This window comes from Clarias gariepinus, chromosome 6 (genome assembly GCF_024256425.1).
Source record: "Clarias gariepinus isolate MV-2021 ecotype Netherlands chromosome 6, CGAR_prim_01v2, whole genome shotgun sequence".
In the NCBI taxonomy this organism is placed as follows: domain Eukaryota; kingdom Metazoa; phylum Chordata; class Actinopteri; order Siluriformes; family Clariidae; genus Clarias; species Clarias gariepinus.
Window position 1 is genome coordinate 21,718,028 of NC_071105.1, and position 236,725 is coordinate 21,954,752.

Sequence of the window (236,725 nt, forward strand, 5' to 3'; positions counted from 1 at the left end):
AGAGGCCAAGCCTTATCCTCATTCTGTCAGCTGGGAATAAGAAGTGTAACCTTGAGCTGTAGCACAAGTCCCTTCAGTCCCATCTATCCGTACAAAGTGCCCTCTGACTGCTCCTGCTTCCAAGAATTTACTAAAAATTAAGATTAATCTCTAAATAAATAAATAAATAAACAAATATAAAATCAAATCATATTCGGTTAAAAAAGTATTTTAGAACACAATTCTACAAAAAGGCCTGGAATCTCCTCACACTCGGATTGGGGTTTGCAATAGACAGTAGATCAGGAGCTGGGCTTTCGAATCTTTTAGATGTGTTGTATAAGAAGCTGTGTACAGTATGTAGCTGGAAGCCATTCACTAATGCTGATTCACCTACGAAAAAAGATTTGTTGTTCTGCTTCTTTCTGGAATAACAGAATGTGCTGGTTGAGTGCAAAACTTTAAATGGCTAAATATAAAAGAAAAAAATGCAAATAAAATTAGCAATAACATAATATCTAAAGTGCTATTAGTGTGAATGAATGTGTGCATGATTGTTGGGGCTGCAGCGAGGGTGGGAGTGTGGCTTTTTAAAAAATATCTTTTATATATCTTTTATATATATTTTTATACAGTAGCTATATTTATATATTTTTTAATTAACAATATTTAAAGGTCAGTAATTCAAATTCCACTGCAAGAAAATGCATATATATATATATGTGTGTGTGTGTGTTTATGTCCACAGAATGATCAATACGCAGGAGACTGGAAATAATCAAGGAAACTGGGTCTGGTACCATGGACAGCGGAAGCTGTTTAAGAGACTCAGCAAAATCATTTTTCAAAAACCGCTAAGGAATGACTAAATGCAGCCGGCATGAAAGTTGGGGTGAGCAACCAGTCAGTAACAACATGTGTATGCATGCACACATTAGAGAGCACTCGCTTCTCGTTGACACCCTGATTATCTTAATTTAAGCTAAGCAGATTTAAATATATTCCCCCTCTCTCCTTCGCTTCACAGTTGGTGGCCGTCACTACAGACTACACAACTCTGAGGAAGGAAAGCGATTGACTTTTAAAGGTCCTCTTTGTAACTCTGGGGATACATACAAACACTCTTCCTGTGGTATCATTTACTATGTCCCTGGAAATAATGTGTGCAAATGCTGTAAATGTAATCTGTATTGTACTTTCAGGGAATATTATGTGTTTAAAACAATAAAGTATTCCCACAGCAGCACAGACATGTCCGACATATCAGATACAGAATACAAGTGTAAAATTGTAGCCAAATTCTGAATATATATTTTTGCAATCTTGAAAACTTTCTGGACTCTGCAGACATGCACACAGGTGGGTTTTCTTCTGTTTCCCAGCACAGCCACTTAACAGAAGCTTTGGCTTCAGTGCTTTGGCCCAGTTGCTCAGTTTTGTGTACGGCCTGGCGAAAAAGCCTGTGGCAAAGCCTGCCTCATGTAGTTGAGTGGTCTCCCTACAATATTCTATTGCTAGTTGCCATACTGCTATGCTTCCTCGACATCTCTGCTCCATCTTCTTATGCTACGCCATATAGCTGAGCAGGGGCCTGTGGCTAAGTTAGAAAGCTTGTTGAAAAGCTGCCCATAGCTACTGTTGATTGTTAGCTGAACTGCTAACAACACACTGAGGCTTGAATCTCCACTAGTACCTTTTTTTCTCCAAAGCTGTTTTTACCCCTCTTCTGTGATTCTTTCCTGCCAATGAAGTGCATCACATCATCATGGATGGTGTCTCACTGGGGGCTCATAAACATGTCAAGCCTTTCTGAAGGGAGCAAGGTGCCTTTGCTCACCATGGTCTGTCACATGTACTGGAGTCTCTTAGGACATCTCTCTTGCCAACTGAAAAGTGCCTCCCTTAAGACTGTCATTTTATACCAGTCGCTTTAGCAAAATAGTGGGGAGAAATACATGCTGTGGCCATAAGCTCACCTTGCATGCAACAGATGCCTGATAACTCTGTGGTGACTTTTGTTAAATAACCAATCAACAACTTAGCATTCCATTAACAAGCACTTGTTAAGCATTCCTTGCTATAAACCCCACTGTATGGTCCCATTTGGACTTATTTGATCATGAGCCACTCCCCTATCTAAACAGAGACTAGTCTAATTTAAAAAAAAAAGGATACCAGGAAGCGATGGCTGTATGCCATATGGTCATGTGTGTGCATGTGCACAAGTAAGATCCTTACAATTCTCAGCAAGTATTCAGTGTTTGTGAAGTTTATGGAGCTATGCACTATATTGCCAAAGTATAAAAAACACTCACCATTACACTCATATGTGGACCTTCTACAAACTGTTGTCACAAAGATGTAAACACAATCTGTGTAGAATTTTTAGCTTGCTGTAGCAGTAGGATTTTCCCTTACTGCAACTAAAGAGCCATGGTTTGCCAAGGTTGATGTGGAAAAACTTGAGTGGTTAAAGCACTGACCACCTTTGGGATGAAATGGGAATGTTATCTGTACAATACAATAATAGGACCTCCTTAATGGACATTAGTGCCTGGACATTACTAATGCTTTTGTGCCTGAATAGGCAGAAATCATTTATGGCATTTGGCAGACATTTACATTCGTGGCATTTGGCAGACTGCCTTATCCAGAGCAACTTATCCTTGAGCGTCTAGGGTTGAGGGTTAAGGCCCAACAGTGGTGTGTAGCTTGGTGGAGTTAATGTTTGAACCCATGACCTTCTGGTCCCTTCATGAAAATGTTCTAAAATCTAGTTAAAATATAATGTGTGTTGCAAAATTATATAAACAATAAAGCATTTAACTATTGCATAATAAAAATTGCAAGGAGCTTTGACCTCAGAGCACAAAGTAATATTTGGACATGAAACACACTGGAGCTAAAAAGCTGCCACATGTGACTATGCTGTTTGTTTGGCATTGAGAGGTAAGGAGCACAAACTTTGTCTGCTCCCATTTTTCAGGTCCATGATTCAAGTGGATTTTAAGACTTTAGGGGACATCGAAGTCTCAAAAGAATGCCTGACACTTCAACTCCCATGATTGCTCTCTTTTAACACCCCTGCAGCTTTTCGATACTTGATTCCATGCCTCTGGTTGCAGTGATATTTCAATAGCCGACATACATCCATCACATTTAGATTCACTTAAAGCTGTCTTTGGTGAAATAGGCAACACAGATCTTACCCAGTGTAAAAGTTTTTTAAAACATTGTGGTTTTTGAAAATAAAATCACCCAGGTTTGGTCATATTAGGCCATTAGGAATTGGTATTTTCATATTGGAGCCTGCTTGACTCTAGTAGTCAATGACACAGGTATATGCATCAGCACATGCAGTTCATTGAAAACACATGCATCTGATGCAGTGCATCAAAGTTCATTGAAAATTATTTGTGCTGTTAATAAAAGCATGTTATCAGCTATTTTTATATAATATTTATACCATATAAAATTGTCATTAAAATTTTAATTATATAAAAAATTATATAAATGTATTTATATAAAAAACTCTCTCTCTCTAATAATTGGCATTGATGACTCAGTGGTAGGTTTACCACTTGCCACTCAATGCCCAAACCAAATTTCCTGCTGCAATTACAGTTATTTTGGATATAGATGAAGTGATTGTTTTGTTACATGTGTACATAAACATTGCGCTTTCTATTTTCATTCATAAATGTCGACTACATCTTGTTAGAAACCTAAATTTAACATAAGATCAAGAATTTAATCCAACATTCAAGCCATGTACCTAACATGCATCCAGATTTAGTTCCATAAAATATCCTGCTTTACTGCCACTAAGGTTTTGTGTCTTGTGCTAAAATAATTGCAATCCAGGTTGAAGGTGCCATTATTAATGATACTGAGGGTAATAATACCGTGATTCATCAGTAAGCAGCAATTATTTATAGCTTTGAAAATTTGGTTAAACTATGCATATAACATTTTCTTGTAATACCAATATCTAAAGTGCTGGAGTACAGTAAAGTCAAAACAGTAAAAACTGTTCTACTGTCCATTTACTGTACTTAGAAATTGCGCTATACATACACAACTTTCTGCGCATTTGCCAATAAAACAGCAATATACCATATTTGAAGCAGAAGACGAAGCTTCAGAAACACTGCTAAGTTTGTGGCTGGCTCATTTGTGGAACGTTATATGAGAGAATTGCTAGCCGGAGTCAGTGTAGTGAGAATAATACATGTTATCTAGCAGCAATCTCTGCCTGTCCTTTGCACAGATGAGCACCCACAGAGAGGTATTCGCTCACACACACACACACACACTCAGAGAAAGGCAGATCTATACCCATGATGAACCATTCAGCTTCTCACTGAAGGATATATTCCAACACAATTCCCTGTCTGCATTCCTTTAGTGAATCCACACACTAGTTAGTCTGGTAAGGAGGTTACACACTAACAAATTAATTTCCTGAAAGTTCCATTCAGGTCTGTGTGTGTGTGTGTGTGTGTGTGTGTGTGTGTGTGTGTGTGTGTGTGTGTGTGTGTGTGTGTATGTGTGTGAGAGAGAGAGAGAGAGAGAAAGAGAGCTTCAGTTAGGGTCCAAGCACATGCTGACAGGTAATCAGCCTGGTTCAGGCAATGCATCAGGCATAATCGTGCGCATACACACACACAAACATATGTGCCAAAATGGAAGGCCTGGTGGCCCATTATGATTGCAGTGCCTCCATTTGTTATTCTTTGTATTGCTATTTGCCTGCAGGCCTCAGGCAATCAGCGCACACAGCACCACTGCGTACATGCAATCCCAACACACGTACAACTACTCTAGTAAAGCGCCGAACTTTGTACACATGCACACTTGTACAATTCAGTGTAGAAAAGCCAACACACACAAACATATACCCTTATTTAGGTATTTTCCTTTCAATCCCAGGTACGCACATGCAGGATTGTGCATACATTGGTATTTGTTTGGTTTATGTTGACTGGCTCATTTTATGGCAACTGGAATATATCAAGATTAGGTGAGGTTGTTTTTATTAGCTGTTGTATTTATTATCCGGTTGTGATCTAAGGCATTTTTCTGCACACTTTCTGACAGCCAACAGGACAACGCACAGCATATGTTATGTTATATTATTATAATCTATAAAGCATTCGTAACAGGCACTGGAACACCTATATCCTATTTCATAGTAAGTCAGTCAGCAGAAATTAAACAATTGGAACAGAGCTATTACTCAAGGTGGTGACTATTGTTGGTTCCTACATTTGGACATTTGGCTTCACAAGTTCCAGTAGAATAAGTTAATAAATATACAAGGTGGCCCAAATTTCTGGATCCACAGGAAAATTTTATCTTATAAAATTTGTTTTATTCTTAAATGATTTAGATAATCAAACTAAATTTTATTACACAAAGATAACGAGAGTAAATAAAAAAATGCAGTTTTTAAATGATGATTTCATTCATTACGGGAAAAAATCGGTCCAAATCAATGTAAAAAAAAATAAATAAATAGCTGCCTAAACCTAATAGACGGTGGCTCAGTGGTAAGTGTTTCGTCTGCCATGTGGAAGGCCTGGGTTCGGTTCCAAGCCAGTGTCCAAACCCCAGCCACTGGATGCAGTGCCGGTCCCAAGCCGGATAAAATGGGAGGGTTGTGTCAGGAAGGGCATCCGGCGTAAAAAAACTTGTGCCAAGTTGTAGTGCGGACTGGATATTCCGTTGTGGCGACCCCTTGTTGGGAGTTGCCGAAAGATCAACAACAACATTACTTCTGTCACACTAAGGAATGGTCCAGTGTTCTTGTTTTCAGCATGCACAAGTGCACTAAAATCAGAGCCTGTGAATTTGAGCATTTGTTGTAATTTATACTGTTAAATAAATTTTTTCCCATGGATACAAACTTTTCCAACCCGTTTTCAACCTCTGGATCCACAATGATCCCTATGAAATTAATTATTGTTTTAGACATAGAATGTCTAGAATGTTCTATTATTGGAGAAGGTGTGTAATGCAATGCAGTCCTAAAATAGAAAATCGAATGAACCATATCTAACACCACTGAAATTCAACAGTTTGTAAATGTCTGTATAACAATAAAACCACATATAATTAACATTGATTATTAATTATATACTAGTAAACTGATTATTATGACCCTAGGGGGACCCAAGGCTAATTTATGCCTCCGAGGAGCAAAGGCCAGTGTGTCTGGTCTGATCTCACAGAAAAGTCAATGCAGCTCACCAAAATATGTCAATGCTGACCATGAAATAAATGCACCAGAACAGCCGGTGCACCATAGTGCACAGGGCCCAGCAGGCAAAAAGATCAAGAACTGCCAATCTGGTCTAAACTCACTCAATTTCAATCTGATCAAGCACCCATACAATTACATTTAAGCATTTGTCAGACGCTCTTATCCAGAGCGACTTACATTTTTAGCTTATTGCACATCTGAGCAGTTGAGGGTTAAGGGCCTTGCTCAAGGGCCCAACAGTGGCAACTTGGTGGTTGTGGGGTTTAAACCGTAGTCCAAAGCCTTAACCACTGAGCTACCCCTGGCCCTGGCCATACAATGCTCTGGACAAACAAGTCCAATCTCTGGAGGCTCCACCCCACAACCAACAGCATGCAAAGGATCCACTACCAATATCCTGGTACTGTACCAAACATTAATGCAGAGGTCTTGTGGAGGGGCATGAGGGGCATTGTAATGTTATGGCTAGTCAGTGTACACGTTAGTGATCATTTACTAATGCAATTACTAATTTAAAAAAATAAACACATGTATAGAACCATTCCAGTATCAGGTAATAGTTTATAATCTTATGCATGTTTGTGCGCCGATCAGGCTAGTTACTATACCAATGTAATCTATAAAAGTATTGTGCAGTACATATCTTTATAAATATTCAATTTAGGCACATCTAACAACAAACAAACAAAAGCTGAGATGCTAATTAGTCTGAGAATAGAAGACAAGCTATTTATATGGAGAGAAAAAAAAGGCCACAAACATGGAAATGATTAAAACCTACACTGGCAAGCAAGCGATGTACAGCCTCTGCCCCTCCTATTCTCTCTGTCTGCTTCCTCATTTAATCTCCAGCATGCTCTGGAGGACAGAAAGTGAGAACAGACACCACAAGCTGTGAGTTGCAGCCTGGAGCCTAGTGTGAATGTAAGCATAGCATAAAAGCATGTGTCTGAAGCATGCAATTTCACTCATCTCTCAGCTGTGATCCAAGTATGTGAAAAAAGTGTTAGTGTGAGCTCCGAGGTAAATGTGTGAAAGAAAGAGCTTGAGGGAGCAAGAACAAACATTCCTTTTCACCCTTCCTAACCGCCAGGGGCAACATATAGCACTTCCTATGTGTGTGTGCGCATGGACATGTATGATGATATACTCCGGCAAAGCCATGTATTGTAGTGACATATTAAACAGTAACAAGATCCGCTGTTAAATAACAAAAATCATTCCATCATTTGACTACAAGAGTGGATGGGATCTTTCTGCTTTACTGTACATACCTAAGTGTTCTGTTCCCCAAAGCTAGGGACTGCATCATCATAATTCTGTATGCACCATAGTGTCTTCTAGCCCATTGTACCCATCTAGAGCGGAACACTGTTCAGGCACCTTGAATGTAATACGTTAAAGTTTTTACCTCTATAGAAATGGCTCACTCACTCAATAATTATACCGCTTATCCTGTAAAGGGTTGTGGGGGGCCTGGAGACTATCGCAGGGGGCTTAGGGCAGGAGGCGGGGTACACCCAGGTCAGGGTGCCACACTCACACACTATGAAACACACTACAATTGGTATTGGAAATACCAATTAGCCTACTACGCATACTGTATCTTTGGATTGTGCAAGAAAACCACGGAGGAAGCCCACAAAGCACAAGGGAATCGAACGCTCAATCTTAGAGGTGCAAGGAAATAGAAAAAGAGAAAACGCAGTCCAATTCTCCATGATGATTAGGCAGACACTGCTACCCATGCTACAGGGCAGAGGTATTCTGATAATTTGTAAATCTCGGGTTATATACAAAATGTCTTGCTTAGAAATGGCCACATAAATATGCCTGTGAAAACTTTCCCTTTTTTCACCTAAATCTCAATGTAAATCTCAAAAGATGTCGTTAGTCTTTAGTCCAATGAGCCACCTTTAGCTATTTAATCTACAGACAGTAAATGCATGTGATTTGATTGGAGCTGCATAGTTTCAGGCTTACAAAAACCTGGAATCGCTAACTAACAAGTCTATAACGTGTACTGTATGTCATACAAAAGTCTAAAATAAATTGCTGGATCTGTGCCTGGATCATGTCAGAGCATTGTGTAGTCACTGCTCTGTCGCTGGTAACTGCTGAGTATGCAATTCCTGAATAGGATTCCTATGAATTTCCAGCTTGTTGAAGGGGTAGTCCTTCCACACAAATGTCTGCCACTAGACAGCCACTGCTGTCCATGCTACAGGGCTTGCACTTGATGCAGACATTATTTAAAGGTATATAAAATTAATGAATCACATTAGCTATGTGCCCAATTCCTTGGCAGTGACCAACAGTGATGCCAGTGCAGACAGATGCTTGGGTGGCAGATTTGAATCCTGGCTCTGAGCCTATTGTTTGGTAACATTTAGGCCCAGTTCGGGCCAATAAGCACAAGTGTCCCAGTAATCAGTCAGAGGTGTGACTGAGATCAAAAAATTTATTTAAGACAGATCAGAATTTCAGTCCTGGAATTTTAAATCAAGATCTATAACACAAAGATTTTGGTGCCACCCACCATAGGATGAGTTTGACATTTATGCTTGGGAGGGTGGTACACTTTGATTTTTTTTTAACCAATTTCAGTAAAGAGCTACTATGTGGTATGTTGTGCATATGTAACAGAAGACAATGGTGACAAGATTGACATCAAAATGGCACATTAAATCAGTTTCTGATCACTTTGTGCTATATCACACTTACAGTTATGTCGCAAGGAAGACGTATATTAAATTAATTTAAAACCACCTTCAACCAGTGTAGACGTTAATGCTTTTTAATAAATAATAGATAATTTTAGAGGATAATCTTTGTTCGAGAACCTTTGCTTCTATATTTCTGCTTCTGACATCTTCAGCAAAGAGCAGATATGATACCTTCGTCGATGCCCTCTGGAGCTGCTTGTTGTCATTTTTGTTATTATCATCTGCTGTTGTCTTTCTTTCTGTCTTCCCTTTGTTTTGAATACGTTTTTGGAAAGTACGTACAGCACGATCAAGAAATGGTGTCTGATCATCTGTTCCAGTTGGCAGAGGGCTGGATAGAGGGGGTGCCAGTTTCTGAATGGAGAACACATCTGAGAGAGTGATAAGGATCTACACCTGTACAGGATTTTGCTAACGGGTGTACTGTTTCTGTGAATAGCAGCCAGGATAAAAAGGGGAGAGACAAGACCCCTGAGTGGGACAGCTGTGCAGCACAGAGCTGAGTGTGTGCGCTTGTACGTAGTAAAATAAAGTTGCAGGAAAGCAAAGGTAGGAAAAGATGAAAAAAAATTTTTATGTTATCCACAGCCTGTCTCCTTATTTCTGGCCCAACCTGTAGAGGTGTCGCAGCACCGTTCTGTGTAAACTCCAGAGACTGCTATGTGTGAAAATCCCAGGAGATCAGCAGTTTCTGAAATACTCAGTCCAGACCATCTGGAACTAACATCCATGCCATGATCAAAGTCACAGAGATTACACTTTCACACTTCATTCTGATTTTTGATGTGAATATTAACTGAAGTTCTTGACCATAGGTATTGTACGTAAACTAGATTGGCTGGCCTATGGCATTAGCGCTGGTGATTGACCAGCACCATATTAAAGGAAGCTACTTTAACTGCAAATGAAGTCATGGCTGATTCTTTAGTATCAAATACAAAAGGGGTTGCAGTGATAGTCTTTCAACAGCTGGCAAAAGGTCGTACCTCATAGTAAATGACACTAATACATAGCTGTCACTAGTTTGTACTACACATTTTTTTTTTACCTTTCAGGATCCTAGAGTGTGGAGGCACTGATCCTGCCTTGGGTCTGTGTGCGGGGATTTTGCATGTTCTCCCCATGCTTCATGGGTTCCCACTGGGTTTTCTGGATTTCTCCCACAGTCCAAACACATGCAGTTTAGGCTAACTGGCATTCCCAAATTGTACAATGTGTGTGTGTGTGTGTATGCCCTGCATGCAATAGATTGGCACCCTGTCCAGTGTGTACCCTGACTCATGCCCAAAGTCTCCTGGGATAAGCTGCAAGTGCCCATGACTATGTAAGGGATAAACAGTATAGCAGATGAATGAATTAATGAATGGATTCTCAGAGCAAAGTTTTATAAAACAATAAAACTGAGGCTGCTTTTATGCATGCAGTCCTGTGCTGCTTTTATTCAGTTACTTTTATTGCTGGCTTTTAAGTTTATAATGGTGTTTTATTCTCTTTAAATAGGCAATTCATTTATTACATTTATCATATTATTTGTGGCCTAAAGAAATTTAGCCGAAACACACATCAGCTTTAATAAGAGCAACTGATAGAGCACCTACACCGTTACAGTACTTAATGGGGATCTGGATGATACGTTTCTTAATTAGATAAGATTCAACTTTGTTTTTGTGCAAAGTTAAATCATGTACATGTACAGAGCCAAGTGAATGCAAATAGCATATTATATATATTTACAGTATATGATATAGTAATGTATAGTATGACTGCAACATTGTGCAGTGAATGTGCTATAGTAAACAGAAGGTTCTATGTCTATAATGGTACAGTATAATACAGTATAAAACCGTGTTAAACACCCGCTGCTTTTAGGTCTTGACCTTTGCGTTCACTAATTATAGCTGAGCCTGAATCCTTGTAACCAATCATAATGCAGAAAGCAGGATGTATCAGAAATTGTATTTTTTTAATTATCATTATCTATCAATGGTAGAAGGAATCCACTGTTTTTACAGTCCACAATTTACTTAAACCCTTAAAGACTTTAAATGTGATTCTTTAAAAAAGAATTTTACTGGTACTGCTGAGCAATCACAAATTCAGTTCATTATTATTGATATATGGCTTTAGCTCCCTCCTGTCTGACAGATATGTGGCAGGTGTGGTCGATCTAGTCAAAAGTGTCGAAGATCTTAACTTTGTAACTGCATGAGTCTGTGCATTAGCTGATTACATAAAAGCACAAATGAGCAGATTTACAAGTGTTCCTAATGAACTGGATAGTGAGTGTTGTTAAAACCCAAAGTGCATATGTTATTTAGCTTACTGGGTTAAGTTTATAATTATTATACAAGCAAAGGCCAATGTTGTATACTGTACTACTGCACTGGCGCAAATCAATGCACGCAGCTCCGAAAAGGTCAATAAGTTTTTTAGTGCTTTTATAGTGATTTCTTTTGCATATGATTTGTTCTAAAGTTTAAATTAATAATTTTTATAATGCAATTATTGAAATGCGATTTATTTAAAGGCTTTGGGCTTCCAATCAGAGGGTAGTAAGTTTAAATACTGGCACTGCCAAGCTGCCACTGTTGGATCCTTCTATCCTGAATGCCTTAAATAGTGCTAAACTGTGTGCCCTGCTTGTCTGTCTAGCTCCATGGGCCTGCTGCCAAAGGAAGTCCTGATCTGTAGTTTGTACGATTTGAAATCACAAGTCTTGTGAAAACCCACAGGCCACATTTTGAGGTCACGGCATGCTGGTCCTACTTTCCAACACTTACAGGATGCTGGTCTGCTTCTCGTTGATTTCAGCAAGGGAGGCTATAGGATCAGGCTTTTACATTTAAAATTAATTTTAAGGCTTATTTCTAATGTTTATGGAGAGGGTAAGATATTAATCCACTGGTCAGTGATTAAGAGATTGTTTGGACACAGGTCATAAAGCATAAAAAGACAACTGGACTTGTTTTTAAACATTTTGACAGGCATATGGATCTCTATTGTGTGCGTACATGAAAAAAAAAAAACATGAGAAAACATCCCCTTCATTTTTTTATTTTTAAATGTATATGCTACAGATTCTTTTTTTTGGGAGGGAGAATTTTTCGCCGATTTTCCCCCTAATTTAGTCAAATCTAATTCTCCCACATTAAGGCTACTACTAACAGTCAGTGAGGGAGGTCCAAAGGCTATTACGTGTTTCCTCAGAACCACGTGATGCCAGCTGACATCTTTTCGAACTGGACAGCGTTTATTTGCTTCTTCTGCTTGTGTGAGGTCACAGATGCCCAAGACTGGCTGTAGAGCCGTGATTAATGTAAGAGCGCCAAAAGCGTCCCATCCCACTCCCGCTGAGAGAGCTGGGCCAATCAGCTCTATCTATGCCCCCAGTTGGGAGAGCAGTTTTGTCTTTTAATTGGGACAATTCCAGTTTTCCTGAGGAAAAAAAACGTTGATAAGCCCCTCCTCTTTTTTTCTGATTGAGGCAGCAGTGACCATCATTCTGATTGGATAGGAAAATGCACATCAACAAAGGGTCATTTCAGACAGAAAACTTGTTCATTTCTTCACCTTTATTAATCACTTTATCCTGCTCAGGATTATGTTGGATATAGAGTTTATCTTACCTCATGGTTCGACCCAGAGGTTACTGTCTGTTCAGTATATCTATGCTTCTTCATGAATACAAAGCGTGTGAGAAAAAGTAAGCAAAGGTTGCCAGCACACCACAGGGATAGGGAAAAAAAGGGGGGGGTGTACTTCACTTGAATGCATGGACATGGGCTCGGTTGCATCATGAAAACAAGCAGCACTACTTATGGCTCTAAGCTGCTTTAAGATGAACTAGACGTGTGTCCAAGAAATACTATAAATGGGACACTGGGCCATCATGAGGCATCGTCAGTGCTACCACGTACCCTGGAGTTCTCACGGCTGGTGATGGAGCTGAGGTTTCATCACACTACCGTAGAACCTCAGACAAATAGGTAGTCAGTCAGAGAAAAGAAGAAGAAGTAGGAGGAAGCATGAGTTTACGTAAGCAGTCTGTACTGCCTCCCCTTCCATCACCTCTCCAGGGGGCTGTCAAGCTGTTAATTGATGAGTAGAATGCTCTCTCTACTCCCCTGTGATCCACCCATCTCTCTCTCTCTCTCACTCATATACACACACACAGCACTATAAGAGACACTTACACTTTATTATGAGATAATTACAGTGCATCAGGACAGTGTGGAGCTTAACTCTAAAATGGCATTTAAAGCCCAAGCAGGCGTCTGCCCATAATGATGCGTCATGTTGCTGCGCGTTTTTAATTATGACAAGAGTTCCAACGACGCGTGCCACTCTACATAAACGAGTCCAATTAATTGCAGGCGCTGTCGCTTATCTGTCCCTCGCTGAACAGTGGTGATTCATTGTCAAATTAGTGCCTGCCTGCCTGTCTCAGCAGAGAGAGAGAGAGAGAGAGAGAGAGAAAGAGAGAGAGAGACAGCTCCAGTGCTGCAACGTTAACAGTGACAGGGTTAGGGTGAACAAAAGAGCAAGGCTGACAGGAGAGCTACTACTCTCTGACACAGAGCAGATAGGCTGGAGTGTGTGTGTGTATGTGCGCGTGTTTCTCTCATACCTGGGTTTTTTGAGTGGGACAATTTTCACTGCTGGTCTGTCATTAAAGCAAAGATGTGGAACAGGACACATTCTTCTGCTACCGTCTCTCGCATGCTTTATTAGTCACACACAAACACAACTTTTCTTAATGTTTGCTTCTCCTTACATTCTGTCAGCTGTCTGTATTATATCTACTCAGGAAGTAAAACCACAGGCTGTAACCGAGACGGAAGGAAAAAAAAAAAAAAACATAACTGACACACTAACATCCAGCCGATGAAGATGAGTATGTGTTCTTATTCGAGCGTCATTTCTGAAAGCTGCTTATTATTTTGGCAGAAATGAAAACAAACAAAGTTTGGTAATGCACAATTTTACTGGGATTAGTTTTTTAGAAAATTACTTTTGTAAATGTTTACTTGAAAAACTTTACAGATAAAAAGGTTTGATGAACAGGGTTGCTGGAGAATTGTTGTATAAACAGGGCAAGGGCAAGAACAAGTACAGGACAGTGTACAGCTGGTCATAAATTACACAACTTGGTCACATTATGTGCATTTTATCTCACAAGGAAAGATAATAATAATAATATTAATAATAATAATAATAATAAGTGCATATTTGGAAAAACTGCACTGTCAAAAGAACTTGGCACAACTTCAGCCCACTCCCTATAAACTTCCACTCCAGACATTCTGTAAATGTTAAGATCCTATAGTTTCAGAGTTTAATTATTAAGTATTAATTATTAAGTAGAATTTTTTTTGTTCCGTTTTATTTTCACAGCAGCATTTAGTTAGCTTTAGACAGAACATGGTCCATGCTGATGCATCCGCATATTTGTGGTTGATATTCGCTTGGCTGTTGACGATTAAGTATGATTTGTAAACACTGAGTGTCTGTGGAACACAATGATCCATCAGGAATTGTGCAAGGTCTTAAAGGTATATGAAAACAAATGTACTTCATCAAATCTACGCATTACTGATGCTAGCTAGCGTTTCATCCAGGATTTAAACAATGACGGAGGTAAACAGCTATAGTTGTGTGTTTTTGTTTCCCAGGCCAGACTGCCATTGAACAGCTTTAGAAAGTCTGATCTTTACTGCCTGTTCAACTGGAGTTTACATTTAAATACCAGTATTGTCAGGCCCTTGATTCATCATTTTAAAGTGAAAGACAAAATACATGAGCATCCCAAATAAATCATGCACATCTGTTCTCGTAATACATGATAACAAAACTACAGTGCATAGAAAGCTATTTGGAGATGTTTGTAATACTGGTTGCATTAAGACTTTTGAGTTTAGGGAAAAAAAAGGTAAGATTCAGGAGAATTCTGTGCAGTGATGAAGGTACTAAAGCAGCATTTAGCAAATTTTTTTTTCAAATTTTTTGTTCTACCAACAAGTTGGCCGATAATCAAAGGCTTGTATAAAACAGGAAAAAAAAATTATCCCCAAAAAACTGATCACTATTTACTCTGCAATAGTAGCTGAAAGGCTCCATGATGGATGTGGAGCTTCACCCGTTTCGCAGGCTCCCCTTTCGCCTTTCGGTTAGTGGTCGGAGAAGCCCGGCATGGGGAAAGGCCGAGCGAATGCTTCCACCCGACTGCGCAGGTCACCGATCCGTGCAACAGTCTCAGGATCCTCCAGCAGGAAGCTCTTAAACTCCGCTAATTTCTCTACGGGTCAGTAAAGAGAGACAAACGTGTGAAAAACAGGGAACATGAATGGTAGTCTACAGCAGAGTCATTAAAAATTACAGACTGCTTCTTTAATTTCTCAAGCCCTCTGCTGCGTACATGCCAATCATTATTGCAATAAAAAAAAAAACTGATGGGCGTTCCCCTTGCTTGCTTTTGATACTAGACTCTGGTGTATAAATCACAAGGCCTAGGCACCTGAGGTATGATGACGTGTCTGGACCATTAATTTTTATTCAATTTTTATTCAATTTTTATTTATACTCATTTCCCGGACAAGTATTCACAGCAAATAAGCAGTCATCTTTTTTCCCCCCTGGTCTTTGAATAATTTATTTGGTAACCCGAAAAAAAAAAAAAAAAAACTAAAATGAATAGTCACTGCTGACTTTCACAAAATGAAATTTGGTATTTGGTCATTTTTATTTGGTTTGCATATTAACAGAACAGTGGCAGACACACCTGAATGCTGTAACTATAATAGAGATTCACATATCTATTACCTATCTATAATACCTGTTAAAAATATATATATTTAGATTTATAATAGAGATGAACCAGTCGATTAGCCAGTGACCAGAATTGGGTAGTTTTTAGTTTGATGGGTGGCGACCGGGGATCAGTTGATCAGCTTCAGAGATAAACAATTCTGTACTGAACGCAGAAGCTTCCGAGTGGCGCAACTTTACAATATCAAAAATCATGTGTTAAAAGCCTCCAATCTGCCTTTTCCTCCCAACTCTGTACTCAACCAGCATGTTAAGTTGATTTTTGAGACTTTGGAAGCATTAAAGAAAGAAACATCAGCGTTTCTTTATAATCCTACAGGTTGTGCTCTCTGAACTATTTACATTTCGTACAGTATACCACATCACATGTGGTAGGAGTAAATTATTTGTTAAGTTTGTTTAGAAATAATAGTAGTGGATGACATAAGTCTTGATCAGCAAAAAATTTTTTTGTTTAATTTAATTTAAAGATTTATTTCTTAATGCTAAACTCCTGTATTTGAGGTTTTGTATTGTTTAACTGCTGCACTTATTTTATTATAATTTTTTTTTAAGGGTTAAAACTGTAACAAAACCGGGGAAGAATTTAATATCCAATCGTGATACTTACAGAATTGCATCGAATTAGCACCTAGATATCCTGATTATATCATATAGAGTAGTGACTGAGGGTTCCCATACCCTAGTGCATGTTACGGGTTCTGAATCCCACCACACTAATAAGCTTGCATGCGGGAAATACGTACATCCCTTTCAGCATCACTTAAAAGGCAAAGTAAAATTGTCAACACTCAGCTACCTCGTGCTTAAACATGTAAAAAAAAAAAATTTTTTTAAACTACCACTCTACATCAGACACTAACATATTCGCGTCCCAGCTAATTCGTGCAACTAGCTAACTGCAACTAGTTAGCTGCTACTACTACGGTTAGCTACTTCTTTGAAGCCCACTGATGGTTTCATTCAGGTAGCCAAAACATAAAGCTGGTCTTGCCTGATAAGCTAGTTATTAATTTATGACTTGTCCACTTCAGCTATATAAGCCTTATGGTTTGCAGTTAATGTGTCTTTTAAATCACAAGTATAGAAACATTATAAAGTGCCCTATAAACAGCAATACTCACTCCATCAATGAGAAATGGGAAAGATATTTTAAACTCACTGGTCTTTTTCTTGACATCTAGAGCGATTTTAAAGCCTTCATCCAAGAAATCCACAACGCGCTCAAAGTCTGCCTCTTTGAACTGCCGAGAGGTCAGAGCTGGGGCACCTGGTTAGATAAGACGGGCAGAAGAGGACAAGCAACAACCAAGTAAGTGTTAGGAATGCTGTGGAGTAGAAATCTACAGCAACTGTGTAGGTAATTAGCTTGGTACCCAGTCGCAGGCCTCCGGGTGTGAGTGCGCTCTTGTCGCCGGGGCAGGTGTTTTTATTGGCTGTAATGGAGGCCAGCTCCAAAACCCTTTCAGCACGTGCTCCATCCATTCCCTGTGGTCTTAAATCAACCAGCACCAGGTGATTATCAGTCCCACCTGACAGAGAGGAGAGAGAGAGAGAGAGAGAGAGAGAGAGAGAGAGAGAGACACACACAAACATCACATATAAAGATCATGATATGAATGTATTGTTAATAAACAGTCAAGACATACAGTAAAACACTTGCTTCTCCCTCAATTCCAAACATGAAATGTTTTGGGTTAGCTTGTTCACCTGACACAAGAGTGTATCCTTTCTTTAGCAGTGCATCAGCCATGGCTTTGGCATTCTTCATCACCTGAGCAATATACTCTCGAAACATTGGGGTGTTAGCCTAAGGACAAGATGCAGGAGGGGGGGGAGGTGAGAAAAGATGTTTATAGATATGTTTGATTTTTGTCCACAAACTGACTGCTACAAGAATGGAAAATCCAGATCATGTGGGTAATGTGTTAGACCAGGGCCTCTCAAACTTAATATTCAAAAGCCCTCAAAATTATTTCTATTCAATGTCAAAGGTCCAAAACTATTGGCTGTACAGGTAGCAAATGCCTTCTTAAACTTGCTTATAACTTACAAGAAATGTACATACATGCATAAGGCAGTTGAACAGCTAAACAATTCAAAGGAAACCAAGTGAAGAACAGGGGGAAGGTAAGAAGAAAACAAAAAGTGTGTTTTTTTTTTTTTTAGCGCACCTGTCGCAGAGCCACAGCAACCCCAGCGATTGCGTGATTATGGGGACCTCCCTGGAGAGAGGGGAAGACTGAGAAGTTGACCTTGTCCTCAAGGTCATACATCACTGAAGCACCTTTCTTATCCACGGAGCGCACTCCCTTCCGATAGAATATCAACCCGGCTCTGTGGAGAAAAATGTACATTACAAATGAATAAACGAAGCACTTTAGTTACTCAAGATAATGAACTCGCCAACACCATGAACTAAAACACGATTAACATCTAATGTGCTAAGGATATTTTTACTAATTAATTAGTTAATTAACTAAAGGGTTATAAATCCTGTTTATCTATCGTGTGTCTGAAGGATTACTCTGTCGTTACATTGGTCAGTGAATGGAAGTGCTCGACACACACGGTACCTGGCTCCCCTCAGGGATTTGTGTGTGGTTGTGGTGACGAGGTCAGCGTGATCAAATGGAGAGGGAACAGCTTTAGCAGCCACAAGGCCACTAATATGGGCCATGTCTGCCAGCAGATACGCATTTAACTCTGTACACAGCTGCAACAAAAGTGGGAGACAGGGATTTTATTAAAATAAAATATGCAAATATTTCAGTTTCTCTTCTTCCAATATCAGGCTAAAAAGAAAATGGTGTAATACAGAGGCAGGCAAATGCAGACAGAAATAAGTACTATATGACTACCTCTCAAAAATCTGCTTCCTAAAATGATGTGCTTGTCTATATGAACAGCACAGGAAGTGGCATCACTGAGTCATTAGATGAGACTTTTTCCACGTTATCTGATTATCAACTGATATTTTATGCATATGTTATGTGTGTGTGTGTACGTGCATGTGACTGATGTTTATCAAGCAGTAAAATCAGGCCAAAGCAACAACCAGAAAACACATCGCTCCCAGCAGAAAGAGGGGGGTAAAGAGTCATGAAGGAAGAGCCAGAAGAGTATGAAATGAAAAAGGATGAATACGATTCCGTGATGAACAATCAGTGGATGGAAAAAAAAATAATCTGTAGAATTAGAAAAACAAGTAGAATATTGGCTAAGTGCATGTAAGAGGAGCTTACTGAGGGGTAGTGACTAGCCCTAGCATAATAAGTATATTATAAAGTGTTCAACCCTTTTGGAAAGACCAAACGTAAATTTTAACATTATACCAGTTAGTTCACACATCATGCAAACAAGGAGTGACGGAACATTACAGGGCTGGGATAAACTTAACACTATAAATTGAAAAAAGAGGTTAATTTACAGATAATTTAAAGAGAACACCTAAAGACCTATGATACACTGTGTATTACTGCGGTCAGGTGGATAATCTATGAACTGTACATTAAGATGCTTTAATGAGCTATAATGTTGCATATTGATAAGAATACAGTGACCCTTTGTACATTATGATTGTATATACAAATGAAGACTTAAATAACTGTACATTTCAAGGGCAACAAAACTTTCCTGGATCTTAAATGGTGTTGTACACTTTACACATGAGAGGGTTACTGTAGGTAATACGCCCTACACAGAGTACAGAATAGCCACTATACACTAATAAAGTGAAAAGGAAACATAAAAAACATTTTTTTTGAACATAAAAAAACCTATACACACTGTAGCACAGCTACAGTATATTTATCTGCAAGAACACATTATTTTAGGTGAAGAAATGAGTCCAAAACATTAAACTTTTGAATAAAACTGCCTCTTAATTACGACAAAAGAGGAATTTTGTCAGATGAAGCAAACTGCACTACGCTACTAGGTAGGAGACACTAATGTGTACGATCCTGTGATGAACAATCAGTGGTCGGCAGTATTTTTACCTCCACTCCACCGATACATCCTTCTTATCCTGCATGGTTCCTGGGCACAAAATGTACCCAGATTCAGAACGAGTACTTAGCGAGAGTTAATATGGTGCTATAAGTCTGTTATATCACACTGAAACTGCTCATGCATTTTTATTTATTACTAACTACTACCCAAGGAAGAGACCCGTTCTTGAGGTGTTTGTTGTGTAACGAAACAAATGATATGTAGAATGAGGTCAAACAGACTGCCATGCTGTATGCAGCTAAACTCTGGTGTGATAATTATAGAGAAGGAGGACTATTTTGCTTCTCTATAAAGAAGGGGTAGATTAGCATAACGCTGTGTTACAGCTCTGACTAGAACGCTACTGATGAACACATTCTTTCAGCACTGTTTGGTACACCAGCTGTTTGCAAAAACATAGCCTTTATCATATGACATGCTGCATTAGTCGAAAGAAGCTAGAACAACCTAGGCGCTACCCATAATGCATTGGTATTTCTGTTGAATCTGGATATGTTAAACGCTAATGCATACGTAATTAATAATAACTAGCACGTTCCATTAACAGCAATCTGCTAAAAAGTTTAGGGTTTTAAACTCCCAGTTAAAATGTCCACATATCAATACACAGTCCACAACATGAATCCTCAATGAAATGGAATGAATCCTTGTGCTCCCAGAACCCTTGTTCACAATTTAAAACTTGGAATATGATTGTTCCATCAGGGAAGAAAGAGTCCACAGATGTGATAACCTGGTCATTTAGTACATTCAGGTCATCAGCTCGTTTTAGCCTTGACCTGTTCAACACTGCCTCCAGAGTCTTATACAGTGGCCACTATGCATACAGTAATGGTATGTCCCATCATCTGCTTCCATTCTTATTCTAATGCAGGACTCCTTTTTCATTGCTCCAAAGTCCAATCTTCATGCTCCCTAGTAAATTAAAATATATATTTTTTTCCTGACTAGCCTCACTAAAAAGTGATTTTCACATGGCCACACAGCTGTCTACCCCAATCCTATTCATGTTTGAATAATGTTTTGTACAGTTTTGTCTTTAATCTAATGTCGGGAACATGCTAACTAACAACAGTATGTGTTTTCTTTGCTTACTGCAAACCAGTTATCTGACCCTACTGACAGGCAACTGTTTTTTTCTCAGCCAGTGCATTACTGACAGAAATGCAAGGAAAATATCCAAAGAACACAAGGTACTTAATTATTAAAAATAAAGACACGGACAGTACCTGCATACAGATAGAGAATTTTAAATAGTGGTGCAGAGGACATTTTTAAACAACCAGTAGTGCACAGGCAACATACTCTCAACACTTAACCCTTTTTTTTTCCCTATAACTGACTTTTCCCCCAGATGTGCATTGCACAACAGTAAAGAATCATGACATATGTCATACCAAAGACAGTACTTATCTAGACAAAGCTCACTAAGAAAAAAAGCTTATCCTATAAAAATAAGCTAATTAAACATTTCATAGTTAACATCTCTTGACCACTGATTGACCTTTTGACTTAGGTGTTGTGAATTCAGAGTATTTGTAGTGCATGTGTGCGTGTGAGAGAGACGAATAAGGCTGTGTAAGCGACAGCGAGAGAAGTGAGATGTGTATGTGTCGGAGTGATTGTGGCAGAGAGCATCTGTGTGGCAAACAATGTATGAAAAGTGTGAAAAAAATCCAGAAGTGCCAGCAATAAGCAATTTAACAAATGTGTGTGCGCATGAAATGAAAAGTGATACAGCAAGGGGGGAAGAACGAATGAAAAAACAGGGCAGATGGAGAGGGTTATAATGACAGAGAGAGTGTAAAACAGTGTGTGAGAGAGAGGTATGTGGCACCTTCTTGATGCGAGCATAGTCGATGAGGCGGGCATAAGCACTGGTGCCAGCGATGATAAGCCTGGGCCGGAACAGCTTCGCAGTCAGCTCCATCTGGTCATAGTCTATCAAACCCGTTTTGGGCTAGGAGAAGAAAGTAAGTATGAAAAAAAAAAAAAAAAAAGAATAAAAGAGAAAAAAATTAATTCCCACATTCCTGTGACTCATTTTGTACGTTTTAAGTTCCTACCTTTCTGTGTTTGCAATGCAAAAGAACATGAAGTACAGTCCAACCCAAGCATCAGACATGTGCAAGGATTATAAAACATACAAAATAAAATTTTTATGAGTGAGATATTTATAAATATTAATGAGAATGAGGGATCAGATTTGGGGAAGTGGAAGGGAATCCAGTTTTTGGATTTAAAACAAATTTAGAGAACGTTAAAACACATTCCTTTTCAATCTGTGCAGCATTAACAATGTAACTTTTGCAAGATGGAGAGTCAGGAGCATGAACATCCTGAGAATACCCTGCCCAAGGCAACACATGTCTGCTCGCTCACCAGATGTTTACGAATGGACATTGTAAAGAAATGCATCTCTCAGGCTGAATGTATGCATGAACATACATGACGCAGTTGCCAAAGGACTACACAAAACCTGACCCAAATGAAAACCACTGACCAACTGGAAATGAAGAGGAATATCCAGCAGGGGATTTAAGGGATCAGGGCAGTAGTGGCTCAAAGTTTAAGTCTCTGGGTTACTAATCGGAAGGTCAGGGGTTCAAGTCCCAGCACCGTTGACACTGTTGAGCGTATGAGCAACTCCCTTAACTCCATAGTATCTGTTCCAGTAGCTGATCCTTTGTTCTGACCTCAGCTTACCTACTGGGATACAGTATGTGAAAAAATCATTTCACTGTGCTGTAAGATACATGTGACAAGTTAGTGGATCTTAGTTCTAATATTCGTTGAAAAACAGCTACAGCAAGAAAAGAATGTGTGATGCTCATCAAATTCCACAGGTTTCCTACAGTTACTAGGTGTACCGAATTTTTACAATATCACACAGACCACTAGCCGCAAAGCAACACTTAAGCAAGTTATATTTTTATGTATAATGTTTTACATCAATGTATTTTACACAGTGTTTCTGTAAATGGTCTCATATTACCATGTTGAGAGAGCTCTGAGACCTATGCTAACCACTTAACATAGGTCTCAGAGCTCTCTCAACATGTGTTTGTTAATGCTCCAGCAAAAATACTCGTTAGATAATGCTTTTTCTACAACGTTTCAGGTGAGCCACTTCCTGCCAGAGAACAGAAGAGATGTGAAACAGGCCGAAGAGGGTAGATGAGGGCGATCTAAGCTGCCCTGGACAATACAATAAAGTTTTGCATAATAGGTATTGGAGATGGCACAAGGCACCTTTTTTTTTTTATACCAACACTTGAACCTTGAAGTTTCAGAAGATATTGACACATACTGTACGCTGGGAATCACGAGGTCACGGGCAGTTGTTCAAGCATTTCACACTGTGTATGACTGTATGTGACAAATAAAATTTGAATTTGAAATTTGACCACCCAATACGCTATTATCACAATACCCATGTTCAAATTCGATTTGTATCGAGATTCTTTAGGTACAAATTTTTTTAGATATATTTTTTAGATTTTGTTACAATTCTAAACAAGCTTAATATTAATCGAATAGCAAATACTGTTCTCCAACTACACAAGATTCTGGGCTGCCTACCAATTTATGATCCACCTGTAGGATTATAGAGGAACTGCAACATAACAGATATTTAATATACTTTAATAAATAAAAAAATCCATTTCTAATCCTATTCCATTTGTTACAGGATCGGATCGAACTCATTCATTTTAATTTTTTTTTTTTTTTACATACTTGATTCGCCTTTTTTTTTCTTTAACTGCCTCAGCACTGTTCCTCAGATTGCGCCACCTGTACTCACTAGTGCAAAATTTCTATTTTGGTCTCTTTTTCATTTCAGTTGCGATTTTGTTGTGATTTAACATAAGCTTAACCATTTATGTGATTTTAAAAATGTTTTTAACTAGAACAACCTCTAACGCCGAGTCTATTCCAATTCTTCAAATGGCAAATTTGAATCATTGCTTGCAAAGTTAACTTTATTCTTTTAACTAGGTCCAATCTGGAGCGTGCCAATTATACTATATTTCTTCTCATATAATGAGGAAAATTAAGAGAAATACTAGGAAACATAGAAAAATCCTAAACCTTTAATTAGGCATGGAAACTGAACAGTAATACTTGTCAGCTTGTAAGTTGGATTTTTTTTTTCACTCTCCAGATTTATAGAGAAATATGTAAATTACTTCCTGTTCCAACCTTGTAACAAGCTGCCAGACAAAAAAGTAACTGACACGCAAGAAACTAATTTATTTATTCCTTTATTCCGGGAAATTAATGCCAGATGCTTCTGAACGTCATACTACTTACATACTACTTAGATGCATAAAGTGCCGTAACTCATCTCTGGACAGATCATAACATCTCTACCACCTCATTGACTGGAGCTCTAACATCTAGGGTCCTCTAGCACCTCTCTCTCCCCCTTAGTCCATCTCCTTAGCTCCATCACTGGCCTGGCCTCCGAGGGTCTGTGAGAATGTGTGTGTGTGCATGTGTGTGTGAGGCCACAGCCCGCCTGTCGATTTCCTATTATCTCTCCTGTAGAGAGGGTACAGCCCTCTCATCCATCAGACGGCAGACTACGGAGACAGGACACACCCCTGCACATTGATCACCCAAAAAACTCGCCTGCATCGATGAGCTGCACAGACACACATTGGCACTGATCAATCGATCTCACCGGAGAATCAACAGAGTCTCTTGTGAAGACTGACCAGGGGCTAGGATCCGTGCACAACCCCACACATTTACTAGGCTTACTTTCTGTGCACGTATAACGTTTGCTTGCTCTAAATAAATGAGCAAACAGTACCAATGATAAAACCACTTAACCCGGGAAAATCACCATGCCCGATGGCAATTCACACAAACCGTATATTTCTAAACAAATCACTGCTTTAACTGAACCACTGACTGATTAACAGAGACAGTTTTGCCGTGAATGCTGATAAAATGACAAGTAATTACTAAATACTGATTTGGAGACTAAAAATGGAAGAGGAAATAAAAATTGAGCATGAAGAGGCATGGTGGATTAGTGATAGAGGAGTTTGACTTACATTGAGCTTGTAGGGCATGGACTCAAAGTAGATGGATGTAGCAGAGATTCGCTTCACATCTGACATGTAGCCATGTGTAAGGCTACAGGAGGGAAAAATAAGTATGCATTTAATCAAACAATGACATCCTTGGTCTATTAACATGTTTGTATCTTAGCTTTCAGGTGCCAAAACTTTGATATTATAATTTCCCTGTATTGAACTGGCAATTTTCCTATCTAAGCACATATATCACTAGCCCTAATGCATGCTGAGCAACCCGTCACCCAAGCTCCAGCATGAGAATACCGTACTCAACAGAGATGCAGCTTTTTAAGTGAAGGAGCGAGGCAGTAAAGAAAAAAAGTAAATAAATCAGTGCATGAGATAAGTACACTCTTCGTAAAATGATGTCAAATGACACCGAAACAACCAGCAAAGGGAGATAAGTGTGTGTGTGTCATTGTGTTTGAGGGACTTACTGTCCTCCATCAGGTAGGTCTAGCCCCATGATGCGCTCATGAGGATTCAGTACAGCCGTGTAGGCGGCGAAGTTAGCTGGAGAGCCCGAGTACGGCTGAACGTTTACTCCCCAGAGTGCCGGGTCCAATTCAAAAGCAGCTAGAGCCCGCTTCTGACACAGCAGCTCGATCTGATCCACTACCTCGGCGCCACCATAGTACCTACAAGCGGACATATTATACTGTACATTCAACACTTAATAGCCTGGAAAATAAAATTTAACATTTGCCTTTGGATAATGACATCAGAGAAATGTCATACTCAGCCAGGGATTAAATAATAAATCTGTATCTCCAGTCTTACTGACAATAACAACTGATCTGAACATTAAGATACAGAAATTATTATAGTTTTCCCTTAATCTAAATTCACACTGGGGTACATAGAGTATTATAATTTGGATAACAATATAGTGCTAATTTATGGCAACTCTTAAAAGAGAGAAAAAAAGTAAGGTGGTCCACGCTGATGGAGATTTCAGGGAAGAAAAAAAAAATATTTTTACAGTGTGCAGGGTGATCCAAACTGGGACTTAGATTACACAGAGTAACAAGAAAACAAAGAAAAAACAAGAATAACAAGCGCAAAAACCTTCTTTTATTTCTCTATATAATCCCCTGCTACACTAAAGCACTTATCCCAGTATTTCACGAGTGCTTGGATACCATCAAGGTACAGTAGAAAGTTTCTCAGTGAGCCTGCTTCACGTCTGAAACGCTGGCCTCTCTCAATCTCCACTCCAAGCCGTTTCCAGATGCGCTATTAGAGAAGTCAGGACTGTACGGCGATGGGGCAATAACTCCCAGTCGAGTTCCTGTAATGTGCAGGTTGGTGGTGTTGGTGAATGATTGCGTGGACAGCTCCCATAGAGAGATGTGTGTTTCCTGCAAGCTGCCGTTATTTGTTGGTTTTTAAGGATCAGGCGTTTCCACTTGCTCAATGTTCACAGGAACAACTGCAATGGCCTCCGTCATTCATAGATGTACGGCCTTCCTTAAAACTATTTAAATGTTTTACTGAGGCTTAAAGTCTTATCACAATACTGTGCTTGATTTCTACTGTAAATGTCATTTTTCATTTAATTTTCATGTGTCACTAACATCCTTAGTAGTAGTAGTACTTTTAGAATTTCACTTTAACCCTTTAAAATTTCTAATTAGGAGCTCAACATGGCCTGAACAGTAGATAAATTAGAAGTAAACAAAAGTAAACAAACATAACAGGTACAGGTTGCTGTGTTGAGCAAAACGAACATTGCTTATCAATTAGCTGATTCTAGGGCTGAAACGATTCCTCCAGTAATTTGAGTAATTCAATTAGAAAAAATGATCGAGGCAAAATCTTTTGGCTCAAAGCTTCTTTTAATTAATTTTAAAAGTTTGCATTATGTTTTTGTGCATTTCTTTGTTGACAGCGCGCTTTTGACAAAGTGCGCTTCCGGAAAACCAGTAAACACAGACGAAGGAGAAGCGCTTATGTCACCCTAAAAGCGGAAGAAGACGCAAACAGTTGGCTGTGTTTTGATTTGAGGTAGTGCTCTTTTGCGCGCTGCAAAATGGAAGGGAGCAATAAAATTAACAGTGAGCCAAGAGAAGAAGAAACCAGCAAGAGAAAACGACAGAAATTGTCAGTAAAGGCTTATATGTTATGCCTGAGCTGTAGATTTTGAACTAACTTCAAAATCTGAACTAACTTTTTTTGAACTAACTTTTAGTTCTGAATGTTTAGTTACACACATCAGTATTTTTGTATAATTATTTATTTTCAATGTTTGCCTTAGTTTTTTTGATACTTAAATTATATAATTTTTTTTTTTTAGTTCTTGTATCCGAGAAAAGGCTTTAAAAAAAGAATGTCAACTTTAATACCCCTACGTATCTCACCTACGAGGTTTCGCGCGGTGGTCGGAAGTACGGTTCATCATAATTTACCCCATGTTTTGGCGCTGCGATTACGCTTCCATCGTTCCGTGCGGGGAAAAAAAAATATGTTTAATTTGTTCGCCGGACCTTGCAGAAGTTCGCAGAACATCAGCGGAACGTCGGGGGGCAGTCGTGGCAAACTGCATAGGTAAGATAGGGGTATAAGCCATTTTTTGTATTATGAATAATGACAATGTTTATATTTGATACAATGCTGTATGCATTGAAAATACTCAATATATCAAATACTCGATTCCTAAAATATTCGATAGCTAAAGCCCTAGCTGATTTGTTGCCAATAAAAGACAAATGTGAATGGAACTCTAGGGCATTTTTTTCCACTTTGTTGCTTGAATTAAAGTTTTTTTTTTTTTAATGAGTTGGTCATATAACTGTTGCCATAAAAGTCGACACTACATCGTAACCCAAGATATAGTACTTAGACATATATAGTACTTAGAAGATATAGACATATATCTTAATTTAAACAAATATTGTGTTGTTTAAAGAATGAATGAATAAATAAAAATCAGCCTAACACACTTTGTGGGTAAAACACACTGACCTCTTTCCTGGGTAGCCTTCCGAATACTTGTTATTGAGGCAGGAGCCCTGGGCCTCGAGTGCTGCTCGGCTGCAGAAGTTCTGTGGTGGACGCACACACACAAACAAACACAAAGTAAACATTTGAGAGTTTTATAAGCCACAGACTACCAGCAGTATAGAGAAAAAAAGAAAATGCCCCTGCAATGAGGCTTCCTGACGAGTCACTCATCATTTTAACTCCCGATTCTTTTCCTTTTACTCTCATTACACACGCGCACACGGTTAAATGTTTGGACGCAGACTGGCAGACACCACAGAGCAGGCAACACCTCTCGAACAAACGCCTCAGTCATGCTGTGAAAGTAAATACACAAATTAGAACTGCAATTGAGAACCTATGCCCCCTCGCATGCTGCCGCTACAGGGGATCCTCAAGTACTGAGAAAGAGAATTTGCGAAGGAGCGAAACAAAGCACAAACAGAAGGCGTGCACCATGGAGTCGGATGGAAGGGGGGGAAAAATAATAAACAGAAATGTCAAGGAGAAGGTGGAAGGTGTTAGGGATTTGTTCTGCTATCCTGATCTTCCTGTCTAAAAGACACGCAGACAAGCAGGAGTGAGACACGACGAGACGGTGGAGTATGGACGTGCGGCAAAAGCGTTCAGGCTGAGGCGGCACTGAAACAGCTGTCAGCACCATGATTCTAAACGCTCAATGTGTCTTCTGTTAAGCAGCCTGGTGCCAATGCAAATCAGCAACACGGAAAATTTTAGAGCAAAAAACAAAACAAAAAAACAATTAAATTCTCTGAATTTCAGACATCAAAACAACTGCCACACAGAGTCTACATCTACTTCGTAAAATAACAACTAACAAAAGTTCTGTGAAGAACCTGCTAGCCCAAAGTCTACTACCGTGATGCTTAATATCTAATACTTAATTGAACATGTGCGTTAAGAGGGGGAGTGAAATAAGGGAGATGAGGTTTATTAAAAAAAAAAAAAAAAAAAACTGAGGTAATTTTAGCTGGAACATTAACACTCACATATTGGAGGAACTCTGAAACCTGCATTAACCCGCTGAAGGACCTTTAAAGTGCAATATGGTGTGTGATTCTTTGAAGGTGGTCAAAATCAACTATCACTGAATGAAAAAAGCATTCTACTGTATTTATCATCTTAAATAAATGAATTAAGTTCATTAAGATTTAGAGAAAAAGTATACGTGTATTTAGTTGGGCTACAGTACAAGTTCGAGTACCTGTGTCAGAGTTTCAGCACTGCCTGGGGGGATTTAATCAGCCCTTTTATCTGCCCTTCACAAATTAAGCAGATAAGAACAAGAGGTTCAGCAAATATAACACCATACAGCATTAGTAAATTTCACAATGATGCTTAAACTCTGCAACTGATCAGCAGTTTATACATGTACTAGAATGTGTACAGCTTATGGCTTAACAATGACTCATTACACCACTAGGAAATATTGAATAATTGAATTATTAGTTTAAAATCGGAAAGTTTGCATCATACCAAGTTTTAAAAATGGACTTATGTGGCTTGCCTACCAAACGTGCTGCTTCTAAAAATTAAATATCTAGTGCAAAGGTTTGGTTAAGGTTTTGTCTAATTCAAATGAATTGTCTAGGAGGAGTTGCGTATAAAGGAAAAGTCTGATGGAACGATGACACGGAATCAAGAATACGGATCCCTTTGTGTCACATCTGCTTTGAGGGCAGCTGACCAAATGAAGCATCTATTGGATGTCTACAGTGCACCATATTAAATATTGACCACACACACACACCATATGATGTACTGTAACAGTTTTCCCACACACATGTGTGTATATATATATATATATATATATATATATATATATATACACACATATACACACACACATACACATCATATTGAGTGACTCCTGGTGATTCTCATTCCTATTATTAAATGTGGGTAAACATTTAAGAGAGGTGAAAAGGAAATTTATTCAGTACAAAATCTTGCACAGATAATATTGGACACCAACTTCACAAGATGGGGCTAATGACTTAATGACTTGTTTACCCATTCTGGTCAAAACTGCACAGTACCCAAAATTGGTTGGGTTCCACATTGCCTTCAGGTCCTCAGCTACGTCTCCTTAGGGACACTCTCAAACAATCCGTTTAACATTGTGATGGTTAGGAAACATTACAGCAACTAGACTGAATGTTTTGAAGAACTCCAGAACAAAAACAATAGCTAGATGAAATGATCGGTCTTCTTATAAGCAAAAGGTGAGAAATGTGGAACAAATTTTGGCATCATGTTATAATAACTGATGACAATGTGGTGCTTCAACTGGAGCCCTCATACCCATGCACATGTCAATTCATTTTTTTGCACTCCAGAAAGTGTAACTAATGGCTGACCACTGTTAATTTACAAAATAATACATGCTAATATAATATAAAAGACAATCAAGAAACTAAACCAGTTTATATGTTAAACTGAAATGCTAGTGATGTGATCTGCATCTCAATTCAAACACCCCTTCCCGCACCCCAGTACATTCATAAACTATTTACTAATATAGAAAATCCATGTGTTGCAATACCAATAAAATAGAACCAGCAGTAACGGATCATGTGTCACTTTTATCTCCGACCAAATATGCAAACTAAGGTTGTATCTCAAACTGCATACTTACAGAACTATTCCAGACTGTTATTGAGTAATGCATTTCTCAGAATTTCTAAGAATAGCCTAGGCGGCCATCTTGCACACACACAAGCAACAACAATCCTAAATCTGTGTTAGGTGCAGGGAGCAGAAGGAAATGCTTGCACTGCATAAAAGTGTTCATGTACTCTTAAACTAAATCAGTTCAAGTTCAGCTTAGAAGTTTAGAATGTTTTGTGTTTTATGTTGAGCTCTGTTTTGAACATTTTACGACATGAGCTTACTGTTAAACTACATTATAATTAGTCAAATCCTTTATGATAGCAATTGTGAATAAGCAAATTCAATGGTACACGCTTCATGAGTCATGACACAGGAAAAAGAAAATAATCAGTTAATTACACGCCTGAATTACCGTCAGTAAAACATTCTGCTGTCTAAGGTCTTGAAACTCCGCTGCGGTCACGATGAGTTTCTGGCCAAGTTGCTCATGTTGCCTGTTTTGCACTGGAGGGATTAATAACACCTTTTTTATGTTGCGTCGGTTTACTGCCCATGTTCATTAGCAAGGTAAAAAATTATATCCCCCCCACCCCCCCAACAAGCTGTGGACATAAAAATTTTCTTTGTCTGTGCAATTGCCACCTGAGGCACTGTGCATGTCTCACCAGTCTGAGGCAAATTAACAAACAATTAGACGGACTAAAATGCAATTATAGCATTATGAAACTATAAATAATAAAAAAATCCATGCTGCTATATTAAGAAGGTACTGAACTTTCAATACATTGTGCAAAAAGTTTTATGAGGATTGTTGATTTAACCCAGTGGTTCTTAAACATTTTCTGTCATTCCCCACTTAAGGGGGTGGGTGAATTTTCAAGCCCCATCAAAATGATAACGAAATCGGCCAAGTTTACTATTTATTGAAATATCAATTTCTAAACCAATAAGATCAAATAACACCAAGTTCAAAACAGATAAAATACACATGCAATTGTTATAACAGGCTTACATTGTCACTTATCTAGAGCTTTCTTTCAAAGAGGTTGAGTGGCTTATTAATAAGACTGGGGTGTGTTGTCTCCAAGTGTCTTCCTACTTTGTTGGGTATCATGCTGTCTGCTGCCAGCGGTTTAAGACACAAAACACTCACGGGTCTCTCCTCTGCCCTCACCATGAATCCAAGCGCAACATAGTTTTTGCTTTTTGGTTGTTTAGGCTGATAGTGCTGAATCATCTGCTTTTTTGTGGTCCATGTAACAAATGTATCCATTGACGTTATTATGCTCACTACATACAGTACGCTACTGACCTGGTGTTATTCTCTAAAATGCCCCCCTGCCACGAATTGCCCCCCTACATAATTTCTTTCAAATAATATATTAGAACATAAAGTCATAGGGTTATGGTTTACACATTATAAATTACACCAAACGAATTTGATGATAAAAAAACATGTTGTATAGGGGAAAAAATTAGTTATATATTTTTTCATATACAACATGTATATTTTTATATTGCTTATTTTATAATCAAAATAGTTTCGACTAATTTTTCACCATTAACAATATTTAGTGTAATTTATGATGAATAAAAGTGTTAGTTTTGTATTAATGACAAACCCCTGCAAAATAAATGTGCCATAAAATAAACATTATGTGCGAATTTGTATTGATCGTCTCGATGGCTGTCGTGCCTAGGGTTTATTATAATAGTAATAATATATTTGATAATAATAAACCTATGAACGTATGCCCTAATATTATATTTGATAGCGATTATGTGTGTGTGTGTGTTGGGTGCAATCCGTGGCAGGGGGACATTTTAGCGCATAACACCTGTTTGTGATGGCAAATTTAGTTTTATATTCGCATCTCTGAATTCAATAGCTGCGTAAATAAACCCGCAAATAAGATACCCACATATATTTCCTCTCTACATTGTCTTTAAGCTACATCCGCCTTAAATTATACATGTTTAAAAGCATAAACACCGTTATTCTCTACGGTGCAACAAATGATTTAGGGATCATCGAAAAATGCCGCACACCAACAAAAACCGTAGAACGATATTGATCTTCCCTTCTGTTCAGCGCCTGAAGGATCAAAAAGCAACTTTGTTACCACACTGGAAACTAGAAATGCCAGACTAGTACTGCCTGATAAAATATAAATTTTTACCAAAAATACAGAAACATCATCATACACATTGAAATAAATAAAATTACATATATAATACCAAATTGTTCCTTATACATTGTTCCTCTGCAATTAACATTTTTATTGTTGCTCTATGGTTCCACTTTTTCTCTGATGTTATTTTAATTTACTTGTATTAATGATCCATTTCTTTGCGTGCGATTGTTTAGTTTTGAGTGTCTGATCTTTATTGTCAAAAAAAAGCATGAATTATTCCTATTATTTTCCACTTTGAGAACCACTGATTTAACCAAAGGTGGTTTAAAGGTTTAACCCAGGGGTCTCCAAATCCAGTCCTGGAGGGCCAGTAACCAGCACAGTTTGTAATTCACCAACACCTAAACACACCCACTGAACCTAGTAATTAACAGATTAGTTAAATCAGCTGTGTTTAAGAAGAAGAATCACCAAACTGTGTTGGACACTGGCTCTCCAGGACTGGATTTGGAGAACCCTGGTTTAACCACTTACCATTAATGACAATCTTAGTTCGAGGTAACTTACAACCATCTGCAATTTTTTTCTTCCGTCAGATTAAACAATTAACAAAATATTGTAATGAATTATAAACTCTTAAGTCACCTTCCTGCCCCATAATAGTTACAATACAATGTCACAACATTCATTTGTGTCCAAAATCACATTAATCTCTCTTAAAGATATTTTATTGATGTTGCGGAAGTCAGAAAAAGTCTTCTCCAGCACATCCCAAAGATTCTCAGCGCAGTTAAGGTCTGGACTCGTGTAAAAAAATGATGTCTCGCTCTCCCTGAAACAGTCAGACTATTTGAGCCTGTTAATTCCAGGGATGATTATCTTGATTATGCCATCAGGGAAGAAAAAAAACCTACTGAGGGACTTTTTCCCCCCACTTTTTATCATCTGACCTAATTTTTTGGTCACACAACTGTCCTAAACCTACAGTAGACCTGACCAACAGAATCACACACAGATCAAAACTCCGCCCCCACATGCTTGTACAGTATTTACTAGGCATGACAGGGTATCACTTCATCCACCACTCTTTTTACCCTAATAGACCCATCACTCTGGAAAAGGGTAAATCTGGACTCATCACACCAAATGACGTTTTTTATATTGCTACACGGTCCATCTTTATGCTCCCTAGCCAACTTAAGCCTTTTTCCCCTGATTAGCGTCACTGGCTTTCTTAAGGCTACATAGATATACAGTCCTAATCCCTTGTAAGAGATTTTTGTATTGTGCATGAGTTTGTATTGTGCCTAATGTTTAAGTGATCTCCCAACAAAATTATAATTTTTTTTCCGGCCACATTTCTTCCTCGAAGATGATGCTTCACCACCATCCTTCCAGGTTTTAATAATGCATCTTTCAGGTCGTAACCCGATTGTAATAGTGTCAAAAATCACCCTAATTGCCTTCTTTTGCTTTTACAGGACAATAATTTGACCCTTCAGACACCCAACCACAAGATATAGCATCTGACATGGTTGTTAAAGAAATAAGTATCTGCTCACTGCATCAGTTAGGGTTAAATAACTTGTTGCCAGCTGAATCATGTTAATCACTGCAGTATTTATCTGATGGAAGGCTCTTCACTTGCTTAGTTAAATCCAGGTGGTGACTTTTTTTTGGCAAGAAAGTGATTTTTTTTTTCTTTTACATATTTCTACTGTAGTTGTCCCCCTTCTCTTTCCTCCTCCCCATCCCTTTAGAGTCTTTGTACAGAACCAAGATCTGTTGTATTACACCGAGAAACGAACAGCTACAGCTAAAAACAAATCTTTCGTCATCATGCTGAATGTCTTAAACCATTTTACAACAGATTTATGGCAGTATTCAACTGACCAATGTTATTCTTGACAAATGTGACAAGTCCTTTGCCTTTTTGATGGCTGTAAAGGGAACTGAAGCATTCAACATTTTCCACTTCATATTCACCTGCCCACAGAAGTGAATAAAATCCTGACATGGTTAAAAATCCACTCTAACTTTTTTTCTGTTCTCATGCCTGTGTTCATAAACCATCTGCGTCACCTTGACATCATCTCTAAGAGAGGAAGGATTAGACACAGGAAGACACTTCATGTTATATAGACGTGTGTACTGTGATGTTATTTACAGCTCAAATGCTTAACATACTGTACAGAAAACGAGCAGGTCTGGAGCCGATTACATCCATGGTGTTTATGTCTGACAATTTTTAAAGGCTGCTTGTATGTCCCTTTCACTGTTTTCACTGGACGTGTTCAAATGTGAAGTAAATGTGTGCTGACTCAGTATGGACAATACAGACATTTTTTACTTGTTTACTTACTCTTACTGAGAAACTGAATGAATTATATGTAATGTGAACTAAAAAAAGAAATCACCTTTAACCCAAACAGTAATTATTTAGCAATGAACAGACTCTTCGCCAGTCATGTTGATTATGGCCAGCTCAGACGGATCACATTATTTAAAATGGCCAGCCTTGAATACATCTGTGTTTTTGGTACACAAATCCCATTCTCATGGTTGAGTATACACCTACCAGCAGGTGTGTGTAATCAGGCATGAGTGCAACTAAGATACGACGCTAATGTTAGAGTGAATGCAGCTATTTCTGTTTTTTAAAAAATAAATTAACGAAAAGAGAAAGCATCTGGTGCACTGATATTTCACTACTTTTTGATCTTTTTTTCAAAGTCATAATTACCTTGACATAAACGATGTAATATACATTTGGCTGCATCTACTATAACAACCTTCATAATTAGATTTCTACTTTTTCATCTTTACTACAGAAATTTAGCCAAGTAGATAAAATTACATGTTAATACACACAAACACATTTTAGCGTGGCATCACTTTATGGTAAAAATCATATCCTTGAAGCAAACATAATGTACAACTTGTTTTCAAAAACAACAAGTGTTTGTGCCTCATTTTTACACATCATGGCTTAAGATAATCATTGACGTAACAAAATAGGACTGGTTTATAGTAACATACTTCTTATAATACAGTTACTGGTTTTATAGGTACGACTTGCAGAGCAGACGCACCACAAAATCCAAAGCTATTAAACAGGATTTAAAGAAAATCACCAGCTCTCATCAAGGGGCCGCCACTGCGACTTATCCAATTTTTTTATGTGGAGACATTTATGAATTTGCCACTTGTATAATAAGCATGCCTTAGTTTCTGGGCTGTTTTGTAACTACTTACTTAACAAAGTGCTTAAAATATATATATTTTTTTATGTTTACACGAAATTTGCTGGAGTTGCTCTTTCAGTCCCTTTCAGTTGCTTTTTGGCAGGGAATCAGACAAGAGTGACGTTATCGTTCATCAAACAGTGGTTTCCATCATGCTACTGTGCCACAAGTTCCACTTTTATACAATGACCTTAGCTGCTGCTAGAGACATGCTGGCCGAATGCCCACTCCTGTGAAGACGAATTACTGTCTCAACGTTTCTCAAGATGTTTTTGGGTTCCCAGCACCAAGTATATGACCTTGCACCACTTCTCAGATTGACAGTCACTAATGAGTATATCCGGAACATTCACACATTTCTTTCCATTGTAATTATTTGTAGCTGGGCAAAATGTCACACAAGCTTCGTGAGGGTAAATTTGTGGTGGAATTAAACCCGTTAGTGTTAGTATAAGCATGAAAAAAAAAAGTTGGCTTAATTACAGTGAATAACACTTGGTGTGAATGTGAGCCATAAAAGAGTGTTTCCTCAGATGTACCAATTTGTTTTAGGTGCTAACAAAAGCTTGTTTTATCAACCCGAAGTATAATCATGTAATTAAGGACTTTTGGTTTTCATCTACTTGCGAGACATTTCATTAGGCTGAATAAAGAATAATGAAAATTGCAATTAATTTTACATTTAAATTACAGTTTAAACACACAAGACTGGACCAGCAGTAGTATCCATTAACAACCTGTGGGCCTCTAATTGTCTTTTTTCTTTACCTCAGAAGCGATGAGCTCCAGCCCACGACACTGTCGGTCCTTCTCTTTCTTCAGCAGCTCCCACATTTCAGGATCATCCTGTGCCAAGCTGTCCTGCCCGGTCCAGGGTCGATCATGATCAGACGCCCGCTGTGCTGCAGAGTGTTGCCCTCTCAGATTCACGCTCACACGCTGGCACAGAGGCTAGGGACAAACCAAAAAAAAAAGGACAAAATATATATGAGAATCCAGGTTAGAAATCCACAGTGAAACATTGGGGACGTTTTCAAACAGCTCATGAATACTATAGGAAACATACATACACACACATATATATATATATATATATATATATATATATATATATATATGTGTGTATGTATGGCTGGTCAGTACATCAGCTAGATAAGATACATTTTAAAAAGAGATCTAGGATGAACTGTTAGATTTTTCTTTTTTATTATTTTTATTTACAATATAGGTCATTTTTTTATTATATATATATGAAAAGCACAAGGCTGGAGATCATTATGTCAGGCTGATTGGGTTAGAATGGCAGACTTGACATGTTAAAAGGAGGGTGATGCTTGAAATCATTGTTCTTCCATTGTTAACCATGGTGACCTGCCGAGAAACGCGTGCAGCCATCATTGCGTTGCATAAAAATGGCTTCACAGGCAAGGATAAGAGGTTCAATTCTTGTTAAGAACGCTTCAGGGCGTCCAAGAAAGTCCAGCAAGCGCCAGGATCGTCTCCTAAAGAGGATTCAGCTGCGAGATCGGAGTACCACCAGTGCAGAGCTTGCTCAGGAATGGCAGCAGGCAGGTGTGAGGACATCTGCACGCACAGTGAGGCGAAGACTTTTATAAGATGGCCTAGTGTCAAGAAGGGCAGCAAAGAAGCCACTTCTCTCCAAAAAAAACCATTATGGACAGACTGATCTTCTGCAGAAAGTATGGTGAATGGATTGCTGAGGACTGGGGCAAAGTCATATTCTCCCACTAGAGCTGCAGTTTTGCGGTTGCTCTGATCAAATCATCTGGCCATCAGTCATTGACCCTGATCAGAGTCGTTCATTACACTTGCCTAACATTTTTCTGCTGCCAACACATCAACTTCAGGACACAGATATCATAACGTTGCAGCTGATTTTGGTATATACTAAATACACAAGTACAGCCTGTGTAGTACAAACAATACATCATTTTGACAAAAAAATGTTACTATTAAAACTTTTAGAGTGTTACGTATCTCAGATAAATGTAGACCAACTGCAGGATCTTGTAACTAATCATTTTTTATCTCGCAGCCAATTGTGGGCCATGTTACTTTTAGAAGCACAGCTCACACCCAGAAGTGAGGAAGAGATCATAGCTAAGCATCATCGAGCCAAGACTGTTGTAGACTTTAGGATCGAGGCAGAATAATGTAAATTGCGAATTCATGCTGCATCTGTAATATCACAGCCAAGTGGTATATGTGACAAAAATAGCCTAAATAACTGTTTCACGTTGGAACAGAAATGGCTGCTGGCATAATTAGGCATGAGAAAGCATGTGATACGTCCATACATTTTTAATTGCTTGTTCAGACACTAGCCTACAGTGGTATGCTCTTTATTTGGTGTTAACCCAGGGTTACAATAATGCAAGAATTGTCATCTAAACACAGCAAAGGAAAAAAATTACATAAATAAACGTTAAATTAACTGTTACGGCTTCCTTTATTTTTCCTCCCTAAGACTGTTCAAATGAAAAATGACTAGAGCTGTGAATCATAGGTAGATCGTCAGTCCAATGCGATTAGATTTTTAGCCACTGCGATTTTTGATTAAACTCGATTCAATAGCAGTGATGTTATTCTCCTGTCTGATTTGCTTAAAGCAGCAATGCTGTGTAACTTGTTTGTTTGATTTTTTTTAAACGTCTCAGACAAAGACCAAAAAACAATACTCTTGCAAAACACAAGTATTTGAAAAAAATAGAAGGCGCTTAAATTTTCTACAAAAGCTGCGGTATGTATTTTTTTTTAGCATTTCAAATGCATAGCATTTCATATTTGCAAGTTTTCCTAAATAATTTAAAAAGTGTGAATCAATTCAATTAAGTGAATTAACACACACACACACACACATATATACATGCCACTTTAGTGAGGTGTAAAAGTTACGTGTCTGGTTTAATAAACCACATTACAAAGAGGTTTACTGTCCTTTCATTTAACTGCTGAATCATTAGCAAGTGCCTTACTGAACATTCAGAGTAATGAGCTTTGCTGGTGAAAATTAATAAATATATTTAATATAATATCAAGATAACTTTGTTAAATTTTTTCCCTGTCTATAATGACTTTTGCCTTGAAATTGTATTATACAAAAATAAGTATTGGTTTTTCAATGTTCCCATTTTAAGTTCATTTGTAAGTAATAGATAGTAAAACAAATGTGTTAATTATGTACAGAGCGATTTGTCTGATCAATTTTTTACAAAAACACGTTGAATATCATGATTGTATCAAATTGCAGCGGAACCACTTTGCTAAAAAAGAAGCCAAGTCAGCTGGCAGAGGTTTGTTTAGCTTAGAAAAATGAAAAAAGCGCTTACTGTAGGTGGAAAAAAAAAACACTAAGGAAGCGGGCTACTGGTCGAGGATGCTTACATGTGTTTCAATGAAGCTCCTGTCAGTCGTCTTATTAGTTCCTGTTCACACCTGCCATTAACAAGCATTCTGTGTGACAGGATCTCATGTTGACAGTGGAGGCATTACAGCTCCAGTGACCACTTGTGGTCTGATTTCATAACACACTGGAGTTTCCACTGGAACAAGGCTGTCACGCACATTTATTACACCAGACTTCCACTAAATTTGTTTTCAGACAGAAAGGTCAGCAAATCATCATCTTTTATGTACCGGTAATAACTCTTTCAAATGGTTTAATCACATGGTCTGCTAAGAAAACAACTAAAGGAATGAGAGATGACAAATGTAGCTATAAAAGACTGATGCTTCTCTGCTATTACAGCATCATCTTTATCCATTAGCCTAGCAGCAGACAGCTCTCCTTTTCAGTTTTAGGATGATTATATTTTTTCCGGTTAGGGCAAAGAATCAGTTCATCAGCTGGCCCTTGTTTTTTTCCCAGGACGCATTAAGATGTGTTCCCTTTCACACTTAAATTTGTACAAAAGGACTGGTCAGAAAAGCCGCTCTATCTGAGAAGTGAGTGTTTGGGTTCTTATCCCAGATATACAGAGTGGGCTGTAACTTTATTCTTTCGTGAGTTATTTACAAGTTTCTCTTTGTTTACAGCCATTGACATGTCGCAGAGGTTAACACGTAAGGAGCGGATAAAAAATTGTGTTGATGTCTGGTAACCAGGTCATTGGAGCAGATTTCAATGCAAGACACCCTACGAGACCACCCATCTCCCATCCTACAGTTAGCAAACTGCTTGCTAAGTTTCGTGAAACTTGATTGCCAAAATATGGACGCATGAAAACTGTCACTAATGAAGAAACATCAGTGGCTGTCCTAGCTTTATTAAGCAAGAGTCCACAGCGTAGCACTCGCCGCATGTCACTGGAGAGTCGAACATCCCTTCGGCGGATATTAGCTACTCACAAATGGCACCCTAACAAACTTCAGCTACTGCAGCATCTCAACGAGGAGGCCCCAAATTGGCGCACTGAATTTGCAGTATGGGCAAAACAAAAATTGGAAAAGCACCCTCAGTTTACGCAGAAGATTTTGTTCAGTGATGAGGCAAACTTTTATGTTTATGGTGAAGTTAACAAACAAAACAACCGCTATGGGTCCGACACTAACCCACGTTGGATAGATCCCTCCAAGACTCCAAGAAAAAAATGTATGGTATGGTGTGATATATGGGGTACAAAGATAGTGGGGCCATTTTTCATTAATGGAAACCTCAAGGCCCTGGATATGGGAAATTGCTACATGATGATGCGTTTCCCTCTTTATGCACTGAAGGCACGTTCCCTGAGTTTTTCCAGCAAGATGGTGCACCACCACATTATGGGTTCCTAGATGAACAGTTTCCAGTTGAATGGCCCCCAAGGTCTCCCGATCTGACCCCCTTAGACTTTAATCTTTGGGGTCATCTGAAGGCAATTGTCTATGCTGTGAAGGTGTGCAGCACCTAAAACTACGGATACTGGAAGCCTGTGCTAGCATTTCTCCTGTGGTGTTGCTATCAGTGTGTGAACATTGAACACATTTTATAAGTGGTCAGAAACTTGTAAATAACTCATGAAAGAATAAAGTTACGTTAAAACCAAGCACACCATTGTTTTTCTTGTGAAATTCCCAATAAGTTTGATGTGTCACATGACCCTCTTCATATTGAAAAAACAAAAGTTGTATCCAAAATGGCCAACTTTAAAATGGCCACCATGGTCACCACCCATCTTGAAAAGTTTTCCCCCTCACATATACTAATGTGCCACAAACAGGAAGTTAATATCACAAACCATTCCCAAGGTGTATCCATATAAATGGCCCACCCTGTACAGTAGCCTACAGACACGCCCAAAGAGCTGTCAATCATACCTAGACTGTTGATCTGGGTCAATTAGATTTTTGGACATTGTAATTTGAATCAATTCAACAGCAGTACTGTCATTTGTCACAAGTATTATTAATAGTAGTAGTACTAGTAAAAGTATAAAAAAAATATATATATAAAGTATAAGTAAGTTTTGAGTAAAGTATAAAAAGTAAAAATCTACTAAAATAATCTAAGCACTGACATGCTGTGCAACTTTTGTTGATCGTCATATCTCATACAAAGCTCTAGTCGATCTTCTGGGCAATATTTTGCTCTACACTCCCGTCCAGGTGGTGGCAATATTGTACCAACCCTTCAAAGAAAAAGCAACGCTCTCGTAAAAAAGATTTTTTTGTATTTTCTGCAAAAGTTGTGGTAAATTTGTAAAGTTTTTTTTTTTGTTTAAAGTAATTTACTGTTTGGAAATTAACCTAAATATTTGTAAAAATGTTAATCGATTTTAACTTAAAAACTGCCCCATTGATTCAATTAATCGAATTGGTCAATAAAAGCTGGAATAAACTGGACAAAATTTCACAGTTCTAATGGTTATGGCATTCCTCCCAGGCCCTCCACATGGCAGGCAAGAAACCTACCACTGAATGAATCATTAATAATAAGGTTAACAAAATGGCAATTTTTTCCAGCAGCATACATTTTATTAAGGAAATTCTAGCAGGACCAACAAATTACTTTATCACTCACTCTATATACCGCTTACTCTGTACAGAGTCACGGGAAGCCTGAATCCCTTTCCAGAGGACTAGGGGTATGAGGTGGGATAAATCCAGAACGGGGTCCCGCCAGAGTAGTCAAGGGAGAAATGAATAAAGCCCAAATAATAGTTTAAACACACAAAATAAAGAAAGCAATAACACTCCAGAAAACTCACCCTCTCTGCCCTCATTCAAAAACAAAGCTGTTAAACATACCACGTCTAATACTGCATACTGCCTACACTGCAACTGCACTCTCTTGTAGTGAACAAGTATATAGATATGTGAGCTACAGAAAAACATTATGCAAAACAACCATTGTTGGAATTAATTAAATGATTCACTATTAGCAACACTAATACTTGATACCCAGAAACACTAGTCTATAAACAAAACATATTCTAATCTTTCTGTGAATGTGCAGTCTAAAAAAAAAAAAAAAAAAAAAAGAGGATAGGAAAGGGCTGAAATCTCAAAGAAACACTTATCATAATTATATTCCACAACCTCCTCATGTACAGGCAGTCTGAAGAGTTTAAAATCAACCTCTCAGTATTATCCCTCTTCCATTCCAGTTTTCTCTTCAATATCATTATTTTCAACTCATTTACATTCACTATGACTTCTACAGATATTCTAAAACATTTCAAAGCCGTGCTTAACTTGACAAAAAATGAACCAAAATACAGTTTCAGTTTGGACACATTTCTTTGGAATTTTGTTCTTCCTGGTAAAACTTTTCTAAGCAACGTTATTGCATAATAAACAACCCAAAAAGAACATCATAAGTAACAGTAATAAAGATAATGGAGCTCCTACCCAGCCCTTTTCCAATTCACCAATGTGCCGCACAGCACGGGAGGCCAGGAGCGTGATGAACTGCTTCATTTAAAAAATGTTATTAAAAAACAATTAGCTCAATGATGTGGGAGCATTAGGAGACGATGTATGAGACGGGCTTTGTTTAACGGGTGGACCACTCCTGGTCACTTCATCAGGAACCACCTTCCTGAGTAAAGCATGCACCTAGGGTGCCTTAGGGATATAATGGGTAAATACTGTAAATGGGCAAGTCCTGTGAGTAAATAAATAACACTAATGAGCATCATAATAGTCCTTGGGGAACAAGACATAATGAATAAAGTGTTTATTACTTGAGCACAAGCAGAAGGGCAAATCAGGTTATCGCTATCTGAGCAGCATGACTGGAACAGACTGGAAAATGTCAAATGTTACCCAACTATGTACATCATCATAGGCCAAGACTCACTGCTTGTTAATGAATAGGTTATAATGTGTATGAAAAAAATGATGTTAAATGGCATATCATTACAAAAAAAAAAAAAAAAATCTGGACATTACTATTAAATTGAATTCAGCAGTTGGAGTGTGGATTATATATACACTTACATACATACATACATACACACACACACACACAGCCTGTAATTTCTATCATAGGTACACCTCCACGATGAGACAAAATAAAATAAAAAAAATCCAGAAAATCGTAGGATTTGTAGGATTTTTAAATAATTTATTTGCAAATTATGGTGGAAAATAAGTATTTGGTAAATAGATTTTCATCTTAATACTTTGTTATATACCCTTTGTTGGCAATGACAGACATTTTCTGTAAGTCTTCACAAGGTTTTTACACACTCTTGCTGGTATTTTGGCCCATTCCTCCATGCAGATCTCCTCTAGAGCAGTGATGTTTTGGGGCTGTCGCTGGGCAACACGGACATTCAACTCCCTCCAAAGATTTTCTATGGGGTTGAGATCTGGAGACTCACTAGGCCACACTAGGAACTTGAATTGCTTCTTAAGAATCAAAACCTCTTCACAGAAAATCTCACAATACATGGCCCTTCTCATTCTTTCCTTTACACGGATCAGTCGTCCTGGTCCCTTTGCAAATAAACAGCTCCAAAGCATGATGTTTCCACCCCTATGCTTCACAGTAGGTATGGTGTTCTTTGGATGCAACTCAGCATTCTTTCTCCTCCAAACACGAAGTTCAGTTTTGGTTTCATCTGACCATACAGTATAACATTCTCCCAATCCCCCTCTGGATCATCCAAATGCTCTCTAGCAAACTACAGACAGGCCTAGACACGTACTGGCTTAAGCAGAGGGACACGTCTGGCACTGCAGGATTTGAGTCTCTGGCGGCGCAGTGTGTTACTGATGGTAGCCATTGTTACTTTGGTCCCAGCTCTCTGCAGGTCATTTACTAGGTCCCCCGTGTGGTTCTGGGATTTTTGCTCACAGTTCTTGTGATCATTTTGACCCCACAGGGTAAGATCTTGCGTGGAGCCCCAGATCGAGAGAGATTATCAGTGGTCTTGTATGTCTTCCATTTTCTAATAATTGCTCCCACAGTTGATTTCTTCACACCAAGCTGCTTACCGATTGCAGATTCAGTCTTCCCAGGCTGGTGCAGGTCTACAATGTGATTTTCTGAAATTTTTTTTTTCTTATTTTGTCTCTCATAGTTGAGGTATACTCAACTATAAAAAAATAAAAACTTCAGGTCTCTTATATTTTTAAGTGGGAGAACCTGCACAATTAGTGGCTGACTAAATATTTTTTGCCCCACTATATAAATATTATCAAATATGTGACTAGAGAAGTTAGCTTAGTAATTAGCACATTTTCTCCGAGTTTTTTTTTCCTCGCCAATACACTAGTCATATTTTATAAAGCATTTCGTGGACAAGATCTGAATGTTTGCACAGCCACTTACCCATGTTTAACAAAATGACATGGACACATTTTCACAAAACACCAAGCCTTTATCTGCAGCAGATAGTGTGACATGAGGTGTAAATGGTGTGCCCCCCCCCCCCCCCCCCCCCCCCCCCACCCGAGTGACACCATTTAGATGCCACAGCTGATATCCATTATCACTTTCTACTTTTAATCTTAAACGTATCTGTACAGTAGTGAAAATCGTTTATGGTACACACCGATCAGCCATAACGTCATAACCTCTGACGGGTGATGTGATTAACATTGATTATCTCGTTACTGTGGCACCTGGAAGTGGGTGGGATATATTAGGCAGCAAGTGAGCATTTTGTTACTGCAGTCGACGAGTTAAAAACACAGAAATTGGGCAAGTGTAAGTATTTGAGTGACTGGGAGAAATTGTGATGACTAGAGGACTGGGTCACAGCAACTCCGAAACTGCAGCTCTTGTGAGTTGCTTCTCATCTGCAGTGATCATGACCTACCAAAAGTGGTCCAAGGAAAGAAAATCAGTATCAAAGTCATGGGTGGCCAATGCTCACTGATGAACGTGCAATGCAAAGGCTGCCCGTGTAATCTGATGCAACAAAAAAGCTACTGTAGCTCAAATTGCTGAATTAGCAGTGTGTTATGTATGGGGCTGCATAGCCACACATTAGAGCCAAACATCATGAGTGTCCATGCTGACTTGCGCCCACCGCTAAAAGGGCCACAATGAAAACATGAGCATCAGCACTGGACCAGGGGTCAATGGAAGGTGGTGTCCTGGTCTGGCGAGTTACTTTCTTTTGCATATGGATGGCCGGGCATATGTGTGTTACCCATCTGGGAAAAACATGGCACCAAGATGCACTATGGGAAGAAGGCAATTCAGCAAAGGCAGTGTGATACTTTGGGTAGTTTTCCCTGTCATTCATATGCATGTCACCTTCACATATACAGTACCACCTACAAAAACATTGTTGCTGAGCAAATACACCCCCTCATGGAAACATACTGGAGTTAAAGGAAACATACTGGAGTTAAAGGATCTCCTATTGATTTCTTGGTGCCAGATACCACAACATACCTTCAGAGGTCTAGTGGAGTCTAGTAAAGGTCTGTGTCCATAGCTCAGGGTTGTTTTGGTGGTAAACGGGTGGACCTACTAAATACTAGGCAGGAGATCTATGTCTGATCAGTGTATTAGCCACTTAATATCTTAATAATAATTTTTATTTATATAGCGCCTTTCCAGAGCTCAAGGACACTTTACAATGAGTAGAAAACAGTCAACAAACAGACAAAAAAAAAAAAAAAAAGATGCAGAGGACAGGTGGATTCAGGTGTAACATTCAAAAAACAAGTGAGTTTTGAGTAAAGATTTAAATACGGAAGATGTTGTTAACAGAACGGAGAGAGTGTGGTAGAGAGTTCCAAAGTATACTATACTACAGGTATATAAGTATCCAGCTATATCTTATAGCTGGATGCATACAGATTAAGAGAGAAAAACACTTTGCACTAGCTAAAGCAACATGTATATATTTTTTGCAACAGACAAATTTTATACCTTGTGATGGTAATTAATGCTCACTCAAACTTAAATCTGGACCACATTTCCAGCTCACTGCTCAAAGCTCAAACACAGAGATAGGAAAAAATCTCAGTTTGCAATCATTTACACATTTGATGAAACACTGTTTACATGGATTGTAATATCCAACTAATAATCAATAATACCTTAATCAGATTGAATGTGTATCATGTACTGTAACTACCTCAGGCGGAACAGTCTGATCTGATCCAGCCAAATTGGAATAAATTTTCAGTCAGAATGAGAGGGGCGTGTAAACCTGTTTAATAGGAAATTTTAGCCATGTAAATGTTTGATCTGATCGTTTCTCTCTCATTGGAATAAATGGATTCTTTCTGTGCAAGTCTGCCACACGTGGGGTAACATTAAGGTAAAGTTTTCGGGAAATAGGTTTTGATTCCATTCCTGATCAGTAAACGCGGTCAGGAGAACTCTCTCTCCCCCACCTGTGTCTACTTTCAACCACTGGATGTCTAACGGAGGCAGGAGCACTGACTGTTTCTCCAATTTATATGTATCAAAGCATCTAACCAATCACAGATGAGAGTTCTTGTAACCAATCATAACATGGAATGGGAAGTCTAACTTAACCTCAAAAATGGTTAAAATTCTTCTTTTGTCACACTTCTGGCAGATTAAATGCAACACAGAAAACCACCACTTAGAACAAGAAAAAATTGTATTCTGATTAAATTCTTTGAGCACCTACTGTAAGCACATCATATTAGATCAGCGTCCATGTACACAAGTTTTAATCTCTAATCAGAATAATGATATGAATTCAAAATATAATTCCAAACGCATCTTCCCCAGCTGAGCTGAACAAAGACCTAATCACCTGTAGTAGCTACTTACTTACAGACAGACACAACTCGATCGTTTCTGTCCTCTACTGCAGTAAGACTCAGGTGAGAGGACAAGGTCCCCATGAGAGCTGCGCTGGCACGACAATACGAAAAGGAGTGGCACAACTGCTCTGGCATTCTGTCAGCGCCAGCGCCCCCATGCCAGCACGCCTGCTGAGAGTGTCCGCCTGTCTATCGTGGGCCACCTCGTCCACATGCGTGTGCACGTACACACAAACAGACACCACACAGGTCATTACTCTGTGACAGGACTTGTCCTTTGCTGTCTGCTCTTCCAGTAGGGACAAGGAGCCATTGTGATTCAGGGGGAAGTAGAGTAATGTTGAAAATTGTGTGTGTATACACATATGTATTCACACAGGGGAAAAAAAAAGACATGAGTTAAGACAAGTAATAAGCACTGAAGTGTCCCATGAAAGGATTTAAACTGTCTGTCAATCAGCTTGAGGCACTCACATGAAGAGTTATGTTTCATCAGAGAAACTATTGATAAGATTCTATTACGCACACACGCGCACAGCCCCGCCTAGGGCAGGATGAACACTGGTGTCTTGTATTAAATATTCTCAAAATGGAAAAAAGGATGAGAAATACAGCTGATAAGACCTAGGAATGGATCGGTCATGGAACTATTTTTAGAAAAACAGAGAGAGACAAAGAGAGAAAACGCACATGCAAATCTGAGTGAGCATGAGAGAGAGAGAGAGAGAGAGAGAGAGAGAGAGAGAGAGTTGCAGGCTCTTGAAGGTGAACTTTGAAGTGAGAACTTTGTACCGAGCATCAGAAGAGTTCAAGTACAAATAGACACACAGACACGTACTCATCTGGCAGGACTGATGCAACGTCTCCACACACTTGTCATTTTGCCATTGCACATCTGTTCCTCTGGAGTCATTCAAGAATGTGACCCGAAACAAAAGGCCAAAAGTCATTTTATGTTTAACTTATTATTTTTTTGTTTCTATTTCTTGTTTTCAAGGGCAGAAGTCAATTTTACAGATGACCGCTGTCCATCAATGTCTCGCTGAAAGACAATCAGCTTTGCAACATTGGGTGGATGAGGAAGAGCATGGAACGAGGGACAAAGCAAGTTTAAAAAAAAAAAAAGCCTTAGCAAACGGAGAATCAGTCAGAGTGGCACATGCTCTTTTCTTTCCCTGTCAGAGACTAATAGGAGAGCAGCCGTTACAAATTACCCGCCGATTTGGCTGAGGATGACACAGGCCAGGGGCAGAGAGAGAGAGAGAGAGAGAGAGAGAGAGAGAGAGAGAGAGAGAGTGAAAGTGAGATAAGGAAAGACAGAGAGAAAAAGGTGTAGATGGAAAAGAGCGCAGTTCCTCTAGCCCACGGCTCTCTCCGTGTGACACAGAACAATCAAGAGGGCGGAAAGCCAATTTCCCACCGAGACTGGGGAACATTATCGCCATAATCCTGAAGATGGAGTCGAATCCGAGTGGCGATCCTGGAATGCGTCAGACTGTCAGCACATGTTCACTGGTGCATGATGGGGTGCATCTGGTCTCGCCGAAGTGAAGACGGAGCTTGAAAGGTCTCACCTGCTTTTTATCTGGTTCAGAGCAGGGGAACGTAAAGGGTGCTGAAGAAATCTTTTTAATATGCATCTAGACTAACTCTGCATTTTTGAGTGAGCACTCAATCAGTTCTAGATTTGACAGCGGTATCGTGCCAGCACTAACACGGGCAGCTGAGCTGGAGCACTCCCCTCCCTGCCACACACTCTTGCAAATCTGGGGCTTCTGCAGAGCACGGGCTAAAAATAAACATGAAACCGTTCAAATATATAATCTAATCAATTATTAAGTGACCTTCAGACTGATCCAAATAAGGCAATTTGGCTAAAAAGTGATCAAGATTACAAACATTAGTCTGAGCATTAAACTGGGGAATCTAATTTTAGTCCATTAAATCTATCTAGTTCTTAATTCAAATTCCACAACCGGTCCTGCATCCACCATGCTTCCAAAGTACTTTTAAAAACCTTAACCATAAACCAAAGATGGATTAATTATAAAGACTTCCTGTGTGTCTGTACGTTCAGGTCCATCTCTTCTGGACCCAGCAGAAGGTGTGTGACCCAACATTCAGTTTCATTGGCGGATAACAGAGTTGAGCTTTGGCACTTCTGAAATCTATATTACACAAGCAGGAGTTAATTATTAAGTCATGTGATTAAATAAAGACCAAAAGGTGCCAGATGGATTAGAGAAAGAAACAAAGCAACCCGGAGATAAATTAATAAAATAAAAACGTGTGTGTTACAGCAAGGGTCTTAATGTTCTCTGCCTTTCAGATCAACATGTGTCTAGTTAATGCTGGCTGAAGAACAAAGCTTTAACTTGGCAAAACAGCACAGTGGAAGGGAAAACTACAGGCACACTGAGTCAAAGCCATGCGACCTAATTTTTTTATTTATATAAAAAAATTAATTTAAAAAAAAAAATGTATCTGCATCATGGACATCAGAGGCGACAAACAGAAGCTTGCTGATCTAGTTACTTCACAGATATCTGTCCTGGGGCTCGTGTGCATTTCCCTGCCATAGCCTGTTCCTGCTGGAAAAAGCTAAAAAACTATTAAGTTTGATTTTTAGGGCTCAAACAAGCCATTTTACTGCATCAGAACTGAACTAGGACACTTTGCTAACTGAACTGAATGAAAGAAGCACACAAACAAAGTGGCATGAGGAAAAGGAATGCTCAGTTAGGGCTGTTAATACTGCTTACACAGCTGTGTAAAGGCCCGGAGACACCAAGTGAAGTCATGAGGTTGAAAATACAGATGGGAATCTTAACTTGACTTACAATTTGATTACACTTTAGACGTTTAAAATTAAACTATAAAAAAGATTCTCAAATCACCTCACACTAGGAACTGTTAACCCTTAATCAGGCAAAGAACCACATCTGGTAACTCTGTCAGTGCCAATGTCTATACCTGAAGAAAGAAAGAAAAGAAAACCTTTATAGAAAATAAGTATTTTTGCACAGTTTAAATAAATTTGCCTTTTTTATATATACTACCAGTTTGGACACATCACGTAATTCCTAATAGTTCGTTTTTTCCTACATTGTAAAACAATGCTGAAGTTGTCCAAAATAATGAATAATCTCATCGGAACAGTTGATATTAGGATGCGTCTGCTACTTATGCTTTGTAAAGCCTCATAACGGCTGTTACTTGGTGATTTTTCAGGCTGGTAACTCGAAATGAACTTCTCCTCTGCAGAAGCATGTTTTGGACTTCCTTTCCTGGGATGGTCCCACAAGGCTTGAAGGGTTTTGCAAATGCACTTGACAAAACTGTTCTTGCAAGAACTATTCTAGAACCGCTGACCTTAGCATCATGAATTTTGAATTTTCAATGAATTCTCTATAAAGGGATAAGATCCACCACCCCGAGTGGCACAATTACCAAGTGTTAATTTCAATTCTATTAAATGGATCAGTTTTCAACAAAAAAATAAATAGGGGAAAAAAAACGTACGTAGCTCGTAATATTAGATGCTGCTTAAAAGCATAGTATTGATGGATAATGTGCGTGTTATTTTCCACAATTAGAGCATTCATGTGCTTGAATGCTGAGATGGAAATCATTTTACAATTTTAATGACTTTAATCAAACAACACAAACAATGAAGCCGAACATGATGAGCTGATCTCACACGCTCAAATTACAGCAACAGTGTCATAATGTGAGCATAACTTTGGATCGGATTACTTAAGCAATTTGCGTATAAAATGATTCCAACTTGATTGGAAATCTAAAATTGATTTCATTTTTGCATGTAAACATGGCTAATGAAACGATTATGACTGACAGGTAGTGTGACGTTTACATGAGCAGCAGCTTTTCCTTTCACATTACTGGCTGTACCATTTCAGCACAATTCCCTTCTAGGTACAGTAGCACAATATATTTATTAGTACACAACAGTTAGTTTTCCTCCAGTAATGGCAATTGTGATGTGTCAATCCCTATCTTCTCAAAAATCATGATAGCAGAGTTTCTGAGAAGATAGGAAACGTTCATAAGCTTTCTAATGGCAGGCAGGGAATCACGAAGACACTCAGCAACACCGAAAATACGATTTGTCTGCAATGCAACATAGAAAACAGGAAAAATTACATTGCTACAGCTTTTTTGCTATAGCAATAAATAACAGCTTTGAATAAAATCGATGTTGTTTAAACCCAACACATAATTTACATAATGGATTACATTTCTAAGATTTCATAGCAGTACTTATTAACATTTTATTCATGTTTTGAAGGGTTGAATGAATTTCTAATATAACAATGAATGTTATAATGAATACTGGTCCCACTATTCAAGTCCAAGACTAAATTAAAGGCATTTCCCAAGAAACTTATTACAACAGAAATCATGACAAGGAGAAACATAGTGTTGAAAATAATGAAGTGCAAATTCTTAATACTCAAGCCAACGTCTCGACACAATAAGCCTGTACATTTCAATGAATCTTCTTCTACTGGAAGTCAAGCACATTAACAATCAATAAGTGATTAATCATTAACAACTAATGATAAACACACACATTCACATCCAATGATCTATTTGTGCTGAGCCACCAATGTTGATTTCCATATGTTAAGTTTCTATTTGTTTACTATTTAAAATGGGTCAAAACGGGTATAAATTTCACACAGAGCACTGGTTTTCCAATGATTTTTTTTCCCCCAGCCCCTCTCTAAACAGCCCTCCATACACACAGGTCAGATGTGCAACTGAAGCGCTCACAAATTGCTAAAAAAAAAAACAGTTCATGCTGTTCAACAGTCAATTTACTGAAAGTGCTTTAGACTAGTTTTGTGAGAGAGCTTAAATAACAAAAGGAAGTGGTTGTAAGGAGGCCAACTCAACCTGGCATTCATAAGAGTAATCATGGAGACCAAAACCCTTCAATCATGTAAGGAGTTTGGCTATTAAGGACAACTGAACTAATTTTAGTTTACAGCTGAGTTGTCGAGGTCACTACTACATGCAAAATCAACTTTATAAATTAATACATATTTAATTAGTTAAACTCTTAAAAGCAATTAATCAATTAGCAATTAACCCTCAAACTTAAACATGCATGTTTTTTTAAAAGAAATTGGGGTGGTTGTAAATTAGAATTCTTCTGTGTGGCAATTCACTTATCACGCTGATTCCTAAGTCAATTAATATTTATAATAAAAATGAGCCAGTCGATCGGCCAGTGACCAGAATTGGGTGGTTTTCAATTTGATTGCCCGTGACCAATGATCGTCCGATCAGCCTCAGATATAAACAATCCTGTTCTGCGTGACAGAAATACATTCTTGTGCTGGTACATTATCAAAAACTTTGTGCGTTAAAAGCTGCTGATCTGCCTTTTTTTCCAAACGCTGTGAGCGAATCATTCTTAAACCCACTCATTACACACACTTATACAAGATATTAACAAAAATAATAACATGCTTGTGGGGATTCAAACCGCACCCTCACTATTAGGCCTTGTTCACGCAGGCGTTAAAATCGAGCGTTTTTCTTGTGTTCGTAACGTCCGGTGAGCGCGGATCAAGCGGCGAGTGTTTTCTACATGTAGGAGTCAATGAGAGTGTTCACACAGGCTTTGGTGACGTGCGTTTGTCCGGCTGTGCGTTTATACGGCATTAAAAAAAACGCTGCATGCAGCTTTTTCTTGGCGTTCAACTTGCATACCTACAGGATTAATGTTTTTCATTCTTATATATATTCAGTTCATATAGATTTAGATATATAGAACAGAAACTAGTCATACAGAGATTTCCAGGGACAATAAAAAAGTATAATTTTAACTAAATGCATATGAATTGGAAAAAATACTAACTTCTAAAATCATTTACTTTATTTTAAATAAAAAAAAAAGAAATATGCAAGTTTGGGTTTTGGGAAATTACCCTACTTTCACAATTTCAAAGATTTCTCCCAATATGATTTTAACACAGTACCTACTGTATTGGTCGATTCAGTAAAAATTGCGATTCTATAAGCATCATGATTTTATAAATACCAAACCTAAACACTCACACTGTGCTGATATTCAGCACAACGGAACGGAACATGCACGTGTGATATTGCTTCATTTGTATCTCAGAGCTTTCAGAAATATATTTTCTTTGAACACAGTTTGATAAACAATGGAACGTGACCCAATGAATACATCTATTACTTCATGACGTCACGTGGCGACCATTTGAGCGCGCATTAGCTAGTTTCCCCTGAAGAGACGCGCGGTCACATTGCTTTGCTGGAGAAGTTTCTGATGAAGTGTTGCATCATCGCGGCATGTTCTCCTACAGCACTGACACACAGCTCGGGTTATCAGCTAACGTTACACCCCACAGCCACAGTTTAACGTTACCAGTCTGCCAGGAGGAGATAAAAAAAAAAGTCACAGCACAGACCTGCTGTGTAAATACGTCTCAAAGATTCACTGGCATTTGGTTAGAGCTAAGTGCAGACCTGCTGTTATTTAAACTTTATGGTTCGCTGAATTAGCCAGGGACGTTGCTAAGAAACGCAACACGACACGTGACGACGAAACTATTTCCACTAAAGCAAAGACAGACAACGTGTTCTGGCTGCAGAAAAGCCCAATTAAACGCTTACTCGGCTCGCCTTAATGTATTATGTGTAGCCCAGTTAGCAAACATCTCTATAGGAAAGCTAGCAGGCTAAACCTGCAACAGGAACGAAAACCATTGTCGTTCTCTGAGTCGTTTACTGTACAACGAGGCGTTTTGCCCTCACACTTTATAACTCGCTGTTATTTAAGTTAAAAAGAAAACAATTCTGCTCAAACTACTGATACTAATCCCGCCGCCAGGCCAGGGGCTAACACACACAGGCAGTGACGCTGCTACAACGGATTGCACGATTTAATCCATAACCATTTAAATGTCCAGTAAATCATGCTTTTCTACTCACCCTGACTAAATATCTCATAGGCAGTGTCAACATGATGATAACGCAGCGTTAGAAGCTCAAAGCACCAGGGCTCTCTGCATACACACACACACACCAGCCCCGACAGCCAGTAGGCTACTAGTAGAGCTCTCAGTGTACAAGGGATTCATGGGAGTTGTAGTTTCTCTCACTGCGTGGTCTCGACTAGCCAGTTAGCACCCACGGCGTCATTTTACATCAACCTAACACAACCAAGTGCAACCTAAAACAGATAATGATGTTATCATTAATAAAATGTAAAAAATAAAAATAATAAAATTAGAGCATAAACTTGTTATTCATTTATTTACAGAAACCACTTTTTTTTCTGGTCAGAGTCAATGCGATGTCTCTGCATTTTCATAAAACATAAACACACATTCCCAACATTGTAAAAAAAAAAAAGAAATCCTGAATAAGTTTTAATCTGTGTAAACTACACAGATTGATATCGATTTAAAAAAAAATAATTAATCAACAGATGATATTAATCAAAAACGGGCCAAAAACACAAGATTTGTCTTGTTTGAAGAACATAGAAGAACATGGAAGAAACATATCAGCACAGTTGCAATTGTAGGAAAATTTGAGGGTCAGTGTGACTTGATTCACACTGAATCAAGTCACACTGACTTATTCATCAGAGTGGACATGAGGTGAAATGAAATAATACTGCAGAATTGCCTATGACAGTAGCCGAAGTTTGAGTGTAAGAAACTAACTGTACATTTACAGTGATAAAGTGTCATAGTAGTTAGCACTGTGGCACCTCCAGGGTCAAGGGTTCGATTCTCGTCCCGGGGTTCCTCCCACAGTTCTAAGACATGCAGATTTACTCTAATCTGCATTCCCAAATTTTTAGTAGTTTGTGTGTGAGTGTGTGTGTGTGTGTGTTTGTATATACAACCTCAAAACATATTTAAATCTGTCTATTACCCGTATTCATGGGCAACACAGTTAATTCATCTTCTATATTGTTTATCCTGGGCACCGGATAAACAATATAGAAGATGAATTACCTGTGTTGACCATGAATATGGGTATTTTACAAGAAGTAACAGACAAGGGGGAAAATCAGGTTTGCGACCACTTTCAGCTTCAGATACGAATACACATACAGTACAACAAAAATATAAATACATAATAAGAATACTGTAAAATGGTAGCTTTATGACTCAGACCAATGTCCACGAGTATAACAAACAAGTGATAATTTAGTATACTTTGTCATTTTATATCAATATGACTGTAGGTATTAAAATTTCATGCAAATTCCTAACAGCAAGATAAAAAAAACCAAGATTGCTTTGCAAAATCTCTAAATCCCAAAGTGATCTCAAGAATTTAGGAAAAAATCCCAAGCACTGGCACCACTAGTCAGAGTAACAGTGAAAACACTTGAATAATTAGAGATACAGCATGACTGGGATGGCAGTGCATTGCAGGGCATCATGCACCCAAGCACCCACCTGGTACAATTTATCATGGCCAATCTACTTAACTTTTATTTTTGTGGGAGGAAACCTGAAATTTATGAGAAATCTTGCACGGACATGGAGCAATCATGAAGACACATTACAAAAAGCCTTAAGGTATCTTAGGATTAAACCAGGAGATGTGAGGCAGCAATGTTACTGGCTGTGCCACTGTGCCACACACCACAGACCGCTTCCTGAAATTATATGAGTGACATTATTATATTAGTGATCATATATTATTCTAACTAACTTATGAATCTTATGAAACTTATGAAATGATCTTTTATCCCTTTTTTGTTCAGATGTCTTAGGCTCAGAAATAATTCCATCGTGCAGGCAGGACAGCAGTGCTGTTTCTGTATTATTATTATTTTTTTTTAAATAACACAGCAGTAAGTTGGGTTTGCTCAGTGACAGAATGCTTGTTAATGTTTTCCCTGCAGTTCAGCTCAGAGGTAGAAGAGGGCTTGACAATTCCACACTGCTTCCTTAACCTCTACAGCTGCTGCATTGGAATGGGTTGGGATGCTATCTCAATGCAAGACACCGCACTTGCATTCATATTCTCCCTCACTCCACCAACCAGCTTGTTTTTTGAAGGTGGCAGGAGACTTAAGAATCTGTAATGTTAAAATATTAATGTTTTTAATTATTATTATTAATGTTCCTAATGATCCAAATTATTTTCCCTAAAAACGTAACTCTGAATGCATAGATCCAACAGAAAGGACCTGATGGAAAAATTCTCAGTAATAATCAATGAATTTAAACAGAACACACTGTATAAACCAATTAGGACATTTCTTACCAGGAACATTGCTGTCTGTGAAACATTCTTATAGTGTCGTACCAACAGAAAGGTTCTAATTTAGATACCAGTCTAAGGTGTAACATCATAATTCTCAAGAACAAAAGAACATCTTGTCCACAATAACACACACGCATACACAAAGAAGAAACTGATTTTTGTCCACCAAGATCTAGGGTTTTCTGTTGTGTGACTGAAGTTGCAAAAACGGCATTTATGTAAAAGTATTTGTTATTTTTTTCGAAGAGGCAAGTAATGACACAGGGCGAAGAGGGAGAAATTAACACAATCATGCAGCGTACACTGTCCCAGCCGCTGAAAGTAGTGCCAGTCCCAAGCCCGAATAAAATTAAACGATTGCATCAGGAAGTGCATCCAGTCACATCTTTACATCTGAGGGTCTGTTGTGGCAACTCCTTGACGAAAGCAACCAAAAGACCAACAATGACATTTTTTTTTTTTTACTGCTTCTTATACAGCGATGAGAATCATCTGTATACATGCCTATTAGTTATAACAATGTAAAGCCACTTCATAGTTTACTTAGTCTGTTTCAGTTTGGGCACTTTATGTTTGACAAAAGTAAAACCAGAGCTATTGGTCAAGCATCAGCATCTTCACTGCTTACAAAAGGTTTTCCACCATTATGCTAGCACTTACATCATTTATGTGCTTTGTGTCCTGTGCATTTATAGCCTTCTTGTATAAATGGGTTGGGCTGCCAATTCAATTCTATAACGTTGCTTCAATAGCTGCATTTAAAAAGGCTAAGAGTATTTTTTACATTCCATGGTTGAGTGGTTTCCTATGCCCTATCACAATCTCCAGCAAAGAACTTGTGAAGTCAGGTGGCCACGGTTAATATCCATACAGAGGCAGCAGTTGGGTTTCCCTCTGTTTCCCCGTATCCCCAGTGAGTATGAATTCATGCAGAATTTTAGCTCACCCCCCACCACCCAACTCTTTTAACAAGTATGGCAGTTGTCAGAGTGATTCTTCCATCTGCTACTCTTCCAAAGAGCACAAGAATGTCTTGTCTGGTCCCGTATTCAGGCAGTATAATGCTCAGATAGTAGGTGTCTACACCCACTAGTGGTGTCCCAGAAAATTTGAGAAAGCCTACTTGTAGGTGCACTTCTTTACTGATGCCAATTCAACTGTGGTTCTTTCTTATGGAGCTGGGTTATCCAATATATATTAGGATGCACTGGCCTTGGTCTCACTGTCTGCTGTACATACATACATTTTCACCTCTACCACCGATTCTGACCATAGTATGCAGAATTCAGCAATTAATCAACAAAGTTGGACCTAAAGTTTCCTGCAAGAAACTACATGTTCAATATGCATATTGGATTCCGGAGCTGATATGAAGGCTTTACAGATCATGAGTGGCAGATACATCTCAACTTCAAATGAGTTCAAAAGAGATTATCGCATATTTTGGGAGCTTTTGCATTGCTTTACAATGTATAAAGAAATACAAATTAGGAACAACCATAAAGTTAGAAAGTGTTGCAAAGGCTGTGGCTAATGAACACCTTGCCAAATACTGTATACTATATCCTTTGCACCAAATGGAGGTTGTCATCATACCCCAAATACCTGAAGCCTCCTAAAACTGTCTATCTGCTGGAGATCAATAAGTGGGAGAACTACATGACTTGACTATAAGATCATGTACGTACTAATGGCCCAGTAAGTCTGAACTGACTCTAAAAAAAACTTGTGCTTTATTCACAAATCTGTATCACTCTTGTTAACCAATTTATTGACTTCTCATCATTCTGTAATGGGAAACCACCCATCTTTCTTACTGTTCCTATGCAATTGGCTGCTGTCAAATTTTGAAAAGTTGTCAATGATTGGATTAGCAAATTAGCCATTCATCTCACAGTGTAAGGACACGAGGACATTATTGCTAATGCCCTATGAGAAGCACTACTTCCTAATGGACATATCCTTGAGCAATCCCACTTAAAGAAGTCTTTTCTGATGCTTCTTGGGCTTCACTGTGTACCTTTTGCAGGATCTACAACATGTCCTTTATCCAGTGCAAACTCGGGAAGGGGGTCTACTGGAACAATGGCCATCGGACAAATGCACCTAAGTGTATATAGGCAAATATATGGATACACTTATCTATCAACCATATGCAAATGTATATGTTGAACATTAAATACCAGAGAGTCGCTTTGTTACTCTTAAAAAACTGACTACATTATTTTGTGGAGTCTTTAAACTATATTCTGGAATGTGGATATGGGGATTTCTCGCCATTCAGTCACTTGAGAATTACTGAGGTCATGTACTGATGTCTTTCCTTTTTCCTCACAAAAATGTTCCATGGGTTTAGGTGGCTCTTTGCAGACCACTTGAATTCATCAACTTCAATCTTGGAAACCATGGATTTAAATTCAAATTCAAATTTTATTTGTCACATACACAAACATACACAGTACGAAATGTAGTGAAATGCATTATACGGCTGCCATTGACCCTAGAAGAGAATTAAAGTTTACAAATAAGAAATAAATATGAATAAAAGAAATACGATAGAAATTAAATAAAAAATTAAATTAAACTAGGAAAGATAGAACTAGAAATAAAAATAGAAATGTTTAATGGAGGTTTTGTAAAAATTGTATAATTATACTTGGACAATTTTGGGTTAGGGCTCATAGTTCCAGTGAACGGAAGTTAAAAACATACAGGGTTATGTGCTTCCAGCATCATGGCAACAGTTTGGAGAAAATACGTTTGTATGTTTGGCCATAGTATATATCCAATACTATTATGTATGGACACATTTGGGCACACTCATTTACAGGTTTAGTGCAGTCCTAGTTGCCCTTGTTTTTAGAGCCACTGCTGTATGTATATCAATGCATTGACTGAGGTTTTCTCACTTACATACACAAAGTTGAATTTGGCCTCCAGTGGTAGAGTATGTCTCAATTTTCGACCCTCAGAATGTCTAAGAGTGACACTAGCTCATTTATGGATAAAATTATGAACAACACTTATTTAAAAAATCTGAAAGCACAGCAGATGAACACAGCTCAGTCAGCTTTTCTGGTCCAATTCAGCAGATTTTCTTTACAGGAGGTCATCAAGTTATCACTCATTAATAGTGTATGATGGTAAATTAAATAATAAAAAAAAATTAAGAAAGATTAAGAAATTGCAGAGATCACACACGCACATTTAACACAAATTTGAAATTATCTTTTTTGTACACAATTATTAGGAAGTACTGTAAGTAAGTAAATAAATAGGACGTGCTTGATCAAGTGCTTATTATATAGCTGAAGACTAAGATAATGGACTCTACTGTTTATTGTTACATTAAACAACATTTCAGGGATTAATTTTAGTTAAAAAAATGAGTATTTATGCAACTATATGTTGGCAATAATCTAATACAGTAATATAAATTAATATAATACAGTGATATTTAATTAGGTTTAGATGTTCATGCTAACCATCTTTTCATTCATTTTTTTCTATAGTACTATGCTATATATATATTATCTCTTGCTTTTATGGTAGATGGTAATACATTTACTATCCCAAAAGAACTTATTTCCTTATTCATTCAACGTTTTCTGACATTTTCATGCTTAAATAAATTTTGTTTAAAGAAACTGAGCTCTTTTGCTCAGGAATCTGGCAACCTCTGAAGCATGAACTACAGATAAAATGTCCTGAGAATTGTGAGAATAAGCAGTTGGATAACCCTTTCTGAATTTGTATTTATGTTATTTTTTTAAGTCAACTAAATATTTCATCACATTATTAATAATGTACAGTATGGCTTTATTTGACTTATTCAACTTATGACTAAAACAAGTTAGTTTGTTAATGATTGTAATGGAGTATTAATGCAGAGGTTTGTGGTTTGTTTATGTTAACAGTGTGTTATTTAATGTCGGAAGGAAACTAGACTATAATATAAAGCATTAATCAAAATTGTTAAAAATACTATTTCTATTATTCACATTTACTCTTGAAGCAAAAGGAAGGTTGCATTATTGTATGCTAATATAAACCTTTATATTTTAATTGAATTATTATTATTATTATTATCATTATTATTATCATTAGTATTATTATTATTTAAAATATATATTTTTAAATTATGACAGGGGTAATGGTTCAAAGGACTGAATCAGAAAGAAGAAGAAGCTAATCATTTTCGAAGCAAATCAGGACATACAGTACATCAACACAAATGACCAATTACAACCCAATGCTGTATAGCTTTTCAATACATTCTGCTAAAAGGGTAAACCTGGAAAAAAATTTTTTTTTTTTTTGCAGGTTGTAGTTGTTTCATGAAGTTGTTTACATTTTTAAAAGGATGCAAATTATAGGACCTGCTCATCATGCATGGTGGGTTAGTGGTTAGCACCGTCATCTTGTACCTCCAGGATCTGGTTTTGATTTCCACCTCAGGTCTGTCTGCATGGAGTTTGCATGTTCTCCCCTTGCTTGGTGGTTTCTTTCTGGCACTCCAGTTTCCTCCCACAGTTTTAAGACAAACAGATTAGGCTAAATGATGTTCCCAAGTGTGTGTGAAAGTTCATTTAAATGTTGACCAAAAGTCATACCATGTTTAAAAAAATATAACAATATGCTGCAATTTGAATCACCATTGGCCTCCATGGTCCCTAATTGGACTACAGAGGTTCCTGGATGGATCATTATGCAAATATTTTAATTTAATTAAACTTATATAAGCTGGAGAAAAGCTGCATATTATTAAAGATTTAACGTACCCAGGACTTAGCTATATTTCCATAGCTAATATTTAAATGCCTTTCTGATGAACTAGTTAATGTCTTAACAAATCAAAACTAAAAATGATGCTCTTGACCCAATTCAGACACTAATGAGTTGTTAAAATGTAAATTTCATATTCTTTGTTATGTGATAGGGTATAGATTTATTAGTTAATGTAGCCAGATATACTGTATAGATGTTCTGTATTACTCACTCACTCGTTGTCCATACCGGTTATCCTGTACAGGGTCGTGGAAGGCCTAGACCCAGTCCCTGGGGATAGACCTGGTACACCGCTGGATGTGGCGCCAATCTGAATATACTGTTTGTGAAAAATAAAGGTAATGTAGAAAATGTAAAGTAATGAGATACTGACAGAGCAAAAGGTTGTGTTGATGCCTCACAGCTTCAGGGTATACAGTAGGGCTTGATCCCTGTCTCTGGTTCGTGTCTGGAAAGTTTAAATTTTTTCACTGTGACCACCTTGGTTTCCTTGGTGTATTCCAGTTTCCTCCCGCTGCCTTAAAACTGCTTGAAGGTTGTTAGATTAATCTAAAAGGCATTAGGATAGAAAACTGAAAGTAATAAGCCTTGAAAATAGAAAATGCACAACAAAACAAATGAAAAGTAAATGGGTGGAAACAGGAGGCAATTTTGTGGCAGAACTCAGATGAAACAGATGAAATGGGATTTACATACTGTAAAAAAAAAAAACACACTAACACCTAAATAGTAGACATTTTTACAGTGTGCTAGAAAGAAATGAACAGGGAGATTAGATGACTGGATTAAAGTGAAATTCAGTGATAGATCATAAATTTGCAGCGGCTAAGGAGATGATGCTGAAACGTTTGCCGGGTGTCAGTCTAATACAACCCAATAAAATTCAGTTTCCTTACTTATTCACGGTATGTTGCTGCATTTCTCGACAAGTTATGACTTTAACATGACTTTAAATTTTGGACACTTTTCATATCTCATTGACAGAAAATAAGTTTAGTGATGAAATTAAAGTTTAGGATGATAATGCTTCTTGCAACAGAGCAAAGAAGCACAGAATAGAAGCCATTAAAATATTTTGTGTCAAATCTCATTTATTTATTTTAAAAAAATGGTTGAACACTCTCTAAGTAATTTTTGCCAGGAGTTGTACTGTATGTGAAATGCTTGAAGTTAGGCTCTGCATATAATACAGCCCTAACCAAGAGGAAGCAGTTACTGAAGGTTATTGTATGGAGAGTTTGGTCTAGTCCACATTAACATTAGAAGGTCTGAAAATACTGTTTATTATTTTAAGATACTAATATCATCAGTCAGTTCCTAAATCATAGATTTCCGTGCATGCACACTAGGTGTCTGACCTGTGACCTTTTGATGTTAGTTTTGGCATATTCATTTGTGTTGAATATAACATAAATTTAAAACATATATAGTTGCATTCTCCATCAGGTCATATTACAGTGCATATGTTACTCTGCCTGCAAATACCATGAACACCCATCAGCCATAACATTAAAAGCCAAAACACTATGCCCAATCCCAATATTGTGTGGGTTTCCCTAGTGTCACCAGTGCAGCTCTGGCTCCTTAGGGCGTGACTCCACAAGAACTCTGGGGTTTGCTGTCTGGGACATTATTTACAGACCTTTTGGGTGTTGTGGGTTGCAAGGTGGGATTTCCATGGATCAGACTTTTTTGTCCAGAGGATTCCATGGATGCTCAGTCAGATTAATATCCAGGGAATTTGGATGCCAGATCAATGACCTTGACCCCTTTGCCTGCTAAGCCATACAGTATGTGGTGAGCTGTGAAGCACTGTGTATTCTGATACCTTTCTACTGTATCATGGTCAGCATTACCTTTTTCAGCAATTATTCGCTACATTGGCCTTTGATGATGAATTGGACTGGACGGGTTAGCCTTTGGACCCCACAGGCATAGATGAGCCTTGGATGTCCATGATCCTGTCACCAGTTTACTGGTATATAATTGATAACCAATGTTATTCAATTCACCTTGCAGTGGTGTTAGTTTTGTGGCTGATGCATGTACATAAGTATTTTTTAAGATCTACATCTTACTGTATCCACAGCACAACATAAAATTAGTCTGCAGTTGTAGTGCTCTAAATTAATGGTTACATGTCCAGCCATGCTACCGATTGGTGGACCACCAGGGTGGATTCTTTCAGAATTAGTGAAGTTAGTGTATCAAAATCCTCATGAGAGTTTATGTCATTATTACATACCACCCCAGACCAATTACAAATACCAGACTGAGAATCATTTATGATGTTTATATTGTTCCTTAGGCTACTGAAGATGAACATTACTCTTTTGCTGATACTGTTCTCTGTAGAGATTTAGAATTACTCAGAATCACTACAAAGCACATTGCCACAAAGAAAAAAATTGATCTGTAAAATCAGTTGTTTTTAGACAATAACCTCCGGGTGGCTGTAGCAGGTTGAATAACATTTAAAGGAAGAAGGTACCTCTTATTCTTCTACCTGTCTTTAAAGAGTGAAGCCACTATGATCCTTTTCAAAGCATTTAAATGGTGGCATTCAAACTGGTGCGCAATTCCACATGTCCCTGAGATTACACACACAAGGGACATCATGCTTTAAAGTCGCTTGCTGAACACAGAGCCAGCAAGTAAAGTGCTCAGAATTCATGAGTCCAACTGGATCTACTGTATATAAACACGCTGGATGTAACTTCAACCTTGGAGATTGTGCTGTGCATCTACTCACTTGACAATTACTTCTCACCTCCTGGTCCAGATACTACTGTAGGTTGATAAGTTTATTGATAAACTATGACGAAATCTTTGTTAAAATTGTGGTTTGGTTTGGTAAACATTGGTCCCCAATACAGACCCTTTACTCCAACCACATGCATGCAATCTTTCCACTTAGCAAGATATAGTTTTCTTTCAGTAAAAGGCTGTCTATTAAAACCACTTTTATTTCTCTTCCTCCATTGGTGCTAGATGCCCAAGCTGCAAACCCATTGTGAAACGGGGCCAATTTGCTGCTGGTGCAAACATCAAATGACAATGTTTCTGCATACACTGTTAGAGAAGAACAAGAAAGAGATGCTGCCTTTTGACTCTGAAAAAAATGAAATGCTGTTTATGTCAGAAAATAATGGGCTCATACAGTACCTATTGTTTAACACCATTATGGTAACAATGACGCCTGTCAACATTCTAGTACACTGGAGTTCCTCTTAGGTGCCATGCCCATAATTTCAGACATGTGAACTATGGCATTTACCCGAGACGTAGGTCTAGTCTGATGGTTAGTGGGATGGAAGACCCATCAACTGTCGCCTGCTTGGCCTGAAATGTTCCATCTTCACTACTAGTTGCATGGTCTATTGAATGCTCTGCAGTGTCATTTTTGACATTAATAACCATGGCAGGGCGCGCAGCTGTCAGTTTTGTCAATCAAATGCCAACGTACTGTGCCACAAAACATCAGTTTCTTAACCACATTGGTCAGTGAGTTGTTTGCTCTCAAATAGACCAGCTTTCACTTTGCTCTAGATGTTAACAGTAAAATGCACCACATTCTTGCGGGATGTGCCAATCCCTGGCTATAATCATGCCACAAGGTACCACATCCTAATTCTGATTGTTTCTGCCTTTTAACATCTACTTGCTTCCAGAGCTTGTTCGTCCACATCTTCGCCTGCCTCTGATGTAAAAACCACCATGGTATTGTCAATCCAGAACAAAGACACTTTTAAGGGTTACTAAAAAAAGGTTCTAGTACTTGTAAGCCTAGCTTTAATTCAGGAAAGTTGACATGCTGTCACTTGGGCATTAATTATGTCTCTTGTTCATCAGGACTTAGGCAAAAAAAAAAAAAAAAAATTCCACACCTTTCCCTTTTTTTTTAAATGAAGATTTTAAGATTTCCTGCATCACCAGGTACCATTCTGTTATTTACCACCATAAACGATTTCCCATGTGTCTTATTCAGGAACACAATCCGTTTTGGAAAATCAATTTAATAAAATAAAATAAAAAAATGCTGTGTACCTCAGCACATGCTCTGTGAACTTGCAGAATTAAAGATTAGCAAAAAAAAAAAAAAAAAAAAGGATTAGAGCAGTATATTCAGCATCCTAAATCCATTCCCTCAACTCCTCAACAAGTCGAGAATAGAAAAGAGAACAAGTAGGACATAGCAGGGGCCGGCAAAAGGTGACGATTTTCCTATTAGTACTCAGCTTGTGACCACCATCTCACGTGTACAGCCTATAAAAAAAAAAAAAAAAAGCCCTGCTATATCGTACCATTTTACTGATGGAAAGCCATAAGAAAAGATTTCTTTGCAAATGTACCCATGTAAAATAATGATTAGAATTGCTTTAATGTAATCGGCCCCAGGAAAAAATGGATAACGATTTATCTAACTCCGATGTTGTTCATTTAAATTTTGAGGGATTGTTGAGCTTATGTGGTACTAGACCTAAGGTCAAAATAAATTATGATAGGTTTTAAGGCCCCTGCTATGTTACTCAGAAGGAAAGTGATATGATGGAAATGGCAATTCTAAAACTGCTGGGTATTCATTCTTGCCACTTGCATTTGACCTCAATTACTGATTACCTGCACACAGTGACTTTTATTAAAAAACCCTAACATAGAGAGCTAGAGGTCACTACAGTATTTAAAATTCATGGTCAAGCATTTCCTAACTTAACAAAATACATACAGACATTCAGACCAGATTTAATTATTTATTTTATGATAGATTATTTACACACATTTTTTTTTCAATGTCAAATATACACATCATCAAGCAATACTTTATTCACAGACCTGCGATTTCAGTTTTTTTTTAACCCCCTTTTTTCACAGACTAATCGGTTGTCCAGAAATTAAAATGTTAATATCTTTTGGTACTTTACTGTGCAAACCAAACAGAGTAAAATAAAATGAGTAAGATAAGATGTGACTATATAATTTCCATGTGTCTGTGACTTTGTAACACCCACCGGGTAAAAATTAAGCCAGAGTATAGAAAAATAATATATTTAATTGGTTCTTCCACTAGACACATCATGTTAATGGTGATCTCTTTCTTTACATATGTAACTTTTCACTCATCCACTGCTTATCTATAGGGTGGATAAGGGCACATAGTCTGTACTAATGCATATACATTTTCAGAGATTTTGAATAGCAGCTTTAATCATAATGCACAAGGCATTTAAACAACTTCCAGAACTCATGTTCTTCTATTTAGATAACAGGAGGATCCAAAACAAGATTAGTATTATCATAATATTATGCAGTATTATATTACTAAAATATTGGGAAGAAAAAATGCCCACTTTTCATTAATAGACTATAATCTGAAATTAAACAACATTTTGGGCATATATGTATATAGGGATTTTTGGGTGCATATGCTGCATATGTGCCTGATGTCTAAATGACAACGGAATAACTTGCTGATGAAGAGTATCTATGTCCATGTTGTGTCTTGCTTACACTGTAAGTTTGACAGAGTAAAACACACTCTCTCCAGGTGTGATTATAAGCTGTTTTAATCCTGGGTGCACAATGTAACAGCACTGTGTGCAGCGCTAGTTTCTGAATCTGTTACAATCAGTGCTATGATCCTTCCATTTATAACATCATCCTAATGACATTTCTGTAAGCTCTGGGTCATATAAAGGAACAATACAAAAAAAAAAATCACTTTGAATCTTTCATTCTTCCAAATTTCTAACAGTCAAACAGACAAAATTCAACAAAAACAATAAATAATTTTTTGTTTTATTCAGCTTAACTGAGTTGGCTTTTTTCACAATATATACAAATTAAACTTGGAACAATAACTTCTCCTCAGCACCTGTAAAAACTCACTGTCCACCATATTGACCATTTTTTATGGGATCCATATAACCTTAAGAAAGTAGAAGAGACACACAACACATAACAACATCCCATATGTCGGTCATCCTCTACACCATTTACTTTGGCGCTCTTCATCCAAAGTACGGTTGTTCACTCTGAAAATTGTAGTCTGGACAGACCTTCTGCACAAGCTTGTAGTCGATGCTGAAAAAGGAGATGAAGATGCAGATAACTTTGAAGGGCTTGGCACAAAGCCAGGCAGCATTGGATTGGGTGTGTTCAGTGAAACAGGTCTGAGACGGATCATACAGACACGGTTTGGGCTTCTTGGAACGGTTGGTCTTCTTATACTCGACACGACAGTTAAAGGTCTTGATGTCTTTGGGATCGATGGTTGACTGGTGAGGCTGGTGAAACTGAATCTCTGGTTGATGTAGAGTGCTTTGCTGCTGGACTACCTCAAACTCCACTATCTTCGAAGGTGGGACGATGCTGACAGTCACGTTGCCGAGGCTTGACGAGTTGTGGCGGAAGTAGACGGTGAATGTGCCATTGACGTGGTCCACGATCTTGCCTGTCACCAGCAGGTTGAACTTCACTGTTTTGACGGTGAAGTAGAAGTCGCCCCAGCCGAAGATCTTCTTGGTCTTCATGGCGGTTTTGAGGGGAGGTTTGCGCTTCGAGTGATAGCCTGTCTGATCCAGGAACTGTGACTGGTTCCTGGCCCAATCGTATGGGTTTGGTAAGCCGAAGGTAGGTGGTTTGGGTTTCATAGGTGTGTGGTCCATAGAGGAGAATATCCTGGAGGTCTGGAATGGGGGTTTAACTCCTCCACCTGCCCCAATGCCTCCTCCTCCAGCTCCACCATAAGGAACGGGCTTCAGGACAGACCCTGCTGCGCCTAGCTCCAGGTAATCCAAAGATTTCCCAACCTGCTTTTCCAGGCCATGAACCTAAAAAAGACACAATAGGGGAAAAAAGGTCAAACAGGCTCCTAATATGAAAAGATGTCTGTACAAAAAAAAAATACTGTACTTTCTTATACATGAACAAATCAAGTAATATTTTTAAAATGCAAATGGGTTTTGCATAAAATTCACAGATTGACAGGTTCACCATTACTTAATATAATAATTTTTTTTTTAAAGAAAATACAAAGTCCACTACTAAATACTACAGGTTAGGTGTTAGCTGAACAGAACAGATCAAGTGTTTGCACTTGCAGAGTGATTTTTATTTACTGATTCTATGTCAGCGCATAGTATTATTTCCTTGTTATCTCTACTATTGGAGATAGCCAGACTATGCCCCAGTAATAAGCCTCACTTTAAAGCAGTTTTTCGGGGAGTAAAAGAAGCAGCAGTGCCCTTACACTGGGCAATTTACACCTGACGGTTTCTTTGTCAAGGATAAAGGTCTTAAAGGTCATTGTCACATAATAGGACAATTTCTTCCTCATTTTAGTGTCCTGGATCTTCTTTACCCTCGACTGTCTCAACCAAAGCTGCTTCCCCTTTCAGTGTTACTTACACCTGCTTGACATCTTTAATTCTAATTTTCCCCTTAACATAGAAAACACTTACATCCTGTGATATTTTGGCAATAATACTTTGGATACTTCTTCATCTTAATTTTTGTCAACCTCTAATTTTTCAGATGTTAGGTTGAGCATATTAAGAGTATTTAATTTCATGGATTAAATAAAGTTTTTTTCTGATGTAGGGTGTTTGTAAAAGTATCTATAACATCATCCACTATTTAGAAATTATTTTGTGCACTATAAAAGACGTTTTTTAAATCCTACAATTAAACATATTGTCTCTAATATATAAACCAAAAAAATGTTTTGTTTGTTTGTTGAAAAGCCAGTTTTCCTAGCAAGTACCATCCAAATGTCCCAACTGTCTCCATAAGGTAAAACATGTCAGATATGCCTGTGCTTGTGGAGACATTTAAAAACATGCCCCCCTTCCCCCCACTACACACACGACATGTTTACAATCACATCATTGACATTTCAGACTTGTCTCTTCTACAGACTACAGTCAGTGTGCTGTCACTGAAAGGTGACAGTTCAGAAGAAAAGCCTTTATTTAAGGATTCTCTGACAGGAGGTCGACCTCGTCTTATTCTGATTCGACTTGGCCTGGAAAAGCAGGTTGGGAGGCAGACGCCACCGTACATGCGCTCATCCCTCAGTAATGCTGACACCAAATTCATGTCGCCATTTGTTGCAGCATTTGTCAACGCTCTTGCTAATGTCTGCTGCCGTTCAATTAATTGAACTTATGGCACGCTTTCCCTACCTGTCTTTCACACCGCCAGCATGAGAGGAATTGATGAGAGAGGAGAATTATTGATTACCAGGTACACAGATTAAAAAAGAGAGAGAGAGAGATGGTGATGAATGACTATTGACTGGATAATGACTTCTAGCAGGCAGTTGGCACTGGACACTGATGGAAGAGAAGTTGATACTTCAAACCACTCGTCTGTATGGATGCTCACCTATTAGACAAATGATCACAATCCAGTAATCAAAGAAGTATAAAAAAAAGATTTATATTGTTACAGATATTTTTCATCCATACAGTAATGTGCAAATATCTTCAGCCACTACTCATTTCTTCATATTTTGCATCCAAAGAGCCAGACTTTCATGTATTTTTAAATATAGTCTTGAGAAATATTTCTCCAGGTTTCCTGAAAGACAATTTCAGTCCAGTCCCTGACCATTTTCAGAGGAATGTTTTTTGTTTGTTAAGCCACACAGTGACCTACAAATCATTCAATCATTAAAAAACAAACAAAAGCATCCACGGTAAGTTATGAACCAGTGAGAAACAATCGCACATGATGGCAGATGATCAGGCCAGTGATTAGTACATGGGTGGTGCTGAATTCTTAGTAGTTGAAACAGATGAGAGGGGAAATGAGGTTGCTGCTGAGGTTATTATATAAACAACCGATTTTCGATTGAAATTGTATCTTTAGGAACTTTTTAGCCTGTCACAGTAAACAATTGTTCCCGATTATTTTAATTGAATTTAATATGAAGAAATGAGAAGTGGCTCAAGACTTTTGCACAGTACTGTATTATACATCCATTATTTACTAACCACTTCATGCTGCTTAGGTGGCAGATCCTGAGACTGTCCCAGGAACCCTATGTGCTAAGTGGTAATGCTAATACACTGGACAGGACACCAATCCATCCCGACGTATCACTCACACACAATCATACACAGGGCCAATTAAGTCTGCCTAGTTTACCTAGTGCTTCTGGGAGGTGGGAGTGGTATTAGTGGTATTATTTGTGGTATAAAGTAGTATTACTCCTTTCAACATCAGACAATCACTATTATTGCAATTGTGTATAAGAGAGCATTTTACAGAATTGTATGTGCTGCAGTATTTCGCAAAAAGATCATGTACACACCATTAGCGGTGGTGCTGTTGTGTAAAATCTAGTATGGCATGCTAAAAGAGCAGGCACCTTGGCCTCTTCTTGTACCGAAGCGCTGCCAAGTCAGCACCGTAGAACATAGACATCTTCTGACATGCCATCTGTTATGCCAAACCCTGCCCAGCTTGGGTCCCTATTACCATGACAACAAGCTTCTTCCACATACTCCGACCCCTCACCCTTGAACCCATACTGACAGATGACAAGACACAAAAAAAGTCGTCCTCTGCACACACGAAGGTTTCTCTGCCCTCCAGTAACTCATCCATCAGGACACTGTAAGAACATCAGTCTCTAAATGGCATCTAACATTCTACCCACTATGGATCAATTATGATTGCACAGCACCGCACATCGATTTGACTGCTGTCACAGGAAAAAAAAAAAAAAAGCCAGAAGTACAAGATTAAATATGGAGTTTTAAACAGCCTCTTCCTACTGGACGTTTATCAGCGCTGAAAAAGGAGGTGGCTGACTGTAGCTCACACATGATCTGATCATTTAAATTTTAGCTTCTGATGACGAATTGTTGCTAGAGGTTTTACAGATAGTCTTGTATATTAGCCTTGCACTTTAAAAGCAGTGTTTTCACCTTTTAAACAGCTGTAGGCGTGGCCTTGATAATCCATATGGCTCTAAAGGGCATGCTGCAAGGTCAGTCCACATTCATCAATAAAGTTTGATAACAATTAATCAGATAATAATGTTTTTCCCCCTCTTTCTCTGTTCCTATAGGAGAACAGACCTAGTAATAATGAGGGTAACCGTGCTTCAGTCCTTCATATCATGCCTACTCAGCATGGTTCTGCCTCCCCGGGACACACATACAACTGCACATCTGCTTTTGCTCCTGACCACCACAGATGCTGTCAAATCATAATGAACTGCTGGAGGTCAATTCTGCCAACCCAGTTTAAAGCATCCTCTGTGCCAAACTAAGTTTTCCAGGAATCCCTGGGCTACGCTAAAAGATTTACACAATCCTAGCTGAAGCTGGAAACATGAGCAGCCTCACAGAGCACCACTATCACCACATGCTAAGATCATTATCATGTTTTATGTTTGTTAATATTAAGACCACAATAAGGAAAAAAAAAAGATTACCTACTATTATGACTTTGTATTTAAAAAAAGTGAAAAATATCGCCACTCACTAGTTAAAAGTGTGTCTGGGCTTTCAGTAAGGGGTGAAAGCACATTGCTGTAAAGCGAATGGGTGTGTTGAATTTATAACACAAAAAGAAAATGTCAATGCCTAACTGAATAATAATTTTTAAAATCTTGATTCATACATCTGGACACTAGAAAGAGGAATTATGTTAAAATGTCTTTTGTCAAAAATACAGTTTAGTATTTAACACTATAATTCCCTCCACACTCACTACCAATCTGGAGCACCTGGGACTCAGCCCATCTTTGTGTCAGTTGATCTCTAATTTCCTAAATGACAGACGACAGGCAGTAAAGTTAGGCAAACATGTCTCAGCCTCCCTTACTTTCAGCACTCGAGCCCCCCAGGGTTGTGTCCTGAGCCCCTTGCTGTACTCATTGGACACATATGACTGCATGGCCCCTACCAACTCCACCGCCATCATTAAGTTTGCTGACGACACTATTGTCGGACTTTGCAAAGCAGGAGAGAAACAACCTCACTCCCGCGATCAACGAGAACCCATGGACTGGAGAGAATGGAACGCTTCAGATACATTGGTGTTCACAGTACACATGACTTGTCATGGTGCTGTCACATCAACATCGTGGTGAAAAAGGCTGGCAGCATCACTACCACCTCAGATGCTTGAGAGACTTTAGACTGCCCACAAGGTGCTAAGGAGCTTTTGCTCCATAAGAACTGTTTCATCATGACGGAAAACATCACAACCTGGTTTGGGAAGAGCACCATGCAGGACAGACGAGGGGGGTGCGATCAGCTTTGTGCATCATCCGTACCAAGCTCCCTGACCTGCATTCAATCTACAGCAAGCGATGCCAGACCAAGACCAAGGGCAGGACCTTCCGCTCCCTGAAGGCCAACACAGAGACTGAGGAGCGGCTTTTTCCCGCAGACTATATCAACCCGAACTCTACATAGGACTCAACTAATTCAATTTGCTATGTTTCTTTCACACGTGTTGGAACACATCAAAAACAACCACTTTGCACATTTGCACAAGTGCAGAAAACATATATGTTGCGCATTTCTGCTTATGTTTACATACAAAATAGGACTATTACTGCACTATTAAACTTTAAAGATGAACAATACCACTGCTGCTCATCATTTCATTTCGCACTCCATGACTACGGTCCCGTACTGCTGCTGTCTACACATTACACATACTTTATACAGTTTATTTACAAAGTTCTTACCTAACATTAACGTTTTGCTTCCTTATTTCCTTTTCAAAGTCACAAATAGTTGTGTGTGAGCATTTCACTGCATATCAGACTGTGTATGGTTGTGTATGTGATGAATAAAAATTTCAATTAAAAATTTTTAATTTGATTATCCTGTTTTCATCATTATTGTAACACAGATCTTGGATGCAAAAGTCAACCCTTTTCTATTGCCGGAGCTTTTTTTCCGGAAGAGGATTTTACCTAATTTTTAAAATTTTCTCTTTGATGTAGCCATGGCCAGTTCTCACATGTCTCACTGTTAGGGTGATATCCCATCATGATGACACCTACAAACCAGGGAGGGAGAAGACTTACTATCACATGCTTCTCTGAGGCCAGACAAACACATCTTTACACACTGCTGTTAATGCAACGTTTAAGAGCAGCGTAACACCCCTTAAAGTCCGGCCTCTTTCCGCATGCACGAGTTCACAGATGCCCATGATTGGCTATTTTCACTATGATTGATACGAGAGTGTGCTACAGTATTTTCTCTTCTGCTCTATACTCTTCAAGCTACGGATGGCTGTAGCATAACACATCCTATGTCAGGAATAGAAATCCCGGAAAGGGTTACACCCCTTTGGAGCCCTGCCGAAGCATTTTTAAGGTCCCTCTCACTCAGGAAATTGTCCTTACTTAACCCACCTTTAACGCACCACTGGTCAGGTGTCACTGACACTCTTGACCACAGTACACTTCAGTATTGTGCTTAAACATGAGACTGTTGGTCTGTCCTCCCATACAACACACCTGTTAAAATGTACCCCAATTATACCCCAAGCAACAGGATAATTTAACTAAGCTAATCAATTTGAAACCCACCCAAAAATCACAACACTGCTTTCAATAGTGGATGAATCAGTCCTTTGTATAAATCAGCCCAGGTATAAGGGAGGATTGCCCTCTATCTTTAATCAGTAGTGTTGCTGGATATTAGGCCACATGCTAACAAAGCATTTACACTCTACATCGGAGTGATGACTCAGTGCTGTAGCAGAAAATAAAAGCTCTGCTAAAAAATGACTCGCAAGTTTTTTGCAAATATGGACTTTTCTGGGAAATGACCTCACCAATGACCTCCAGCAAGTCATTACGAACCCAAAAGAATAAACACAGACAAATGGGTAGAGGTCGACAAAAGCGCAGCCTAATTCCAAAGATAAACAGTGAAGTTTTGTTTTTTTGATTGTTTTATGTACAAGTGCATCTTGCCAAATTGTTCGGTTCAAGATCTTCTACATAGAAATTGCTGCAATAAATCCCCAGAACCATTCTGAACAAAGCTCAGCTTTGTCTTTAGTCACTTTTCAAGTACATGCATCTACAATTCGGAAGGAAGCAATATTAAACTAGAACCTTCTGTCTTTTACAACAGCAATATAAAAAAAGCACTCTGATTTACAGCAGTGTCTCTCTATCCACTGCAACTCCCTCTCTTTCATACTCTGCAAGGAAATAATGGCCTACTGAGCGAAGAAGAAGATGGAATGATCTTCAACGCTGAGCTATGTATACATATGTAGGTCTCGAAGAATTTAATATGAAGGCAATTTGATTACGGTACGTCTGAGAAGGTTCATAGGAGGAAAATGCCATTACTGAGAACGAGAATGGAGAAGGGGAAAGAGAGAGCATTCCTGCTTCTGCGCATGAGGGCCATTAATAATCGCTAACTTCATCTGAGCATCTTAAGACAGTTCTGAGTAGAAGTGAAAGTCGGAGAACAAGGCACCAGAGGAGGAAGTTAGTTCTGCAGATCAGACGCACAACTCACTAAAGTACGCAGAGGATTCATAGGTTCCACTCAAGTACAAAAACTCTGTATCGATGGAAAGCTTGAGATTGATAGCTACAGTGCCATGTTAGGCTGATCCAGTAATTTCATTGCACCAAGTCTCTTTGCACGTAGGAAACCAGCGCTTACTTTTAGAAAAAAAAAAAAAGCGAAGACACGAAACATGGACTGAAACAGAAGAACTGCTTCTCTTTAATAATTTTAAACTTTTTTCACTATGCAAAAGGAACATTAAAAAGGGCATTTGGAAAATGAGAGGGTGCACTAAATAAGAAAAATGTGCACTGCCATTTCTCACCTACACACACACTCTCTCTCATTTCTCTTTCTCATTCCATTTGTGAGTGTCCGGTGTTGTGCCTACGCGGACAAGTTGCTTCTCCCGGAGGAATGATGGGAGTATGAGTGCCTCTGTCTCCTTCTCTCCCTCTCTCCCTCTCTCTCAATCTCTCTCTCCCTGGCTCACTGAACGCCTGTTCCTTCCTCTAATAATTGGAGTTTTATTTCCCACAATCAATTCATTTCAGCCCAGCCTCAAACACATTGATCCTCTGTCACTGACACCACACAGCTGATACACACAACGCCCACTGCTAGGACTCGACAACATGATATGGATACACTTGCAGACGGTCTAAAAAACCAGAAAGATGTAACATTAACATGTACAGAACATGGGGTCTACAACTGCAAATAGTTTGAAATAATGTTATTTATGGTATATACAGTAACTGTTCCAAATTCCTGCTGTCCTTTTGCCAACTAGGTGTTTCAAGCCAAATAAATGCAATGCTTATTAATCTGGAACTGGGGAAAGTACTTGAGTACATAACACGGGTCACAAAATTGTGAGAACACAATAAGTGTAATAATGATCTTTTATTTTTCTGTTTTTCTTGCCACTTAAAAAAAATATACTGTGTACTGAGTAAATATAGCCAAAAAATATTTTTTGCCTGAAATGGTGCCTTCTTTTTTATTTGATGTTATACTTGCTGTTTACTGCACATGGGAGTTCTGTGTTTATTATTAATTTTAACAATTATTTGTCACATGTACCTTTGGAGCACAGTAAAATAATTATATATATATTTTTGGCATATTCCAGTTAGGAAGCTGGAGTCAGAGTGTAGTACACGCCTTGCTCAAGGGCTCAACACTGGAGGCTCTAACCCCAGACCTTCCAATCAGCAACCCAGTAACCCACTGCCTTAACCATTTGTACCACCACTGGCCCATGAGCGCATCACTTGCTCCGTTTGCCAATGGTCAGATACTGAGTGGGGCGAGATGCTTGGGTGGGGTAAAATGTCGGCTTTCATTTCAGTTTCATATTCCAGGCGCAGGTTAAGCGTGCACACAGACTAACTAGGGTCAATATTTATGTATTCATCCTGTTTGTTTTACAATTGTGGCGTATTTTATTTAAGTTTTGCAGAAGTTTGTAAAAAAAAAATTAACTGCATGTAAAGGCAGCGTATTATTTCCTAAATGTACCTTGGGTATATTTTGGTTGAATGAGGTTTTCTTTAAACAACCTTCTTTATACTTTATATAGCAGTTAATTTCCCAATAGACATTCCTGCTATAACCTAGATACAGTATGGCAGGTGATATGACATGATATGTGATACACCCCTCTGGGGCATGATTCCCACCCTTGGTGTTTTACCCCAGTGCACATCCAGTAATTCTTAGATATTGTTTAACATTTGAATAACTTAAAAAAGTTATTTTACTTTCACTTTTTTCGTATTTTATAGTCCTAGTCGCTGTGGGTGATGGGGCATATTATGGAAAAGTCACTTTTTCAGCACTTTTGTATGTATATTTGGGTATCTGCAGTGCCTACCAGCCCACAATCTGTGAAATTGAACAACTCAGTTTAGTATGCAGTCTCAGTCAGAAATTATGTGAGAAAACAGGCGTAATATCTTATTTTTTAGGTTTTATGTCGGTTGTTGAAATCCCAATAATGCATGTTTATTTATGTTTGTTTTATGGGACATATATGTACATACACACTTACCGTTGGTAAGATGCTCAGTCCATGAGTGTTTTGGACTTTGGTATTAGAGAATATAATAGTACTGTAGGACTGTATACTTAACCCGCTTCCTGTACAAGACAAAGCAAAAACTTCCCCATTGTACACTGTAGATTTTGAAAGAAAGCAGCATAATTTGTTATCAATGTCATGTATCTGTAGGACAAAAGAATTTAACTTTCTCTTGTGGTAATGAGAATTGAATGGCTTGATATACTGTCCCAATTACTCTGGCACTGTGTACTACAGTTCAACAGTTTCCAGTATTGTCTAATGCTGAATATTAGCACAGCTTTCTCAACACAACCGTCTGCACTATACACCTTGGTCAAAAGAGATATTCTGTGGTTGGTGATGGATGTCTGGACTCTGACCCGGTCTGAAATGACAGAGCTTGATATTTTCCATATGTAAAAGAGGTGAATGTGTTGTTATGCATCAGGTATAACCTTTTACAGACTGTAAAGGAGTAGTGAGAGTGTCTCAACACTTCTACTGTACTTACTACCTGTAACCTGTACCGGTCAAATATTTTGCCCAAAATTTGCACAATCCTGTGCAAACAATGCAGTGCTAATCTGTCACATTATTCTTCTCCTAGCAAAGGCTGACGTACTGTACTGTATATGATAACTGAATGAGATAAATATGCCCCAACATAACGTTCATTTTTAATACATAATTACTGTGACTATAATGACAAAACCCATTGAATAAATAATTGTATTTAAATTCAGTTATTTATGTGTGGATTCCTAGAATCCGCCAGAGAATAAAACATTTTACAAACCTTTAAATGAATAATGATACCTACAGGGGAGCTGCATTTGTCAGTTAATTAGGGTTAACTCGATCTATTTAAATTAATGTTAAATTAATCCCATGATTGGAAACAAATGAACTATGAATGAATAGCAAATCCGATTCCACTATTAATGTGCTGTGATAGAATCAAGGCTTCATGCCGAGTTGTTCAAAGCTGATATTTTTCTGCAAATAGTTAATCAGAAAGGAATTAATATAGTATACAATAATAAGGTATGATTATTATTTGGTCATTTAATATAGAGCCAAAAGGTTAATTTCATAAGATTATTATGCATTTTTATAGATTTTTTCTAAATTTATAACAAGCATGATTATAATTATTATAATAAGAATTATAATAAGACAATTTTAAATCTGACAGTAAATATGTCTATAAATAGGCTAAATAGATAATAATCTCATACAGAGAAATATCTCTGATTGCTCAGATCTCTTTTGAGATTATCAGGTAGAAAGTAGGTAAAAAAAAAAATTGCACTGCAAGTAAAAGATGGTTTAAGTAGTCAGCTGCTGGTAGAGACATAAAATACATAACAAAAGGATGATTCCATCCATCTCTCTATGAACCTCAGTAATCCAAATAGGGACCGTGGAGGCCAATGGTAAACTTGTATTTATTCCCATTTTGTAAGACCTTGGTAGGACCTTCACATGCACATTCACACACTATGGGCAGATTGGGAAGGCTAATTAGCCTAATCTGCATGTCTTTGGACTGTGGAAGAAAACTGGAGAACCCGGATGAAACCCAAGAAGCACATGCAAACTCCATACACACACCCGACGTAGGAATCAAACCCAAGAACTGCTGGTGCATGGCAACAGTGCTAACCACTACAGTACACCACTGTGCCACCAAAAGGGGTGACTACAAAAGGGTATATAACAAACAACAACCTTTCACAAGTCACAAAAAACTAAACTCCATGTAACCCAAAGTAAATGTATTTAAATACAGTAAGCCACTGATTACTAGTACAACCAGCATGATTTCTCAAATAAAATAATTTTAAATGTATTCATATGTAGTATATGTATTCATCTCATCAAGAGAAAAGTACATTGTTTTCAGTTATTACATTAAAACACAAAAATCTGCATAAAGCTGTGTGTTTAACATAAAGAACGTACTCAGGGGAACAAAATGATCAGAATGTCTTGGCATTCAATGCTTTAATGATATTCACGAAATGTTAGTGATATAATAATGACAAATAAGATTATAAGAAGATTTTGTTATTTAATAAAATGAAATTCCTATACAACAATTATAATTTAGTAAAGGTATTTTATTCTTCAAAACCTGCTAAATCCAGCTGGGCATAGACATCTGCAGTATTCTGGTGTCACTTGCTCAATCCATGTCTGATTGATGTCTTCCTGAAGATCAGGTACAGAAACTTGCCACAAAAAAAAAAAAAAATCTTGAGAATTGCCTAGTTTTAGCCATTTTCGTACAGAGTTAGACACCCCGGCTTCAGAAAGTAAAAGTCCTAACACAACTCCTCCGCCAGGTAAGCAAGAACTAATAAGTGACACCATACAGTATGTTTTATGCACAGGGAGAACTATAATACACAGCATATGTTGTCTCAATACTTTTGGTTGCAACTGTAGTTATATTTAAGTATGATGTTATCCATCCAGAACAGACCAAATTATTATTATTATTATTTTAAATACAGAATGATAAAATTGTGATACAATTATGCTGAGATAATGATGGATAAATAACTTTAACACCATGTTGTAAATACAACTGTAAAACAAAAGAATACTCACATTTACTTTTAAATCATTTCAAAAATCTTATTTAGAGAAGCAGATGTAGCGGTAGGAACTAGACATGGCAAACACAACAGCTGTATTACCATCACATATAGGAAAACTAGTGCAACCGACAAAGGAGAAGATTCAACCTGGGATTAAAACAAAAGGTTATTAAACAGCACTGAGGTAAAAAAAAAAAAAAAAAACAATCAGTGATTTTTATTGTTTACACTTTAGGCATGTGAGATTGCATCGCAGGGTACAATTTGGAAACACCAATTACCCTGGAGGACACCCAACAAGCACAGGGAGACCATGCAAACTTCACACACACAGATCTAGAGTGGGAATCGAACCCTTACCCCTGGAAGTGACACAGTTCAAACCGCTACACCACCATGCAATTTAATGTTTTGGTCATCTGTAGTTGTCTACAGATTTCGTGGAGATCCTTGTTTGAGACATTGCATTTAGTTGCATCAGCAGTGGTTTCTGTGGTGGTCCAGTAGCTAGTGTTTAACATGCTCACTACCAGAGCCTGGGTTCAAGTCCTGCTTGGGGCATAAGCATAATCACTGAAATGTTGCAGAAAGTCTGGCATTAGCAGGATGCTGTTTTAAAGTTGCATTCAACATTATCCCAGTGTCAACATCGTTCTGATGCAATTTCGACAATGTCACACTGTAATGTTGCCAGATTAATATCAAAATATTGACAACCAGAAATTCTTGCTGAGCAAATACAAGAGTGAGTCAAAAATCCACACTCTGGCTTTTAATTTTAATTAACTTTTAAAAGACGAATGCAATGGTACCTCAGCATATGAACGCCCCGCCTCACAAGTTTCCACCTTAAGAACTGAAATTTTGCAAGAAATTTGCCTCGCCATACTAAGCATTTTCAGCTTACAGGCGAAAGAACCGAACCGAACACCAGCTAAGTTGTGCGTCTGTCTGGGAGTCATTGAAAACTCGTTTATGTCAGCATGTTTTCATTATTTTGTGAAGGGTTTTTTTGCATTTTATACAAGATTTATAGCACCATGGGTCCCAAGAATGTTAGAAAGAGCAGTAACAAGTAGAAAAAGAGCCACTCGCAGTTTAATTTTTAAAGTAGCCGGTACCAAAAGGAATCATAAGTTAAGGTAAATGTCTTTTTTTATTTTATTTTATATTTTACTTTATTTATATGGCTTTTCTAAATGTTTGGATTGATTTTATATGCAAAAATATGATTATAGTGTTGGAAATTTTGGGTGCCCAGAACATATTACCTGCATTTACATTATTTCCTATGGGAAAATGCGCTTTGCAATACGAAATTTCACCTTAAGAACTCGTCTCCGGGACGGATTAAATTCATATGCCGAGGCACACCTGTACATAAATGTTCAACATAATCCCTTTGCTTTAGAATACACTTCGCCCATCTGTTAGCCTACTTTCATATTACCTCATTTAATACATTTTAAAGGGTGAGCTGCAAGCCACAAATGCACTGCTGTCCGCACTTCCTTTTTTGTTATCCTCACAGGGCTGCATTCAGGGGACCAAACAGGTGAAAGTCTAATGGAGCCAGATCACAACACGCTTGGATAGCAGTCACATTCATTTAATCCAAACTGTTGATTGTATAATCTTTTTCCTGGTTAAGTTTACTGGCCCTTTGAGAATCCCAGAAAACTGTAAGCATCAATTTTCTAGCTGATAGTTGACTTATGAAATTTTTCCAGGTCAATAATTGAGGATGTTTTTGTTCCATACTCTACTATTTACACTCAGGCCCATAGCATGGAATACATGTTTCATCACCAGTAATGATTCTTTTTAAGAAACTCAAAAAGAATTTTGTTTGCAAATATTCAAACACTTCTGTTTATGCTCTTCTATGAATTGTTTCATCACCAGGTGCACCCTCAGACCACAAACAACAAATCATCGCATGCTGCTTTTTTTCCATGCAAATCATAAGTGCATTTTGCTTGCACCACAGTTACAAAATAAATGATGTAACAGGTTCAGACCTGCACAGCAGTGACTGGGGAATGTGGACAATTTTTTATTCTAACTCATAACTATCATTTAACTATCACACTGCACTAAAATTACAATTGTATCATAATTGTTTGAGTACTTTTGGCACTGATAGTTATTCGTAGGCAAAATGGCTTTTTTTATTCAGAGCTCTTCGTAATACTTGCTTTTGGCATTTATTGTATAAAATTAAATAAAAACAAAAAAAAGTTCAATTTATTTGGGCATGAGAGCAAAATTCAGCCATTGACTCAGAATAAATAAATCAGATGGATACATGAATCATGTCAACAGCTGGGAAAAATGAATATTGCTTGAATGTAGTCATCAGTTTCAATTTGAGCCTTTCTACAACATGTGTATCCCCATCGAGGCTGGGAATGAGATTTCTTTATATTTTTTGACAATTATTATGAAAAGAAACTTTTCCTATGAAACTGGATGTCTGGAACTGACATTTAATTATGAGAAGCAAATACAGCCCAGGGGGAAGAGATAAACCACTGCAGAGAGAGAGAGAGGGAGAGAGAGAGAGAGAGAGAAAGAGAGAGAGAGAAAGATAGATGATTTTGCTGTCCAATGGTGTCAATGGATTATCATAAAAAATGGAAGCGGCGGCCGGAGTTAGGGAGTATCAGAGAACAGAGCAATGAAACTGAGACTGATAACGACACTACAGAGTGTGGAATGGAGAGAGGCAGTATAAAAGGAAAAGACCCGTGAACAAAAAAAAGGAAAAGACAACAAAGTGAAAGACTGATTGAAGTACCGCCCCAGAAGAAGTGCAGCTCCTTAATTGTTGCCGTCATGCATTGCTCTTTGTTTTTTTTTTTTGTATAAAAAGTGAGAGGGAAAGGGCATTTGTTAAATGAGGGGGTGCGATGAATGAGAAAAATGTGTGCTGTCATTTCTCGTTATTGGTTCTGAAAGGAAAGAGTCTCATTAAAACGAGCCTGTTGTTGTGGCTCTTGTCATAACATGAGGCTAAAGAGACAAACAGCCTCAAACGCTCTAATGATGCTAGCAGTCAAGCGGCAACAGACGCACTGGATTTATGATAAAATCTACGTTTTTTTTTAAACGGCTGCTGCTTTTTACATGCCAAATGAGTTCATTTACCCATGTCTCGAAATAGTATTAATCACTGCTTTAACACAAAGTTCATATTATCACATAATCATGTACTATAATTAGTACAATTAATTACTATACAGCAGTGTTTCAAAGTATAGTACAATTTTCAAAAGCACAAAATAAACACCTTAAAATAAATTATGGTATTTTCAACTTAAAGTACCTTTAAGGACGTCGCATGAAGTACTATATTTAATAACATCTATATAACATGAACGTAGCCCCCACTGGTAAATGCCATACTTAGTTTTTTATTGTATATATAATTATTAATTAATTTTATTGTATATATTTGACTTTATTTAATTCCAACTTAAATTATACTGTAATTAAACTTTAAGGCAGTGGTAGCTCAGAGGGCTACGGTACTGAGTTCCTGATCGGAAGATTGGTGGTTCGGTTCCCAGCTCTTTCGCCCTTAACCCTATCTGCTCCAGGGTCACTGTATCATTGCTGACCCTGCGCTCTGACCCCAGTTACACTGGGATAAGCGAAAAAAGAATTTCACTGTTCTGTAATGTATATGTGACAAATAAAGGCTTAACTTAACTAATGTGAGGACGGGACTTATACATTCACTCACTTGCTCACTCCCTCATCCTAGACCATATCTATAGAACACGCGCACAGACCTGAAGGCATCTAATTTTTATACAAATTGGATATAACATACTGTACAAAACAGTAAATATCTAAGTTTTCTAACTTATAATAGATAGAAAAATAAAAGCAGCAGAAGATATTTAAAGGTAAGAAGGCTATGTTATTGTTCTTGAGCAAGACACTAACTGTAATCCTCAACTGATCATATGTATAATAAGATAAATATAAGTCACTTTGAATAAGGGTGTCTGCCACATATCATAAATGTAATGAAATTCATGTTAAGAAAAAATAAAGTCTTTTATTTTAAAGTTGATAAAAAGTTTCAAGGAAGATTGTAATTGTAATTTAATTTAATTTTCTATTAAATCAAAACAGAGAACAGATCTTTTCCAGTACTACACTGAATATTTTGTATAGTTTTTGTCCCGTTAAGTCATTGTTGTCTGAATGTTCAATAGTTTATAGATACAACAAACTTTCTGCACAGAGCTGGAGGCTATTTGACCTCTGCAGAGGAAACCACTGCAAGGGTAAGCAATAAATTAGTTTCCAGTCCTCTAGCTTTTTGCTAGAAAGTGTGATATACTTTGGTTGTCCAAACACAGCCTTTGTGAGAGTATCACATTTACCCTACTGACTTCTTTAAAAAAAAAAAGCCTTAAAATGTATAATGTGATCATGTGATTTTTTTTTTCTTTTCAACTGAGTTACTATATCTTTCTCTAAATTGTTCAATATTCAAAAGATAATTTAATAAATTTGCCTTTATGGGTTCACACCTATAAGTTTGCGTAGCCAAGATTCACGATTCTGAAGCTTGTCACCAGAAAAGATTTAAATAAGTATCAGTCTGAGACTAGACTATAAAAAGAGAGCAATGGGGGAGGACATCTAACAGTATGTTTACATGATGATTTGTTAAGTCTGTATAACACTGGATATTGAAATAAATGTAAATGCTTTAGACAAACACTAAATCAAGCTTCTTCAAGTTGGACCAGCACGTCCAGTTAATGCAGTTAGAAGTCGGAGAACTCTGGACACAGAAATTGGCCAAATTTCTGATCACTGTGGCTACTAATTATTTGCTCCCAAACTCTACTTGAAGTCTTCAAGCCGATTTAAGAACAAAAAGAGTGTTTGATTTCATTTGGATTTTTGTTGCAAAAAGTGTTAAGCAGCAGATCTCTTGATTACGGTGGCAGTGAAGTGCAATACAAATTACCAAAACGGAAAAACAAAAAAACAAAACCCAAAACAAAATAACAAATTCAAAACCAAATTAACAAAACGGAAAACAAAATAACTAATATCTGACTGGCCGAGAAGTGCGATACAAATTACCAAAACGGAAAACAAATTAAAAACTAAATAACAAAACCAAAAATTATTTTTGTATATATATATTTTTTCTGTATATCTTGAGTGACAGATGTCTCGTCCAATTAGCGGTAAGCAATTCATTCGCAAACTATACCTACCTTTTCCGGTTTGTATCTGACTGGCCGAGAAGTGCAATACAAATTAACAAAACGGAAAACAAATTAACAAATTCAAAACCAAATTAACAAACGCGAAAACAAAATAACAAAACCAAAAACAAAACAACAAAACTCCCCCCCTCCAAAAAAAAATTGTTTTGGGTTTTGTTATTTGGTTTTTAATTTGTTTTCCGCTTTGTTAATTTGTATTGCACTTCTCGGCCAGTCAGATATTAGTTATTTTGTTTTTCGTTTTGTTAATTTGTTTCGGGTTTGTTATTTTGTTTTCAGTTTTGTTAATTTGTTTTGCACTTCAGGGCCACCGTACTTGATATACTGTATTATGATAACAATGGCAAAGAAAGTCAAGGTTGGCCAAATTTTCAATCCACCATTGCTGACAACAGCTTAACAAAGAGACAGTCTGGAAAAACACAGTCTGTACAGAAAGCATGCCGAAGGGAAAAGGAATAAGACCAATATGAAGACGAAAGTTAGCATCTGTGTGGCTTTTCATTACTGGAGAGACCTGAGAGATCTGAAGTGCTGGAAACTGATACAGAGCTTGCAATATTGCTTGGCAGATCATTTAACTCGTTAGGTCGTCTGGTCCAACAGTAAAAAAAGTACAAAAATATGTAAAAAAAAAAAAAATATATATATATATATATATATATATATATATATATATAATACATAAATAATTGTATATTATATTAAATTATTCCCCCAGGGCAAAAAAACAAAAAAACACATTTTGGACTATAGTGTTACATCATGAATCCACTGCATGTTTATGTGTATGAAAGTAAAATAGTGCCAAAATTCTTCAAAGCAACATAGCAGGTTGAATTACATGAACTGAAAAAAATGTGTTGCAATAAAAATGTTTAAATTTTTCTGCATTGCAATTTAATCTGAATTGAAAAAATCTGTAGAGCATTTACAATGTTTGAAATTTTTGCCACTGCAATTTATTGTGGTTGTATATTTCAAGTGAAAATGTAATTCAAGCATTTAAAATTTAATGCAAAAATATTCAAGTTACTAAATTGCAGTTCAAAAATATTTTCAAGTGTTAAAAATACAATCTTCATTATTTTTCAATCTTACAAATTCAGGTAGACAAAATTCAGGTTGCTAAAATTCAGGTATGTTTTTGTCTGGAATGGCTTATGTTTTTGATGGTTTGTGTTATTATTGCATTCTATATATTTTTTTATTTGATCTTAACACGTCATAAGCTTAAAAATTGTACACAGAGTCTAGATGCTTAGAAATGTTTGTAGCAAACTATTAATTTACAAAGTTTAGCAAAAACACAACACTCATTACATATTCTCAATAATGTTGGATGTTTGTACATTCATGAATTTTTTCCAACCATAAAGTGAAACAACAGTATTCTGCAACTGATGTTCAGTATAATTACACTGAAAATTTTTAGTGATATAGATGCACGCATTTCAATCATAGGTCAAAACATTACTAAATGTGGATGAATTATAAAAGCCAGAAGTACTATTAAATGAATAGTCATTTGGCAGCCAAAGGAGCTAGCTCTTATTGCTGAGCTAAGCCAAATGATCTGAAAAAAAAAAAAAAAAAACAGAATTCCCATCACTCGTTTCTGCAGGGTGAGACATGAAGTTATAGTTTCGGACTGAAGGGAGGGAGTGCTTCAATGGCTGACATTTGGCAAAAAATGTCAGCGCTAAGTAATTGCTTAGCGCAGCTCTAATACACTACCAGTCATACGTTTGGACACAGCTTCTAATTCCACTCCATCTGATTTTTTTTATTTCTTTGTACATTATAAAACAATGGCATCCAGAATGTGCAGTAATCTCCTTTGAACAGATGATATTGAGATGTGTCTGCTGCCTTCATAATGACTCTAATGTGAGGTGCAATAAATTGGTGATTTTGCGGCTGGTAACTCTAAATGCACTTCTCCTTTGCAGCAGAAGTAACTGTTGATCTTACTTTCCTGGGATGGTCTTAATGAGAGCCAGATTCATCATGGAGTTTGATGGGTTTTGCAAATACACTTGACAATACTGTTCTTGAATTATTCCAGAACAGCTAACCATCGCGTTTTAAAATAACTGACTGTTGTTGTTGTTACTTAATTACCTAATGCTATTTGTGTTATTTCAGTTTGAAAAAAAAATCAAGTTCTAGGACAGTTCTAATGTTCTAGAATGTAAAAAATAAATCAAAACCTGTTTAAACATTTGATTGGTACCATACTAAAATCTGGGGTTTCTAAGTTAAAACCACAGAAAAGTTTTGCCCCTAAGGTTCATTGACTGAATACCAAAGATGCCACGATTGCCATCTGTCACCAACTGTTCAAGAAAGTAAAAATCTGTCCTGCTTTCTGGGTGGAGGGGATGGCATTTCTCTTTCTTCTCTGTCAATCAGACTGACACTGCCCAGTTGTGGGCATTTGTTTGTGGAAGATGGCAAATACTGTAGCTCTTTTTCTCTAAAAGTGACACAACATAATCAACAATTTAAAAACCTCAGAGAAAGTTAGCTTTCACCCTCAATAGAACTTAGCTTCTGTGTGACAGCAGAGAAACTGATTATATGTGGGAATGGCCAATCAAGGAGAAAATTAATAGAAAAATGATAAAATATGACATTTGACTTCCTACTGTAGTTCTCCAACACTCTTTGTATGTTTATTCTATACACTACGATTACTCAGGTTATGGAAATAATGAACCTTATTAAACCTGTTAATAATATGGTAAATATTCATTGAACTTTGTTAGATTTATGTTATTAATTGTTTAGTCAGTTTAGGTTGATTTATTTCGTTTAGGTTACTGGTTTAGTTACTTCTTATGTTTAGGATAAAATGAGGTTTGTATAAACTAATAAGTTACACAAATATCCAACCCCATACAGTTGTCATGAAAGCAAAATCTAGCTATGGAGACCAAAACCACTTTTTGGATGAGGCTGCAAATGTTTAGTTCTGTTGTAAAGTTGGACACTTTAAGAAACACTGTAGCTTAGTGGTTAGCACTCCGGGGTCCGGGTTCGATTCCCAGACTCAATTCCTGTCTCGCCCTAGCCCTGTGTGCATGGAGTTTGCATGTTCTCTCTGTGCTTGTTGGATTTCCTCTGGGTACTTCGTTTTCCTCCCGCAGACCAAAGACATGCTTAATTTGCTGACTGGTGTTCCCAAATGGCCTGTAATGTGTAAATAAGTGTGTGTATGTGTGTGCCTGTCATAAGATGGATTGTCACTCTGTTCAGGGTGTACCCAGCCTTGTGCCCTAAGGTTCCTGGGATAGGCTCCAGGCCCCAACGCAACCCTGAATACAGGATAAAGCGGTACAGACTAAGAGTGAGTTGGATTTAATCTGGGATGGAATCACTTTTGTCACTACATATAATACTGTAGGTTATTTATGCTTCTGTCTAATCTTGTAGTAATAGAGATCTATAGAATTAACAGTTGAAGGTTTGTACGGTTTGTACAGAAGTATCATTATTTCTTTCTGATCCAAGTATATCTCAAAGACATTATAAAAAAGTACATTTGCAGTGAGTAGAACTAGACTTGTTGGTGGATTAGGCATCCCTGTTGACAGCGTTGGTGTCAGGTTGCACTTGTTTAATTATTCATGCCTATCCATCATGTCTGTCATTGACAATCATGACAGTACATCTGTTATTGATACTAAAGCCAAAAGTGACAATCCTACACCACACACCCAAACATGTACACTGACATGATTATGTATGAGTATATCTGTGTGTGTGTTGGCAAACGTGAAAGCAAGCTACAGGTAAAGGAGTCTTTTCAGAAGGACTACGGCTCCTCCCTTCACCTCACTGTTCTGTCTGACCTACGTCTGTCCCACCAGTCCAGAGTCGACACCATTCACTCCATCACATCACACTGTGTATCAGACAACTGTGTGTGTGTGTGTGAGTGTGTGTGTATGTGCATGTCTGTGTTTGCGAGTATCTAGGCGACTTAGGGCATTGCAGGCAGCCAGAGCAAGTCTGGTATCTCAACATGCGGTCGCTTTCACCCTTCTGGACAAGGTCCACAATTTGCAGACAAGGCACAGTGCAGAGAGGTCTGTAGGCAAACAGCATGCTGTTAATACGGAAAAGTCTAATTACAGAATTATTAAGCAAAACATGTTAGGATTGCTGCATACTGAGCTTAGAGACTATTGTCCAGTGTTTAAAATGAACACACTGTGACTTGAGTAAAATCTGCCACTGGCAACTAACGACAGACAACTAAGCTCAGAGTGTTGCTTATACTGATAAAACTAATAAAATAATAGGATTTATATATATATATATATATATATATATATATATATATAAAATCCTATTATTTTATATATATATATATATATATATATATTCTGTATATAAACAATACCAATTATTTTATTAGTTTAGGATTCCGGAAGCATGCTTGTATATCAAAGCACTTGTATATCAAAGTGAATTTTACTATAATCGAATAGTATTAAGAAATAATAAGAAATAATAGAAACTCAGATGGTTTGTTTCACAACCCAAAATGTTAATATAAAACAACAAATAAAAATGTAAAAATAAAGTCAATTAACCAGCACTTTACCATTGATACCTTTGTTACTGTATAGACACACACACACACACACACACACACACAGTAATGACACACTTATCTCCCACACTGCTACAGCCTGTTTAACTTTTTTTCTTCCCGAGGCCATTCTTGCAGTACAGTTACTAAAGAACAGTTACTACACTTGGATAAATGTTTTTACGCTTTCTCATGTTGATTATACAAGTGACGCACGCACACTGAGACTGAGTATGCGAGACGATTACCCACAATCTCACAGTGCAAGGGAGAGAAGAACCATTTGCTCGTTTATTAAGTCTGCTACAAATCCATGATGCAAATCTCCCGTTCCACCACATCTCCACTGGATTCAGATCTGGTGATGGTCGAGTCTGTGGAGCCGACAAATCTTCAGCAACTGCATGACGCTCCCATGTAAAAATGGGCACTTAACTAATTGTCTTCTTCAAGAAACCACTTTGAGATGATTTTAGATTCGTGATATTGCATGTAGTTCTGTGGTTATTAATGGATGGACATGGTCAGCAACAATACTCAGGCAGGTGGTGGCATTAAAGAGATGCCCAGGTGGTTCTCAGGGGCCCAAACTGTGTTAAGAAAATATCAGCACACCATTACACCACCACTACCACCAGGCTGAACTATTAAGACAAGCCAGGAAAGATCTATGTTTCATGTTGTTTAGGACAAATTCTGACCCGGCCTTCTGAATGTCAAAGTAGAACTCAAGACTCATCAGACCAGGCATTTGTCCATCTTCTATTCTCTAATCGTTTGATGAGGTCATGTAACCTATAACCTCAGTTTCCTGTACTTGGAAATAGGAAACAAAACCATGCTACATTCACTGTCAATTGAGTCACCTTTCGTCTTCATTCTGATGCTCGGTTTGAACTTCGTCTTGTTTCTATTCGATGCAGTCGATGCATTTAGGCAGAATGACATGCTAGTAACTTCGTCTTGTTACTAGCATGTCATCCTGCCTAAATGCATCGAGTGCCACCACAAATAAGATGAGAGTCGACTGTACATAAGGGTCAAACATAAGTGCATATGGATTTCATAAAAGGAACTTAAACAAAAAGTAAAAAGATATTACGGGTTTGGAAATCCCTATTCGACACATTTTTTGTGAATGATTAGAACTTGTACAAATCTCTGAAAACATTTGTTCTCTAGGTATCATGGAAGTAGGAAGAGGTGAATACCAAGTCAAAAGCTGTAAAAAAATGTCCTGATGTTTGGTTGCAACAAACTGTAGCTTAGTCTGATTCCTTAATAAATGTATGAAAGAGTTAAACAGTACCAACTTTTTAAAATGACTTAACAAGTAAAAACAGCTGTGTCAGATCCTTTGACTGCACAAAATACTGCCACACTTCAGCATTTTCCTAACATGGCAGTGAGCACCCCAGTGTGACACTCACTCGCACCATGACTCACTGCTGTGTGTGTGTCAGTGACGTGAAACCTAGACTCTATTTGAAGCATACAAAAAGAATAATGCATTAACAAATAATTAATAAATAAAGAATACAGAAAATAAATATCCATAAATAAAATTCCTCAATTTTCTGTCCAGCATCAAGAATAATTACTGATCTATTGAATTGCTTTTTAAAAACACAAGATCCTTTAAAGCAGCTTTGTCACGGCAAACATTATATGCTGATTTGTCAAAAAGTGACGTCTTATGCCGTATCGCAAACTATCGATATTCTGGATACGTGGTGAAAATCCAAACGCTTCTTATCAGGGCACAGCACTGTGGTATAGAAGAGAAATATCACATAAGCTTAGGCCTTCGACTGGCATCTGAAAAAAACTTTCAGAGCAATGAAAGATGAACCACATCACTGATAGGTCAATAATAGAAGTCCTTATATATTGTGAAGAGGAACTCAATTATTGCCAGGATGTTCATTTAAACAAGAACTGACCTGGTAGATGTAATACAATACACTGAACTCTTTGATAACTTATGAGTAATGCTACCATTATTACCATTATACCACTGTACTCTTAATATCTACTCCCAAAAACAGAATGTATGAAAATAATTTAATTCCTTAGCTGAACCGATATTTTAATGTTTCCACTATTGCACTCCAATCATAATGTATGTTAAGTTATATGTAAGTGCATATCTACAGTATGTTCACCTTACCCACACGTTATGGTACTCTAGTAATTGTTAAAGCAGTATAAGTTGTAACATTTTTTGAATGTAAGTTTACAGTTTCTGAAGGTGAGACACTTTATTTATATACATCACTATACTTATTCATATATTTTATAGGGCCCCTGTGTGAAGCATGCTGAACTCTTAAAAGAAGACTTGTACTGTATTTAATGGCGAAATAACGTCTCTTAATTAAAAATAACAACTGCTAACAGATTTCAGATTGATTTTCTGTTTCGGAACAATTGAGAATGATTAATCATGTAAATAAGCCTTTTCATCATAACATGCCATAATGCGCTGTGTTGAACTGAGCTGTGATCATTTATTTTGCTGTAGTTGTTGTGTTGGTAGTTGCACAGTGGTGTAGTGGTTAGCACTGCCGCCTTGCATCTCCAGGATTATACACTAATCAGCCATATCATTAAAACCCCAAACATTCCCAGTATTTCCCTTGGTAACTATGATGCCTCAGTCCATGTCTCCACAAGACCTCTGGAGATCTAGCACCGGGATGTTAGTGGCAGATCATTTAGGTGCTGCGGGTTGCAGAGTGGGGATGCGGCTTTTATAGATCGGGCTTGTTTGTCTGGCACCTTCCATGGGTGCTCAGTCAGATTGAGATCTTAGGAATTTCAACAAGGTCAGATCAACAAGGCTCTTTGCTTGCTAAGCCCCCTACAAGATGCACGGATATATATATATATGCCTCTCGTCCAATCAGATTGCTCGTTCGGAACTAACTGATGTATAATCAATGTTATTCAAGTCACCTAGTGGTGGTGTTATTATTGTGGCTGATCAGGGTAAAATAGATGTACAAAATTTCAGTGATCTATGATTTTAACAACAAACAAATAAACAAACCAAAAAAACAAAAAAACACCTAAAGGCATTTTCCAAATTATGTGCAATAGTGCAGTTTGTTATTCACGACAGACATCAGTCATAACATACTGTGTATCTGTACTGAAGAAGCCTGTACTGTATGTATTATAGTATTCACAGCAAAGAATTAATCTCAGAGTGTAGCTCCAGTATAAGTAGCTCTGCAGTCAGATTTCCCAGTTAAACCACGATCAGGTCATTGAACAGGTGCTTAAATCTAATCAGTAAAGTGGTGGAATAAGATACTCGGGTCTGGATTAATGTAATCCAGGATCATCTTCATTTCCTTTATACGAGCCAGAGTCTCCATAAAGAGATCTATTGCAATATAATTCCATCATTTCCATCAGTCCAGTCAGCCACAGGAATGTCTGTAAAGCAGGAGGAGTGTCAGCTGACTGATCCGAAACCATTAGGACAGTATGAGCAGGCCTTTTAAAATGCAGACGAGGAGATGAGCACGGCTTGACTAAACAAAATCAACAGGATTAAACTGTTTCACACGCTATGATAAAACATGAGACCTGATTTCTCAAGACTGGCTTTGATACACCTAATAGGATAAAACATTCCTGACACAAAGTTAATATTTAAAGCTTGTGAACGTATACTTTATTTTATTCTGTGGTTTTATTCTTCAAATGCTGAATTTCATCCCAGTAAACACTGAAAGCACGGTTCTGCTTTCCGAGTCTGCTTAGCCCATCCTGGTGCCGGACTTTGGCTTTGAGCTTCTTTCCGCTGATAATCACTCACCGCTGATAGTCTAAAGATTGCTATGAGTTTGCTGTGGATGCTAGCACACAGATAGCCTAAAGATTGCACTTGCCAAAAACTAAATATTCCCAAGCCTCAATCACTCTTCAGTGAAAAAGTTAGCTACAGTAGCTCTTGTCATAAAACTTGACCAAAACTATTGGCTCATGCTTTCATATATGGAAAAATGCAGGGACTTGCACATGGCAAACAAATGATGTGCTGAATCAGATAAGGTCTGTGTATTGCAGATGTTTGCGGGTTTTACTGTTGTGTATATGAAAATGGTGTGCAGTAACAAATTAGAGATGTTTAAAAGTCTGGGAAAATCTTTCACATGGTGAAATTCATTTAATAAAATCTGTTTCACTGCACACATTTTCTTTTCTTTTTTTTTTTTTTTTTAAATTACATTCAAAGCAATCCTTCCGACTCCACTGAGAGACACTAACGCAGAGACTGTCTAAAAGCAACTGCTATATATATTGATTCCATTTTCTTTCAAGATAACATGTCATAAAAAAAGAAATAAATATGGCCATGAGAACTAAGTCTACTATTATTTATTTATAGCCTACAGCAAACTTTATAGCTGTGCTTGTTAAGCTGGATTCTTATCTACCGTACCTGCACTTGAGCAAAAGACAATCTAGTTTAGAAACTTCATTAAAAAAAACATGGGTCATTAGATTTCTAAGATTTGAAGGGGGTGGAGAATATTAATAGGCAACAGGAGCTTGGAGCTGGTTAGAGAGTAAAGAAGCAAAGCAAATTGTTTTTTTGTTTTTTTTATCCTGCCTCGAAGCTCCAGGGTTGGGAGTTTGATCCTGAAATCGAGTTACCATCTGAGCTGAGTTTCACATGTTCTCTCCAGGTCAGTGTGGGTTTCTGGATGGTACTGTGATTACATCTCACCTCCTAAACACATCAAAAGGTGAACTGGTGACCCTAAATTGCTTCTGGGTACGGATGAGTGTGTGTGTGTCTTTAGCCCCTTTCACACAGCCCATTTAACACGGGACAGCTTTGCCTTCGTTACACCTTTCCTCAATGTGAAGGTGGAAGTGAGGGGATGTGGATGTTAGTTTGGTAGTGGAGGCAGTCACAGGGCTGACATACAGTAAGAGCTGCATAAAAGGGAGAGCAGGGGTGTGACGTTTTGAGACAATGTGTGCCACCAGCCACCAGAAGATTTAACAAAAACAGTGAACAGCAGCTAAACCATAGATATGTTATAGAGAATAGATCAGAAATATCCAGCACACTTACTGTATCGTAAGAAGTTTGCAGGAGAGAAAAATTTTTTTTTTGCTAATATTGATACTGTAATATTGCAATGAATCCTGATGTAGAACATGGAGGCACATCGATATTTGCAGCACCTTAGCACTGAGAAAGGAATAATCACACAGTATTTAGGCTTAATAAAACTAATACTTCAAAGCATATCCTATAATAAAAGGATTACATTAAATAAGTGGGTTATTCCAGTGTAAATAGTATGTACTGTACATACAACCACTATAAGCAACTAAACGTTACCTAAATAAAAAACGACAGTTTGACACAAATATATTTATAACTTAGAGTTTGGTTCGGTAAGTTGTGCTTCTGTCATCCGTCTGCACCCGAGCATAAATCCTCAGTTCCATTATAATTGCTTGCATACAGACGTTTACAGAGACACCCACAGACAAACTTTAGATAAAGTATCAACCATTTACTTTAATGACTTAAACTTTAAGCTAATTTTGAGCTTTAAATAAAATACCTTTTTTACTCGTTATTTGAGTAACTCTTACAAAAACAGCACATATGAAGGATGTTCAAGTCAAACAGGGACTTGTGGTGAAATTTCTCATGAATGAAGAGGTAAAACCAGTTTACATTTACAGAAGAAGGCCGTAAATGACTCCACCGAGGTGGTTGGGAGCCCACTGCCGTTATTCCGTTGAACAATCCCGTTCCTGATCATGCCTGATCCTTGAAAAACTTGTCAGATAACTTGTCACCAACATCTGTCTGTGGGAACTGTACATACAATCATTTACAAACACCACAGGCACATTACAGGAACTCGGCTGAAACCATTTCCACACGTTCCGCATGTTGTTGCAACTAAATGAGTTCCTGAGAGGCCAGCGTTTCAGACATGAAGCAAGCAGTCCAAACCTGAAGAGGTTGTGCAGTCTATCTATACCCTCCTCATTCTTTTGTTTGGAAATGGAATACACCTTTCACCTTCTATAATAATGTAACTGCAAACATTAGCTATAGCACCTAGTTAGCAAGCAGAGAATGACAATGTGTTATGTTCTTTTCTACTGTAGATTAGAAGTTTTTGATCGTTATCATCATCACTATTATATGGAAATTTTTGTGACTCACCTGTGTGCTTCCTTGGAATTGAAATGAAATTGGTCATAATGAAACCTAAGAACATGGAAACAATGTTTCTGTCAAATGTGACCCGTAGAATTGATTTGCTATAGCAGGATTCCAGATTTGCTGAAATATTGAGTAGCAGACACGTGATCTCGTCCACTCACCCTCAGCCTTCACAGGATACACTCGACCGCCAGGACTTTCTACTGAACTCTGATGCTCATAGATCACTGGCTCAGACTCCCATTCCTCAGGGGCCTTACCATGAAAAGGGAGCAACTCATCCAGACTAATACAACTAGTACAGATCTATCATTTAGAGAAAGAGAGAGAGAGAGAGAGAGAGAGAGAGAGAGAGAGAGAGAGAGAAGAATTACAGGAAAAAATAAGAGGCTGTTTGTAGCAGCTGGCTATGTGTATGCTTATGTGTGTGTGTGTGTGTGTGGCAAGGTATCGTCTTTGCATGCGAGATGGCAGGCAATGCATCAAAAGATGACAGCTCCCCCATTCTTCTTTAAACAAGAGTGCTGGGCTGGGACTCGAGGCTGGGCCTTAACTTTAATCATTCATCTAAATAAGAGCTGCACTCGTCCGACTGGGCTGCTCCGAGCCCTGCATGCCTGCACGCCTCGGGGGAATAAGAAGTGACGGCGTTCCTGCGCTACTCTCATTTGAAAACTTGTAAACATATATTTGAGTCAGATTGGAGGCGCATGACCACAGATCTTTTCGCAGATTAATGTATTGAGGGAGTTTAACATAAACTCGAGTCGTGATATACAGGGGCTGAGAGAGAGAAAGAGAGAGAAAGAGGGAGTGTGTGTGTGTGTGTGTAAGAGAGAAAGAGAGAAAGAGAGGATGGGGTGGCACCCCATTTTAAGATGAGTGACACTAAGTGACAGTGATTGATGCCCTCTCCACTCCCTCGGCGAGAAAAATCAACGAAAAAATATCAGCAATAAATAAAGGATAAAGTAAACAGAGATGGGAGGGAGAGGAAGGGGATGGAAGGAGGGAGAGAGACAGACAGAGAGAGATAGAGACACAGAGAGAGAGAGAGAGAGAGAGACCCATTTGCATAATGAAAAGACTTCGGGAGAGAGGGGGGAGAAAACCTTCCCAAGGGAACAATAAAAAGCAACAGAAAGCAAGACAGAGAATACAGGAGAGAGAGAGAGAGAGAGAAAGAGAGAGAGAGAGAGGCTTTTCAGTGGGAAGGAAAGATAAATAAATAAGAGTAACCGGCTATAGGCATGTCAAAAACAAGGAGACGGGGGAGTTACAGGGATGACAGAACGACAACCAAAGTAAAAGCACGAGGGTGGGAGGGATGGCAGGGCATGTGGCTTGTGTGTGCTGTGTGTGTGCCGGGAGTGACAGCGTGGGCCGACTCAGTCAGGTGGTCAAATAAAGGCCGCTCGCTGGCGTTTATCTACAGGAGGGCGCTGTGACTGATGGACTGGCACTGAGCACTACGCTGGCCAAGCAGCACTTCTAACTTCTCCACCTCCCTGATACTGCCCAACCCTGTCCCTCTCTCTCTCTCTCTGTATTATTATTTCCTACTCATTACTATGCCCTTTGGTATGTGGTCTTACGTTTTCTGTGTTTTGGGTTCGTTTGGATTGGACAGAGAGGCTAAAAATAGCTGATTGGAGAGAAATGTCTCCTTGTGTGTGTGCAAGTTGGAAGCATGTGGAGTGGAAATGAATTAGTGTCCATTTTTAGGTTCTAATCTATAGACAAAAAAGTGCTGAATCACTTAACTAAATTCAGTGACGATCGGTAATGCTCCCTGCATGTGTGAGTGTGTGTGTGTTTGAGAAAGAGAGATTTGATCGCAATAAGAGTAATATACTGTATGAGAACCAAAATATTCAACTGCAAACCAAACCAAAACTCCGCCCACAAGACAAGGTGGTTTGGCAAAGAAGAAGAAGAAGGAAACAGTTTTGTTTCTGCCCAAAAAAAAAAAAAAAAATCAATACAGGTTTGGAACCCATTAATCAAGTCCTCGCCTTTCCACCCGCTTCTCCCAACACTCGCAGTGGACTTGTGTTCAAGTTGGGATTTTATTTTCTGCGATTTCGCTCATACGTTGCTTCCAACAGAGACTCAGGTTGCTGAATATTAGGTGAGAAACATGTTCAAGGACGAAGCTTGCGGACCCCTGGCTGAGAGCTGAACACACACACATGCGTGCCATCTGCTAGCGCCAACCGTAATGCTGACCACCACTTCATTTCAGTCTGGAGGGGGAGATGTGATGGCTAAAACACAATATACGCACGCACACAAGTAATATCATATCCATTACACATGCACATCCTGAATGTGGAACGGTATACTGTTACACATTGTACATGCACACATGAAAACCTTATCGATTTCACAAGCACACTATAATGCTGTCAGTTAAAAGTGGTGTGTTGGTGGGGGGCAAATAAGATTAAGCTCAGTCTTAAAACCATGGCGAAAGATGGACTGGATGAGATAAATCTTTCCCAGATGTGTATGGATGTGTGTGGATGCTGCTGTGCGATGGATGCCATTCAGGGCGTGGCACTGCCTTCTGATCGGTGTTTCCAGAACTGACTCTGGAAACATCACAACTTTGAACAGAATGAAGTGCTTACTACAGATGAATGAAAAAAAAAAGAAGTTCCAATCAATTTCCATCTGTATTGGAAGGATTCTAACAACGCTACCTGTCTGAGACCTATCAATTGAGAGGAGTCTCGGACACGTGCCCGATTGTGTTCATAATTCTGCATGTGTGTGTTTGTGTGTGTTTGTGTGTGCGCCAGATGGAGCAGTTGCTCTGGCTCCACTCAGGTCATCCTACCTGCAGGAAGCTGCCTAGAGGCTATGACAGCTGGCAGCTCAATAAACACACACACACAAATCTGTATACATTTACTCTACAGTATGCACTGCAGACATAGTGCACTCGTTTTCTGAAATGAAGATTGTTTAATGTTCACGTATAACTTGTAACGGTTTCAGGCGCACGTTAGCAGGAGCGCGCACGGCTCATTGGCTGAGTAAATGGTCATTCCAAACCCTGGGGCATCACCGAGTTCCACTGAATAACTTTATAAAATATTGTATTAGGTCCTACAGCAGAGCAAGGTTCAGTGATTACGAAGTCAAAAAGCCACACATGTAGCTACATTCAATTTCATATCAAAAGCAAGTGTCTCAGAAAAATAAGCAGAGAGATATGAAGCTGGCATCTTGGTAAATGAATGTCTACTAGCCATGGGGCACACACACATACCCAGACTTATCTCTCTCTCTCTCTCTCTCTCTCTCTCTCTCTTACACACACTCAAAATGTTTTTTTTTCTTCTTTTTTTATTTAGTAATAGTCCACATAAAGCTTTCTATGTAAATTTCTTACTCAAAGTATGGGATTTATTATAATTAATGGACACACACACACTTTTGGTAAGGTTTTCGATTACATTTTGGAGAGTGCCTAAGGGGATTTTTCTCCATTTTGCATGAAAATCACTTCATGCCCAGGTGCATTGTCATTCATTCATCTATACGTCTAACGAAGGAAAATATTAATGTCACTGAATCTGAAGAAAACTTTGTGACAACCACATTGTTTTGACCATGGTAGTAAATAATGATTATGCAGCACTACATATTATAGTGGCCTAATTGTGAAGTCTGCTGGACCATGCCATAGGATTAGACCTGCTGACCTGTTATAAAAAAAAGAAATCATGTACTGGATTGTATTTTTATTTACTGTAAATATTGTTGAACACATAATATGTTTCTGGTCATGCTTAAATCTAAGGAACACTGGTCAAAGTCTTCATTAATTTCCCCTATTTGGTGTAATTTATTAGATGACACACTAACCACTACCGATCAACATATGTAAAAAAAAAAAAAAAAAAGATTTCCATTTTTTTTACATCAACTGCACCAACTAGAATGTAAAATGCTCTATTTCTTTCAAAAAATAATATTTTGTGTGTATATATATATATATATATATATATATATATATATATATATATATATATATATATATATATAAACACATACATATGTGTCTATATATAATTTTAAAATCCAAATACACTAGCTTTTAGTTTGCAGTAGTTAGATATTATATTTTTTTATTTATAATCTAATATAAAGATAATAATATATAAGAGAATAATATTCTCCTAAAATTCTCTTTTTATTTTCTTAATGTTTTGCTTTTATCCTATGCTGCTTTATTGCTGTATTGTTGTTAAGCTATATTCTTAATTATATAATCTATAATTTTGGGCTTACTGTTTTAATGTCTATCCATTTCTTAATTTTACATGTTCATTTTTATTTTAACAGCTTGTTTTATTTTAACATCTTGTGTGGATTTCATATTTTTCTTTACTGATTATAAAGATTATTTTTCTTGTTAATTGTCTTCATAATTTGTTATGTAAAGCTCTTTGGTCAATTTAAAGTTGCTAATAAGTGCTATATAAATGAATTATTGATTGATTTATTGATTGAATAATTAATTGATTGTATGGTATAACTATTAATAAATGTTTCCAAAGCTCCATATAGGTGTTACAACTTGATTTTATAACATAACTACTAGTTAAGGAGCATACATGCAGCTCTAAAACAACGTTTTTAGGATAATTAAAACAGAATTCTATTCATGTTTTATGAATTAAATATTTTCAAATTTTTGGCTATATGTATGAAATTGGGTTCTCAGAGGCATTGAAGAAGAGTTACCTTCAAGAATCAATACATATATTAGATACATAGAATAAAAGATATGAACATACAGCACAGCAACTGAGATGGATGGATTGATGAATAGACAGACAAACTGTATTCAATAAAACTACATACAATTACAGAAACATGCAAAACATGATGACTACATCTTCTATACCGCTTATCCTGAGCATTTCCCGGGAGACTTAGAGTATGAGGACGGGTATACCTTAGACAGGGTGCTAATCCATCACGGGGCACACACACACACACACACACAAACATACAGCTCTGGAAAATAATAACAGACCACTGCAATTTACCCCAGAAAACTTCTGGAATGTCATCAAGAGGAAGATGGAGGGTCAGAAACCATCAATCGAAGCGAAACTATTTGATTCTTTGCAAAAAGAGTGGTATAAAGTTACTCAACAGCAATGTGAGACACTGGTGGAGAGCCAAAATGCATGAAAGCTGTAACTGCAAATCGGGGTTATTCCACAAAATACTGACTAACATTTTATTTTATTTCTGAACAAAAAACTTAATGAATTAAATGACTCAAAAAAAAGAGAGTTAAATTTAATTTAGATTCAAAGAACCTAGTCACTAAAATGATTCAAACTTCCCATTACTAACGCACACAGACTCGAGGAACTCATGGCCCTGGAGGTGCGGGGCCACAGTGTTAACCACTACACTGCCATGCTCTCACATATGATCACTATCCAAATTGAAAAAGATTAATTAATTAACACATTAACAATAAAATAACAATATAATATACAAATTAAGCAGATATAAGATTTAGACAAAAGAACATAAAATATTAAGACAGTTTGGACATCTGAAGGTAAGACCTTGATCGGTGAGGTCTAGCAGCTGAGTAAGGAGTTAAAGGGTCACTAATATACGCTGGAGGGAAAGCATGTAACGCTTTGTAAGTTATTAAAAGATTTTTTTTTTTTTTAATCGATTGTAAAGCACACAGGTAGCTACTGTAAGGAGGCCAAGCTTGGGGTAATATGAGCTATGCGCTTTGTTCACATCAGACAGCTGACAGCTGAGTTCTGTACAGTCTGAAGTTGAGTAACTGACTGACTGTTAAGGCACACAGTGAGAGAGCGTTATTAGAAACAATCCTGAAGGAAATAAAATGAGATCTCTGGCTGCGTGCTGCATTAACATGGATTTAATGTAAGAACAAACCACACAGATGATTTTAATGATTAGATCTAATTGGTGTATTGACTCTGGGCACCAGGTACATGTTCTCATCGCTACAGTTATGGAATTACACACATTTCCTTTTTAATGGTTTACACACACACACACACGCACACACACAGATAGATGTAGATGGTTTGTGGTGTGATTTGCAATGCAAAGTAATCTATGCTCTCAGGAGTGCTTCTTAAAAGTCTAATTTTGATTAATGTGAATCAAGAGAGCGCCGCCTTCACCGTACAAACCGGTTTATGAGAAAACGCTCAGAATACATTTTAGTGAATTCTGTCTTCTGTGTTACAAGGTAAAGCATGTTACACTATTTCAACACTGGGTTGCTATATTATCCATATGCCATGGACAGATATTGGCATAAAACATTTTTTGTACAATGCAAAGCGTATATTATCATAAAAATCGTTGTGTCCGCCAGGCTATGAGCACAGATTCATGTGTGTGTGTGTGTGTCGTGGAAAATTAAATGGATCTGTCATTGCTAACAAGCTGTGAGGCATTGAGGCAGACAGGTCAGCATCACAGGACACAAGATCCAGCACTCAGTTTCCATCTGACACACACACACACACACACACACACACACAAACACACACACACACTCTGTTTATTAGATCACAGGTCTAATGACGCAAAAAGCTACCAGACACTGTCATACTCTCTCATACGCTGTCATACTGTCTCTAAATGTTTAATTTTTTTTCTTCTTTCCTTTCCACAGGAAGCATTTCTTTTTTTAAGTCAAAACTGAACTGCAGGTACAAAAATATATAAATATAGAAGTGTGAATTATATGAATGACAAGATGACAGAATAAGGTCAGACTCAGGTTCTGATGAGGAAGAGAGAGAAAAAGAAAGAGAGAAAGAGAGAGAGAGAGGTCCATGGTGTTTGTTCCCAAGGCCTGCTGTTCCTCAGCCAGGGGAGGAAGGCAATAAATTCTGGGCCAAAGTCAAAGACAAACAAGACATCCATTCTGACTGGGGCAACTCTCCCACAATGCATTGCTGCAGACTGCTGACCTTCAGGACTAGGCGAGTGGTAACATCATTACTTACGCTCTCTCCCTCTCTCTCTCTCTCTTTCCTCCTCCTTTCAACATCCAATAATAGAGCTCTTACGCTACAAAAGGCTTCTTTGCACTAAGGCTCCTCTCCAAGCTCCGCGTTTCAGGCTCCAGTTGTCTCATGGTGAACGAATTGTACACAAGCGATACGTGATCCATAAATCGTGTCCCACAGGAAATTTAGGAATGTAGCCTTTGAAAAGTTCATGTATAACATAAATGCTAATGCACGTTACACAATGAAACTTGTCACCAATTGTGTTGAGAGTTTAATGCAGTTCTGTCCATGGACCATAAGCAGTTGTCAAAAGGGCTTGGAATAAAATGTTCGAAAGACCACAAGAAAATGCTTTAGATAGGTATGTGGAGTTTGCATGTTCTCCCCATGGGTATTCCAGTTTCACAGTCCAAAGACATGCAGTGTAGGCTGATTGGTGTTTCCAACTTGCCTACGGTGTATATGACTGGGTGTGTGTGCTTGTGCCCAGAGTTCCCTTATATAAGCTGTGGGCCCTGTTATCGTTGCCTGTGTAGGATATGCAGTATAGACTGGGTATGCATGTATGTACGTATATATGTTTGTATGGATGGATGGATAGATAGATGACTGCTTCAGATCTCCAATCCGCTGTCCAATAATATAAAAATCACCACGAAGTACAATGCTTATTTTATTTGCTGGATTTGGATGGCTGGTATGGTGAAGGTTACAGCATTTGCAGGACTACAAAGCTTTTTAGAAGAAACATTAGGACGTGTGTTGGACTTTTCCCCTTCTAGTTATCCCTTCTTTCTCTCAGGCTTCTGATCAATACAGTTCACCTGTGACTGAATCTGCAATAATAAAAGCATTAGAGGAGTGAGGAAAATAACACAGAATCTTATTAAAAATGGGTGTCAGTTTCACTCCATCACTCACCGTTGTTGCCTAGGAGGGAGAGAGGGAAAAAAGGAAGAGCAGGAGAACGAGAAAGAGTGAGTGAGAAAGTATCGGCATGAAGACGAAGAGGAAAGAACAGAGCTTGATCCTATGCTATCTCCTACAGTAATGAAGCGACTTCGGAGGCCTCGGAGCAGGTAGACCTGGCTTAGCATTCAGTTTGTCTCTTGCACTATATATATACAGTATTCCATCTTTTATATTCCACCAGCCTGGCCTCAACATAGTGCTCATCTTTATTTCATTTTCAGAAGTTTTTAATTTTGACTGACAATATTACCCCACCCCCGTCTCTCTCTCTCTCGCTCTCTCTCTCTCTCTCTTATAAACCTGTCTCAATTCTAGTTCGTCAACCAATAAACAGCTCACGTGCTAATTCCAGAGTAGAATTGATACGATGTAATAAAGTGCATGTTTCCTATTTAGGAATAAAAACATGGTATACTTATTAACAAATTGTTAGTTTTGTAGTCTGGAGCAGCGATCCTTAATAAGATTAAGATTAACGTAATCGTTTTACGGCAACATTTACTGGGGCTAACAAGTGCCGGAGCGATACAATGGTTTCTTCTGTGTGTAGTGTATATTATGTCCCCTATGCGGTGAGGATGTCCCGATCTAAATATGCAAAGAAATGGTCAGTGACTCGAGCGACCACACCTTCTGTGCCAAAGTTTAGACAGTTTAGACTGTGACATTTCTCAGACTCAGCTGATGTATTTTTACTGTCTTAAAGGCTGTTCACATGTCACCCCTTTTGTGTGTAGATGCATGAGCAGGAGCATCGCAATGGTGCTGCAATACAATTAATATTAAAATAAAATTTTTGTATTGTGATCGAAACAATAGAGAGCACCACCTTTGCAATGCTCATCCATTTTTCATGAGCGTCTATGCAAGAGTGAGTTAAAAAAACTCTCAACTTTTTATAATGTCACAACCAATCAGCTCCACACATTCTGTCCTCGTTTTCTTTGTGCTTGAAGGTGCGAAGCATCGTTTTTTTTATCCCTCTTGTCCACAAATAAAAGTTAGGGCTACTGCAAAGGATTTTTAGTGCTGGAAATCCATTTATATCCTGCAACTATCTCATCATCAGGAAGCACGCTGCTCATGGTTGCTTAGCAATGGCAGCTCCAGAGCACTTTGGAAAGACGGAGAAAGCGGCGTGGCTGGCATTTTACACATTTTTTTATTATATGCAACATGTGAACGGCCCCTGAGGGCAAAATGTAACTTAAAAATCATTTTGCTATTACAATGTCTTCTTGTGTTGTCTCCTAAGGTCAGTTTGTTAAATCAGTTTATTTCGGCGTCAAAAAAATACAATTTGCTGATTTAGATTAGTTTGTTTAGGGATGAAAATTATTTAGTGAAGATTTTTCTTTTGTAGTTAAAATTTCTTCTAAAACATCTATAAACTTATTTCACAAGCAACAATTTGCCAATTTAAACAGTGTCATTACATTTGCACTAACCTTGAATGTATGTTAATTTAAAGATAGAGTTGCACTAGTTTAAGCATCTGATTGCAGTTAAACAGTGGCATTCTTTTTTCATTAGGCGTGACTGTGTTTTGTCTCAGGCTACCTTAAAATGTGAAATTACTTGTATGTTATCATGCAACAACAGGGGGCACAATCCAGCGACTTCTTGTGCCAGTCCCAAGTCTGGGTAAATGCAGAGAGTTCTGGCATTATGGGCATCTGATGTGAAACATTTGCCAAATTAATCATGCAAATCATTAACCTGACTTCCATACCGGATCAGTCATGGGTTAACAACGACCGCCACTGGTGCTGTTAACCTATAGGGCGCCGGTGGAAAATTGGGCTACTGCTGGTCGAAAAAGGAGTAGAGGAAGGTGTGTTCATAGTCAGAGAGAGCAAAGGAAAGGCAAGAGTTTACTGTAGGAGTGATAGTAGAGACTTTGAATGTTGGGACTATGACAAAGAGACAAGAGAGCTAGTTGACATGATGCAGAGGAGAAAGGTGGATATACTGTGTGGCAGACCAGTTGAAGAGGAAGCAAGACTAGAAGCTTAGGAGAAGGCTTCAAGTTGTTTTACCATGGTGTAAATAGGAAAAAATTAAGTAGGAGTTATCCTGAAAGATGAGTTTGTAAGAAATGTTCTGGAGGTGAAAAAAGTATCAGATAAGGTAATGAGTCTGAAGCTGGAAATTGAGCATGTGATGTTTAATAATGTTTACTGGTTATGCCCCACAGGTAGATGTGAGTTAGAGGAGAAGGAGACATTCTGTAGTGAGTTAGATGAAGTGATGCAGAGCATCCCCATGAGATTTCACAGACATGTTGGGAATAGGGACAGTGGTGATGAGAATGTGATGGGCAGGTTTGGTCTTTAGGATAGGAATACATAAGGACAGATGACTGTAGACTTTGCAAAGAGGATGGAAATGGCAGTAGTGAATACTTTCTTCCAGAAGATGCAAGAACATAGGGTGACAAATACATCTTGTGTCGAAGTTGTAATCTGAAAGAGATCAGTGACTGCAAAGTATTGGTAGGGGGAGTGTAGCCAGACAACACAGGATGGTGGTGTGTAAAATAACCCTGGTGGTAAGAAAGGTGAAGAAGACAAAGGCAGAGCAGAGGACAAAGTGGTGGAAGTTGAAAAAGGAAAAATGTTATGTAGTTTTCAGGGAGCAGTTGAAACAGGCTCTGGAAGGTGCTTTCAGTTGACTGGACAACTACAGCTAAGGTGATGAGAGAGACAGTTAGAAAGTGGAAAATGGAAAAGTGGAGACTTGGTGATGGAATAGGGAAGTCCAGGAATGTATACAGAAAAAGAGATTAGCTAAGAAGAAGTAGGACACTAAGAGGACTGAACACAGAAGACAAAAGTACAGGGAGATGCAGCGTAAGGTAAGGGTAGAGGTGGCAAAGGCTTAACAAAGAGCCTATGAGGACTTCTAGGTATTCTAGGTTGGACAGTAAGGAGGTAGATCTTTACAGGTTGACGAGGCAGAGAGATAAAGTTGGGAAGGATGTGCAGCAGATGATTAAAGATACTGTAGGGAAGGAAATGTACTGGTAGGTGCCAGAAGAGGTGACAAAAATGTAAGGATTAAGAGTGGAAAGGCAGTTGGTCCAAGATCTTGGAGAGTGAGAGGATTCCAGAGGAATGAAGGAAAAGCGTATCAGTGCTGATTTTTAAGAACAAGGGAGATGTGCAGAGCTGTGGCAACAAATTCTAGATTTGAGGATGATGACGGAGAAGTAGAGAGAAGGCAATAGGAAGTTGCATTGTGTCTTTGTAGTTTTAGAGAAAGCCTATGACAGGGTACCAGGAGAGGAGCTGTGGTATTGTGAGAGAAAGTCTGGACACGCAGAGGAGTACGTTAGAGTGGTGTAGGACATGTATGGGAGCTATAAGACAGTGGTGAGATGTGCTGTAGGTGTGACAGAAGAGTTCAAGGTGGAGGTGGCTCTGCTTCAAGGATCGGCTCTGAGCCCCTTCTTGTTTGCTCTGGTGATGGACAGAATGACAGATGAGGTTAGACAGGAGCCTCCATGGACTATGATGTTTGAAGATGACATCGTGCTTTGTGGTGAGAGCAGGAAACAGCTCTCACCACAGGAAAATCTAGAGAGGTGGAGGTATGCTCTGGAAGGCAGAAGAATAAAGGTAAGACACAACAAGAATACATGTGAATGAATGAGAAGCACCCAAGGCTACAGGAAGCAAAGTTAAAGAAAGTGCAGGACCTTAAGTACTTAGGGTCAACGGTCCAGAACAATGGAGAGTGTGGAAGAGGCGTGTGCAGGTAGGTTGGAACGAGTGTAGATAAGTGTCAGGTGTGTTGTGTGATGTAAAAGTATCAGTAAAAAGTAACAGCCGAAAGACGAAGAAGGCAAAGAAGTTACAAGCAAGCTTACTAAAAGTTATTTGCTTATCACTAATAGATCAGGACCTTTGACCTTGAATAGAAATCAGATCCGGAAATTTGAATTTTAAGTTTAAGAACCCCCAAAAAGTGTGTGTATGTGTTTGTAAAAGAAAAAAATCTAACAAATCTAAAAAAAAATTTTTTCTATATTCTCTAGGATTCTTGGAAACCAGATGTACGTACTTGGTTGTAGTATACCATTAAGAAATTGTGCCCAAAACTTATTGTCAGCCTTTATGTCTGTGTGCTGTCACAACTGTGCTGGTGTATCTTTAATTTGGTTTTGAGTAGAAGCTGTCCTATTTTGTAGCACTCAAAATCTGCCAGTGTATTTGAAATTTCCATGCAACTTTACTTTGTCTACATTTTACATCCAATAGCAAAACAATATTTTCCTTCATATTCTTCTTGAAGCATATGACTTCAAGACAATATGCAACAATACACCTCATTACATATGTAGACGCTTAATAAACAGATAAACAGATCTTTAGAGGCAGACCTCTCCTCCTGCTTTGACTGATTAATTTCAAGGTTTACTGTAACTGTATTACTGCTATACAGTATATAGCTGTATATAACATATACAGTTACAGCTGTATATAACATATACAGTTACAGCTGTATATAACATATACAGTTGTACTGCTACTGAATGGAGGTCTATTTGGTCATCACTGAGTGAAAACCTTTTTTTTTCCGCACTGGTACTAATTTTTTTTCCCTCTTGCTAAAACACTTTCTCATGTGCAAAAAAAATTATTTTAGCTTGCTCAGACGCTTTCCCCTGTGATCACACTGACAAAATCTCATGGACAGTTATAAAAACCCTCCCATTTCGATGTTAAGTGTTTACAGTTAAAAATATTATCTGTACTAGAATTTAAAATGTAACTCAATTAGATTTGTGCATACTTTATTTTACTAAAATTAGCCTAATTGTTTATTACCTGCCCAAGGCTCATTTTCCAGGCCAAGATGGCCCAATTAGTATTATTATTTTATTTAGAAGAGTGAATATATTCACACAGTGTTAAATAATTAAAAAAAAAAAAGCATTAAAAGGATTCTCATATTGCAATTTTATTTAAAGCAAATTTCCTTTTAAGATTGGACATTTAGACATTGGACATTTTAAATCTAGTTTTCATTTAAGACCATGGGCAAAGGTAATTATGTTAAGTGTTATGTAACTAATAAATGAAAAATTATACTGTATTTGTCTTCCTTTTTCCACTGATGAGGAAAAAAAGCTCTGGTTTCTCACTTAAAAACTAAGTTGTGTGATCCGATGCACCTTTATTGCATGAACTACATGCGCTTTTTGAATATCCAATTTTACATTTATGGCAGTACAGTGGGTCAGTGGTAAGCACTGTGATGCCTTGCACCTCCTGTGTTCGATTCCCACATCAGGTCTGTGTACATGAAGTTTGCATGTTCTCCTCGTGCTTGGTGGGTTCCCTTTGGGTTCTCCGGTTTCCTCCCACAGTCCAAATTCAAGCAGATTAGCCTAACTGGCATTCCCACATTGCTTGTAGTGTGCAAATGTGCATGTGAATGTTGATTGGTGGTCCTACCACAGTCGTACAAAATGGAAATACATACAGTGGTTAACATTGACCTCTATGGTCCCTAGATACTGTAGAAGGTAGATCTTCTGTAAAGGCTTTCCTAGGTTTTGAAGTGTGTCTATCAGGATTAAGCAATTCAGCCATCAGTGAGATCAAACACTTTTGGACCACAGGTGACTTCCCAGCTTATTTCGCAGTGAATGAGAATGAGGTCTGGGCTCTGTGCAGGCAACTTGGGGATTAGCTTCACTTACTGCACAGTAAGTCATGGAAGGGCATATATGGACCTCTTACTTCTTAGCCCATGCATGTGTGTGTGAGTCAAGGGGGCATGTCTTGGGCCACCTGCTGCACCTGGACCAACCCCCACACTATAAACTTATAGACACTGGGAGTGTATAAAGCCACACTCCTGTGGTTCTTCAGATTTTAGACTGTAGATGCTATAGCATTGGTTTTTAGATTGTAGTTGGGAGGAGGCTTTATAGGAGGATGTTTACAGTGTCAAGTTTTATGTGTGTATTTAAAAAAATTAATGCAAGATGGAAGTTTTTCAAATGTAATCCAAAAGCATTTTTTATTATGTGTCCACTCTACAAACCCCATTAAAGTCTATGAAGTGATTTTTGCACTGATTTCATAGTCATTTTTGAAGGGTTGAATTACTTTGACTTGACCAAAGTAGTTAAGTTTTTCAAGTCATTCAGTGTGTCTCATTTTCTGATTGGACCAAAAACAAGGGAGCAAGGAGTCACGGGGAAGTACTTCTGCGTGGATACCAAAATGATCCTCATAACTAAAAAAAAAAATGGTGTTTTTTACACACAGTTTAAGATCTTTCCATTACATGTGGTAGTCTTTTGACAAAAGTTTTGTGGGAACACATGCACAATTTATGGCAATAGTGGCAACTACTGTAGTCCAGAATAAAAAGAACAATTCAATTTTGGGAAACATCTTTGGTTAAGTGGATTTATATAAACCTCAAGAACAATGCCTGTACATAATGTAATCAACTTGAACCTAAAGTGTTCTGTAAATGGACAGCTTAGGTATAAAAATACTTAATAGCTCTTAATACTTAATAGCTGTTAAATACTTAATACTTAATAATTGTGTTTGTGTGTGTTTTGCTTTCTTGGGTCACTTCATGCAGATACAAATCTAACCTGTAATCCAGAATGATTTAAACTCTTTCATTCTTCCTCCATTACACTCCATGTCGGCCTCAACACCAGATACTGTAGTTGTTTACTTGTTTACTTGATGCCATCTCCCATGTTCCCAGACCTTCTGAACCTTCTCTAATCAGAGTATTTTAATCAACCCTCTAAACTGGGACAGCTGAATAAAGCTCTTGTTAGGATTATGAGGTACATACTGTACAGTACAATGACTGCCACCTCACTTCATGTTCAAGACAGTGAACTTAGTGAAATACTTAAATTGTCATGTACTTCTAAACGTTATGCTTGCATAGTTAGTCCCTGCTTGCATCCCGCACAAAAAACACATTTACTTTATACATTTGCATTTTCTCTCTCTTTTCTCTTTCTCTTTGTTGCGCTACACGTGGCACTTCTGATTTGCCAGTGATTCAGCCCCCCCGTGCCCTTTGGACCTGTCTGACACATCCTGGTGCTCGACTTCTGGTTTGACTTCTCGTCACCTCTGGCCCTTTGCTGAGAATGGCTCCATATGGTCTGCTGGGAATGCGTTTGGTGACTGGGGATGATTCTACTTGACTATCAGAATGATCTTGGACTTGATGCAGGCAGATTTCTCTGACGACTTGTGGCTACAGTTGCTCAAATAGTTCAAGACAATTTTTTACCTGAGGCTCCACGAACAAAAGTAGACTTTACTCTCATACTGAACTTCCAGCCTCCTAACAGTATATGGCCGCAAATCAATCCCTTCTATCTGCTATCGTGGCTAGTTAAGAATATCCAGTTTGTTTTCCTTCAGTAGTTTTTACTGTATGAGTAAATATCTATCTGCAAAATGAAACCATGTCCTATCGGCTGAATTCAGATTCACTGAATCTGAGCAGTATAGCACTTCAGAGCTCATCCTGCTACTTTCATCAGCAGTCAGGTCATCAATAAACACCCCTGGCCCGGTTCTTTTGGCAGCCATACACACTTATGCCATAACATTGCCTTCACCATGTATGACAGATGATGTGGTACGCTTTAGAGCATGAGCTGTTTCTTACTTACTGCATACTTTTCTATTCCAATAATTTTGGTACAAAAATCAGGCTAGTCTAATTTTAATTTGGCTTGTCTCTTCCTAACCACTACCATTGGTTTGCACATTGTTATGAAGTGTCTGTGCAGGTAATCCCTGACTTAGGAACATTCGAGTTTGAGGAACACATCTTGCACTAAAGCTGAAATTTTTGACTTAGCCCACATGTTAAGTGTTTCATTCCAAATTCAATGTGGTGGTGTACAGAGGCCAAATGCCACAAATGTATCACAATTTCTTACTTTTGAATTAAAAAAAAATATATTTTTTATTATTACTTTTTAACTTTATTACTTTTAAATAATTAAGTTCATTAATAGGCAATCCGTAATTTCCTGTTTTATTGGGGTATAAAAATTACATGACTTCAAAGCCAAATTCCCTTAGTTATCCATCAACACAGGGAAGATTTAAAAAATATCCAAATAAACAAGACATTAACCTTTGAAGAAATCAAACAGAAATAGCTACATACCTATATCAAATGTTTGAGGAAATGATTTTCAAGAACCTGCCAGGAAGACGAGTGAGGATGATAGTAAATAAATCTAAAACTTTTGCATGAATCAGGGTTTAAGGTCTGTAGATGGTCACATTTTGAGGTCATAATATCTCCAAACCCATTCCTCTGTTTGAACATGTGCCTGTCCAGGAGCTGACTTTTCTTTAAAAGCTCTGACAACCTTCTTAGGGCACTTGACATCATCTGGCAGTCTTTTCTGAGAAGCTACAAATGGGTCATGATTGAATCTTCCGCCAGGTCCAAAATATACCAAATATATACCCAAATTCACACAACCTAAAAGAAATTTATTTTGAAGAAAAACAGAATTTCTTTCACACGCATTACTCACAAATGCAATTTTACTGTCTTTACCAAGAGTATTTCTGAAACTGGCGGTATATAAGCAGATAATGGTTTAACAATCCAAGACTGAGTGTATCCAAGAACAACACAGAACATCAAGCAATTAACAACACTAATAATTTGAACATGACATAATTGAGCCATTAGTGTTTAAAGGATCTTCAGGGCTACCTTGAGACTCCAGTGATGTACTAGTGCAGATGTTCAGCTCATTTAAATTCTCTGTATCACATCTGTAGAGATGTCACTGCAGAAAATCAAGGCAAGTCTTGCAGTGTGATAAAGCTGTGATGTGTGCGTAGGAATATGCAATTTAGTGTTGTCTGGTCGCCTGGTATCACATCATGCTGAGACCAATACAGCTGTCAGAGGCTCTCAAAGGAAAAGGCGTCTATAGATGCCTCAGTGTCGAGCATCAAGAGGGAATTAAAAAAAAGATGTTTCAGAGAAATGTCAAGACAATACTTGAGTAAAGACTTTGTAAAAACTTCTGAAAACAATTGCTAATTTACTAGGATCAATCTCTCCCTGAAAAGTCAGCCCACAAGAAGACTACCAAAAAGTGGGTTCTGGTATGACTTCCTCATCTTGTACCCTCATGGTCCTGGAATCCTCGCCCCTCCCAATACACACACACACACACACACACACACACACACAGGTTCTTTGATTATTATTCAGTAATACTCAGGTAAGCATTTTAAGGGCTAGCATCAAGCAAGCATTGCGGTTGACACCTTGAAAACTACTAATTTTCTTGACAACCTGTTCCCTAAAAATAGATTTATGAAGAACCCTATGCTGCTAATTACCACCTAACAAACATAACGAAGTGCGGCAGAAGTACAGTAGCGAGAAGCTTTAAGACAGCTCAGGTGAAAAATAATTTGTAATAAAAAATTAGTCCACTTACTAACGACCTACATACTTCGGGGCGGTTATTTATTTGGACAATAAGTTACACTTTCCTCTCCATTAATGACAAAATTATATTTACATTTACTTACACTGACATTAAAATCTAAGAATTAATGAATATTCCTAGTACACCGTTAGCTAAACATCACTAAAAACAGTTTCAAAGCCCACCTTCAAGGGTGCAGGAAAGATTTAACCAATCAGGGATGAGACCGAATCCTTACAGCTAAATCATAACAGAATTTTTTAGAAAAACTACAGGAATTATTAAAAACCTAACCTCATATACATAACAGACTGACAATCATTCTTTTTTAAATTTTATTTACAAGGAAAAAAACAAAACAAACAAACATTACTTCTTAATACCTGACTCTAAAATGTTATTTCATAAGTTGTCTAGTTACAACTTTTCGAACAGTGACCCAGATATAATCTCAGCCATGTCACATAAAAAACATATTTTCCAATATTCTTCCATGTGACACTTGTGTTTAAAACAATAATTCAATTTTATTTGTATAGCGCTTTTAGCAATTTTCATTGCCGCCAATAAATAAAACAAAAAATTTGATGAGCTGGCGTAGTGGTCAGCACTGTGGCCTCACACCACCAGAGTCAAGGGTTTGAGTCCTGGCTCAAGTCTATGTTTGGGGAGTTTGCATGTTCTTCCAAGGCTTGGTCGGTTTCCCGCAGGTACTCTGGGTTCCTCCCACAGTCCAAAGACATGCAAATTAGGCTAACTGTCGTGTCCAAATTGCCTTGAGTGCATGAGTGTGGTCATGCTTGTGTAATAAATTGGCATCCTGTCCAGGGTGTATCCTGCCTCATGCCCTGGGATAGGCTCCAGGCCTCCCATGACCCTGTATGCACACTAAAACATTACAGACGTGAGTGAGTGAGAGGGAGGTAACAATTTACATAGATCTATCTTACAGTACATGTTTTCTACAACTTCCTGAAGTTGTTCTATTGGATTCAGGTGTGAATCACTGGGAAGGTCACTAGAGAATACTGATTTTTTTTGTCATGTTCATGAAACCAGTGTGAGATGACTTTTTATTTTGACAATACTTTATCATGCTGGAAGTAACAACTAGGAGATGTGTTTGTGAAAGGTTGCACATGGTCATTAACAATACTCACAAAGGCTATAGCACACTTACAGTAAGGCGTAAGTGATTAAAATTATTAGGCCCTAAGTGTTCCATTCCCCACACCATTACATCACCTCCACCAGCCTGGGCTGTTAACTCATGGCAGGTGAGGTTGACGGATTCATGCTGTTGTTGCCAAATTCTAATCTTACCATCAGCACAAATGAAGATTCTGTTGTAGCTCATCTTTAAGGTTAAAAATGTGCATTCTGAGATGTTTTTCTGCTCACCACAATGGTAGAGTGGTTATGTGAGTTACTGAAATCTTTCCTTTCAGCTTGATCCAGTCTTGCAATTTACAGCTGACCTCTCTCATCAAGAAACATTTGCATGGATGTTTTTTTTGTTTGTTTTAGCAGCATCCTGAGTAAACTCTAGAGACTGTTGTGTGTAAAAATCCCAGGAGATCAGCAGCTAGAGACATACTCAAACCAGCCCATCTGGCAATAACACTCATGCCATGATCAAAACCAATGAACTTACATTTTTCTCCATTTTTATTAAACAGATAAGTTTTAAAAACTTCAACTTATATGCTAATATCTTCACCCTACATCTTCTACTCTGATTTCTAACTGACCAATGTCAGCTGTAGATCATGACCACTAACACACTACAATGTCATTGCATTCTGGGAATTTTAGTCCAGCGTTTGTTGTCTCCACTACTTCTATGGTCACTACTTCTATATTTTTCACTGTAATGTCAAAAAAAAAGCACACTTTATCTATTGTTTATTTTTTCTTTTTGAACCATTAACATTATCACTTCGTATATGTCTGAGATTGGTTAAGTTGAACTTCCATTAAACATCACAGTAACTTGACTGGCAATATACCCCTGTGATGTAAAAGCAAGAGATAACCACTAACAGCAGAAATAATAAAAATACAACAATAAAGAATGGCTAAGCACACCTTAAATAAAAATAGAAACAAATTTATTTATGGTCTTCTCTCAACCCTTGTCTTGTTATAAGATGATTTCCTGAATAGTGCTCACTTACTCCTTGTTCCTCATCAGGTTGCCTGTTAATACCCTCTTTTATTCATTTACCTTTACCCATCACCCATTGATTGTAAATCTGTCTTGTCTAGTTTGTCACTCCAAGCCTCTTTTAACTAGTTCACGACAGTTTATAACCTGCTTGCAATTTGGTCTTTTGACCCACACCTTTAATAACTCCAGTAAGTGGATTTTTCATGTTTCCTTTGTCATATCTTCAACTTTATGATGACAAGAACACCATTCCCTGAATCATGGATTTGATCTGGCCTTTGTCCCCCAGTTCTGGTTGCAACACAACAGGACAGTTAATCTCACTGAGCCCTGATTTTAATCTCACTCTATGATTTATATTTGTAATGGCAATACAGGGTAGGCTAACTGTGTGTGAGTCATTGTGATTACAGTCCCCTACCCTGCTATCCTGCACACAGACATACAAACAGTAGAAAGGACTAGTCATTATCATACCAGAGAGATTAGGGTTGCCAAATCTCCTGGATTGGCAGGGAAATTCCAGTAATTAGCCTCAGTCCCCCGGCATGTTCTCTCCACGTGTGAGTTTTCTCTGCGTTTCCTCCCACCTCCCTAAAGCATGCTGTTGAGAGAGGTGGCTATGCTAAATTGCCCTTAGGCTTAAATGAGTACTGTATGTAAATGTGTGTGTGTGTGTGTGTGTGTGTGTGTGTGTGTGTGTGTGTGTGTGTGCTGCCCTGTGATGGACTGAAACCATGAAAATGTAGAGGTGAATAATGAGATTTGCTATTATATAGGCAGCTAATAATGACCTGATGGCTTGAGCAGCCATTAAATTCTTTCGGCATGCAATAACATCAAGCTTGGCTACTTCAGTGCACAATATTTTTATATCACAAATATTTTTCCAATCTGGCGAAAAGGCAGTATGTAGACATATGTCCTAATGACTTAGTTGAAAATTCACTGCTTACTAGTAGGTGCATAAAAACGAACACATCACCATGTAAACAACCACTGTATGGGGCATACTGATGAGCTGAGTGACTAAAAATGTGGTACTGTCATATGATCTTAGCTGTCATAGCTTTGCCTCAAAATTTGAAATTTGAAATATATGCCCTGCTCGATCTGCCCCAGTCAACTGTTAGAGCTATTATTGTGAAATGCAAGCATCTAGGAGCAACAACAGCTCATCCGTGAAAAGGAAAACCATGCAAAGTCAGAGCAGGGATGCTGAGTGCTAAAGCACATAGCGCATAAAAAAATCACCTATCCTCTGTTGCATCATATGGAAGCAACAGCACCACAAAATATGTGCATTGGGAGCTTCATGGAATGGCTGAGCAGCTGCATACAAGCCTAAGATCTCTATGCACAATGCCAAGTGTTGACTGGAGTAGTGTAATGCACACCACCGCTGGACTCTAGAGCAGCAGAAAAATGTGCTTTGGAATGATTAATCATGTTTCACTATCCGGCAGTCTGATGCCAGGAGAACGCTACCTGCCAGAATGCATAGTGCCATCTGTAAAGTTTGGTGAAGGAGAGATAATGGTCTGGGGTTGTTTTTCACTGTTTGGACCAGGCTCCTTAGTTCCAGTGAAAAATAGCATTAATGATGCAGCATACAAAGACATTTTAAATAAATATAGAGTGTACTGTACTTTCAATGTTGTGGCTAAAGTTTAGAAAATACCTTTTTCTGTTTCGGCATAACCGCACCACTGTCCAGAAATGGAGATCCATATACTGTAGCCATGGTTTGAGTGGTTTGGTATGAAGGAACTCCAGTGCCCTGTACAGATCCACACAGATCTTAACTTCATTCAAAACTTGACCTTAAAAATGCTTTTCTTACTGAATGAACACAAATTCCCACTTATACACTTCAAAATGTAGAGGTTCTTATGGTGACAAACTTTACATGACGATGAAATGAAAGGCCTAATAAGCTTATAAAGAAGTAACAGTCACTTATCCACATATTTTTGTATTTTTATTTTTTTTGTATTTTTTTCCAGATTGATTGTTTAATGTTTAATGTTTATTTCTAGATTTTTTTTTAATAGTACATTTTTTAGTGTTTGAAACATCATTACCTAGTTAATAAAAATGGTGAAACGATGTCCAAGGGCATTACAGTTTGAACTCTAGTCCTATAAGCCAACAGATAGACTACAAAACAGTCATAAGTAGATATTAAATCTTTAAATAAGAGCTACATACATGTATACTTTTCTAATAGTATTTTTTTACCTACAGGTTTTTCCATGGTAACCCATTTTCTCCATAACCTCTGGTCCAACATCCGTAATTTCTTGTCTCCACCTCATGGCTTAGCTCATTGTCATGGCTGGTATTGTATGTTTTCTTCCAATGCAGAACTGACTCATTCTAAGTTTTTAGCAGTAGTGAGCATATTATGTTGTCCTCAGCTCTTAAGTTGGAGTGATCCCAAACATCTGAGTATATGACAGTTGAAATACCTGTGCATAAGAGTCCTATCAGACTATCGCATAACACAATAAATGTTTTCATAACCAAAAGTGTGACTACAGATTTTTGGATTTATACTATTAAGGAGGTTTAAGGGTATGGGTTCCTATAAAACTTTAAATTCTATAAAATATATTTCATAAGTTTTAGAGTAATAACAGGCATAAAATCAAAGGCTTAAAAATAATATTTGGTAAAGTTAGCTTACTGTCAATCTGTCTCATGCTTTTCAATCCCTGTTAGTCTCCCTGGCCTTACTGTACCTGTGTTTATTTAAAAGAATTAATAATAACCTATGATTTAATGACAAATTGGTCAGTTTTTATCCAAAAACTATTGGTTGAAGTGAAGAAATCTTACAGCAGAGCTGTTGCCTCTTTTATCATGTGTTCAAACTTGACATGTTTGGGTTGATTTAAAAGCACGCTAGAGTGTTTTTTTTCTGTTAATGTGGTTCACTTGAACAAGTGTGAATGCCGAATAAGTGTGAACTTCAGTGTGCAACAAGCAAGGAAAACAAGACCCCTTAAAAAGGTGTGTTTCAGCTTCCAAATAAACTCGGGTGCATTATCTGATAATAAGGAATAAACCTGTAGACTTTCACAGGTCCACTCTGTATCTGTATATCTGACATTCGATGTAGAGGAGGTAGCGTTTGGACAAGCAGGGAGTACGAAAAATTCCTTGCGCATTAGTTAGCACATTAATGCACGAGTTCTGAAAGCTACTGACATTTAAAATAGGAAAACAAAATATCTAACATCATTAATAAACATTTATGTAATCATTTACACTGCCAAATTTAATGTAAAATTAAATGAGTATCCTCATCCTTCACCATGGACAGTGCACAGGAGAGCAGGAGCACGCGTGAACGGAAAGCAGGCATGTGGTCAATAATTATTGAAAAATTATTGAATGCTGGTGCAGTTTAACAGTCTGATGAAATGCCATTATGTTTTTGAGCGCTCTTGTTATTTAATGCAGCCCCACTGTACAATAAACGTGGTCCAGGCGAACTCAGGAGAGGGGAGAGATCACTTAGAATAAAAATCACTGCTTGCCGTTTTTTAAATTTTTATTAATAATTTTTTTTTTTTTTTTTTTTTTGGGGGGGGGGGGTGTCTAGATAAAAGGTAGTTGCAAAAAAAAAACATTGGGCACATTGATGACCATCTTATTCACCACCTGGAGGCATGCTTACAGTATGTTGTTTGTAATGTAAAGATACCACCATATGTAAACCACAGTGTGGATTACATATGCCAGTGTGAACACTAAGTGAGCCAGGACTTTATACTATCGCACCAAAACTAATCTATCATTTTACGCTTAAGTCTGCACCTAACCAAACTACAAGTGTGAACACACCCTTGGGGAAACATCTGTATATACACAGGTTCATTATATTAAAAAGAAATTAGAATGAACACTTTTTCACCATATTAAACTATGTATTCTGATTGCTTTATAGTTCCCTGCGAAGTGAACCTACATAGGGAGTGAAACTACTTAGTTCAAGGGGAACTGAGAATGGTGTAGGCAACAATTTACCACATTTTGCCAGAAGTGGACACGCAAGGCCTAGCATTAAAATCATGCTACATTCATTACTAAGGATTACATAATATGTATATATAAATTGTTACTAGTTATTATGTAAGTGCTTAATCTGCATAATATTAATCTCTTTAAGAATGAAAGCATCCATCTTGTAATTTAATTAAATCACACTTATTTATGATATACCCTTTTCAAAAGCATGCGGTGTGGTGATGTGTCTATAATAATTTCAATACCTATTATATTTTTTTACTTTGGAGATGTGAAATTTTAACAGTAGAAGCAACAGGTATCAAAGGTTTTTACGTTACCATGGTAATGGACAAAGGAACTGATGCCTGCACTGTGGACATCATAGGGAATTTTTTATGAAGAAATTTGGAGTTCCCTTAACAGACACTCTACCTAACCCCCATGTAGACACCTACATGGTCCGTAGGTATAAAAGAGTACAGTTTAACACTGTGGAACAGAACATGTGGTCATTACCAGAAAAATACCAAACATGCATATAATGCAAAGTCCAAAACAATAGCAAAAATATAATTGCAAGGCAAGGTTATGTAGCAAAAATCTAAGAATTTACCCCCAAAATGAACAATGATCAGAACACCAAAATTGGCTAATAAACAGCAAGACCTTGCGTCAAAGACCAGTGGCCTCATGTATCAATGCTGCGTACGCACAAAAACTTTGCTTACGCCAGTTTCACGCTCACGGTCGGATTTACTAACAGTGGAATTAACTTGAGAATGTGCGTTCTTCCATGCCAACTTCATGTCTGGCGTACGTGTTTTATTTCCGTTGGCGACTCCTAGAGGCAATTATGTTAAATTGCACACTACAAAGTATCGCACCAACACATGTGAAAAACATTGCTATTCATTTATAATTGATAAAATGGGTTGACACAATTGAAAAATTGACACAATATTTTTCTACCAATTATTTGATTTAGAACATATAAAAGCATTTGCAAATGTATTCAACCCTTAGTCTATGGCAATGGCAGTGTTGGCCTTATTAGAGGACATTGTCAGTGGCCGAATCCGAAGGGAACGCGTTTTTAGGGATCACAGTGATTTTCTGGTCCACGATGATGACTGGCTTAGCTGTTTCAGATTTTCAAGAGCTATCCTCTTGGAGCTCTGTGCTGAGTTGGTCCCAAATTTGGAAAGTGAGACAGTGAGGAGCCACGCATTACCCGTTCCCTTACAGGTGGTGACGTTTCCTGGCAACTGGTCCTTTCCAAAGCCAGTCGTCTTTGAGCCATAAAATGCCAGCTGTATGGGACGGGATCATCATATAAGTTTTCCATACCATGCAGGAGGGCGCAATTTGCAGCGATCGCCGGTTTTCCTAATGTAATCGGAGCGATCGACTGCACGCACATTGCTATAAAGGCGCCATCTGAAGACGAATTTGCATACATGAATCGGAAACATTTCCAATTAATAAATGTACAAATAATATGTGATGCTCAAATGCGCCTAACAAATATTGTGTCAAGGTGGCCTGGGTCAACCCATGATTCATTCATCCTCACAAACAGCATGGTTGGGATGAGGCTAGAATGTGTCAGGGTGCGCGATGGGTGGCTTCTTGGTGAGTGATGTATTTAAAGATGATATTCCAGCTAAGTTTTTTTTTTTTTCACATTCTGTGAAGTTTCTCTTCTTACTCGTTTTTGCCATTGCTTTTTCGTTTGGTTTTGCCAAAGTGGAGTCATTACCATATTTATACGGGGGAGGAGGCAGGGAGGGGTTTTGCGCTCGTGCACGTGCGCTCAATTTCACGTTAATTCGGATGTACAAAGAGAATATGCGTGGGATTCCGCGTACGCAGTATTTCATACATCAGATTTTTTTACTGCATACGCACATTTACGCAATGTTTTAGTATGAATTCAACGCAAGTCTTTGTACATGAGGCCCCAGGTGCGTGTGTTTTACACAGCAGTTTAACAGGAACCACCAAAGCAAGTAAACCCAGAAAAATTGATTACACATTAAAGGGAGACCACCCTCTTGTGGTCTGGAGAGAAAGGTTTAGGCAAGATGCTAGGCAAAGCATAACCTATTGAGTTTATCTCAACATATTCTCTTTAATCATACATTATAATATTCTAATCCCTGTTTCAATGCTACTGTACCCACACTTAACCCACGTTCATTTTACCTTGTTTGTATAATAATCTCTTAAACAACACAAATGCTCATTCTCTACTGACAACTAACAAATTTTATGGATGCTGGCACATGATCTTTGTTGGTTTAAGTGTTAAATTGGTTCTGCAGTGAAGTTCTTCAGTTGAGCACAAAACAATTCGAAATTACTTAATGATTGTTAAATACTAGTATCTAACTAGCTAGCAAGTGTATTGTGAGAACAGGACAGTAAAGGGGGATTTCAGCCTCTATTTTGATCTGTCCCATAGCTCAATTAATAAAAAATAAATTCAATAATAACCCTGCTTTATGTAGGTCATAACATCATAGCTTTATAACCTCAGTGGTAATAGAGTAAGCAAAGGCCAGGCCTGAATTACTTTTTTTTTTTGTTATTATTAAATGAGGTGGGTAATCCTTGTAATAATCAATTAAACAGAACAATAGCGGTAAACCTTTGGGTCTTAAGTGTTTCACTATCATAATGTGTGTGTGCTTTGCGCATGTGTGTCTGGCACAGAATTCAATATGCATCACACAATATACTGTGTAAATAAGGAAAGCAAGAAAAAGTTAATATAGTATGTATCCGCTGAAAGGTGATAGTAGCAGTACGATGGGCGGTTTAGAGATGTGTAGTGTGCCAAAGTGCACTTTCCCTTTAATAACACTGGATAACATGTAAAATGTAAAATAGGTAACAACATTGTTGACCTGTTTTACCTCTGGATATTTGTGCATTTTGTGCTATAAACAACAGCATCATTAAACCCAAACATCAGGCAAATAATCTTTTTCTTGGGTAATTGTTTGATGAGATAAGACATAATTAAAAAATAGTTAACAACCAAAAGACAGATTAGGAAGAAAATAACTAAATTAATTAAAAAACAATGACATGAATTACATTCATAATTTTGTGATGCAAATTTTCGTATACACAAGCACAAAGCTTTGGATCAGATTATAATAACGTGTATATATAGTATATACAGTGTCCAGTTTAGGACATTTCCCTTATAAACATTTTATTTAATTGGAAGGGATTTATTTTAACTGGTAGTCGTCTTTAGATGTTAATATACTGTAGCTACTCTGGTTACCCAAAGAGTGGATCTTACTCAGACAAGGAAGACTTACAACCACACTACCATTTCATTAAGCAGGAACAGAACCATTGAATGACCAATGCTAACCATCTTAGCATTGGTCATTTAATAAAACTCTCCCCAGTCAGTGGCAGTACAGATTTTGAGAGATTATTAGAACACAAAGAAGAAGTAAGTGCTATAGCTTAGGCAACAAGAAGAAATGCAGAGCTCCGAGCAATGCTGCATGCAATGCAAGAAGGAAAGCGTGAGTGCAACTGAAGATAAAGCATTTGAAGCAGCAGATGATAATGGTTTTCAATGAAATACAAATTGACATGGTTCAATGCAGTTCACTAAGCATGTGATTATGTTTTTATTGTTAATGTATAAATGTTTGTATTTAAATTGATAAAATGTTGCAGTTCCTCTAAATTTCTACCGGTGGTGCACTCTAAACTATTCACCCATTGGCTGGCAGCACAGCATCCTGTGTGGTACAGTAGGAGCAAATTGTTTGTTTGTAACAAAATATTTTAAAATAATAATAATAATAATAATAAAGAATCAGAATAATTATAAAGTTGTTATAATACAATAATCACAATAAAAATTTAATTGGCACAGGTGTTATGATATTGGGTATAATAAAGACCTACTACAAGACTTAAAATACTTTAACCAACACCTGGTATACAGTAGGAGAAATGAATGGCCATCAACTGTATGACCTGTGGACATTCCACTCCTATTACAAGTCAAGAGAAAAAAATCCACAGCAGAAGGAAACAGTGATGTAATGTGCAACAGCAGCTTTAAATTAACTCTACCTCAGACTCACCTATTGCCAATAACTGTCTGAATCCCACACATCAGCAGCTTCATATTGAGAACATATTCAATATTACACGGTAAGCTCAAGCTTATCTAAAACCAATGACCCATTTAAAAAAAAAACCTGGGCTTGCTCTACTTCTCCACAAAATCTTTACCTTCTCACCAAGAGAACAAATTATTGTCCAAATGGCTGAGACCAACATCCGGCTTACAAGAAAAACAAATTAAAGCAACAAATATGTGGGTCTCACAATGGCACAGCAGAGATTGGAAGACAATCAGGCTTTGCGTGGCCTAAAGGCAATGCAAACAATCTACCGCAATGTATTGAATTGTCCTTGAACTTCTGTATTTACTACATGCAAAGTGGATTTTTTGTTGGGTTACACTAAAGGGTAGAACACAGTATTCCATATCCACAATTACAGGAGAAGACCAAAGACCTCACATTTACTGCTAGAATACTCTGCAATACAGAGTTCATGAGTGACTCAATGACTAAAAGGTGCCCAGATCCCTGATGTGTCTACAAAACAATCCCAAATCATCACCCCTCTATCACGATGCTTGACAGTGGGCATAAGGTGTTTCTGCTAAAATGCTGTTTGTTTTTTTTGCCAAACAAGAGCTCAGATTATTCTTATCTTGTTTTTACTGTATATGGACTGTATATATTTACAGCTTAGTGAAATTATTTTCTTTGCATATGACAGCTTGTCAGAAAGTTAGGATCAGAGTGCATGGTCAGCCAATTAAGGGTCTTGCTTAGGAAGACGTAACAGTGGCAACTTGCCAGGGCTGGGGCTTGAACCCTGACCTTCTGAGCAGTAACCCAGGGGCATGAGCCGCTCACGATTGTTTGTTGTAGAACAGGCAAGTTTTGACAGAGCCTGTCATAAGTCTCCATCATTCAAGGTTTGAGATCCAGACAAAAATGTCATTCACACACCAATCCCCTCCTCCTCGTCTATAGATGCTGTCCTTTAACAGATGTTGCAATAACATACATTTCTTGACACTCTAAGACGAGTAGCCTAAAATTTTAATGACCTGGCCGCTACGGCTGTGGAGCTGATTGGACAACAAAGTCACAAGCAAGTCTGTGATGGTGCAAAATATTCATGCTGTATTATCCAACCAAACTGACTAAACCTAAAGTAATATGTCACCTGAAACGCCAATCTCTTTGCCTTGTTTAGAAGAGAATACTGTTTGCAGAAATAACTTGAACTAATCTCAGTTGACAAATTTCCAATCAATTGTTTAGCTTTAATGCAATCACTTGTGTCAAAAGTGGATAAGACTCCAATCCACTTCAGAGCACCATCCATGCAACAGGTACAATTTAACAGATCCAATACCCCTGAAAGCACTCTGTACAGATAGTACCTAAGCTCATGCTTGAACTAGGGACCTTGGAGATCTGAGATGGTACTGTAATACTGCTTGCTGCAACATTGTGATTCCAATCCAAGTGATGATAGGTGTGTCCTTAAAAAAAAAAGCTTTAGTCAGAGACCTGCTCACTAAGTTTAAAGATACTGATACATATAAAGATACATATTTAAAGATACTGTAGAGTGGAAAGATTCTCTTGAGCAGCTTCATATTAAATGACTGTATATTTTCCTCTTCCTTCTTCTTCTCTGTAGCATACACTGTGGCTAATTCTGCATATAGTTTACCTAAATGGAGTAGAGAAATAAAGACAGACACGTCTAATGGGAAAGTCTTGGGTCTCTGTAGCCTGGAAACCCTTTATCTCAGTAATAAAATCCATAGACTCCTGTTTAAAGTTCTATGAACTTAAAGCCCACTGATGAAGCATGTTATGTCTGATTTGAAATTTTTATGAGCTTTTATTTATTTATTGGGTTAAAACAATTTAATTCAAATGTTCTGTCAAAGACAAGGGGTTATGATGTTGACAACTTTAACCTAACGGGATAAAAAAAAATCACACTTGAAGAAACCCTTCTGGTTCCTGATCCCCACTATTAGAATCAATAGTCTAAAGTACCTTTAACTCGTAACTGTGTGAGCATAAGATCACTTCGAAAATGCTTCAATTTGCTGGTGGGCATAAAGATTGGACTTTGGAGCATTGGGAACAAGTCATGTGGTCTGATTAGTGCAGACTGACTGTACTCCAAAGCGATGGGTGCATCAGGGTAAGAAGGGAACTGCATGAAGTGATGCATACTGCCCACTGTAAAAACTCCTCAAAGAAATGGTATGATCTAAGGTTGCTTCTGTTGGTTGGGTCTAGTTTCAGCAATGATATGTGCCAATAAAATGAAAAAGTCAGCTGACTAGCTGAAAATACTGAATGAACTGATTATCGCATAAGTTTTTCTTTCGTTTCTTTCCTTAGGATTACAGGATTCATGCTGTAAAAGATTGCTTCTTGGAGCACATGGAAATATAACAGACCAACTGATTCTTGGGGAAGTCCATGCAGAAATTAGACTATAGGATACAGTTTTTGTCTTCTGATATAACTTGAACTAATCTCAGATGACAAATTTTCAATCAATTGTTTAGCTTGAATGCAATCACTTGTGTCAGAGCCAAAACTTCACGGCCAAAACGGTAGCTTCTCCATTCACACATGCTGGCCTTTATGCCTTTAGACTGTGGGCAGTTTTATTTCATAAGACCAGGGAAGGCTGTGCAGAAAGTAAATGCCGGGCCATCATGTTCACTTTTTGAGTCCATAAGCAGCACACACTGAAGTAATTGAATCTCTTTCAATATCCAGCTTTATTAAAATGCTTTGAGCAGATTTACTGCTATCAGAGGCCCTGCAAAGCAGTTTTATTCAGACTGAGGGACAAATCTCACTGGAGCCTGCTAAGGACTTGAACACAGAAGATACATAAATAAAAGCCTATCTATCAGATCAAAGATCAGAGTACTTGGAGCTTTAAACCTGCCCAATCACCTCACATGAGTAAAGCCTGGCAGAGGGTGATACGAGGTACATATCGTATTTTGGATGGCATGTTGAGTAAAGTGGAATGCTCACAACACATACATAAGGTTATGGGAATTTTAATGGCCAGAGTCACAGCTATAATAAATGCTAGACTTTTTGTCATTGTGTCTGCAGATCCAGACATGCCAGCTGTATTCTCAACAGCTATGCTGTTAAATCCAAAGACAAATGCTGTGGTTGTTCCTTTAGGAATTTTGACTCCAAAGGCATATAAGGCAAACAAGTTGAAAAGTCTAGGTGACTCATTTTCAAGAAGCAAGGAATATTTATTTAATTCTACGACCAGGAAGAAAATGGCAAAAGGGACAATTCCAGTGTGAAGGTTCGTCATTCACTAGAAATAACCTCGGGTCAAGAGGAATGAATGGCCTGGCTCGTCATCAATAGTGTTCTCCACTATTGCAATCCCTAAATGAGATGTGTGAGTCATGAGACAAGAACCAGCCAGTAAACTGACGACCTGTTGTAGACTTTTGCTTCTCTTGAGAAAAATAAACTGCACTGATGTAACTAAAACTCTGAACCATTCTAATTACATTTGAATTAAACACTTTAATTTCTCCCTAAGGGCTTGTCCGTATATGGCTGTAAGTAATGATCACTGTTGCTTTTACAAGCTTTATGTACAGACATTTAATCCATCTATAATCTATCTTTACTGCCAATCTGCCTTTCGGAAGTACCTAAGTAAATTTACTTTGTTACAATACTTATGTATCCATGTACTTTAACTTAAATACATTCCTGCATCTCATTGTATTCCTGCATCTTATGGTATACTTTACCAAAGTGGTGTGTAGTATTTGAAGCAGGAATTTCGCCACCTGTTGACTATTATGCATAATTTTGTGACTTGCCTTTCCTTATAGACACCCTCAAGAACGTAACAAATGTTCGAAGTTAGAAGCGGAGCTGGATGCACACGCTGACAAAACCAGCACCAGAGAGAGATTTTTTCACTTTGAAAAAGGCTACTGTGATACAAGCTTTTAATACAAGCTCTGTACTTTTGTAAGTAAATTTGAAGGTGAGTACTTCTGTACTTTTACTGAGGTACACAAGTAAATGTAAAACTTCTACTTTTGCTTGAGTAATATTTTTCCTATGGAATGTCCACTATCACTTAAGTTCAGGATTTGTGGAGTCTAACCTGGGGAACTCAGGCACAAAGGCAGGGCACACCATGGATGCAGTATCAACAACCCCATACCCAAGCATACACCATACTGCCAATCAGCCTACAACACAAATGCCTTTGTGGACTGTGGGAGAAAACCCACCAAGCATGGGCACCACAAAGCAAACTCCACACATACAGACCCAAGGTACTGTAAGATTCAGACCCCCAACCCAGGAGGTGCAAGACAACAATGCTAAATCACCCTGCCACACTTACAGTATTCACTCTTTATATGACTTTAAAAGCGCACAAAAACAAACCCTTGTTTTTATTAAACCCTTAGATTTATTTTTACTTTTTTTTTTAAAGGTAAAGTGCAGATGATTTTTTTTTATTTTTACTTAATATTTTGTGCTAATTATTTTTATGTATATATTTTTGGGGGCTTTGGAACGAATAATTTGAGTTTCTATTATTTCTTTTAAGAAAACCTGATTTGGTTTATGAGTGTTTTGGGATACGTGCCCGCTTCCAGAACAAATTATGCTTGTAATCCTGTATAAAAATGTGGTGCATTCACCTTTTTTCATTCTAGTAAATTTTTCTCAATTGCCAGCACTTTTTTTTTTATACATAAAACCCAATGGAAAGTGGCCTAAAGACAGAATGTGTCTACTTTTAATACTATTTTTGTTAGTCACAGCAGAGAAAATCCAAAGCTGAAAAAAGTTTCTGAAAAGTACATTGTCATGATTAGGCATGTCGCAAGTTAATAATGTGCATTTATTTAGGAGTTGATAAATAACATCTGGGCGGATACACTGCCCAATAGGCAATGCGCAAAAGGACACAAGACACTGAAAAGTATGTGTCATGTAAAAGTCAGAATACAGACTGGTGCAGCCGAGCGTTACATCACTTGTGTTCTATCGTTGGCTGACTTGCCCATGTGGAAGTCCCATCATGTCAGATTATAATAGAAAACTCCTGCTGCTACGATGTCTGTTTTATCATAAACAATGCCAATAGCTGTATGAGAACACGTGCGCATACGCACGCATATCCTGAGGGACACCTAATAGAAACCTAAAGCTGAAGACAACATATGGAGAGCTAGAATGGCAAAGACAATCCAGCTGAGCTTGTGTGTGGGAGTCGGGGACACGCTCGAGCGACTGCACTCCAGTCAGCAGTTATTGAAGCATGATCGACTTTCAGGTTGTCAGGGAGGCAGGGATGGAGAAAAAAGTCTTAATCCAACATTGAAGAATTCTCTGATAAAGGAATCAAACAGATACGCACATACAGTACACACACAATCGTATGAATTCTGATCTGACTGTGATCATTCAAGTCGCATGAGACCACATACGAAAGTCAATAATCTGAAAAACATCAAATTTTGCATTCAGACAGCCATAAAAAAAAATCTGTTCTGTGATACATTAGAATAAAAAGTTGGATTTGAGCACACTTCTGACTTCTGGTAATGTGAACCATAGACCATTATCTACTGTATAGGCCCACTCACACCCAATATCCTCAAATAACCAGCCATGTGGTGATTCTTTAAAGAAACACATAAGAAAATGGTGCTGTGCTGAATTGAAATGGCTTACCACAGTGTAAGAACACACACACACACACACACACACACACACACACTTGCGCATCTCAAAACATCCTGGCTTAGTCTAAGACAGCAGCCTCTGAGGGCCTGGGAGTCAAGATTCTCCAGCGCAGATGCTAACGGCTAGCATCTGAAAACAGTTGGAGTTTAGAGTGTTAAAAATCTAAAATGGCGACTTCTTACATAAATTTTATGTTAAAATAAGTGATAAATGCATGAGCCGTTCTAAATTTGGAACTTTAACTGTTAAACTTTTACTGATTTTATTTAGTGGCTTTTGGAGAGAAAGTTTTTTATTAATAAAAAAAAAATGTTAATACAAGTTCTTACAAATACTGTCAGTACATGCAGTAATTTTTTAATTTTTTAATTTCTTTTTTTTTGGGGGGGGGAATTAAATACTTTTTTTTTTTAAACAAAAGGTTAGAAGATTAAACATTAATGGTTTGGTTATTATTTACTTGCACAATAATTAAATTATAAATCATCCAACCAGAAAAATTGCTAATAATAATAAAAAATAATTTGAAAATGAATCAATAATAATAATACATTATAGACAGCTCTAGTCACAACCCAATAGCACAATAATCAGGGTAACTGCTAATCCCTATGTGCCATAAACATTTCAATATATGCAACGTTTGTCTTGTACAGTATCTGTGTCTAAAATTTGTCCGTGTCATACCTTTACACTGTTGTTTTGTACTGCATGCGTATAACCTACTGTCTATTTATTAGAGACCAAGTTTTTAACACTAAAACTTTCATTTCTGAATCTAGAATATGATTACAGACGTGGCTATCTAAAGCACTAAACACATATACAGTGGATGGAAGACAGTGTAAATGAGTTACAACCTTAAAATAATCATGAATCAATTAAAAGACAGGATCAAACAGAGTGGATCTAGTAAACACACTGTGCATGCATAAGAAATAAGTTTAAAAGTTTTAGGCCAAGTAGTGTGCAGTATATGGACTTGAATGTGTTTTATATATATATATATATATATATATATATATATATAAACACAGATGCAGAGGCATATAGATGCCTCTGCATCTTTCGGTGTCTTCTCTGGTCCCTGCACAGAGAAACTTGTCTAGTAGACTTGGACCCAGCTGAAGGACTTAGATTGCTCACTGACTTGCCTGCCTCTAAGCAAACTGATTAAGAATAAACCAAGCTGAGAGTGTGTGTATTATTCAATACTGAATGCTGCCATCTCCTATTTAACTAGAGCCACACACACACACGCACACACACACACACACACACACACACACACACACAATGGTGCTCAAGATGACCATGTGTCTTGAAAAGCATCCATATATAGAATGTGGTTGTATTTATTAGTAGGGATGCCCTCATGTGCCTTTTATTGTATCTTTGGGGAAATTCACATTTTTCTGATTTGGGAATAGGTGGCTGTATCGTCCTGATTTTGCAAGAACCCCCGTGAAACTTTAAAACATTAAAACATTTGACTGAGTGCCCTGAGTACAATGGAATAACAATATGCTAGGAAAACAACACACCATTTTTGGGTTATAAGGATGAGTTTAGTGCCTGTGCTGACCCAGTTTACTCCTCTGGTCTGATCAGAAAATCAGTCAAACCTATAATCAGTGCAGTTCTGCAGTAGTATTTTTTACAAGTATTTTTCACAAGTATTTGTACTTAAGTTACTCAATTTTAGTCGATTATTTTATTTAGTACACACATGAAAGTTGACATCTCACAAGTTTCAAGACTTCTCACACAATCCCAGATACAAAACTAGCATCTACGGTTCCTCTGATATAAAGCTCGTTACATTCTCTGTGTCTGTAAGTTCACATGTACTGGGTACAAACACGCTCCCTGAAATCACAGACAGAAATAGGGATAGGTTATTATTATTATTATTATTATTAATATTATTATTTCTTTATCTTTCTTTATTTTTTTATTGGCTTATATCATTAGTCTTTTTTTTGTTGGACAGTGTGACAATGTGTATATTTGTGTTTAATCTATTTATTTCTGTTGTGATTTTTGATTTTGAGCTTTGGCAATTTGAATGTTTTTATTTGTCATGCCAAAAAAAGCACGCTTTGAATCTGGTATGAGAGATGAGATTGCTTTGTTTTAAGTACATATGCATATTTAAAAGTATATCAAGTTGATACACTTTTTAGATGTAACTAATGGTAATAAATATTACAACATATTTTCCCATATAATTTTCTGTTGCCCTTTACCTCACTTTGGATTATTTTAGATTATTATTTTTTTTTTTAAATCACAGTCATCAAGCCCTAATGAATTTTTCCTGGTTCCGATTTTCTCTTTTTTACCCGCTATTACTGCTATTATTATTTATGTAAACACTCAGTGGTTTACACCAGGTCATAAAACCCTGCCTCTTCCCCCTCCTTCTCTTTTCAATAAATTAAATGCATGTCCAAATTAATGCTTTTCAAGCCATGGGGGAAGATATTAAAAAATCATAAAAACAACAAACCTAATCCATGAGTGTGTGCCATTTTTTTGTGCGTTGATATGTGTGTGTGCGAGTTTGTGCAGATCCTCCAAACCTGGGCTTTGCTGAGTTATGGTGTTCGGCATCTCTCGGATTACTCCTTAATATTTTATTGCATGAAAATCCAGAGTTGTATAGCTACTGCTGGTTTGTCACTATTAATCACACTCTACATGTAAGCAAACCAAGGCTGTCCACCCAACTAGAGTACAAAACACACACACACAGAAACAAAATATCTTGACAGTACCTGATGCAAATTAATATATGCAAATTAGAAACACTTAAATGCAATTTTCATAAAACATTCTGTGTATATAACAGTGCAATTGAAACATATACACAAACAGAAATCACTCCTAAAGCCAGTTTTACAATGTGTGATTATTATAAAGACTATTACTTGTCACACTGTGTAAAGATTATATGAATAAACGTTTTGCTAAATCCTCTAATATACTGGGAGCTGAAGTGTGCATGTCAAAATCAAGTTCTGTCCACATCCTCGTAAGTATCAGAATCAGAAAGTTTTATTGCCAAGTACGCTTGCATGTACAAGGAATTTGTTTTAGTGACAGAGCTTCCAGATTAAAACAAATGACAAGACAAAACAGCATGACACAAATAAATAAATAAAACAACAAATGGAGTAGGGTGTGGGAGTCCAGGTTCATACAGAAACCATCATGCATAAACTGATCAGGCTTTCAGTACACTAGAAGGGATGTTTATCTGGACAAAGGCAAATAAGTGAATACTGGAGTTATCTGGCTGAGTTTAAAGGGACAATGAAAAAGACATTCTCTCTGCTGCGAGGGAGCATTCTGCTTCCCACCCAAATCCCACCCCTTTTCATTTGCCTTTTGCCACTGACATGACCGTGTATGACACTAAATTGGCAACCGCTGAACTTTTTATACTGTGGGTCAATCTCATCTCCATCAATTTCAACTTCCATGATCTTAACTTACAACCACTAGTCATTTGCGATTTGAAAAGGTTTTTCTGTCAAGGTCTGCTAGGAAATCAGACAGCACAAAGTTGATACGAGTCTCAGAGCTCCGCCCAAAATTTGTGTGTTAATGTTGCAGCTAAAATTGCCTTCTGAGAAGGCATTTTTTATACGCTAACCTCATACGTTTGTCTCCTCCTCTGACCCATAAATTGTATAAAAAGACGTCACCCATAGGTTTTCTGAAGATGTGTGGAAGCTCAACTATGGCAGTGCCGGGCATCACCATCTTGGCAAGAGCTGAAGGTGGCTATTGTTAAATACTGTAATATGTTAATGTTATTCGCATTTGATTGAAGTCATCATCTACACCCTTAACATCAGCCCTGTGTTAACTCCTGTGTTAACATTTCTTGTGGAAAGTTTACCTAATACAATTCTATTTAGTTGGTTTTAGTTGGTACAATTTACTGTACACTGATAAGTTTCATACAAATTCACCCCATACCAGTGTTAAAAATAAAAATATATAGTCATAATATATATTATAAATAAATATAAAATAGTCATGGATGCCAAAACAGTTTTTTTGTACCAGACTATATGCATGTTTATTTCTGCTGTAAAGTTGGGCATGTTAACATGGTGCTCTATGGGGAATGACTCACTTTTGAAGCTAGCCTCCAGTGGACATTCAAGGAACTGCACATCTTGACAGTTCAGTGTTGCCTTTATTTTTTAGATGCGAAGGTTGCTCCTTGTAGCAAATGCACCATTTTCTATCTAAGTAAACAAGCTGCTGTTGAGTCACACTCACCAGATCACACTAGGGCATGACCATAGCACAAGAGAACCGGGGAAGGGCTTCTCTCCTTATATGAGGTCACAATAGGGGATGGAGCCGTATGGTAACCATAGTGGAAAGGGACAAAAAGGAGTTGTCTCTCCTTTAGGAGAGGATCAATCGGAATTTGAAAAGGTTAGTACACCGTAAAAAGTATATTAAAAATAGAAGAAAGCATTTGATAAAAGAGGATTTAAACTGAAAGGAAAATGAGGGAGATCAAGACCAGAAGGTGGCAGTAAAGCAACCGGCGTAAAACTTGTAGAATGAACAAAAATCTAAATAGGCTTGTTTAATACAAACAGGGAAAATAGGGGACACAAAAACAGAAAAAAGTTTTATTTCTCAAATATTTTTCATACTACTCATATTCTTATTTGTATACAGACATTGTTGAGATATCAAAGTGTCTAAAAATGTCTAAAAAGTAACTGTCATAATGTCCCATCTTTAAATCACTAATAAACATAGCAAGTGTTGTGTCCCTACTGATGTGAACTATTTTTCAGCCTGTGTTTTGAAGTGACACATTTGGACACACATTTCTTGCATACCACTGATGAGTAGAGACACATTAACTAGGACACATGTGCAAACTTAACTAGGGCTAATCACTGGCACTTCAGATCTGTCTGTCTTTACTTCACTGAAAACATTTTAAACAATCCCAAAATTTATTTCTTTTTAAACTTTTTTCATCGTGTTGCATTTTCTCATATCATTGGGTAAATTAACTGTGGATTTAAATAATTTTCTAATCTCCTTGTATTGGTTGCTGACTTTTTTGTTGGGATTTTCCCAAAAAATTGCAACTGTTTTTCTGGCATTCGTTTCAAGACGGAACATATTGGACCAGCACAGAGTCAAGGGGATGTAAATGCTGAGTATCTTGATTAAGCCTATAAGCTCACGCACCTAGGACTCCCCTAGTGTAAACCCCTGGAAGCTTAGAAATGCATTTAATGTGCAGGGCTCCTGAAAGACAAGAGCTTTATATCCACAAGCTAACGAGGCCCAACGAGACTAATCATAAGGAACAGGTGTTATCACTTAATAAAGGGCGTGGTCAGAGCAAAGCTGGGAAAAACTGAAAGTGAAGAGCAGAAAGGTTTTGTAACAGTGTCTATATACGGAGATCGCTGGTTCAAACCCCGGGTGATGCTGTTTTCGTCTCACAGCCGGAGGCACATAGAGAGCTGATTGGCCGAGCTCTCTCAGGGGGGAGGGATGAGAGGTACTTGTGCTCCCACATTAGTCACGGCTCTACAGCCAATCAGGGGCGTCTGTGAGCTCGCGCACACGGAAGGAGCGGCTAGCGCTTTCCTCCGAGTGTGTTACTCTGCCCCTAACGGTGTGTGAGCAAGCAGTTCGAAAAGATGCGGTCGGCTCGCGTCACGTGGTTCGGAGGAAACACGGGATAGCTTTCGTCCTCCCGACTGAGTGGTGGTAGTAGCCTTGATGTGTGTGGGAGCCTTCTAGTGACGGGGAGGAATTGGCCACGACTAGATTAGGGAGAAAATCGGGGAAAAAAGAATTGGACAGGACTAAATTTATTATAAAAAAATTAATAAATAAAAATATAAACAGTGTCTATATAAAACTGCACATGACTCTCTACACAGTGCACTATTGGGGGAGTTTTCCCACACTGTGCCCATGCCATGATTTGATGAAAATAACAATATTGCACCCTAATGCAAACTTTCTGCAACCCCTTTAAGTGCAAAATAAATAAATAAATAAATAAATAAATAAATACACCACATATTATATTAGTTTATATACATGTATAAGTATACAATATCACTTTTCAATTATTATTAATTAGAACTATAGAAATTTTACGTTAGTTCCAAGACATTAATTTATAAGGTTATTTGTTTCTGAATTATTGAGTTCTGGTTTAAATAAATTAAATTTAAGTGGCCTAATAATGAGTCTAATAATGATAAAAACTCAGTAACTCAGTAAAAACTCCAGGGTCCGGGTTCATTTCCCAGTCAGACTTGATTCCTGTCTCTGTGTGCATGAAGTTTGCATGTTCTCCCTGTGCTTGGTGGGTTTCCTCCGGGTACTCCGCTTTCCTCCCACGGTCCAAACTCATGTAGGTTAGGTTGGCTGGCATTCCCAAATTTCCCGTAGTGTGTGAGTGTGTGTATGTGTGTGTGCCCTGCGATTGATTGGCACCCTGTCCAACCCTCCTGGGATAGGCTCCAGGTCCCTGCGACACTGAATACAGGATAAGGCGGTATAGAATATGAGTGAGCGAGAGTGTGATTTGTACCACTACGTATATATAAATCAGTGGCAGTGTGGTTAGCACTGTGGCCTTGCACCTTCAGGGTTAAGGGTTTGATTCCCACCCCGGGTCTGTGTGTTGTGGAGTTTGCTTGATCTCTCTGTGCTTGGTAGGTTTCCTTTAGGTAATCCAGTTTTCTCCCAGAGTCCAAAGACATGCAGATTAGGATGATTGGTGTGTGTGATAATTAGTGTGTGTGTGTGGCGTGTGTTTGTTTATTTTTAAATACTCCAGTCTAACAATCGGTTTTGAAAATCTGATTTTAAAAAGGCATGACATAGGTAATATGGTAATAATTTATGCTAAATTTAAAGGCAAATAACATTTTACAGAAATGTTTTCCATTTATGAATCGAAAGCCGAAACATGCTACTCAGGACTGACCGGAATACGAATGAAAAAAAAAAAAAAAGTCTCAGAACTGTATTATAAAAGGACACTCCCTTTCTATTACATGACGATTCTAAATTTGATTTGATTCCATTAAATGATCTTCATTACACTGAGCACAATACAATAAAAATCACAGGTTTAAGGAGGTGATTCAATTGCCTTCTATTCATCTGACTTCATGACTATATCTCTTCTTTTCTTTAGGTCTTTTTCCTATCCATTACCTGCTCCCTTCTTACCATCTCTCTTCTTCCTCCTGTAGCTGTCACTCCATCTTTGTCTTTGTCCCTCTATCCCCCTCTCTCCCTGTGGCTTTATTATCACATGCAAAACAGCACATGGTGAAGATACACATCTTAGCAGGAGGTGGACTGCTGAGACCTTTTTAGCTCCATATTTCACTGTTTCGCAATGTCTCACACTGGTAACATGGCAGAGACAAAGAGACAGACAGAGAGAGATGGAGAAAGCGAGAAAGAAAAAAGGAATAGAGGGCAGTTTGATGAACCCAAGCACAATACTCCTTTATCATAAGGTCCCTTTATCAGTTCTCCACTGAAGTGTTTCATTTTCCTCCTGCCATTACAGCAGAAATACCTCACTGGTAATTGCTTGGCGATAAATAAGGCCGTTTGTCCCCTTTTCCCCCTCGTCATCAGCCGAGCAGACTCCTTATGGAGCGCTTCTTCACTCTTTCATTCGCTCATTCTCGCATTCGGAGACAGGGTAATCCTTTTCCCACCTCCTGTCCTTTCAGGGTGATATACGCGCGGGCATAGGAGACTCTGAGCGCGTTCGGTGAGAAGAGGGTATGGAGGAGAATAATTTCATATAGGCTCCTTTTTATACATTCTAAGCCGTTAGGGTTCCCTCTTGCTGTGCATGAGGTGTAATTTTGCCACTGTGTGATGAACAGGGACTGAGGAATATTGGGGAGACACGCGCCATCCATTTTGTGACGTGTGTCATAGCTGGTAAGGGGAAAGCAAACTAATTTACATATGAGTGTGCGTACAAAAGCTTCTGGCAATGCGAATGGTATAAAAGGTGTTTTCTAACAAACGGCTAGTAGTAAAACAGAGCTTTTAAACCAAGTACCAAGTACGTTAGTATTATCTGAATTTGCTGATGGTTTAAAAACTACAAAGTAACTCAGATAAATTATTAAATTCTGATGGTGACTTTCTTCGAAAGAGTTACTGTACAGCCATATCAGCAGTTTCATCCAGGCTTCATGTTCTATAATCTCACCACACTCATGACTCACACTCCCTAAACTAAGCAGCAGCTGGCCATGGGCATCCCTGGTAGAAGCCTGGTTTCAAGCCCCTCTCCGTCTCACTCTGTCTTCCGTCTCTCTCTGTCTCTCTCTCTTTTGCTGCCTGGGGAGATCTGGTCTACTTCTACTGAAAGATTAGACACATCTGTTTACCCCTCAAGCCGCTGGGAGGGTTATGTGTAATTGTTGCTACCTGATTGGATGGTTATTGCCGATTAAAGCATTTGATTGGTGCTATTTGTGCTTGAGTGCAGGAGCACGTGTGTATCTGCACAGAGAGAGCAGCTGGAGTTGGAATGCTGCTGGATTTCACTCTCCTTTTTTTGGATCCCTGCACTATTACAGGTACTGGCAGCATCAGTCACAGTAACAGTGAGTATAATAAATATACTCGCTCAAAGCAAAAACCTTGGACCACCTTTACTAGACTGAGAACTATAAATCAATTTGCCTTTTTGTTATTCTATCATTTTTTGGGGGGTGTTTTAAATCGGTAAAAACTAGATAATTCTGCCCCATGGCACGTTTTTATTCATGCTGTCAGTAAAGCAATAACCCCCATAACAAAATCACCTTTATGCACACAAGCTTTTTATTTGTAACACTTACTTCTCTTTCCACTTATTCAAAATGACACAACAAATGTTGGCACACCAGATTATGTTTGTGTCATTACTAACTAAACCCTATAAGAGACATGAAATGGCCACCATCTTACAATCCCCTGCGTGCACTTCTGAATACGGTCTTGTGCAAGATATAATCACATAAAAAATGAAAAACACGTCATTGGTTTTCTAGACAGCTATATGGTCAGCACCTCAATGGCAAAGAAAGAGGAAATGTCTTCTGGGTAAAACGGTTCTCACAAACCCAACAGCGCAAATCTCCAAATACAGAAAATGGACTCTTAGACACAAAGTGGTTTAAATACTGTAAATCTGGGGTTCTTTTATGGCCTGTAAGGTGGTGTATTATAGCACATACAGTACTATCATGAATTTGATCGTAAAAATAGTAACTCTGTAATGACTGTATGCTTCTATAGTCTATCAGCTGGCAATTCATAAATGCAAAACATTCAATAATATTTAAAGCTTACAAAGAAAACCTGATTGATGGAAGAGTAAACACATGAGACGGCTAAACCTGTGATGACAATATTAACAACATTCGGATAATGCATGATAAATGAATGACAAATCTAAATCAACATTACAGTGGTATTGGGCTTGGCTCTTGTCCTAATTTCCCTACTACAATTGGGAGTGGAGATGTATCAATAACAGGATTATATACCTAGACATACACAGTCATGTAATAACTATACAGACGCCTATAGTTTTATGAAAAAAAACCCATCAAAATTACAAACATGTTTGAGCAAGTAAAGTTTATTTATTATATTTTATTAACAATCTGATGCTTCGAGAGCAACAACTTTCCTAGACATATAATGGGAGACTTGTTCTAAACAGATCTACAAAAAGCTCGAAGACATCTTCCATAAGGCCTAACTTGACCAGTTTTTACCTTCATCAATGTTTTACCACTTTCTTTAAAGTACACTGGAATCCTGTTCAAGATAGAAATAAGGATTTAAAGATTTCTATAAATTTAACTCTACATATACTGTATGTCTCATAGTCCCGTAGTATTTGTCAGTCAATCCACAACCTCAAATTAAAAAACAATCCATCCTTTTTAAAATATATATTTTTTACATGCTTAACAATTTTATAATAATTTATATAATTTATGTAATGATACAATAATATTAACGTTAATTAATTAAAGATGCCCTTTCTGTCACAACCCTCCTAGTTCTTGCACTGGCTTGGTTGTACAGTGTACAGGGCTAACGGTCATGGCCAGGGACCCATTAGCGGCGACCCAGCGGTGACAGTGCTCAAACTCCCAGCCCTCCGGTCAGCAATCCCAGACCCTCAACCATCTGAGCCACCGCTGCTCTCTCTCTCTCTCTATATATATATATATATATATATATATATATATATATACATATATATATAGAGAGAGAGCATCTATATATCTGAATATATAGATTAACAAAATTGGGCCTTTCTGGAAACACAGTTGTCTGTAATCTTTTCTAAATATAAAGGCAAAATTACCAGCATCTTTGTCAAGAAGGGAAATACTACAAACTACTCATATAGGCTGGCAAAGTTCCATTTCTGTTAAAATGTCATTCAGTGAGAAAGGTACAGAAAATCACGAACAATATCCTGGTATAAGGCATGATAAAAATCAGACCTTTACTGTTTAATAACCGTTGTGACATTTGTAATAATTATAGCAGGAGTATATCAATATTATTATATTCATACTTACTGCTTCATCACATGTCATTAGTAACTATATTGCAGTCAAAGAAAGATGTCATGCTAGTTTAAGACAACATAATGTCATTGCCAGGTTATTAGAGGCGTTGGCAGATGCAAGCGCGGATCGTTTATTTAGTAAGATAGAGACAAGCGGTGAACTACATGAAAACACTAACCCTGGATGCTTACTGTGAATAGGAGGCAAAATCATGAAGACTATTAGCAAAACTCACAAAGGAAATAAAGTCCTTATACTATATAAAGCATAAATCACCAAGGTGACAAGGATTATTGACAAGTGACATGCTGGGGCTGATGGGTAGTGTAGTTCAGCACTTCTTCTGATCTACAATGAGAGTCATAGCTGATGTCCATTTACATGTAAAAAGCAAAAAAAATTTATTGACCTATTATTAGTATTGTAAAAATACAATAGATATGTTAGTTAATATCAATATAATACACTGACTATAAACTATAAATTATTATAGCTTTTAACTATTTAATTGTTTTTGTTATATATGTGAAATGGTCACTGTGATCAGATGCACCATATTCTGTTATGAAGGAAAGTTCTAAGTATTCCGGACTTTAACCATGTATTAGTATCAGACAAAAACCTAATTTTTCTCTGAAATATTTTAAACACCATGTGTTTGCATTATTTCAACTTTGAGAATAAATCAAATATTATAATACAGACAGCACAGCAGGTGATCATGCACAGATCTTCTCTCTCCTCCCCCTAAAATGAAGTAATAGGAAATTTAATAAGAACACACTTCAGATTTTTAAACTATTAATCCTTGGAAAATTCTTACGTATGTTGAGTGGATTTATTCAACCACGCAACAAGCGCATTTTTTAGGAAGAAGGAATAAGAGCACTAATATGTTGAGACATGACGATTTGGCTCATATTTCTGGAAGATGTCTGGATGGCAGGACAAGGTTGCTACACAAGCCTGCAGATTTACAGGCAGGTCATGATGAAATGATCACACTCACACTGGAAGGTAATAGGATCATCAATAAGATGCGGTATGTGGTGTAAAAACAGCATCTATAAACAGGGTCGGTCTAATATTAAACACGTCTTTCGAAAAATTTCCCGTGAAATCAGCGGCGAAGCCAGAAGGCCAGTGTGCAAGAGAGAATCGTTTTTGTCCTCTAAAGAGTAAATGTTTTAATGTAAGATGATTTTACACCACATTACACATGCGAAAAGACGAGATTTTGGATAATAATAAAAAAAATCTTTCAATGCACGACATCTGCAAATAATCATATAGCTTAAAGTCACTTTTTTAAAGCATAATATGCAACCTAATTTCACAGCATGTTTTTTTGTTCTTAATCATCTTACCATAAACATCCTAAATATTATCATTGCTTGCAAACACACATACACACACACACTCATACAGAAATGTATATATAATTTCTCATTCAGCCCTTAACCTCAAACAATGCTGAGGATAAATAAGCTAGGAAAAATAAATCTATAATAATTCAACTATAATAAATGAGTAATGAATAGTAAATAAATCATGAAGGTCATGTGTGTATTACCAGATATAGGAGAAAGGGGGAAATGAGCAGGAAAGGAGCTTACTGCTCACACACCTGCTTGGGTGTGAAGGTATGAAGGGTATGACCGCCACATGACATGAGGTTATTACACTCTTAAATAAACCTGTTATTACACACCTGTGAACATCTGCTTTTACTCACATTCTTGTAAATGTCAGGGTCAAATGGATGAAATGTCTAGTATTAGAACAAAAACAAAAAGTTAATAATAAAAAACACTTTTTATAAGATGAACACACACACACACACACACACTTCAATGAGTGAACTCTTGTTCTTTGTAAATGACGATCATGGAGATAACCCCAGCTCGGAGCAAGTACATGCTGAACTTCAGAGGGAAATAAAAAAAGACTTGCTAAAGGGTCTGAATGGTGAGACGATAAGGAAATTGCAAGAAAGAAATGACGTGCGCAAAAAAAGAGAGAGGAAAAAGTCAGTGCATATGGAATAAAGACGGGGTTGAGCTCTTATCCCGGTGGGATGCTCTGAAGTGATATCACACATCTCATAGCTTTAATGCTGCACAAAGACTCATCCTATGAAAACAAGATCTGGTTATAAGGAGGAAATGAAAAGAGCACGCGAGGTGCACGAGCACTGGGGTGAAAAGTTGCCCTGACACTCCGGGTGCGTGCTTTATTACTCGTTGATGTTTACAAACCCAAACCCGAGATTCCGGCCACAAAGTGCCTGAGCAACGCCACCGTTTTACCGTGGAGCTTCTCGGTTACTGCTACGACGATTTAACGCCTGGGAAAAAGCAAGTGTGTGACTGTACCTTTCGCAGAATCCACTGGTTCAGGATTAGCAAACTCCAAGCGAGCAGCCTCATCGCACCTTCCTCAGCGCTTAGTCCCGTGGAGTGAACATACACCGGACCGGACACTCTCAACGCACGCGCGCGCACCCAGCCGCACCGAGCGAAGAGGGGGAAAAAAAACAAACAATTAGCTACACGAAGGATATAGGAAAGAGACTGGGATGTTGTTTTTTGTGAGCCAGGACGTGGGACGTAGAGTGAAAGAACCAGGGCGGCTCAGCGTTTGAAGTCCTGAGAACAAGCATGAAGCACATCCATACTTGTAATGACAAGGGGAAAAGTTTGCGCGTGAGAGGCGGCAACTTAGAGGTGATCAGCTCGCGCTCAAACGCCAACAGCCACCTCTCACTGAGTGGTGTTTAAGAAGAAACTCTCTCTCTCTCTCTCTCTCTCTGTCTCTCTATATCCAAGTGCTCCCCTCCTCTCTCTCACTCTGTGTGTGTGTGTGTATGAAGAGGATGTGAATACCACCAACAGGTCGAGTTTAAAACCTCTCTTTGCCCCGCGCGCGAGTGTCAATCCCGCACGCGCGTGTGATTCCTGCGCAGACGCAGTCGCACCAAAAGCTTCCACCTCTCCTACTAATGCAATTAACCACACCGAAATCATGCATATCCCTCCGTACTATTGCATGAAAAAATGAATGGATGATTCATCGCATGATCACTTTTCTCCCTGTAAATAGATATTTAATGTAAAATAATAATGAATACTAAGGACAAATGTTATTTTGTATGAAATAGTTTGCACGCATAATTTCACATATTTCTGACATGATAGTGACAGCGAAGCCCATAAACAACACCGCACATGTGAAAATGCGTCTTACTTATCCATATCAGAACCTGCCATCATCATCATCATCATCATCATCATTAATGCAGCTGATTAAACGTATACCTACACCTAATTTTAATAATAACTCTTACTGGTCTATAACTGTACTATTTGAGTTTTTTTTTTTATTTTGAGTTTTTTTTTTTTAAAGTGTAGTTTTCAACCTCATTAGGACTAGTCAAATGTCTCGACAAGATTAAAATGCAGGTAAGTTATTGCTATCCTTGTGGCAAGATATAACAACATGCACACACACACACACACACACACAGAGAGAGAGAACGCTAACGAGGGTTACCCGAGGCAGGGACACACACCCCGGTGGCTACTGCAGGTCGTTATTAGCACAGATGGACTGGGACCAGTGTGCTCTCATCAGTAAAAAACTTTTTGCGTTTTCACTTCCACAGGGTGCACACACGGCAGCTCTTCATCGCCCCCTTGCGAATGACATGATTACTGTCATTATGTTATTTAAAGCACAAGTACTGTAATTTAACAAATCTCAAGTACTCAAGAGACACTTTTATTTTCAAATACCCTGAATACAAGTGTTTAGATTATATTGCATTATACATTATATGGCACACTGGACCATCACAATCATACTCAAAACCCACAAAATTTATTACTATTATAACAACAACAACCTCCACACTTCTAGGAAGGTTTTCCTCTAGATTTTGGAGCATCTCTGTGGGGATTTGTGGTCCTTGAGCAAAAGAAGCATTAGTGAGGTCAGGCGAGGAGACCTGGAGCACAGTCAGCACTCTAGTTCCTTCCAGTGGTGTTTATTGGGCAATCTGAGTTCTTTTGCTCCATCCTTGGCATGCTGGAACAGTTTTGCAAATTTTATGTCCAGTTAAGGGAGATTGAAATGCAACAGTTTATTACAAACACATTCTAGATATACTGTATATATGTGCTTTACAAGAGTTGGTTTACACATGTTGGTGGGATAGTCAGATGTCCACGGACGTTTGGCCATACAGTGTATAATACTATACAAATGCTTGTTTTCCATAATGAAGACAGCTGGTTTCTCTCTTTCCATCTCTCTCTCTCTCTCTCTCTCTCAGGAACTTTCACACAAATGAATCAACACTGGAACAAATGAGCACAAGTTTCTCACATATATCAACGCATGATGGAACCCCGCTCTCCTCCCATCTCCTTTTCTGACTCAGTGCACACTCATTCACACGAACTAAGTGAAGGGACAAACCCTGGTGGTGGAGTGTGATAGGTTCAAAATTACAGAATATTTTAACACCATTTTTATGGCAAATAAATCAAATGATCATTTGCAATATTGTGCAAGTGTTGGGTCTATTAGTATTAGGAAAGTATTGCTGCCTCAAAGGTTTAGGATCTCTGGTTCAGTCCTGAGCTCATGGTACTGTACATGTTTTCCACCTATTCACATAGTTTTCTTTTCTTGTTTCTTTTCAGTGTCTAAAAGCATGTCAGTAGGAGGATTGGGAATTGTCACTGGGTGACACTACTTGTGTGTGTCCATAGATCCCTATGACGGACTGACACCCCATCAGGTGTATCATAAATTCTCCCAGCTTGCAAACAAGTCTCTCATGCTCCAGATTTACAGTGACCTTAACTTAGATGAAGGAATGAATTCTTGTTAATGTTTGCCCTGCATTATTACATAATGACAGCTGGCACAAATCTTGTTTTTTTAAACTGTAAATTGTATTTGTTTTTTTGTTTTTATTCATCTGTACAATTTAATACAATTTCAGGATTTTATCCACAGTTGCATCAACATAATGTGAGGACAGTGCAAGAGCACAGTGTATACCAAGCAGGCCTGAGATCAGCCTGCCAAAAAAAAAAAAGAAAAAAAAGGGGGACACTTCAAATATTAACACTGGCTCTATGTAGTGGAAATCAGTTCTTTCAGTCTAAACAGAAGTTCTGGGTCTCAAGTGAGCTGTCCTTGAGCTATCTTTGTGTCAAAAATGCAGTTTACAGCTTTACTGTATACAGTATGACACTAAATGAGTGCCGTCTGGCCTGCTATAGTCTATATAAGTAAAAGTCTTTTTACAAAATCCGACGTATTTTTGAATATACCTCTGAACGTATTTACCGATAATCGATGCTGATGCATGCTGCCAGATTATATAATGTCCCTTTAAAACAAACAAAAGAAAAAGTATACCTTAGTGGTTGATACTTAAAAAGTCATAATAGAGAAGTGTACATTATCATTCTGCTGACCTGATGCTTATGATAATGTAGACCACACAAATTCATGTAGTAGCAAAATTCCACAGTGAATAAAGATTATTATTTTCAATCTCTCTGTGTGTATGCATACATACATACATTTCCATAATGGGAAATTCATGTGTAAAAATGATTTCTTTTGGGGGATCATGAGAAACCAGTATTTTATAATTTGAGCCCAAGGAATCTTGACATTATCATCCTGGAATATGCCTGTGTTATCTGAGAAGAACAATCTCCATTGATGGGATAGACTGTTAATTCAGTACCTTCAGGTCATCAGCTGACTTCATTTTATTTGCACATAATATTGCTAAGTCTGGACCTAACCAACTGAAGCAACCCCAGATCATAACACTGCTTCCAGATACCTGTACAGCAGACACTATGCATTATGGATGCACTATTTTAATGTCCATTGGAATATTATAAATCTAGACTTGTCAGACCACATGATCCTTTTTCTATCCAAAGTCCAACCTTTGTGCTCCCCACCAAATTGAAGTAGTTTTTCTTTGATTAGTCTCACTAAAAATGTAATTTTACACAGCTGTTTAGTCTCACTCCTGTACATTCTCATTGCATGTGGAAAAGCTCTTACTTCCATATTTAAGATAGCTTGGATTTATAATTTAATATTTCTAAGATGCAATTTCACCATGCATTTACAGTAAGTTATTTCTGATCATGATTATTTATATATATTTTTTCCACCACATTTCTTCAGCAAATTTACGTACGTTACGTACGATACCCAGGTTTGTAAAATGTGTTGGTCAATTATAACCAAAAGTCACAAATTTCTAAATCTCCTTAGTTGCTTTCTTTGCTTGATGCAGGCCAATAATTTGACTCTTTTGTAACACGGTAAAATCTTTTCCTAAAGGAATTATGGCTAGCCATAATAATCACTGCATTAATTGTAAGTATTTGGTTATTGACACTTTAAGACATTTCAATGCCACTTTAAAACATTTAAAAAAAATGTATATATATACCCCCCCCCCATATTCCTATATTCTATTTTTGTGATATTTTTACATTCCCTTATTTATACAGTTGTTAATTTTACTAGTTACATTTATTTTCCTTTGTATTTTATTTCTTTATTAATATTTATTCCTTATATATAGTTTTTTATTTTCTTTTTAAGGTCACTGGCGGTCGTATAAGCATTTCGCTGCATATCGTACTGTGTATGACTGTATATGTGACAAATAAAATTTGAATTTATTACACACACACACACACACACACACACACACACACACAAAATGTTAACACCTCCCTTAAATTGTGACTCCACAAGACTTTTAAAGGTGTGCTGCAGCATGTGGCAAAGATTAAGTAACAGGAGATTTTTTTTTAAGTTCTCTAAGTTACAATTTGTTTGTCCTGGAATCTTGTCATTTATTTTTGCATTGCAGTGGTACCATACAGGGATATAATGGGAAGCAAGTGAAAAGTCAGTACTCACACTGGATGTGTTAAAAGCAGAAAACTGGGTAAGGGTTAAATTGTGATGGCTAGACAACTGGGTCAGACCATATCGAAAATAGCAGGTCTTTTGGGGTGTTGCCAATAAGCTGTCAGTGGTACCTACAGTACTAAAAGTGGTCCAAGGAAGGACATCCAGTAAACAGGCATCAGAATCCTGGGCACCCAATAATTATTACACATGGGCAATTAGGGCTAGTTCATCTTGTCCAACTACTGTTGCACAAATTGCTGAAAAAGTTAATGCTGACTATAATAGAAAGGTGTCAAAACAAACACCGCACCACAGCTTGCTGTGTTTGGGTTTTGTATAGTTGCAGACCAGATATGGTGCCCAAGCTGACCTCCATCCACCACTGAAAGCACCTACCAGGGGCACATGGGCACCAGAACTGGATCATGGATCAATGGAAGAAAAAGGCCTAGTCTGATTAACCACATTTTCTTTTATATGATCTGTGCTGCAGGGTGAGTGTGTAATGTTTATCTGTAGAAGAAAGAAAACAGGATGCGTTATAAAATGAAGGCAAGCCAGTGGTGACAGTGTGATGCTTTGGGCAACGCTCTGCTGAAAAACCTTGGGTCCTGCCATTCATATGGATGTACCTTGATACATACTGTACCACCTATCAAAATGTTGTTGCAGCCCATGTATACCCGCTCATTCGCAACAGTATTCCCTAATGGTAGTGTCCTCTTTCAGCAGGATAACATGCCATGACACATTTCAAACAAAAATTGTTCAGCAAAGCTTTGAAAAACGTGATAAAGTGTTCAAAGTGTTGACTTCATATTCACCAGCTCTCAATCCAATCGAGCATCTGTGGAATATGCTGGACAAATAAAGTCTGATCCATGGAGTCTCCACCTCCCAACATACAGTACAGGATCTGCTGCTGATGTCTTGGTGTTAGATACCAGAGCAAACCTTCAGAGAACAAGTGGAGTCCATGCCTCAACCGCAGGCTTTAGTTAATCTGTATGAGTGTGTTACATTCCTAATGTCCAACCATTGAGCACACTGATATAATGGGATAAGCTATCATCTAGTTATCCTGTAATATTCAGATTTAGAATAAGAAGGTGTAGAGAGCAATACAGCATGGAGAGAGATATAATTATATCTGTCATTGTATTGTAATTCATGATATTTCTCTGATTGTAAGATAAATGAACTACAGATTTATAGAAAGAGGATGGAAATTATAGTATATTTTTCTCTGATTGTTGGTTTGATAAAAAAAAAAAAACCTCAGTCTGCCCAGCTTACAGAAAAGAACATGTAATCAGAACATTTAGTAATGTATTGGACAGGTTGAAACAAGGTTAAGAGGTAATAATACTTGCATTATGTTTTTGCACTGTTCACAGATTAACGTTTCTCATATGGTTATATTACTAAATGTAGCAGTGTTGTTAAAGGAACATAATCAAACCGTGGATTGCAAGCATAATTTGTTCCGGAAAATGTTTGTATATCAAAACACTCATATATCAATGCAAATTTCCCCCATAAGAAATAATAGAAACTCAGATGATTTATTCCACAACCAAAAAATTTTCATATAAAATTAATTAATACAAAATATTAAACAAAAATAAAACAAGTTAACCTGCATTTTACCTGTGAAAAGAATCCAGACAGTGCAGTGTTTCCGTTAGTGTGTGTGTGTGTGTGTGTGCGCGCACTTGCGTGTGTTTGCATGTGTGTGTATATGAAGCTGTAAGAAGTAAGATGAGAGGAGGGAGGGGACTACTATGTAGAATGACTCCCTCCTTTCATCTCACACAGTAGTTCCCTTTATTTGAGAGTGGGGAGGAGGCTATAGTGTAGGACGACTTTCTTACACACACACACCTACACACACACCTACACACACACCTACACACACACACACACACACACACACACACACACACACACTACTGGAAACACTGCTTTGTTGGAAACCTCCTTTAACAACAAGTTTCTCTAATGACACTCGTGTGCACACACACTAACAGAATCCCTGCTTTCTGACAGAGAGACTCTGGATCTTTAAAAACGAAACTGTAATGACGCTTTTGCTTTATATGCTTGCAATATGTTGTTATAGTAAACAGTACACACATGCAAGGATGGTGACTATAGGAGCGACACACGCGCACTGAGACTAAGCATAAGAGATGATTGCCCACAATCCCATAGTGTGCGAAAGAGAAGAACCATTGTCTTAATAGTGATCACGCGACGGTCGGCGGACTACTTGTATATCAAGACCTCGTTCTTTTATTAAATCAAAAATTTTTTTAATTTTGCTCATCTTGTCAAATTTTTGCAGACCAAGTTACTCACAATCCAAGGGTCTACTGTATTATGCATACATCTCTTTATGTATAGTGAAAGAATTCTTGATGTTTTAGGAACAAAATTCTGGAAACCTTGCATTAACCTAAGCTTGTTTACAGATTATGTGGTTGATCATTGTTTGTAGGCAAATTATACAGTATAAAAGATAGCCCTTTTACTTTTACCTTAGAAGGAAAAGCTCCCAAAAGTCCTAAAAGGCAAAAACTGTCACATTTTCCTATCATCACAGGGGCTACCCACACCAACCCTCCTCTTTTTCCTCCCGTGGCCCACTCTTTAGTCAGTCTTAAGTGCTCATGTTGTTTGTGTGTATGCTATGAGTGTGTGTGCAGAACACTTCTGCCCTCCTTCCTTTCAAACCAAAAGGTTAGGCATAACCTCTTAAAGCGTCTATAGTAATAAATGACCAAAAATAATCTTGCAGCAGAGCTGCATGCTGGCCTGTCAGACCTGCACTCATCCCCATCTGTCTCCCCCCCTTGTTCTCTACCTCATTAGGATTCAGATCCCAGAAAGGTGACTCCTCCAGCGGGCACGGTGACAGCCTGGCACCCCTTCCCTTCCCCGCTACAGCCGCCCACAGGCAGAAATACTGACAGGTAGGAGCGAGCTCCCAGGAGGTTCGGTGGGAGAAAGAGGTACAGAAGGAGAGAGAGTGTGGAGTGTAGGTGATGAGTAGGATCATCAAGTGAAAGATGCCCCCTGAAGATATCAGCTCCCTCAGGAGGATGGCTGAGATTACCAAGTAAGATTCTCTCTTTCTCTCTCTCTCTCTCTCTCTCTCTCTCTGTCTCTTGTTCTTATCAGGCCCTTTCTGCATCTCCTGCCATGCTCTCTCTATCTTGCTCTCTCTCCCTCCCCGCTAGCACCTCTTTTCCCTTGTGGTGTGTGCACATACTCCCTCCCATCATCCGGAACCTTACCAAATCTTGCTTAACCCCTGTGATTAAGCAAAGTTAGACCTCAGTCTCGACTCGTCCCCTGGGTTTTAAACAGAGCCAGAGAGCATGACCATACACTCAGCTTTACAATCACATATAAAATCTACAATGGCCGCATAGAGGCAAGGCACGACTCAAAGGAATAACACCCACACACACACACACACACACCCACACGCACACACACACCACACACACACACACACACACACACACACACACACACACACCACACCCACACGCACACACCCACACGCACACACACACACACACACACCACACACACACCACACCCACACGCACACACCCACACACACACACACACACACACACCACACACACACACACACACACACACACTCTCTCTCTCTCCCTCTCTCTCCCTCTCTCCTTGCTGCCTTATTTGCTTAGCATTGTATGTAATTAATTAAGTGCTGTTTTAACAAAAAGGGTTCAAAAGTAATTAGAATTCAAAGTGTTAAAACACATAAGGTTATATATATACATATATATATATATATATATATATATATATATATATATATATATATATTAGGACAATAAAGCCAGTCTCTTTTGCATGTAGGCAATTGTGTTCAAAAAAAAAAAAAAAAAAAAAAAAACACTTTTTCAAAGTATCAAAAGAGAGCCGGGGTGTTAAATTAACACAGGCTACATGAGAAGCATTTGTGTGTGTGTCTGTCCACCAGAGGTGGGTAATAACGAGTTACATTTACTCCATTACATTTACTTGAGTAACTTTTTGGAAGAAAATTTACTTGCATGAGTTGTTTTACTGCACCATACTTTTTACTTTTACTTGAATTGATTTGTAAAGAGGAAACACTATTCTTACTCCGCTACATTCGGCTACACTCGACTCATTACTTTTCTAACCATTTAATCTACACATGCAGCCAGTATATCTACTGCATGACCGTTTCACTAATCAGACACAGCAACACTAAGCACATGACACCATTTGACCAATCAGGTCAGGCGGTATAGTGGGAAAAATCCTTTAGCATGTGTTCTATAAAGTCATTTTACCTGTGAATCTGTCCTACAGTACATATGCTTAAAAGTTTCCGCATTTTCTCTAATTTTGCGGGATGCCCATAAATCCATGCTGCTACTAGTGGGATCTTGTGGTTAGTGTACAATCTTGCGGTGAGTATAGAATGTTTTTTTTATGTTCGTGTGATTATAAGTTAACTTCAATTGTACATATAATGTTACTTTAACAGTCTACTGTATGAATATATAAGTATATTCCAGTACAGAATTAATAGCCAACACACGTGTTGTACATTTTTATGCATCCCAAAAATATGATGCATCCCTGGCATCATATACAAAGCATGTTTTACTTGCAAAAGAACAGCTTCATACTGCGGTGTCTTTTCTATCTCTCTATCTGCCAGAACAGATACTTTATAGTATTTCCCTATATAGCTCAGTAAAACCTAACAACTGTTTTACATATAGTACTGTGCAACAGCCTTGGGCACATACAAAAATATGGCATAAGCAAAAGATGCTTTTGAAAACATTTCTACATAAAAGAAACTTCTATAAAGAGCAATAAAGAGTAATAAAAAAAACTGTGAATATTTGGAGTAAAAACTCATTGCTTAAAATCAGTTGTTTTAGACACAGATTTCTGCAGTTTTAAGAAAACACCTGTTAGGTTTTACTGAGCATGCTGAAGAATATGAGTTCTTCTGTTAACTTTGTCACACTCACTTTAAATTGCTAGCAAGCATAAAGATCGTATATTTACGGTACACTTATATATTTAGTACACATTTGTGAAACAAGGTTGACGCCATCCACCAACAGCTCCTGTCTACAACTCTATCTCCCACTCCACAACGGCAGGGAGTTCAACCTCCTGGTGCCCACCAGCTAATGCAGGACATCTCCATCCCTGCTGCCTGCCCACCACAGCACAACCTCTTCTCCTTCAGCTCACTGGACATTGACCAGGTCACCAACCTGGTGTCCAAAGCCAAGTCATCTACCTGTAAGTTAGACCCCATGCCTACCTCGCTGGTTAAATCATGTCTTCCTGTTCTCAGCTGATGACAATCATCAATACGTCCCTGGAGTCTGGTGAGGTGCCGTCAAGCCTCAAGACTGCTGCTGTCATTCCCACTCTAAAAAAGCCTGGTCTGGACCCTGATGACCCAAATAACTATCGTCCCATCTCCAATCTTCCCTTCCTGAGCAAAATCTTGGAAAGAGCAGTGGCCGCCCAACTCCAACAGCATATGTCCCACCATGAGCTCTTTGAACCTCTACAATCTGGTTTCAGAGCCCACCACAGTACAGAGACTTCCCTTGTCAAAATCACAACCGACCTCCTTACTGCTGCTGACAATGGCCTCATTACCATCCTCATCTTACTGGACCTCTCAGAAGCTTTTGACACAGTCTCACACACCATCTTCCTAACACGGCTCTCAGAGTTCACTGGACTATCCGATACAGCACTATCTTGGTTTCAGTCATATTTATCAAACCGGCAACAATACGTCACCCTGAAAGATTCACACTCCACAACAACAACAATCAACCATGGGGTCCCCCAGGGATCTGTGCTTGGCACCCTTCTCTTCACCATATACATGCTCCCTCTAGGACAAATTATCCGCTCTCATGGACTCAGTTTTCATTGTTACGCTGACGACATACAACTGTACATCAGCACCAAACCCTCTGCCCAACTCCTCCCAATGCCTCTTGTCCACTGCTTGCAAGAACCTGGATGACCACCAATCTTCTCAAACTAAACAGCAGCAAAACGGAGCTCATGGTGGTGGCACAGACACCACTACTTAGGAAGGTTGGGGACCTCCACTTAGATGTGGATGGCTGTTTCATCACTCCATCCCCTGAAGTCTGCAATCTGGGCATCATCCTGGATCCTACTCTATCATTACAGTCTCATATCAAAAGAATTACCAAATCTGCCTTCTATCACCTAAGGAATATCTCCAGACTCAGGCCCTCACTCTCTGTTTTAGTAACAGAGACCCTCATCCACTCTTTCATCTCCTCCCGTCTGGACTATTGCAATGCCATCTTGTCAGGTCTGCCAAACAAAGCCCTGGATAGACTGCAATACATCCAGAATGCTGCTGCAAGGGTTCTAACAGGCACTAGGCCCTGGCACCACATCACTCCCATTCTCAAACAGCTTTACTGGCTCCCCATCAAATTCCGCATCAGTTACAAAGTCCTCCTCCTCACCTACAAATCTCTCCACAGACTGGCTCCCCACTACCTTACTGACCTCCTCCACCCCTCTGAGGTCCCTGCGGTCCTCTTCCAAGGGCCAGCTGATCGTCCCCCGCAGCAGACTCAAGACCTTTGGTGACAGAGCCTTTAATGTAGCTGCCCCCAAGCTACCCCTTCATGTCCAATGTGCCCCCTCACTACCCCTGTTCAAAAAGTATCTCAAAACACATCTCTTCACAGAGGCCTTTGCCTGTTTTTACAGTAGTCATGTAAAAAACATATATTAATGCATGTATTGAGCAATATCCTACCTTTACTCAGCGTACAAGTAAATGTCTTTTTGTATCCCGCTGTTTTGTAATAAATTAATTGTCAATGTGTCATGTCATGTGACGTGAGCCTGATGTCAAAAATTTATAAATTACAAAACCAAGCATAATCAAATTAAACATGGTTTTTAAAATTACATTATCCTTTTGCATTACCAACTTCAACTATTCACTAGTTAATTTCTGCAAAAATACAACTCAAGCGAGTAAGAATTGAATTTCAATGCCTTACAAAGGCTGACAAACAGAGGTCAACATGATATAAAAAGTAAAGATTTTGAAACCTTAAAAACACACAAAGCAGATTAATGAACATTTCAGACACGGAACTCTGAACAGAGTCACACTAGAGCCACTGTATTGCTATCTGGGGATCAGTCCAGAGTGACCAACAGCGGTACAGAAGAACTACAGTATGTCGATCACTATTCAAACCTCAGCAGCGAAGCCTCAAAGGAAAAACTATGCTGAATTAATGACAGTAATATTTTTAATTCCAGCCCTAATATATTTACAACAAATGTTTTCAATGCACCAATTTTAGATTCAATGTGTCATTCATCTGCTGAGGGCAATGGCCCTCCTGCCTTTTCACAAACTCTGCATTCACTAGTAGAGATCAAGCAAGGCTAATGTACTGTAGCATTTGACAAAAAAAAAATTGTAACATTGCAAATTTTTCTTCTTGAAAAAGTCAGGAAGGTTTGTTTAATTCCCATTGAAGCCACTAGCAGCAGGTAACCGAACACTATTGTGGGTAATGTAAAAAGTAGGAAATATAATGTACTGTAGGAAAGCTTAAAGCAACTGAAAATAGACCACCATGACAATGAAATTAAAAAAAGGTCACCTTAGAAATGCTGGACACCATTGAACATCACATATTAATTATGAGTTTGTGCAGGTCGTTGAGGGTGGATTTTTCTTTAACAATGTGGGTTGAAGCGACACTGCTCACACTCTCATGATTAGTGAGATACACCCCATGGAGCTCCACTACCCTACTGCTCATTATAGGGACACAAAAGCAACTGAGTCACCAGGGTTCAGTCACACTTTATAAGAAAATTGGGTCCTTATATGCAGGAGTAATATGAGTTCATGTTGGCCATTCATCACTCATTCAGTTCAGTGCCAAGTGGACTAAGAAGAATATTTCTAATGGCCAATTAGCCATCTGTCCTTTCTGAAAAAGCAGACAATCTTTATGCTTGTATTTGGAAACTTTACATTCAGCGTCTAAAATACAGTATATTAACATTTCTTTTCTTATGCCACCCTGTCACTAATTTTACACACATATGCACTTTTAAAGTTTACTCTGTGCAATTTAGTTACTAAACAGCAAATACTCCGGAGCTCTAAATCTCATGAATTTGCATAAATATCCAGCATAATACGAGCGATATTGCTATCCCGAAATAGCCACATCTGAATATACAGTGCAGATTTCCCCCAACCTTTTCACACCCCAAGTAGGGCCTTAGACATCAGCTGGCAAAAGCAATTAAAATGTGAAAGTCAGCCACTGTTGCAAGAGTTGCTAATTACAACAAGAAGTCGTTGATTTGGAGGGGAATGTGGTGAAATATGGAGAGGAGGATGAGAAGACCAGAGTGAACTCAGGGTTGGTTATAATAGGAACTTTCAAGAAATGTCTGCCAGGAAGACAGAAGTGATCAAAGACACTAAAGGTGGAATTTCCCAACACCCTCAGCCTGGGGGTTTAAGTGAGTTACTGTCCTGTCTATTTCTTCTCTGCACTTCTCGTCTTGGTCACCCACACACGGACCTGAATCACGCCGTTTCTTCATTTTATTTAATATCGAGTCCAGACGGTACTTTTTGAAGTACGCAAGAGAGCCTTCACTGACTCTGCATTTCAAATGAAATCTAAATTGGTAATAAATGAAAATGTCCTTCTTGCCCACTGCACAGCTACCGGGAGTGCTTATCAAAGACAAGCAAGAGTGTGATACAGTACAGAGTTCATATCAGATGCTAGCGTCTTCGTATCCACTTAGGAACTTGCATTTTTTTTGTGATGTAAAAAGGACAAATTAAAGACACATTTGAGTGAATGTCTTTCATAAACGGCATGAATAATATTAAGGAACCTGATGTCAATATTGTAAGCAAGTTAGTAATTTTCTTTTTTTTTAAAACATGAAGAAGTAAAGCACAGGAACAACACAGATTTTGTTGGGTATTTATTTAGTCAGGGCCTTTCTCCAAGTGACCCGACAGAGAGAGAGAGAGAGAGAGAGAGAGAGAGAGAGAGAGAGAGAGGAAACTGCAACCACTTAAACTTTAGCCAGCACTGCTGGTTCAGCTCTTACTGACTGAGGATTTAAATACTTTCTCCTCCCTCAGCATATGTCACATTTAGAAATTAGCACTGCAAGTTCCAGCATTAATTCTATCAGGGTCATGGTATATGTCTACAGAGGGGGAAAATGAGTTAATAGTACAGATGCAATAAATTGTTATTAATACCAATGCTGTAATACAGCTGTAAAACTAGAACCAATGCTTTGAAATTACGTCCCACGTCTCTGATAAGTCTTTAATGCAAAAACAATACAGTTAGCTCAAATATCGGCAGCTTTCATGAGCATACATAAGCAGAAATTAATATCTAAAAAAAATAACTTTGGGCTTATTACAGAGATATTTTGGATTTTTTTAAGCTCAACGATTTTTTTTTCCGCTGCGCTTTTTTTGTTGTTTTGGGTCTGTGCTAATGTGGTCATGTATGGGGACAAAACATGTTTATTTTTTAAACTCCTAAAGCATTTTTATTAAGGCTTTATAAAAGTTGTATAATTTATATACAATATATTAATAAAATAATATGTATATTTTTTAATAAGCATTACCTGACTCCTGCAGGTCAACAGCCATCTGTTCAGCCAGACATGCAGCTGCCAACCAACTTATGGCCAAGGGCTCTCATGAGTCTCTTCAGTGTAATGATATGGACCTATATTTTATTACTTACACTCACTCACTCTCTCACTCATCGTCTATACCGCTTTATCCTGTATTCAGGGTCGCATGGAGGCTGGAACCTATCCCAGGAGGAGATACACCCTGGTCAGGGTGCCAATCCCCAGTTTAAAAAGCAGATTTGTGTGATGTAAAAAATAAAATCGAGATAAATCATGTCAGATCTTTGCGCACTTTTAATGTAATATAGCAACCAAATTCAAGTTAAGTCTAGTGGGAAACTTTTTTTTAAAAAGAAAGAAAGTAAATGAAAATTACCTGGTTGCACACAGTAAGTAAAAACACTCCTTGCTAAAACAGTGTTATTCTGAAAGTGTCTAATGACTTACCATGTTTGAAAGTTATTCTGTTTTTCTTCCTAACAATGCACTTTTTAACTAGACTTTTGTTGACTGCTATATCACATTAAACATAAACAGACAAAAAAAAAATGTTTTTACATGTACTTTTTTTTTAGGTATTTGCTCACTAAAATATTCTATGGCGGCGTCGTTTAGTGGTTATCATTGTGGTCTTGCACCTCCAGGGTCCGATTTTGGTTCCTGCCTGCATGATCTGTGTGCGTGGAGTTTTAATGTTCTCCCTGTGCTCGGTGGGTCTCCTCCTTGTATTCAGTTTTCCTCCTACAGTTCAAAGACATATCAGCAGATCAGGCTAATTGGCGTTCCCAAAATGCAGTGTGTGAATGCATGTGTACTATAAAGGTTCTTGGAAGGATGGATGGAAAATATTCAATATATAATCTAGTTTGCCTAGAACTAGATTATAACTAATTACAGTATAATAATGATTTTTTTTGTGTGTGAATTTTTTCCAGATTTTCTCCCTAATTTAGTCGTGTCCAATTCCTCCCTGTCACTAGGGGGCTCCCACATTAAGGCTACTAAGTCAGGAGGGCCGAAGACTATCACGTGTTTCCTCTGAACCACGTGACGCAGCTGACCGCATCTTTTCGAACTGCTCACCTACGCACCGTTGGGGGCGGCGTAATAACACATGGAGTTCAGCGGTCTCTGCTCCTTCCGCTTGCCCGAGCTCACAGACGCTTCTGATTGGCTGTAGAGCCGTGATTGATGTGGGAGCACGAAGAACCTCTCAACCCTCTCCACTGAGAGAGCTCGGCCAATCAGCTCTCTCTAGACCTCCAGCTGCGAGAGGTTACAGCATCACCCGGAGATCGAACCAGCAATCTCCGTATGATAGGGCGAGCACTTTACCACTGCGCCACTTGGAGACCTAATTACAGTTTAATTATAAGAATATAACTTCACTATAGACACCCATATCTTCATTTAAAAAGTTTAACTAAATTCAGCTATTAATATTTTTATTAACACTTTGTTGAGTTTCCTTTAGCCTTTGAGAGAAACAAATCGCCTAGTCATAGAACAAAGAGTTGTTCTAAACAGATCATCGAACAAAGGCATCTTTCAGAAGGTTGAGCAGGTTGTGCCTCTGTTGATCCTCTGTCTATTCTTTTAATAGTTTAGAAAGTGGTATAATAAAATTCTTAGCTATTTGTCTATGAGACAGTGCACCCTCCCCTCAGAGTGTTTAACAATCCAGGCTCTGGATTTCAGAATTTTATCTATTTATTTTTCCATAATAATAGAAACCAATTTTCATGCATACATTTTTATCCAAATATCTTCTCTCCCTGTATCTGCTGTGATACAGTACATTCATGTTAAAAAATATGACCACATTGTGACTATATGAGCGACATGTTTCTAAATGCTTGAAAGGTTAAACAGATCAGAAGGGACACAAACTGACAGTGATTAAAAGGTAGGTGTGTACACGCCAGCGATATTGTGTTTAGATTGTGGGGTGGTAAATTTGTAAATGAGAAGAATATAATGTGTGTCTGTGGAAGACAGGAAAGTAAGGTTATGTGAGAGGTAGAGCAAGTGCAATTGTAAGCGATTTAATGAGCACCACAGCGGTGTGGCTGCTTCAAGATTCAAACAGCTAGGGAGCTTGTTAGGAGCCATTTTATTTAAAACATCTGCTCCACCCTTCAGCTCTCATTTTAAGAGATGACGTGCCACAGTCATATGGATTAAAATGAGAATTTCATTGTGTTTCGTGCTGTGTACTCCGAGCACCGTAAACTGCATGATACCACGCACAAGAGAGAGAAATGTTTCCAAAGGTGCAAAAATATGAAGCTAAGAACAGGGGATTGTTATGCATGTATAATAAAACATAGACCAGTGGCATACATTCACACAGTGGGTGAATCACATTGGCATGTCAACTTTGCAGCTTGGTCATGGTGCTTAGCCAAAACCAGAAAGCATAACATTATTTAATTATAAATCTGGACAAGCATTCAGCACTGAACATATGTGACTATTATTACAAAGTTTCTGCTCCAGGTCCGAAAAACAAGGATTTTCCGTCATGCCTTTTTGTTAAAAAAGATATCAGTATGGAGGAATGACTTTTTTCCCCTTAAGTGTAGGCCTTCTTGCACATTTAAATTAACTTCTTCAATTGTTGCTACACAGTGGTGTAGTGGTTAGCACTGTCGCCTTGCACCTCCAGGGTCCGGGTTCAATTCCCGTCTTTGTGTGCATGGAGTTTGCATGTTCTCCCCATGCTTGGTGGGTTTCCTCTGGGTATTTGCCTCCGATTTGCCTAATTGGCATTCCCAAATTGCCCATAGTGTGTGAATAAAAGTGTGCGATGGATTGGCACCATGTCCGGGGTGTACCCCGCCTCCTGCCCTAAGACTCCTGGGAAAGGCTCCAGGTCCCCACAACTCTGTATCCAGGATAAAGCGGTATAGAAGATGAGTGAGTGAGTGAAGAATCTTACCAGTTTATTTCAATGGTTGTGATAAAAGTTATGTTTCTTTAAACACATTTAAAGAGTCTGTGTTTCTTCCATTTACTTACAAATGCATTATATGTAAAATATTATATTTTTGCCTTGTCGCCCACTCATACAGTATGTTTTAAAACAATGGCGAAGCTGCAAAATGCAAAATCCCGAGTGTTGAATTAACACCCAGGGTGTTGAATTAACCTGCTATAGTGTTTATATACGTCAGATTGGACACAAATGATCTCTTAAAGTGTTAAATCAACACTCCGGGTGTTAATTTAACATTGGGGACTTTGCTGGGTATTCACTAACATCTGTTACTCGGTTATTTGCAATTCTTTTTTAGACTGAGAAACCATATCGGTTCCATAAACCATAAAAGAAAAACAAAGAGTAGATAAATAACTTACAGTATATTGGATATTTTGTGATTTTTATTTTTATTATCATGCAAAACTTGTCTGCACCATGCCAATGTGCATCTTTTTTTTCACACAATGGTGATACTTTTGACTGGATTGGGCATCTATAATTATGGAATTTGTTTCTATATTGTGGTTGACCGGGAGAAAATCAAACCTGAATGTAGACAAAAGCATGTTGAATGTTCTCTGATTTATTCACAGATAAGAGGTACTGTATTGCAAAGTGTTACTTGTCATGTCCATCTGTTTCTACATCAAAGAGCATGAGCCATTCACATGTTCTATAGAAATCTGGGGGCATTCATGAGATGAAGCATTTAGGGCAGCCTGTCTGGATACAGTATAAGACAGCAGCCCTGGAGGACAACCATAGCAATAGGGCAATAGCAGTTTGACTTTGGTGTAAGAGGTCTTCTTTAAAAGACTTCCAGATGTGGGCAGTTTGCCCAAGAACTCTCCTCTGGTCAGATCCTTTCCAATCCAAAAGACACTTGAGCTGATCTCTGTAGCAACTGTTACAGTATGTCATTGCCAAGAGCACCTTCAACCCGGCTGGTAAAGAGATGTCCCAGCGTTCTGCTTCGTCCAGATGTCAAGTCTAAGAAAAACATATTTGAATGGGAAAGATACATTACACAGTATATTGGTAAGAAAGTTCTAAACATAAAAGTATCCTGTTAATTCATTGTAGGCATAGGAGAACTGGTTATAGGGTGTACCAGGGGTTTTCCAAATGGCCACTGGACAGTTGTGCCCATAAAACACATAGTGTTAAAATAGAGAGGGACAAATGTTGAAAATCAACATTTTGATGTACTGACAAAATGGTTACTGGCCCAATTAGTGTGGGTTGGGGTTATTTTTATATGATTGGCTATGGTCTATCAAATAGTGTAACATATCCCTACCTGGTAGCCAGTTTAGTTTGGTCCATGTGACCACGCCGCACCCCGAAACCATCGGTTGTCAGACCCCCTATTTGTGTCGTTAGTTTTGATCATTCAGGGATTTAACCCCCGCATGGTTAAAGCGTAACCTTGAATATTTTCAGCTTGGGGTTGAATTGTTTCATATCAAGGTGTTAGACACACTTAGAGAGTTACAGATTGAAACTTTACTTGCACTCGGAACTTTACTTGCAGGAGACAAGTACATGTCAAGACAAGCTCCAGTTATTAAAAAAAACAAAAAACATCTAGCTTTCTGAGCTATTTCAAAGTGAGAAAAATCAAGGTGTTGACTGGGTTAGTTGTATGTTCAGTACATGAGATTTTTTATTCATTGTATTTAGGTGAGATTAACACTTGAGGAAATTTAGGCGCCCGCACCATCCACTCCAACCCCACCTACCCCGTTAGTGGGCCGACCCAAGACCCCTAGGCCGTGTTTTTTTTGTTTTTTTTTTGGATTCAGTCCTCCTCTGATTGTAAGATCTTGATTGGGTTTATAAAATGAGGATTTGGAGTGTAACTGGAGGTTAGTCCAAGTGGTTTTATAAGTTACTTTAGTCTTTCTGTCAGCTTGTATCAGTCTGGCCATTCTCCGTTAAGCTTGCTCATCAACAAGAACTGCTGCTCACTGAACATTTTATACTTTCTTTATTGCACCATTCTGAGTAAATTCTAGAGACTGTTGTGTGTAAAAATTCCAGGAGATCAGCAGTTACAGAAATACTCATGTCAGCCGATCTGGCACCAATAATCACACCACATTTAAAATCACTGAGATCACATTTTCCCCATTCTAATGGTTGACATGAACATTACAATAGAACTTAACATACTGTAGCTGACAAAGTTCATCTCTGCCTCCATGATTATGTCCATCCTGCTCGCTAGCTAAAAGTTTAATTATGCAATATAACACCAGAGGGACTGCTGTTGAATATTTATTAATATTGTTATGTGGCTTCACCAACATCTATCCTTTCATGACGGGAGGAGTTTCATCATTGGTGAAACTTAACGATTGACCTGTAAAGTTGCGTGATACACATACTTAAACATCCCGGTGTTTTTGTACTCTATATAAGCACTCGTGGAATGCATCTTGTGCAATTATATTAGTTACAGATTAGTTTCGTTACTAACTGTTGTATAATGAGTAAAAAAATAAACTCCAGACGACAGGAAATCTCTTAACACTTTAAACTAATTTAAAACTTACTCTTAATAGAAACAAGCTAGTCAAAACAATGCTACTCCCATGTGATCTGATGTGTGAGATGATAGTGCGCTGTTACACTGTTAAGGAATATTCTACCAACGAAAGGTGCTGTATTGTGCTTTAAGCATCACATAGCTGCCGGGCAATATAGCAGCTCTTTTGCAGGCTTCTGCCTTAAAATTTATTAAAAAAGAAAAACATGAGCCTCGGTTACCTTATGACACCATGTGTTTTATGTCCTTTATCTACAATATGTGCCATGTACAAAATTACACAGCGGTTTCTCCACATTACATACAGTATATTAATTCATTCATATATATCTCACATGCACTGCCACACACTGACCGCAACCCCTGCCCTTGCAACTAATCTCTCTCTCTCTCTCTCTCTCTCTCTCTCTCTCTCTGTCTGTATTTTCATTTGTACTGGCTTGGCTCTGCAGGGTACACTTTGAAAAACAGACATGTAATATCAATTTGCCTGTTGCCTGCAGTTATGTAGGTCTCAGTGGCTGAGCAGGAACAGAAGAAGGGACATTTGGCTGATTCATTTGTTTTTTGGGCACAATATTTGATCATTATTTGAATGTGATTGGAGAATCAGCTAAGGGCCCAACCTGGAGTTATCACTACTAAGAGCAATGCATATGCAATTAAAGACAGCAAAGCAATTTGAACATATTGTCCCTGCCTCCTTCCAGTCTGTGTCAACTGAGACTGATATAGTGATATGAGTTAGTGTGCATAAGTATGCAGAAATATACATTCAACCATGTGTCGGTCAATGAGTCAGAGAACCTAACATATTTTATGCATGAATCACCTTTACCGAGTACATGCGCTATATCCTTGGGAGCTTAATGATGTATTTTTTGGGGCTGGAGGACTGGAGAGGAGTCTTCAGTCCTGGCAGAAATAAGAAAAAAGAAATAAAGTGCCAGATGGATAGTGCGATGGATGGAATAAATAAAAAGAGAAATGAAATAAGAAATGTGAATAAAGGGGGGACAGCGAAGGAGAAGGTATTCCAAGCTTTCTGAAAGCAAGAGAAAAAAAAGGGAAGAAATATAAAGATAGGAAAAACCAGTGGAAATGAAAGAACCAAGCAACAAGAGGTTACAAACTGGTCTCTTAATAGGGAAATATGTGTTTTAGCTGTAGCAACCATTTTTCCAACATTTTTTTTAAAAAAAGGTGCATAGATACAGTATATACAGTATACACATAGTCTCTGCATTATTAATTTAAATCCCTGATCTGCTATGATAGACATTTTATTTCTGCACACAACATGTGGGAAAGAAACCGCCAGCAAAACCCTGTTAAGATTCTGGTGTGAGGTTTCAAAATGGATGGCATTGCAGTATTGCATTTTGCTGTGTATTATTGAAGCACTCACACGAAACAAAACACAGATTCCCTCATTTCAGCCCTGCAGGCGCGTTTTAAATGACAAAACATACTCCTCTGTCCGAGCCGTTCCACTCCAGTGAGTGAAATTCACTCTCTGATGAGCGAGTGCGACCTCCCTCAGACTCACTCCAAAGAATTACTCAAGTTCATTTTCCAGTCCGACTGTCCCACTCAGGAACAGATGTGAGAGCCCTCAAAAATCCTCCCTCATGCATTTAAAGAGATGTGGTCAGACATACGCATGCATGAAAGCGTGCACACACACACACGCACACGCACACACACGCACGTACACAAATGTAAAAATTTCAATTTTACAGTGACTAGGCTAAATGTCATTCATTAAAGTAGAAATGTCTTTTTTTTTTTTTTTTTTAAAGATTGATTTTGCATCCGGACACTTTTCTCTCTGTCAACTGAAAGCAGAAAACAATGTTAGTCAACATAACCTTGTGAACTCTTCATATCTGAGTCAATCAACTGTTTTGTAGGTCCCAAACACAATACCCTTTTTGGCCTTAAAATATAAAAATATGAAAATATGAATGATCAGACACTGTGGTACAAAGAATTATTTTTCCCTCCTCTTCAATTTTCTTCACATTTCTCTCTTCAATTTTCAAAATTTATGTAGAAACGAACCTAGTTTTAAATCAAAATTCTAGCTACACTGGGCTTGCCTAGTACCTGTAAGTTAAAGTTGCCCTATATATGATTGAAGCTGTTTTTTAAATATATTTAAATATGTGTATACGGTTGAAGGAAGAACTTCCATGACCCCGAACAGGATAAACAGTATGAAGAATAAATGATTGTGAGAGAGTAAGTTTCAGAAACATTTATAACATAAGGATAGATCATTTACCTTTTTTTTTTTTTACTCCAACTCCCTAATCATCTATACCGGTCCTTGAGCCATAGGGCATGTGGCGAGGTACACTCTGCACTCACACACACACACACACACACACACACACACACACACACACACACTAAAGGCAACTTAGCTTGTTTTTGGACTAACCCCTAATTTTTGTCCAAAATTGCATATTTTATTTAAGTGGAAATTCTGCCCTCAATTTAAATATGTCGATACATAGATAATTTTCTTCAGTGCGCAGTGTCTGACCGACTTTAATCACGTTAAATTGATTTCCAGCAAACTAACTAACCTTGTGTCATATACTGTAGTTTTATATTTTTCCAGTATGACATAACTTAAATTCCTAACTTGAAAATAATTTCTTTATATTTTAGTACAAGAATGGTTTAAAATGAGAGAATGGGTTTGAAAGCTTACTCTTGACATTCAGGTCATTCTCTGTTTGTGGTTAAACTGGTTAAGTAGTTTACTGTACAAGCAGTGTTTGTCTGATACAATATCTAACAGTAATTATTGTATTATCTGTCCAGGGAAACTAATTCTATATTAATCCACTTGGAAATGTATCTCCTAGAATTACTTTATTTATGGCACAGTTCTGTGTCCTCGTAGCCGGTCTATGTCATGATTGACAGCAGGGATAAAACAATAAACCAAAAGACTCAAGCAAACAATACACATGCTTTGATCAAACTGTTTAAGAATTATTTCATCATATTCACCTAAATTATTTCATTATTTGTAAAAGTAAAAATAAAAATGGTTTTGACAAAGAATTCATTATTTACACACAGTTCATTAAATTAAAGGTTTAATAAGATAAACACAGATCACCCAATCAAATCAAATTAAAATGTCATCTGTCAAGTGACTGTGAAATCTACAATAAATAAATATTTATCATTAACACTCATTTACTAAATAGGCCTAACTTAAAAAAGCAAATGCAATATTTTCACTTTCTTCTGTTCCACTGGTATTTTTACCTATAAAAAAATAAAATAAAAAATAATGAGAATTGTGAAAATTGGTGTCACAGCTACAGAATATTTGTCCATGAAAAACAATATACATCAGAATTATATGAGTATGGTTTCGAGAAAAGAAAAAAAAAATAGTATCACCAGTAGGGATAAATCCAGTTTCCTATGCATCATGCTGATGGAAGGACCGAAAAGTGATGTAAGCGACATGAGTCCACAGAGCCGTGCTGTTCGGTATAAACAGTGCAGGCTAGTGGTGACAGTGATGATGTGAGATGCACGCATATCAGGACTCTGAGTATCCACCAGGAAATGTCTAAACAGTCCTTGATCTTTTGATGACCAAGTTTATCCCTTCATGGATGCAGTTCATTCACACTCAGCTGGAGACGCACAGCATGATAATGCAGTTTGTGACAAGGCACATATTATTGAAGGCTTTAAAAAAATTACAGTGATTTTTCATTTCTCTTTGCCTTTTTGGCTTTTTTTTTTTAGATGTGATGAAAATAACTGTTCACAAGTATATTGTTCAGCTATTTGCAGCAATTGCGCTACACAGAATTTCTAAACAATTGCAATGAATTTATGAATGTTAACGCAAATTCACACAAATCCAAAGGACAAAAAAAGTAGCACCTGTATATCTGTAAAGCTGGTTACACAATAATATTTAGTAACTCTTTGATAGTAAGAGCAGCAGTGGCTGGTGCTTGTCTTTTCCTGTAAGCAAGGCAGAAAAATCCACCTCGGATGGGACAATAGTCCATCACAGGACACCAGGCATCATAATATTTATATGCATTTGGCTTTCTTGCTGGAATCCCGGGATTGGTCTGGCACTGCCCAATTTAACTCTGCAGGCAGCATTGCCATGCCCTGAAGCAAAGATTTGTGCCTCTTAACTATGATGAAACATACAACAGAAATAAGATTTTATGCCACAGCACCTTTTCATGGCGCATGGTGTTGCCTCTGATTTTCAATAAGGAGGTGGTGTCTCCTGAAGCCTACATGACTGATTGCATCAACATTGCTGAAATGCGCATGTATAAAAGAACAAGGTACTTTACAAGCGCCTCACAAAGCATATAGTGGACTCATAATTTAACACTGAATACAGGAAAATGCACTGAAAGCTAGCTGACGTCTCAGCATTTTCTCAGCCGTATGATACACAAGACCATTTCGAAACTAGAATCTGAAGCCATGCTTTGTTGGCTTGGGCATAAAAACTAAATATAAATGCATGTCGATGTATATAAATACAATGATATATTGAACAACAACACATTTAATTGAATACAATTTTGCATCGACTATTTCTGACCTGTATAACAGTATAAAATATGTTTATAGTCATATGTGAAAAGTTAAGTAAATCTGGAGGAGAATAAAACTCCGATTTGTTTGGATTGATTTTAACCAGCACAGATCCTCTTAAAGAGGAGATTAAATCGGAATATTGAATGTTTTCCATACACACGCACACACACACACACAATTTCAGCTACATCAGCAGGAATAAGAAAAGGAGAAAAGGGAAGCAATGAAGAACTGGAAGAAGGTACAAGCATCTAAGAAGGACAGCATGCCAAGAATTTCAAACCACATTCATCAATCATTGTTCTTTTCCCCGTCCCCTCCTCACTGTCTCCCGTTCTTTCCGTCTGTTGTCTGTCTGTGTGACTGTCTCTCTCTCTCTCTTTCTATAAGTTTTAGATAGGCAGTACTATGAAAATCCCTATTTGAATATAAACCAGTGCATCTATCTATTGATTTTTCTGATTGTTTTGTTAAACATCACACCAAGTGTAATCTGTGTAAGACGCAAGCGTGTAGTGTGAATGTGTGCATCCTGATAAAATCCCAGTGGACTCAATACCTGGAAAATATCAATAAATACATTCAGATAATGTTCCAGATATTAATTAGAGTTTTAGCTTTCTCTCTCCTTTACCTACAAAATTTTCATTGTCTCAGCTTGGGCCCTACAGAAAGAAATTATTCACTGTCAGATGATGCTACCACAGAAGTGAAGCAAAGGGCAATCCGTGCTGATATAAGCAAGATCAGGATAGTGATCACACACACACACACACACACACGCGCACTGCACTAAAGCATCATCATTCCCTTAACACACACTTAACACATATACATCGATCAGCCATCACATTATAATCATCAAAAGGTGAAGTGAATAATGTTGATTATCTCAGTACAAAGGCATCTGTCAGGGCATGGGATGTGAACAGTCCATTTTTAAAGATGATGGTTTTGAAGCAGGGGAAATGGTAAAGCCTAAGGATCTGAGTGACTTTAAATAGGGCCAAACTGTGATGGCTAGATGGTACCTACCAAAAGGTGTCCAAAGAAGGACAAGCGATGAATGGGCGACAGGCTTATTGGCGCCTGATGCTTATTGATGCACATAAAGAGTGAATGCACACCTGGTCTGATCCAGTGACAATGTTTTCAGGGTATTGATTGGCCGCAAAATTGGTATTAAATTCTTAATCCTATGGACCATCCTTGAGATGTGCTGTACGAAGAAATCTGATCCAATGAGGCCTAACCTGCCACCTTCAAGGATCTGCTGCTACCATATTAATGATTTGAGGATCGTACCACAGCACACCTTCAGAGGTCTTATGTGGTCCATGCCTCAGCAGGTCAGCACAAGGGGTGCATACACAATGTAAATTTACATATGTATTTATAATTTCTGCCATTTTTTTGTCCATGAACCTGTTGATCATACTGCCAAAAGAAGAAAATAAGGTCATATAAAGGTCTACAGTTTATCAAAACAAAAGCAGCCCAAAAACAAGCTCAACACCAAATTAATATTAATAATACATTCCCTAATCATAAGATGATTTTATGGTTTAATACTATAGCATTTTACTTCCATTAAATCAATATCAGGTCGAGTGGGTGTGTTTTCATGTAATGTAGTAATGCTTGATGATTCAAATTTACAATTTTCCAATTATCAAAAACTCAACATGAAACAGAAATACAAAAGTGTCCAAAAATTCCAGAAGAAAACTGTGGAACTGTAAACCTTAATGTGGTGTGAGTGTCAGGAGGCTTACCTGCTGTCTTATTCTGCCCTCTTCACTCGAGTGGGAGGCACCCAAATCACAAAGACTAGATCATAGAGAGAAAAAAGGACAGAGAGAGAGAGAGAGAGAGAGAGAGAGAGAGAGACTCCCCCACACCCTCTTTGCCCGAGCACTGTTTCTTGACTAATTGCAATGTTCCTCTCCATTGTGTGAGCTGCACATAGACTGTGGATAATTGCACACGTGTAGCCTCTCTTACTTCTTTCGTTCTCTCATTCTCACTCTCTTTTTCTTTTGCTCAGAATTAGTTCTTTTCTTTAACCTTTAGCAAATGATACTTGGCAGAAGCAAATGACTCCCACGCTGTCCATCTATAATGGCACACGCCACACACAGGCAGGAAAAAATTACACGGATGAACAGAATTAGATATCCGTTATTGTTTCAGAATGGGAATAATATTAATATCGATAACAAAAATAAATATAAAAAGTGCAGAGGAATCAGTCTACAACCGAAATGACTAATGAACCCTGATTCAAGCTCAAAACCTGCTGATGGCATTTACACAGACAGAGAACCCATGTATGAAGACTTGTGCATATGTGTGTGTGTAAAAGAGAGAGAGAGAGAGAGGAAGCGAGCAGCGGGGGTGGGTGGGTGTGATGCACAGCTCTGGGCATGGCAGCAGAAATAATAAAGGCTTATCGTTTGGAGGCAATTTCACAGCAGCACGCGCCTAATTGAACAGTCTGTTTCAAACATTCCATTCTGCTCTCCACAGCCCAACGCCAAGCCGCTGGGAACAACCTGAGAAATGACACTCTCCTCGAGTCACTGAGCAGGGCTGCCTGAGACAACACAACACACACCAAAAGAGAGAGAGTGTGAGAGAGACTCAAAGACTGAGAACAGAATTGCAAAAAGCACCAGTTATCATCTCTGATCTAACCAAGATTCAGAGAGCAGGGAGAGCAACATATAAAGGAGAGAGAGAGAGAGAGAGAGAGAGAGAATTTACTGGACAGAGCAACCTGGGATGCGCAAGACTAACACAAAAAACAGGTGACTGCATGGTGTGACCAGGTGCTTTTGGTTTTTCAACCTGTCACAATAATTACAGGTTTACTCTATCCCTTCTACAAATACATGCCTTATACACACATCCATTCTCACTGCACTATACCTTACTTCTTTTTCTCTTCTTCATTTTTCAAGAGACCTGTATCATGGCAGTGCTGTCGTCACCTTGTGTTTGTCAGTCCTAATTACTGGAGCACTAATTGGAAGATGACTCCTGATTAATCACACACACACAAGAGGGCAAGCCAGTCACTGAGACACTACATTGGGCCACTGATTGGCCGAGACTAATTGAGCATTGGAGTGTGCAAGTGTGAGTGTGTGTGTGTGTTTTAGAGAGACAGAAGGAGAGAGAGATGCAGTGACATGCCAGCCCAATTAAAAAATATACACACACACACACACACACACACACACTACTGTCTCTCCTTTAATTGCTGGCTGGATATTTGAACTGTTCTCTCTCTGGACACTAATTGTCTAGATTCCTTTAGAAGAAGGGAAGAACTGTGCAAAACGGCCACCAAGAAACAAACACGCACTTATTTATAATCACAGATTCAGCTGTTGCTACATCCCCTGGTTTTTGTGCTGCTAATGAAAGTAGTGTGGAGCTGCAAGTGCTGTGGTGAGTTTTAGTTGGATAATGAAACAACTTCCTGATTAGCCACCAAACATACTATTGGCTATACTATACATCTTTATTTCAATGTACAGAGTAATCAGGCATTAAATACTGGATGGGTGGCACACTGGTGTAGTGGTTAGCACTGTCGCCTTGCACCTCCAGGGTCTGGGTTTAATTTCCGTTTCTGTGTGCATGGAGTTTGCATGTTCTCCCCTGCTTGGTGGGTTTCCTCCGGGTACTCCAGTTTCCTCCCACAGTCCAAAGACCTGCAGGTTAGGCTAATTGGCGTTCTCAAATGTGAATGAGTGAGTCAGTGTATGTGTGTGCCCTGCAGGGTGTACCCCACCTGGTGCCCTACTGTACTGTAAGTCGCCCCTCCGCAACCCTGAATACAGGATAAAGCGGTATAGACAATGAGTGAGTAAATACTGGATATATTGTATACATCTGACATATACACTGCCTGGCCCCAAAAAATAAGCTTTGGCTATGTCTTTAGCTTTGACTATGGAATGCATAAAACATTATATCCTGTCTAAACCAATTCAACATTGACTTTTGGTTGAGCCTTTATTGATGAAGGGAAATTCAAACCACTCCCTCAAGTCTTCTCCAGCACAACCCAAACTTTCCCTGGGATTAGGTTTAGGACTTTGTGGAGGCCAAACCAAGTATGAAAATGATTCCTCTAGCTCCCAGAATCACTCTTTTACAACCTGAGCCTGATTAATCATGATGTTGCCCTGCTGGAATATGAGTGCACCATCAGGAAACCTGGTCATTTACAGTAGTACCTTCGGGCCATCAACTAACTCCATTTTTCTTTGCTACATACTGTTGCTTAGTTCATAGCACTGGTTAGTACAGTGGGCACCATGCAGCACTATACAGTAGGTGCATTGCTTCATGTACTTATGTCTTGACATCAGTATATTTAGAAGGCTCTAAAGTAAATCCAAATGTGATTGACATTTTTTGGGGGGTTGTGTAGATTTTGAATACCAAAAAGAAAAGAAAGGGAAAAAAGAGCCCTTCCTATCATCGACGACCAAAAAAGCAATATCTAAATGGATGGGTGACATGGTTGATCACCAGTGTTGCATGGAATGTTGACCTCAGTACCCTAATGAAAACAATCACAAAATTACAAGAAAGCAATTTCCAAGTTATGGTTGGAAAAAAAAAAAAAAAAAAAGAACAGCCTGGAAAAAAACATGTGTGGACCTGTATGCCTGCTAGTAGGAGTGACTCACTTGAAGCACATAACACTTTTTTGAAAATGTGACTCAGATGACAGACATAGCATGAGTTCTGAAATGTACAAAAAAATCACCATAACTCCTCAGATCCAATCAAATGCTTTAAATCTTGGTGGACATGGCTTCTACCTGTAGTATGACACATTGCTGAAACATTGTGCTACACGCTGCTTTTCTCCCTTCTAAGATATTATGTGTCTGTTTTATTTTATTAGTTCTGGGCACACCTGTATTTTTTGTACACCAGTCAAATCTAATGAATGTGTTACTAGTTATATTAGGGCTTTTACATCAAAAATCAATACCATATCAAAAATAGTTTAATTAGCTATTCTTTTTATTTGAGAGATATCCTAAAAATAGAATCTGGAACATTCTGGAACATTGTAAGACATTCTACAACACTCGACTTGAAATATGGTGCTAAGAAAATAAACTGTAATCATGTTGTATTTTATTGAGTATTAATGCAAAAACAGTTATAGTACTTTTGATAATAATATAAATATTCATATAATAACATTTTTGTCAATTAAGTGCATTATATTCAAGTTTATTATATACAATACATTTACATATATAATTACATTGGATGACAGTTGTAATATAGTTGTAATAACATTGCAATTACAACATTGTTTATGACTTTGATTAAATTATTTTAAGATAACACTAAATAAATGACCCAAACACAATGTTGCAAATACAGCAACAAAATTAATAATTAAATAAATGAAATAATTAATGAACAAACAAGCAAACAATAAAATCTCATATCTTGCATGTTTTAGTGGAGTAATGTTACCTCTCTGTTTTATTTTCTCTTTGAAATATCATCATGAGGTGCGGGTTAATTTTTTTAATGAATGCACTGTGATATTGTGTTTGCACAGTGTCCAAACTACATCATGTCTGGTTTCAAAGAACAGCTCTCAAATATTAGGCTTTTTCTTTGAAGTCTTTTAAAGGCTTTACAGTTTCCTTTTGTATGAATTAGCTTTTTTTTAAGTATTTTTACTTCCCAAATAATTTGTAACAATAGTGTGTTTTATTAGAAATATTGTAGAAAAATGTTTTAGGATTTCTCTAATAAAATAAATACAGTTTGTTTACTTAGGCAGTTGATGGTGTAGTGTAGCAATGTTGCCCCGGACCTCAAGGGTCAAGGATATGATTCCTGCCTCGGGTCTGTGTGCATGGAGTTCACGGGTTCCCACCGTGCACTCGGAGTACTTACTGTAGGTTTCCTCCGGCAGCATTAAAGCATGCAATTTAAACTAATAAATTGCCAGTAGTGTTTGTGTGTGTTTGTGTACGCACATACACACACCGTATGACTGCAGAACAATTCCTGCTTTCCGTTATAACCCGAATGAGGTTTCGCTGGTTCCTCTCAAGGTATCTTCTCATTGCTATCTCAGGGTTTTTTTCCTAGCCTCTGATGTACTCGGCAGGCTCGTCAGCGACAATCTTATCATTTAGATTTATACATATTTTTATTTCACGCACATTTTCATATGAATGTTTTGTTTTTGTAAAGCTGTTTTGCAACAATGATCATTGTTAAAAGCGCTAACAAATAAAATTGAATTGAATTACACGGTTATGGATTGGCACCATGTCCAGGGTGTACCCCACCTTGCAGCCCTGTACAGGATAAACGGAATAGAGAAAAAGCAGAGAGTGAAAGTTAGTGTTTATTTTCTAATCTATATTGCTATCACAGTTGAGTTACTATGGATCCTAGTTGGTAAAATGTGTATGCAAAATATTTTGGAATGACAAAAGATAATTCATCTGTGAAACCTTGGAAAACACTGCAGGAAACAGAGATCTCACTCTCAGTGTGTGAATTCTCTTCATCTAGTCTTTCTTCCATAATTGGCCTGATGACAATATTTTATAATAAATATACTTCATTTTATTTTATTTCCCAAATGACCTAGATTGTGATCCAGATCAGGCCGTTTCTAAGGGCTACTTCACATTCATTTCAATAATTGTTTTATAGTTAATCAGTTTTAAGGTCAGATATTTGACAACTTGCTCTAAAAAAAAAAAAAAAAAAAAAAAACTCTCACTCATATAGTCTTGGCATTATTATTGTATTATTATTGTTTTGTGTTTGTGAATATTGTCCTAATAAACAGGTACAGTCTCAAATAGATGCACTGGTTTCCAAGCAATAATTAATAAATAATTAAATAAAATTGCCTCTCATTTGTAGCAGTATTTGTTGAAATTATTTGCTCAATAAAAATAATGTATTGGTTTTTAAAGAATTCCTAGCATTTCAAGTCATTCCTAGTTAATTCCAACTATACAACTATGCTATAATAACAATTATAATAGATGTCCTAGTGAGGTAATGTTACAGTACCAGTTGTTTACTTTGTTGGGAATAAAATCCAATTAGCAAACACACTAAATCTGGTCTACACTTAGACACTTGTACACTTAGCAGAGCAAACACACACACACACACACACACACACACACACACCTTATATTAAATTTAGGAAGGTGAAGGGTAGTCTCCTTCCTTGTCCATGTCTGAAATGCACATAAGATCTTCTTTTTAGCTCCAGAAATGAGATTCTTCCACAAAAGTTAAAAGACTTCCTTTTTAGAAAATGTCTAAGATGAAGATCTATACTAAATGAAGGTGACTTGACTTAATTTCATATGAGGGCAATAGTGTGGCAAAGGCATCTGAAAACGATTCTAGAGTCCTGATAACAGAATATGGTAAGAGAAGGCTTGCATTCTTTTTTTATTCGAGAATCAACATTGGAAACTCTCTCCACCTTCAGAAACTATACCTGCAGAAAAAACAATTCACAGCTCTCAAGTTAAAATCACCTTCTCTATGGCTACACAGTTCCGGGCTAAGAATCAGGCGTGTGTGTGTGTGTGTGTATGTGTGGGTGTGGGTGTGTGTATGTGTGGGTGTGGGTGTGTACGCTGGTGCCGGCTGTAGATGAGCTTTTGCCGTCTCATTGTCTCTGAGGTGCCGTCTCTCAGCCTTTCAGCCACCTGTTCCTCTCTGAGCAGAATGAAGGGATAATGAGAGACAGAATAACAGAGGGAGGGACAAGAGGAGGATGAGTTCTGTAATGTGGCTTTGTGGGCCAGTTTCCATTCCTCCAGCTTCAGAAGAAAAGAAGAGCTCTGTTGGTACTGTAAGAGAGCTAACCAGTGAAGTATGAAGTATGAAGTATGAAGACTGATTATGTTCTTAGTCATCAAACTCGGCTGGGGGTAAAGAATGCAGTGTGCCATATGTACTCAAAGTGTGGTTACAGTATACACGCATACCATAAACCTCAACAGGAATATCCTCTGGCACATATAGCGATAGGAACTGATAATGATGTCGAAGAAACACCAGTAAGCCACTTGCAGTGGCGAATCAGACAGATAAGAGGGGTGTAATGAAAGGACACACAGTGGTACACTTGGTGAGTGGGAGGGTGAGAAGACCAGATGTACTTTATTAGGACCACTGTCACAGAGAGTATATGCGTGCGTGTGTGAGTATGTGTGTGTGTGCGTGTGTTATTAAATGCAAGTTATTTCTGTATGGGCGTAACTATAATAACAAAAAGAAAACAAGCGCATGAGCATTCTCTCAAAGGTGCAAAAACAAAGCATGCAAGAGAGACTTGGCTCTGATATAACATTAGCAAAGATTGAATAATTCCATGGATCAATCACTTTTATGAATCTGGGGAAATCAGATGTAATCACTGTGTGGAATTTTGTGTCTTGCCAGACTTTTTGTTCAAGTTTAATAACTGAGAATGAGATAGTAGGACGCAACTGTACTTCACCTTGAGTACAGCGGTCAGGGGACATGCTGGAGGTCAGGTGATCCGTGGACAGCGTCAACAAGGTGAGGCTGAGGTCAGGGTCTAAAAAACACGAACAGGGTCAAACCATAAGGATAATCAATGTTAAAGAAACACATACAGTCATGTTCAAAAGTTAGTAGCCCCCTTTTTAATTTTATGTGTTTATGTGAAACAAAAGCTATCTATTTATTTATGTATTTACAGTATATGTAACAATACTTGATACATTACTATCTTTTAATGTGGATGTAGAAGGGTGGATGTAGGCAACATTTATGCTTACATGCACACTCACACACCTGATCATAGTGGTGCTTAGTGTATATGCTTGTAACCCCCCATACCCCCCACCCCCACCCCGCGCTCCCCCCCAAAAAATGTGGGCTACACTAAGTACCCCTCCTATTTAAGTGCCTGGCGATCTACAGTACCTTTGTATCTACATCATTGTGTACCATACTTCTTTTTTTCCCTTTCTTCTTAACAACATTCATTCAGGTTTTGGCCATTTGCATACGCACAGTTCTCTAAATTCCTGTCACAGAATTTTTGTTGGGTTAAGGTCTGGTCTTTGACTAGGGAATGCAAAAACCTTGACATTTCATTTTTCAGCCATTCTAATGTAGATTTACTGGTGTGCTTTGGATCATTGCCCTGTTGCATGATCTAGTTTAGAGCATGCTTTAGCAGTTGGACAGATGGAACCACATTTGCCTCTAGAATATTCTGGTATACAAAGGAGTTCATGGTCAACTTATTGACTGCAAGATACACAGGTTCTGTGGCTGCAAAATAAGCCCAAATCATCAGCCCACCACTGCCATGCTTGACAGTGGGTATGAGGCATTTCTGCTAAAATGCTGTTTGATTTTCCTAAGTATGGCTGTTTGCAAATAAAAAAAATATGGCAAAAACAACTCCATTTTGGTATCATTTGTCTATAGGACATTGTTCCAGAATTCTTGTGGTTTGTTCAAATGCAGTTTTATGAACCTCAGACATGCTTCCATGTTCTTATTGACACAAGATGCTTTCTCTTTGCATCTCTACCAAACAAATCATTGCATTGCATGGTCTGACCTTGAGATGAATTATTTGGGATGTTTACTCCTAGAAAGCAAGTGAAGTGTTAAATGCTTTCCACTTGTGAATAATCTTTCTTGAACATTGAACTACAAATTGTTTGAAAATGGTTTGAAAACCCTTTCCAAATTGATGTGCAGCAACAATAGCTTCTCTAAGACCATTGCTTATTGCTTTCCTTCTTGGCATTGTGTTAACAGACACCTGAATGCTCCAGACCAGCAGATCTGTTTTTATAGATGTCTGGACACCTGTTAAGGATCTATTAATCAAGCTGATGATTACCAACAACTGGCTGTAACTTACCCTCTTAAATCCTGTGGAAGCAGTAACGGGGTACTTACAGTAGTATTGCCCACATGTTTTTTGTTTAGTTTTTTTTTTTATTTTGTTGAATAAATAATTGCACAGTGGAAAAAAAGTTATAAATTGTTGTTCTTCTAATACTGTTGTACTGTAAGACCCACGGATGATTTTTATTATGTTTTAGCACAAATAGCCAGAGAATTAAAAGATGAATACTAACTTTTGAACATGACTGTAGAAATGACTGTTATGGAAGAACACAGTATGTATACTCTGCAACAGCTTCTTTTGAATGAAAGTCTTCTATACTATGCAGTAAGTGTGTTTCTATGTGTGGGTAATTAAGTGCAGGTGGCAATCAGTAATTGGGGGAGCTCGACTGGGGTAGCTAAGAGTTGGAGTCTGCCCTAGTGATGTTTGTCTGCTGCGAGGTCCACTGGAAGATGTACTGTAGTACAGTGTAGATTCCAGCACAAATCTAATACCTAAATGTTAATTTGCTCCATTTAGCATCAATGTCATTATACTGTAGAAATACAGTAAAAAAAAAAAAAAACCTGAATAAAAACAAATGAGAGGGTTGCATCAGGAAGGGTCTCTCAGGTAAAACCTGTGCCAGAAATCAAAATGTGCACATTGGATGATCCACTGTTACAACTCTAAGTGGGGATGGCTGAATAAATATCCATCAATCCATTTATTCATTCATCTATCAGCTACTGTATGCTACTTATACAGTATAGTGTAGGGTTGATAGGGGCCTGGAGCCTGTCCCAGGGAAAATAGAGCTCACAGCAGGGGCCAAGTATGAAGCACTCATTGGACCAAAAAGTATGAAGGACTTATTGGAGTGGCACAGGCACATGCACACTCACACAAAATAATGCACCACAGTCAATTTGGAAATTTATGTCTGGACATTTACATCTTTACATTTACTGCATTTGGCATTTGCATTAAACAGAAAGACTTACATTTTATCTAATTATACAGTAGAGCAGTTGAAGTAATGGACCAACAGTGGCACCTTGCTGGCACTAGGATTTTAATCTGGGATCAACATCTGATCAGTAGTCCAATTCCTTAACCATAGAGCTACCCCATGCCCCCGGAGGACACACAGACTAGAGGTGAGATTCCGCCCCCAACCCTGGACGTGTAAGGTGATAGTGCTAAGCAGAAAGCCATTGTTGCAGCAAGCTGGAAAAACAACATTTAATTAAAGACCACAACAATCAAGTATGTCTTATACATTTTTATATCTGCCTTTTCATTTAAACATGCATGGTTGTTATGATCCCCTAACGAATTACATAAAATAAGGGAAAAATACCTTTTAGTAACTACGTACATTAAAAAAAGTTTTAAATAAATAAAAATAATAACCATGAATAAAACACTCAACTCTCATTGAGGAAAGAACATATAAAACATATCTTAAGAACATTATTATTATTATTATTATTATTATTATTATTATTATTATTTAAAATTAAACCTCCATTAAGTCTCCAAAATTTCTCTCCAAAAAGTAAATTCTATGACTTGGTTTAAAACTGCAGACCTTAGATCAGACTGAGTCAATAAAAGGACAGTTACACCCTGATGTACAGTATGTAACACTCATATGTAGCAACTTTAACCCATGTGATATAATGAGATGTATGTGAGTCAAAGGGGTTCAGGCTGACAGTAGAGGATTTGTAAGTCCTGAGGAGGCTGTAGCTCATTTTCAGATCTCAGATCTCTCGAAAAGGCCAGCGGCGTGAGCCGGCAAAGGAGGAGGTCACCTCTGCTCTGGTCACTTGCCTGCGATAGTCTCAGGATTGTGCTCTAGTTCCATGGCAGTACAAGCTTTTTAAAAACAATTCTGATAAAATACCACATTATTTATGTAATTTTAATGAGTAAAAATAAAAAAAATTAAGCAAGCAGGAGAATTGCTACAATTTCACAAAACATTTTTTTCACATTTCACATGGTGTTGCACCAAGCTAAAAATAAAAAATAAAAACGGACATCATTACATCCTTTACTTCTAACCTTCAAATCATTTTCACTGCTTCACCAATGAGTTCACAATGCACATTTTTTCTGGCCTGTGCATAAGGCCAGCCAGTGTAGCGCGTGTGTAGTGTAGCGCGTGAGTGAGTAATTATATCTGACGTGGCTGCACACATCCTGTGTATGGTGGCTGTCTGGAGTTGTGCAAAGTTGTAGGTGACCTTTTCTGTGCTGTAGAGGTGGCGTATCTCTGACAGTGTGACAGAGAGAGTAGTAACCTCACTATAATGGATGAGCACTCTCAAGGTTAACACCTCTCTCTCTCATTTTTCTCTCCTTCTGTCATCCTCTTCCCCTTATTTCTAATCATTCCACTTTTTACACTCCATTCATAGACATAGTATAAATGTACTTTAACATTTCCGTTCTCATTCGGTTCTTTTCATTCCTCTCAGTCTCACTCCCTCACTTTTCACCTTTTTCTCTTTCTCACTCTTTATTAAGCAGACATTTCTTACTCATTCTTTTGTTTTAAAATGAATTAATTAACAATCATTTCCATTAGCAGGGTGTAAATGTTTTCTCAATTTCACCCAATTTAAAGTGGATGAGAATATAAATCATCTCTACTGGCTCTATATTTAATATGAGCCACAGAATTTCAAAGCAAGAAGTATAAACCTGATTCCATGCAAAATTAAGAGGATTAATTCCAATGAAAAGAGAGCAATTTCACTGGGTTTCATAACGATCATAGGAAAATAATATGCCTCCTAACCCTGCCCTTAACCTTACCCATCACCAATAATAGTTTTTCATAGCAGATGGCTTGTAAGAAATTTCAGGCATTTGCAATAATAAGGAAAAAATAAAATGTGATCTGTGTAGAAAAATACACTGAATTAATCTTAGTTAGCAACATATGCTAATAAATAAATAATACAATTGAGCACAAAGTACAGAATGCAATTATTACCCCAGTCTAACCGCCCTTACGTAGTCAGTTCCTTCATTTCCCAATTCCTGTGGCAACATTTTAATGCAACATATTTGTGCGCAGATTTTAAAGTTGGAATTTGTATCCATTTTATTTAAGTTCATCTAGCGCTTCAGAAGTGTAACTGCTTAGCTCATTCCTTATTGTCTAGCTAACTAAAAACAAAAACAGTTCACATTAGTATCACTTTTACACATTACTCATCTGCAAATGAGAGGAAACAACAGCTTTAATAGAACAGAACTGTTAAGCACGCTAGGCTACGTGTGCTGCGCTAGCATTGTAGAATAGATACGCAGCCCAGAAAGAGTGTTGCGACTGTGACAAACACCATTCGGTGCTCATCCATCATAGGTGCCAAACTTAAACATTCATCACAAAGTTTGCAGATCCCTGCTGTTCTCATCCCTCTGCTCTTCACTTAATCTCTCGTTCTTGTTCTGCGGTTGTACAGCACAGATGAATATTAGTTCTCCATACTGGCAATGGAAAGATGCTGAGCAGCAGTAACAGAACTGCTGCATTAATTAAATGCAAAAATTTGCCTTACTCTGTTTCATTGGATGGCTGCTGCTAAGATTGATGAACTTCTCTTGGATACGCCATGCTGTGCGGCAACTATACCAGACCTTAATTGAGACAGAATATCTATTAGGTGAGAGGTATATGTTAAGATGCCAACTTCTGTATTCTAATCGAACCTCCTTGCAAGGCACCGGGGCTTTGCTGTGAAATTATTTTCCCCAGTTATATAAACAGCAGGGGGTGGGAAGTAACAAATCAAATGTCCTCTCTTTACAGTGCTTGTGTCCATGGTTGACTGCAACAGTTCCTTTTTCGTATAATTAAATCATAGTACTTGATTTAGGTTTCCAATTTATTTTTTTTTCACTATATAACAGAATAAAAAATGCATTTAAAATTGGAATAGTGTAAGCCAATCCTGGGAGAGTATGTGTGGTTAGCTTTAAGTAATGACATTTTCAATCAGAAGAAAGTAGTTTCCTGTACCAAAAGTCATTAAATGCTTAGTCATCAACAGCACTGTCTGGGACTGTGGAGACAGTTTAGCATTTCTAGCCTAATTTATCAGATATTGTCATTTTCTCACAATTTAGACAGCATAGTAATGTTCTGTAAGTTCTGTCAGCCACAACATAGCTAGCAAAACTATTGAGCTAAAGTTACCTTTCTTTACATAATGTTTTTAATCAAGGTGTGCTTCCTTCAGCATATCTCATATGCTTAGTTAACAGATTTTCTATTTATTTCTTTTTAAAATCATTGCTCAGATGTGGAATATTTTTGGCTTGCTCTGTCAAATTATTTGTAAAGTAATTCCTCATATTTTCACCACATAACATTTTTCCTCTTAATTGAAAAATATTGTTGATTTTCCTTTCCCTCAATTGAATTATTAGTAAAGTAATTACATAGCAGTATGTCTAGTCAGTGTGTTTCATAATACAGTACTAGCAAACAGTAATCAGAAGCAGCGTGTGACCATAGATTGTGGTGGGCTGGATGACATATATAATAGCATAGTCTTTAACGAAATTAAGTTAACAAGCTATGACACTTGCCTTGTACTATAGGCTACCATCTATTAAGTTAGATAGTAAATTTAGAGGAACCCCTTAGTAGGAAGTTGAGAGTCCAAAAAATAACATCATCTGCTTTATAGTCTGGTAGCTTATTTTAAATAGATTTAAGCCTCCCACAGATAGAAGAGTCACACACATTTGTTTACACAAATCTGATCTTTAGGACTGACTGTCCACAGTATTCTTCAAAACACGCCGTACGAGTTGATTGGATTTGGCTCTGTTCAGACCGGCAGCTCAAATCTGGCACATTGTCAGCCCAACTGCATTGGTTGCTGTGGTAACGACGGTGGAGGTGTGGGAACACTGTAGCATGTTCGTTATGTGCTGTCAAAGTCTGGCAAATTACATTATTACATGAATCCATGTCCATATCTAGTGATCATGGGTACAGTTTAAAATCCGAGTTGAGTGGGTGGAGCATCCAGATTAAGGAATCTGATTTCTGATTTCAAACCACCTCTGGATGTGTTTAAAATTGGATTTGCAGCTGAAAAATCTGATTTGTTCAGCTACCTTTGCAACTTAGCCACAGTACGTCTCAAAAACACCCACAAATGACAGCAACCAACCCCCAAAATGTTGAAAATTAAATATGTTTCTTATTTCTTCATTTGCATGGGGAAAATATATACAGTGGAACCTCGGATCACGATTAACGCGGTTTACGAGTGTTCCGCAAGACGAGCAAAGATTTTTAATAAATTTTGACTTAAAAAACGAGCGTTGTTGTTTATGAGCACCAAGTATCACGTATCACGCATGCGCTTCTTGTTTTGACCCCGAGCATCGCATCATCACAACTAAGCAACAGTTTTTCTCTCTCTTGCGCTGCAAGTATTCATCTCCCCTGCTGGGTCTTAGTGTTCGTATAATCAATCCGTGTGTGTGTGTGTGTTTCTTTCTCTTGCGCTGCAGAGTGTGTGTGTGTTGTGTGTGTGCGTAATTTGACACCACGGCGGTTCACACACACAAACACACACACACACGCACGCTCTCTTTCTCCCTCGTTGTTACTGTGTGTCAGTGTTTGGTGGCTCAGTGGTAGGTGTTTCGCCTGCCATGCGGAAGGCCTAGGTTTGATTCCCAGCCAGTGCCCAAACCCCAGCCACTGGATGCAGAGCCGGTCCCAAGCCCGGATAAAATGGGAGGGTTGCGTCAGGAAGGGCATCTGGTGTAAAACCTGTGCCAAGTTGTAGTGCGGACTGGATATTCTGCTGTGGCGACCCCTTGCCGGGAGCAGCCGAAAGACCAACAACAGTGTTTGAGTGTGTGTGTTTTTCTTTCTCTTGCGCTGCAGAGTGTGTGTGTTACGTGTGTGCGCACGTAATTTGACACCGTGCAGGTTCGCACACACACTCTTTCTCGTCGTTAGTGTGTGTCAGTGTTTAAGTGTGTGTTATGTGTGTGTGTGCGTGTAATTTACATTTACATTTACATTTAGGCATTTGGCAGATGCTCTTATTCAGAGCGACTTACAAAAAGTGCTTTAAAGTTTACATCATTGGATACATACTTACACTGGGTTAACTAGGTCAATAACTAAGTGCCTTTAGTCCAACAGAATTGGAAAGAGTTTTTCTTTTTTGGGGGGGGGGGGTCTGGTACTTAAGTAACAGATGCGTCTTAAGCCGTCATTGACACCGTGCCGGTTCACTCTCTCTCTCTCTCTTTTTTCTCGCCTTTAATGTGTTTGTGTGTGTGTGTGAAACAGAGAGGCTTCACTCACACACAACCGGCACGGTGTTAAATTACGCTCGTGCACACACATAACACACACACAGCAGTGCAGGAAAGAGAAAAACACACATACAGAGCGCCTGTGCGCATAAATATATCTTATCTGTCGGGATTTATTTTCAGTTTTTTCAAGGTAACATGCAGGTTAATTTGTTTTATTTTTACTTTATATTTTGTGTTAATTATTTTTATGTATTTATTTTTTTGGGCTGTGAAACGAATAATTTCATTATTTCTTATGGGAAATTGTACTTTGATTTACGAGTGTTTTGGAATACGAGCCCGCTTCCCGGAACGAGTTATGCTCCGAATCCGAGGTTCCACTGTATTAGAACAAAAATGGTCCTGTACATCATAGAAACCCTGTTTTCCATGTATTCTGAGTAGTTATCAATAAAAAAAATTATTTAACTAATGTAAGTCTATACTTCATTTTGCAAGCTATCAATTTACAAACGTCCATGTTTTGTTTACTTTTTTGCATCTATATTTATTGTATGCTGAAAAGTTAGCATGCAGTAGATGCAAGTACAAGCTAGTTACACTAAGCTAGTTACACCCTTGCAATCTACAGTATTTCTGATTATTTAGAACTGCATTTTACAGCTATGACTCATCAGGACCTTTAAGATTTTTTTACATTATAAAATTTTATCCAAATTAATATCCTATTCTTTGCATTATTAGGATACTGTATATAAAGTAGTGCATGCATACTGCATATAAAGTAGTATAGACGTATGGACTATGCATTAGTGAATAATAGCTATTAAGAATTCAGTGTAGTGTTTTATGTTTAAAAATTCATAAAGGAAATCGGCAAAGCTGGTAAAATGAATAATAGCATTGCTATTTATAGTTTGAAGGTAAATAGTAAGTTCAGTGTTGTGGGGTGTACAGTAGGTGTGACTATGTGGCAATAGCAAATGATTCACATGGCTCACAAGTCAGGTAGGGGGCCCCCTTTACCGGATTTTGCATAGGGCCTCAGGGCAGTCAGGACCAACTCTGGTGACAGAAAAGAATCAGAAGAGTTTAATTTCATATCATGCTGATGGCATAATTGAAACTATAATTTTATTACTTGTACACAGTGTAAACTCACAGCTAAAAGTTTTCTATATTTTCTATATTTGTATAATTTTTATTATGTTCTTATTTCATATTTTATATTCTTTATTTGAATGTTTTCTTTTTATACTGTTTTTATACTTTTTCATTATTATATTCTTATTTCATATTTTTTATTTGAATACTCTATTTTCTTTTTGTTAATTTTTAGGTCATGGTCAGTCGTACGAGCATTTCACTTCAGATCATACTGTGTATGTGACTAATACAAATTTAATTTTAATTTGAAACAATTCTATTGTATTCTATTTTAGGTTTAGAAATTAGAGCCCATAAGACAGAAACAGATTTTTCTTTATGCTCTGCTATCATTCAGGGCAATGCTAGACTAATAATTGGCATATATGAGCTCATGCATATAAAGAAGACAGAAAGTGCTTCTCCCGGAACATTCAGTTGCTCTGTGATATAGCACAAGCACTTTGAACAGATGTGGCAGATGGAAGAAAGAAAAGCTATCCAAACTCCAAGATATCAGTGTTGAGATCTCCATGTAAATACACATACGAAGGGTGGCACACTTCTCAGGAACCTAAGAATTAAGTGGCTGTGAGTTAAATAAAAAAAATAAAATAAAAAGATAACCCAGACTGCAGAATAGCCTAAAAACATGGCCAGCCTGAAAACCTCAACTCAAATCATTCTCCTTCCACTTGACTACTGATTGTTAACACCTGGACTCATTAACACACAATTACACAGTATACTGTATTATAATTCTCAGTCCACTTACCCATATGCAATGTATACACTATGTTGTTTATCATGCATTCTATAACAAGCCTTTATTCTCATCTTGATATTCTGATTGTTTTATCCTCTTCCTGGTGTTCCGGGGGGTTGGTTCTGTCCCTGAGCCAAGTTTACCTTGTTTAAAGATTGCCTGATCTCATCTAGTTTTTCATTCCTAATTTTGATTAATGTTTTTTTGATTGCTTTTTTTGATTGCTTTGGTTGACCTACACTTGTGTCCTTCTGTCCTTTCGTGACAGGGCTGAGTGTTTTAATTATGAATGGGAGAAAAAATTCCACAGAAAAAATAACAAATGCAACGAGAAGATATTTTAATCATTATATCAGTTGATGAGCTTCACTGTACACAATTATCGGTTTAATTTGATAACTTAATGAACTAGACGGGCATGTCACTTGTGAATCTGTAGTTCCTTGATCATGTGTTTAAATCTCTTGAATAAGATCTTTAAACTTCCATCTATTCAGCTCTGTCGCGGTAAAATAAATAAAATTTGTATAAATGTATTTATGCAAGTGAATCTGAAATTTGAATTAGCCAGTCTTCTTAAACTTGCATCTATCATGGTTTGCATTTAACAGTCGTTTGAACAGCACTGCAATCTGTCACACTGATCAGGATAAATTGGACCATTTAGACAAATTTAACATGTGCAAGCAGTTTAACTTAGCAAATGATTAAAGCACATTTTGTGACCTTCATCAAGTATGGATTGGAAAGAAAAAGGAGAAACAGGGGAAAACTTACCTGATATAAAAAGAAATTAAATATATATAACAGTGGGTTGGGAGATGGGATAGCCAACAGCAATGTCTTGCAGTCGCTAATTTGAATTTGCTCTCATCAGCCTCTGAGTTATAGCTCCAGTGGATACTGTTAACAGGTGTTCAGCAACCATAATTTGATTGTTTGGTTGGTTGATTGGTTGTGAATGAAATAGGTTGTGCCATCTTAAAGAAGGGTTAAGGTTAATGTAAGATCAGTTTAACAGTTTCTCTTGATAGAAAGAAAGAGAGTAAAAATGGAAGGAAGCAAGGAAGGAGGAAAGAAGAAAGAAAGAAAGAAAAACTATTGGTGAGGTCAGGCACTGATTTCGAGTGCGGAGGTTATAGACATTTAAGGTCTTTCCAAAGATTTACAGTGGGATTGAGGGTTCTGTGCAAGCTACTCAAGTTTTTCCAACATTGGCAAAGGAGCCAAAAAAAAAAGGTAAATGGAATGGTGCGCCAAATTGGAAATACCCTTGGATACTGCTTTCTGTGTGTGTGTGTGTGTGTGTGTGTGTGTGTGTGTGCCACTATTGGTGCTTGAACAGGTATGTGTTTGGGTTAGTGTCAGCCCAGGTCCTGGATATTGAGAAGTTTAATGGCGTGGGGAAAGAAACACTGTCTGACCTTGAGGGCTTGAGTAACTTTTGCCAGATGGCAGGAGGGTGTTGAGCTTGTGTGAGGGGTGTGTGGGGTCATCCAAAATGCCAGTGGCTTTACAGATTTAGTGTGTGGTGTAAATGTCTGTGATACAGCAAAGAACATCACCAGTTTTCTTCCTCGCTCTCCTCACTCTGTGATCCTGTGGTTCTGTGGTGCAAGATGGTACAATTTCAACAATGCATTTGTGGAATATAATGAGGGAGTGGAGTTGGTTTTTTAGCATCACTAGGCACTACTAGGCATTCTTGACTATAGAACTAGTGTTGAGGGATTATGCGAGATTCTCTGTCAGGTAAGCAACAAGAAATTTGCTGTTTTTGGTAATCTCCACAGAGGAGCCACTAATGTTATTGCTCCAAACTCTCCTGAGCTCAGCAAATATATTTGTGTTTTATCCTCATACAGTAACAGGTCATTGGCTCTGCAACAGTCTGTTAGGAGCTGCTGTTCCCTTGTTTGGTAACTCATTGTCCTTGCTGATGACATCCTTCATGGTCGTGTTATCTGTAAACTTAATGTGATTAGAGGTACTGATCCTTATCAAGACTAACCAAGGTTTTCCAGTCAGTTAGTCTACAATCTAGTCAGAAAGGGAGGTGTTGAGACCCAGCAGGCACAGCCCTTTCAGTCATGTGCTGAGAAATGATTGTGTTCAATGATGAACAGAAATCAATGAACAGCCTTTAAACATGCGAGTCCAGATGGAAGGTGGTAGTGATAGAATCAACTGTTGATCGGTTGGGACGATGCATGAACTGCAGGGGATCCAGTGGGGGGGCATATAGGGTCTTGATGTGCCTCACAACAAGCCTCAAAACGCTTTATGAAGATGGGTGTGAGTATGGCATGTGATGGTAGTCACTAAGGTACAATACTAAAGACCTTTTCAGTATGGTGGTGATAGTGGCTGGCCTTGAAGGGCATTGGAATTATAGTGCTGCTTAAGAAAGTTTTGAAGGTGTCAATGAGAAGGCTATCTACATAATCTCTGAGCACTGCCAGGAATTATCTGTTTCAGCAGCTTTCCAAAGTTTTCTGGTTCAGTGAAACCTCGGATTGCAAGGTGTTCCACAAGACGAGCAAAGATTTTAATTAAAATTTGACAAAGTCTTTATTTACGAATAACGAGTATCATGTATCACGCATGTGTTTCTTGTTTTGATGCCGAGCGTCACATGATCACAACTGAGCTAACGGTTTTTCTTTCTCTTGCACTGCGGAATTCTGGGTAATTATCTTCCTTGCTGGGTCTTAGTGTGCGTCTCTTAATGGTATAATCAACACAGACACACACACTCGTTCCTCTGCTCTACACAAAAACACTGCTCGGTCGCAATTTTTGTCAAAGGTAAAGTGCAGGTTAATTGTTTTATTTTTACTTTACAGCAGTGATTCCATTAGTGTGATGCTCAATCAAGTGTCATTAGAGAGATTTCTTGTTTATTTTTCCGATAAAACAGTGTTTCCGTTGTGTGCGTGCGCATGTGTGAAAAGAGTGGAGGAGGGGTAACTGTGTAAGATGAGAAGGGGGAGAGGGAGAGCGGCTCCTTACTTCTGCACAAACGGAAACACTTATCTGCCAGGATTTATTTTTACTTTTTTTTTTTTAAGGTAAAGTGCAGGTTAATTTTTTTTACTTAATATTTTGTGTTAATTATTTTTATGTATTTGTTTTTTGTTTTGAGCTGCTAAATGAATATTTGAAGTTTCCATTATTTTTTATGGGAAAATTTGATTTGGTTTACGAGTGTTTTAGAATACGAGCCTGTTTCCGGAAACAAATTATGCTCGTAATCCAAGGTTCCACTGTATCTCTGAGCACTGCCACTGAGTTATCTGGTTCAGCCGCTTCCCAAAGTTTGCTATCACATAAAGTTTTCTTATATGAGGTATGGTAAGACACTGTACCGTACCTGGTCATAGGGAAAAGCTATGGTCTTCCTCGATATCATTATGCACTTAAGCATAGAATTGGTTTCTGAAAAGGAAGGCATCACTATCACAGGAAGCTAATTGTCCTTAGGTTGGTGATGACCTAAAGGTGCTATCACAGTGCCACATGTTGCTATTGTCTTGGAAGTAGCTTTAATTTGTGTGTATGTGCTTTGCCTCTCTGTTGACCCTGGGACAGCTTGGAGCTTGCTGGTATTAGGGTTGGCCTGTAACTGGCTTATCTTAGGTGCTCAGCAGAACACACACTTCTAGTTAGAGCATTTAATGAGTCTCTTTGAGACAGCAATGACGCCAGTAACCTTTTTGATGCAGCTGGTCATTGATACTGGGGTAACAGGCATTGCTCAATGATTAAAATGTTGAGCTATCAAGCAAAAGGTCACAGGTTCAAACCTGAGCACCACCACAATGCTGCTGTTGATGCCCAACTGCTCAGGTGTGTACCGTGATAAATCCCAGTTACTCTGGACAACGACAACTGGCAAAGAGGAGTAACATGCTGTAAATGTGCCTTGTACTTGGTGCAGGCCCCAGTTGGTGCAGGACCTGAACATGTGCCAGTCAGTATTCTCAAAACAGTCCTGAAGAGTAGACACAGCTTATGCATGCAAGGTTTTTACCTGCTTCAGAATAGGTTTGGAGCATCTGACGAGTGGTTTGTATGCTGTGATTGGTATGAAAGAGATTTGAACTGAGAAGCCAGGGTGGGAGTGGGGCGCTGCCAAGTTAGCAGCACGAATGTTTGTATAACAGTCACAAACTCCACCAGGGATGAGCAGTAACTAAAAACTAACACAGAGTTGTTTTACTGTTTCATATTGATATAAGCACACAAGCCAACCCAAGTGAGACCATCTTGCTGACTGGCGGTGTTTGAAATACTGTTGCTGAGCCAAGTTCATGTAGTTTCTTCGGCAGATCATTGTGCTGTTGTTGTTGGTTGTTGGATGATTTCCAGACTGTAGCAGAGTCTGGCAATGCCATACACAAACACTGGTTGCCCAGATGACCATGTGTCAAATAATTTAAAACGGAATCATGCTAAGAAACAAAACAGTCGTTTTTCTGTCGAGTGGCTCTGTGTGCAGTTGCCATGTGGTCATTTTGGATCTGTCTTGGACTTAGGTTTGTATAAAAACATTATTTTGGTACATTTTTGGTTTGGGTTGCATTAATGTGCATTTATAGATAGACATGTAATCAGAGCCTAAACCAGATTTTAGTGACTTGATGCCTGCATGTGTTGTGTGGAAATTTGCATCAGCATTTCTGTACCCACCAGGCTGAGCTACAATAAACCAAAACATACTGTAGATCATCAGTAAAAACATCAATATGAATATGAGCACGTCTACAAATGGTACACCAGATCAGAATTGAAAAGGTTGTATTACTGTATATGCAGGCTTGCCTGTCTGATACACTCATTGATCATTCATTCGGACTCATTCACAGCATGCACCTGATCCTATACAGAACCGGTGCAGCACTGGGAATGTCCCGAGGGCTTGGCATGGCACACAGTCTCTTGGATCTACTTTGGAGACAGTTTCTAAACTGGCTAGCAGCCCAGAGCTGGACCCAAGAATAAATAATGAATTAGACCATTTAGAGTCCATGTAGACTGCAGGAAATAAAAGGTAAAATGACGGTTTCAAAAAACACTCTGATTATATACAGCACAGTTTTGTCATCCGAATAGATGATAATAAAAAGGTTCATGTTTACTGTTTACATTTACTAACGGAATCAAATTAGTTCAGACACGTATATACTGTATCTAAATTATGTTTCCATATTTTTAGCAATAAACATGAATCAAACAACATGGTACACCTGACTGAAAATTAATTTATCATGTGAGATATACCTGGTAAATTCCACAAACAATGTTTAGAATAATACATTCTATAAATCTTGCATTCTAAATACATTTAAAAGAACGTACTGTTGAATTCTTCAATATCATTGGTTAGAATCTTTTATTTTATTTTCTAGAGAGCACGGCTCTGATGGTATTGCTGGCTGTAATTCCAACCACAGGTTTAAATGACTACACTTGATATAGACATACATTATCATTTCGTACACAGTCACTTGTATTGCAGATGATCCATATAATTTAAGACTAATAGTAAAATATTGTTTTAAAAAAATTAGGGTTGATAAGATAAAACTATGTAAAAATATGCACTGGTGATGACAAGAACAAACTTGGCTTTGCCTAACTGTAACTATAAATTAGATAGTTTTTCCTATAATAGCATACCCTGTAAAATCTGTTCGATATCATGCATAATGCATTTTACTACCCAGTATTACTCTGCATAATTGCTCAGAAGTGGTTATAGTTACATATGTAATACTGAATAAAGAATGTAAATATTTCTAGTGTCAGTTATGTACTGTATGTGTTAGAATGTACACTTAAAAAAAGTCTGCATTTTTGATAAAATGAACTATAACTAGTTTGGTTTACTGTATCTGTATCACATGTAACATATAATGCAATTAAGCATAACCCTAAGTTGGTACTAACAATACAATGTATGATTATCCCCTATTGTTTAAACATGTACTGTAAATACCATAATTATGCCAGATTACTACAGATCAATTTAAACTGAGCATTTATTTGCTTTGTTTTTATTCATTTTCTATATCACCTTTGTTTCAGGTTGCAGGGGGGCTACAGCCTATGCAGGGAGCTCAGGGTACACCCTATGGAGTGCCAACCCTTAGCAGAGTATATGTACACATTTACTCATACAATCCACTCAATGTGCGTATGAACAACAAATGCTTAAAGTGCATGTTTCGGGACTATGGGAGGAAACTGGAGTACATGGAGTCGATCCACAAATCACAGGAAGAACATGCAAATTATATATAATTATATATAATTATATATATTATAGCATTAATGCTAATATCATTATGATCAGATATTATGAAGTTATTCATGCAAGCTTTATAACGTTACATATATGATTCTAACGATTTATCACCATTTAAGGGCACTGCTAGATATACTGAAACTTGAAAAAGCCAAACCGTGTCAATTGCCGTTGCCAAACATCCAGAGCTTGAAACCCATGTAAGTAATTCAGAGCTGTAACAATATTAATTAGAAGTTATTAATTTTAGACTACTATTTCACAGTCAGGCAGCTCTGTTGCAATAGAGAGAGAGAGAGCTAAGAAAACATGTTTAATGCTGTCAAAACACATGACAAGCGATACATTTTATTGCTAAGTGTGAATAGTATGCAGTTACCTAGAGAATTAATTTTTAGTGTAATTAAAGCGGCCTTTTAAAGCCAACAGATCTACAGGTGTTTATTCCAACCACAGACTTCACCAGGTCATTTCACTGATTTCTTGAGGGATAAGGCTGAGGTACTAAGTGGAAGCACACCGAGCAGACTGTGAGTAAAAGGAAAACCTGCAGACTGTTGGTGCTCTATTTAGCTCTGTGTTAAGCTAAAACTACTATAAACATTAACTGCTTACCTTTTAAGACATATCTTCTAACACCTTCTAAGGAGTTGGGTTTAGCGGGAAAGTCCAGCCAGACTTGTTGAAGCTGCCCCTGCGCATGACACAGCAGGATAGAACAGATTATATAGGCAAGCATTCTCCAAGTTAAAGGAACATTTTGAATAAAGCAGCAAATTATTAGCTTCTTTTATGAGAGAATAATACATCCACAACCGCATTAATTATATAATCATATATAGAACTAGCCAACTTCTTTTGCACTAATGTTAGCGTAAGACTAGTATTAGAAGTAGACTAAACGTTAATGAAAATATACAGACCTCTTGGTAAGAAAGAATTAAGAGCTGAGTTTTTCTTATCTCTATTATTTTAACTTGGGTAAATTCACTTTTCTGGCAGCCTGATATGAATTTTAGCATTGTTTGTAGCCAGGGCTGAACCATTTAAGCTAAAGCATCAGGAAAGTACAAAGGATATTTTAGTTTCTTTTTTTGCCACAAAAAAAAACATTAAACATTTTTACATCAACTTAAACATTAAACATTAAACATCAACTCCAAACACCTGTTTCTGTCAGTCCACCTGCAGCAGAAGCATCTACAGTACAACACCATGACAGAAAATGACCACGATCCCCAGCGTGCGCGCTCTGTGTCACTGGAGTTTTAGCAACATAATCCTGAGTTTGATCATCACAGAGGTATTAGTAGAACTCCTAATCAGCTGGTCTTAGTGAAGTATACACTTATGTGAGCTTACTCCAGATGATACTAAGCACGTCCTACATCTATTGCCTTTCTGTGTGAACAATGAAACAAACTTTGGATTAAGTGTTGTCTAACCTTGGATGTACTGTTTGTGAATCAATCAACCTACATGGGCTTTCCAATTACGTTTTTTAGTTTTGTATTTGTTCACCTGTACAAATTCCATATTAAAATTCTATTTTACCTGCACTTGTGTCTTCCCATCACCTGTTCCTGACAGTTTTTACTTTGCCTTTGTTAATTATTGTGTGGACAAAGATGAGAAAAAAAGGATTTGAAATTACGAGTGTGATACATAACAAAATGTGGAAATATTTGAAAATGGTTAAACTGATGTTAAATTTTTCAGTAGCAATTGACATATTTTTTCTTAATAAATATAAAAACATTTCTATTTTGTGTGAGCTTTACTGTGCAAAAGCTCTCTTCAGTGACACAAATATAGACTGATGAAGAGATTTAGCATCTAATAGAACAAATGCAGTCCATAAATACTGACTCAGTTGATGTTGTTTCCACCCTAGCTTGTACCTGAAAGCTTTATTTTGTGGCCTGATTCTTCTGTGACTGTCAGTTTTAATTTACTTTGACTTTATCAAGGTTTCTAATGCAAATGTACTGGAAACTGTTCAGCCACTCTAGAAATGTCCCCAAATACACAAAAATGTGACTTGATACAACGTCTGTACTTTGGCTCATGTTCATCTTTTTAGCTTGACTTGAAATCTTTTAAGTATGCAAAAATTAACAATTTTGACCTTTTGATTCCATTAGATTTTTTTTACGTGATCTGGTTAAGGAGCAGCAGCTGAATCTCCCTTACATGCAGCTCTACTTGTCTGTCCCCAAACCTCTCTCACCCACACTCTCATTACTGTCATCTCGCAAAGTTAAGATATGATTTAAAAGCTTAATTGACAGCTCTTCATTTTAACTTGATGGTTCCAATATAAAAGCAGCACCTAAGACGGTATCCAGGAAGAAAATGTCAGAATCGTCCTGTGATTAAAAGAAGGAGACACACACACACACACACACACACACACACACGTAGACAAAAGTACATTACCCATGTAACGGAACAAACCTTGTTGCCTGCCAATAGAAATGCGTACTTTCTCTGCATATTTTTGTTTGTTTTACCAGGGTTACAGGGTTAGTAAAGTGAAATTTACTAACCCTGAATGTTATATTCAGTACAACAGCCCAATTACAGTAAGTGTGATTTAATTTTATACAGCAGTCATTCAAAGTAGAATTTATCATCGTGTAGCTAATTTGAGTTTCAGACACAACATGACCAAATATTTGTTTGTTTGTTTGTTTGTTTGTTTGTTTTGCTTTGGCCACAAAAAACAAAAAATAACAAAAAATTCACAGCTGGAGAGAGTGTTGAGTGTTGCTATGGCAACACAGAGACTGAATGACAGCCCATAGTAAGCGTAGCAACAGTTTCAGTGTAATAAAGTATTTATTGAATTGGAATTTTGTGTAGGAAACACATAATACAGACAGAGTGATAAAACAGTGTTATAGTGCCGGTATACTAACTGAGTGGATATGAAACAGCCAAGCCACCTGTTAAAACTGCAAGTTTTGACTTGATAAGTCGAAGTTGTGCGACTAATTCAGTGCAACTAAAAGAGAGAACAACACTTAACAGCTTTATGAGATCTTAGAGTGTTTATTTAGGAAGCAAATGTAGCTGTGATGTTAATAATCACTGACACAAATTGAAAGTAAACATCCATTATTTTCAGTCACTATAAAAATACTAAGAACCATGAATTCTGTTGTAAATGTGTTCTTAAAGCAAACGTACCTTGTTTAATAAAAATAAATAGTTTTGTGTTGCAATTGCAGTTACATTCAGTTTGATTTAAATAATCCTACAGGCAAAGAGATAAACACTAATACTACTACTGCCTTTTTTAGTTATTAGTGCCTTTGTAATAATTGTCGCTTTTAACCCTTAATGTTTAAAGGACTATTTTTCTATACATTTAATTGTTAAATAAATGTGTCATTAACGTTAAAATATTTTTACATAAACACTTTTTGGAAAAAAAGGCCTATTTTTTTCAAAAAGGGGTATATATAAAAATAGGCATTTGGCAAATATTATATTATATACTGTATACAAAAATAAAAAATGTAACAATATTTTAAAGTTAAAGACACATTTATATAACAATAAATATATATAATATTAATAAATAAATAAATAAATATATTGTATATATATTAGACGTAGCCATGACCCATCTTTAATGCTCTGACTGAGGGTAGGAGGTTTATATAAGCCCCGTTCATCCTCTCCTTAATACAGTGCAGTTGTCCTGTCCCCTGTGCAGAAAAACACCCCAGAGCATGATGCTTCCAGCCCCATGCTTCACTGTAGGTATGGTATTATTGGGATGATACTCATCATTCTTCTTCATCCTAACACGGCGTATGGAGTTAAGACCAAAAAGTTCTACTTTTGTCTCATCTGACCTTAGTACTTTCTCCCATGACTCCTCTGGATCGTCCAGATGGTCCCTGGCAGACTTCAGATAGGCCTGGACATGGGCTGACTTAAGCAGGGGAACCTTCCGTGCGATACAAGGTTTTAAACCATGACGTCTTAGTGTATTACTGATAGTAGCCTTGGAAACGATGGTCCCAGCTCTCTTCACGGCATTGACCAGCTCCTCCCATGTAGTTCTGGGCTGATTCTTCACCATTCTTAGCATCATTGATACCCCATGTATCTACTTAGACTTTGGCTGATTGTGGGGTGCACAGGTGTCTTTATGACAGCTAACGACCTCAAACATGTGCTACTAATTTAGAATCATGAGCAGAGTGTAGCTGGACTATTTAAAAGAAAAATAACTGGTCTTTGAGGGTCGGAAATCTGGCTGATAACCAAGTGATCAAATACTTATTTGAAACACTAATTCACAAATAAATTGTTTAAAAAAATCATACAATGTGATTTTCGGATTTTTCTTTTTAGATTCTGTCTCTATGCTAAAAATTGTAGACCACTCCATGATTAAGTGATGGAGATAAGTAAGAGAACTCGCAAAATCACAGGGTGATCAAATACTTATTAACCTCACTGTATACACACACAGTATATATATTTTAATTTACCCAGTTTTGCAAGATATAATAAAAAATAATAATAAATAAATAATTCATTTCCAAGTATTTCAAAGAGTGTCTTGGTTTGACATGGCTGCGACTACTAGTGACACATTAGAAATCCATTAAAAATGACATAACTGCTCTGAGCACAACTCTCAGCAACACAACCATCAGTCTGGAAAGATTACAATTTACACCACATCCAGATTGTGCGATGATTCTTTCCCATTGATTTTCTTAGAACTACCTCAAGTAGATCAGCTCACCGAATGGTAACAAAATGAGTCACAAAATGTCTCTGAATGTGATGTGGGAATGAATTAGTCTGGTCATTGTGGTGTAATTGCTGACATTTTTTCTCTGATGCCTCCTGCTATGGTGTCTGTGTGAGTGAGTGTCAAAATAAACCCCCAAATCGTGTTATAAATAGTGTTCTGTACAAAGACTGCTGAGCCTTTATCACAGAAGACATTAAATAAGATGAAGGAAGACTAATGAATATGTAAATAACATGCAGTGCAATCCAGAATTATTAGTAACCTCCATCAAAACAATCTAACATGAATATATACAGTAAGTCAAAATTTAAGCCCAAGCATGTAGGTATAGACCTTTTAACATCTGTCTGCTAGGGCTCCACTTACAGCAAAAGGGATACCACTACCAAAACCCACATACAAAACTAGTCACTAAAGTGCTTTTGGCAAGAAAACACACATGCTAATGTAATGCTACCTTCAACAACACTTTGTCTGCTTAGTAATTGCTTCCAAGTCATTCAGAATCGTGTTTCACAGCTAATGTGAGCTTCAAAGATAACTAGCTCCTAATGCAAGACTGAATCCATGATTCTTCTGTAAACCCTGAAAAAGTGCACTACTTTGTGTCTGGGACAAGCAATTGCACACCCCACATAAAGCATTAACTTTCCATTTTACATTATTTGAGATTCAACCCCAGAACTGCTAGTTAGTCTTAATTAGAAGGTTTGAAGTGTCAGTATCAGTTCCAAACACATTATTTTATGAAGCGTAAAAACACTTCATAACACGTAACATTGTCTTATTTGCAGCAGAGGCACTGATGAGTTAATGATATATCTAATTCTACATTTGCACAACATCTAAGGTTCATTATGATAACTAATCGAACTGGAAATTATTATTTTAGTTACCTTTTATCTCTTCTTTTATCACATGCTTGTTTCTATACTATTACTATTATTAGTAGTAGTAGTCAAAAGGTCTTTTTTTCTTTAAAAGAGAAATCAGTTCCTTGGTTTCCTCAGTGGAACCTACAGTATGCATTATTGTGTACCCAACTTTATTGGGTAGAATTGCTTGTTTTTATAAAGGGGGCTTTGAATCCCTCTGTTGCAAATAACCTCTTAATTGATTTTCCACTCAGTCCACTGTTGTTTTGTGGTTGCTACACATCTTGGGATCCAAGTTTATCTGTGGCATCTATGGCTATTTGTTTCTCACATTGTCATATCTTACTTCACCAAAAGCTCGGTATCCAGCAGCCAGTCAAGTGTTTACACGCCATAAGGTACTGTTGAGCACATATTGTTCTTGTCTAATTATGTGTAGGCATGTTCTATTCTTGATGGCCCCCATGGGGGAACTGAACTCCTCTCTTTGTGCCCACATACTGTATAAGTGCCCTTTTGTCCAGCATATAATGTAATTATATAGTTCCCTCTTTGGCTCACAGGAAAATAATGTGCACCTGAAGAACAGTCATTGGATTGCTGTTGGCTCCACATGCTTCCTTACACTTGGTCTGTATACTGTAGGTTGTTTATAGATATTTTGTCTTGACCTCCTGACACTACTGTTGTGTACATTGCATTTCTCCTCACTGTTGCTCTTTATTAGCACCTGATATCCCAGTCATAAATTATAAAATATGATTTGAAGATAAATCTATATTTTTATCAACCAATACATCCACTGCTGCTGGAGAGGTAATCTTACAAGCCTTATTAAATTTTGAGTTTATACACATAAAGTTATGGCTCGTGTTTATATATAATTGTTATGGTAATGGTTGACATTTTTCATAAGGGGTGTATGGTCAGGGTAATTTGGGCAATGTGGACAATTTTACCCCACAGACATGTAAATTTTGCTATTCGTGTACAGCAAGAACTTTGCTTACCATTATAACAATTTCAGCATTATTATTACTAGTATTTGTGTATGTACTTTATTATATTGGGTGGCCAATTTTCTATATTTTGTAGAGAAACTGTGTTTTTTCAAATAAAATATTTTGGTGTAATAATCTGTTTCAATGCAATAAACAAGTTTATTGTGTTAAAAATGGTGCCGTTGGCTTGGGGTAATTTTTTTCCATGCGTTCCAGAGGGGTATATATGGCTAGAAATGAATGCTAAATTCATTTAAAGGTCATGACGTAGTTTGAATTTAATCCAAGAATTTAACCACCATACCATTCCAAATTAAATATTAGCTATTTAATGTAGAATAGATTTTATTTCAAGAAAATATAAAAATGAGTAAAATTATCCTGACATCCCCCTACACCTTAGTTCCTCATAGGAAATCAAAAATTGCATTATGCTATATGATGCAATTGCATATTTCTAATAAGTTCTTTTCATAATATTGACATTGGATAGATATTAATTACATTATGCCCTTTTTTTTAAACTTTGGAGTTGATGACAATGCTAAAAAAGGATATAAATTTTTTGAGAACTTGAATTTGCACACATTTGCACAAAATATGTTAGAGAATAAGCTATACCTTTTTAACACTGATTCTGCATGTAATCCTAAAAATCATCAAAAATATCACCGAGAAGACCCTTGGAGTAGACTTTTGTATATTCCTCTTATCATGTTTTAATGTTAGTGTGCACTCTATATTCATGACATCTAGTGGCTGGAAAAATCGAATCAGGTCCCTTTAACGTTGGAAGGTGAGGGAAGCAGTCGAACAACAGCGTATCTCCACCTACAAGCTGCCACTGAGAATGGATTGTAGTTCATTTCCTATAAGGTGCTTAAGAAAGACTCCTAATCAAAGGTTTAATTACACTGCCTGCTCATTATAGGAGATAATTTGGTGGAAAAATACCTGCATCAGGTCAGAGTGCCCACACAACAGTATTCTGCTGTTAATAAGATCCACTTATAAGGGCTTGTGCAAGGAAAAAAAACAAACTTTTTTTGGTTCTTTTACTTTTTATTTTTTTTTTTGCTTAACACTTGTTTGCATAGCAATAGAACCAAGGTAGGAAAACACCCTAGCTGCTTGACAATGTGTGGGTATGTGAGATCTAAGGGTTTGGAACACACATGTTAAAGATCTACAGTAAATACACCATAATGCAGACATATTGTCTATATAATGCATGTACTGCATGTCTGAGTTGATCCAGTCAAGCTGAGCTCGCATGATGACACATTTGTACTGGTCAATGAACAGGACTCATTGTGTTTAAGCTGGAAAGGCTTTCTCCAGAGCATTATTTTCTCCGGAAATCTTCATGAGAACACAATTTAAAAGAATACCATGCGTTTCCAATCGACCTATTGGTCTGTCATTAAAGATAGCTTCCCCTTGGTCTTATTTTGCTCTATCCCTTTCTTTGTCTCCGTTTCTCTCTGAGTTTAATGAAAGTCATACACCACAGTGGCTCGAGGCCACACACTTTGTGGCAGGTCAGTGTGGGCAGACGGTGTTTTGGCATTGATATCTTTCTTTCTCTCTCTCAACAAATAGCAGACAAATGGGTTAAATGGTTCAGTGACAACCTAAGGGTACAATCCTTCTGTTTCTTTTGGTGTTCTTTCTTGTGTGCACGCTATGTGTTTGGTTAATAATCTTCTGGCCATTTCATTATAGTAATCAGAGAGAGATCGGCCAGTGCTGGCAGGATGAGTAAGAGCTCACACTCTCGCCTCATTAACTAACACACACAGCACCACAACGCCAACAAATGCTCACCAACAAATTGGAATTGCCTTTGGGGTCGGTGGCCCCTTCAACAACCCCACACATTCTCTCTCTCTCTCTCTCTCTCTCACACACACACACACACACACACACACTTCTCTCTCTTCTTGTGACTGTCCTGTTATCACGTTTCCCGTATATCTCTTTTATAGGACAGCAAATGAGGAAGAGAACAGAAGACTAAATGCAATGGGATGGGAGGATTGTGTAATATAATACTGTATGTTGTGTGAATGTTATAATCAATATGTTGCCTTCAGTTAATTGTTTAGTGTGGAGGACTGAAAAATATCCATGCCGATGCTACTGTATATGTTGCTGTACCAATGACTCCAGTATGTCAAGCTGAGACTTTTGATTGTGCATAATAACAGAACATGGTTACGAGAGTCAAAAATTACCTTTATTTCTCTATAATCCTCTGCTACACTAATGCACTTATTCCAGTGTTTCTCTAGTGCTCAGACACCATCAAGGTACAGTAGAAAGTTTTCTCAGTATGCTGGAGCCCTGTCCAGACTGCCTGTTTTTTGTCTGAATCGCTGGCCTCCCAGGAACTCCTATAACAACCCAAACATGTAGAAATGGCTTGGAGCAAGGTCAGGACTGTATGTGGCAATAATGTGCAGCTGAGTTCCTGTAATTTGCAAGTTGCTAACCCTTTGTGAACGTTTGTGTTTTCAGTTTCCACAGACAGATGTGTCTCTTCCACAACTTGGCAACAGGTTAACTGTCCATTTTCAAGGATTACTTGTTGATTCACTTGCTGAATGGTCATGTGAATGACTACTGTGACTCCGAACCCTCTCGGGCAGGATCAGCATTCAGAGACGTACGGCCTTCTTTACAATAGTGCACTATTTAATTCTTTTTTACTGTGGTAAGATTCATATCACCGTACTATGCTTGAAGTCTGCTGTAAAATTCAATCAGTTTGACACCTTCATGAAAAACTTCATTACAAGTCCTGGTTTGACTTTAACACTCCTTGTACAATAGCTGCCGAAGTTAATAACTTGCCCACAGCTTATTAACAACTTAGCCTGCAGGAAAGGATTGTTGCCTCTCCAGGCATTTATTTTAACCAAGCATGAGTCACATTGGTTTCGACCCATTCATTCAGTCAATCTTAGCTTTCAATCTACCATCAGCCATGACTCTTGCTGAGTTGGATAAAATGCCACAACCACATTGGCCTTATGAGAAAAGGTTTGGACACATCTTCTAATTCATAATGTATTTTCTTGTTCACAGTGTAGCATTTCTACTTTTGCCATATCCCTGTTTAATCACTAGAGTAAAACATTTCCTTTTAAAAAATAAAGGATCGTCTTGGGCCTGTGACAAAAAGCATGAAACCCTTCACTGCACCCATTAGACAGCAACACTTGACGGCACTTGTTAAACGAGACATTTTATACCAGCTGATGGTTCCTGCTAGAGCTGGAGGTTGAGGGTTTGCTGAAGTGCTTTGAGAGAACTCACTTTATAGCATACAGGCACACAAACAAACACGCACACACTTTTGTTTCGATCTGGTTATGCCACCTGCTTGACACCTGAATGACAGCTGAGGCTTATGTAACCTGTTATAAGTAATAACATGGAAGTAAGCCACAACAATATGCCGGTGCCGCATAATGAGAAGCAGAGTCACATTCTTTCTTATTCTAAGCCTATTGGACTAATAAAGGAAGGAAGGAAGGAAGGAAGGATGGAAAGAAGAAAGGGAAAAGTTATATACAGTAGCTCAAGCATCTCTTAAAGCACAAACATCTATAACAATGACATTTTAATGGAAGCTTCCCGAAAGGTCTGTGTTTAGGCTACACTACACAGAGATACTAATGTTAGCCAGGCAGGATAAGCAGTCACAAAACCAAACAGGTTCAGTGCTTTTTTTTAACCTCTCACGATGCTGACTTATAAAAAAAAAAAAAAAAACTTCAATAAACCACTGGCTAAGGCAATTAGGAATAAAGAATACAATTCATTATGGCAACAGCACTGCACTTACAATAGGGCAGAGTGGATGCTCTGAGTGTGTAACAGAGACAGATTGAGTGTGTGGATCAAGGGACAAGAGGGCATTTCATTAAGTGAAGATGTAGTCCAGGATATGACACACAGAGATGCTAGAGGATATTATCTCTTTCAGGATGAATGCACCGCTTCCTCTGAAATACCAGCACCAAGGGAGCGACTATGGTTATGGAATGCTTAAGATTGCCTGTGGAGAGTTTCTCATCAAAATCACACAGTGGCCAAAGGAAATATTTGAGAACACAAGCGTCGGACCCAGGTCACTTTAGATTTTCACAGCACAGGAGCAGACACCATATCCTGCATCAGTGTGAAATCTGGTCCACCAAAAAAAGGCCAATACATTGTGATAGTGATGGTAAAAATAAATAAATAATAATAAAAAAACGCACACAAAAAATAAAATGTACTGGTGGACATATGCTGCTGTTTCTGCACCCGTGATATTCAATGGAGTAAACAAAGACATGAGGAAGATTGTGCCTGTGACATTACATCAATTAACCACATGAGTACTCTTCAGATTGATTCCTGTTAAGGCAAGGTTTAAAATGGAAATCAATGGTAACAGGTGCATGCTAACATTAGTTTATTGCTCAGTGTTACACTTTAAATTACAACACAGTGCAGCTGATTTCTCAAAACTGATTGGTCAGGATAATGGTTGGTTAATTTTCTAACATGTCATTGTTTTTCTACTTCGCTTGAGCTCAAAAGATCAAATGGTCAATAAAATCTAAGGCTAATAAAAAACAGGAAAAAAAAACATATGATGGTTGACCTGGTGAAATGTTCTATGAAATGACATTTACGTAACATTTATGTAAGGAGTCTGGTACAACTAAAACTGCATCTATTACCAGTTTAAAGCTAACTACTCTTCCCATGTGACTCTTCCCAGGTTTGACTTTACATCTTGAGTTATGGTCGAGGTTACTTTTAAACAACACAAACAGCTAGCAAATTAAAAAAAATATATGCTTTGTTATGCTGTGGTGTGACCAACCTAAATTAAAAACAGTCCTTCTAAAATGTGTGTAAAGCATCTCTCTACAGTCATGTGTAAAAGTTTTAATTCTGTAAAAACATAATAAAGATCATCTGCACATAGCAAATACAGGCAATTGTTTCCTGTATAACTTTATCAGTTGTTGTTGTAGGTCTTTTAGCTGCTCCCGGCAAGAGGCCGCCACAACAGACCATCTGGTCCACACATACAAGCTTGGCACAGGTTTTACAGCGTATGCCCATCCTGATGAAAACCTCCCATTTTTTATCTGGCTTGGGACCGGTTGTGGCTGGGGTTTGGGCAGGGGATGGGAATCGAACCCAGGTCTTCTTCCAACATTGCCTCAGTTCTTTGAGGTTTTGGGGCATTTGCTTATGCACAGCTCTCTTAAGGTCTGGCCACAGCATTTCAGTTGTGTTGAGGTCTGTCCTTTGACTAGAGCATTCCAAAACCTTGATTTATTATTTATTTATTTATTTTTAGCTATTAAATCTATTGATGTAAATTTACTGGTTATCTTCAGGCCATTGTCCTATTGCATGACCTAATTTCTACCATGCTTTAGCTGTTGGACAGATGCCTCACATTTGTCTCTAGAATAATCTGGTATACTGAGGAGTTCATGGTCAACCTATTGACTGCAATGTACCCAGGTCCTGTGGCCGCAAAAACAATCCCAGATCATCACATAGCAAATATAGCAAATCACTGCTGTGCTTGACGGTGGGTATGGGGTGTTTCTGCTGAAATGCCGTGTTTGGTTTTCTCCAGACATGGCGCTGAGCATTAAGGCCAGACAACTCTAGTTTAGTCTCATCTGTCTATACTGTAGGACATTGTTCCAGACGTTTTGTGGTCTGTTCAGATGGAGTTTTGAGAACCTCAGTTGTGTTTCCATGTTCTTTTAGAGAAAAGAGGCTTTCTCTGGGCAACCCTTTGAAACAAACTGTATTTGTTTAGTCTTCTTCTAATTGTGATGTCATGGACTTTTATATGTAACCTGCTCAGTGAGGCCTGTAGGGTTTGAGCTCTTGGGCTTTTTGTTTTCCCTAAGCATTGTACAGGTCTGAACTGGTGGTGAATGTGCTGGATGTCCACTCCCAGTTAGATTGGCAGCACTGCTAATGTCTTTCCCTCGTGGCATTGTGTTAATAGACACCTGAATGCTCCAGAGCAGCAAACTGCCAAAACGTCTTCTTTCGTAGACATCTGCAAACCTGATAATGATAAACTAAATCAAAGGTTGATTATTAGCAGCACCTGGCTGCAAATTAGCCTCTTAAATTCTGTGGAAACAATAAGGGGACATTAGTATTGCCTCCAAGTTTTTTCTTTTCAGATTCATATTTGTAAAATAAATAATTGAAAAAATTATGAAAAAAAATACATGTTGTTGTTTATTTGAGGTTGCATTTGCCTAATATTTGGAACTTGAGTCATGTTAACTGGACTTCTTTTTTGTTAGGTAGAAACATTTTATTACTTAGTCTGACTAAAAAGGCTACTTGGATGATTTTACCTAACAAGAAAAAAGTCAAGTTACTATGATTTACTTTCAGATGTACTTTTCAGATACTTCCTTACCTTGATGACTAAGAATCTTCACAGACAAATTTGCTGAAAACAGAGTTGATACACACACTGTTGATCGTGTTGAAACGTGATTAACAGTAGAAATCCCAGACTTTGGAGTAGTAGAAAAAGCTCATGTGGTCTGATGAGTACAGACCATATATAAGCGTCTAGAAGCAGTGTTATGATGTCATTTGGTCAGGTCTAGGCTCGGCAAAGTTAAATGGTGATAAAATTAAGTTACGTGACTAAATTGTATTATTAAAAAAAGCCAGGTTATTATATTCATGCATTCCATAACCCAGATTATCTAAAGTTGTTTTGTGAGCATGAAGAATTGTTTTCACACATGAATTGTCCACCAGATTTTGTGCATCAATCGAAGCTAAAAGTGGTCGAATGAAATCCTAGTGTGTGTGAGTGGACATCAAGTGTATCATCCCGTGTTTGTTTTATCACACATTCAAGTCCTATTGATGCTACAGACATCCATGACTAGGGGTCCAAGAGGGCAAAATCGGACTCCATCAAAACAGAAAAACAAGTCGGTCATGTGCATTTATAAGCTCATGTACAGTATGTGATAGATTGCTTATAGGGATTTTATCTGAGTATGATATCCTGCCCTGTGATGCAGCAATGGTACCCGTCATATGATAGGGAAGAAATTGATATTGGCGAAGAACTGGCCAAAAGCAAACTAGGGAGAAAATGTTGCATCTTTAACTGTTCCACCTGTTTGTTCCTCTTCACACTAAGAACCAAATGTATAAGCTTTCTATGCATATACACATCGCTGGCACATGCAAATCAGGAGCAGGATTATTTCCTGAATATCGACTAATTTGTCACACAGTCACAAGGTTATCACAAAAACAGAAAACGTGTATAAACTTAAAGGGATTGCATTTGAAAATAAAAAGACAGGAGTGCATGCACTAGCGGACAGGGGTGGTGTAACCTGCACAGACAGAGGAGAAAAGGTGACCCTGTGTATATGTGTGCTTGTTTATTTGGGAAGGCAGGTAACAGTGTAGAGACAGCGGCCACCCGGGAAAGGGGCACCATGCCTAAAACAATGAACGAGAGAAGAATGGAAAAGGAGAGCGCGAGTGATAGAGAGAGAGAGAGAGATGCACTGTGACGTCTGAGGCATCTCTGTATCCTGATTACAGTTCGCGGGGAGTAGTACAGATAGTGAGTGGAGGGACAGTAGGCACGTGCGGGTTTACTCAGGTGAGAAAGAGAAGAAGTGGGAGTGATCTGTGTGTGTGTGCACTCAAGTGAAAGACAAAGAAACACAGTGGTTGGTGCGTGTTTGTGTTTAAAGTATATTCGACATGTTATTGTTCTGCCTTGACTGTCAGAGTGGCAGGACTTAAGTGGCACCTCACATCTCCCCCTCTCACTCACACACACACACACACACACAAACATATAATAATTATATCTTTTCTCTGCTTAAACTCACTTCTTTTCTCATTATTCCTTCAATTACAACATAAATAACTTTAAAGTGTATTGCTAAGAACTGATATACACTCTCACACATCCATCTTTAATATGCTAAAGGTCCCGGGAGACTCACCCCTACAGCCATACCCAACTCCGCTATACCTGGCGACTCTGGACCTGCTGTCACGTTGGTAAAATTCTCAGCTGTGCCTGTAGTAAGAACACTACGGACAAAAACGAGTGGATTTAAATGATCTTCCTCCTTGTGCTTTTAATAATGCAGTAATATGCAGCACACAATCTTCTCTTTGTCTTGCTCTTTCTCGCTCACACACACACACACACACACACACACACACACACTCCAGAATCAAAGCAAAGAGAGAAGTTCATCCTCTTCCATTATCAGACTCTTGCGACTGCTCACCCTGACAGTCCAATTTTTCAAAGCCAACGTGCCGTCATCCCTAATTCATTTTTCTCTTCCGTAATTTATTTTTCCTCTGACCCCCCGCAAAAAAGACAGACAGCCACTGTTTTATTCCCACTCTGCCAACAGCCCCCCGCCCCCTCCCCTGCATGCAGAGATGTAAGACACTTACTCATTATGCTTCAGCAGATACATCTTCATATATCTCTATAGCGGGCTGTCATGCTGCACACGGTATGCACGGTAAGCGTGTGTTATCAATGACAGCTGTCTCCATTAGATTATGGCTGCACTTCTGATTGAGTGGAGAGCTTGTCCCAATGCCAAATGAATACATCATTTCAGAAGTGATAGGGGTTTGATTGGTCAGGGCTCATTCAATCTGGCTTTATCAGAAGCCATGACCGTGATGTCTAAACGGAGTGAAAGATCGCGTAGCGTTAGAGATTACCTGGTGCAGTTAGATTGGATGCACTTTTAAGGCTAGTATTAATGGCTGATATTATGTTAAACTAATACAGAGGACAAAATGAGCAAACTTCATACAGTGGCTTTAGAGGTAGTGCTTGTGCCTCACAGCTTCAGAGTGCAGGTTTCCATCCTGAACTGAGGGTACTGTCTGCGTGTATGTGTTTCACTTGGGTACTAAAGGGTACACCCCTCTACCTCTGTCCACATGCAGATCCTGACACGCGTGTGCTACTATTAGCTCCTGATGCTCCTTACACTGCACCAATGTTGTTGCTGTTGTTGCTGTTGTTGCTGGTGGCTCAGTGGTAGGTGTTTTATCTACCATGCAGAAGGCCTGGGTTCGATTCCCAGCCAGTGGATGCAGGTTCCAAGCCTGGATAAAATAGGAGGGTTGCGTCAGAATGGGCACCCAGGTTAAAACATATACCAAGCTTTTATGTGCGGACCGGATGGCCCGATGTGGCGACCCCTTATCGGGAGCAGCTTACATTCGATGACACTACCAACTGTCACTTGGTGAGGGATGCTCACTATACCGGCCACTATGAGCAGGCCAATTAGAATTTCTTTTATATATTTTATATAATATAATATAGATTCTCTGTGACTAGCATCCTGGTAAGGTCAAGCTAAAATGCTTTACTGTTTAAGTGCACTGGCATCTCATCTTTTAAGGATTTTGGTCCAGAATGTTCGGGAAAAAAATATTGATATTGCAATGTTTGTTAATTTTATCCGTATCGTTACGTATTCAATTAAGTTCTTTCTATATTTTATTCAGTTCTCTTGTTTATCATGATAGGAGGCAGTGCAAGAGAACCTACTGTATTGCATTATGGGTTCATCTCTCCATGTGCTTCCCATTTTATCCAGACGAGTCCATCGCTCTGAAATAAGCTCATTCTGGACTCATCAGGCCACCTGACCTTTTTCTATTCCTACTGGCCGTGCTTGGCTGGTGTCCCTCTAAAGAAAGATTGGAGAGTACGCCATCCCTCCCAACATCAAGAACATCGATTTTTCTTTTTTTTTTTACTTGGATACAAGCCAGAGATGTCTAGGGTATCATCGGGATTCGAGAAGACAAATGATGACAGAGCTTTCCTGTTAACTCACTTAGGGGTCTACAGAAAATATTTGTAAATGTAAGAGCTTAAGTCAAAGGTATCCCCACTGTGGTTATATTAAAACTTCTGTTGGCTTCAATGTCTTATTAGTTCCAGTTCCTTTCAAGGCTACCATCTCCCCAGTCAATGCTGTGCAAGTCCATTTGTAACTGAGATGCGAGCAAAAATGGATGTCCAATTTGTTATTTGCATGAAAGGAGAGCAGCGTCCAATGATTTTTTTCTTTGTGGTCTAAGGATGCACCTAGTGCCGAAACAATTCACTGAAGAGCAAAAACAGAAGTGTTTGGATATTTGCAAGCAAAGGGTGAACGCTTCTTAAAGAGAATCTTTACTGATCATGAGACATGAAATCATCCCTATGAACCTGAGAGTAGAATATAAAATGTATAAAAATATTAAAATACCTAGTAGTAGAGTATAAAACGGAAACATCCTCAATCGCTGACCGAGAAAAAGTGTAAAGCATGGATAGCTATTAAATTGATGCTTACAGTTTTTTGGGATTCATAAGGGCCAATATTGTAACATGACCAGGAAAAATGTTCCTGACAGCAATCAGTAGTGCTCATTACACTTGCTCATGATCTTGCTTTATTGAACTTTCACCTGTTTGGTCTCCTGAAAGCAGCAGTACATGGATCAAGATTCACTTCTGATCAAGTGAAAACAGCAGTGCATTCATGGCTCACAGCGCAGCCTAGAACTTGGAGAAATACATACTGTAAGCTTGATAACAGATGGACAAAGTGTATTGAAAAGCAAGGAGGTTGAAAAATGATGTATTTGTCATTTCAAAAAATGTATAAAAATTAATTTCACAGCAAGATTGCAGATCATTTTTGACCAACAGTGGTAATACAGTATAATCAAGCTAGAAAGAAGCTAATTGTGCATGTATATAGAAGCAAAGTATATTGTTAGAACAGTGAATAGTTTTAATCTCATTGTCACCATCATCATGTGTGTTCTTAAAGGTAAATAAAATCACTAGTTATTTGGAAGAATTTTTTTATGACAGTGAGGTTTTGTCTACTTACAGTACCCCATCTCTAGTGACTGTAGCCTCTTTAGGAGCACTTTACTGGGTACGTCTTTTTTTTTCCCTGCTTGTTTGCTAGTTTCAAGATTTCAGAGACCTCTCGTATGTCACAGGTATTATATTACTCAGTTATTTAAACGTTTTCCAACTTACAGTATATGCAATTTCTTTTTTAATTCATTATGGAGTTAACAAAAAAGACTGGGTTTTTAACACAAAGGAAGGTCAAAGCTGAATAAACAAAAGCAGTTGAGTGTGTGTGCGTGTGCGTGTGCGTGTGTGTTTTTAGAGCATACATGCATGAATTTTTCACATCCTTAAATGAGATACAATATGCACAGTCATTCCCAAAACCTAAACCAGTTTCTTATTTTTTCTCTCTCTCTTTTTTTTTTAATCTAAGACCAACAACGGCTTCCAGACAAGTGTGATAACAGTCAAGTGCTCCCAAAACGCACTTTATTTCCCCCCATAGCCAGGAAAAGTGCTTACTTATTGACGCCTATTTCAAATTGACTGGCGATTGCACTAATGTGCCTCTTTCTGCCTGAACCTTAGCGTTTGGAGCGAGCTTGATAACAGATGATCAGCTCCATAATTCACACTCAGGCTGTAATCAATACGTTAGAAAAGTGTTATGGAGTACACTTAGTGGTGTCAGAGAAGCGATGGGGGAGGACTAGAGGGGGAAAGATCGAGCGATTTTGTGGAAAGGTGATCAAACTTGAACCATGCTGTAAAAATCACACATGCACAACAACACTCAGAAGCCACTCACACGCCACAACATCGCCTCAGACTAATGCAGTAGCGTGTGTCCGAGCCATCTGCCGAGCAGAGAGGAAAACAACTCCATGCAAAATGAGGAAGGAGAGAAAGAGGAAGCAAGAGAGATGGAGAGAAAGCAAGTCAAACGAGGTCACAAGAGCAAAAGGGCATTGAGAGAGAAGCCGACACTTTTTCACAAACAAACGAATGAACAAATTCATCAGATGTATAAAAAGATCATTAGGTATGCACACAAAAAAAACAGTCTAACAGAAGGATACAGATCAATGCTAAACTGACACGACCGATCTGACCAAGAATGACTCTGGAAAAAAAGGCAATCAGTCTCATTGCCTTACTTACAAAAGAAGGAAAATAATTAAACATACAGAGAAAGCACACAGTCAGGCCACACAGAGAGCCGCTCCAGTCCTGATAGCAATTAGCAAAAGAGTCGGAGAGCAACATTTCTACCTTAAACTCATTACAGCAACACTGACTCCAACATTAATTAAAATAGATTAGTGTTAAATGTGATAGGAGCTTGTGCATGGTTTGTGTCTATAGAAGCACATTTTACATGGATCATCCCAACACGAGATCTGTACACAGAAACAAAACAATAGTCAAGCACATAGCATGAACACTCATGCATTTTAAATTTGTTTCAGTCGATACAATTCTCTTAAAGCTGCCTTGATTTTTTTTTTTTTTTCTATATTTATTTTAAGCACATTCTATGGACTTAAAGACTGTGAAAAGGTAACATTAATTCACTATAAAATGTAACAATAAAAAGTAATAAAATATATTATTAATTATTAATATCGATAAAACATTACTGTACTTCATTAAAAATTTAACACATGAATATTCAGGTTTAGAATAATATTTGAATATTAGCCTCATTTTACAATGTTAAAATTTACACATATATACACTGAGGTCAATAAGTATTTGATCACTTGCTTATCAGCCAGATTTCTGACCCTCAAAGACCAGTTATTTTGCTTTTAAATAGTCCTGCTACACTCTGCTCGTGATTCCAAAATTAGTAGCACCTGTTTGAGTCGTTAGCTGTCATAAACACTACACATAGACACTTGTGCACCCCACAATCAGCCAAAGTCTATGTAGATACATGGGGCATCAATGATGCGAAGAATGGTGAAGAATCAGCCCACAACTACACGGGAGGAGCTGGTCAATGCCGTGAAGAGAGCTGGGACCATCCAAGGCTACTATCAGTAATTCACTAAGACATCATGGTTTAAACTCTTGTATCGCACAGAAGATTCCCCTGCTTAAGTCAGCCCATGTCCAGGCCTATCTGAAGTTTGCCAGGGACCATCTGGACGATCCGGAGGAGTCATGGGAGAAAGTCCTGTGGTCAGATGAGACCAAAGTAGAACTTTTTGGTCTTAACTCCATTCGCCGTGTTTGTAGGAAGAAGAATAATGAGTATCATCCCAATAATACCATACCTACAGTGAAGCATGGGGCAGGAAGCATCATGCTCTGGGGGTCTTTTTCTGCACAGGGGACAGGACGACTGCGCTGTATTAAGGAGAGGATGAACGGGGCTATGTATTGTGACATATTGGGCAAAAACCTCCTGCCCTCAGTCAGAGCATTAAAGATGGGTCGTGGCTGGGTCTTTCAACTTAACAATGACTTAAAGCACACAGCCAGGAAAACCCAGGAGTGGCTCCGTAAGAAGCATATGAACTATTTAAAAGCAAAATAACTGGTCTTTGAGGGTCAGAAATCTGGCTGATAAGTGAAGTGATTAAATACTTATTTTGACACAATAATTCATAAATAAATTGTTAAAAAATCATACAATATGATTTCTGGATTTTTCTTTTTAGATTCTTTCTCCCACAGTAGAAATGCACCTATGCTAAAAATGGTAGACCCCTCCATGATTTCTAAGTAAGTGAACTTGCAAAATCACAAGGTGATTAAATACATATTGACCACACTGTATATTTGTGTGTGTGTGTGCATGCATGCGTGTGTGTGTGTGTGTTGGCGCGCAAATAATTAATATACATATACTGTACATGAGGGGCGTTTGCAGAAGTGATGCAGCCGTCTGTGTGAACTGTACACACAGTCATTCACCAACACCACTTGCACATTACGGGAACTCGGCTGAGAGTTATTGCCACGTCCTCCGTACAGTCCTGACCTCACTCTAGCCATTTCTATATGTTTGGGATATTAATGGAGTTGCTGGGAGGGCAGAGTTTCCATCCGAAAATGGCTCTGACATACTGAGGAAACTTTCTACCTTGATGGTATCCAAGCACGTTTGAAACCCTGGGATAAGTATATTTCTCTAAAGGAAGTTAGTACTTCCATAACTGCGTTCAGTTTTTCTGCACAATAAAAAGTCCCTGTTTGACTTGAACATCCCTTATATATCTCACAACATGTTGAAGATGGTAGAGATGTTACATTTAAAGTTATGAAATTCGATTATTTGTCTGTTTTCCCTTCAAAAAGTCAAACTTTGGTGTTTGCATGCTAAACGTGCCAATCCCACTCTTCTCCAAAACAACATGCTAAGTAAACTTACCCATTAACGTTGATGTCGGTTTTTCTCTTCTGCAAACATTAGCAGTTCAAACAAATAGGAACAAGAAGGTAAGTGAAAGAAGTGTGGAAAGAGAGAAATGTGGAAGGAAAAACAGAAAGGAACGCCTCAATACACTGAAGTGGTAGCAAGTGGATTAAAAGATGAAAGGATTTAGTAGATTTATTTATTTAGGGAACAGTTTGGTAATTTGTCTGACAAAAACCTGACTGCAAAGAAAGCCAGTGAGAGAGAGAGAGAGAGAGAGAGAGAGAGAGAGAGAGAGAGAGAGAGAGAGAGAGAAGGAGAGAGAGAGAGAGAGAGAGAGAGAATGAATGAGCTCCATTGTGCAGGAAACCTCCAGGCCAACCATTAAAGACAAGAGGCAATCACCATTTCATCAACACCCTCTCCCTCTCCCTCTCCCTTTATCTCTCTGTAGCACGTTTCATCTCTCCTCCTCGCTTTATACCGCTTCTCTCTCTATACAGTTTTCAGTCTCTCCATTTCATTTGATCCACCCTCATCTACTAAATCTCCTCACCTCATGTTTGAAATACTATCTCAGCATTAGCGTGTGTGTGTGTGTGTGTGTGTGTGTGTGTGTGTGTGTGTGTGTGCACGTGTCTTACGCAGTAAAGCAAGTCTGACAGTGCGGTCCCCCTCTCACTCACACCGTTGTCCCCAGGGATGACCACATTGTAAAACAATTAGCCCTTTAATTGACACTTAATTCATCTAAAGTCAATTTCACCTTGACAGCATAACCTTGAGATACACTTCCACAGTAGTCATAAAGACGAGGCTTGAGAGAAAGAGGAGAGAGGAGAGATTGTTTATGAGAGAAAGATAGAAAAACGGAGCATGTGTGTGGGGGAAAGCCGGTCAAGGAGCTGTGATCAAATTTCATACTCTTCAAAAGATCAGCAAAAGCATAGCCTCACAGCCTTCTCACTGAAGAGACACTGGGTGAGCGGAGCGAGGGGGAAATGCAAGCCGATTAACGTATTTGAAATATTTAGTACAAAAAAAAACTATTTTGTAATTTTTATTTTGTAATAATATCTTGTGTTTTAATTTAAAGTGTTCATTTTGGCTTCAAATAGTATAATAATATACTCTTATAATTTATAATATAATATTATATAAATTGTCTTATTATATAAATTATTTATTTTTCCTGAAGCACCAAAGACATATAAAATCCATAATGTTGTGTTTGTAATCTTCATGATCAGTGTAGCCATGTGATGGAGAAAATGCTGGAATAGCAATGCGCTGATTGACTGGGTTCGATTTCTGTGCCCCACTGCAATACAGTTTCCCTTACCTTTATTACTTTATTATTTTCCAATAACAGCATGCCCCGAGGTGTTTTATGCCTCTTATACCACAAATATTTTCCAATAATTAGATTCATATTCATTAAAACAAGACACATCATGTTTCTTTTTAATCCAATTTTAGTTACATTTAATATCGCGGAAGTTCATTCCTGTCGTGATTTATGTAGGCTATAACAATCATTGAAAAAAAATTGGTTCTTTTTGCTTTTTTTGATTTCTTGAATGTTCTTTACATTTCTTTAAGTTAATTAGATTTTTTAATTTATTTAACACATGGTTGTGTTACCAAGAAAATGCAAATCCTTTACAAAAAAATAAACACCCTTCGACACCCTCCCCACAAGTGCATAACTTCACCAGTTATAGTTATATTCACCATTTTAAAAATACATTCATGTGGAACATCCACCAAACAAGTACCTGGAACTACAAAGATGATTCAGTATTAGAACACATAACTCGGATTTACCTTGTAGCAAGGATTACGGTCAACTACTCAACTCTCATATACTCTATGCGGCTTATCTTGTACAAGGTTGTGGGAGGCCAGGCGGCTCCGGGCACTAGGTAGGGTACACCCTGGATAGAGTAACAATCCATCACAGAGCACAAGCACACACACATCTCACATACTCATTCACACACTACAGGAACTTCAGAAATTCCAATTAACCTAATCTGCATGTCTTTGGACTGTGGAAAGAGACTGGAGCGCCTGGAGGAAACCCACCAAGCACGGGGAGAACATGCAAACTCCACACACACAGACCACAAAGGCAGGACTCAAACCCTCGACCCTGGAAGTGCAAAGCCACAATGCTAAGCACTACACTATAGTGCCAGCCTGTCATAACAATGTTGGTTAAAAAATAATGAACACCTTCTGACCGATCAGAATCGGGAATTAAGTACCGATATGAAATATATCTTTTGTTGCTGAACACACTGTATCCTGACTAGCAGACAAAGCTAATATTAAATTCATGGAAGAACAGATGTGAAACTGCTACAGTATATTGTAGTAACCTGAAATGCAGGAAGCTTTAGCAAGAGCAAGATTTAGCATAATTTACTTACACTTTATTATTTCATCCATAAAACAGTATGAATGACATTTCTAAAGAGAAGTGTTAACCATGAATATTCAGAATGCAGAATTATGTTTAACAACTTCAGCGCTCACATTTCTGCACTTTCAAAATTCATGTTTTAAATATGCGGCACAGTGGCGTAGTGGTTAGCACTGTGGCCTCGCACCTCCAGGGTTAGGGGGTTGATTCCCGCCCTGGTTTTATAACCATTTTGTTTGCATGTTCACCTCGTGATTGGTAGGTTTCCTCCGGGAATCCAGTTTCCTCCCACAGTCCATAGACATGCAGATTAGGTCAATTGCCGTTCCCAAATTGTCCATTATGTGCGGGTGCGTGTTTATGCCCCGTGATGGATTGGAACCCTGTCCAGGGTGTCCCCCGCCTCATACCGTAAGTCTCCTGAGAGAGGCTCCAGGCCCCTGCAAACCTGTACTAGGATAAGCGATATAGAAGATGAATGAATGGAAGGTACAAGTATGCAGACAAAGTACATGTTGATAGATCTTCTGATCTATTGTTTTGATTCAGGTTTGGTTCCATACAATGCGATACACAGAGATCCGATCACAACAATAACAGGAACACACAGTAATAATAAAGCACTGGTGAAGTATAGCACAGTACTGCAGTCAATAACCCCAAAAATCGTGATGCCAAAACACACTTCAGATCACATATCGAGAAAGCACCAGTCTCAAAAATCCACTTAGAACCATCATTCACTTCTACCCGTTCCATCATTTCACAAGACACACCATCGTCTCTTGTTCTCACCCTCTCCTTTCTCTAAAAACACCATTTTGCCCTGTATCATTTGCTCTCTCTAGCTCTCACTCACATACAAAGGGAGGGGAGGAATGAAAAATATAAAAACAGCACAAAAGAAATGAGTGAGAGGGAATCGAGGATAAATTTGTCTCCTGTTTGTGTTTCCATGACGAGACAAACCTCTGCCTTCACGCCCAGCCTAGTCTCAGTGATTAAAGAGACAGCAACCAAAACCATCTGCCTGTCACAGGCATTCGTCAACGCTCACACTCGCCATCAGCGCTCCACCATCACTCACACACGCGCTCTGACAGCACAGAGAGGAAAGGCTGTGTGACGTGATGCCACCGAGAGACACGGGAAGAGGAGAGGAGATGAGAATAGAGAAGAGGAACGTGCACACATACACCGTAACGCTTGCATAACTTGGTGTTATGATAAGCAAAGTATGGTTCACACATCTTTAGTGCTAGAACAAGAGATGAAGGTGCAGTGTAAAAAAAACAAGCAAACAGAGGGGATAGGGTGCAACTTTGGACTAAGGAATGTGAAGTGTTAGTAGCATCTGGTCGATAAAGAAGATGATCTGAAATAGTTGAGCTTTTCAAAGCCGTGCTTTAGCTTAAAGGCCAAGAGGAAGCAAAACCGAACTGACGAACTTAGTTGGGTCTATTGTTCAGAAAAGAAACAAATTAGTCATTTAACTGACCATGACCCTGACCTGAGGGTAAAGCATTTACTGTAACTGGGCGTAACTGGTCATGAACTATTCAGCCCGATATGATTCTGTTTTTTTTTCTCTCTCTCTCTCTCTCTCTCTCTCTGAAGTTTATGTGTAAGGTTTATAAGGCATTTGGGTGAGACAAAAAGTTTTTTACTTTCTAGCAGGTACATGAGTTTAAACAAATTTTAAAAACATTTCCTTTCATGCATTAACTGGCAAAAAAAGTAACCATTTCAAAATGGTAAAATTATTTAGATGCATCAAGCAAAGACTACAACCAAGGAAATGATGGGACTAGGTTCAACATTGAATTGTCAACTTTGTGGAAGAAACGTGGTCAAAAAAAAGCATGAATGGAAATCACTTAAACACTTTGTGAAGTTGCATGGTAAGGAAATCAACAATAAAACCATAGTTATGTTTAATAGTGAAAGTAAGAGCATTTTTATATACATGCAATGTAATGAGAACGTACAGGAAGGAAGTAAAGAGCTGTGTGGCCAGAAAGGAGAAAAGAAAAAAACACTTCAATAATCAGAAGCTAATCAGAGAAAAGATTAAATTTGCTAGGGGACATACAGATTGGACTTTGGAGCAATGAATAAAGGTCATGTGGTCTGATGAGTTCAGTTGGACCCTGGTTGAGCCAGGAGCAATGGGTGATGCACCTATCATGCGTAGTGGCTACTGTACAAGCCTCTGGAGGCAGTTGTAGGATCTGGGGTTGCTTCAGTTCGTCAGGCCTAGATTCAGAAATGTTATGTGGCAATAAAATGAAGTCAGCTGATGACCTGCATGAATGAGAAGTGTATTACATCAATGGATTTTTTCTTCTTTGATGGCACAGGCATATTCCAGGACTCAAATTGAGAATAGTCCTGGGAGAATTAAGATAATTTCACAAATTAACTGGCCACTAACTTGTAAGCTTTAAACAATTAATGTAAAGATGAGAAGAAAAAAATCTTGAAAAAAAAGTTGTTTCACTTTTTCTCTCTTTTTTTGCTAGTTTGTGCTAAACCAGTTATGCTCTCAAGTGATGTAGTTTCGGTCAAAAGTGTTCGAATGTAAACTAAATGCAGGCATTTGAACATGGGCTGTATTTTGAGCTTTGCATTTGTCTGTCTGTCTGCTCCCTCCTGCAAAAAGCACATTCATGCAAGGTTTTCTTGTTTCCTACAGGATCCCATTCCAGATGCACAGCTCTAGTCTATATTACAGAACTATAGTTAAGTTGCAAGTCTACATTTAGCCAAAGTCGCCTCATATCCAAATCAATTCTAAAGACCCTAATCTTTTCTAGTCGAGTTCTACATGAAGCTAGAGGTATGTTGGTGTAGGAGTTCATTCATCACTGCGGTAATTATATACATCTTTATGTAAATAATTGCAGTATAATAGGAGAATAATTGATTGATGTGAATAAGATAATATTAGCGAGACTGGTGATAGAAACTGGACTTAAGTTACTATCATACAGAGCATGAACTGAAATAACGGATAAAAGCACAAAAAAAAACAAAAAAAAAAAGAGAAAGAAAAAGCTGAGTTGTGTTTGGTGTGTGCTGACCTGGTCAGGGAGAGATTTCTTCTCTCGTCTCTTTTCTCTCTTGTGGTCTAACGCAGCAGCTCTCCTCTGACTTTTCTTCCTTCCGAGCCTCATTATCTCCCATCTTTCTCTCTCACTCTCTCTCACATTCTCTCACTCGCTTTTCTGCTGTCTTCTGAAAAACCCAAGTCAGCTGTGATATGCAGGAGTCCTGTGTGAATAAAGGTAACCCCTCTCTCATCCTTCATCGTCCAATCCCAGCCTTTCCACTCGCTCCTCCACTCTCTCCTATCGAAGCCGCAATATCGATTAAGTGTACGGAAAGATCGAGTCTCTTGGCTGGAGTTTGGCCCCTGAGGCCTCTCCAGAGTCATGACTTATGCTCTAACTACAGAGCACTTCAGCACCTAGTCTACTGCCCATGAAGCACTTTAGCATCTAGTGTACTAACCACAGAGTGCTTCCGTATCCAGTGTTCTCACCATTTGGAACATATCGTAGTCACTAGAAAGCATATTAGTGTCAAGCAACTGTTAACTAGTGTACTAACCACAACTTCTGATCATCTAGTGGACTCCATGTAATGATGTCATTTACATGTAATAACTTTATTTTTTATTTAAAATAGAACATATTGTAGTAACTAGAAAGCATATATGTGAGTATACAGTATATACAGTATATGTCTTTATATGACTTTATAAAATTCAGTCTAAAATATCTTATATATATATACACACATACACACACACTAGAAAGCATAAATATGTATGTACATAAACTGTGTGTGTTTTATGTCATTACATTTACTTTACATTACATTTATATATATATACACTTTTTTCTTCAGGAAAAGAAAAACTTTTACGTATAAATACTTTAATATTAAACTTATTGCTAGATGTTATATATTGATACATACCCCTGATCACTGTGTACTCTTCACATCACACTCAACCCACAGTTTCGACTCTTACACACCCTAAAGTGCAATTTCTCACATTACCTGACAAGAACTAGAGAAGATTAATTCACCTAATTTAATTTGTATTTGAAAGCAACACTGTGTAGGTGAATGAAATATTACAGAAAGATTACGTTTTTCTTGTTTACTTCATGACGATCTGATATCCTGCAAAGACACATGCTTTGAAGCAGAGAACCACTATGAGTACTCTGTGTGTGTGTGTATAAATATGTGTGTGCATGTATGTGTGTGTGTGCATGTGTCTGTGTGTGTGTGTGTGTGTGTGTGTGTGTGTGCGCGTGTGCAGCTCATTTAACTCATGACTCTTCCACTCGCCCACAGACCCTGAAATGCCATGATGAGCTACAAATCATCACTGATCTCCTCACAACCAGCACTCGAGTCCGACACAGCAACCAACTGAGCCTGTAAGCTATAATGTAAACAGCCCCAAAACATAAATGTACTAATACATAAACGCCACTCATTATTGTGTTCTAATAAGTATAAATGTTAGATCAATATGTCAACTAGAAGTAATCTTTATGTTTTTTTTAGATACATAGGTGACTCAGGTGACTTCTTACAGAAGCAGGGTTGGTGGTTTGATCATGAGTTTAGGTTACACCATGCGTGATAAATCAAATCCAGGGGCAGAGCAGCTGCAGTCAGGTGGTATTTCTGCACAAATGGGACAGAGGCTTGCCCAATAGTAGGTTTCACTCAGAAAGAAATTAAACAGTGAATATGATGGGACATTAAGGTACTATTCCTGCCTTGAGCCCAGTATTCCAGGGATAGGCTCTGGCATGACTGTGACCAAAAAAAACCCTCCAAGTTCCAGATTTGATTCCCACCGCGGGTCTGTGGGCATGGAGTTTGCCTGTTTCCCTATACTTAGTGGGTTTCCTCCCACAGTCCAAAAAAATGCAGATTATGCTAATTGGTGTGTGTGTGTGTGTGTGTATGTGTGTGTGTGTGCGTGTGCGTGTGCGTGTGTGTGTGTGTGCTTGTGCCCTGCAATGGATTGGCATCCCATCATTCAGTTCAGGTTATATCCCATGTTGTTCCCCATGGTTCCTGGAACAGGCTTCAGACCCCTCTAAACCCTACACAGGACAAGTGGTATAGAATGAATGGACAGAAGGAAATAGTCTTGACCTCCTGGGCAAAAATTTTACAAAATCTGACCATTTTTGTCCTAGAAAAAGGCAAGAATATATGTAAATAGAACATGAAAACTTAGATCTCAGATTTGAAAAAAAAAAAATAAATAAATAAATAAATAAGATTAATAATCATATTAATCATATTGGAGCGATTAAGAGCACCAGAATCATACACGCTCACCAATGCAGGAACACACGCAACATACAGTAACTTAACCAATACTACGCAAGAATAATACAAAATACGATGGGCTTGCAAGTCAAACTGGGAGGTGTGAGAAAATGCCCCATAAATGAGGGCATAAAACCTATTGACCTGTACAGAAGAATGCTTGTAGCCCACTGCAATCGTTCTCATGAACATTCAGTTCAGATTATCAATTCAGATGCTTGATAACTGGTGTTAATATGTGGAAGAGACGCACCTATCTGTGGGAACTGTACACTCACACAAAGCTCACTTGCACATCACAGGAGCTCGGCCGGGAGTTATTCCCACATCCCCCGTCCAGTTCTGACACGGCGTTTCTTGGAGGCCGGTGTTTCAGGCATGAAGGTGCCAGTCTGATCATTAGTTTTAGTGTACTGAGACAACTTTCTGCCTTGATGCTATCCAAGCACTAGTGAAACACTGGTGTAAGTGTATTAGTGCAGCAGGGGATTATAGAGAGAAATAGAGGTAGCTTTTGCTCTCTTTTACTGTCTTCTGTAAATGTGTACAATCGAAAGTCCCGGTTTGACTTGAACTCTCCTCATATAAATATAGTGAAATATAACAACAACCAAAAGCACCTCCTCAAGACACTAAAACTCACAATTGAGACATTGTTTTCACTAGGGTAGGTTTACTGTTTCTTGACAGGATTGTGCAGCAGAGATGCGAATGCATACATGCACACACAAACAGATATGCACTTTCTCTCTCACACACACCTTCTCATTGTAATTCCTGAATTCTATTAGTCCTGGCCCTGCAGTGAGCCTGTGCTTAGCGAATAAATAATGCTAATGATGACAATCGCTCACACTGTCACACAAACTCTCACCGGCACTCCTCAGGGGCACAAAGCCACATTGCGAGCAGGTGTGTGTGTGTGTGTGTGTGGTCGTGTCTGCATTGGTGAACGTGTACGACTCTAGTGCTCTTAATTGCTCCTATCCCTGCAGCCTTCTCTCCAGGCCTTCGTCCCTACAGGCCTCTTCAGCGTGGTGTGTGTAGCAACTTCTGTCTTCACCCTAACACTTCCTCTGTCTCACTTGATCATACTGATGTTATTATTGAGGCTCATTAGTGAGTGTACGTGTGTGTCTGGGTGAGAGACAGAGACAGAAAAAGAGTCAGAAAGACGGGAGGAAAAAAAAAGAGGCTGAGAGATAGATTGTAGAGTGTGACCCGGGGTGAGAATTGAATCCTCCATGTCTCAGAGAGTCTCGAGACTGGAGCGGCAGATTGTCAGAGCGCCGCTGGATTTCCGGTGTTGCTTTGCTCCAGGTGACTCACTTCACAACCAGCGGAACATCCAACCTCTGTCTCTCTTTGGCCGTCTAACCAAAAGTAATGTCATTACCTTCCCTCTATGAACACTCAGAAATATTGTTACCGTGCCTGCATTTGCAAAGCCACTCGGAATATATGAATAATGAAAATTAATAAGCATACAAATCATATTAGATAATTGAATTCAGCCACAGTGAAAAATGAGACGGAATAAGAACACCCCCCCCAACAATTTCCCAAAGAGCCGTGTCAGAGATTTAATATTATGCCTCATAGATTCAACCATTATGAGGTTTGGCAAAACAGCTACAGAAGAGAGAGAGAGGGAGAGGGAGAGAGAGTGGGGACAGACATACGACGCACACACATTCACTTGCATAATGATAATGCAACAGCTCCAACAGAAGGGGGGAAAAAAGTACATGTAAAAATAACTGATTCTGTTCTCTAATGCCGTAATGTAGTTTGGTGGCTTTGAGGGACTGGAGAAGAGAAACATTAATGGAGCAGACAAGAGGCTCTGAAACAATGTGCTAAAATCAATATCGGCTCGATCCCGCACCTTGCCGTGAGAAATACTTTTATTCTATTAGCCTAGTTTCTAAACACATTTGTAGCATTTTTCGAAATCTAAAAGTAGCTCAAAGCATAGATGGATGGATTTTTTGTTTGGACCGGTAATATGATTTAAATCACCAGTGGATGGACAGGCTTTTGAATGCAATCATATGTTTGAGTGTAAAAACACATTATCCATTAAGAACCTAAGTTTACGTGCCGAAGCGACCCGACGTGGGACCGGAATCGCCAGAAATAGCTATGATATAAACACGGCTTTGAGAGCAAAATGCATTAGGTGAATTTATTAATTCATTTAAGATTATCCATCATTTAGAAGCGATGACTCAAGGTACAGCTATGATTCTGACCTCAAATGCTGCAGGACAAAAAAATAGCTACAAACACGCAAAAATACGAGAAGTAGAATTATTAAGGGTTCTTTGGTTGTCCCTCTAGGGGTGCCCTGTAGAACTCTACAACTGAATGTGTTCTGATAGGAGAGCAAAAACCTTTAAGAAGATAACTATCCAAAAAAAAAAGGGTGCAATCATTACCTCTGATCTGCCAGATAACCTTTACATCACACTGTATGTGTAACTTTTGTAACCCACGAGAATCAGAAAAAATATCACTGTCCACTGTGTGATTTATTAAGCTGTGCACAGTTTTACTTTTTAAGTTTTAACATTCTTGCCTGATAATTACGGAACATCCTGTTAGGCACCTCGTCTGCTCGCTGTAATTATCTCACCCCATGCTTCAACAGAGCGTGATATGTATATTTCCTTTTATGTATAAACAATAAAGTGTTAAGATTTTTTTTTCTTCCCCCACAAAAAGATCACACAAGATTCCCACTCTCAAGCCTTTATAAAGCTAGCAAGTGTTCCTCATTTTAACCAACTAACCACGCCTTTACATTTTCTTACCTTCTACAGCCTTAACTACTTAAATATCTGTTTTGTTTAAGGTTTGGAAACACTCATGACTGGAGTGAGACGGAAGGAGTGAGAAGCAAGTGTTCACCTGAAACCTGCAGGAGCGACGTTTCACAAGGGCTGAGCAAACAGGTTATAGATTTGCTCTGGAAATGAAAGAAGGAAGGTGAAAGATGTTATGTCTGGTGTACACACGAAAAGGGGGGGAGAGAGTGGGAGAGAGATTGTCTGTGGGAGAGAAAGTGGAAGCTGGGTAAATGGGACAGAGAAGAACTTTGGAGAAGAAGAGACAACAGCAACATCTAGTGTTAAAAATTATTATGTGCAACGAAACAAACGGATGGGGAGAGAAATGAGCAAAACAACAACAAATAGGCCTAAACAAAACCGATTCAAGTAATTATTTGATCAGCCAATCATTAGTGAGCAGCATAATGTATAATGTCACACAGATCTCACTTCAGAATGGGAAGAATTCTCTCAGTGACTGTCCACAGCATGGTAGTTGATGTCGGATGGGCTGGTTGGAGTCTTTCCCGAACTGCTGATGTTCTAGAATTTTATGCAAAACAGATCATTAGAGTTTACATAAAATAATGTGGGATAAAAAAAGAAAAACCATGACAATGCAGTTCATTGATTTGCAGTGCTGTTGCCAGAAACGGATTGAATCTCAAAAATCACTCAACAGGGTAATCAAAAAGAGGACCTTAAAACACACAAGACACTGAACTTCAAGAGGAGAAAATCATGTTCAGGCCAAAATCAGAATCCACTCAGAACAGAAGAGAAATGTGAGGCTACATTGGCCACAGCTTGGAAAATCTGGTCTGATAAATCCTAATTTCTGCTGAGATGTGCAGACGATAGGGTCAGAATTCTGTTAAAGCTTAGATATATGGACATAATCTGTTTAAAATAACACAATTAATGGACATAATCTGCTGTTTAGGCTGGTGGAGGTACAGTAGTATAACGATGTGAGCAGAGTTGGAAGGTGACTACTTTAGGAACAATACAGTAAATACATTTACTTTCTTACAATTAAGTATAGCATTCGTGTATATGTACTTTACTTGTGTTATTATTTTTACTTTCATTCAACTACATTCTATGTCAAATGTCTGTTCTTTCTATTTCGCTACGTTTTAGCATTACATAACCACAGTAGTGAGTAGTATCTGAAACAGTAATATCGCCACTTTTTGACTGTTATACATAATTGTGTGAGTTGGTTACGGACAAGAAAAACAAGAGAGAGAGAGAGAGAGAGAGAGAGAAAGAGAGAGAGAGAGAGAGAAAGAGAGTGAGTTAGAAAGTGTGTGTGTAAGAGAGAGAGAGAGGTAAGTACTTTTACTTAAATAGAAACACAAATGGAGGATGTGAGCAAAATTTGAGCTAAAGTGTCTTTGCTTTTACTTAAGTACAGGATTTGGATGTGAGGAATGTTTTCTCTGTAAATGCCTCTTAATACCGATAGTAATTAGTAGAATTGTTTAAATGACCACAGACTATCTGAGTATTGTTGTTGATCATGCGTATACCTCCATGGCCATGATAGCCATGACTCAAAGATGACACAAAGCACAAGTTACTTAAACTGGTTCCAGTTCTGCATTGATGATGATGTTCTCTCCCATTCTGCCACATCCCAAAGGCACATTGTTCGATTGGGATCCAATGGCATCATCAATGCAGAAATGATGAGGCTACCATGTCAACATGAACTAGAAACTCAAATCCTTAAAAGATGAATAAAAAAAGTGAGTGTTCCTTGTAAAGGGAATGGTGCATATACGTGCACCTGCATTTTAGGAAAAATTATAAAGTATACATAATTTGCATAATAATGTGCAGCCCTCAAGGTCACCCTGGTGTATCCTTCGCCGATGGCAGGAAGCGAGCCATCAACAGGATGTAAGCCTGTCAGCCAATCATGCGAATTTTAATTGTTACCTGTACACGCTTCATGCCCCAATACTAAAATAATGATTAATAATAATGATTATAAATAATACTAATAATAATAATACTGTGATTTTGAGTTGTTTACTTCTTGCTCTTCATTTTTCATGATTTATCTTCACTTTGCACCTTAACTTCTGTCTACCTTGGCAGACAGAGGTCATAAGTCAACTCTGACATAGCAGCCCCCGAGGTCACCCTGGCGTGTCCTCTGCCGAACGGCATGAAGCGAGCCATCAACAGGATGTGACCCGTATCTGAAGAGGGCTGCTGTCAGCCAATCATGCCACTTCTGAATTTTAATCGTTACCTGTACACGCTTCATGCCCCACTACTGACAGGAAGACAAGCTGTGTGCCGATGTATCTGCATGCACATGCGCAAAAGGTTTTTTTTTCAATACTGTTATGATTCACAGGCTCACTTCAGAATGGTTCAAACCTGACAAATTTGGGGAATAAAGTGAGAGATAAAGTAAGCAGAACAAAATAGAAAGGATGAGGAAAATCATGTTGAAAAAAAGAGGAAGACTGAAAGAGAAAAAAACAAAAAAAATGATCTAGAAAAGAGAGAGGAAGAATTTATCTAACAAACTGTGGGAGTGGAAGTGTTGAACTGCTTTCTATAACATGGTCATACAAAAATAAGTTGTGCCAACAGACTTGATCTGAGATATTTAGTGGATCCTGAATACATTTACAGCACTCACTATAGGATAGTTATGTACTTTAGCAAAGAGTAACGTGTGTAACGAGTTTATCTGTCAAAATGCCAATGACGCATCTGCACAATCATCAAGGGAAATCAACACAGTCTGTACAGATGTGTCATTTTTTGGGGATCTTATTTATTGCCTACTCTATTAAAACTTAAATTAAATCAATAAATAGCAGTTGCTTTAAGATTATAAAAGTGTCCTTGTGTTTTAGTGGAGTCAGAATGGAATCTTTCAATTTTACTTCATCGCACATCATCCGTACAAGGAGTCGATGTTAGTAAACAAGCCAGCTAATGACAGCCAATTGTAATGTCCTACTAATAAAGCTATTATAAAGAAGAGGGAACTTACAAATCCTACAAATTTCAATTACAATGTACATGGCTCAGAAACACTAACAAGCTAAGGAAGTAAACAGGCTGCTTTAAACTGTATACTCTGACATGTTTTGATGTTAGGCAGTAAGCACGGCTACACCACAGCATCAGTGATCACGTGTGATGCACAGACAGGATCTAAGGTTCATATTGTACAACTTATTCTGGGGAAAGTACAGACAGACAATTTCAGTGCAAGTTTTGTGGACACCTGTTCATTACACCCATGAGGGTCTTCATATAATAATAATAATAATAAGAAGAAGAAGAACAACAACAACAACAAAAAGATTTTGAGTTGTTTACTTCTTGCTTTTCGTTTTTCATGATTTGTCTTCACTGTAGGCCCAACTAAGATTAAAGTATGGCCAAATGGCACTGGATTATTGAAAGGAACACAGACATGAATGCACCCACTTTCAGACCAAACTACCTGGCATGGTGGGAGGAAGAACATGAACATAGAAAATTACCTAAAATCGAGATCAAATCAGGCACCATGGAGCTTTGAGGCAGAATTGCTACACCCTGAACCCATGCGCTGTCTCTAATGTAATAAGCCATTTTGACAAATCCACAATAGCAGTTTGTGTTCTTGTACTGATTACGTTATTACTAACCCTACTTGCCCAAATGCATTTACTTTTACTGTGTTTATCTGCTGGTAAATTTGGTAAAAAAAAATAAAATAAAAAAAAAGAAGAAGAAGAAGTGACTAATTGAACAAGAATCCCTTAAATAAAGCTTTTCTCCTTCTGTGCAGTTGAGTACATTACCTGAAGGGTTTCATTATTTCTATAGCAATGGTGGTTTTTGGTAGTTTATCCCCCTCCTTTCTCATCTGGGCTTTTGGACCGGCAAGGCCAAGGGACTTTGTATGGGCATAGGGTTAACGATAGCTACCTAGCAGGGGCGGGACTGGAACACTCAACTCTTTGATCAGCAACCCAGATCCTCACCCACCTGAGGTACCACAGCATCCACCTGAGGTACCACAGCATCCAAATTAAGCTTATTCCAGCCATTATTATGTTTAAATCTATAGCTATCTCTCAAGGCAAGCAAATACGCAGCTCGTCACTGAAGATTATTATGCTAGTCAACGAAAAAATCAGGTACAGGTACAGCCTCTCTCTCCCTCGCTCTCTCTCTCTCTCTCTCCTTCTTACACACACATGCAAACACATTCAAATCTCTTGAAGAATGTCTGTAGGAAAAAAGCTATCTTGCTTCCCATGCTGATCCCCATATAGCAATATAAACCTCATCTCCATTCTTTACCACATATCTGCACAAACTACAACAGTTTCAGCATTACACATGCAGATAAAACCTAACTGGGTCAGATCGGGTTAAGAGGTGTGCCTTGCAAATTCTTATAATTAAACGCAAGACTGCATGCTGCAGGGATAGCTTAGCTATAATTTAAAAACACCACATAACTCAATGTAATTGTAATTTGGGTATGCACTTGTCAAATTGTGCATGTACACTGTGCACACTGAATTCCAACCTGGTCCTTTTTCAGTGTGATTTGGCCCATCTCGTGATTCCCCACAATGGAGCATGTCACCTTGTACACACTCTCCCCTGAGCATACATGGATAAGGTAGTTTGCTGGGAAGAATCTGTATTTCTATTCAATTCGCCCCTACAACAGACATGCTCACACATGTATCACACACAGTACGATATGTAGTGAAATGCTTACACACACATGCTACACACATAACTAAAATTTATTATCGATCATAAATGTTAACAATATTGCTGTTGGTTATTTGGCTGCTCCTGGCAAGGGGGGGTCGCAACAGCGGAATATCCAGTCCGCACTACAACTTGGCACAGGTTTTACGCCGGATGCACTTCCTGACCGACCCTCCCATTTTATCCGGGCTTGGAACCGGCACTGCATCCAGTGGCCGGGGTTTAGGCACTGGCTGGGAATCGAACCTGGGCCTTCCGTATGGCAGACGAAACACCTACCACTGAGCCACCAGTGCCCCTTGATCAAAAATGTTAACAATAGGGTGCAACAATACACTCTGTTCATGATTCAAACTGATTTGAATGAAAAGACTCCTTATTTACTGTATTTCTATTTTATGAACACAGCAAAACAAAGAGCACTTCTCAGCACTGAATAAATTAAACATTTGTACAAATAGATTTAGTATTGGAAGCAAAATGTATTACAGGTTTGTCACATGGAAAAATGGAAAAATGATGAATTTATAAATTCTCCCAAAATTTGACTGAAATTATAATTTAAGATAAACATTTAATTATTTGTCACATACATTATTTGATACAACACCTCTGGAGCAGATAGGGTTGAGGCCCCTGCTCAAGGGCCCAACAGTGACAACATACTCAAGCAGTGCCGGGGCTTGAGTACCTGATCTTCTGTCCAGTAACAAGCCATAATGAGCTCTGTTCTATTAAAATATGGTGGATTTCTCCTCTATAGGATGACTTAGAGTACAATCTATGATGTTACCAGCATTGTTTATTGTGTAAGAAATAAACCCTGTCATTGTAGCCTCCTGATCATTAAGCAATTCATTTCAGTCCAATGCTTCAAACACCCTTTAGCAGCAGTTGGTTGTGCACAGTACATTAATGGAATAATGGTACCATTAATGGTACAGTACAACTGTTCTGCTTTTCACTTTCAGCACAGTATTCAATTCAGTTTCACCTTTTTAAAAATATATAATAGTTTTATAAAATTTAAATATTTGTGTTAACCCAACTGTACGCTAACAAAAATCTGTTTTGAGCAGATTTAAAGTTGAATGCTACACCCCCATGTTCAGAAAGTTAATGTGTACAGTATTAAATGCATTTCTAATATTTTCAGCATGGAGTGGGTTTGTCACACCATGACCCCATAGTAAGCTGCAGACTGTCGGATGTTTGTGTGTTCTTCATCTTTTTTCATAGGCAGTTGGAATCCAATAGATGAAATTATCGCCAGCAGAAGAACACATTCATCCTTATTTTATTGGCCTTGTAAAATATTTTATTCCACCCTTCCTTATCTTCTCAACATGTTCTCACTAAGTACCTTTGGTTGGAGTCCTGCAAGTTCCATCGCCGCCCCCTATAGATCTTACTCTCCCTTAACTTCCCGGCCCTTTGAAGCTGATCTTTCAGTCCAGTCTTCTTTACAAAAAAGAAATTAAATGCTTCCTTGTGCAAATTGGGCCCTCTGGTGTTTAAAGAGTGCAACTGCATTATATGCGTAATTGATGGAATATTGCCACTGTGCACATCAGAGGATCCCATCATGCACATTTGCCTTGTGAAGTACCAGAGTGTTACACCCCTAATTATAAAAGTAGTTCCTGTTAGGCAACATATCTCAAAGCAAGACCAGGGCTTAGGTTTTAGATGTAGAACAGTGATCTATGTTTCCTGTACAATCAGTAATGAATACAACTCAACAGTGTGCTGCATAATGTGAAGCAGAGGTCCATCACCTGATGGTGATTATTTTCCAATGCTATCATCATGCCAAAATTATATATATATTTTTTTTGTACTACAGCAGTTTTTTATGCATTAAAGCCATATTGGTTTGTCTTTCTGTAATTACATCTTACAGTATATTGTAGAAACAAGTTAGTCTCTCTTTCCTTACCAGCCTCGCGTTATCTCATTTATTTCTCCTCAGCTTGTCATGTCTAAGAAAAACCACAAGGCCCTCTGTATGATCGTTTTCCCATTGGAGAAAACCTAAAGTTATATAGCAGCTTTACCACTTTCCCTGCTAAATAACCATCTCACATTAAACTTCACCATTATAATAACATGCATTCTTAACCAGTTTATGTGAAAAAACATCCGTGACTTTACATTACCTGAGTACTATAGACACACTGACATTAGAAAGAGCACATTAATATAAACCCGTGACTTGTTGGAACTACCTTTAAATAATACATATTGATTTCCTCTGTGCCATTAAATCGACAAATAAACAGGGACATGGCATAACATTTAACAATACATAATTAAATACTTACTCTCCACCCCTCCTTATTGGAATCATCTATTACTGTAACATAATCCCCAGAACTGAAACACACAGGCATACTTAAGTAATCTAGGATAAACACCATCACTGAGCAAAAACAGACATAAATACACAAATACACAGAAAATTCAATGCCAGCATTAAATATGAAAGAGAATATAAGCTTAGACCATCAAAGCAGGAACGATACTAAGCGTTAGGTTTAAGCTGAACTGCATGCTCACTTACTGCAGCTCCAAGTCATCTTTCTCAATCACTTTACAGGGTCAAATAGTAGTGTGACTGAAAGAAGACTCTGAGGTAACCTGGCTGAGATTTCTTCATCTGTAACACGCCGTAGAAGAGAAAAATCTGAATTTACATCCACATTTGGGATCCTGCTTCCACAAAGGTCATCATGCTATTAAATATACCAGATGTGACTGTTTGGTTATGTACTGTAGTATTAAAGCTTTAAGAGTACATTTATGTATTTCTCTATATAACCCCCTGCTACACTAATGCACCTATCCCAGTGTTACTTTTGTGCTGGGATACCATCAAGATAGAAAGTTTTCTCAGTACACCAGAGCAATGATCTGCTTTCTTCATATCTGAAACACTGGCCTCCAAGAAACTCCATTAATTGACCAAACATGTGGAAATGGCTTGAAGTGGGTTCAGGAGTGCACAGGCATTGTGTGGCAATAACTCCAAACTATTATGGAGGGTTTGTGAATGATTGTGTATACAGTTCCCACAGACAGAGGCGTCTCTTTAGCAAGTGGGTGATGAGCTATCCATCGATTTCCAAAGATCAGACATTCTGCGGACATGGAAAAGACATGCAGTGGGCTCGTCATTCATCGTTCGTGAAGATACTGTCTTTTTTAAAACGTTTGCACAATAAAAACTTTTTTTCAGGCTTTTTTGCTGTTTGTATCCAGTGGTGAATAATTATTTGACCACGAATAGCTGGAATGCTGAAATAAAGCTGCTTACATTTTGTCTGCTTTGCAAAAGTCATCTCCTTTGTTTTTGTGTGTGTTTGTGTATAAGAATTGTACTGCAATTAATGTTTTAGAGACCATGCTTTACTTTTCTCAAAAGAAGCTCTGTTTGTGTGAGGAATCTGAGTGTGTATAGGTGTGAACAGCTGAGACAATAGGAGATCTGGTGAAACCTGATATTACCTGAGCCAGGTGTGAATGGCTCTTACATATTCATGATATGTATAGATTATTATCATTTATCATTTATCATTTATTATCATTTATTTATTATCATATATTATAATCGTCATAGATTATTCAGTGAAACAGAGGTTCTGCTGAAAAGAAGGTTAGGCACTTTACCTCAAATAAAAGGCCCTTCTGAGTGTTATAATTTAGTTGTTTTGCTATGGACACACACCCAACACTTTTATGAACTCATTTCTGTGTTTAAAACAATCTGCCAGGTCTGTTTATTCTCCTTTTTCTCTGCTTTTCTGCTAAAGTTTGAAACTGCATTTTTTTTTTTTTTGGTGTGTGCAATTTGACATTAAAGTTGCACATGAATATTTACAAAGGAGCGCTATAGACCCATCTACAACCTGGCGAGTGAGAGAACAGTGGTGTACAGAAATGTTTTGTTTAGTATAAAATTAACTTAATTTAAACCAAGCCTATAATCCTATTATTACTACTTACAATTTTCCCAAGTGTACGTGCATGTTATTCACAAGTTCTGCCTGATCTTTCTTGTTACACTTGGTTAATTATGATTCAAAGTCTGTTGAATTCTTTGTCTCTTGTTTTATTTTCAACATCAAAGTTTTTTTGCATAAATCCACTGTGGTTGCGACAACCTATTTGCTGTATCCTATTGATTATAGTATTATGGTAGATTACGGTGACAACAACTGATTTGCTGTATCTTTTAGCTTACGGTCAAAAGCTTGTGCTCTCCACAATTCCGTGTCCTAACTACTACCATGCGTGATAGACATGCAGCTACACAACTATGGAATAATGTCACAGAACAACTCATAGAATGATGTCATAGTGCAACCTACGATTATCATACTAAATGTTTAACTAATAAACTTAATGCGTAATGCTTAACTAATGAAATAGAAATAAACACAATAACAAATATATAAAAATGAAACATGGCCCTTACATCAAGGCACTGCTGAAACTCAACGTAGCTTTGATACTAAATATTGGTTTTGCGGTTTTTACACCTCAGAAAACTGAGCAAACATCTTCCAGTTGAAACAAAGCAGCAAGATCATGATCAATAGTGATACTTAAAGTTGAGTTCTCTTACTAATGGGTTTAACAGGTTTAGGAGGGGGAAGCTTGTTCTTTTCTTCCTCGACCTCTTTATCGCAGAGAGAATGAATCACCCAGGTGTGTGACGTTTTCACATGAAGGCCGGCTGCCACACATGCTCCGTTATAACACAGTGTTAATGCAATGTTCTCTAGAAGTAAATCATCACTGTGTAAACACTAAAGGCTCATTTAAAGTCCACACCTGTGGTACCTCTATAACTTTAAAAAAGTAACTAATTTTTATTGCACAAAAATAACATTCAGAAAATAAACCTGCTCTGAAAGGGTTCTAACAATGTACTTTAATGTTAAAAGGGCTCTAGCTACAAAAAGTTTGAGAACCCCTGATATAGATCACTCTTAATAACCCTGAATAGACTAGTATTAACCCTGAATAGACCTACAGTACTGAGACCTTCCCATATGAGAAAGCCATGCTGCTGCCTGTGATCCGCTTTCAACTCTTGAATATGCCTTCCAGTATCCGACTTGGCCTTTCTTTCACAGCAGAGCTCCCACACATGGAAGTATAGAAATAACTCTGATATCGCTCCAAGCACAGATTAAAAAGAATGCGCTTTTGATTTTGCTCCTAGATATATTTTAGGAGCATATTTACTATATTCTTAAAAAATAAAGTAAAGACAGTCACAACCAACTTCTAATGCGGCAATGTCAAGCTATTTAGGAAAGAATAAATATAATGGAAGTAAAACCAACCATTATGGCTGAGAACTGTATTAGTGGTTACAACAACTGAACCTATCTTTAATATGTTTATTTGTCTTTAACAGAAGGATTATCATAGGGGTCCAATGGATTCTTGTCATCCAATCTGTGAGGTATAAGAACTTTCATATAGTGAAAATACACTACATTACATATGTTATAGCATGATTTTTACTATTGATGCAGGAAAAATCTCTAATCTCTACTGGTCTAAGATCTGGCTTTAATAACATTGGCAGCGGTGGCAAGGAAAAACTCCCCGAGATGGCACTAGGAAGAAACCTTGAGAGGAACCAGACTCAACAGGGAACCCATCCTCATTTGGATGTGATAACTGAAAGCAGGAATTATATAACAACATCATGTGTGTTAGGCTTCTAAAAATTCAGTACAACACAAGTTTTCTAAGTTATCATGGAGTCCAGTTCAGCACAGGAATGAGTCAGTAGGTGCAGACAACAGAGTCGTAGTCCAACTCCTTACCCACTGAGCTAACCCTGGTCTACTGCTTCTGCTCTGGTGTACCTGGTCTGCAACAGTGTTGAGATTGGAGGTACATGTCAAAGTAGGATCCACATAAATGCCAGTACATGTTTTTTTTTTCAACATAGGATTGCCCAGAGCATCAAACTGCTGGCTTGCCTTCTTCCCAGGTGCTTGTACATACTTGTACCACCACTTCACCAGGTTATGACACACACCTGGCTATCCACACGTAATTCAGACCACCTTCACCTTTCTATCAAAGACATGATATGTCATTATAGACCCTTCTGGCAATCTGTTCTTGTAGGTTCGGACTAGATGAACTAGACTTTCAGTAAGCCTTGTAAATTAGTAAGCCTTAAATGACCATGAGACTGAATCCCTGACCTTCCATCCAATAACCCAGAACTTTAACCGCTTGAGCCACCACTGCCTCATAATGAGGTCTGTAACACTGTCCGCGGTGTCATTTAAACAGCAAATAGATCTCCAAATCCGGCTAAAATGACTGGGTTCTAATGAAATATGGTGGCTATCTCCTCTTGATGTTACCAGCATTAGTAATTGTGTAGTCATTGTAGCCTCACCATCATTAAGCAATTTATTTTAGTCCAATGCTTCAAACATCCTTTAGGACCAGTTGGTTGTGTACAGTACATTAATGGTACCATTACCAGTTCACCAACTGTCCATCCTAGAACCTATTTTATTTGGTACTAATCACTCCGTACAATAAACACCCCACAAGACCTGCTGTATTGGAGTTGTTCTGACCCAGTTTTCTAGCCATCACAATTTAGCCCGTGTCAAAGTCACTCATATCCTTACTCTTGGCTATTTTTCCTACTTCCAATACATCACCTTTAAAAATCGACTGTTTGCTTTCTGCCTGATACAGCATATTTCAACCGAGACAGATAACAAATGTAATGACATAACTAATTTCCAAATTAAAGCTATTTACTTCACCTGTCCATGGTTTTAATATTATGGATGATCTGTCTGATTTTATATTCAGTACTGTGCAAGTCTTCAGCCACCCACGATTTCTTAATAGTTCGGTTTGCATGCATAAAGACTTAGTCCAGACTTAGTTTTTTTTAATGGAGTCTTGAGGAATAGTTCTCCAGACTTCCTGAAGGACTTTTTTTTTTTTTTTTTTTTTGCCCCTCATTTTCAGTCGAGTCTCTGTACATGAGCTGCTTCAGAGAAATGATTTTGTTTGCTAAGCCACAAAGTGCTCTATGAATTATTCAAGAAAGCTTAAAGAAAAGAAAAAAAAGAACCTAAAGCATGAACTGGTAAGAACGAGGTGCAGATGACACATTATCGGGCCAATCATTAGTATACTAGTGATGCTTAATGCTTAGTGGTTGGAACAGACAAGTGGAGAAATGAGGTTGCTGCTAAGGTTGTTACATAGACAACCAGTTTTTTTCCTATTTTTGTTTGTTCCCATTTTCTAATTTAATTTATTCTATATAATTTAATTTGATTAAACTTAATTAAAAAAATGACGTAAGGCTTAAGACAGTACTGCACATCTACAGTACTGTACACGTTGTGGACATGATTATTTTACGACTTCATTATTAAGTCAGTGCAAAAATAAGTGTGATTTCCAAACATTAATCATAACTATAATAATATGTTACTGCAAAATATCTGTAGAGCATTAAGCAAAGCAGCATATTATGTAAAAGACTACTTTTCAGACAGAAAAAAAGCTTCTGGGTTTTGCATGCATGAAAAAAGCAGGTGCGACCTCAGCCTCGGAAGGACTGTTCATTAAAAACAAGGACATTTGCTCATAACTTGCTTATAAAAGTGCACAAAGTATATTGTACCCGAGACTATACTTCAAGCAAGGGGTCGTCACACCAACTATTTTTTGTACAGTATCAGTAATTACTATTTACTGTTTTTAATAGGATAAGCTTGAAGGTACAGGGTTTGGGCAATGGAACTGAAACACTGGCCAATTTAATTTAGGAGGTTTCATGGCTAAATTTGACTAGCCTGATGTCCAATCTTTATTGATTGTACATTCCACCAGTAAGAGCAGAGTGTGAAGGTTTAATTAGCAGAGTAATAGGACAGTTTTGCTGTACATGTCCGGGGCTGCTATAGCCAAATCTTTGGTCACTCGTGCCAATGCCAAACGACGGTATCCATGGTGCCAGCAATGAAAATCTTGGGCTGTAGACAATGTGAAATATGTATTGTTCTCTGATGAGTCCACCTTTACTGTCTTTCCCACATCCGGGAGAGTTACGGTTTGGAGAAGCCCCAAAGAAGCGTACCACCCAGACTGTTGCATGCCCAGAGTGAAGCATGAAGGTGGATCAGTGATGGTTTGGGCTGCAATATAATGACATTCCCTAGAACCAATACTTGTGCTAGATGGGCGCGTCACTGCCAAGGACTACTGAACCATTCTGGAGGACCATGTGCACCCAATGGTTTAAACATTGTATCCTGAAGGCTGTGCCGTGTATCGGGATAATAATGCACCAATACACACAGCAAGACTGGTGACGGAGTGGTTAGATGAACATGAAAGTAAGGTTAAACATCTCCCATGGCCTGCACAGTCACCAGATCTAAATATTATTGAGCCACTTTGGGGTGTTTTGGAGGAGCGAGTCAGGAAACGTTTTCCTTCACCAGCATCACGTAGTGACCTGGCCACTATTCTGCAAAAAGAGTGGCTTAAAATCCCTCTTTCCACTGTGCAGGACTTGTATCTGTGATTCCCAAGACGGACTTGCTGCTGTACTGGGCGCAACAGGAGGCCCTACACCATACTAATGAATTATTGTGGTCTAAAATCAGGCGTTTCAGTTTCATTGTCCAACCCCTGTACATTTTTTTTTAAGACATCCTTGCTCTACAGCAGTTATTTGCATGCCTTTATACTTTTGCACAGTACTGTATATAACCTTAACTTTCATTTCTTTTTATAGTACATGTAAAATTCTATTAGCAGGTAATTGTCCAGAGACTATGGATGCATTGGATAGATAATATTTTGAAAAAAGTCTGCACTCTTCCAACACAAGAATCTATCCAATGACAGAAACTTTTGTTAGTCGCTCTGGATAAAAGCATCTGCGATTTGCCTAAATGTAAATGCAAATAATAGATTTTTTTTTTTTTACTTTTGCCCTAGGTGTGAAAGGGAAAGGAGGTATGTATATGAAACTTACAAGTACTGGTCATACTGGGATATGGCAGAAAGCAAACCACAGCAAAAGTACTGTACAACCAACAGGGGCGCTCTAACAAACATATCAAGGACATAGCCATCTCTTAATATACAAAATATAATTCTATAATATTCCAATGTACGTACATTAATTATGGGGTGCAGCTATAATGTTTTGTACCAGGGATCATACAGTACATGTTAAATTTAACAAATTCAACAGTATTCTTCCTGGGCACGTACTTTATCATGTTTGTAACCCATCATTAAGA

General features: G+C 38.2%; 2 protein-coding genes and 1 long non-coding RNA gene across 3 annotated transcripts; all 3 read right to left on the reverse strand.

Moving 5' to 3' along the window:
• Window positions 1-13,935: 13,935 nt before the first annotated feature.
• Window positions 13,936-54,212, reverse strand: shmt2 (serine hydroxymethyltransferase 2 (mitochondrial)). The gene is made up of 12 exons (XM_053498802.1): window positions 54,094-54,212; window positions 36,664-36,846; window positions 27,864-27,943; window positions 25,337-25,537; window positions 24,876-24,957; window positions 21,647-21,769; window positions 18,372-18,511; window positions 17,970-18,132; window positions 17,506-17,605; window positions 17,172-17,327; window positions 16,958-17,065; window positions 13,936-15,265 (listed from the first exon to the last, which is right to left on the reverse strand). Exons 1-12 carry the CDS (start codon window positions 54,124-54,126, stop codon window positions 15,138-15,140), a joined length of 1,497 nt encoding a protein of 498 aa, XP_053354777.1. The 5' UTR covers window positions 54,127-54,212; the 3' UTR covers window positions 13,936-15,137.
• Window positions 54,213-65,964: 11,752 nt separating this feature from the next.
• Window positions 65,965-142,388, reverse strand: LOC128526845 (neurexophilin-2). The gene is made up of 2 exons (XM_053499021.1): window positions 142,034-142,388; window positions 65,965-68,015 (listed from the first exon to the last, which is right to left on the reverse strand). Exons 1-2 carry the CDS (start codon window positions 142,085-142,087, stop codon window positions 67,194-67,196), a joined length of 876 nt encoding a protein of 291 aa, XP_053354996.1. The 5' UTR covers window positions 142,088-142,388; the 3' UTR covers window positions 65,965-67,193.
• Window positions 142,389-179,545: 37,157 nt separating this feature from the next.
• LOC128526106 (uncharacterized) lies at window positions 179,546-185,561 on the reverse strand. Its single transcript, XR_008360766.1, has 4 exons — window positions 185,494-185,561; window positions 183,806-183,869; window positions 180,068-180,146; window positions 179,546-179,957 (listed from the first exon to the last, which is right to left on the reverse strand). It is a non-coding gene; the product is annotated as an uncharacterized LOC128526106 (long non-coding RNA).
• Window positions 185,562-236,725: the final 51,164 nt, after the last annotated feature.

What these genes read in the sequence shown, in the direction of transcription:
- shmt2 (XM_053498802.1), bottom strand. Translation starts at nt 54,126, where the DNA reads ATGTTGACACTGCCTATGAGATATTTAGTCAGG. An exon ending in TGGAGCTCATCGCTTCTGAG is followed by an intron (nt 27,944 to 36,663) that starts GTAAAGAAAAAA and finishes CGTCCACCACAG; the next exon opens with AACTTCTGCAGCCGAGCAGC. An exon ending in AAATCCCTGAGGGGAGCCAG is followed by an intron (nt 18,133 to 18,371) that starts GTACCGTGTGTG and finishes TTTTCTCCACAG; the next exon opens with AGCCGGGTTGATATTCTATC.
- LOC128526845 (XM_053499021.1), bottom strand. Translation starts at nt 142,087, where the DNA reads ATGAGGCTGCTCGCTTGGAGTTTGCTAATCCTGAACCAGTGGATTCTG. An exon ending in ACCAGTGGATTCTGCGAAAG is followed by an intron (nt 68,016 to 142,033) that starts GTACAGTCACAC and finishes TGTCTTTTTTAG; the next exon opens with GTTCATGGCCTGGAAAAGCA.